Below are 281,429 nucleotides of genomic sequence, written 5' to 3'. Positions count from 1 at the left end.
GGAAGTGACTCTGGGAAAAGGGTGATAATGACGTGTGAGGACCCAGCTAGAAGGCTGTGTGGGGGAGGATTTTCACCCCTGGTCCACCTGCCTCTATGAATAAAAGAAGCGTGATGCATCTTTGATATTTAATTCTTAAAATTATCCCCAAACTGGAAGCAACCATACACAGAAGGGGGAAATTGATTAAACTAATGATGGTCCAGCCGTACGGTGGAAAGGTGCTTATGCTAATTTAATGAGCGAGGAAGAAAACAGGTTTCAGCATATTGCATGATTCCACTTCTATCCACAAAGCCCCAGGTCAGGCAAAAGTAATTCTATGGTGACAGAGATCAGCACACTGGTTCTTTGGGGGAGGGGTATATGTGCTGAGCAGAGGAAAGGGAACTTTGGGGACAGGAAATACTCTTTTATCTTGATTCACAGGGCTGTTAATTGAGTGTCTGCATGTGTGAAAACATCTAAAATTTGTGCTTTTCAGTACGTGTAAGCTATACCTCAATAAAAAAGAAAACATTGTGTGCATACCATGTGGTTTCATTTATAAAGTTCACGAGCAGGAAAGCTAGGCTATGTGTAGAAGTCAAGAGGGGATTGCCTTTGGGGAGCGGGTGACTGGGAACAGAATAAGGGGGCTTCCGGGGGGCAGTCGTGTTAGGGTTCTTGACTGGGGCTGTAGGCACACAGGTGTTTTCTCTTTGCGATCGTCCGGCCGTGTGCTGGGGATTTGCGATTCTCTGTTCCATTACTGTACTTCAATAAAAGATTATCTGAAACTATTATGTACAGTATTGTCCTACTTTGGGGGGTTCAAAATACACAGGCAAAGAAAAATACCTGGGAGGAGGGGCACTGTATTCATTTCCTGTAGCTGCTGTGACAGGTTACCACAAAGTCAGTGGCCTAAAGCAACACAAATGTATTGTCTTACAGTCCTGGAGGTCAGAAGCGTGACTGAGCTGAAATCAAACCGAAAGCAGGAACCTTGTGCTTACATTGGGCCACTTGGGTAACCCAAGCTAATCTCCCTTTTTACTCTGATTAGCATCCTTAATTCCATCTGCAACTTTCATTCTGCTTTGCCATGTGATCTAACATATTCACAGGTTCTGGTTTTAGATGTGGACATCTTTGGGGGCCATCCTGTTGCCAACCACAAGCGTACAATACAAAGTTAAGAATGCTAATTTCCTTATCTGTATCTTCAGAAGTTTTCCTGGGAATACACATATTGCTTCTGAGATGAGAAGAATTAAATCTCAGTTGTCTGTATGGATGGTGTCTTTCCAAGGTGTGGTCAGCCTCCTGGCCAGGACAGTCCTGGGCAGGTAATAGTGTACCCGAGACGTCAATGTTCTAAAGGATGAAACAAAAAGTACTATATATATATATATAAGTGTATATTTATATATATAAATATATATATATAATTATATACACATATAAATATATAAATATAAATATATATATACACATAACCTTGCTGTACACCTAAAACGTTGTAAATCAACTATACTTCCATTTAAAAAAAAGAAGAAATAATAAATAATAAGAAAAAAAAAACACCTAAGCCTTGAGCAGATCACTGCCCTTGGAGACTCTCTGTTCCTTCCAGGCATGCAGAGTAATCTTCTTATCCATAAAAACAGCTTTTCTGCTTAAAATTTTTTTTTCTTTTTTTTGCGGTACGTGGGCCTCTCACTGCTGTGGCCTCTCCTGTCGCGGAGCACAGGCTCCGGACACGCAGGCTCAGCGGCCATGGCTCACGGGCCCAGCCGCTCCACGGCATGTGGGATCTTCCCGGACCTGGGCACGAACCCGTGTCCCCTGCATCGGCAGGCGGACTCTCAACCACTGCGCCACCAGGGAAGCCCACTGCTTAAAATTTTGATTGCACTTTAAAGTTGAAAATTTGAAGTAAAAGGATGCTTTACTACGGAATTTTGAAAATATGTGAAACAAGCGAATTACATTTTGGGGTTGGAGTATTGGAAACTTGCCAGTGGTACCTTAACATTCCTTTCCGCAGGGGGTTGCCTGGGCACCTTCCCAGGGTCTGTGAGGGGTAGCACGTCCTCTGCCCACAGAACCGCTGAGAATGTGAAGTTGGCATGGGTTTCTTCCAAGTCACCCCTTTGCCTTCCTTGCCAGTCCTCCTCTCTTGGGTACTTTCTGGGTCACAAGCTGAGTGCACCCCAAAACATATCTGCAGCCACAGACTCGATAAAGAACAAGTTAAGAAATGCCAACCGAGATAAGTTTGTCTCTCTGATCACCTGCCCCTGAAATACTGCCAGTCTGAGGTTATCACTGCCTTTGGGACAAACAACAATTCACAAGTGAAGAAGACCCTTAAGGCTTCATGCTTCCCAAGGAGTTACACGTGAGACACGAGTTCTTACTGTGTCTTAATGTGTCTTCTGCCATAGTTGCTCCCAACTCTGATATAATAAACACAGCCTCTTACCCTACTCACAGGCCTAACATACTCCCAGGCACACGCCTTCTGGTCTCAGGAGAGAGATCCCGGCTGCTAAATGTGGGTGCAAATAAGGTCAGTAAAGGTCACCCTGGGTGGAAAAGAGATGCAAAAGCCCAGCCTGCCGCCTCTGCCTAAGTGACATCTTTTTCATGACTCTATTTGTGTGGCCACCTGGGTATCTGTGATAAAAGTCATTATCCTAGAGATCCTAGGAGCCACTCCCCCACCCCCATCCCTCATGATTCAAGAGTCAGGCACAAACTTCAAACAAAACACGGGGTCCCCGGAGCATCTTCTGGAGGCTCAAGGCCATCAACCGGAGCATCACAGGTCCTCTCAGTTCGCAGGCACAGAGCTGTACTCTTGTTTTATCTTTAGCTACTTATTTTATTTTATTGATTTATTTTTTAATTTTTATTTTATATTGGGGTATAGTTGATTAACAACGTTGTGTTACTTTCAGGTGTACAGCAAAGTGATTCAGTTATACACATACATGTATCTATTCTTTTTCAAAATCTTTTCTCATTTAGGTTATTACATAATATTGAGCAGAGTTTTAACCACTTATTTTAATCATTCACTCCAGAAGACTGCCCCCTGCCAGCTCCTTTCTGGGTCTGACCCTCCACCAGTTTCTAATGAACTGGTAAACTCAAATGTGGGGTCTTTACATTGGGAACAGTCAGGCTGAGAGCATCTGCAGATGCCGTTTGTTCTTTGCGTTTGCCGTTGGCAGCTAAGTTTGGGCTCAAGGTGTTTTCACCAACGACTCCACTTGTTTCAGGCCCTTTTGGGATCAGACAGACCCTTGCTCTTGGCTGGGGGTGTGCATGGGAGGGGAGAAGGGGGTCTTGGGGCCTTCACTCTGGGTGGCTAAAGCCCTTCTCTGATGCCGCCCACCTCCAAGTAAAGGGACATTTTTCTCTGACTACCCCGTGAGTTACTGCAACCAAAGCAGCGTGTTCTCTTGTTTTTACAACCCAGAAAACAAATCACTGTCTCCTAAATGAAAAGGAACAGAACCAGCAACGGGAGAGGTCGTGGGAGATGTTTTCCAAGGATCTAAGGGTACTTGTCAGAATCAAGCAACACTTACATTTAAAATTCTCTTTAACAAGGCCTGTTTTTTTTTTTTTTATCCTTTGATAAATGTCTTTTTTTTTTTTTAACATCTTTATTGGGGTATAATTGCTTTACAATGGTGTGTTAGTTTCTGCTTTATAACAAAGTGAATCAGTCATACATAAACATATGTTCCCATATGTCTTCCCTCTTGCGTCTCCCTCCCTCCCACCCTCCCTATCCCACCCCTCCAGGCTGTCACAAAGCACCGAGCCAATATCCCTGTGCCATGCGGCTGCTTCCCACTAGCTATCTACCTTACTACGTTTGTTAGTGTGTATATGCCCATGACTCTCTCTCGCCCTGTAACAAGGCCTGTTTTGAAGTCAGTTCATTGTGTGGTAAAGCAAATGAAAAGAAAGGAGTGGGGCTTTCCTGGTGGCGCAGTGGTTGAGAGTCCGCCTGCCGATGCAAGGGACACGGGTTCATGCCCTGGTCCGGGAGGATCCTGTGTGCCGCGGAGCGGCTGGGCCCGTGAGCCATGGCCACTGGGCCTGCGCGTCCGGAGCCTGTGCTCCGCAACGGGAGAGGCCACAGCAGTGAGAGGCCCGCGAAAGAAAAGAGTGAAAAGTTTTGAAACCCTACAAACATTCGCATGGCTGTTTCGGGCTCTGGGTGCTGGACGGGGAGTATGAGGGGCCTCTATCCAAGGCGTAGTCTTATGAGAGCTTTAATAATGGTGTGAGCAAAACCAGATCCAGAACCCAGAGGAATGAATTCTGACCTTTCCATCTGACGGATGGGATGGGATTTCAGAGGGCGAAGATGGGGAAAAGAGACGTTCCAGGTGGAAGAAGTTCAAAGTCCTAGAGAGGCATGTGCTCCTGGGACAGCCAGTCCTCAGAAGGCACCATGGACCAGGCTTTCAGCCCTTGGCTCCTGGGACGCAGCAAATCTAAAATCTCATATTTTTATCATTGTTTCCATATTGTGCTTTACGAGTCTGAAAACTAGCATAGGCATAAATTTGCTTAAAAGTCAGGAGTTTTGACTTGGGATTTGAAAGGACGTTTTTATCAGTAATGGCATGTTCGAACGATCTTAGAATTTCACAGACTTTTCCGCAACCTCCTCCCATTCCTCTGAGGAGGTGCCCGGCAGGATACTCAGTAGCCGACTGTAGAATTTCTCACCCCACCTCACCTCGAATGCTGTGGGTGTGATGGGAGCTGGTCTGCGGGTAGGAGGAATTTTTGGAACGTGATTCCCGGCCAACAACCCATCTTTACAAAATTAAATCTTGAGCATCCTTTTCTTTTGCCACAGTTGGTTATCTCTGGGTCTGTGGAATGTCATCTAGCCAAGAGTCTCCAGTCTTTATGTGCAGTAAATGCTTCTGAAATAATCTCTATGCAAAGGCACTTTTTGGGTGCATGCAGAAACTCAACCAACATCTTCGCAACAGACTGGTAATTTTAAAAGCCCTAAGTCTCATCAGCTGCATGAATGTTTTGACAGCCTAACGGTGGTCGATGTGCTCTATAGCTTTTACACAGAGCTGATGAATTAGAGAGTAACTTCATGATCAAGCCCTAGATGAGAATTTTCCCCATGGAGTTGGCCTGTCACCAAGAGATTGCCCCAGAAAACTCAGCCCCCTATTGGCACTGGCCACCTCTTGCGGGAAGACACATTTGGAAGAGCTGAGGGATTAGAAAGTCCTTCATCCCAGTGGATTGGAGGGAAAGGGTTTAGTTTGGGGGCATCAGATCTTTGAGACTCTCTTAAGGCTATCACCCAGTCCTTCCCCCTTCATTCTCATCACTCTAGGTGAGAATCTTTGTAGAGCGGGGAATGATTTGGCTTTTTACAATGGGCCCTGAAACAACGCAGCATGGGGAGAAGACCCCACAAACAAGACCAGCCCCACAGATGGCCAGCACCCCCTACACAAGCCAAGTTCTGACATTCTCTTGAACTATGACCTTAGGCTTGAAGGCCAGCAGCAAGGTGACCATTTCATCTTGGTCAGCTCCAGGGTCAACTGGATGGCAGGAACCATTTGATTTTTCCAGTCTGGCCATACTGCCTAGGCCAACAGGTCTCCCTGGCTTAGGTTGACCACCCCAATGCCCCAGAAGCTGGGGGTATATGGCCACTTAGAGCCATTGAGGATGAGTACAGCAGACAGCTCTTTAGAAGGGTTTGGAGAAGCTGCTTCTCCCTATTCTTTCTTCAACTTAAAGCCCTCTTACCCAGGCTGGCTCTCAGGGGGTCCACACCTACAAAGTGGTGTTGTCTCCCTCCTTCTCCTTAAGGATTACAAATCAGTGATCTTAAAATTTATCACCCACTTCCCTGGCAGTCCAGTAGTTAAGACTCCGAGCTTCCACTGCAGGGGGCAAGTGTTCGATCCCTGGTCGGGGAACTAAGATCCCACATGCTGTGTGGCATGGCCAAAAAAAAAAAAAAAAAAAATTTATCACCCATAGATCAAGAACAAGGACCTACTGTGTAGCACAGGGAACTATATTCACTATCTTGAAATAACCTATAATGGAAAATAATCTGAAAAAGAATATATATATATATATGTATAACTGAATCACTTTGCTGTACACTGAAACGAACACAACACGGTACATTAACTATACTTCAGTTAAAAAATTAAATTAAAATAAAAATTTATCACCCAACGAGGTCACTTCTGAGAGTGAAAGGGGACGTTATTGATAATTCCCTTGTGTCCGTAGGCATCAACTGAGACTGTCTCAGGCCAACAGGGATGCCTGACGCCCTAATTATAAAGGATGGAGAAGGGCAGGAATGTGACTAATTAATGACGCCTATTAATCTCCACCCGTGTAGGACTGTCCTTTGAGCCCCACACATTTCCGAGCGACAAAAGGACGCTTTTCTGTTACGTAATAACATCCCGGGCACCACCAAGTCCAAAGGGTAACAAAAGGACAGAGCATTTCCAGCTGCCCCTCCAGGAATGCCATTTAACAGAAGGAGAGCCCTGGGCCCAGCCAGAAAAGTTCATGCTTTCCTAAAGTCGAGGTTATAACCACGCAGCATGGGAGGCTTCTTCCCGTAATTGTTCTAGTGTTCGTGCAAGCACACATGCACCTAGAAGCTGCCATCTATATTTAGCTGCCATTAGCATCGTCTCTGCACAGCATTCCTATCTTATTATGCAGGGAGCACAAGCTTTGACTGGCAATGTAATACCAGGGGGTTTAGAACAAGAAAGAAATGACTAGTATCTTCCAGTAACCATCCCATCATCTTCAACAAGATGAAGGAAGCCCTGGCTTTGCTGCCTTTCTAAGCAGGGTCCCAAGAGCTACCTCTGCATGCAGCGATGGGGGAAGAAAAATAGTCTAGAAGATCACTAGGCCGCCTTTCCTTAGGGGTTATGAGTGAATTTTAGGCTTCTGTCGTACCCAGGAACAAATACCCGCTTCTTTCAGGAGTTGAAAGGATGACTCTCAAATCACTGCATCAGCTGGAGGAAAACCCATAAAGGAGCTTGTATCCCTGTGGGAGAGCAGTCTGCGTTGTTGTCGAGGATGCCAACTCTCTGGCAGGACAAGAGGCAGCATTTCCTTTTACCCACACGTCAGAAAAACGAGTCAATATTCGATGAAATCGTTTATGATAAGTGAATGCAAAATGTCATCTACAATCGCAGACAATGAATAGTGTCTTCATCTATAAGAAGAGAGCCATGGTCTGGCTTGTCTCAAAGGGCTGTTACACTCCAGCAGTTCATACTCCTATCATGTGTGTAATCCCAGGATTACATTAGCCAGCCTGCGCTCACACCTACCGGCTCTCATCTCTCTGGGAGCAAAGGCTGTAATTATTAGAAAAATCAGAGCCTGTACAAATACGTTCTGATCCAGTTTTCCAGAGAAAAGGCAGCAGCTTAAAAAAGCTGGAACAGGGCTTCCCTGGTGGCGCAGTGGTTGAGAGTCCGCCTGCTGATGCAGGGGACACGGATTCGTGCCCCGGTCCGGGAAGATCCCGCATGCCGCAGAGCGGCTGGGCCTGTGAGCCATGGTCGCTGAGCCTGCGCGGCTGGAGCCTGTGCTCCGCAACGGAAGAGGCCACAACAGTGAGAGGCCCGCGTACTGGAAAAAAAAAAAAAAAAAAAAAGCTGGAACAGGACTTCCCTGGCAGTCCAGTGGTTAAGACTCCACACTTCCAGAGCAGGGGCCATGGGTTTGATCCCTGGTCGGGGAACTAAGATCCCACATGCTGCGGGGCGTGGCCAAAACAAAAAAAAAAGCAGGAAAAATTTCAGGACTCTGATCATGAGGACTTCTACACGCTGCTCTGACCCTCAGGCTTCATTCGCCCTTACTCAAAATATTTTCCTTCACTGCACCGAAAACAACTTCAACTCACTTGTTATACTGCCCAAAATTTCATGAATCAGAGATTAGAGTTGACAGATGCAGGGAAGGAAAAAGTTGTCCTTGACTCTCTTAGGGTCTCTTAGGAAAATTAAACTGACAAAGACGGATGAACAGGAGAAAAGCATACAAATGTATGTAATGTCAACTTTCTGTGTCACGGGAGGCTTCCTACAGAAATGAAGACCCAAAGAAAGAGTTTAACCTGAGTATTTCTTGCTAGGTTTGATGGCGTGGATAGTCGTGGAGGAATATGATAGGTGAAAGAGTATGAAGTGAATGTAGCAAACTGGTGGAAACTTTGCATGGCCCATTTGGATTCTTCCCGGTGTCCCTTTGTCTTAGGAGATAAGGATACTCCTTTCCTCTGGCTATAGGGTGGGCACCTCTTCCATAAGGATTTTATGACCTGTTTCAGGGGAGAAGGAGGGGAAGAAGCAGGGGAAGCAGTGTGAACTGCCTGCTTCTGCCATTTTCTCAAACTCCTTCAGCTTAAAATATTTAATATATCAAGGGGCAGTATTGCAGGGGAGCATGTCCTGAACCCCACATCCCAAGCATCTTCTTAAAAGTGCAACGTGAAGGACCCATTAAACACTGTCCCTAGGGATGGCTCTTGACTCACCTGGCTTTGCCTCTCACATAGGAGCTCAGCCAAGAATGTAACTGGAGCATCCCACAATGCCATCTCCGATGGACAAGGACAGAGGTACAGCGCTTCTGAGCATGTGTCCTTGGCCTGCTCCCCACCCAGAATCTGAGGCTGCCCCCAAGGTTTTGAGCCTTCTCTTCACATACTGACGATAATCAGATTTCCAGACTGTAGGTATCCCCTTTCTAAGGCAGAAATATAAAACCTACTGGGGTTCAGATGTGTGATTTAGATTCAACTAATCACATGCTCCTGCAGGGGACTCTGACTCAGGACTGACACATGGAGACAGAGACAGGAAACAGGGCATCATTTTGTTGGCACGGATCGTGGCAGAGGGAGCCCGGTTCTGGAGACCAAGCAGACTCGGCAGCTTCCTGATCCTGGTGAGGTGGCAGCTCCCTTGGTGAGCCAGTGTGACTCGGGGAGTCAGTTGTTCCTGGAAGCCTGCCTAGTGCTTGCAACTCCCGTCCTCCCAGCAATTCCGTGAGCCCTCTGGCCTTTCAGAAACCCCCTCTGGCTTGAGCTAGCTAGAGTGGATCCTATTGTCTGCAACTAAGAACCCCCTGGCTAATACAGATGGAGCAAAGACAGCTGGGGGGTGGGGGGTGGGATGGGGGGAGGGGGAAGAGATGTTCAGGATGTAGTAAAAGAGTCCAGAAAGAGAAATGGGAAGTTGGCAAATATTTTGAATAATGGCTACCATTTATTGCGTCTGTACCACGTACATTATCTCCAACCCTTACAACTCTGTTAGGCATTACTATGCCCATTTTACAGCTGAGAAAATAGGCTCAGAATGGTGAAGGGACCTGCCTAAGGTCACAAAGCCTTTTACAGTGAAGTAGGAGTTTGAACCCAGATCCTCTGTGCTCAAGGCCCAGGATCTCTCCACTTTGTTCCTCTGCCCAGGCCAGCCCTGCTTGCAGAAAGGAGGGGAAACTCCTTCCCCCGTTCCTTTTACTCCTCCCGGCTTCCCGCTCTCACAGCCCAGACGTTCTGCTGGTCTGAGTCACACTACAGTTTACCTGTGTATGGGCTCAGGAAGTTAGGTGAGCAATTCATCCCTCAGGAACAGCAATTACATTAGAAAACGCTGACATTGTGGGGGAAATTCCCATAATAGATGACAAACTGCCAGGAGTCCGTCACTGAGGGGCTGGGGTTACAGCAGCTATTTCTGTATTCAACTGTTGTTCTATCTGAATTTTTTACAAAAAGCAAGTGTATGACTTCTGTAGTTATATATCACAATTAGCACCACCAACAGGTGATGGAAAAGCAACAAAACATAAATCATGGTTGTTACTGGATGGTGGGAGGATTGGTGATTTTTATTTTCCTCTTTATGCATTTCTGCATTTCAACACGTTTCTAAAACAAGTGTGAGCTCAGGTTGCTTTTAGCTACAAGGAACAGAAAACCCTTCCTCAAGCTGGACTGCACAATGAGGACATTGACAAGTGCAAATGACAGGAAGTCTAGCAGGAAGGGGAGCCCCAGGCAAGGCGGCGATGTGTCACCAAAGACCTGCTCTGCTCCCTCCACCTCTACTCTCTGTGGCCCCAGGACCCACCCATCCCCATCAAAGGCCACTTCCCCTCGTGGGCACAGCACAGCTGTCGCAGTCCCAGGAATCAGAGTGGACACAGCAGTGCCCAGACACAGAAATGGGCTGTCTTTTTCAGGGTCTCCTTTTTAGACGGCAGGAGCCCTTCCGGAACCCCTTAGCAGACTTCCCTGTGGGTCTCGTTGGTCAGAATCGGGTTACATGCCCACTCCTAAATCAGTCCCTGGGAGAAGGGATGCCTTAGATTTACCTGGTCTGCCTGCCAGAGCTGGAGCAGTCAGCTTCCCCTGGAGTTCCACTGCCCCCGCATGTGAAGGAGGGTGGGCGCCTGAACAGAGTCCGGCCTTGGGAAGGAAGACATGGGCAGTGGATGCTGTGTAGACAGTCTGCTGTAGCATATATTATTTTATAATTTAAAAAATTACATTGATGGGCTTCCCTGGTGGCGCAGTGGTTGAGAGTCCGCCTGCCGAGGCAGGGGACACGGGTTCGTGCCCCGGTCCGGGAAGATCCCACATGCCGCGGAGCAGCTAGGCCCGTGAGCCATGGCCGCTGAGCCTGTGCGTCCAGAGCCTGTGCTCCGCAGCGGGAGAGGCCACAACAGTGAGAGGCCCGCGTACCAAAAAAAAAAAAAAATTTACATTGATATTTAAAATTTTTAAATCACCCTTTTTGCGGTTGGAGCCACAGTTGAGAGCTTTGGCAGGAGCTGTGCCCGTGAGTCCCTCTGTTTAGGAAAACTTTCTGCTCCTTCTTGGAAAATAATCACCGTCTAAGCAGGAACAAAAGCCTTCTTTTTCTGCTTCAGGGTATTGTTTTATCTCTGGGAACATCAGGAACCGGACAAGTCCCAGCTGGCAGTCATGCGGCCTGAATTTCCTCAGGTATGTCTATCAGTTGGGTCACATGAGCCAGACCACTGACCAGGGCTCCCTGCCTTGGCTAATAAAATTCCTTTCTTAAGGTGTTATGGCTCAAAATTAAGTTTTAGCGTGTCCTTAACCACGAAGAGCGCTAAGTTTTTATCAGACATTATTTGATGCAGACTTCTCAAACACCTAAAAACTTTTTAAAATTTATTTTATTGAAGTCTGATTGATTTACAATGTTGTGTTAACTTCTGCTGTAAAGCAAAGTGATTCTGTGACACAGTATATACATTCTTCTTCATATTCTTTTCCATTATTGTTTAATCACAAGATATTGAATACAGTTCCCAGTGCTATACAGTAGGACCTTATTGTTTATCCGTTCTATATATAATAGTTTGCATCTGCTAACCCCAAACTTCCAGACTATCCCTCTCCCCCTTGGCAACCATAAGTCTGTTCTCTATGTCTGGGAGGCTGATTCTGTTTCATAGATAAGTTCATTTGTGTCATATTTTAGATTCCACATATAAGTGATATCATACGGTGTTTGTCTTTCTCTTTCTAACTTACTTCACTTAGTATGGTAATCTCTAGGTCTATGCATGTTGCTGCAAATGGCATTATCTCATTCTTTTTTATGGCTGAGTAATATTCTGTCATATATATGTATCGCATCTTCTTTATCCATTCATCTGAGACTTCTTAAACATTTAAGGGCTTGGCCAAGATGAATGAAATGGTTTTGAAGATGACTTGGATCCCAGCATTGCAAATCTGAGGGCGGGGCTAAGAGGAGCCACTCGGAGGGATGCCGGGTTTTCCTGCATCCGTAAATTTCCTCGGCATCACTTTCAGCAAGTTTGAACCAGCTGCAGAGAAATCATCAGTTTCTTTCAGCCTGTTGTGCAGTTGCTAAACTGTGTAATGCAAAAGATGCAGAAACTAAGACAGAGGGTTCAATGTCTTCCATCAGGGAGCAAGCTTTGCTTTGTATCGAGACCCCAGCTGGCCTCGTAGTCTGCTGCTAGGACATAAAAATAAGTGGATTTAAAGAAAAAGAAAGGGGAAAAAAACCTTTCTATTCTTTTCACCAAGTTAAGGGTACCTTTAATTTCATTCAGCATTCTCAAATTTGAACTTAATCAGGGTTTTCTGGCCTCCATTATGTCATGTGCCAGGCGCTTGGGAGCTCCATTATTATAAATCTCAGAACAATTAGCGGATGGAAGAATAAATGGAACATTAAAAAGTCACACAGTTTATTGCCATTTGCTATTTAAAGAATGTATGAGTCAAGTCTATTTGACTGCAACACAGAGGTCATATGGAAATATCTTAAGGCCAGATATGTTTGCGAGCTCAGCAGAATGTCCGGGGACTCACAGGTGTCTCTGTCCATCAGGTGCTCCCACACTGCCAGTCGGATGCCACCTGGGCATCCACATGCCTATGTGATTAGGGGTGATGGGCATTTCACCACGACACCTGGGCGTTCAGGTCTTGAACCTGGTGAGTTGGAAGAAAGAACAAAAAGGAGAAACAATGAGTTTAACCTCTGCAGAGAGAGGCTAATGCAACGGAAACACTCCCATGAGTGTTGGAGTCAAACAGTATTAGGGTCATATTCTCTGCCCTGGAAGTCACCGTGTGTGTGCCTTGGCGGCCCCACCTGTAAAATGGGCTCTTATGAGGATCCCTGCCTAGCGGCCGGCCAATACAGTCAGTGTGCAGCAGAGGGGGCCGTTATTAAACCATAACTAACTTAGCTAGGGTACCATATTCAGTTACCATATGGGGTGAGAGGCACCACCCACTGCCTCCAAAGATCCAAATTCTCTGTGGGGATTAAGCAGGCCTCCTTGTGCCTCAGTTTCCCTGGGTGTAGAAATGAGCCCAGGTTGCCAGCATCACAGAGGTTCCTGGAAGGCTCCCCGGAGCTGCCAAGAGGCTGGTCCTTAGAGAAGCCCTTTGTGTGCCTAAGCGGGTTCCGGGACGAGCTCCTCTGCAGATGCATGTGGTGAGCCACTGAGCACGGCCCACCCACCGCGGAGGCTGCCCCGGGAGCCAAGGACAGCAGGGTCTTTTTTGTTTGTTTGTTTTTAATTGTTATTTATTTATTTACTTATTTGGCTGCGTTGAGCCTTCGTTGCTGCGCATGGGCTTTTTCTAGTTGCCGCGAGAGGGGGCTGCTCTTCATTGCCGTGCACGGGCTTCTTATTGCCATGGCTTCTCTTGTTGCTGAGCACGGGCTCTAGAGCGCAGGCTCAGTAGTTGTGGCTTGTGGGCTTAGCTGCTCCGAGGCATGTGGGGTCTTCCCTGACCAGGGTTGGAACTCGTGTCCCCTGCACGGGCAGGCGGATTTTTAACCACTGCGCCACCAGGGAAGTCCTGAGAGCATGGTCTTTTTTCTCTGGCTCTTTCAAAGCCCGGGCCTTAAAGTGGACTGTAGGCCCACCTTAAACTTCTTTTGGCCTCACTTTCCTTAAAGCCACGCTTGTTGGGGGTTAGGCAAAAGCACGTGCCCTCGGAGTCCTGGAGGCCCCCTGATGGGTTGCAAGCACCTTCTTCTCAGCTTCAGGCTGAACCGGTGATGCAGTGAAAGGGGAGCGTGCAGGAAGTGCCCCCTTCTCTCCAACCGGACTTTGGTTCTAACCAACTGTAGAGGGTGGAATGGGGGTTCCCCCCAAAAGATGTGTCCAAGTCCTAACCCCAGGTAGCTGGGAACATGGCCTTATTTGGAAATAGGGTCTTTGCAGATACAGTTAAGTTGAGGATCTGGAAGGGAGAGGAGATCGTTGTGGATTTGGGGGGGGGCCCTAAATCCAAAGACTGGTGTCCTTATAGAGAAAGGACATTCAGAGACACACAGGGAAAAGGCAGATGCAGAGACTAGAGGACATGAATGCAGCCCTAAGACATGGGATGCCTGGGGCCCGAGAAGCTGGAAGAGGCAGGAAGTGACCTCCCCTAGAGCCTCAGGAGGGAGCACGGCTCTGCCAGCACCTTGACTTTCCCTCCAGAACTGTGAGAGAATCAATTTCTATTGTTTTAAGGCACCTGGTTTGTGGCAGTTTGTCGCTGCAGTCCCAGGAAACTAACACACCAGCCCCAGGTGCTTCCTGAGCCTAGGTGGTAAACCTGCTGAGTAAAGTTCAGAGGTGTAGCTTGTGTCCCTGGGGGTAAGGAGTGAGGGCGAGCAGGCTCCTGGTTTTGCATCAGAGTGTTGCACGTTTCTGGGGAGCAGCAGAAGGTTGGCTGGTGTCCCGGAGGCAGCCGAGGGTCACTCTCTGGCAGGAGCACAGTACTTGTCAGACGTCACGGCGGAGCAAGGCTGCCAGGAACGTCCCTGTTAGGATCAGTTATGCATTCACGCTTGGGCATGTGCTCCAGTGAGCTTTGTGAATTTGGAGGGTGGCAGGGACTGCTGTATCCAGCTAAGCAAGATGACCATCTCTGCATGCGTCCCCTGATCCCTTCAAGTCCTACGTAGCTTGTAATTACGGCAAGTGGTTTACCAAGAAAGACCCCATATTGTTTCAGCATGTCTGTGCTTACAGCCATTCAAGTGAGGACTGATCTTTTGAACAACACTCTTCATATTATTTTTCCGTTTGGGGGAAATTTAAGATGCGGGAAGGACTTATCTAAATAGTAGAGGTTGATGCTGGTAACCAAGCACAGGGGTAGGCAGGAGAATAATCTATGCTTAGAGAACATTCCGGAGGCAGAGCTGTGTAGGATGCCTGTCTGTGGGAAGCATTTACATACAGCCTAACCATTTCCAAAGTGTTTTCACAAATATTTTCTTATCTCAGCTAACAACCCTGTGAGATACATGTTTCTGACACCAAATCCCGTCAACTTCCGACTTTAAAAAACTTGTTTTGTTTTGTTTTCTTTCCCTTTAGAAAAGAAAAATCCTAAAAGCTGCTTTGGGCTACTAAGGTGGCCCAGTCAGGTACACAGGCCCTGCCATGGTGGGAAGGGAGGGGAGATGGAATTTTCAGCAGGTGTGAAATGAGCAGATGTGTGATTCTCAGCAGGGGGTCACAGAATATTCTGGAGGCAGAGCTGTAAGATGCCTGGCTGTGGGAGGCACCCCAAACAAACACTCCCCCCACAGACAAAAAGCGGTTGGGGGGATAGGCGATTTGGGGGTCTGCCGTGGCCCTGTCTTTCACCCACGTCAAGGAGGAAGGGGGGGAGCTCTGGGCTCGGATGGGCCCTGTCCGTCTCTTCCTTGTGCAGTCCAGTCTCTGCCCACAGAACTGAGGTTGAAGAGGTTCTCGTCCATATTTAGCCTTGGGAAAATTGTCTTACTAATCGAATTTGGGGCTCTCTGCTTCTTATCCTCACCCGGTCCCCCCTTGTTCTGTGGCCTTTGGTCTGTCCCTTCTTAGCGCTCCTTTCCTTGTGCGAGGCTACCCCCCCCCCCGCACCCACCCGGTATGACCCAAGGTGGAGTAGCTGGGGATGAGTTGCTGACTTGCTAATCTAAGCCTCCATCTGGCCGATGAAAGCGCCACACAGCTGCACCGGGCTAGGAGAAGCAAGGACAATATTTTGTGAGAGAAACAAAGCAAAAAAAGTCTGATTGCGTTGCCTATTTTTATTCCTCTGAGCCAGAAGCTAAAAGGGCTCAGGTCATCCTTTCTTGGCCTAAATCTCACTGGATGAGTGCTATGCTGTCCAGGGCACACGGCAGCAATTCTCTTAAGCTGGGCTGCTTCCCTAAGCTTGATGTCCTCTCTTGGTGACACAGGGGACAGCACAGGGGGGTGGGGTGAGGTGCTGAGAGCACGTCTCCCAAGGACGCATCAGCTCAGTGCAGGGGGTGGAGAGACGTGTTTAACGCACACAGAATCAAGGCCTCATTGAAGACTCGTCGCTTCAACCCCACCAGTATTTGATAGGGTTCTGGAAAATGCCAAGCGCATAGGCAGAAGAACGTGTGAGTGGATGTGATCCCAGGACCCAAGCAACTCACAACGGGAGGGGAGAGACAGACCCGATTCATTTACAGTCTCATTTCAGGCAGTGTGCCTTACAGTGGAAGGACACAGAGGAGAAGGAGAGGAAAAAGAACGGCTGTAGGGAGGGGTCACAGAGCTTAGGAGGCTGTGTGGTCGTCACTGTTTACATGTCTCTCCCATGCAGTAGGCTGAGCTCCTTGAAGGAAAATCTGGTTTTATATAGTGGATCTTCCCACACTCCTGTGCTAAATATGGTGTCTGAATAAATGACGGGGCTGAATACATGTTTGCTGAGTTAACGAAGGAATGAATAAATGAGCAGATAAAGTGGAGATGAAACTAAAATCATTCTGGACAGAGGAAAGATTTATAGAAGACCTCGGATGGCAGGCTTTGAAGCTTAAATTTATCTCTGTTGTCAGTGTTAGATTTTGAGCAAAGGAGTGAGTGAGTGTGTGTGTGTTTGAAAGAGAATTTTGCCAGCAGCATGGAGAGTGCCTTGGAAGAGGAAAGACTCTGAGGTGGGGAAATCAATTAAGATATGCGGAGCTTTGCCTCTCCAGGTTGAAATGAAATATTTTAGAAACATGTAAGGCTGGATGATAACTTTTGCAGATCTGGTTTCTGGGCCTGAAGTTTTCCCAGGTTGGGTATGATGCAATGGTGTTAGCTCAAGACCACTGGATGACTGCCAGAGCAGGATGAAGAAATTGTGCCTGTCGGGTAACCTATATTTTTCGTACTTTTCCAGGCTGGAAACTTTGCCAGCTGGTCCATGTCAGGATAATCTGTCATGCCTTGCAAGGCTGTCTTTTACCCTTTTACTACCAAATGAGAAAATGATCCCTTCCAGAAGTGGAAGAGACCTGACACGTCCCAGTAGCTGGCCAAAGTGCAAGGTGCAAATGCCAAGGTGGGTAGGGCTACCAGAGAATCAGGACGAGGTGTTCTCAGCACAGCCTAAATGTTTCATTGACCCTGCCTCTTAGTAATGTTCAAAGGGGTCATTCAGACTCACCTCCTACGTATCTCGCTGTTGTGGGGAAGAGGTTGGGTTCTGCAGGCTGAAATTTTAGCTAAGACCGTCACTTGTCTCCCAGTGTCTTTCCTGCAATGACCCAACCCTCTTGGTGTCAACAACTTCCCATGCTTTCCTTGGGATGACTCTTCATATTGTGCTAAGATCAATGGAGAAGATGTGGTCGGAGGGACCAGTAACAGTGACCCCAGCTCAGGTTAATCCTGCTGGGGAAGATGTAACAGGCCACAGGGTCTGTGTCCAGGCTGTAGATGCCGCATCCTGTCGTCAGCCAGAGTGCCACCAGGAAAGGCAGCGTCACGCTCAGGGTCCTAGTGGGGGCTCAGCTGAGCAACCCAAAGGAACCAGAGTGTCTTGCTGTGGAGGCCAGAGCTTGGGAATCCTCCGTTTCCATCACAAAGACACCGGATAAATGGCCTTTACACAGTACCCGGCAGGGCTTCCATCTACCAAGTAAGAGGGGACACACATGCTCCTCACGCTAGGGACTCACTCAAGGTGTTTCAGATACTCTCATAATATGACCTTACAGAGAGTCTGTCTGAGGAAGAGAGCAGGTGCGCAGCTGAACACAGGAGCAGTAGCGTGGTCTGTGCTGCTGCGCTGTCCTTTGCTCTGCTTGTCACACACCCACTACTGTACGCACACACACTGCTTCCAAGGAAGCATCGTTCGAGGAAGGACATTTGATCCTCTTCAGCCTTTCTTCCTACTTGCCGGAGGTACAGGATACATCATGATGATGGCAAAGCAGCAAGACAGAAGGAACCCATGTCCCTGATGATGAGACCTGAGGCCACCTGCATCCCCATTCTGGTGGTCTTTTGGGAGTTGGCCATTGACGGTGACGGTGGAGGTGTCATTCCCACCCTGGGCTCCATTCACATGCAAGGGACACAGACTTCTATCTTGTCAAGGCACTTTTACTTTGGGCTTTTGGTCACTGGCAGCCAGACCTGATCCCGATACACTTCTCCACTTCCCCCTCCATACGTGCTCATCTTTATGCCTCACACAGCGTCTGACACATAATAAGGACTCCATGCGCGTGTGTTAAAAGGACCGGATCTTTCTGCTTAACTCTGAAGCGCGGTGCTCAGTACTGTTTCTTATAGATTTTGGATACACACCCAATAGAACTGATTTTATTTTAAAATATTTATTTATTTATTTGGCTGTGCTGGGTCTTATTTGCGGCATGCGGGATCTTTCAGTCGCGGCATCCGGGATCTTAGCTGTGGCAGGAGGCATCTAGTTCCCTGACCGGGGATGGAACCCAGGCCTCCTGCATTGGGAGCGTGGAGTCTTAACCACTGGACCACCAGGGAAATCCCTAGAACTGATTGTAAAACAATCAAACATACCATAACTTATGCATCTAGATGAGTGTTGTTTCCTTCAAATTACTGACCTTGGGGATCTGTTCACGTATCTTAATTATACTACTTAAAGATACTATTCATGTGGGAATACAAATTGGTACAGCCACTATGGAGAACAGTGAGGAGTTTCCTTAAAAAACTAAAAATAGCGCTACCATATGATCCAGCAGTCCCACTCTTGGGCATATATCTGGAGAAAACTATAATTCCAAAAGATACATGCACCCCAACGTTCATTGCAGCTCTATTTACAATAGCCAGGACATGGAAGCAACCTAAATGTCCATCGACTGAGGAACGTATATAGAAGATGTGGTACATATATACACAATGGAATATCACTCAGCCATAAAAAAGAATGAAATAATGCCATTTGCAGCAACATGGATGGACCTAGAGATTGTCATACTGAGTGAAGTAAGTCAGACAGAGAAAGACAAATATCATGTGATATCACTTATATGTGGAGTCTAAAAAAAATGGTACAAATGGATTTATTTACAAAACAGGAATAGAGTTACAGATGTAGAAAACAAACTTATGGTTAACAAGGGGGAAAGGGGAGGGAGGGATAAATTAGGAGATTGGGATTGACATATATACGTTACTATATATAAAATAGATAACTAATAAGAGCCTACTGTATAGCACAGGGAACTCTACTCAATACTCTATAATGACCTATATGGGAAAAGGACTTTAAAAAGAGTGGATATATGTATATGTATAACCGATTCACTTTGCTGTACACCTGAAACTAACACAACATTGTAAATCGACTGTATTCCAATAAAAATTAATTAAAAAAACCCCAAAACCCCCAAATTATCAGACTTTTAAATTTTGCCATATATTAAAAAAAAAAGTTTGAATGTTCTAAAAAAAATAAAATAAAGATACAATTTGTAGTATGGAGGTTCCTTAAAAAACTAAAAATAGAACTACCATATGACCTAGCAACCCCAATACTGGGCATATACCCTGAGAAAACCATAATTCAAAAAGAGTCATGTACCACAATGTTCACTGCAGCACCATTTACAATAGCCAGAAAATGGGAGCAACCTAAGTGTCCATCGACAGATGAATGGATAAAGAAGATGTGGCACATATATACAATGGAATATTACTCAGCCATAAAAAGAAATGAAATTGAGTTTTTTGTAGTGAGGTGGATGGACTTAGAGTCTGTCATACAGAGTGAAGTAAGTCAGAAAGACAAAAACAAATACCATATGCTAACGCATATATATGGAATCTAAAAAAAAAAAAAGGTTCTCATGAACCTAGGGGCAGGACAGGAATAAAGACGCAGATGTAGAGAATGGACTTGAGGACACAGGGAGCGGGAAGGGTAAGCTGGGACGAAATGAGGAAGTAGCATGGACATATATACACTACCAAATGTCAAACAGATAGCTAGTGGGAAGTAGCTGCATAGCACAGGGAGATCAGCTCGGTGCTTTGCTAGGTGGGTGCTTTGCTCCCACCTAGAGGGGTGGGATACGGAGAGTGGGAGGGAGACGCAAGAGGGAGGGGACGTGGTGATATATGTATACATATAGCTGATTCACTTTGTTATACAGCAGAAACTAACACAACAATGTAAAGCAATTATACTCCAATAAAGATGTTAAGATCACATGACCCAGAACTGCAAAGTGAGACCTCTGGATTCCCCTGATCAAAAGATTGGTTCAGGGATGGGCATGTGATCCAGGTCAGGCCCTGGGATTACTGTTTGTGTATCTTATTTTCTTGAGACATTTTTCAGTACCTCATTTGTGATTATGCCATGATTTGGCATCCTCAGTGGTGACAAACCATCTTTTCTGTTAAAAATATTTTCCTGTAGGTAACTTCAAGCACATACAAAAGTGTACAGAGGAATATAATAAACAATGATCAATTTACAACCAACCTTATTTCAGGTAGGCCCTTCCTCCTTTCTTTCCCCATCTGGATTATTCCGACACTAATCCCAGAGATCACATCATTTCACCCCCAAATATTTCAGCGTGTATTCCTAAAAAGAGAAGGCTTCTTTAAGAGATATCAATATTAGCCATAATACCATTATCCCACCTAAACAATTAATAATAATGTTTTAGTTATTTTTTATTGACGTATAGTTGATTTACAATGTTGTGTTAATTACTGCCGTATAGCAAAGTGATTTAGTTATACATATATATACCTTTTCAAAAATATTCTTGTCCATTATGGTTTATTCCAAGATATTGCATAGTTCTCTGTGCTATAGTCGGACCTTTTTGTTTGCCAATAATAATTTCTTGTTAATAATGTTTAAGTTACCCTGTTTCATAAAAGTTTCTTTTACTATTTTATTAAAATCAAGATGGAAATAAAGTTCATATATTGCAATTGGTTGCTACCTCAAGTATCTGGGTTTTTTTTTTTTTTTAGAAATTTTAATTGAAGGGTGGGCACCACGGCGGAGGAGCTGCTTTCAGGGGTGTGGCAGGCAACCAACTTCAGGGAGCAATTCTCCCACTTAGAGAGCGAGAAGCAATGGAAGGTCCACATGGAATTCATCCTGTGTCACCTGTCCGACTACCGCGACCCACCCAGCATCTACCGCTGCCTGGCCAGCTGCTGTCCCTCTCCATTGTCTGGGCCAACCACTTCTTCCTGGGTTACAGTTACAACAGACCTTTTAGACAACGTGATGGAAATGGCTGATGACGTTGAAGTGGCAGACCAGTCACAGTTTACTACCAGAAGTGAATTAATGAAAAAGCATCAAAGCTAAGGCAGAAGATTCATCACATTTTCATCATCAGCTGCAGACTGGAACAGGAGGCTGGCATGAATGCCCACACTGACAACAATGGCTCTTTTAAGCTCTTGGTATCACCAACGTGTAGGAAAGAGGCATTGGAATGGAAGAAAATCTTGTCTAGATTGGCGTTTTAAAAAGTCTCATTCTGGGACATCCCTGGTGGTCCAGTGGGTAAGACTCCATGCTTCCAATGCAGGGGGCCTGGGTTTGATCTCTGGTGGGGGAACTAGATCCCACATGCATGCCACAACTAAAGATCCCGCATGCCGCAACGAAGATTCCATGCTGCAACTAAGACCCAGTGCAGCCTAGATAAAAAAAAAAAAAGTCTCATTCCTCCAGTAGCTATCATTCTAAAAGCATACGTGGGTATTTATGTGTTTATAAATCCTGCCTTATTTTTTTTCAGTTTTTGAGTGTCTAAATATTTGTTAAAAATGCCTATTTATTTAAATGTTAATGTAATAATGGCAGGTGATGATTCTTACAGTTTGGATTTTTCAACAATGTACTTTTAACTGTGAAAAAAATTTTAATTGAAGTATAATATATACATAAAAAAGCGAACAAATCATGAGTGTATGGCTCAATAAATTTCTCAATCTCTTTTGATCTGTAGTGTGGCGCTTTCCCTATTTTTTCCTTTGTACTTTGATAAGGAATGTGTTTGTCATGCAGTATTTCCCATGATTTATGCTTGGCTGATTATTTCCGCCTGGTATTATTTAACATGTTCCTCTGTTCCTATTTCTTGTACATTGGCCGTTGCCATCTAGAGGCTTATCAGATCAGGTCAATTTTGGGGCGAGACCATTTCATAAGTGCTGCTGTTTACTGGGTTGTCTCTTTCTCGGACCATCTTTTGAAGGTGGATGTGATTTTCACAAACAGGCAAAAGCCAGCCCTAGCTGAGTCTAGTAAGCAGGGTGGGTGATCAAGCTGGAAAAATGATGGTTTGAGGTGAAAAACAAGGTGTGATCAAGTAATGAATGATTTTCTTGTGTGGCTGGTAAACTGGCCCTGAAGGAAATTCCGAAACTGTTCCAAAAATGTGCTGTGCACTGGCAGCGTCAAAGGCACAGCCACCGAGGGTGACTAACGCAAACGGACAACAGTGACATTGATGGAGAAACTGTATGTTGGCTATAAAACCATCTTTGTTGTGTGGGTGGACATGCGTGCTGTCCTTCTCTAGTCATTAGCTCCTCTTAAGAACCCCTAAATGTCTCAGTGTGCATCACACTTGTGCTTCAAAGTTGGAGCTCTTGCCGAAACGCCAGATCCACTTGTCTTAGGTCCATCGAACAACTCGGACGTGTTGACAAGATGCTGCTGGGTCCCACCCAGCCCCTCCCCAGCCCTGGCGTTTGCCTCATCTGCATTACTCGGCGAGAATGTGGTCAGGGCACCGCAGAAGTCAACAAAAGATGAGGAAGTACGGGGAGCCTCCTGCGCCGATCAGACAGACCAGCTCGGCCCTGAGCACCCGCAAAGCCGGAAGGCCCGGGCTATTTTGATGCCTCGCAGACTTCCCAGTTCCAAGTCAGCGGAACGCCCCGGGGCCACTGCTGGACGCCCCTTTTTTGTCTCGGCAGCCTCCGCCCAGCTACTCGCGAGCCCCGCCCCCCACACTAGGCCCGCCCCGTGACGCAAATCTGGGTGCGGCCAAGCGCCTTTGGGTAGACCTGCCTTGCTTCTGGGCCGACGCCTACTCCGAGCTCCTCCCACGCCCTCCGGCCTGGAGTTGGCGCCTGCGCAGCTCGGCTCGGCCCAGGTTGTCACCCCTCCCCCCTTCCTAGCAACCGTCGTCGCTCCTGCCTCTGCCCCTCGGCCGCTTTCGCGCACGCGTACCCCTTCGCCCGGCCCCGCCCTCCCCGTCACCCGTAACAACCACAGGAGCCTCGCTGGGCCCCTCCGGCTCCCGCCCCACGGCCCACTCCCCGGAACCGGCTGCTGAGCTGCCGCCGCCTGCAGTGGAACGGCGACGGCGCCGCGGAGCCGCCGGCATGAGCTACCCCCGCCGCCCCGCATCCCCGGCCCGGCCCTTCTGACAAGAGGTAGGCGCGCGTCTCCGTGGCGGGCTCCGAGCGCGCCCCCGGCCCGGTCCCTCCGGGAGGCGCGAGGCTCTCGCCTCCGCCTCCCCGCCTTGCCTACCCTTCCCCGGCCCCTCGGCTCCCCTCGGCTCTCCCCGGCTCCCCCCGGCTCCCCGACTCGGGAGCGGACTGTCTTCCCGCCCGCCTCCGGCCCGCCGACCCCCGCGCCGCTCCTACTGTATTGGTCGCCCCCTCCCCGCCTCCACCCGTCGATATTCCCACCCGGGACCCCTCCTGGGGGAAGCGGAGTTTGGGGTCCCAGCCGGCCTCTGGCGCACCTCCCCGGGTCAGCCGGGGCTGGGGGCCCGAGGGGCCGCCGCGCCGGACCCCCGGATCGAACGGAGGGCCCGGCTGCCCCTTGAGCCTGCTCGGGGTGGACTCACTGGGTTTGGCCATTGGCTAATTTTTAAGCACCGATTGTCATGCAGTAGAGGTTGCCCTGGTCCACGGTGCCACTTGGCGGTTGTAACTCCGGATTCCCACGTAGGACGTTTTTTCGGACCAGAGCATCGGAAGCTGGGAACTGGCAGGAGTTCAGAAGCTCGTGAATTAGCAGGTTCTCGAGCGTAGTCGCTTTGGGTTCTGCCGGGCAGCGGAATCCCGAATGGGTGTTACCGAGTCTTAACCGAGCATTACTTTTTTTTTTTTTACATTCTCCCCCCACCCCCTTTGATACCCCGTAATCACCCTCTCCTTCTGTGGGAGACACCCTAAAATTAATTTTCCTAATTAAAAATTTAAAAGGTTGTTGAATTCCTGCCGTGCACCGGCATTATCAGGTTGGCAAAACTAAATAGAACGCGGTCCCAGCGCACCAGGACCTGCCAGTCCCAGAATCAAGATTAATGACAGCATTCCAGTTGATTGTGGTGGATTCAGGAGTTTGTCTCTGAGTCTCATGATTTTAGAGCTGGAAGTCTTTCAAGATTATCTCACCCCAAACCTCACTTTGCAGAGGTGGATCTGAGTCCGGGGGAAGTCAAATGACTTGCTTGAGGTCTCCCAGAGTTATTCTTTAGCAGTTTTCAGAGTGCCAGATATGGCTGTTTTCCGCCAGAACCTGTTCTCTCTGAGAGATATGCGAAACATACCAGAGGAGGTTCCAGACCTGTTTAAATGTAATAATATAGGTAGGAATCTTACGATATAAAACGTATCTTCGTAAAGTTTTCTTTTTTTACTGCTAGACTTTGGACTCCTTGAGGATATTACATTTTGTACTTCTGAATATCCTCTCACCATATTCAGCATAAAATAACATTCTTAATGATTATCCTCTGCAGGACAGGTAGGCTCTTTGGATTTATTTTTCTTCCTCCCTTTTAAATAGGGAAGTGAAGTCCCATAGAGGACTCCAAATAAAAGTGTGTTTTCAGAAAAATCCAGGTAGGCTGGGGCCAGTGTGTAAATGTGTCCCTGGCAGGAGGATTCCTGACTTTGAAGTAGGCTTCAGCACTTAGTTGATTGCTTCCTGATATTACAGCTATTTGAGGCTGGAGAAGTCAGTGGAGCCTCTAGCCAGAGTGCTTGGTGGTATCTCCGCCATTTGAAGATAGATCCCTGAAGTTGTCTTTTAAAAAAAAAATAATAATAATAATTAATTAATTTAATTCTTGGCCGCGTGGGGTCTTAGTTGCGGCGTGGGGTCTTAGTTGTGGCATGCGTGATCTTTGTTGCGGTGCACGGGCTTCTCTTTAGCTGCGGCGTGCGGGTTTTCTGTCTCTAGTTGTGGCATGCGGGCTCAGTAGTTGTGGTGCGTGGACTTAGTTGCCTCGCGGCCCATGGGATCCTAGTTCCCCGACCAGGGATGGAACGCACCTTCCGTGCATTGGAAGGCAGATTCTTTACCACCGGACCACCAGGGAAGTCTCTGAAGTTGTGGTCTTGCACTTAGAAAATGGGGATTGACAAGTTTCCTTTCAAAATAGCTTTTGAGGAATATCCCATAATTTGAGACACACTAGTGTTTTTTTCCACTTTTATTTTTGTGTGTCCTGGGCTTAATATCTTGAAGTGCCACCATTTTAATTTGGCAAGTTAATGGAAGTTGTTGAAGAGAAAATGATTCAAGAACTAATTGTATGGGTTATCAGAATAATGGAATCATGACATCTCACTGCTGGAAAGGACCCAGGGCAGCCCCTGGAGAGGCGGTGAGGCAGGTAGGGCAATGGAGTCCTCCAGCCCTCAGACCAGAGCTGCTTCCCTCACTCCACTTGGGCTTTTCTCACCTTTTCTTACTGTCTTTATCGCCTTTCCTTGTCCTTCTATAATTAAGCCTCGTCTTTTGACTTTTGCGTGCATAGAATTACGACCCGCTGAGATTCCTTAGACTGTAGTATGTTGTGTAAATGCAGATTTAATTTTTTCTACATCATGTTTATTTATCACAAATGTTTGTGTTTTGCAGGTGTGAGAGGATTGCTGTTTTATTGCAATCATGGTGCAAAAATACCAGTCACCAGTGAGGGTGTATAAACACCCCTTTGAATTAATTATGGCTGTAAGTACTTTTCAGTTTACTCTTCAGCTTCTTATTTTTTTAGGTATTCAAATTTGGGGACCTGTTGCTCCACTTTTATTTGTTCTGTTTTTATGCTTTTGAACTTTATCGAATTTGTGAAATGTTTTTAAACTACAAGTCTCTGAAAATCAAAATCTGCATGTTTATTTTTAAAATAATTCACCTTAGGGTAATGTATGAATTTCAGTTAATTCTCCTTTTGAAAACACAGAAGTGGGATTGTGACTAAATAATTCTTCCTCTGGATTTTGCTCTTTTTTTGTTTGTTAAAGTAGAAAAGGGATGTGGAGGGTGGGTTTTCCCCTCTGCTGCTCATTTAGATTATGGATGAGTTCACCATATGGAACTGACACTATAGGATGCAGTTTAATTTACCAGATTCTAAGGACTCTGATGAATGAATTTCCTCCGCTAATATCAAATTCATAAGTCATATTAGAATTCTACAAATGGGTAACTAAAGTCTTAATTTTCTTTGTTACTGCCTAAAGAGTTTGGTTCAAAATAAGCATTTCACTAGAGGCAAAAAAATCCCCCCAAAACCCAAAACAAACTTTTTGCCAATCCCTTTTAGATTAGTATAAGGTATTCTTTCCTTTCCCTTCTCTTTTGTGTTATTGTTAAGGTGTAATATAAGTGGATGTACAGGAAGATGCCTCTGTCGTGAAGTATGCCCTAATGAAAGTGTCAGTCTGAACCGCGATGAGAAACCAGAGCCTTCCAGCCCGACGAGAGCCCCTCTGGGCTCCTCCTGGTCTCGCGTAGTTAGCCCCTACTCTGACTGTGACACGGAGATGAATTTCTCTGTGTCTGTTCCGTGTATAAAAAGAAACTCAGGTGTTTTTGCATATGGCTTCTTCCTGCTCAGCATTGTTTGTGAGATTTATCCAGATCAATTTAGTTTTGGAAAACAAAACAAAACTCAAGTCTTCTCAAGGGAACAATTTAGACTTAGGGCGTCTGTTTTTGAAATTGATGTATAATTTATAGACAGTGAAATGGTCACAGGTTTATAGTTTGATCAGTTTTCACTGAAGAGTGACACGCACCTCTGTCAAGATGCAGAACCTTTCCATCTGTTACCTCAGAAAGTTTCCTTGTGCCCCTTCTCCATCAGGTGTGAGGTTTGGGTTTTTTGTTGTTGTTGCGGGGGTACTCTTTAGTTCTGTATGTTCCTTCAATACTAGGACTGTTCAGTATTTTATATCTAGGGCTTATCAGAAAGGCTTGCTTCCTGTTTGCATGTTCTGGGTGCTGGTTTGGCATTTGGTCACAAGGAGCAGAGGCCCACTCCGGCCTGAGAGTGGGTATTGTCGGTGGAACACATGCTGTGTGCGATGAGATCGTGCAGAAATCCAGGAATGCGAGCCGGCAAGGCTGAGTTCCAAGAGCCCCGCATGGGCGGGTGGTTCCTGGCAGCAGTTGTCCCCGGAACTCACCCCCCCTGCCCCCCCCCCCCCCCCCCGCCCCGGGCTCTGCCTCCTCCATCTGCCTCTCCCCCCCCCCACCACCAGGCTGCTTTGCTCTCTCCTGCCTTTCCCTCCCCTGCGCCTTCAGCTGGTCATAACCCCTCTGGCTCCAGTTTGCCTTTGTGGCATTTCTTGTTGCCTTCTTTCAGTTTCTAAGTGACCGGTTCTTGTCACATTTCCTAGTTCAGATTCTAGAGAGACTAGATCTGGTCCTTCCCCCTGGGCCCAGGAAGTCGGTTGCTGGCCGGCCTGTGGGTTCCTTGTGGGGCTTGGTCACCTATCCCTTTTCGGTTGGCAGGGGCTGGTGGCGCTGGGGGATTGGTGTGGGGCCGTGGAGGGCAGTGAGCCCGGGAGGTGCCCGGGAGTGGAGCGGGCAGGCATGAGACTGGTGTCTTATGTTTTCCAGAATGCTAAGGACGATTTTAAAATCTTGATGCAACCCTGATCATTTGAGGCAAAGACTAATCTCTTATGCAGACACTAGCTTTAATAAAGAGGTATTTTGATTGTCTAATGTTCAGCTTCCTTATTTTCCTTTCTTTACAGCTTTCAAAATGGTACAGTTTGCCTTGCCACTTTTATGCATGGATTTACAGAAGAAATTGAAATTGAAATTCTCAGCCACCCCTCAATCTTTTAAAATTAACTGATTTTTCACTTGCTTTTGTTTTAAGCAGTAGTAAATTTTTTTTGAGTTGTTAGAAATTATTTTTTAATCTGAAAATGAAATGTTACCTTTTTCCTTCCAGAATTAGAGACAGACGTGCATGTTCGTTAAGCCTGTAGTGGTTTTTGTGGTGCCACTTGCCGCTTTTCTGATTGTAATTGCACAGCATAAAATCCTCAGTATTTTCCTTGCTCTGTTTTTTCTCTTGTTGATGAAAAACAGTGGTATAAAAGAGTTACTCTAAAAACGTTCTTTTCATTTCATTCAGGATGAGCAAAGAGGTATATAGTTAATGCAAGAACGGAACTATAGCTTCAACAGAAATATTTTTGAGAACCTCAAAAAGTGATTGTGCTTCAGTAATCACAGCATGTGACAGTGACAAGTGTTCGTCAGGTGTTCAGCTTGTGGTATTGTCAGGTGGATCCAGGTCCTAATTTACAGGGTCCTGTGATGACCGCTGGCGGAGATGCTGTCGTTCACTTAAGGCCTTTGTTTTAACCAAGAGTTTTGTTGTAATTTAGGATTGCCAGGATATGCTGAGGTAGGAAGTGCCTATGTCAGTAGGTATACAGTGGGTATCAAGTATGTTAATTGATTTTGATTGATTTAATGACAACTGATGATTTGTTTTGGGGTCAATATACTGGTAGAATTAAGAAATCATGTAAATGTTAATGGTAAACAAAAAGAATTGAAGTGAAGGTGTTTCAGGAGGCATTTGTGGCATCTGAGGGACATTCTGTTGTTAGATGTGAGCCCAGAAACAATTGTTGGAGCTTCAGTGAGTTGAGAAGTCCCCCAGCTCAGCCCCCTTTGAGGGTGAGGCATCTGAGCCTCAGAGAAGTTAAAGCTTCCACAGTTAGCTGAGGTAGAGAGTTTGGTGTTCTTTTTATCATAATGTGTACCCTGGAATGTGTTATGAGGGTTCTTGTCCTTGAAGATGTCTGTGACCTTTCCAAGCTCAACCAGAAACATTTCCTGGGGCTGCTCTGCCAGACCTGTGGGAGGAGAACTTAATCAGTGAAGAACATTCCAATGGATTGTGCCTTCAAGGATCTGTGGTCTCACCCGGGCCTAGTGAGGTGCCCGCTGAGAAGGGGCTTAAGGTGGGAGGCGTGGTTCCGAGATGCTTGGGTTTGAGTGTTTCATTTTGAAATTTCTGAGGTAAAATACAAATTTTGAAACTTTCAGCTTTCTCCCTCCTGGTGTTCATGGCCCTTTCATAAAGGACACAGAGGGAGGACGAAGGAGAGAGAGTCCATGGAACAGAGTAAAGTGCAGAGGCAGGGGGTTAGGGCACGGGCCGAGGCCTCTGTGGTCACAGTGGCGGGGGAGGTGAGGACCTGTCTCTGATCCTTTTCTCGCCTGGGGACAGCTGCCGTTGGGACTAGTTGGAGCGCGTGACAGGAGAGGCCCCACTGCTCTCTGTGACGTGCCACGAGTCGCTGCCTTGTCCAGCCCCGTTTCTAGTGGGCTTCCTGTCATCCGATGGATTTGGTCACGTCGCTCTCTCCTCTCCGCACCCGCACAGTCTCCCTGTTCTCTCCATCCTGTCATCGTGCTCCCAGACCCCCTTGGCCATCTGTATCCCTAGCAGGTGCATCTTTTAGATTGTGCCCTCAAGTCACATCTCTGTCCCTTTCTCTCCTGAGCACCGCCTTCGGTCCAGCCTTTGGAGGGCATGACCAGAGCTGTTATTTTCTTACTTACACATGCCTCCCTTTGGTCCGTACTGTGTTCTCCTGCCAGACACTGTTTCCACTTGTCAGCCCTCTGTTGAAGTGATCTCTTATCAGTCATATCCGTTCTAAACTGCTTTGCTTTTTCCTCAGGGCCCTTATGTCCTACCCTCTCTGTTTAAGCTTATTTCATAATTATGCAAACTTCCCAGCATGAATGTTTACCTCTATTCTGTGCTGTCCCTGTTTGCCACTCGGTGTCTTTTCCTGCCCCCACCCTTTCTTTGGACACTTCCTTCCCCGCGTTAGATGCTCACCTTCCCCAGCTGTCTGATCCTACTCCTACTGGCCCACCCGCTTCCCTGATGCTGCTCTTCGCGTTTCTCTCCCTTTCCTCCGACTCCTCCTTAACGGTGTAGTCAGTGGCAGGTGATTAGTTTCTTTTATTCTCTATTTTGTATGTTCCTCGAGGGCAGAGGCTTTGTTTTTTCCCTTGTTCCCTCCAGCTTCGGTACCAAGCACATAGCGGGCACTCAGATATCTTTGATCAGCTGGTGTCTGTTCACTTGAGCTTTTCGTGTGAGGATATGGGAAGTGGGTTTGGTGGCTGAAGCTCAGATCTGCGGCCTGTCTTCAGACAAGGGATTTATGTTTTCTCCACGGAAAAGAGGTAACATGCTCTGACCCTTCAGTTAACCAATGCCTCCCTTAGGAGCAAAGCCCTTTTGTGATGAAGTTGGCTTTTTTTTTTTAACATCTTCATAAATTATGCAAAACCCATTTGATAAATTTCGTAGTAGTTTAAGTGATGTACTTTTACGAGTTGAGTAACCGAAAAGCCCTCTTTGCAAGCGTGTGGTTGCTGATTGAATGGCCCCCAGAACAACATTTGCTTCTGCTCTTTTCATTCTCTTGTTTGTTTCGTTCTCTGGTTTTTTCCGTTCATTTTCTCTTTCCTCAGATACCTCATGTCTTCCCACCAAGACTAGAGGATGAAGGGAGGAGAAAGAGATTTGATGTGATACTAGGTGCAGAGCTGGGCCCCGCCACAGACGTGCTCTGTAACCTAGTGTCTAGGCTGGTCACTAGTGGAGACTGTTGTGAGGACGTGATAGAACTAAGCAGACCACAGACGTGACGGTGGGTGAGGCAGGGCCTGGAAACATCCACAGCCTCCCCCATCCCTTTCTGACAGCCAGCCCCTGTCCCGCTCCCAAATACAAGGTGAAATGAATCAGCAGAGTCATATGCTGGCATATAAACTCTGAATGTGTGTCTCTTTTAGATGAAATAGACATTTGTATTTATATTTAAGCTTTATTTCATCCATTCACAGTTTATACATCAGGACAGCTGGGAAGATATGTGGGGGACCCCGGCGTAGGCTCGTGTATTGCAGCGCAGTCTGAGGGGAGCCTCACACCAAGGGCAATCAAGTTGGCTCTTTCTGGGGCGGGGGCGGGGGCGAGGTGCACAGAAATCCGAGCAGCAGAGCGCTTCCCAAGGAGGGCCCCCCATGCAGCCCTTTCCAGATTGTTCCTCTGTTGGTTGGGGTCCTGCTGGAGCCCGGCTTGCTCTGCCTTCTTGCTCCGAGGCGGCTGGCTGCCTCCTGAAGCCCCTGTGTGTTCACCCACCCCTTCCTCCGTGCCTGAAGATATTGGGAGCCCCAGTCTCCTTTCCTCTGATTTCGTTTTCTTCCTCTGACCTGAGTCCCATGCATATTGTGTTTTTACCTTTATTTCAGTTACGAAATATTTTCATTCCATCTTTTGCTTTTCTTTTCGAAGCACATCCTCTTCCTCTCATCCTAGATTTTATCCCTGGGCCTTTTTGTAGTTTCCAGGTTTCTGATGGTTAGGTGTGATGTTGAAATACATCTTTTTCATTAATTGAGGTATTGTTAGATCTTCAGTGAGCCTAATATGCAATAGAATTTGTTTTTACTCAAAGGAATAAGCAGTCTGCATTTTGGGGTCGCTAACTTTTAAAACCAGTTTTATTCAGTCTAGGAGTGAAGGGAAATGGTCCAGTTTCTCTAATGTTATATTAAGGATCCTGGGCAGTTTTTAGTGGGGGAGATTGTACTCTTTTCATTTATCAAGTTTTTGAATGCCATAGTGTAAATGCTATTGCATTTAATCAAAGCTGGGATTGTAGTCAGACGTGCTTAGCTTTGAAAATGAGCAATTATGGTGTACTTCCATTGTACACTATTTTGTACAGAACCAGGCATTTTCCATTCTCTTAAACCCACTCTCCCAATACATTATGCACTCTGAATTACTTTTAATGTGCTAGGGTGAAGGCAGTTATGGTTCAGTAGGAGATATTTCAAGAAGAAATAAAGCAGGATCTGATTCAGCTCCTTGCCTCTTTGATTTACCTGTTTTTGTCTAAAAAAACAAACAGGTAAACCCTGTATTATGGAAAATTTCAAGCATACAGAAGTAGAGAGAAAGGTACCCATGGCCCAGCTCCAAAAGCATCAACATTTTGCCAATTTGTTTCATCTGCTCTCCCCACTTTTTCCCCCGCTGGTGTATGTAAAGCCGATTTCAGGCATCTTGTCAATTCATCCCAAAACACTTCAGCATGCACCTCAAACTATAAGGACCTTTTTCTTTTTAAAAGGTAACCTCCGTGTCATTATCCACCCGGCAAGAGTACTGATAATTCCCTGATGTCATCCAATAGCAAGTCCATGTTCAGACTGTCTCAGCTGTCTAAAACAATGTCTTTTTCTTTTAAATTTAATTTATTTTTGGCTGCATTGGGCTTCGTTGTTGCGCATGGGCTTTCTCTAGCTGCGGCAAGCGGGGGCTACTCTTTGTTGCTTTGCGCAGGCTTCTCATCGTTGTGGCTTTTCTTGTTGCGGGGCACGGGCTGTAGGCGTGCGGGCTTCAGTAGTTGTGGCACGTGGGCTCAGTAATTGTGGCATGCCGGCTCTAGAGCGCAGGCTCAGTAGTGGTGGCACATGGGCTTAGTTGCTCTGTGGCATGTGGGATCTTCCCGGACCAGGGCTCGAACCCGTGTCCCCTGAATTGGCAGGCAGATTCTTAACCACTGTGCCACCAGGGAAGCCCCTTAAGCAATGTCTTTTTATAACTTGTTTGGATCGTGCTTCAAATAAACCTTTGTGTTTGGTTATTATGTTTCTTCAGCCTCCTGTGTTCCTTTACATCCTCCTTTTCCTTTGTTTCCTTCCCTGCCATGGCTTTGTTACAGAAACTGGGTCACTTGTCCTTTTCAATTACCTTAACCTTTTGCTGATTTAATTGTTCATGACGGCAAATAGGCACAGGGAGTACACACAGGCCTGAGATCAATCAGTTCATCTACTTTTTAGCAGCTCTGTTTAAACATTCCCTGATAGAGATTGAAGTGAGTGGTTAAAACCGGCTGCTCCTTTTTCGTCCTGGTGATTATCCTTTGTAATTTTGAGTTGCAAATAGGATGCAAAACATTTTTTTCCCAAATTAAACTGGGTTTTTCCATTTATAGTTACTTTGTAACCCACTTCATTGATCCTACTGTTTATAGTGAGCAGTTGAAAGGAGTTAATTTATTGGCAGGTCTGATTAAGAGGGTTTCTGTGTAGCGTCTGCTGTGAGCGCTTGGGGACCCCTGAGGTGGTGGGGGTGGCAGTGGTGCTGGCCAGTCCTTTGTGCTTCTTTCATTAGAGCCCCGGATAGGGATGTCGGTCTAGTTGGGGAAGTGCCCACAGAGAAATTCACTGAAGAGAGGATTTGCCTTGGCAGGTGTGATAATTGATCCTTCTATCTTGATTTTTAACCTGTGCGAGAGTGAAACTGACAATTTTATATACTTCTAGTGGAATAATTTTACATGTTGCAACAGAAAGCATGTATCGCATTACAGTTCTCTTGAAAGGTACAATTTGATGTTAGGAGTACTGGCCTTGGTTTTATTTTTCGTATGTAGGTTTATGTAATTATCACTCTGTAAGATAATTGCTATATATATCGTGATATGTACTGAATCCTTTTTCCATTCCGAAGTCCGCCACAAGTATTTCATAGATCTCTCCTACATGGTTTTGCACTAGAGTATCCCTAGTGCATTGTTCACATGCATAGTGCAGATCTGAGTGATTGACAAGTGTCCAGTTCTAAATGTCTCGCATGTTTGATTAGACGGCTGGTGGTAGCTCTCTTCCTCTCGGGTCTCTGGCCCTCCCTCTGGTTACCCTTGCTTTTGTTACTCCACCTACCTCCTTGCCTTCTTGGGTACAGATGGACTCTTCCTTTAATGATAACTTGTTTTGCTATTTTGAGACCCCCTAGTTGAATATTTTGTGTTTTCTGGACATCACAGGTGTTTTAATTGGTAATTAATGCTATTTTAGGAATATCCAGCTGTCTCTCACCCGACATCTCTTCCTGGGCAGCCTCGTTTAAACCCATGGCTTCAACCGTCACTTTATAAACCACAGCTCTGAAAGCTTATCTTAAGCCTACACGCAGGAGCTTCCAGATTTCCAGCCAGCTCCCTGCCAGGACATCTCCACCTGGCCATTTCAAGGCAGGTTTAGTACATCTGAAACAGAGTCCACACTTTCCTTCTGCCCCACAAAGACCACACCAACAGAAAACACACACACACACACACACACACACACACACACACACACACACACACACACACACACACACACACACACACACACACACACACACACACACACACACACACACACACACACTAAAATTCCTCTGAAAAGCTCTACTTTTCCTCCGAGCTGCTGCTTCTGATGAGTGCCACTGCCACGTGCCCAACCCTCAGACCCGGAACCCAGACATCCCTGACAGCCCCCCTCCCCCCTCAGCCCTGGTGATGGCTGGACCCTTGCCAGTTGAGGAGGTCTTCTGACCTGGGTCTGAATCTGCTCCTTTGACCCTGTTGGCTCAGCCTCAGATCACAGCTCGTCCCTTCACGTCCAGGTCCCTGCAGTGACCTACGGGCTCTGCATCTCAACCCTGTCTCTCCCACCCGCTCTTTCTGAGGGTTGCTGCCGCCCAGTCTTCCAGTTGTACATCTGACCATGTCACTTGCTAGTTTAAAATTCTCAAGTGGCTGCACCTCACCTCCGAGACAAATTTGGACCCTTTAGCTCCATCCCGGAGACCTTCTCCTTCTACCTCTTAAGGTCTTCTCGTAGCCTTGTCTCCGCAGGCGAGACCCTCACGTGCTCCCCGCTCGAGTTCTGTAGGGTCACTGGCTGCTTCCCAAGTGTGCCATTCTGCTTCCTGGCCTTCGTTCCTGGAGGGCCTTTCTCCATCCTTCTCACTGGTCAGATCCTGTTCTCAGAGGAGTTCCTGCTCTGGGCTCTGGTGTCCCACTGTCACCTCGCCGGTCCCTGCCTTCCTGGAGTCGCTAGGCTTGTCACCTTCCCTTACACTCGAGCATCTTGAGGGTGGGAGCCAAATGTTCTGCTTTTTACCCTGAGCATAGAGGAAGGCCCCAGAAATTGATGTGTCTAAAGAATAAGCAAGGGCTTCCCTGGTGGTGCAGTGGTTGAGAGTCCGCCTGCCCATGCAGGCGACACGGGTTCATGCCCCGGTCTGGGAAGATCCCACATGCCCCTGAGCGACTGGGCCCGTGAGCCATGGCCGCTGAGCCTGTGCGTCCGGAGCCTGTGCTCCGCAACAGGAGAGGCCACAACAGCGAGAGGCCCGCGTACCGCAAAAAAAAAAAAAAAAAAAAGAATAAGCGAGTCCTGGGATGCGTGCTCTCGCTTCCTGCATGACTCTGCTTCTGGCAGTGAAAATTTCAACAAAAGGTCACATTGGAACATACTCTTTTGGTTGGATTTACTGCTTATACTTATATCGTGTTTTGAAGGAATCTGATGCAAATTGGTTTTTGTAAGTAAAATAGGGTTTATGATCAGTGAACTGAAGCCTATAATTACTATAGTTGACTGACAAACGTGTCCTGGTTTATGTATCACTTGGTGTTTGAGTGGCTTTTTTCGCATAGCAATGAATGCCAAGTATATAAAAAATTTTGTTTCTGTGGTTCTACAGAACATAAAATTCATTTAAAAATTCTTGACTCTGATAGAATAGTACTCTGATTTTCTTTTTGAGATCTCTACAGGTTTAAACCTGAGAGGTTGGTGATGCATGACTCTTCTTTTCTTTTCTTTTTTTTTTTTTCCGGTATGCGAGCCTCTCACTGCTGTGGCCTCTCCCGTTGCGGAGCACAGGCTCAGATGCGCAGGCTCAGCGGCCATGGCCCACGGGCCCAACCGCTCCGCGGCATGCGGGATCCTCCCGGACCCGGGCACGAACCTGCGTCCCCTGCATTGGCAGGCAGACTCTCAACCACTGCGCCACCAGGGAAGCCCTGACTCTTTTTCTTAATGAATAAGTTACTCTGTAACATAAGGTGGTCCTAATCATAAAATGTGTGTTTTTCTTTTTGCTTGTTTAATGCCTATATATGTTTTAAAAACCAAGTCCAGAACTAAAAGCTACAGGTACATATTTTAAGAAGTAAATTGATTTAAGAGATGGTTGCATTGCAGGATATATGCTATTAATATTGAGAAAGCTCTTCCCCAGATGCATGTTATCTTCATTTTACTGAACACAGAGTTGGTTTAGAATGCAAATTCTAACAGTTCTAAATTCTGATTCTTTACTGAATCAGGATTTCTGGGGGCAGGCCCAGCAGTCTGGTTTCACAAGCCCTGGAGATGGTTCTGATGCCTGCTTGGGTTTGAGGACCACTGGTTTAGATGTCCTTAATTTGGTTTGTAGTAAATGGAATAGGAAGAAAGGAAGTTGGTTTCAGTTATAACTTTTTTTAATTTAAAGATTTTGAAAGGATAGATTATTTAACAGTTGTGTAACAGAGACTCTTGTTACATTTTGTTTTCTTTTGAAGGATTGAACGTACACTAAAAGGAGACTGTTTGCTTTGTGTGCTTCTCCAGACTGCTGTTCTTGAGTTTATTTAGTGATACCAAAATTATATTAACAAGCATGTGCTTCCTTGAACTGGTCTTAACTGAATTATCTGTATGGCTTTATTTGCTAATTTTCAGGTGGAGTAGATTTGCACTTTTTTTTATGTGGTAAAATATACATGACATAAAATTTACCATTTTAACCAGTTCCAAGTGTACAGTTCGGTGGTATTAAGTACATTCACATGTTGTACAGCCATTGACACCATCCATCTGCAGAACATTTGCATCTTCCCAAGCAGAAGTTCTGTCCCCATTGGACACTAACTCCCCTCCCCCTCCCCCAGCCCCAGCCCCTGGTACGCCCCACCCCTTTTCTACTTTCTGTTTCTATAGATTTGACTATTCTAGATACCTCACATAAGAGAAATTACACAACGTTTGTCCTTTTTTGACTTGCCTATTTCACTTAGCATAATGTCTTCACAGTTCGTTCATGTTGTAATGTGTCAAAAGCTTTTTTCTTTTTTAAAGTTGAATAATCTCACATATGCGTGTATATATAGATATACACACTACAATTTGTTTATCCATTCATTCATCAGTGGACAATTGGATTGCTTCCACCTTTTGGCTATTGTGTTTACTGTACATTTTTAAAGTCTAGTTTTTGACTATTATGTCAACCAAAAATAAGTGCATATCTCTCTAGGTTTATTTTTTGGTCTTTTATATTTGATCGATTCCAGATCCAAAAGACAAGTTCCTTGAGGAGTTCAACCACTGTATTTCATTCCACCTGTTCAAAATAGATCTTTAAAGTTACATCTCATGATTGCCACTGCTGTTAGTTTCTTAACAAAGAAAGAAGAGCATCTGAAAGTAGATGTAGAATGATGAGCTGGGGGGCATGCACTGAAACAGAATGGGGGCTCCTGCCATAAAGGAAGGGAAGTGGTAGAGAAAACAGAACCGAACACGTCAAGGTCTGTGAGGTACAACTTGTATCATAGGCGTTTAATAAGCAGCTCTTGATAGATATTTTCCTGATACAGTAACCCGACTCCTACTATCAGCCTACTGACGATAGATTTTTTATTCTGGTTCATGAGACCGGATAATATTTCCATGGCTCATTACATTCTTTTATGTGGGCAAACACATGGCATCTTTAAAAGCTGACAGCTGCAGGTCCCTGGAATATCAAATGCTCTTCTGAAGTCCACAAATTTATTTTTTACACTCTGGAAAGTAAAACAGTTCTCTGCCAAATACAGCTTAATTTGAAGAAGAATATGCAAAACTGCTATTTTTATTGTCACATATACTCAGTTTGCTCTCTATTAGACAAAAGATTTCATGGATTAGGAATATTTTTGGAAAATCATGGCATGTTTTGGATTCCGTTGGGTCACGGATCAGTCATGTGACTGTTTCAAAGACAAAAAACGAAGAGAAGAGAAACCCTTCATAGCACTCCAGACATTCTTGTTTGCCTAGGACTTAAGTAACTGTGGTCTGTGAAACATTTGACCTTCAAGATTTATTGACAGAGACAAGATATCTTAAGTATAAAAATGTACTTAAAGATGTGTATACCTCTATTTTTTCTGACTATTATCCTTTAATTCTCTAACATGATTGGTTAATGTTGTGCTTTTATTTATCTATCTATCTATCTGTCTATTTATTTATTTATTTATTTTGCGGTACGCGGGCCTCTCACTGTTGCGGCCTCTCCTGGACACGCAGGCTCAGTAGCCATGGCTCACGGGCCCAGCTGCTCCGCGGCATGTGGGATCTTCCTGGACCGGGGCACGAACCTGTGTCCCCTGCATCGGCAGGTGGACTCTCAACCACTGCACCACCAGGGAAGGCCTTGTGCTTTTATTTTGATAATTGAAAAAAATAAACACATTGAGATCATCTGGATACCTATCATATTCATAGCTAAGTGCTATTAGACAGTATATGTTTTCTTTTAAGTTTATTTTGGGGGCACCAAACAGTACTTTTTTCTTTTTATTGAGGTATAGTTGATTTACAATGTTGTGTTAGTTTCTGGTGTACAGCAAAGTGATTCAGTTATACGTATATATATTCTTTTTCATATTTTCCATTATGGTTTATTACAAGATATTAAATATAGTTTTCTGTGATATACAGTAGGACATTGTTGTTTATCTATTTTATATATAGTAGTTTGTATCTGCTAATCCTAAACTCCTAATTTATCCCTCCTCCACCCCCTTTCCCCTTGGGTAACCATAAGTTTGTTTTCTATGTCTGTGAGTCTGTTTCTGTTTCATAAATAAGTTCATTTGTGTCGTATTTTAGATTCCACATATAAGTGATGTCGTATGGTATTTGTCTTTCTGTTTCTGACTTACTTCACCTAGTATGATAATCTCTAGGTCCAAGCATGTTGCTGCAAATGGCATTATCTCATTCTTTTTTATGGCTGAGTAGTAGTCTATTCTGTGTGTGTGTGTGTGTGTGTGTGTGTGTGTGTGTGTGTGTGTGCGCGCGCGCGCGCATAAACACACACCACATCTTCTTTATCCATTCATCTGTTGATGGACATGTAGGTTGCTTCTATGTCTTGGCTATTGTAAATAGTGCTGTGGTGAACATTGGGGTGCATGTATCTTTTTTTTTTTTTGCAGTACGCGGGCCTCTCACTGTTGTGGCCTCTCCCGTTGCGGAGTAAAGGCTCCGGACGCGCAGGCTCAGCGGCCATGGCTCACGGGCCCAGCCGCTCCGCGGCATGTGGAATCTTCCCAGACCAGGGCACGAACCTGTGTCCCCTGCATCGGCAGGCGGACTCTCAACCACTGCGCCACCAGGGAAGCCCATCTTTTTTTAAAAATTTTATTTATTTATTTTATTTTTGGCTGCGTTGGGTCTTCGTTGCTGTTCACGGGCTTTCTCTAGTTGTGGTGAGCGGGGGCTACTCTTTGTTGTGGAGCGCAGGCTTCTCATTGCGGTGGCTTGTCTTGTTGTGGAGCACGGGCTCTAGGCGCGCGGGCTCAGTAGTTGTGGCTCGTGGGCTCTAGAGCGCAGGCTCAGTAGTTGTGGCACGGGCTTAGTTGCTCTGCGGCATGTGGGATCTTCCTGGACCAGGGCTCAAACCCGTGTCCCCTGCATTGGCAGGCGGATTCTTAATCACTGCAACGCCAGGGAAGTCCCTATATGGATAGTTTGAATTTTATAATTGTATGAGTTTTTGCCCAGTTTGTTTGTATGTATTTAAGTAACATTACAGTAAAAATAACTGGTTAACATTAAAGGTCCAAGGAAACTTTTATCTTTTAAAAGGGGTTTTTGTACGTTACTCAAACCATTTCTCTGAGGTAGATTTTGCTACACTTTCATGAATCCAAGTCAGTTAGGTCCTTAAATTGGGTTTTGTTTGACACTCAGCCAAGGTTGAAACCAACCTGAGGGTGGGGAGGGAGATAAACATTCACTTGAGGGAATTGTTGGCTCAACTGTTTTCAGTGATAGTGGGCAGCCCTTTTGCACGATGGATCAGGAGTGACAGTTCTTTGATTTAAAATTGAGTATTGACTGGCAAGGCTGAGAATGGAAAATAGGGATAGCACTGTCTTCAGCTTCCAGGTCTGACTTAAATCTGTGGAAATTAACACAGCATAAACATTTTGATTCTGCTGTGTCACCATACAGGGGAATGGTGGGGGAAAAAATATCTTTTTATGTTTTTGTGATTCTCATGGTCATGTTTGCTTTTCATGAAGGAAATTTTAGATTGTGAATGGCCCTCAAATGCAGCTGTATCATGTTTTTAACTTAAAGCTTTAAGCTTTTAAGGCAATTTCGTTGGAGAATGTTAGTCATGTAATGGGAAGGCAAAATAGGCCTGGATGCCACAGGGGGATGGGAGACAATTTCAAAACGAGTTCTGCCTTCAGAAGTCTTCTTATCTTATCTCCTGGAGGGGACTGGTAGGGCATTCCTCTGTGCTAGGCCTTGAGCACACAGTGGGCAACCGACAGCATACAGCCCCTTGAGGAGACCTGGTTGCCTGGGCCCCTGTGCGCAGACGGGGGTCTCACAGCTGAACCACCATTTAAGAAACACTTAAAGAACGTCTAAAAGACCTAAGAATAATGACGAGCATGTATTGGGTGCTGTATGCCAGTATCTCATTCATTGCTCACACTGGCTTTGTGGGGTAGGCTCTTCTCCCCTCTCCTCCCCCCCCCTGTTTTGAGATATAATTGATATATAACATTGTATTCACTTAACAATGTAATGATTTATGTACGTATTGTGAAATGATTACCCTAAGTTTAGTTGACATCCATCACCTCACAGTTACACATTTTTTTTTCTTGTGATGATAACTTTTAAGATCTCTTACCAACTTTCAAACGTCCAATACAGTATAGTTAACATCCCCAGGACTTACTTAGCTTATAACTGGAAGTTTGTACCTTTGGGATAGGCTCTTCTCTTAATCCACTTTACAAATGAGAAAACTGAGATTTAAATTGCTTGCCAAGTAACCATCCCTGCCCTGGCTGCCTCGCCCACTGACCGTGGTGCAGACGGCCCAGGTGGCATGGCTCTGATCCGGTTGCATGTAAGCCCAGACTGCCTGCAGCTGGCTCGCCTCCAGGCAAACCCGATCTCGCCCCTCCACAGGCAGCGCTCAGGCCCTTGGCTTTCCTGATTCTGGACAGGGCGAGTTTGCAGTCTTTGCTTTGCGGTTCCTCCCCAGTCCTCTTCCCCCAGCCTCATTCTCCCTATGATCTGTCTGTGTCTGACCTGGTTCCCAGCTGGGCAGTAAGCTTTCCCCCTACTGCTCCATCTTTGGTGGCTCGCAACCTTTCTTGCTCTTTTCTGTAACAGAAGGCTGGCGCTTGTAAGTGGTACCACTGAGATTCAAATCAAGGCCTGGTGATACTCCAGCCCAGGCTCTCTGTTGGCTCTGCCGTGTAGCTCCTTGGTTTGTGTCTGAGTCCCGAAGTGACAGTGCTGGAGGAGAGGAGGGAAAGGGCGCTGTCGTGTAGTTGAGGTGAATACCTGGTAATTGGGTGGTAGGGGTGGCAGGGAGGGAGTGGACGGCAAGTTGCTAGGAGCTCTGAGTTTAAAATAGTGTGAGGCCATGAGTGCTGGCGCCCTCGGGTAGTCAGTTGTGCAAGGTTACCCAGAGAAGGCTTTTGTCCTTGGAACAGTAGATGACGTTCCAGGATTGTGGGAACAGCAGTCTGATGTTTACGTTCATTCAGGCCATGATGGGAGCTGAGCAATTCGTTTCCTGACGCGAGTTCTTTCCCTTCCAAGTATACTGTGTTTCTTCATTCTGTGGAAAGCGTTAATACCATTAGCATTAAGCCTGATTCAGGGCTACCTGTAACCCTAACCTTTCAGAGAACATCTTGTTCCTCAGCAACTTCCCTTCCCCCCATTTATTTTATGAAAGTTCTCTTCCCAGCTTTGGTCATTTATCTTTGGGGCCATATTTTCTGCTTCTAGCAACTGAGTATAGTATATTTAGCTAATTAATGAGTTATATAACTAAATCCATGTGTTTCTTGTATTTCATATTACAGAGGGAATATTTTACTCAGTGCCTAAATTGAAATAGTATCATTTCTATCTTTATCCCCTCTTGGCTTTTTCTTTTCCTTAAAGAAGGAAGGAGACCTATATGATATTACTTACACCGAGTTCCTTTTTTTTTTTTTCAGTTGGCTAATTATAAACTTAAAATAATTAGTTTCCAACCAAGCCTCATGGATTTACATCCTGTGTTTTTAGGGCCATGGAGGATATAATTAATTTTAGCTTGGTGAACACATGGGTTTTGGGGGTGCATTTTCAAAGTATAGTAGAGAAGGTAAATGTCAAATGAAAATGTTTAGTTTTTAAAGCCATTCACATTAGAAATTTCTCTTCCTCTTTTTGTGCAGAGCCAAGTTAGTTCCTGGACTGTGGGTGGCAGTGTCTTTGCTTAGTGATCACTTTTGTCTTCTTTGAGAAGTTTGTGTGCAACCTGGAACGGTAGCTACATTTTTTGTACTTATTCTGTGTCAGGGCTGCTAAACACTCTACATTTTCTTTTTTTAATCTTCCACAATTCTGTACGTTAAAGCAGATGAAGAAACTAAGATGAATTGAAGATGAAGAAATTGAGGCTCATTGAAATTGAGTAGCCTTCCCAAGGCCCTCTTCTGATGGTAGGACTGGGCTTGAAGGCGGGTCTTCTCTCCCAGGGCCTGTGCTCTGAGACATGACGTTGCTCTGGGACACGCCTGGGTTCAGATCCCGGGATGTGACTTCTCTCCGCCTCTGTTTCCTCATTTTATTTTATTTTATTATTATATACTTTAAATAAATTTATTTATTTAATTTTGGCTGGGTTGGGTCTTCATTGCTGCGTGCGGTCTTTCTCTAGTTGCGGCGAGCGGGGGCTACTCTTCATTGCGGTACACGGGCTTCTCATTGTGGTGGCTTCTCTTATTGCAGAACACGGGCTCTAGGCGCGCGGGCTTCAGTAGTTGTGGTGCACGGGCTCAGTAGTTGTGGCACATGGGCTCTAGAGCACAGGCTCAGTAGTTGTGGCGCACGGGCTTAGGTTCTCCGCGGCATGTGGCATCTTCCCAGACCAGGGCTCAAACCCGTGCCCCCTGCCTTGGCAGGCGGATTCTTAACCACTGTGCCACCAGGGAAGCCCCTGTTTCCTCATTTTAATGTGGGGAGAAACTTGTTTCACAGGAAGAGTCTGCCCAGTACATGCGTTAATCTTCATGAACCTGCTTATGGTGCGGCTGTGGGGAGGCAGTGCTGGCTCCTTCCCCCTTGCCCACCTTAGTGAGAGCTCTTGGCAGGGTGGGCCCTGGCCTTCCATTCCTGCGTCCCTGGTGCCTGCTCTGCAGTGCCTGTCATGGGCACTGGAGGGAATGTTTGTTGAATAAATGATGTTACGAATTTCTCTAGGTTCTTCTTAGAAGAAGTTTTTTTCTTTTTGTTTTTTTTATACCACAGGTAGCTAATAGGCTTTTACCTTTGGCCAAGGTGTTACTTGATCCCTTTCTCTTTTCTTCATATTTAATAGATTTTAGAGCAGTTTTAGGTTTACAGAAAATTGAGCAGATAGTACAGAGTTGCTATATACCCCTCTACAGCTTCCCCTATTATTAACATCTTGCATAGTGTGTTTGTTTTAATTGGTGAGCCAGTGTTTATACGTTATTATTAACTAAAGTCCACTGTCTACATTAGGATTCACTCTCTGTTAGTACAGGCCTGTGGGTTTTGACAAATGTGTAATGTCACGTGTCCACAAGGACAGTGTCCTACAGAGTAGTTTCACTGCCCTATAACTCCTCTGTGCCCCACCCCTTCGTCCCTCCCTTCTCCCATCCAGCACTGGCAGCCCCTGGTCTTTTTATTCTCTCGGTAGTGTTGCCTTTTCCAGAGCGTCAGATAGGTGGGATCATACATTCTGCAGCCTTTTCACACAGGCTTCTTTCATTAAACAATAATCATTTAAGTTTCTAGCACATCTTTTTGTGTCTCGATAGCCCATTTCTCTTTATTGCTGAATAAGACTCCATTGTGTGGATGTACCACACACTGTCTGTTTATCCATTCACCTTTCGTAGGACATCTTGCTTGCTTCCAGTTTTGGGCAATTGTGAATAAAGCCTTTATGCTGCGTTCCTTTTCACTTAACCTTGAGTTTTCCAGCTGTGCTGATGATGGCGCATCAAGCTTCTTTATCAGGAAATACTGGTCACTACTAGAAATGCTTCCCTGAGTTGGCCTCCATTTAAAACTATATGTATTTGTGTTTTTATTGCTTTTTCAGCTTTATTGAAGTATAAATGACAAATAATAAACTATATGTTTTAAAAATACATAGTTGGATAAGTTTTGACATATGTATACCTGTGAAACCATCACCATAATTACGATAGTGAGCATATCCATCACCCCAAAAGTGCTTTATGTCCCATTGTAATTTCTCCCTCCTTCCCATACCAACACACCTCCACCTCCAGGCAACCACTGATTTGCCTTTTGTTACTATAAATTAGTTTGTATTTCCTAGAATTTTACGGAAATAGAATCATAACCTTTTTTTTTGTCTAGCCTCTTTGATTCAGCATAATTATTTTGGATTCATTCATTGTGGATGAAAGATAGTTCATTACATTGTATTGCTGAAGAGTGTTCCATTATTTGTATACATTGCAGTGGAAAACATAGGCATTAAAAAAAGATAATACTTTTTCATTCAGTAGTATCTTTCTAATATTTTAGATGTTAGAATCAAGAGTAAAACCTATCATTTATTTTCAAGTTAGGATTAATATTTGTAAACTAGAAAACAAAGGGTTACTTTTCAGTTGGTAAACCAAAAAAGAAAAAAAAGAAAGAAGGAAAAAACCAGTTACTGAGGTTATATTCTAGGCAGAAAACAAAACTAGATCTTTAACTCTTGGGGAGCTAGAGAGGGAGGGATACAGTGGGTAAAGTTGGGGGAAGAGTTGAACAGGAAGGGAGATTGCAGGGGTGGGAGGTGTGGCTTCCAGAGGCCACACCTGGGAGGGGCAGGGCCGGTGGCCTGACAGTGGTCCCTCTGCCCCCAGAATCTCTTCAGAAAAGGCCTTTGAGCCACCTCAGTCAGCTGTCCTTGAAAGAATTAGCTGATGTTTACCTGTAAGTTGGCTTTATGATTGGTGTGCGTTCAGAGGCTGCCTGTTCCCCCCCCCCCGCCCCGGTACGCAGGCCCCTCACTGTTGTGGCCTCTCCTGTTGCGGACGCAGGCTCCGGACGCGCAGGCCCAGCGGCCATGGCTCACGGGCCCAGCCGCTCCGCGGCATGTGGGATCGTCCCGGACTGGGGCACGAACCCGTGTCCCCTGCATTGGCAGGCGGACTCTCAACCACTGCGCCACCAGGGAAGCCCTGCTGCCTGTTTTTTGAAAAATTTCCCTCTGATGCCAGAAAATTTTAAATAGGTAGCGCAGCCTTCTATTCTACTTCTAGACCAAAGGCTTTAATTAAAAAAGCCTAGTTGATCAAACAGATTTGAAACTCATACTAGATTCATTTATCAACAAGTACGAATGACTCTTGGGTTTCATGGAGAGAAGAAATTTGTCATAAGACTTATTATTTTGGGCATGTGCCACCACAGCCTTACAGACATTCTAAGGACAGTAACGAGGACAGAGATATGTAGTTGTCAGGTCAGCATGTTTGCTGCAGATTTAAGTTATTCATGGTGAGTCAGTCAAGACGATCAGAGCAACTTCTTGAACTTGAAATGTGGCCAATGAGACTGAGGGACTGAATTTTAATGTTATTTGCTTTTAATTAAATTTAAATAGCCGCATGTGGTTGGTGGCTGCAGGTTATAGAAGAGATGGTTCTGGAGTGCATTCCATTGAGTGGAACGGTAGGAGTTACCTTCATTATTCACATTCATTCTTTCCTCTCCCCTCCTCCCCACTTTCTTTTCTGGGTTCAATGTACATAGTCCAGTTTGTGTATGTAAGTTAGATGTGCATTTGTTGGGACCCCTCTGTATAACGGAGAACAGTTAAGTACAAGTACAGTAAGTGACAGTCCATTGGTTTTATAGTCCTTTCTATTGTACTTCAAGTTTTTGTCCTTCACAATTTTGACTGGTTGGCATTTAAAATAACTCTTGAATTTTTGTGAGAAAATAATTAAATGGAACCTGTTACAGTTAATCTCTTAGATCAGGAGTGGGCACACGATGGCCTGCTGTCTGTTTTTGTACACAAGCTAAAAATCATTCTTACATTTTCTAGCGGTTGGGAAAAATTCAAAAGACTATTTTATGACATGTGAAAAGTATATGAAATTCAAATTTCAGTCTCTGTAAATACAGTTTCATTGGAACCCAACTGTACTCAATTTGTTCACATATTGTCTGTGGCAGTTTCTGTCCTCAAAAGGCAGAATTGAATATTTGCCACAGAGACTGGCCCAGAAAGCTGAAAATATTTACCATTTGGCCCTTCACTTATGGCAAAGGCTTGCCCACCCCTCTCTTAGATTTTTGAAGGCTTTTGTGCAGAAATTGGAAACTCAACTTGAACACCGGACCCTTTGAAAGTTTGATAGTAGAGGATAATCACTTGGATTGAAGCTCATTTGTTTGCATTTTGAATAATGTATTTATAGGCAAGGGATTTGTGAATGAATGAATAAAATTTAAAGCACTTGGAGCCACAGTTCCCAAACTGTGCTCTGAGACACCCCAGAGCACCCCAGTGCTATAGGATATTTTTAATTTTTGAGGAAGCATAGTGATACTCCACATTTCTTAAACACTGCAGGCTCCTAGTTCAGGTAGTGTACGGTTTCAGGATCGCACTGCATTTCTTTTGATGGTGTCGCATCTTGGTGAAGCTGGGGTTGCAGTGGTTGCTGTGCTAAAGGCAAGTGTCTCAGAGGAGTTGCTGTCCAACTCCGGGAGACGGGGGCAGCAGCGTGGCTCCAGCTTGATCCCTAAGAGGCGCCCGCGCGCCCGTAGTTCTGGTCGTTTAGGAATGAAACAGAAACATCTTTTCCTTCAACTTAAGTGCATTATTTCTTTCAAATGCTTACTAAGTTATTAAGACACAAGTGCTTTTTAAATTGTTTGGACCTACTAATCTAATAAATGGTATTTCTTTTGGCCTTGGGGCACTGTGAAAAAGTTGCTGAGATTCCAAGGGTGCTGTAAACCGAAATTTGGGAACCTCTGACACAGAGCACCAAGTGACAGTGCTTTAAAGGACAGATGACCCCAGATAAGCCAGTCAGAAACGTCATCAATGATTATCTTCAAGAAAATAAACCCGCTGGAAGTATGGAGCCCCCAGGCTATTGACTTAGATGTCAATCTTGAGATCTTTCAGAAAGTGACACAGTTGGACAAGTGTGGGTGGCTATCGTTTTCTAACCTAAATTAACATGCAGAAGATGCAGTTAATCAAGCATACTGATTATCCTTTGAGTTTATTTGAAAACCCAGTAACTTTGTCAGTCTATTAAATTGTGTTAACAAAAGTTTGCAGGTGGTCTTGCCTGGAAATTCTTGAAGAGGAACACATTACAAGAACTTTGAGGTACAGTCTTCTGGAAGGCCTCGCTAAGTCACGGCTTTCACGATACAGCACCCACATACGTGTTAGGTTTGGCAAGGAGAGACGGGGTAATGTCTGCTCCGTCTCCCACCAGGGCCCACCTGAGACTGGCTTCCTGTTGTGCATTGTATCTAAAGCAAGAGCCCTGTGCTAGTCTTGCTTTAGCCAATGTAAACAAGCCAGTTTGTAAGCAGGTTTAGATGATTCTTTTTCTTCTAAGCAGAATTCTTTGTTTTCCTACTTGTTTTGACCTCATAGCGATGACTCAGATACTTAGATGCCATGGTACTTCTTGCTGAACATTATAAAATATTAACATGTAGACATTTCCCATGAACCAGGAACAGTTTGTTAGCAGGACAGTGACTGTCGTATGTGCAGTGTAAAATCGCAACCACGATTCACTGTATGTTGCAGGGAGAGTTCGGGGGTGGCGGGCGCTGTCCGACTATACTCTATGGGTGGCGTCCCAGTTCTTTGCTGATATTTGCCTGCTCCTCTGTTGTACCCACTCCTTTGTTTCTTTGCTCGCTGATATTTTTTTTGCGGGGGGGCGGTCATGAACTAGTGCTTGTTTCTAGGACCCAAAGGATTAGGAAAATTTGTGGTAGAAAATCTTAAAATGGGGGCTTCCCTGGTGGCGCAGTGGTTGAGAGTCTGCCTGCTGATGCAGGGGACATGGGTTTGTGCCCTGGTCCGGGAAGATCCCACATGCCGCGGAGCGGCTGGGCCCGTGAGCCATGGCCGCTGAGCCTGCACGTCTGGAGCCTGTGCTCCGCAATGGGAGAGGCCACAACAGTGAGAGGCCTGCGTACCACTAAAAAAAAAAAAAAAAAAAATCTTAAAGTGGGTAGAACTCTCTAGGAACAACTTATGTGGCTGTTCGGGAAGAGACCATCGCCCTGAATTTGGGTTCAGAGCACTTCCATCCCACTCGTCATTCAGATCTGCAAGAATGCTGCCTTTCGGAGTAGAGTCAAGTACATGGGCATCACGAACCAGATATTTTAAGAGGTCAAAAACCCTAGTACTGGGACTTCCCTGGTGGCGCAGTGGTTAAGAATCCGCCTGCCAATGCAGAGGTCACGGGTTTGATTCCTGATCCGGGAAGATCCCACATGCTGTGGAGCAACTAAGCCTGTGAGCCACAACTACTGAGCCCACGTGCCACAACTACTGAAGCCCGTGTGCTGCAGCTACTGAAGACCATGAGCCTAGAGCCCGTGCTCCGCAACAAGAGAAGCCACTGCAATGAGAAGCCTGCACATCACCCCAAAGAGTAGCCCCTGCTCACCACAACTAGAGAAAGCCTGCGTGCAGCAATGAGGACCCAACGCAGCCAAAATAAAACAAAATACAAAAAAACCCTACTACTGTTTTTTTCTTTTTGGATACTATTTTAAAATATCATAGTATGGATAAATCAGATTATTGACCTCTCTGTGGAATTAAAACTTTTTACGTGTGAAGTCTTTTAATTTTGTGGGTAATTTTTACCAGGTCCTTTAGAATTGTCACTGTTGCCTGGTAATAGTCGTCTGAAGGTCCGTTAAGGGGCAGGTGGTAAAGGTGTGAGTGAAGTGCGGAGGACACAGACGGTCACTGGAAGTAGTGACTTTCCTTCATGCAGGCCTGACACGCCAATTGGCACAAAGGCCCTGAGTCTGTGTGCTGTTTCCCAAGAGAAGAGATGTGGATTTTAGAAGCAGTTCTGAAGTTTCTTATCCTTTAACAAAAATATTTCATGTTCAGGACCGTTGAAGCAAAGGAGTGGATTTATGAGTGAAAGAAACTGTGATGCGTTGGTGCAAAATTCCCCACGTTTCTTCTCAGTGTTTGCGCATTCCCCCTCTGTTGTGCAGAGTAATGTATGTTGAAATGGCTCATTTATCAAAAGTAAACAGAGCTGGTTTATATCATTGTGCACTGTGGGAGTGTGTGTTGGGAGAAAGGGATACGTTCCTGGTAAAACTGTCTACAATGTTTGGAGTTGCAAGAGTTTTGGTGCATGGTATGTGAGCAATGCATTCACCATCTGTTCTTTCAGCTCTAATTGTGCCCTCCACAATATTCATCAAAGTCACATTTCGACGAGAAGTTTCTAGAAAAGAAATCAACCTCTTATTGGGTTATGTGCCCTTTCCTTAGACATTATGGCACCATAGGTTGAACTCAAGTCTTTTCCAGACTAAGTATTGCCGCTGGAAAAAGTGTGTTATGTGTGGATACCAAGGGGGAAAGGGACGGGTGGGGTGGATTGGGAGGTTGGGACTGACACTTATACACGATTGATACTATGTATGAACTAGACGGCTAATGGGAACATAGTGTATAGCACAGGGAACTCTACTTAATGCTCTGCAGTGACCTAAATGGGAGGGAAATCCAAAAAGGAGGGGATGTATGCATGTGTGTGGCTGATTCATTTTGCTGTGCAGTAGAAACCAACAGAACATTGTAAAGCAACTATACTCCAATAAAAATTAATTAAAAAAAAAGTGTTATCAGGACCATGGAATTTGAGGTTGTCTAAGATGAAATTCATAATTTAAACTTCAGATATGTTTGATCTTAAAGGGAAATGGCTTGGAGTATATTAAATTTTTATATATATCTTTTTAGTTTTAGTATAATCATTTTATTTTCTTGTTTGATTTTACCGGTGGGTATCCAGCCTGTTGTTGTGACTTGATACACTGGTCTATCTGAAGACGGGTGATTGAGGGAAATGACTGGGTTAAATGCAGCACTTACTACTACAGCTGTGTGTGCCATGTTCCCGTTGCTCCGTTGTTGGTCTTGTACTGGTTTGAAAATAGCTAATCTGATAGGGTTGTCAATAAGTATTTGGATGAATGAAGTATATCATGACTAACTGGATTGTAACTTTTCTTTAAAAGGGCTCAGATTTCTACAGATTTTGGGTTTATCCATATCTTGTTAAGTATGAACACATTTATTCACAAATGGCCTGTGATTTGGAACCTCGGCTGAGGGGTGGAGTGCGAGGGCCCACCGAGGGCTGAACTGGGACAGGGTGCAGTGCCAGGCCCCGGGTTCCCTGGGCAGTTGTCACTTTCACGTCTGGAATTAGCTTGGACGTTTGTCTGCTCTTGAGTTTCAGCCACAGACGTGAGCTTGCCGCTGTCGGGGCAGCGACCCCCGCGCTCTAGCTGCTCCCCGGGGCTCGTCCAGCTTGGCTTCCTTTTGGTTCTGCTCCTGTCCCTGCCACCAGGGACGTTTCCTTCCCTTTGGGTTACTTCTGTAAAGCTGCCCACCCTTGAAGACCCCCGGCAGACGTACTTCCTCCGAGAAGCCTCTGGAACCACCCAGCCGGGGCGTTGTTGTCATACAGCCGCTTCGGTGGTGGCTCACCTCTCCCTGGGGCCTGTCTGCTGCCCTTGTGTACAGTCGTGTGTTTCTGTGTCTTCCACTCGAGTGTTTTCCAGAACCTTAGCCTAGGGCTGCGTTATGGTGGGCCCTCTTTACGTAGCTGTTGTTTTGAGACTCCGTGAATTGTAGAAATATAACTCTGAGGGACTTTGATCAACTTGCCATGTTTTCTTGGTATGTTGTGTATTTCTTTGAACACTGGCACCTTCTAAGAGAGACTTAAGCCATGGTTAGCCTCTTCACTTACTGATTCTTTCCGGGTGGAACCCTGCCTGTTCATGAGGGTCAAGCCTGGTGCCACAGGATAGCCAAGTTGAGGGAAGCAGCTGGCTTAGTTTGTTGGCTAAATTGGGTATGAACATAGTTCAATTTAAAGGTAGGTTCTTTAAATGGAATTTCTTTTAAATGGGTTTTCCTGGCACTATGCAGTGTTAAGCTCATTAATGCACAAGTTGAAATGTCTTCACTAAAATATGGTTTTCTTTGGCACAGTACCAGCTTTTAATATGTCACAATTGCATTCGGAGGTTGGTTAAAAACCGAAAGTACTGTTTCCAAGCTCCCAAATTGCAGGCTCAGAACCCTTTTGAAGGAGGAAGAGTGGGTGTAGGAAGGTGGGCGGGAGTTGCTACCCAGGAGCAGCTCTCCTCTCAGGGGCAAGTGGACAAGGCTTTAGTGCTGCGTCTACCATTGAAACGATCACTAAGTTAGACAAAAAGAGTGAGCAAATGACTACAATGGTTATTCCTCTTCCAAAAGTAATTTTTACTTTTAAGAGGAGACATCAAAGAACATTTCTCCCCCTCTGAAGAAACTACTTCTGGAAGAGTTACTTTTGTTTGGCCTTTCTTGATTTTTGTATTTGTTAAATATCGAGTGTGATTAGGAAATGACTTGATAATATTGCAGATAGTTGGCAAAAAAATAAGACATTTGAAAGTTACCTCTGCTCTTCTGACACAGTGGTTGGAACCTGGTGAGCGTTGAAATATGGGGTTCTTCCTCACTTCTCTCCTAGAGATTTCTTCCTGCGGAGATAAAATTGAAGGCCTGCTAGTGTGGGCTCTTTGGACCAAACAGGGTTTTATAAAAATAGGGAAGCTTCATAAAATCCGGATTGCTGGCTTCTCTTGAAAAACCATAAGCTGGAGCTCCCTGGGCCTGCGTCTCCTCTGAGCTGCAGTGGACGGCCGCGGGCAGGAGGCCCCACAAGGAGGAGCAGGTGCGCCTTGGGTTAGGGCTGTGGGCAAACCTAAAAGTTGTGTACATTTTCACGTATAAAATGGGACAATGTTGTATTTAATCAGTTACTTGGAAAAGCACTGTTGGTTTACGTGAGGACTTCCCCCCCAGGGTTACCTTTTCCTATTAATATTTTTCCCAGCTTTCTAATTTGAAAAATTTCTATTAAAAAACAGTTGAAAAAGGAACTTCCCTGGTGGTCCAGTGGCTAAGGCTCTGCGCTCCCATTGCAGGGGGCCTGGGTTCGATCCCTGGTCAGGGAACTAGATCCCACATGCAGCGACTAAAGATCCTGCATGCTGCAACAAAGATCCTGTGTGCCGCAACTAAGACCCAGCGCGGCCAAATAAATAAATATTTTAAAAAAGGCAACAACAAATGTCATTTAAAAAAAAAGTTGATAAAGTATAGTGAGCACCTGTATACATTTCACCCAGGTAAATTAACACATTTGCTTTATCTCGCTTTTTCACACACACACACCATATATTTTTTTTTTTGCAGAACCATTTGAAAGTAAGCTGCATATTAACACTTTTGCCCTAAATACTGAAGAATAGATGTTCTCCTTACATAACTGTCATCATTATCACACCTGAGAAATTTGACACTGATAGAATAATATTATTTAATAAGGAGTACATAGAGTTATTTTTATTCCAATCCAGGAACCAGGACAGCATTGCATTCCATAGTCCTGTCTCTTCAGTTGTCTTTATTCTAGACACGTCCCTGCTTTCTTTGTCCACCTTTCAAGACGTGGACAGTTTTTCTTTTCTAAGCGTCCGGGCTGGTTATTTTGTAGAATATTCCACAATTTGGATTCGTCTGATTGCTCCCCACGATTAGCTTTAGTTTGCCCTTTGCGTCGTGAGGACTTCGTGGGTTTGTGTGTGCTTCCATTGCAACCATTGGATTGTCAGATTGTCCCAAGTGCAATCGTTTGGTTAAGGTGATGTCTACTAGATCTTTCCATTATAAAGGTACCATTGTGCCTTTGTCACTAATGATCGGCAGGACGATAATTTGAGACTGTGGTATCTTCCAGCGACTACCTTTCTGTAGCAACCATTTATGGTCCTTGCCTGAATCAGTTATTATAAATTGACGGTTGCAGAATGATGATTTTTTCTAATTCTGTCATTCCTTCTATGATTATTAGGTGATCTTTTTCTGTAAAAGTTCCTCCCCCGCCCATATTTCTTGAGGATCACTCTATGATTTATAAAGCTTTACCACCTTTTTTCTTTATGTTGCTCAAATTATCCCGGGATTGGCAAGTGGAACCCCTTCAGGCTGGTTCCCCATCAGTCATTGAGCACTTCCTTGATTTCTGGTAAGAAATACTTCAGACTAACCTTGACCTTTCCTTGCTCCAGACTTGTGATCAGCCATTTCTCCAGGGAGCACAGCTTCCTTTCTAGTAGGGAATGGTATTTAGGAAACAAGATCTGGATGCCAAGTTTGCTCATGGCAGCTGAGGTGTCATCACTTGTAGGCCCTTCCTGTGGATGGAGCTAGAACATATATTAATTATATTAATAATATTATATATTTTATTTTGAATAAAATCAGAATGCTGCTCTTTTTCAGAGGCTCCAGAAACTTTACAGGTTGTAGTTCATGCTGGAAAACTAGGGTACTGGTATCCTAAGCAGTTTCAGAGACTAAAGTTTTGTCAACTTCTTGCAGTCTTCCTTTTCCTTAACCCTCTAGAAAGTTAGGGTTTTCTATGCTAACAGTACGCAGGACTCATTAACCTCACATATCTCTGAAAGGCCAGGGTAAGTGAGCACAGAAGCAAAAAGCTGGATTCATTGGTTTATTTAGGAAGCTTTTATTCCGTATTTCAAAAAATGTTTATTGAACAGTGACTCTCTTCTTACTAGGCATTGAGTAAGGTCCTTGTTCTCCTGGATAATCAAAGAGAAAAAGGACTTGGTCTCTGCCCTGTGGCTGAGTGTCACCCTGCATCTGGTGGCAGGGTGACGGATGTGGAGGGAGGAGGGTAGATGCTTACCAACCACTTTCCACCACGACAGAGCTTTGGAGAGGAGCATACCGATTCCTGTATTAGTGGCTCGTTAGCCTGGATACCTCAGATGCCATTTGGTTGGGGCATACCGAGGTAAAAATGGATGTCTCTGCAAATATGAATCTGCATGGAGGGATAATTTTACAGGGAATGGAAAGTTTTTACTATGTTTTAAATTCAGGGCTAGCTTGTGTGGGTAATGCCTTATGCTGACCACTCTATTTCAAGAATTTAAAGACGTGGGTATTTTGAAAATGATATATAACAAGTACTTAAATAGGAGAGATCCGAGCCTAGGTTGTTTCTTGCTAAGTGCTTACTCTACCTTTTATGTAACTTAAAAAGAATTGTTTTGTTTGAAGCCCTTGTATTCTCAGTTTCTTGATATGTCATAGTGCTGCAATGGACAAAGCCAGTTTTTTTTTTAATGTAGTAAAATTTAAAAGTCAGTTTAGACAGTGTCAGTGTGTAGAACAAATGATAGTCAGCAATTTTTTTTTCGAGAATTGTTTGTGTGTGCAGTACTTAATACTAACAAATTTTAGGGCCTCGTGGAGGCCTAAATTATCTATGTTACGATCTCAGCAGCTGAATAAACTTCTTAAACGTTGTTTATTATAATATGCATTAAGGGAATTATCGTGCGATTTATCATCCCATGGTAGCAGTCACAGAACTCAGAATGTATTTGAATGGCGGGGAGTACATAAGCATGAAGATTATATTTTCAACTCCCAAAGTAAAAACATTTAAAAAGTAAATGTAATTGGTCACCATGTGGGTTTTGCCTCCCTTCCTGACCATCTGGTCACATGGTAGCGTTCCCTCCTTCCCTGCAGAAGAGGGCGGGGCCTCCTGTTGGTCGTGCTCTCGGGGCCTGGCTACGCGGCTGGCGCTGAGCTGGGATGTTCCTTGTCACGGCGTCACTGCAGGCCCCCGTTTCCCTCCTCTGCCGGCTGTGGTTCTGTGCTCACGCCCCGAGGTATCCTCGAAGTCGCGCTCCTGGGGTCTCTTTCCTGGGAAGGTTCTCCCCTCATCGCTGACTATGAGCAGCCCTTTCCATGCTTTGAGGCCCGGTGTAAATGCCTCCTCTCGCTGGAAGCCTTCCGAAGCCTCCGTCCCTCTGTTCCTCTAAGCTGTGTGTTTTCTTCTTCTTAAGCCCTTACAGCACTTGCTATTCTTAGGACACTCCTGTGTATTTCCCTGACACTGTTTCCCGAACTGTCCGCTTCCTCTTCCCCTTCCTCCCATGTTGCCTAGCTTGGTACAGTATAAATATATAAAGAGCAGGAGGGCAGCATACATTTTTCAGATTGGGGTAACTTTATAATGTTATGGAGAGAAGATGAGATACCAGAAAACTGAGAATTACTTGGAATGAAATGGTCGTGAACATCCTGGGTGGAGGAATTGCTAGGTCACTCTGGTGTTTTACGGGGTCTTCTGTGACCGCTCGTGTGATGAGTGTACTTACGTTCAAGTGGTCGAGCCTGTTGAAGGGGAACTTCAGGGAACTTCTCCAAGAAGGCCAACTTTTTTAGTATGATGGTGCTCTGAAACCACGTGCACCTTGTTAGAAGTGCAGTCAGAGCAGTCTGTGCCATTTCCACACTTTCATTAATCTTTCAACACCGTAAATTTCTTCCTTAAATCTGTGCTTGCTTGTCATTAAAGATGGGGTGTCTCAATTCCCCTTGCCCCCGTTTCTACTCCCGCCTAAGAGGGGAGTGGCGTCCGTCAATCTAACAAGACAACATCTCACGGTACCGTCCTTTATTATAGGGGGAGCAGAACTGCGAGGCGAGCCCTGGGCCTTTTTTAGGTTTCTTCTTAGGGCCAGACACTTGTCATCCCATGCCCTGTGGTTTCCTGTGTTTGCACACCTGTGATCCTTTGGATGGCTTAGGTTTTAGTGTGAATTCAACAGTATCTTTAGTTCGGTAATCTTCACAGATTGCTACAGAGCAAACTAAATCTGGTGCCTAAGTACATTTTCTAAAAGTTTGGATGAATTATGTAGCAAGTCTTTTTCTTTCTTTTTTCTAAATTAAATTTTTTTCATTTTGAGATAATGGTAGACTCATAGTATATTAATAACATATTATTCCCAAGGAATATTATGGAGCAATTCCATGTGCTCTCTACCCGTCTTCCCCAAATGGTAACATCCAGGGAAATTTGTACATCATCACAACCAGGATATTGACATGATGCAGTCAAGACAGAACATCTCCCAAGTGCCCCCGTCTTGTTGCCCTATTGTAGTCACACCCACTGCCCTCCCACCCCCCGCCCTTCTTTAACCCCTGGCAACCACTCATCTGTTATCCATTTCTATAATTTTGTCATTTCAAGAATGTTACAGAAATGTTTAAGTTCATGATCCACTTTGATATAATTTTTATGTAAGGTGTGGAGTTAGGTCGAGGGGTCGAGGCCTTTTTTTTTTTTGCCCGTGGGTGTGTAATTTCTCCAGTAATATGTGTGAAAAGGCCATCCTTCTTCCATTGAATTGCTTTTGCAGCTTTGTTAAAAAAAAAAGTCAGTTGGCATGTTTGTGTGGGTCAGCTTGTGGCTCTCTGCTCTGTCCGTTGACCTGTGTGTCTTTCCCTCCACCCGTGCACGAAGCCTGGATTCCTGTAGCCGTGTAGTAAGCTTTAATCCCCAGGAGAGGGATGCCTCCCGATGTGGTCTTCTTTTTCAGAATTGTTTTGGCTATTTTCGTTCTTTCTCCTTTCCATATAAATTTTTAAATCTTGTCTATAAGCTACAGAAGAAAATCTTGCTGTGATTTTGATAGGAATTTGTTAAAACTCTATATCCACGTGGAGAAAATTGACGTCTTTACTATATTGAGTCTTCCAGTCCATTAACGTTGAATGTCTTTTTCTTTTTAAAATCATGAAAGCTTAAGGTGTAAAGATGAAGATGGCTGTGATGTAACGTGTTGCCATGTATTAAGAGGTGATTTTATTCCAGGGAGACTGTCAAAGACAGACTGTCAGGTTGCATCTTTGTTCAATTCCTTTTTTAAAAAATTTTATTCATAGGCCTATGAAAGGAGGTTCCCTACGTGTCCTTTGATTCCGATGTTTGTGGACAGTGACACTGTGAATGAATTCAAGAGTGAAGATGGGGCTATTCATGTTATAGAAAGGCGCTGCAAACTGGATATAGATGCCCCTAGACTGTTGAAAAAGGTAACTGAAAAGGACACCTTAAAAGGCAGTCCCCCCAAAACCAAAATGAACTTATGCTTATAGCTTCTGTTGCTCTTGTTATTAACCCGTTTTCTTTCTGTTTCTGTTTTGAAGATTGCAGGAGTCGATTATGTTTATTTTATCCAGAAAAACTCACTGAATTCTCGGGAACGTACTTTGCACATTGAGGCCCGTAATGAAACGTTTTCTAACCGCGTCATCATCAACGAGCACTGCTGCTACAGCGTGAGTAACCGGCGCTCAGGCCGAGGCGCAGTGTGCCGGCGCGGAGCTTCTGAGAGTTGTTTGGCCACTGCTTTAAGCAGTGCGTGAGGGCTGCCTCTGTCTGAGAGGGCAGTTCTTCATCACATAAAGTCACCGGTTTCTGACGAGCGGGAGCGGCAGGTGTGGTGTACTGCAGGGTGGATTACATTGTTGTCGCAGTTCAGGTGGCCAAGTGATGGCCTGACTTGTTCTTTAATATGCCACGTCTTTTCTGGCCACTCTGACACTTTAGAAATGTGTATTGAGGGACCCAGGCTACTGTGTCCCCCGAAGATTGGAGCCGAGTGTGTTTATCTGCCCCCCGTCTTCACTGCTCACCACCCTTTTTCAAGAACTTCTCTGACCAGATTATTGGAAAAACCTAATAGGTCTCTCTGCTTCCACCCTTACTTTCCTACAATATATCCTCGACACTGAATCCAAAGTGATCCATTTAAAGTATGTCAGATCGTGTCATGCTTTCTTTGGGCTCAAACACCTGCAGTGTCTCTGCATTTCACTCAGAGGAAAAGCCCAGAGGCCTTGCAGTGGCTCATGAAGCCCTGTTTTCTCCTCATCTCTCCTCTGCTGTCCTGCCTGCCTTGGGCACGGCCTGCCCGCTGTCTCGCTGGCTGTGGTCGTGTAGGCGAACTTCCCAGAGGACCTCTGCTCCTTCTGCCCCCAGACCTCCGCTTGACTCCCGTCCTTCCCTCCTTCCGGCTTCGCTCAGCTCTCCCCTTCTCGATGGAGCCAGCCCTGAGCACCCTGTTCGGCTCTGTAACCTGCCCTCCATCCCTCTAACCTGCACCAACTTGGCTTTTGTCCATAGTGCTTATCTTCAACAATGATATCATTTCTTACCTGTATGTTTGTGGCCAGTTGTCAGTCTCCTCCTGCTAGACTGGAAGCTTCACAAGGCAGGGATCTTGGTTTTGTTCATGGTGGAGAACATGGCTCGATGAATATGGTGAATGAATGACTGAACCAAGAACGAAAATGAAGCTCTCCTTCTAATAGTCACTTTTAGACTATTTTAGAAACATTATTTGAGCCTTTTCATGAATTTGAACCTCTCTGTGTAATTTTTCCATCTGCTGTTTTCATGATAATAACATCATTAGTAAAATAAGTGTTTCTCCTGGGTACCAGTTGACTGAGGAGCAAATGATATTCTCAGTTGTCAGTATAATTAGTGGGAATACTTTCTCTTTTACCTGCAGGTTCACCCTGAAAATGAAGATTGGACCTGTTTTGAACAGTCTGCAAGTTTAGATATTAAATCTTTCTTTGGTTTTGAAAGTACAGTGGAAAAAATTGCAATGAAACAGTATACCAGCAACATTAAAAAAGTGAGTCTGTCTTGGGATTTTAAGGAAGCGGGTGGGCGGGAGTCTCTTTGGGAGGCTGGGAACGGGTTAGTCAGGGCTCCCGGGGGTGGAAGGGGTGGGCGGGGCTGCAGGTGATGCTGGTCGCTGGGGGACTGAGGAGGAGGGGTCTGCGGGCGCTGGCCTGCCCCCCCCCTTCCGGGCTTTCTGGGAAAGGTGAGCGCTGCAGTCAGGCCGGGCAGCAGCCCCCAGCAGCCCCGGGGCCAGCAGGGCCCTGCTGGGTGAAGGCGCTGCTGTCCTGAAGAGGCATTTCAGGGGGTCTCTCGGGTCCCAGGCGCTGAGAGGTGAGGTTCGTCTTCCTTGGAGTCTTCCTTTCCTTCTGGTTTTCATGCTGCTGCTCATCATTGTGGCAGTTGGGTTGCGAAACGTATCAGTATGTATGGGATTAGGAGTGCTTTCTGAAGGCTTGTTTTAAGTGATACTGGAAAGCATTTGGATTGAGACACAAAGCACATGTTGAGTACCAGTGTGGTAAATCAGTGCTTTTAACTGGTTATATAAAAAATTCCATCTTAGATATGATTTCCTAGACCTTTAGAGAAGAGGAAGTAAGATTATGAAAAAAAAAAAACAAGCCACAAAGGCATTTGGCTTTTCTTTTTCCTATTTATGTAACTCAGTTTTTATCATGGTTTTAAAAACCCGTGAGGGATGAATAATTTGAAAACTCAGTATATACTAACTTTAAAACCGCTTTTGCTTCAAAGGGAAAAGAGATCATTGAGTACTACCTTCGTCAGCTAGAAGAAGAAGGCATCACGTTTGTGCCCCGCTGGACTCCACCTTCCCTTGCACCCTCTTCAGAGATGTCCTCATCCTGCAAGAAACCAGCAGCGCCGTTGGCTGTAGTGGTCCCAGACCCTGCGCTAAAGGAAGGGCTGAGCAGCGAGCCCCTCAGCACCCCGAGCGGGGTGCCTGAGCCCGCGGTGGGGACCCCTGACGGTGGGTCTGAGCGAGGCTTCGCTCTGAGAGCAAGACTCCAGGCTTACCTCGAGCCATTGCCTCTCGGGACGCTTAGAGGTTACACGAGCAGAAAATTGATCTCGTTACTGTCCCCTTTCCTCTGGCTTATATAACACATTGATTTTATTTTTCTCTTAGAATGAAGAAACTTCCTTCTAAAAAAAAAATAAGTTTTTCTTATTTTTATGAGTTTTTAAAAAATGGGCAGGAAGGGACGTATCAAGTTATTCTTTTACTGAGACCAGGAAACGTTTTTCATTTTAGTTGAAGGTATCTTCAGGGAATTGTAAGGTAGGAACTGATCTTTCTAACACAATTATATCATCACCAAACACATTTTAGGCTTACTAGATTCAAGGCACTGTTCTAAGCACTTTATGAATGTTCACTCATTTCATGATCGTTCCTTTTAGGTAGGAAATGCTTACTGTTCACATTTTATACATGAGTTAACTGAGGCTCAGTGCGGGCTCCACCATGCTGTGCCGCCTTTCTCGTGCGTTATGCCCGTGCGCGTGCACGCGCACACACGCACACACACGCGCACACACCTCTTTTTTATTTCTCAAACTTGTGCCCATTGTAAAATAAGAAAATACACGAAAATTCTGCCCTCATAAGTTTTGTTGAATTATTGGCATTTATCTGTCCATACCTTCTTTTCTGCGGCTCAGCTGTGCCCTTGGTTACTTTTCAACGGGTGGCAGGTATTTTAGTTGGTTTGGCAAAAATACGTTTTATTTTTCACTTTGGGAATTTTTCTTTGCTATGCTTAATTTGAAATCTCATTCTTCCAGTTTATGTTACCTTATGAGGAAGATTTCTTGTGTTCTTGAACATCCAAAATAGGTCTAGATCCACTTGTTTGTTTTATTTCGTAGTTTTATATGATGTGCGTCCTCCTTATGTAACTTTGAATTAAATATCATTAAATATCTGTAACAGCTGTCATTCTGTCATGAATAGAGTTGATATCTTGCAAGCAGAGTTGATCTGGTGGTAGTCGGGGCGTGTAAAGGAATCGGCACGTTTCTGTGTGGCTCTGGCAGTGATTGGGCTTAAAGACTGTCATTGGGGGTCTCTAGGGTAGCTGGTTAGAGTCCCCCGTCCCTGTGGTTCCGTCACCTCTCAGACTCCGGGACCACACAGGAACGTCACCAAGCAGGAGGACTTTGGAAGCCTTCGAGCTTCTGTGTTCTTTGTTGTAAATGATGTCCTGTAATTTATATTCCAGACAAACTAGACGCAGACTACATCAAGAGATACCTGGGTGACCTGACTCCACTGCAGGAGAGCTGCCTGATCCGACTTCGCCAGTGGCTCCAGGAGACCCACAAGGGCAAAGTGAGAATTCACACTCATGTGCAGGGGCGCTGTTGTGAAACCTCGGATCCCTGGTCCTGTTCATAGTGACTCAGAGTAAATGTGCCCGATTGCCATAGCTGGGAATGTCCCTTCCAGTCTAAAAGTCATTGAATCCGTATCCCCGTGTGTGGCATCCGAGTCTTTCGTGGCAAGTTATGGTCCCCTACTGTGTATAATTAGCTGTACTTTTGTAGATGTTACAGAGAATGGACTTGCTGAAAAACAATTATATGTCCAGTTGCAAAGCAATATTGTATTCCAAGTATTCATACATTTAATTTTCAGAAGGTTTGGAAGTGGTTCACAGATTATTCCGAGGTTCGAACTGTCTGGGCTTTGATTTTGAGGGTTTTGGTAAGCAGCCTCATCAGGAATTAGATTTTTGTAATCCTCCAGCTGACGGGGACTAGTAGGAGCAGAGGGATTTGTGTGTCGGGGTGGTTGCTCACTCGCTGGCCTGCCCTCTAAGTCTGTCAGTCCTGGTCACTAGTGCCCAACCTCTGAGGACCGTTTGTGTTAGTAATTGAGGACACAGCCCCTGTGGTAAGAGCTGCCATTTGTTGTGTGCGGACGGTGCACCAGCCTCTCTTTTAAGATCTTAATTAAATCCTCCCAGCAGCCCTGTGAGGTGGTGCTGTTTTTGTCAGCCCCGTGGTACACACAGAGGAGTTCAGTAACTTGCCCAGGGTCTGTCTTGTAGTGAGTGGTGGGCTGGGGTCGAAGCCAGGCCTTCAGGTTCTGGAACCGCCATTCCTCGCCACTTCCTTGTAACGGTGCTCCTTTCTGAGAGAAGGTGATGCCATCTCAGTGCTTTATTTTCCCAGGAGTGGGGTAGTTAGGGGGTGCCAACCGCACGTCCCCCATCTGTGCACCAGCAGCATGCGGCAGTGAGTGCGTGGCCGGGGTCAAGGGCAGCCAGTCCACGGGAGACCCAGACGCAGCCTTGGCCTGTGGTTTACTTAGGGAAGCTGACCTGTCGAACTTGTTGATTGCCAGGAGCGGAACCTGGAGAAGGTTCCTGTGTGTCAGGACACCAGCACCACTACCAAAACCAACAACACTGTTTTGTGTTCTGGGTTTTTATTTACGTGTAATATATACACAGAAAAATGCACAGATCATAATAACTCGTAGGTTAGCTCAGGGAACTGAAGCATCTGGTGTTTAAGAAATTCCTTATGCCTTCACTCTACTTTGCTGAAACTAAAATGGGAATAGCATGAAGATTATTCAGACTAATCATGCTGATTTTCTAAAGCATTAAGGAATTTCTGGTAATGGCTAATTTTACATAGTGCGATAGTGCAGCTCGCTGTTGATAAGAAGTGAGACTTTCAGAGCCTTATTCCGTTGGTAACTTGGTTTTTCCCCTTAGCAGCTTTTAACATTGCTTAGAAACATCTCTAACTCTCAACAGATCCCGAAAGATGAGCATATTCTCCGGTTCTTGCGCGCCCGGGACTTCAACATAGACAAAGCCAGAGAGACCCTGTGTCAGTCTCTGACCTGGCGAAAGCAGCACCAGGTGGACTACATCCTCGACACCTGGCAACCTCCCCAGGTCCTTCAGGACTACTACGCGGGAGGCTGGCACCATCACGACAAAGGTAGCTGGGAGCTTGGCATCGAGACAGGCGGGCCCGTGGGCACGCTGCCCCTCCCTCCCCCGGCTTGAGCAAGTGGATGCCTGTTTCGCCACCGCCACCCTGGGGATGCCCTGCAGAGCGGAAGGAAGGGCCTGAGGCTGCTGCTGCCTCCCTGCTCTCGCTGCCCTCGGGCAGCCTGCTCCACTGCAGTCCTTAGTTGCGTGGAGTTTGACTTTATTTAAAAAACTTCGAAGGCAGAGGTTTTTCAGGAGCACAGTGCTAGGAAAGGTACTTTCCAGTGACTTAACCCCTGCAATATCTGTAAAAACGTGTAGCCAGGTTTTGTACATCAGAATTTCAGCTCTACCTGGAGAGTGAACAAAACTTAAACCAAGAACAGTGATCCCGAACATGAATGATTAGGTGTGCGTGGGTTGGTTGGATTACCCTGCACACGGCGCCCTGCAGGACAGCCTGCGCCGTCGAAAGGCGTGCCCGGTGCTTCCTGACTCGACTTGGTGGCGGGTGGAGTGGGGTCACGGCTGAGCCCGGCAATGGCCGCGGTGTGGGTGGTAGAGCCGGACGGAGGACAGAGCTCCGCTGGGCCCCCTCTCTCCGTGCAGAGCGTCTCCGGGGCCCTGCTAATAAGCTGCTCCGTCGGCTGGCTTTGGTGGGGCAGGGTTGCAGGGGCCCTGTGGGCAACACAGAAGGCAGCTGCTGCTCCTCAGCGGGAGAGCGCTGGAAGCTCCTTTGGAACTTGGGTGAGCCCGTCTCCCTGTCAGGGCCTCAGAGCTGTGTCCCCAGCCTCATGTCTGGAATGGCGCTCACAACGCCTGTCCTTCCCCCTGCAGACGGGCGGCCCCTCTACGTGCTCAGGCTGGGGCAGATGGACACCAAAGGCTTGGTGAGAGCCCTCGGCGAGGAGGCCCTGCTGAGATACGTGAGTGCCCCCTGCAGAGGACACCGGGCTCCGCTGTGGCTTCACTTTCTTTCTCTGCCCGCAGGGGTGGGATAGGACAGCTGTCCTGTTGCACCAGCATGTTTTACTTTCATAATTAGAAAGGAAGATCCATTAATATATTTCAAAAACTTCAAAAGAGGGCACAAAATTATAGAAGTGTTTTTCACGGTGGGGCAGCGTGAACAGAAGAATCAGTACAGCCCCTTGAGAGGGTACGGGGAGCTGGTCGCCTTTTCCCTTCTCTCCCGCTGGCTCGGGCCGTCCCCTCCCACCCTCACTCTCTTTTTAAGATGCCCCTCAGATCGGACCTCTTAATAGCACTCTCTCCACTGGCACGTCCATGATCCTGGCTCTTAGCATCTTTCATCAGGGCTACTTCCCTGTCTCCCTGACCCCTTCCAGGGCAGCTTCCACCGCGTGGGCAACTATGAAGAGAAGAATATTGTCCTTAAATTAGAAACAAACAAGCAAAAACTTTAAAAGGCATATCTATAATCCATTATCCCAAAATATCCACTGTTGGCATTTTGTTGCTATTCTGTTAGCGCCCGCCACTGTGCGTGTGCTGACATGGGCGTACGTATGCATCCACACGTACACACGTGTGCGCACAAAGATACGGGTGGACTACGTCTGTTGGGGAAGGGCTTGTTACTCCAGATTGAAGGGTTCCCTTCAGCTGGACTTCAAGTCAGTTCTCAGACTGCCTTTTCTCTTGGCTGGTACGTGTGGCATCACAGTGTCCCCACTTGACAGACACTGACGTCCGACACTTCCGGACGTGTCTGCTCTGGAGATAGGTCAGCAGTTCGTGCCCTCCCCGCCCATCTGGAGACTCCTGTCATCTCACTGGGGAGCTGTCCCCTTTGCCACACAGGACAGCGCTCGTTCTCTTTGAAAGAGATGTTCTTCATCCGTGCTGTGTTTTGTGTGTATGAATGTGTTAAGATTTAAATACATGACTGGGTTTACACACCTACCTAAAACACGCCGTGTTATTGTCAGTCGCATAGCTTTGATACAGTCGTGGTAGCTTCTTAGACTGATAATGGAATCTTTATGGCCCTTGTGTACGTAGGTCCTCTCCATAAATGAAGAAGGGCTGAGACGGTGTGAAGAAAATACAAAAGTCTTCGGCCGGCCTATCAGGTATCTGTGTGGTGCTGTTTGTCCTGCTAGCTTATTGAGAATATGAGTTAAGTATTTCTAGTTGATTTTTAGAACCAAAATCTGGTTTGATTTTATAGGACCAAGTGGAAATAGTTTACTGTTTACCATAATGCTCTAGGAGGCAGGTAAGAGGGAAACATGTAGAGCATGTAATATAGTCAGTTGTGAGGGACCGTTGCTAGAGTTTGGTGTTTCTGCCCCCAGGCATTGCCATCCCCTCAGTCTGAGTGGATTGGCGTGTCCGAGGTCTGCATGGTCCTTGGGAGCCCAGAGTCACAGGTGGTTGGTTTTTGCTCCTTTATTTTTTGGTGGTGGGGAGGTGGGACAGAAAAAAATTAGTCTGTGCTATTAAACCAAACTTCTAGTTATGGTAAACCCTTTTGAAAACGTGCAGTGGTTCAGAGGTTGGCATAGAGCAGGGTATAGATGGTTAACTAGCACGTAAGTTCCAGGAGGGCAGGGACTTTGAGGGCCTTTGCTCACTGCTGTATTCGCAGCTCCTGCCACAGTGCTTGACTCGATAACGTTTGTCAAAGACTAGGTTATCGCCGTTCAGTCACACCACGTATTTAAATGCCACACACACACCCCACTGGGTCAGTAGAGGGGGCTCAGCAGGTCAAGGGCAGCACGTGGCCTCCTTTGCTGGATTGCTGAGTGCGCCAGACTGAAGCTTTGAGTCACGGTCCCTTAGCTCTTGGTGGCTTTGAAGTTTCAGGGATTAGTCCTACCACACCCATCCCATATCTTGATACAAGCAGATATAAATAGAGTTCATTACACTGTGATTTTTAAAACCTGGTGTATCTTTGGAAATGGAATCAAATGACCGTATATAACATCGAAAAGAAAAGCAAGTCGCTCTGGGCCGCAGTTTGCCGAGTGTGCCGTGTACTGAACGGAGCTCATCTCACCTGCAGTTCGTGGACCTGCCTGGTGGACCTGGAAGGGCTGAACATGCGCCACCTGTGGAGGCCGGGCGTGAAGGCCCTGCTGCGCATCATCGAGGTGGTGGAGGCCAACTACCCCGAGACGCTGGGCCGCCTTCTGATCCTGCGTGCCCCCAGGGTGTTTCCTGTCCTCTGGACTCTGGTGGGTTTCCGTGTCGTTCTGCATAACTGGTAGCCGCTTGGAAGGCGCACACACGTGCGTTCATGTCTGTGTATGTGTCTATGACTCGAAGTCATAAAGCAAAATAAGCACGGAGACATCAAAATTTCTCAGATTATTTAAGGAAAGAAAGAATTCCCGAGGGTCCTAATGTCGTGCACTCGGGCTTTATAGAAAAAGCGTGTCAAACTTGAATCCGCCCCGTAATACCACTGTGTAATTTTAATCTTTGAAATACAGACAGCAAACCAAATATGACTACGTGGTTTTTTCTGATTATTTATAGGTTAGTCCATTCATTGATGACAACACCAGAAGGAAATTCCTTATTTATGCAGGAAATGACTACCAGGGTCCTGGAGGCCTGCTGGATTACATCGATAAAGAGATTATCCCAGACTTCCTGAGTGGAGAGTGCATGGTACGTATCTGGGAGAGCACCTGCATGTTCCGCTGCTCACGAGGGTAGCAGAGGTGGATGCTGTTTGCACAAAGGAATTTCAGAGCTTTTAGTTTGGATTATTTGATTGTCTTTCCGTTTTTGTTTTGGCTGACATCTCTCTGATACTGGGTTAAACTAAACAGAACCATGTCGGTAATTTTTGATAACACATATTCTCCATTGTTAAATACTAATGAGAATTTGTTTTACAGTCAGTGTAATCGCAGCTCGCTTTATTCACTCAGCTTTGTGTGAATCAGATTCTTTAATCGTTTTAGAGGAGCTGTGCATTTTTTTAAAACATTAAAAAATCAAACTGATTCTCAAAAAGATTTCCCCCTTGACAATAAATCAGGATAACGTTTTAAAAGGGACAGTTAAGGGAACTAGTTCTCTTGTATGTGATGTGGGGTTTTAAATACATTGAGTTGCTAGGTTATCAGGCAGGTGGTTCCACTTCTTTACCCTGTACTGTGGCGATGGAGTCAGAGAAGTTTAGTTCCTTGAGGACCGTACAGCCTCGGGGGCACAACGGCCTGACGGGGCGGAGGGTGGGTGTGTGAAGGAAACAGAAGCGTGGTCCATGCATCTAGCTGACGTGACAGGTGATGGGCGCCAGCAGGGAGTAGTGGTTCTTCTCAGAGAAGGGACTTCCATCATCCTTCATAGTAAATAAGGTTAGCCGTTGAGATGTTGAGATGTGGCCCCCCGGCTGACTCACATATTTAGCTGATGATTGGGCGCTCTGGGGAATCCCTCTGGACTGTTCGAGGAATTTAACCGGCACTGAAATCAGCTCTGAGGCCTTCAGTCCTGCTCCAGGGAATCGCAGTGCAGCACAAAGGAGCAAGTGAGGTAGAGGACCTTCACTCACCCAGTGCCCGTGAGATTAAAGCGCGAGGTCAGATCTGTAGAAACCCACAGACTTCGATTATATCAGAGCAGGACCCGGCGAGGTTGCTTCTTCCAGTTACGACGAAAGCAACTGGGCTGCAGCAGAAGCAGACCTGACTCCCCCGTGAGGTGTTCAGGATGCTAAGAGTCCCGCAGTTAGCAGAGATCTCCCCACGCTGGCCGTTAAGGCTCCTTCTCTGCTCTTCCGTGCCGCTGTCGGGCTGGCGTTGAAGAGACAGTGCTCGCTTCTGCCCGCTGCCGTCTAACGTGGCCTCGGCGCTGTGGTGTGTTTGCGTCCCGCTGCACTGCCCGCTGTAGACGGCCGTGTTTCTTTCCTGTGTGGTCGCCTCCCAGGGCTGATAATGTAAGCAGTGCTTGGACTTTATGAGCTTGAGCGTTAAGTCATTATATCCGGGTCAGTTAGGAAATTTATGAAATGTGCAAATTCTCATTGAGCCTGTTTCTAGCAGATTCAGAAGTTGCTGCTCTTTACTATTTTTTGGCTGGTGTCACGGACCGATCACTTGATCTGGCTTAGACACAAAACTTTCTTTATAGATTATATATCTCGACTGTAATTGTATGTAATAAGAATAGTGCCTGTAGCTGCGGAGAATAAAACTCTTTTCTTAACATAATGTTTTCTTCTGCAGCGCAATATACGTACTTAACTATTCTTACATAAACCAGCTTCAGTAGTTGGATGCAGTCCCTCATACGCACTAGTGTGACTTCTGTGGCAAATCAGCTTCAACTTGTTCTCATTTATTTAAAGCGAGACACATGTATTTAAGTGGTTCTTCACAATTATTTTGCTAAGTAGTGTAGAGTGTTCTGCGACATGGCAGGTGGTGTCCATTTCCTAAGCGGCTCCGAGGAGTCGCGTGTGTCAGGACGTGGCGCTGCCGGCGTTTGGTTCTCAGAGGAGTGGCCTGCGTTGGCTCAGCTCGCACGACTGCGTTTACATTTCCAGTGTGAAGTGCCAGAGGGGGGCCTGGTGCCCAAGTCCCTGTACAGGACCGCAGAGGAGCTGGAGAACGAAGACCTCAAGCTCTGGACCGAAACCATCTACCAGTCCGCGAGCGTCTTCAAAGGGGCCCCGCACGAGGTAGGTGCCGGGACGAAGCCACAGGGGCCGGGCCCCCGCTTCCCACCGAGGTTCTTCTGTGGGTCTCCCCAGTGGGGTGTAGTTTAGGAGAATCAGATGCTTTTCTCTGGTCTTGGTCTTTAGGTTTGTGTTGACACTGATCTGCAGTTTAGGTAGATGTCGACACAGGAGAGCAGGGCTCTCTCAGAGGGAAAGGTGGCTGCCCTTGGTCAGGGCGCCTGGAAGGAGGGTAGGCAGCTCGCGGTCCAGTTCACCCGAGAGCCTGGACACACAGGGGCGCGCAGCAGGTCTCCCCGTGGGAAGGTTTGTAGCTCTTCAGTTTAATGTACTCAGTGATCGGGACCAGTCGCATCTTCTGTTTTGTCTTGACTGGATTTGGGTATTTATTACCTTTAAGGAATTTGCCCGTTTTTATAAATCTGATGGAGTGAGGAGAAACTAGCACATGTGTTTTCTCTCCTTGCTGTCACGTGGTGGTGCAGAAGCAAGAGGGTGCCTGTGTTTTGACACGCGTGTGTGCTGTGGCGTCATGAGGGACTCAGCACAGACTGGCCCTTCCTGGACTTCGGGCTGAGGTTTGTGGCTCAGGATCGTGGGAGGGGTGGCACCTGGCGTGGAGAGGCCGCTCAGCGTGCTGGGCTGCTGGCCGGGTGGACAGTGGTGGCCGGGAGCTGACGCCGTACTGCCTCCTCCATCCTCCTGTCCAGAGTGTGTCCCGCACGGCCCACCTGTGCCTCGTGGGGCAAGTGGACATGGGGCTGTGGTTTGAGCGAGTAAAAAAGACAGGTTCGATGTACCTTATTCACAGCCTCTGTAGGGGGAAGTCGACTGTGTCTTGAGGATTATTTGTATTAGTTTTTTATTTGGAGGCCGGCAGGCGCGAGGAGGCCAAGTTCTTTCCTTAGGTTGTGGTTGCTCTCATCCAGGGTAGAGAACTCAGTGGTGTGATGTGTTCTTGTGAGTCACGTATCTGTGCAAGTGTTTCTACATCAAAACTGAACACTTCAGTTCTGCTTTGGGGGTTCAGTAAAGCACAAATCGAGAACGGTGGTCTCATGAAATGAGCACTGAATTCCTCGTCCCCGCTGTGAATGCAGGAGCGAGAGTGCTGGTCCGCAGAGGGGCTGACGTCCAAGGGAGCTCTGCCCTCAGAGCCACTTTGGTGTCGTTGGTGCCACCGCTGTGCTTAGATGCAGCTCTTGTGCTTACGGAATCCGCTCTTTAGGGAGATTCTGTGTGGCTCTGTCAGCGGTGAGAAGTGGCCGTGGTGGGACCAAAAGGGCTGCTTGACAAGAAGCAAAGCGCTAACACGCCTCCCGGAAGGCTCAGCGGGCAGGCTTCCAGGGCAGGGTGGGGTGCGGGGCCTGGCTTCTGCTGGAATTTTTTAGTGAATACATAACTTTTTACAGCTGGTTTTAATTCTCACATCCCTCCCACAGTAATCTTTTGAAACTGTAACTTTGATCATTCCCTGTGGGGAAGCTGTGTGGGCGCCGCATGAAATTCAGCTTTTAGGTTGGCACTCGACACCCGGGGCCCTTCCCCACCCCAGGGCCACGTGGCGCCCTTTTCCCACCTAGCGCAGCGGCCACGGGCAGAGGCCACTCAGCCTGCGCTCGCGTCCACCCCGCTCCCCGCTTGGATGCTTCCTTCCTGTCCCTCCTGGGCTCTTCTGCGACCTTCCCTGTGCCCTTCAGCCCAGAGCAACCCACGGAACCACTTCTGTGGTGTCTAGCGTTATTTCTGTTTTGTATTAAGACACTTTTTACAGCCAGCACTGGGTGTTTTAAAGCACTCAGGGAATTGAGGGGAAGCTTGGACCATAGGTGTGGCTGACAGAGCACAGAGCTTGGCGCTGACGCGTAGCAGGAGCAGCTGGGTGAAAGAAAGAAAAGAGCGAGCAGAGCCCTGGAAGGTGGGGTGAGGAGGGTCGGCTGTGCGCGCCCCCCTAGCCGGGGGAAAGCTGCCGGGGGGCCTGCTGCCGCGGCGTCACCTCAGAGGCCCGTGCTTATTTTGATGCGACCTCTTTTTCCAGATTCTCGTTCAGATTGTGGATGCCTCTTCGGTGATCACCTGGGATTTTGATGTGTGCAAAGGGGACATCGTCTTTAACATCTATCACTCCAAGAGGTCGCCGCAGCCACCCAAAAAGGACTCCCTGGGGGCGCACAGCATCACTTCCCCGGGAGGGAACAACGCGCAGCTGATAGACAGAATCTGGCAGCTGGGCCGTGACTACAGCATGGTGGAGTCACCTCTGATCTGCAAAGAAGGGGAAAGTGTGCAGGTAAGGTCTCCTGGGAGTCCCCGCGGCGTGGCTCTTCCGTCTGGAGAAGGAAGTCTTGCTTCGGCCCCGTGCTGCGTCTGTAGACAGGCAGTTCAGTGTGTCCTCTTAGTTACGGTTAGAGTCGCTCAAGAAGCCGAGCGGATCCCAGAAGAACCTAGAGCTCAGCAGAATCCATTACTTGTATCTAAAGTCATGAATTATTTCTGGAAGTATTTTCACAAAAGCGACATGGAAGAAAGGGAAAGGCATTCGGCGCACGTACAAAGCTGGGATTGAGAAGGCTTCTGTAAGACGGCCTTTGACCTGGCGGCATTCTTCTCTTCAAGGAAAATCACCCCGAATAGAAGGGAGAGAAACAAGTAATTAGGGAACTATTAAGTGTCATTACTAAGCATCCTAATTTATCTTAAATGCTCTGTCAGCTCATTTAAAATTTTGGCTGGTTATTCCGAGTGCCTGAGCTCAGAGTGGTAGCTCTCGGGTGCCTCTGGCCTTCATAATAGATGCATAATTTTGCTGTCTTTACGGTTTTCAGGGATAAGCCTGTCAGTGTTTTGGTGGTCTTAGAAGCAGGGTAAAAGAGAGTATTTTATTCCATTTTTAAAATAATGAACATTTTAATCTGTATCACAGTCTTTAGTTCCAGAATTAAGGGAGAAAGTAGTTTTCACAGATTGGCATTCTACTGTAGATTGCCGTCCTTTTAACCCAGAATACACCGGTAAGGTCGTTGGAAGCACATCAGAGAGAGCATTGCCTGGTCCAAGTGGCCTTTTTTGACCCCAGGCCCTCAAGGGTGAGCAGAGGACCCCCGGGCGCTCCCACCCTGTGGGCGCCTGCATCCTCCTCCCAAGGCGGAGTCCTGGGGGCGGACAGCCTCTGAGGGTCCCTCCCGTGGCCTCCCCTGCGCCTGGCAGAGGTCTGGCTGCAGTGCCGACACCCGGGAGGCAGCGTGGGATGGACCCCGATCATGAATCAGGGCAGCCGGTCCTTCCCCCGTCGAGATGGTCAGTAATCGGAGTTGGATCCGAGTGGACCCGGTCTCCTGGCGTTTGTCAGACCCGTTGTGGGAGGGCACGCGAAGCAGGTCCTCAGCTGGTGCCGCCTGACTCGTTCCAGGGCTCCCACGTGACACGGTGGCCGGGCTTCTACATCCTGCAGTGGAAGTTCCACAGCATGCCGGCCTGTGCCGCCACCAGCCTGCCCCGCATGGACGACGTGCTGGCCTCCCTGCAGGTCTCTTCCCACAAGTGCAAAGTGATGTACTACACCGAAGTGATCGGGTCCGAGGACTTCCGGTGCGTGAGGCCGGGGTCCAGGCCGGGGCGGCCTCCGGGCCCCCTGTCGCTGGCAGTTCACGGCGTCATCAGTGTGGGAGGGCGGTGGGGGGCTGTGTCCCCCTGGGCCCTGCACGGCCGGCCGGCTCTGGGGGGCGCTGCGGGGAGCGGGCTGGGATTGGCCAGGAGGGCGGTGGGCGGCCGCGGTGGGGTCCTCACACACCCCCCTCCCGTGCTTCTTACAGAGGCTCCATGACCAGCCTGGAGTCCAGCCACAGCGGGTTCTCCCAGCTCAGCGCTGCCACCACCTCGTCCAGCCAGTCCCACTCCAGCTCCATGGTCTCCAGGTAGCGCCCAGTGCGCAGAGGGGACGCCCACCGCCTCGGGCCGCCGCCCACCCTCCCACCCCGCAGCCGCGTTGCGCAGACTCCTCTGGCCCTCTAGGTAGCACGTAGCTCTCCAGGTGGCAAACGTAGTCACTGACCCCGAAACAGTCTCCACAGGTAGTTTTGACTCCAGCTCAGTAGCCATAGGTTTTGTATACAGTGTGCACAAAATCCAACCAGAGCACAAGGGCTCTCTCTTCAGAGAAAAGTAGTTTATATGCCAATTAAGAGGTTGACTTTGTCTCAAATGTTGATGCAAAAAATGTTTCCAAGCACCTGCACACCATCCCTTAGTGGATGAACTCCCCACCACCCGTCAGAGGTGACCCACCTTCCTCCGCGGAGCAGAAGCTGCCAACCTGTCCCTGCCCTGCATCTGGCCCTCACCTCCTCCCTGCTGGTGGTCGACACGGTCCGAGGATTCAGTGACTGCCCGCTAGGCTCCTTTTCCTCTGAGCAGACAGCGCTTAATCAGAAGGACTCAGAGGGAGCCTGGGGGCACCCCGGCCCGGCTCCGGGGCCAGACGGACCCACTGTTGTAAAGTGGGTCTGGGGGGTCAGGGGCTCTCGTGGACTCCCCACAATGCCAGGAAGAACACCGCCATCATTAAACATTATTTTCTCTTTCCTCCTTTCAAACCTTTTGGTACTTTGAGAGCAGGCTTCCTCTGTCCATGAACTTGGGCCGAGGGCGTCCGCTCCCTTTTCCTCCCGGTGTGTTGCTCTTCCTACCTGCACGTGTTAGTTCTGAACTCATTCTAGATTGGCCTCCCCTAGGCCCCTCACAGCTTGGTAGCATCAGAGCCCAAATGGTTCTTCTAGTCACTAGAAGGGTACTTAAGAGACAGTGAGTCCCATCTGCCGTTTTGAAACTGTCCTGTGTTCATTGTGTGGCCATGTCGGGGCAGCCTGTGGCCTGGGGGAGCCCTGCTTCTTTGTGACAGGAAATTGTGGGCGTGTGTGTGTGCCTGCAGGCATGTGTGTCTCGGGGTGGGTGTGTGTCAGCGGGGGACAGGGCGCGTAGAAACTTAGTTCAAGTAATGAAGGGTTCGATTGCATAGAAGCAGGTCAGATTGTGAGGTCGGTCTGCTTTTTACTTTTTCTTTTTGATTCCAGTTACCAAGCCTGGTCTACCTTTTATTGGCCCTCGTTTTCTCGGCTTGTTATGGGAAAAGCAGGTTCTTTGCGAACCTGTCCAGGTGTTGCCTTGGGTCAGTCTCCGTGGTGAATGAAGACGTGTGTCGTGGTGGGTGCGTGGCGGAGGCTGTGCTTTTAAGGATCTGGGCCAAAAGCCAGGCGGCCATCGTCAGTGTGTGACGGGCACGGAAACCCTGAGTTGCGTTGTTGTAAACCTGCCCTGGAGGTGTTAGGTGGGTGCCGCGTGGCAGGAGAGCTGTGTGGACGAGCGTGTGCCCGCGGGGAGGTGTCTGCAGGGCTCCGGAGGGGCGGAGCAACCCTCCCAGGCAGCGATACTCGGTGGCTGCCTGCACGCTGAGGACGTTCCTGGGCGTCTCCCAGGGCTGCTGGCCCGTCCGGAGCACAGCTGTGTGCTTCCTGCACAAGAGAAGCTCACCATTGGCACCTAAAGGCTTGTTTCCAGAAAGCACAGTAGGGTTAGTTAGTGCATCCGTTTCCAAATTCTCAGGACCTGAAGACGGTCCCGTCTCCCTCCTTCTCTCTCTTTCTCTGTCTCAGCTGCCAAGAAAACACTGCACTCACAGCCCCCATCGGCCCAGGGGCGCTTGCAGAACGGTCTGAATCGCAGCCGCCCCTCCCCCAGTCTGAAGAGCGGCTCCTTTTGAGCTGACTCAGAAGTGGCACTGTCCTATCCCCAAAGAGTTGAATGCATCCTTAAGCGTTCACAGCACATCACTGCACAAATCCTTACAGGGTTCCTCCTGAGTACCCATCGCCCTGTCCTCCTTGGAAGGGGGCTGTGAGGCAGGTGGACTTCGAGCACGCAGTTTATCGTGACTCTCCTTCAGTGCCCTGCACTCTTTTTAAAATGCTGCTGTCGTTTCACCTGTTCTCAGCACTAACGGTCCTTTCGGTTTCCCCTCTGTTACTAGTGTCTTAATTCACTTTCTTTCCTAATTTCATTATTTACGTATCAAATTCTGTAAATGTTTTGTAAACATATTACCTCACTCTTGGTAATACAATACTGATAGTCTTTAAAAGATTTTTTTATTGTTATCAATAATAAATGTGAACTGTTTAAAAAAACGAATGTCTTTTTCTTACTGGGAATCGGCAGTCTCCCTTGAAGGGTGTGACGTCCTTGGGAGACTTTAGAGACTGAAGGAAGGGGGGATTCTGGAGCCAGAGGACGGGTGTTCGAGAAGCTCGGGAACAGTGGCTAGCTTGTGAGGGGCCATCGTACACTGCCCTGCACACACGCTGCAGCTGTGGGCTGCCGATTCCTCAGGAGCGTGGAGCCCGGTACTTACAGCTCCCTTGCTCCCGGAAGAGAACAGGCTGTAGTTTTCCTTAAACTCTGTGAGGTCGAACAGGACTCAGCCACGATGCAATGTTTCTTTAGTAACAAAATGGGTCCTTCTGTCAGGTGGCCAGCGTGGACCCTCAGAAACCTGGGCCGCCTTGTCCCCGGCTCCTGCAGCTGGGCCTGCCGGGGTGGGATGCTGCAGATGCAGGAGCAGTGCCTACCCCGTCAGGAGCCTCGAGGGCCCGTCCTTGGTGGCAGCGGCCGTGGGACCGGCCCGGCCGCGGGGCGGGAGCGGGTGACGCCTGCATGAGCCCCCATGCCCACGGCCCAGCCTGGGTTGTGAGCCCGCCCCCCGGCAGTCGACACAGGAGACGGGCTTCAGTCCTCCCTCAGCAGCACCTGCAGGACGTGCAACTGATGACTCAGCCAGCCTGTCCCCAAGGGAAGGGAAAGGCTTTTCCCATGAATTCCTTCGAGCTCTGTCATCTCCTGGGCCCACTTTACCAAGCCTTTGGTTTAGCGTCAGGTTCTCGCAGTGGTGGCCAGAGCAACGTGAAAAGCAGATGAGGCTGTGGGCACCTGTCGCCCGCTGCCCGTCTCTGACTATCTCAGGGCCACAGTGAAACGGGGCGTCCTGACAGTGGGCGTCAGGTTTTTGTACCGGGCCACCAGGCCATAACATGTATTGATCTGTAAGTGTGTCGTTCCCTTTAACACCAGGTCTCATCAGACGTCGACAGAGCCTAACCACAGGCTGCATTGCAGTCCTGAGTCGTGGCAGGGGTGTTCTCGGTAAAGTGTTGGTGTGAAGCAAACCAATGAATCAGTTTTGTTTGAAAAGTTAGGGCTTTGGAAAGCAGGGGATTCTGGGAGGATTGTAGTGTCGTCCCCACACGAAAACAGAAAGACCGATGTGGAACCTGAAACCTACGTACAACTGACTTGTACCCTAGAAAATGGTTAAATGGCAAAGCTTATGATATATATTCTCCACAGTTAAAAAGAAAAGAAAGAAAAAGCTATGGACATAATTTACAACAAAGCTAGGGAATAAGGCCCAAAAGAGGCACAAACCAGCTATAGTCACAAGACTCATGTTAAACAATGGAGTGTCTGGGAATTCCCTGGCGGTCCAGTGGTTAGGACTCTGTGCTTCCACTGCAGGGGGCACGAGTTCTATCCCTGGTTGGGGAACTAAGATCCCACATGCCGTGGGGCACAGCCAAAAAGAATGAGGGGAGAGTGGGGACGGCATATGCAAGAAATTAACATGGTTATTCTGAGCGTCTTGGTATGTAATATATGTGTGTGTGTGTGTACCCACACACACACATATACACATACATAGACACACATAGGTCACATACTAAGAATAACCATGTTGATGTATATATGTGTGGATACATATATAACATGTTTGTGTGTGTGTACGTGTATATGTGTGTGTATACAGGTATAGCCTGCTTTTCCAGAGTTCGTCTTACACCATTTTGCTTTTATGAAAGACCTACATTAATACCCACTTTCGGTAACAACTCCGAAGAGGATTTTTGCGTTCATGAAGAAAGGCAGAGAGTGAAAACAGCATTCAGTGTTGGTTTTGCATGGGATGGAATGGGAGGCGTGGGGCAGTTCTTATTCACTGAGTCGCAGATTCAACATGTGTGCTCTTCCATGTCTGTGTTTTATCTTACAATAGAAAGGTTTTTTGTTTTAGTTAGGGCTTTAGGTGGGTTAGTTTGCCTTCAAGGAAAGTAACGCAGGTTCTTGAATTGGGAGTTTCCTTCTTTTACCCAAATCGCCATGTGGGGACTGCTGGTACCTATGGCCCAGGCACTGTGGCCTGGGACGTACCCTGCAGTAGCTAGTGTTCGATCCTGCGTTTGTTGTGTCTGTGCCCAGGGCAGCAAAGCAGAGTCACCCAGCTGGTGACAAGTGACAGCAAGGCTCCTGCAGTTCTCCAGGAGAAAATCTGAGGCCAGTCCCTTTAAAGCTCTGCCCCTTGCCATGTGCTGCCCATGACCCGTCCTTTCTCTTTCTTCAAATAGAAGCAACTAGACTGTTTCCCACTCTGACCTTGCCTTTGGGTTTAAGAGCTCGGTCAGTCACCAGGACCCAGTTTGACAGCGACAGAGAGCCAGCTACGAGCCCTGGGAGATTCAAATTACTGAGCCTCTGTGCACCAGTCCCAAACCACTCTGTGTCAAAGTGAGACACACGCACAGAGGGTTTCTGGGCTATTTTTCTGGGAACCAAAGAGGGGCAAGTGCCTGGCTGCAGAAAGGAGGACTCTCTCAGCTCCACCTGTAGAGCCTTCCAGATTTCCATGGAATTGTCTGGCTGCCAAGTCCTTCTTCCCTTTTGCAAGGCTGGTCTACACTCTAGATCTGAGTCCCTGGGGCTACAGCCAGAGAGTGAAACCCAACCTCAGCCCCCAGGTGGAGCCCCTTTCCAGCCGGCTGCAGGTGGTCACGGCTCCATCCAGGGACTTACCTCCGCGGGCGCCACCTTGTGGCCACATGGGAGATGCGCATCCCGGTCACCGAGCTGGGGCGATGAGCGTGTCTTTGCTCCTTTCAGCTCTGCCCCTGGAGTCCGAGCCATGGGAGCAAAGTCTCCAGCCCACATGTCTACCGAAATCTTACCTTGGGAGGGGTGTGATGGTTAATTTTGTGTGGCAATTTGGTTGGGCCGTGGGCCAGATATTTGGTCAAACTAAGGTTCTGAGTGTGTCTGTGAGGGTGTTTTGTTTTTTGTGTGTTTTTAAAAATAAATTTATTTTTGGCTGCATTGGGTCTTCGTTGCTGCACGTGGGCTTTCTCTAGTTGCGGCGAGCAGGAGCTACTCTTTGTTGCAGCGCGCAGGCTTCTCATTGTGGTGGCTTCTCTTGTTGCGGAGCACAGGCTCTAGGTGTGCAGGCTTCAGTGGTTGTGGCCCGTGGGCTCAGTAGTTGTGGCTCGCTGGCTCTAGAGCACAGGCTCAGTAGTGGTGGCACACGGGCTTAGTTGCTCCGCGACATGTGGGATCTTCCCGGACCAGGGCTTGAACCCGTGTCCCCTGCATTGGCGGGCGGATTCTCAACCACTGCGCCACCAGGGAAGTCCCTGTGTGGGTGTTTTTCGATGAGAGTAACATTTACTCAGTACACTGAGTAAAGCAGATTGCCTTCCCTAATGTGGGTGGGCCTCATGCAGTCAGTTGAAGGCCTGAATAGAACAAAAAGGATGACCCTCCCCCAAGTAAGAGAGGCTTCCTCCTGCCCAATGGCCATGATATGGGATACTGGCTTTTCTCTCCTTTGGACTGGAGCACTGGCTCTTCCTGGGTCTCAGGCCTGCTGGCCTCCAGATGGGAGTTATGCCATCAGCTCTCCTGGGTCTCCAGCTTGCCCACTGCAGGTCTTGGGACTTGTCATCCTCCATCGTCACGTGAGCCAATTCCTTATAATAAGCCTCTTTCTGTATATATGCATCCTATTGGGTCTGTTTCTCTGTGGAACCTTGACCGATTACAGGAAGTTTGCTCCAAAGCCCTGGCATTGCAAAGCCTTTGACATTTACCAAAAACTGGTTAATCTGGAATCATCTCTCGTTGGGGTGTGTGTGTGTTTTGGTTTGGGTTTTTTCCATCAATAGGCTTATCCTTCTTTATGTAGAATAAAATTCCAGGCTGGGGACTTCCTTAGTGGTCCAGTGGTTAATAATACCCCTTCCAATGCAGGGGATGTGGGTTTGATCACTGGTTGGGGAGCTAAGATCCCACATGCTGCAGGGCAGCTAAGCTGGTGCGCCACAACTAGAGAGAAGCCTGCGCGCCACAACTAGAGAGAAGCCCGTGCACCACAACGAAGAGCCCGCACGCCGCCGTGAAGATTCCGCATGCTGCAACTAAGACCCGATGTAGCCAAAATAAATTTTTTAAAAAAGGAAGCAGCCATTAAATTTTCTAAAAAAAGAAAAAAAATTCCAGTCTGTCAGAGCTGGGCAAAGAGCTTAGCCTGATCTGGTTCCAGCTCTTGCAGCTTGAGAAGGTGCCGCCCAGAGGGGTGGGGGGGGTGTTCCCTGAGCAGGTGGCCGTGAGTCCACCTCCTCAGCCCCGATTTCATCCGCCCACAGTGAAGGCTGAGCCGGGAGAGCTCCCGCGTCCCTTCCATCTCGCTGTCGTTGCCGCTGATCATAAAGTGGGAAGAAGCAGGTTATCTCCTCGGGTCGTTGTCAAGACACAACAAGCAAGCGATACTAGCGCATGTCACACGCACTTGGAAGCGCTCTGCGAACGCGGGGAGTGCGGTACAGCCAGGGCGCACCAAGGACTTGGGAGCACAGCCAGGCCCAGGTCCGAGGAGACACCAGGGCCTGCCCGTCCCCGCTGTGCCTGCGCGGGAGGGTCCTTTGGGAGAAGAACGAGCTCGGCATCAACGGAAGGCAAGCCACCACAGGGGAGATCAGAAAGGGCAAACAGTAAGAAAGCATTGTGGCGCCCTTTCTTCCCTCTTCTGGGGAGGAAATGAGACAACCACAGGGGATGATTAAATGTCCCTCTGCCCAGGCGTCCGTGAGAACCGGAGGACAGACGGCTTGCTGCTGGAGCCAGGGGCTGGGTGGTGGTTGGGGGGGGGGGTAAGTGGCTGCCCAGGAGAGCTGCTCCCAGGCCTTCCGGCACCTTCTCTCTGCCCTCACGCTGGCCTCCGGCTGGCCTCACTCATCGCGCTCCGTGTGGGGCGCTCAGCACAAGACGTCGGGGCGGGGTGGGCGGAGACGAGGCGCCCGCGTTCAAGGGGCGAGGGTTCGCCCGGCCCGTGGCTCTGGCCCTGCCGGGGCTTAGGACAGTGCCTGCCACAGGGCACACATCCCGAAATCTCTGTGCAGTGAGCGTGGAGTTCTCATCATTCCGGCCTCGCAGTCAGGGCGTTATTCTGACCCCACGGGCCGGGCACGTTGGCCTTCCTCTATTCGACAAGGCGGCTGAGGACGTTTCTGTCTGGAGGCATAAAGATGCACGTAATCCGCTCTGGACTCATTGTACACTCAGCCCTGGGACACAGTCGGCGCTCCGTGGCCGCGGGTTTCGCATCCTCAGATTCAACTGACCGTGGCTGCTTGGAGCGAATCTGCGGATGCGAAATCCGCAGCTGCGGGAGGAATTCTGGGTGAGGGACTCACGCAACGCGGGGTCTGGGCGCTACGGGGGCGCCTGGAGCCACTCCCCCAGAAACCAAGGGACGGCTGTGGTCATGTTTCCTTCTGATTTTAAGAGAAGTTAAGACACGTTCGGGGGCCCCCGGAAGAATCCTGGGCCCTAGGTGCCGGCCTCCCGGGCCTGGTGAGGAAGACGGCGCTGGCCCAGTGGCAGGGCAGCCCAGAGGGCGAGGGGAGGCACCTGCCAGGTTTCCAGAAGTCCTGTCCGGAGCCACCCGCTGACAGGTAAACCCTGAGCCCTGCCGGGCGGCCCTGTCCCTACAGCGCTTCCCAGAGGGCATGTTGCCCCCTCACGGCCCCAGGCATTGGCATGTGCGTGCATGCGTGTGCATGCATGTGTGTGCGTGTGTGTATGTGCGCACGCTGGGTCTGTGTTGACCCTGCAGAGGTCTCTGAAGGACCCGTGCCCCATAGACCATGTAGGAGAAGCCTGGAGGAGGGGAAGGGTCCCTGGTGGTCGGTGGGTGGGTGTATGTGGAGGGTGGCGCTCAGCTTCCTGGGACCTGATTACCTATTTCAGAACCGCTCTCTGCCGACCCACAGACAAGCAAGTAGGAGACCCTTTGTGTTTGGAAGCGAAATAGGGCAAGTCGGAGTTCTGCACGGGAAAGAGAGCGAGGACAGGTGTGAGTCTGGGGACAAGCACCTGCTGCTATTTTCTCCCTCACCTGCACTTCGATTTTGGCACCACAGGACTTGGCTGTTAGGGATGGGGACCTGGTATCGAGGAGATGAGCTGCCTCTGGACAAGCTCAAACAGTGATGGCCCCGTGCCCAGGATGGACTGGATCCCTGAGTCACCGCGTGGAGTGGCTGCTGCCTGTCTCTCACTGGACTTGGCGTGAGTGGGGGTAAATTCATACTGCATTACGCCTCTGTGACGTCAGGGTTTATCTGTCACCACTGCAGAAAGGAGCTTGTCCTGACAAATACAGGATGAGGTCAGAGTCGGGGGGGGGAGGGGAGGCTAGGTCCCCAAAGGCTATATGGGTCCTGTGAGGCCACCAGCTTTTTGGCTCCAGCTCTGAATGAGTTGGGAGCAGTTGTCTTTTCTGTCCTTTGGCCTTGACTTTTTTCTTTTGTTTATTTTTGAACAGAAAATTTTAATCTTTATGAGATCAACTCTATTATCTCTTCCTTAGTAGCTTCTGGGTTTTACATCTTGCTTAGAAAGGAGTTCCCCGTGCTAAATTCTCCTACATTCTTGGGGAGTTCCCTGGTGGCCTAGTGATTAGGATTCCGGGCTTTCACTGCAGTGGCCCGGGTTCAATCCCTGGTCGAGTAACTGAGATCCCACAAGCTGTGTGGCACAGCAAAAAAAAAAAAAAAAATCTCCTACATTCTTAAGGTGCTTTCCTGGTTTTATTTTTCCACATTTAAATCTCTGATGCATCAGATGTTGGTTTCTATGTAGTGACTTTTGATTCATCTTCAGTGACTCTGTAGATTCAGCCGCTGCAGGGCCAAACTCATTTCCAGCTCCTTGAGACACTCGTGAGAAATCCTTTAGGGACTGGTGCCGAGTGGCGGGTAGGAAGGGCGGGGAGAAAGAGGCGGACGGTAGCAGGTCCCCAGGGAGGGCCAGGGCTAGCTGGGCAGCCGCTTGTGGACAGACAGTTTGAAGGGTTGAAAAATCGCAGTGGTAATGCCAGTCGGCTCAGGTGTTGACCGTGGACACTTTCCATACCCAGCGGCCACAGTCGTGATCACCCTCACGTGGACACAAAGCTGACAGCATCCCTGCGTCAGCGCTGAGTCCCAGAAACAGGCGGCCAAATAACGAACCAGCTGTTGTCTGAGGACAAGTGATTTCCTTTACCGCCTCATTTTATTTATTTATTTATTTAAATCAAGTGGTCTTTTTAAAAAAATATTTATTTATTTATTTGGGCTGCGCCGGGTCTTAGTTGTGGCATGTGGGATCTAGGTCCCCAACCAGGGATCGAACCCCAGGCCCCCTGCATTGGGAGCACGGAGTCTTACCCACTGGACCACCGGGGAGGTCCCTTGCCTCATTTTAAAACATTTCAGTATGCTTCCCAGGACGCTGTTTGGTTTGGAAAAATTACAAGAGAAAGCTGAAGAGTAAATGCAAACTAGAGACAAGTGGGGAAGGCTTTGCCCCCAAAACCTTGGCTCTGCTCGGCTGTGGGTCACCTGTTAGGGGTCAGTTTTGCGCTTATGGAGCAGGTGGCTGTTTCCTGGGCAGGGTCTGATTCCCAATACAGATCTGAAAGAGGCACGTGGGCTTTTATTAACCAACATAAAGAATATTGCTTCCACTGCCTCTGGAAATAGGCAGGGAACATCTGTCAGGTTAAAGGGGTGCCTACCTGTCTCTGAAGCTATTAGGAAATGAACAAACGAAGGCAGGATGGAGGAGAGAGGGCAGGCCCAGGCCTCGGTCACCTTGTACTCTGAGCCCCGAATGTGACATTTTGAACCCGAGTTCCCAGGGTTCACTGTCACGAGCTCCAGGCTCGGCTGCCAGCTCCTCACATCTTCTCTGCTGCTCCCAGAGCTGGAGGGAATCCCATAGAAATGTCACCAGATTCCCTGGAAACCCTCAAGGACGGGGGGAGAACTGGGCAGTGAGCCTTCTCCGCCTCCCCGGTCGAGTCCTGCCCGGCCAGGGCTGGCTACGACCTGGGTCCTGCCCCGTCATCCTGACAAATGGCGTCAACTTCGGTCCCACTGACATTCTGGGCGGGGTCATTCTTTGCAGTGGGGGCTGTCTGTGCACTGTAGGGTGTTTGGCAGCATCCCTGGCCTCTACCCTCCAGGTGCCGGTAGCATCCCCCAGTTGTGACAGCCAGTGATGTCTCCATACATTGTGCACTGTCCCCCTGTGGGGGTGAAACCATCCCCAGTTGCTGTTCTAATCCAACACTCTCATGAGTGGGAGGAAGAAACTGAGGTCCAGAGAGGTTAAGACATTTGCCCAAAGTAACACAGCGAGTCCATGGAGGTGGAGCTGGAGCTTGGCTTCTGGTCCTGGGCCCCCAGATTGGTGCTCTGCCCATTGCAAGTGCAGCAGCCGGTGCGAGGAGTGTGGTTTTTTTTTTGTGCGGTACGCGGGCCTTTCACTGTTGTGGCCTCTCCCGTTGCAGAGCACAGGCTCCGAGCGCGCAGGCTCAGCGGCCATGGCTCACGGGCCCAGCCGCTCCGCGGCATGTGGGATCTTCCCGGACCGGGGCACGAACCCGCATCCCCTGCATCGGCAGGCGGACTCTCAACCACTGCGCCACCAGGGAAGCCCAGGAGTGTGGTTTTAATGAAGGGTGCAACTCGGACTCCTCCAAGGTCCAGTTCTCCCACGGCAGTCACTGAGATTGCAGATGCTTGGGACGGGCAGAAATTAGTCTCCTTGGCTGGACCAAGAGCCAAGGGAGTTTGAATTCCAGGCCCCAGCATGGGCCCTTCCCGGCCTGATCCTGCACGGAGAACACAGCCTTGCGGATCCAGGCCGGGACATCTGGACCGGACAGTAACGCGCTCACCTCCGGACAATGCCCGGGCTGTTCCAGCTGTTGTGCTCAGCCTCACGGACCGTCTTCATCCTCCTAATCATCAGTAACTACTCACTGCGGACTCCAAGGTCCAGACGTGACTGCAGGCTCCTCAGTAAACACCTTCCCAGTCGATCAGATCAGGTTTGAAGATGTGCTCTGGGAAAAGGGTGTAGAAAGGAGCCCCCAGCAAGAATCCTTTAGGGGCTTCCCTGGTGGCGCAGTGGTTGAGAGTCTGCCTGCCAATGCAGGGGACACGGGTTCGAGCCCCAGTCCGGGAAGATCCCAGATGCCGCGGAGCGGCTGGGCCCGTGAGCCATGGCCGCTGAGCCTGCGTGTCCGGAGCCTGTGCTCCGCAACGGGAGAGGCCACAACAGTGAGAGGCCCGCGTACCGCAAAAAAAAAAAAAAAAAAAAAAGAATCCTTTAGTAATGCCAGAATCCCCTTGTGGTTACTTCCTGATTTTCTGTTTAATAAATGAAACTAGACACGGTGGGGAATTTCCTTAAATCACGAATACAGTTATTTGGGGGCAGCGATAGAAGTGTGTGCGTGTGCTGTGGGGGTCAGACATACCCTAAGGCCTGAGTCTGTCTGTCCTAGAACAGGGTGCGTGAATCCAGGCACGCATTTGACGTTGTCATCCAGACAGGGTCAGAGGCTCCCGCACACGACGCGCACATCAGAGGGAAGTCGCCCCAGATGAGCAGAGCCTCGCTCCTGTTTTCAGCCTGTTCTCCCGACGCCCTTGGGACGGCCTCGGTCAGAGCCAGGTGGGGGGTTCTAATCTTCATCCAGGCACGTCCCACAGCCCTGGGGTCTGCGTGTGTCCCGTCTCACGCCTGCAGGCTGGACGTCTGCAGACCGAGACACGGGATCCCAGGTGTCAGGGAGCCGGCGAGGGCTCGGGGACTGCAGGCCTCAGCTCTGCCACGGGCTACCTGTTCGGCATTGGGGAAGCTATGGGAGGGTTATTCTCCGGGTGGAATGAGCTCACGTGCACGGTGTGCTTAGCCTCGAGCCTGGCACATACACAGCAAGTCTTTGATAAATATTCAGCACTGGAGGAGGCCCGTGATGACGCTGACTCAAGGTGACCTGAGGGCCTTGCAGTCACACTCAGGGTTCGGTTCCTTCCTCAGATGTGATCAGAGCTAGTCCGAAACTTGCAGGGTCTCGGCTGCCGCAAGGCCCCCAGAGCCGTTCCGGGCTCCAGCTCAGCCCAGCCGGGTGTTGTCACACACGGCCAGAGGAGGCCTGCTTGGTCTCAGAGGGAAGACAGAAGTAGGGGAGCAGAACACGGGGTGAGGCCCTCCACCAGGCTGTGCACGCCAGCCAGGGCCGCCAGCTGCTTCTGCGCCTGTGGTCCTGGGAACGGCCATACAGCCCCTCGGGGTCCAGCAGCCGAGGCTCCTCCAGGCAAAGGACTCAGACCCACCTGAGGGTCCCCTGAAACTTGAGAGACAAGCTGATGAACATAATAACATGGTAGAAGTCTGCATTCTCCAATACCTATAGCTGGACTGCGTTAGTTCTTAGATGTCAGCAAACCTGACTCCATACAGCAGCGCTCCTTCCTGGAGACCTTCCCCTTGATTTGGGGCGTCACGTTATGCCTTGGGCCTTTCCAAAGGGCCAACTGCAGACTCGCCCACTCCCCAGACGGCTGAGCCTTCGGGAGAATCCCGGGTAGAGGCATGGCCCCCGAGCTGAGCCAGGGCTGCTAGCGCGTGTGCCCACGACACTCCCGTCCTCAGGTCTGGCTCCCGGGATGGCTGCCCTGGCGACAGCTCGCTGTGCCTCCACCTGTGGCCGAGGACGGCTGTGCACACTCCAGGGCAGTGACCTGGGGGCACCCACGGACCAGCCGGGCCGCTGCATTTGCCGCAGGGACCGGTGACCTTTCTCAGAGACCGCAGTTTCTCAATACTTTTCCTGGCGAGACTCCTACACCCCCAGCCCCCTGGAAACGAATTGAGAGGGTAAATAGCACCTCTTCCATGAAAGTGGCTCAGGGAGAGCCTGCAGCGCACGTCACCAGACAATCCTGCCAGCCTCACACAGGCAGCCCCCGTCCAGAAACAAAGCAAATCCTCCCAATGGGACGATGAAACTGGAGGTGAGTCAGGGGTGACCAGAATCCCCCAGGCAGGGCGCAGACTGGCCTGCGGGGGCCTGTGGCTCAAGGAACACTTTGAACTGGCCAGAAGCCTCAGCAGGTGCTGTGACTGGTCGGAAGCGGAGGTCTCAGGTGGAGGCTGTAGTCTGAGCACCGGGGCTTCCCCACTCCCATGCCCCTATGTTGCTCCTTCACTAAGTGTCCCCAGGCTGCCATGCTCTCCAGTTCCTAAAATTGTTGTTCAACACTCAGCTCCCTCCCCTACTAACGATGTGGTTTGTGACAAGTCATACAAGTCCTCCGTCTCCACTCTGGCCGTGGGATGTGTGAGCCATGGACTGGGCGCTGAGCCCCAGAGAAGGTGCCCCCGGGGCCCCCAGGGCTTTCGTCCTCTGGCTCCCGTCCCCACCTCCCAAGCACCCACGTGGAATTGCCAACACGGCCACTCCCTGTACGTCAGGGCCATCGACGGCACTTTATTGTTGCCACTATAATTGTGTGCTATACAACGCCCACGTCCCCCATGTGATCTGTACTTGATCTTTATTGAAAGTTTAAAAAAAAGACTATTATGAGAAATTTCAAACGTATGGAAAAGTACAGAGAGTAGAATTACAAATGCCTATGCATCCATCCTCTAGATTTAGCAGTTGCTAACATTTTGCCATATTTGCTTCATCTGGTTTTTCCAAAATTATTTTAAAGTAAGTTGCCATCTTTGTGACATTTCCGCCCTTAGTATTTGAGTACACGTATCTTCAAAAAAGGACATTTTCGGGCTTCCCTGGTGGTGCAGTGGTTGGGAGTCCGCCTGCCGATGCAGGGGACACGGGTTCGTGCCCCGGTCCGGGAAGATCCCACATGCCGCGGAGCGGCTGGACCCGTGAGCCATGGCCGCTGGGCCTGTGCGTCCAGAGCCTGTGCTCCGCAACAGGAGAGGCCACAACAGTGAGAGGCTCGCGTACCGCAAAAAAAAAAAAAAAAAAAAAAAAAAAGGACATTTTCGGGAATTCCCTGGCGATCCAGTGGTTAGGACTTGGTGCTTTCACTGCTGGGGCCTGGGTTCAGTCCCTGGTTGGGCAACTAAGATCCCACAAGTCGTGCAACATGGCCAAAAAAAAAAAAGGACATTTCCTACTTCAACAATGCCATTATTGGACTTCCCTGGCGGTCCAGTGGTTAAGACTCCACGCTTGCACTGCAAGCGTTGCGGGTTCGATCCCTGGTCGGGGAACTAAGATCCCGCATGCCACCTGGCACAGCCAGAAAACAAAACCAAGCAAAACAAGAATGCCATTATCACAGCTAACGAAATTAACAATAATTCCTTAATGTCACTGAGCGCCTGGTCCATGTTCAGATCTGTCCAGTTATCTCCCAGATGTCTCTCAGAGCTGACTTGTACAATCAAGATGTGATCAAGGATGGTGCCTTGCACTGGGTTGTTAAGTCTCTTATGTCACTTGTAACCTAGAACCAGATCCGCCTCCCCTTTTGTTTTTATGACACTGACTGTGGAAGAGACTGGGCCGGGTGATTTGCAGAGTGTCTGACCTTCAGGATTTGTCTGTTTCCTCTTGCTGTTACTCGCTTTGTCGCCCCACATTGGCTATGACATGGGTGTCAGATCTGAACGAGGTGTGAGCAGGTTAGACGTTTGGCGGGAATGTCTTGTAGGTGATGGGTCACATCAGGACGCACGTAGTGGCCAGTGGTGACACCCCTCTCGGGGATTCTGAGGTTGGTCCCTGGGCTCGGGGGTGAGAGCTGGCCCTCTCCGTTCTTAAAACCACGGCTCCCCTCTTGGGGGCCATCGGGTAACCCATGGGGGACACTGTGGCACAGGGAGAACATGTAGTTCCCTGCCAGTCTGTCACCAGCACCTGCTGATGACCCTGCTTGAATCAGTCGTTTCACTCAGAGTTACAAAATGGGAATTTTCTAGTTGATCCCTCCTTCTACGTTTATTGCGTGACGTTCTTCTGAAAGAAGAATTCGCCTCATCACCTGGACCATTCTGTTGTCCTTAAATACAGTTCCTACTTGAGTGGCAGTGTTGACACTTGATTTTTTCTCTTTATATCCTGTTTTCAAATTAAGGAGTAAGTGTAATAATTTCCAAGAAAGGCAAGGAAGGTTTTATTTATTTGTTTTGTCTTTGCTTTTTCTTTGTTGATTATAATGGACTCATGGATTTTTATATATCCAGTGTGTTTCAATCATTATTCTTCCTGATGCTCAGATGGTCACCGCTTTGGCCGGGGGTACCCTCTTGGAGCTGGTTCCTGTGTCCTTCTGACATGACCCTATTAGTCTTGGAAAGCTTCCTTGCTTTCTGGCACAAGATGTCCCATGATCACTTTGTACGTTCTCTGCCCCTAGACCTGGAATCAGCCATTTCTCCAAGGAGCCCTGGTTCCTTTGAGTAGAGACCAAAATCTGATCACGGGGGTGCTCGTGGCCTGCAAAGCGTGGACACTCCCATCTCTCGTCGATTCCTGGTAATTGCACGTCCTTCTTGAGCCTGGGGTCAGGCTGCATCACACATAATGTCACTTTTCCAGGCCCGAGACATTGGGCCTGGGGAGCTGGCTGAACTCCAAGCCTCTTGGCCCACGCCTGGAGGTAGAATGCTGGCCCAGAGCAGGTGCACTGCCCTAGGCAAGGAGACCCAGTCATAGGAAGAGTAGCAGCGGCGTGGTTAAAATGGCAGTGCTGGTCACCGTGTGGCTAAGTGACACAGGACGGGTTTTGTCTGGCTCTGCGATCTTTCCTTCCCACCTGTAACCTGAGCTTCCCAAGGCCTCACTAGGCCAGAGTATCAGCAAAACCCCCCAAACGTCAGAACCTCTGCCTCTGCCATAAGCCCGTGTCTCCCAGGTGATTCATTCACACCTGTTTACGGCAGGTGTGCAGGTGCGTTCTGTCCAGCTCCACTTCTTAACGTCTGCAGGTGAAGGAAGGGGGCGCACACCTTCATGGCTGTGACTCACCAGACCAGAGTGCACTGCCCCGCTTGCCCCTAGCTGCGTCAGGGCCGCTCTGTGTGCCGTATGGAAATGGGAGACCTTCTACCCCCCGACACCAGGGGACACTTCTCACCTGTGGCGGGAGCAGAACCATTTGTGCCCAAGTCTCACTGATTCCTGATGAAATCAGCTCATTCACCTTTGCCTCCAGCGCCAGGCTCTGTGGCCGTCAGACCCGGAGCCTAAAGTGTCCTCTCTGCGTCCTCACCCTGTCTCCTTGATTGTTTGTCCCTCCTGAGAGATACTGTCTCTGACCCCAAATCTATCCGAGGTAACACGGCTTCAACAGCCCCTCCCCTACACTCATCAAGCTGGGGTCTGAACCTGCAGACCCCCCACTGCATGGTGACTGTTCCCCCTGAGTTTTCTCAGCGGAAGGATCTCCCCCAGGGTATTTGCAGCCTTGGTTCCAAACCTCAGGCTAACCTGGTCATGATCTCCTGTAAGCTTGGTTCCTAAGAATCCACTTCAAACTTTTGTGACCCACTTTGGGTGTGAACACTGGGGAATCTGAGCCGATCAGAACAGTGAGAGTGGATGGTGGGCTGGGCAGGGAACTCAGCCAGGAGGGGGCAACGACAGGACCCAGGGCAGGTGCTGAGCACCAGCTGTTGATTACAGGGCATCAATCAACCTGTTGATTACAGGGCAGCTGTAATCAACACTGTGCGTGTGTCGGGGGTGGGAGGTGGGGGGAGTGGGGGGGTGGGGGTGGGGGGAGTGGGGGGGTGGGGGTGGGGGGTGGGGGGAGGAGTCTGAGGAGAAGGAGAGCGGAAAGTCCAGAGCTTTAGGAAGGAGCTGTGGTGGGGGGACTCGAGGCCTGAGGGGAGTCTGTGCAAGGGATGGGCAGTTAAACTCTGCAAAGTTCAGGGGAACGAGGGGAGCAGAGACTCTGAGATAGCGCATCACAGGGAGAGAAAGGCCGCCCATCCCAGGCCATGGTTTTCTAGCTGCGAGGCCTTGGGAGAATGAATTTCTCAGAAGCTCATGCCTCTTTTTTGATTTATGTTAAAAGTTTTTAAATATTTATTTATTTCGGCTGTGCCGGGTCTTAGTTGCGGTGTGCGTGGTCTTCGTTGCGGCATGCATGCGGGATCTAGTTCCCCAACCAGGGATCGAACCCAGGCCCCCTGCATTGGGAGCATGGAGTCTTACCCACCGGACCACCAGGGAAGTCCCAGAAGCTCACGCCTCTTATCTACAAAAATGAAGAGAACAGTGTCCACTGGCCAGCACTGAGGTAGAAGATTACACTTGCCGATGCCTGGTCTCTTGTACGAACTTGGTTTGTGTGCAGCTCACCACACCAGCCCTGCTCATCAGCTCAGCCTCTTTGCAGACCCTCTCCCCTGCCTCCCTTCCCTCAAGTCAGGCTGGTCTCTGCCCCAGGGCCTTTGCACCTGCCACCTCTCCCCCAGGTCTTGGTCTGATGGCCCCATCTCTGACCACCTGATTTAAATGGCACTGCCTGCTCAGGTACTCCTGCAGTCTCCTCTGAAGTGACCCGCAGACTCGGGCCCCATGAGAGCAGGGGCCCCGTGTGCCGTGTTCAGTGCTGTAGCCCCGGAGTCTCACGGGTGGGGATGGTTGAATGGAGGATGAAGATGGATCATCAAGGTCCTTACTACAGGAGAGGGCTGCAGGGCAGGGAGCTGGGGTCTCCAGGCCCTCCCAGGGTCTCGGGGCTGCAGACTGCGTGGTCGAGAGCATCGGGCTTGGGCTGGTGGGGTCAGACTTCCAGCCCTGCCTCCTAGTCACTGGCTGTGGGCCCTGGTGTGAGTTTCTCAGCCTCTCTGAGACCCGACCTTCTCACCTGCCTGACGAAGGCCTAAGAGTAGAGGGAGGATCCCTCTGAAGGTGAAACCAAAGCCAGCTGAAGGCACCTCAGCCCCGGATGGAGGGCACGTGCAAAGGTCAAGGAATGCCAGACCGTTTGTTCCATCTGTGAGACCTCGAAGGCTCTTCTCAACTCCAAATTCCATGGTCCCAGGATAATTAGAAACGAAGCACTTGAAAATGGGCTTGAATTTTCAGCTCCCTCTTATCTGTAGGGAGGGACGACAAAGAATGCTCTCCCCACTTTGCAGATGAAGACAGGCCCGACCCCGCCTCTGTTCGGCTCTCGGTCTGGTCCGCGAAGAGGGAGCCCCGGGCCTCGGTCCGACGGGCAACAGCGCCACCTGCTGGAGTGAGGCCGGCGGGCACTGGGCCATCTCCCAGCCTCTGGCGAGGGTGCCAGGGGCTCACCTAGCCCTTCCCACCCGCAAACGCTCCCGGAAAGACCAAGGCCAGGAGACTGCGCGACACGGGGAAGCGTCTGACACCCAGAACTGGGCCTTGGGACCTTCAGTGGACATTCCAAAGGTCAGCGGGGACTGGGCCTCCCTCCTCCCTCGCAGGGCTGGTCCTCACTGAGCCTCATTGCACCAGGCGGATGACACTGCACTCCTCCCCCCTAACCCCCCCTCCCCCGTTGCTTCTCCATCTTAAAGACAGGGAAACTGAGGCCCAAAGAAGTCACAGCCTGTGGGTGGGCAGAGGGCCTGGGATTCCGACCCAGGCTGGTTGGCTCCACAGTCACCTGTGGCTCTCTGCCGGGAATGTTCTCTCCCTCAGCCTAACCTAAGGAACTTTACCTCCAGGAGGCCACCTCCTCCAGGAAGTCTTCCCTGATCGTTCCACGTTAGGGTGGGTACTCCTGCTCTGTGCTCGCCTAGCAGCCTGTTTCCCATCCTAGCTTTCGCCAGGTTGGACCATCATTGTTCATCTGTCCCATGTTCACCTTATCCCAGTCTGTGAGCTCCTGAAGGTGTCGCCACGTCTGTTTTGTTTACCTGCCCACTGTAATGAACCAAACCTTTAATTGCATAATTTTAACTTAATTACAAGAGGGTGGAGAACAGTGAAGGAGGAGCAAGGTCAGAGGACGCACCAGAAGCCCATCTCCTGCTGGGTTTGGCTGGGGGTACCTCGGGGTTTGCCTCCAAGGAAGATGCTGAGCTGGGCTCTGAGCAGTGCAGAGGCAGGACCTGTGTCTGCCGAGCTCACAGATGGGCACCAGGACCCTTATCCCCCAGTGAGGTCCAGGGGCAGCCCTGTAGCTGCTCATATCTCAGATTCGGCAGGAGCATCTTATGGGCGCTCCTTGCAGGGTGCTGACTTGCCACCCCAATTCCCATCCTCCTCTGCCCTCCCCACCCCCTTCTTTTTTTTTTTAAATAAACTTATTTATTTTTGGCCGCGTTGGGTCCTTGTTACTGCGCGCAGGCTTTCTCTAGTTGCGGCGAGCGGGGGCTACTCTTTATTGGGGTGCGCGGGCTTCTCATTGCAGTGGCTTCTCTTGTCGCGGAGCACAGGCTCTAGGCGCGCGGGCTTCAGTAGTTGTGGCACGTGGGCTCAGTAGTTGTGGCGCACGGGCTTAGTTGCTCTGCGGCATGTGGGATCTTCCCGGACCAGGGCTCAAACCTGTGTCCCCTGCATTGGCAGGCGGATCCTTAGCCACTGCGCCACCAGGGAAGCCCCCCACCCCCTTTCTAACAGGCAGCACCTCTGGCTCCCACACTGCTTCCAGGCCTGGTCTTCCCCCTCCCCCTGCCCCACTGAGGCCAGGGCTCCCACCTGACTCAGCCCCCACTGCCACACCCTAGGGCTTCGGGCCCTGGTTCACTGTGTTCCTTTCACCCAGATCCTGCCATCTTGATAAACAGCTTCAGTATCTGTGACATCTTAGCCGACACCCTCGGCTGAGTGACAACAGCCTCCTCTACTCAGTGACAGCTGAGGGCAGACTTCCAAGATGCCCCAGGATTCCCAGCCCCCCATGTGCTCACACCTTCTCCCGGTGATTCGCTCAAATGCCAGTCTAGACGCTGCAGTGAGGGGATTTTGCAGGTGTCATTAAGGTCCCAAGACAGTTCACCTTAAGGTAGGGAGATTATCAGGTTGGGCTAATCCCATGCATCCTTTAAATCCGGGTCTCCACAGCAAAGGAAATAACCAACAGTGCGACAGAGCAACCTGTGGAAGGGGAGAAAATATCTGCAAACCACAGTTGCCTTAGGGTCAAGCCCAAACTCCTCACCGGTCTTGGAAGGCCCTTGTGCTCTGGGCCTGGCCCTGCCTACCACTGTCTGCCTGACCTGGCCAAGCTGACTGGGCCTCAGTGGGCCGTGTTCGCCTTTGCCGGGCACTCCTGAGTGTCCAGCTCCCTGATCCCAGAGCTCCCCCTCCCCATTTTAGGGGCCTACCTCATCTACCAGACTCAGCTCAGGATCACCTCCTCTGAGAAGCCTTCCTTGGTTCCCCCAGCCTGGATTTGGCACTGTGTTTGCTCTCTTGGACCTCTGCGCCACCCTCGATGGAAGCCCCTGACCACACTGCATATGAAATCTTCATTTCCTTTCCTCGCTTTCTTTTGAGTTGTAAGCCCCTTGGGTATTTTTTCTTTCTTTTTTTTTTTGGCCGCGCTGCATGGCTTGTGGGATCTTAGTTCCCTGACCAGGGATTGAACCCATGCCCTGGGCAGTGAAAGTGTGGAGTCCTAACCACTGGGCCGCCAGGGAATTGCCCCTTGGGTACTGGTAAGCCCCACTGTCACCCCAGCACCAAGCACAGGACTCATCTCCACAAACACTTGATTTGAGACTTCCTTCTTTTTCATGTAAGCATCCAGGGTGATACATTTCCCATTCGGCACTGCTGTAGGTACATCCCACATGTTTTAGTATGTGGCATCTTTATTTTTGCTCAGTTTTATGTATTTTAAATTTCCTTCTAGATTTCCTTTTTGACCCATAGATTATGTAGAAGTGTGTTGTTTAATTTCCAAGTGTTTAGAGTTTTTCCCATTGTCTTTCTGTTATTGATTTCTAGTTTGATACTATTAGGGTCAGAGAACATACTGATTTTAATTTTTAAAAATTTGTTGAGGTTTATTTTATGGTCCAGGATACGGTCTATCTTGATGAGTGTTTTCTGGGCACGTGGGAAAAAAAATGCCGGCATAGGGAGAGAGGGAGACACTGATGAGGGAAACCCCACCACGAGAAGCACCGGCCCGGGATCTTTCCACCTGAGCAGAACCAGCAGAAACCAGCGGGAGCACCAGAAGCACCGGATAAACCGGCCCAACCCAAACAGCACTGCCAAAGCTCTGAAAGTGAGACTGTCATTGGAATCATGGCCACAAAAGTACTGAAATAAAAGAACTGTCAACTGTGAATTTTAAATCCAGTGAAACTGTCCTTCAGGAATGAATGGCCTCCTCTGATAAAGGAAAATGAAAAGAATTTTTGCTAGCTGACAGATCTAAAGAATGGCTAAAGGAATTTCTTAAAACAAAGGAAATAATAAAAGAAGGAATCTTTTTTTAAAATAAATTTATTTATTTATTTTTGGCTGCGATGGGATGGGTCTTCGTTTCTGCATGCGGGCTCTCTCTAGTTGTGGCGAGCGGGGGCTACTCTTTGTCGCGGTGCGCGGGCTTCTCATTGCGGTGGCTGCTCTCGTTGCGGAGCACGGGCTCTAGGCGCGCGGGCTTCAGAAGTTGTGGCACGCGGGCTCCAGTAGTTGTGGCACACGGGCTCAGTAGTTGTGCCTCACAGACTCTAGAGCGCAGGCTCAGTAGTTGCAGCGCACGGGCTTAGTTGCTCTGCGGCATGTGGGATCTTCCCGGACCAGGGCTTGAACCCGTGTCCCCTGCACTGGCAGGCGGATTCTTCACCACTGTGTCACCAGGGAAGCCCCAAGAAGGAATCTTAAAGCATCAGGAAGGTATAAAGAACAATGGAAAGAGCAGAAATGTGGGTACATACAATAGACTCTCCTCCCCACCAGGGTTCTAAATCAAATGTGATGATTGAAACAAAAACTATAGCACCGTCTGACACCTGGCCACTTAACGTCAGGGACTCCCAGTCGGTCCTCTTGCTGGTTCTGCCTGGGGGAGCTTGTGTTTTCTGGGACTCTGGGTCAATCCAGGAGAGCAGTGAGCCTGCTGGGACTGCCTCCTGTTTCGCGGTCAGAGCTTGGGAAATGCACACCTGGGTCACCTGCTTCCATTGGGTTGCCGAGGGGGAGGATCGTAGGCCCTGCTGTTCACTGTCCTGACCCAGCCTTGGGGTCCCTGACCAGCTCGCCTTCTCCTTCCACTCGTCAGAACCCCCTCTAGTTGCCTCCTGCATCATCCCAGGGTTTATAGCCGTGCTTAGCAGAGAGGTGCAGGAAGAGACTAGTCTGCACCGTCCTATCCAGGCTGGACGTCCCTAATTATTTGTCCGAGTGACGGAGCATCTGTTTGAAGGACAGTGATGTGTACAGGACCTTGTCCCAGGCAAGACCTTCCTCTGTGAAAGGTGGACGAACTGCCTCCTGCGGGACCCATGAGACACAGGCTGGACTCGCAGGCTAGCCAGCTTCTCCCACCGTCCCACCCCCGGAGGGGCACCACTCTGGAGCGATGGGCGACGATCCCAGGCTACGGGATGTGTCCTGAAGGACCCGCTGCTCATCTGCCCTCCACTGAAAGGCACTGGCCGGGGGGAAGCAGCCAACTGCTCCCCAGCTGAGGGATGGAGAGAAGCAGGGAGAGGTACACCTGCAAAACCACCTCTGCCCCAGATGAGGGTCACCCTTTCGAGTGGAGGGTCTGTGAGGATGGGTGTGCAGCCTTTTGGAGTGAGAAAGAGAAAAGCTGGGCAGCAAGCCCCACGAGTCCCTCTGAGCCCAGGGACCTCTTGAGACCAAATCTCCTTTCTCTGCTCCTTTCCTACTGCCCCAGTGCCTGAGCCTGGGCTCAGGTGGGAGCCGCACAAACCTCTAGAAAGTTCTGTGGGCCTGACGAAACTCAGAGCTCCGTCACGGGCCTTTGTTCCAGAGGGAATGGCTGCTGCCTTTCAGAGCCCGCCAGCTTCCCAGCTCCTTATCGCCTGGAATCTTGGCCACTGAGTCAGTGTGTAAACAGCCCCGCCGGGGTGGGGGCCGGCGGGGAGGCCGTGGAGGCAGGTGACTTCGGGGGGATTAGGACAGGAGGAAAGGGAGACCCCAGAGGCCAATCCTTTTTCATTCTTTTCCATTTCCTTCCAGAAACATAGACAGTCCCTTTCTGTGCGCAACTCCGTGCTGGGAGGGAGGCAGCTGTGGGGAGGGGGTGCACAGATGAATCAGACCCAGCCCCGCTCTCCATGCCAGTTCCCAAGCCCTTAGTCCCCAGCCTAGCCCTGGAGGGGCGAGCAGGCCAGGAATGCAGCGAAGTGGGAACGCCTCCCAGTCCTGCCCTAGGTGGTCGCAGTTCAGAGCGCTGGAAGGTTCCAGATGCCAGCGTTCGGACAGAGCCAATCTCTCTCTCGGTTGCCACCTGGCCGGGCGAGGGGTCCCCTCCATCACTGAGGGGGAGCTGAGGCCCAGCCCAGCCCCCAGTCACTGCCCCCAGGCCTGTCCTGTGCTCCCTCCCCTTCTCCTGCTGGGGCCTGTCTTGCGGGGAGGGGGGGGGCTTACTGTGTTCCCCTCACCTCCCTTTGCTGGGGCCCGTCTGTGGCTCCCAGAAGGTGTGACCCGGGTCGCCCTCAGCAGAGGCCCTGCCCCACCCCGGCTCTGCCCCGCTCTCCTTCCCCCAGCCTGTATTTAGGCCCCTCTTGGGCCACCTCCTCCGACAGACGCCCACTGATCCTTGGAAGCCTGTAATTTCTGAGGGCTGAGTCACCGCCGCCTGCCCAGAGCCGGGTAAGCGTGCCGCCTAGCATGGGCGGGCGCTGCAGTGAGCCGCTGGGTCCTGGGCCTGCGGTGGGGAGCCCAGAGGCCTGTTCCCAGGAGACCTTGCCTGTGAATAAGCCTTTAAACGCTATGAGTCCAGGCTGAGAATAGCCACTCCTTTATTCCCTCACCCCGCCCGCTCAGGCAGCGCTGGGCCCCCCGTATCCACTGGGCTTTCCCCGATGCCCCCTGGGTCTGGATGAAGCCCAGAAGCAGAGAAGAATGGACAAAGCCTGCACATTTCAGATGGGGTGCTGGCCACGCCGTGCAGGACTCGCCAAGAGATGGCAGAGCGGTCAGCAGAGGGCCAGACAGGACAGCATAGTGGTTACGAGCACAGTGCCAGGAGGTGTGCTGCCTGGGATCGCGTTAAGGCTGCGCTGCTGAGCAAATGTGTGACCTTCAGTGGGTGACTTAACCTTTCTGTGCTTCTGTTTCCTCATCTGAAGTGGGACTGTGATGAGGCTTCAATGAATTAGTAAAGCACAGACAGGGCGTGCCCGAGCCAGGGCTGTAAGAGCACAGAGGATGCTAGAGTCTGACAGTGGGCTTAGCTGGAGGCCAGGTTTTAGGAACAGAGGTGGGGAGTGGGGAGGGGGAGGCGTGCTCCCCCCACCCAAGCCGAGAGAGGGAGTGCTGAGGGAACCACGCGCAGAGGTCAGATCCTCAGCGGGGCGTTTGCTGAGCTTCAGAATTGGGCCCCGGGACGTGAGAAGTGGGGCGTTCCTGGGAGGCTTGGCCGGTGCGAGTGGGGCTCCTGTGTGCAGACAGGCAGAGCTGGCTCTTCGTGCGTCTGGAGCGATCTGAAGGCTGCCTGGGTGGCCACGCTCTACATTTCCACGATTCTCCTCGTGGCACCGCGGGGTGGACCAGGTGGGGAGTCTTTGGAGGGCTGGCTGCCTGAGTGCGTTGAGCCCCCAGCCAGGGGCTGCGGTGGGGCCTGGAGTGGTCCCTGCAGGCATCTGCATGTCAGAGGCTCTGCTGGGACACCCCCCGACCCAGGACTTGACGGGCAAGAGAACTGCGCCGGCACCAGCTGAGTGAGCCTCGGCTTCGCCCCCCTTTCCTTCTCCCTCCTGCCCCACCAGAGTGAGGGGAGAGGAGGTGTGGGGGGGGTGGAGGGGAGCCCGTAGGTGAAGGGCAGTCAGCCTCGGGCCCTGCGGCTTTGCATGGAGTGTGATGTTGACATTATGGGTTGGATCAGTCTGGTTATTTGAATATGCGACAGCGAGTCTAGATTAGCAAAGATGAGATGGTTCTTGGTGCTGAAGATGAAGGAAAAGCTTCTCAAACTGCCTAGTGAACAATAGTGATGGAGGAAAAAATAAAGCGCTTTGCTTTATTTTCAGTAAGCTGGTCACCGTTCAGTAAGCTGGTCACCCTTCCCATGACGTGGACTCCAGCCTACAGCTGTGGCCTCCTTCAGCTGCCTTCCCTCCATCCCCACCTCCTTCATCCTGTCCCTCGTGCATCCCATCACCTCCACCACCCCATCTCCTCCATCCCTTCACCTCCTCCATCATCTCCATCCTCATCACCTCCACCATTCTCATCACCTCCTCAACCTCCCCCATCTCTATGACCTTCTCCATCCATATCACCTCCTCCATTTCCACCTCCACTTCCACCTTCGCATCTTATTTCTGGCCTGTTTCATCATTTCCTGAAACCATTCCCAGCTCTGTTTCCTGACCTTGCCATGCTCCTCTCTGGAAGGTACCAACCCAAACCATCTCCTAATTGGAAAAGTCAGATCAGCCCCAGTGCCTGTCCCTGCCACGCCTGACATCCTGGGAAAGGATCAATGCTCTTGGCCTAGGCGTGGGCTCCTGCCCCATAGGTGAGGGATGTGCAGTGGAGGGGCAAGCAGCAGTGTTGCCAGGCAGGAAGGCGCCCCCAGGTCCCGAGTCTCGCACCATCACTGAGCACCTCTTACTCGGAGCCAGGCTCAGCGCCAGACCCTTTCTTGGTCCTTGAAGCCACGTTGCAAGGCAGGAATTGTCTTCTCAGTTGACAGCCGAGGCTCTGAGAGGTCCAGCAGGTCCTCTGAGCTTATTGGTCAGTGAGGAGCTGCCTTCCCAGGAGCCCCCCGGCAGCCTGGAGACCCAGGCAGGGGCCTAAATACGGGCTTTCTCCTTTGCCCACCACACTCAGCCTTTGCCCCCGGCAACAACCACAGCTGCTGAGTGGAGAACCATGTAACAAACATGTGTGTCCACTGCCTGGAGCTAACAAAGGTGAACATCTTGCCATGTTTGATTCAGACCGCCCCTCTCTCCCCCCTTCCCCTCCAGTAAATGTTAACAATAAGATGTTACACATAAAATTGAAGGCCACTCTGTACCATGTCTGGGACCCCATTTTTCCTGCTTTTGCAAGGCTAACTACTTTCCTAATGTCTTTACATTTATAATTTTATATATTTTTTAACATGTATAAATATCCGTAAGGAATACCTAGAATTGTGTGTCAGTCTTGCTGTTTGTATCATTCTGCATTATTGATATATTTGGACTTTGTTGTTTAATTTTGTTTCCTATTTACCGTGACACTTTGTCTCCCCTTCCTATCTTCTGTTGGATTGATAAGGGTTTCAGCATTCTCTTTTTATTTTCTGTTTGGAAGCTGCAGGAAGCACCCTTTTGGTAGGAATTAATTAATTATTTAATTGATTACTTTTGCCCATGCTGCACAGCTTGTGAGATCTTAGTTCCCCGACCAGGGACTGAACCCACACCCTTGGCAGTAAGAGCGTGGAGTCCTAACCACTGCACTGCCAGGGAATTCCTGCTAGGTATTTAAATATAGATATTTAACTGTAAATTTTTATAACAAAGTGGAAGGTTATTCAGTATGTCTATCCTTCTTTGCAAGCTTGAACTTGCCATTGAACATAATCCTTCATAGTCTTTCTTACTGTTTTTAGAATTTCAGTCCCACTGTTTATAACACGTGAAATTAGTTATTATTTTCACAATCAACATGTACTAAATCAACCAGTATGTTTCTGTGTTCACCCTTGTTTCTTGCAGTCTTTCCTCCTGGGTTGACTTTTCTTCTTGCTAAAGTTCACCCGTTGGTAAATCTTTCAGGGGTGGTTTGCGGTAGGGGAACTCTTTCTTAGACTTTGCATGTCTGTTCTCTACTCTCACTCTTGAATGATAGTTTAGCTGGCTATAGAATTCTAGGATGACGATTGTGTTCCTTTAGCCCTTGGAAATATTTCTCCAGACTACAAGAAATCTGCTGAATTCTATTCATTCCTTTGTGGATAATCTGTCTTTTTGTCTCTGATACCTTTTTGGATTTTCTCTTTATCCTTGGATGTGGTACAGTTTCACTGTTCAGTATCTGAGTGTGAATTGATGTTTATTTATCATGTGCTGCATTTTGTGTTCAAAAGATTTTGGCTGTTATCTTTTAGAATATTATTTTTGCATCATTCCTTCTATTCTCATCTTCTGAAGTCCCTGTTAAATATGTTCGGAAGCTTCTTGATCCACCCTTGTGTTTCTTACCTGTAACTTCTTATTTTGTCTGTTTCATTTATTTATTTCTGGGCCACATTCTCAGTAATGTCTGCCAACTAATTCTTTCTTCAGTGTGTCCAACCAAGTGTATTCCGTTGAGTTTTTAATTTCAATAATCACACCTTTTACCTCTGGGATTTCTAGTTGATTCTTTTTCAAGACCACCTATTTTTGTTTCATTTAAGCCAGTTTGGGTTTCATAATTAAACATTTTATTTGATAATCCTACATATTTTTATTTGAAAATCATTTTCAGGTTCCTCTGTTATTTCCATTTCTCATGGAATGATTTCATGTCTCCATGGTTGATTTTTCTTGATTATCTTTATTACTATTAACTGTGCCCAAGTTTGGGGGGGTCAGGTTTGTAGGCTCATCTTGAGCAGATGTTTCTTTCTCTTCAATCCTCCCCATTCCACCACCTTCCCCCATTTTCCAGTGGCCTCCACTTGGCCTCCTGGTGGTCACAGTCCAGAACAGTGAAGTCGTTTCCTGTCGGCTCAGAGAACCCATCTCCTGGGGGGATGTTGGGCATATTGGAGACCCAGTCGCTAAGTCCCTGGGTGTCATGGCTTGGAAGCTAGGGTTGTTCCTCCTACTTCTCCAGGTACACAGCTGAGAGCCCTGCTCCAGCCCCTGTGCCGAGCATGGCTCCAGTCCCTGCTTCCTTTAGTGTCTGTTACGTGGAGATGGATGTCTTATTTTTGATTATGGTTATGTCTTTTAAGTTTCTCTTTTTATAGTTTATGTGTCTGTCTCTTATGTCTATATGGGATGACTTTAAAAATGAACTTAATGTGCCATCTGGGTTTTTTTGAGCTTTAAATGTTTCCTTTTATTGTAAGGCCATTAAAAATGGAAAACCAGTGTAAATTTTTAGTGTCCTGGAATGTAATAGGTTTGAAGGTTAATTTAAAAAAATAAAACCTCATTAAACTGACCCAAATGTGAGCTCAGCTGAACATTTCCATAGTGGTGGCCTCTGCCAGCTACATGCAGGCAACAAATAATAAATTCCTATTCCCACTTAAAAGTTGGAGGTAAGAACATTTCCTAGCAAGATGAATCATGTCAGTTTCTCTCTGTTCGAAGCCTCTTTGCTAATTGAACTTAGTTGTTAATTTTTAATACGCGATTTTATTGAATTATAGCATCGACACTAGAAAAGTGCACAGATTATAAGTGTACAACATGAAGAACGCAGCACGTGGATACACCTGTGCAGCCTCTACCCGATCCTGAGCAACCCTGTGGCCTGGGTCATGGTCTCCATCCCAAGTGCAAGAGAGCAAAACGTCAGAGGGGTCAAGGGCTTTTTCCAAGGTTCCCAGCTAGGAGGGCACAGCCAGGCCTCATGGCTGGGGGGTGGGGGGGAGGGGGGAGCGGGGGGAAGGGATGGAAAGGTGGGAAGTGGCGGCTGCGAGCAGAGAAATGTAACTTCTGACAGGACCTGGGGAGGGGCGAACCCACCGGACTCTGGTGTGGAGACCATCATTTTACTGCCCCTGGCTTTGGGATTTCACAGTCCAGTTTTGTTTGTTTTTTTAATTGAAGATTTTAAGGTGGAGTGGCTATGTCTTCATTTTGCCAAAAAGATAAATTTTATTTTGTTTTATTTATTTATTTATTTATTTATTTTGCGGTATACGGGCCTCTCACTGTTGTGGCCTCTCCCGCGGCGGAGCACAGGCTCCGGACGCGCAGGCTCAGCGGCCATGGCTCACGGGCCCAGCCGCTCCGCGGCATGTGGGGTCTTCCTGGACCAGGGCACGAACCCGTGTCCCCTGCATCGGCAGGCGGACTCTCAACCACTGCGCCACCAGGGAAGCCCCAAAAGATAAATTTTAAAAGACACACACTACTTCCTATTACCATTATTTTATTTTTTTAAATTTATTTATTTATTGGCCACACCATGCGGGCATGTGGGATGTTAGGTCCTGGACCAGGGATCGAACCTGGGCCCCCTGCAATGTAAGCAGAGTCTTAACCACTGGACCACCAGGGAAGTCCCACCATTGTTTTATTTTTTTAAGGACTTTTTCTCATGTAGGACATTTATACACGTAGGAAGGGAAAATTTCAGAATAAAGACCAGTCCTTTGAACATCTGCAGCTTTACTTGAAAAAAAAAAAGGCAAAAACCAAAAAAGCCAAAAACAAAGCCCAGAGCCTCACCTCTTTGCATTGTGCTCGTTTGTCTCATTTTGCCTCTGACAGGTGAGGACTTGTCACAGGCTGGCTCCAGTCCCCAGCCTGGTGTTTGGGAACCCTGACTGTGGGGATGGTCAAAGCTCCCTCGCAAAGCTACTCGTCTAGGTCTGGGAGCTGAGGCCACAGGGTTTCCAGCTTCAGCAAGGAAAATTACAGGATGACTGCTTAAATTCTAATCTCAGATAAACAATCATTTTTTAGCATCAGTATATCCGAAATACTACATGGGACATACTTACACTACAAAAATTATTTGTTGCTTATCTGAAGCTCAGAGCTAACTGGACATCCTGTATTTTATCTGGCAACTCCATGAGGGACACTTAGAGCACAAGAGGACTGTGGGTTTGCCAAGGAGAGCCAGAAGGCACTGTGGGGATGGTCATGTCCCCTCCCCCGCCGACTCCCCTCCATGACCCTTGGCCATGCTCAGCTGCAGCCCCTGAGGGCTACCAGCTCTTTCCCAACACTCCCACTGGCCCTGTTTGGCAGGCCCTGTATTTATTTATGTTTTTAATGAAAGTAAATGAAGATTCACTTACTGTGGGGAACTGTACCGCGATTGCCCTCATGATAAGTGGAGACACCTGGCCTTCCTCTCGGGTCCTGCGTGGGGTCCATTCCCACCGGCTGCCCTTCACCCCACCATCAAATGTGTACCAAGCGCCTCTGCACACCTGGCTCACCGTCCACTTGGGGACTCAGGGGCATCACCCAACCCCAGGACGGTCCAGGACAGGCATCTTTATCCCCACGGAGCAGACGAGGAAACTGAGGTACAGAGGTTTGGGGTTGTGCAGGAAGGCATAGTGCTGAGAGCCAGCGGTGCTGGGATCTCAGCCCAGACCTCTGGCTTCCTGCCACCAGGCCCGTGGGCTCAGCCCGGGGAGCGTTGTGAAAGCTCCGTCCCAGAGATTCCGATCCAGAGATTCCGATCGAATGGGCCTGGGGCAGGGCCTGAGTGGGTGGCTGTCACAGCTCCCTGGGAGATTCCAATGGAAGGAGATAACTCTAGCTTCTCCCTGCGACAGAGATAAGCCCAGAGGGAGGGGAAGCCCTACAGAGGAGGCGGACAAGGAAGAGGAGGAACTCCATCCCGTTCCAAAGACCAGATTCGAGTCCCTGGAAAGGGTGTTGCCGGGGGAAGGGACAGCAGGAGCAAAGGCACGGGGGTCGGGGGGTGGTGGTGGGAATGTGCTTGCCGTTGAGTGAACAGGATGGGCCGTGAGGAAAACGAGACCCAAGATGGGGGGTTGCCTGCGCTGTCCTCTAGATGCTTCTTGGGGATTCCCAGCTTCCCCTTGAGCCAAAGGCGCTGGTGAAATGTCAGTCCCTCCCCTTCCTCATTCGTGGGATGCAGTTTTCCCATCAGAAAGGTCATCCTGACTCCTTCTCCTGTGGGATAGTAGAGGGATAGAGGAGGAGTAGGCAAGGCCAGCAAGAGGGGACAAGGGCCAAGGTTCAGAAGAGTCTTCTAAGGTGTGTGTCCAGCCCTGGCTGAGATATGCCCTCCCTGCCCCCATCTGACCGAGTGTGGTGTACAAGCATCCTTTCCCAAAGGACATCCCATAGAACGGTAAGGGGCCCCGTGATGAGAGCCCTGGAGTCCAATGAGCTTGGGAAATGCTGCATGCTGCAGCCCTGAGATGGAGACTTGCAGCATCTATGAGCATATTAAAGGCTCTGAGAAGTCCTGCAATGAAGAGCAGCCCAGCAAGATTGTTCAATGTTAAGTGTTGCCACTTTGTAACCTCAGAGCTCTCTTTTCTGTGAACATCATGGATTATGCCCCCCTGCACCACTGCCCCTGACACCCCCTCCCCGCCCCTGGAGGCAGGCAGTAGCTACATGAGGCTAGTTAGTGGTTGTTCCCGGGAGTGCCACTGAAGGCTTCCCTGAAGAAATGTGGGCAACGGGGGCGTCATCAGGGTCTGCGCTGCCCAGGCTGATCTTCCCGCAGAGCCGCCCCTTCCTCAGGCTGCTGGTGAGGGGGGGCAGCATCTCCTCTGAGGAAGCGCTTTGTGTGAATCCAGGATGGAGCTCTCCCTGGAAGAGGCTCAGTCACTGTTTGGGGCCTGATCTGGGAGGCCAAGGGGGTCTGAGTCCCAGGATTTGGGGGTCAGCCCTGGCTTTCATGGTCTGTGGGACTCAGCGAATGACAGGCCCAGACCCCTGCTTCACGGGGACGGAAACTTACTGTGTGTGCACTGGGTAACCTCAGACTCCATGTCACAGATTCTCTATAATGAGGACTTACATGGGAACTGCCCATCTGAAATGAGTGGTTAAAGGTGCGTTGAAAACTGGCAGGCCAAATGGCCCAAATCTAGAAAAAAGAAGAACTTGCTTTAGGTCCTAATAACAATATGTTTAGTTGTAAAGGATTTCAAGATAAAACAGAGGCTTTTACAATATACCAACATTGACCTCAAGAAAAGGTGTCCATGGATAAAAATAATATTATCCATTGATATGTTCCCGTCCATATATGTATACATAGCATGTATATCTATTTTTTTTTAGATTATGAAAGTAATATATGTTCATTATGGAAAACACAGAAAAACGCAATAAAGGGAACAAGTCACCCACAATCCCACGACTGACGGGCAGTGCTGTTGGCGCTCAATGTATTGCTTTCCTTGATTTTTATGTTTTTCTTTTATTATTATAAAATTATATGTTTTATGTTTCTGTTTTCTACACAAGTATAATCTTTATGTGCCTATAGCCCTTGTAGCCTTCATTTAAAAAAATAATTTCTTGGACTTCCCTGGTGGTCGGGGAAGCCTGGGTTCGATCCCTGGTCGGGGAACTAGATCCCGCATGCCGCAACTAAGATCCTGAGTGCCACAGCTAAGACCCAGCGCAGCCTAAATAAATATTTTTTAAAAATTTCTTGAGGTGAAATTCACATAACACAAAATAACCATTTTAAAGTGAGCAATTCAGTGGCACCTAGAGCATTTACAGTGATGTGCGACCACCATCCCCCCCGAGTTCCAAAACATTTCCTGAAGTCCTCGTTTTGCACCCTTCAGAGTTGTGTCTGTTCTTCTACCAACTAAGAGGACTGTTATTATTTAAATCTCAACCTGTTCTTGAGCACTAGCTTGTTTTAAACTTCCCGGTATTGTCAGTAAGACCGCTGCCAGCACCTTTGGGTCTGCCTTTTGTTGGCGAGTCTGTTTCCATTAGGCAGGGCCTGGGCATTCGTGTCCCCTCCCGCACTTCAGTTCCCAGTTCTCCCCAGCTGAGACCCCACCTCTGACGCCAAACCACACACCCAGAAGCCTTGGGTGCTTTGGTGTCTCCTCAGCACCACATACCCAGAACCCAGCCAGTCTTCTCTCATTCTTTCCTCTCTCTGCCGAGGACACCACCTGCCAGCCTGCTGTTCCCGTCAGAATCCTGAGCCACCCTGTCACCTCCCTCCCTCTTGGCCTCCCACGCAGCCCGTCCCCAGGTCCCGGTGATTTTCTCTTCAGAATTCCTCTTGGATACTCTGGGATTTCTCTCTTCACATCTGTCCATCTCCCTATCACAGTCCAAGCCACCATCTCTTCGTGCTGGGAACACTGCTTTCAGGCACCCAGCTGGACTCTCATCCCCTCCTGTCGCTCCCCCGTTCGTCTATTTTTATTTTTTTATTTGTTTGTTTACTTATTTATTTTTTTAATTTTTTGGCCACACCGCGCGGCACGTGGGATTCTTAGTTCCTCGACCAGGGATTGAACTCCCGTCGCTTGCAGTGGAAGCGCGGAGTCGTAACCACTGGACGGCCAGGGAAGTCCTCCCCACTGTTCATCTAGAGCCGCATTTTCAAAATGCCAATCTGGTCATGTCAGCCCCACTGTTCCCCTCTCAGAACCTTTCCATGATTTCCCTTTTCTTTTAGGATCTTTATCCTAAAGATAAACCCAAGACCTTGACGTGCCTACCGGGCCTGGTTCCTCCACCATCTCTCCAGCCTCGCTGGGCCCCAGCCTCCTGGGTCCTCTTCCGGTTCCTTGTATGGACTATATTTCCTCCCACCACATGGCCTTTGCTGTTCTCTGCCTGCAATCTCTTTCCCCTTGTTTTTCCTGGTTAATCCCTGTCTGTTCATCTTCCTGGCCTCAGCCCAATCTACTCTTCTCCAGGGAAGCCCTCCCTGACCCCAGACCAGCTGCGAACCTTTTAGTGTATACCCTCATTGTACCTTCTTATGTGGTTATTTGGTTCATGTTTGTTTCCCCTACTAAAGTATAAGCTGTAGAGGGCAGAAGCCATAATGAGTAATCAAGAAATATATGTTGCATCAACCAACGAGAAAACGGTGTAATTACTGGAACAAAGCACGTGGGCACTTTTTAAAAGCCATTTAAATTTTATTGCCGAGTGCTTTCTGGAAAGGTGGGAGCAGCGTACATTCCCACGTTACATAGGAGAACGTCAGTGCGGCCACACCTTTACCGTAAATTGTACACATGCAGCAAGGCCTCAGTCATCTGACAAGTTCAAGCTTGGGGACTACCGCAAGTCAGAGAACAGTCAGCAGAGATGCCCAGTCAGGCAGGGGAGAGAGCGGCTGAGCTGAGCTTAAGGAGCAAAGGTGGCCACACCCCCGGCATGAGCCGGCCCCTCTTGGGTCAGGAGACAAAAGCAATGCCCGCAGTTGGCCCACGAAAGCCAAATCTGACCATTCAGGTCTGGAAACCTGAGGGATCAGCTGGGGAAAGGACTAGAAAGAAGTGGACAGACGAGAAAGAAGAAAAAGTGAGCCGAAGCAGCAGAGCTCAGAAACGGAGGCAGATGGCAGAGGCCGTGGCTGGGGCAGGAAGCCTCAGACCCGCTGACCATGGGAGAAGGTGCAGTAAGGGCACCCGGGAAGGCCCTCTGCTCTCATTTCTGGCGTCTGGGCCGGGACGACTCAAAGTCCAGGACTGCCCACCAGGGCGGCCACTGTGGCATCCCCGTGGCAGGTTGCTTCTGAGGTGGTCCCAGTGAACTCTGCCTCCTGGTACTCTGGGCTGCCACTTCCACGGTCAGGTCATGAGACTGTAATGTCCATTTTGCCAGCAGACCATCTTTCTTACTGGCTTTGATGTTGCTACGCTGGGAGTCCCGCCTGGCAAGGAACGGAGTTCTAGTCGGCTAAAAAGTGAGGCTTTCCAACTAAGAGCGTTTGGGGAGCTGAGTCTGCCAACAGCCATGTGAGCTTGGACGTGGCTCCTTCCCCAGCTGAGCCCTCAGATGAGACCCAGCCTCCGCCAATACCTCGGCTGTAGCCTGTGAGCTACTCTGAAGCTGATAACCCAGCTAAGTTGTCCCCGGATTCCTGACCACAGAAACTGTGCGACGATAAGTGTATGTCGTTTTAAGCCACTAGGTTTGTGCTGACTTGTCATGTGGCAATAGATAACTAATACACCGCAGTGCCCTGGCTTCCTTGCAATACGGAGGTCTCTGGGTGATCAGACCCTTACGGAGTGGCTCAGGGCTCCAAGTTCAAGGGTTACGATCAAACAAAAAGCCCTCCCGGATTCAAAGGGAGGGAACACAGAGAAGCATGCCAAGCTCACGTGTGGGGGAGGAGGACGGGTGGGAGATATTGTTGGGACTGTTTAGGGAAAGCAGTCTGACACAGCCCGCCCTCGGCCACAACAGCTCACATCTCTCCCACGTGCAGAATACGCTCACTGGACTCCAAGACCCTGAAAGTCTCACCCACCGTCGTGTGCGTGCTCAGACCCGAGATGCAGGGTCTAGTCCTGTAAATCAGTGCAGATGGGTGCTGGGTGAGGGGCGCGTCCTTCAAGGCCTTCACCCCAGGGGTTGTTCCCCCTGCCTCGGCTCTGCCTCTGAGTCATACTTCCTTTTTCATAAGAAAACGGAGTTTGCAACCAAACGGCTTTCCCAGCCTGCTTCCTTCCTCGAATAGTTCGAGTCCAAAAGCCTCTTTTTCATTTTGTCCTGTCCTGAGTCCAAGAACCTAATTAATTCCTCTCAAAACCTGGGGGGTGCCTATGCGTTCATTTAAAATCCATTCTATGAGACAAAAACCTTACCCACAAACCTTTTTCTTTTTTTTAAATAGACTTTTTTAAGAGCAGTTTTAGGACTTGCCTGGCGGTCCAGTGTTTAGGACTTGGTGCCTTCACCGTGGGGCCCCAGGTTCGATCCCTGGTTGGGGAACTAAAATCCCACATGCCTCGCGGTACAGCCAAAAAAAAAAAAAAAAGCTGTTTTAGGTTTATGGAGAGTCAGAGAGTTCCCATATGCACCGGCCCCTTGTCATTTCCCCTCTTATGAACATGTTGCATTAGTGTGTCGTATTTGTTACAACTGATGAGCCAATATTGATACTTGATTACTAACTAAAGTCCGTAGTTTACATCAGGGTTCACTCTTGGTGTTGTACATCCTGTGGGTTTGGGCAAATGTTTCATGTCATGTATCCACCATTACAGTGTCATACAGAGTAGTTTCACTGCCCTAAATATCCCTGCTCTCCACCTCTTCATTCCCCCACCTCCCCCCACCCCTTGGCAACCACTGATAACTGTCTATAGTTTTGCCTCTTCCAGAATGTCATATAGCTGGAATCATACAGTCTATAGCCTTTTCAGATTGGCTTCTTCCGCTCAGCACCACAAAACTTTTTGCATTAAGCCCTCTCTACCCTCACATGAGGATGCAGCAGGTGGGTCCCCTTGAGAGTTTAGAATCTACCGCAAGGTGTGCTCTGAAGATCCTCAGAGAGCCTTTGTGAAAGCATTTATGAGGCATCTCGACATTTTTCTCTGAAGTCTCAACAAAGGATCTTCTAGTCCCATTTGGACTTCTTTGTTCTGAAGCCCTTGACTTTGAGACTCCTTTGCTGGCTGAAAAGACTGTCCTGGTCCTTTGCATTCCCTCCTAATTCCACTTGGAATTTTGCTTTTAGCTCATCCCCCTCATTTTAAATTTTATTACGGTGCCTTCAACATTCTGCCTGGAAACCCTCTTAGCTAGATCATCAGGTTTGCTGCATACACTTGGTGTCTATTTTCTGTGCTACTGCAGGCAACAGTTGTGCTAAACTTTCTGCCAGCAAATTATGAAGGTCTCCTTTCTTCCCACGTCCAATAGCTTTCTCTTTGCTTCTCTTCAAGCTCTCGCCATCTTCCTCCAAGACAATCAGGCTTCTGCCCACCTCGCACTCTCACAGCCGATGCCACACGGTCTGAGCGACAGCAGCACAGCAAGGCACTTAATATACATCACTTTCCTAATCATTACATCCACCTTGCAAACTGTGTAAGGGATTGTAATCCCCGTTTATAGGAGTGGAAATGGAGACGGAGAAACTATATGACTTGTCACAAATCACACAGTAGGTGAGGGAGCTGAATGTTGAAAAACAATTTTAAAAATTGGATAGCATGGTAGCCTCGGGACACTTAGTGAAGGAGCAACATAGTAGTATGTGAGTCTGTAATGGTTAAACATGTCATTTAAGATGATATTGGGACTTCCCTGGTGGTCCAGTGGCTAAGACACCGCACTCCCAATGCCAGGGGCCCACGTTCGATCCCTGGTTGGGGAATTAGATCCTACATACATGCCACAACTAAAGATCCCATATGCCGCAACTAAGACCCAGTGCAGCCTAAATAAATAAATAAAATAAAATTTTTAAAAAATTTTATTTATTTTTGGCTGCATTGGGTCTTCGTTGCTGCGCACAGGCTTTCTCTAGTTGTGGTGAGCCGGGGCTACTCTTTGTTGCTGTGCGCGGGCTTCTCATTGCGGTGGCTTGTCTTTGTTGCAGAGCATGGGCTCTAGGCGCATGGGCTTCAGTAGTTGTAGCACGCGGGCTCAGTAGTTGTGGCACATGGGCTTAGTTGCTCCGTAGCACGTGGGATCTTCCCGTACCAGGGCTCGAACCCGTGTCCCCTGCATTGGCAGGTGGATTCTTAACCACTGCACCACTAGGGAAGTCCAGTAAAATAAATACATTTTTTTAAATGTGTAAAAAATAAAAATGATCTTGAGCCACGAGAAGAAGGGTCACTAACATTTGGTATACTCTACTCATTGAGGCAGGTGATTACATCATACAGTTTACAGAGTTGTCCATAAAATTAAAATTTCGTGCTTAAACAATTTACCTTCATGCATCCTGAAAAAGCATTCATTCCCCCTCCTTCCCTCCCTCTCTCTCGTCTTTCCTTCAGATTTTTGGCAGTTTTTTACGTGCAATATTACTACAACACAGGTGTCTTGATTCCTGGGTGCCCAGGTACTTGTGAATTACGACTCACAGGCAGAAATGCTAGCATTGAAAGGCCAGCCAAACACAGAGGACACCCAAGGGTCCTCCATGACTCCAGGATCCATCTACTCAGAGGATGGAAGTGTACCAGAGCACCTTTGACTTGAGCTAAGTGAAACAACCAACCCCTAACGTGCCCATTAGACAGATTCCTTTTTTAAAATTAATTAGTTTTTTAGGGCTTCCCTGGTGGCGCAGTGGTTGGGAGTCCGCCTGCCGGTGCAGGGGACACGGGTTTGTGCCCTGGTCCAGAGGATCTCATGTGCCGCGGAGTGGCTGGGCCCGTGAGCCATGGCCGCTGGGCCTGCGCGTCCGGAGCCTGTGCTCTGCAGCGGGAGAGGCCACAACAATGAGAGGCCCGCGTACCGCAAAAAAAAAAAAAAAAAATTAGTTTTTTGAATTTTATTTTATTTATTTTTTTATACAGCAAGTTCTTATTAGTTATCTATTTCATACATATTAGTGTATATATGTCAATCCCAATCTCCCAATTCATCCTCCCACCCCCCCATCCCCCCACCACCCCCACTGACCACTTTCCCCCCTTGGTGTCCATGCGTTTGTTCCCTACATCTGAGTCTCTAATTCTGCCCTGCAAACCGGTTCATCCCGTTAGACAGATTCTTGAGAGGTAGTTGGGCCTTGGGAAGCTCAGGCATCAGTATGGGGCTGCTATCACCATGCCTACTGGCCAGAATGAGGACAGAGCTCAGCCTTCTGGCTTGGCCAGAGCGAAATTTGCGGGAGCTGGTACGAGCAGCGCTTGGGGGTGTGTGTGTGAGTGTGGATATCCCAGAATCCAAGGACAGCTGTTCACAGTTCATCTCCGCTCCGCAGGCCTGTGGCTGCTCTCCTCCCTTCACCTCCTCCCCAGGTCCCCAGATAAGGAGTTGGAGGTTGGCCCAGGTGGAGTCCAGTGTCCACTCTGGTCCAATCAGCTCTAGCCAGGGGTTAGAGGAGGTCACGTGGCTGGGCTGCTCCCTCTGCAGGTCTGTGGCTGGACAGATTTCTTTTTTTTAAAGGAGATCATTTTATTTATTTATTTATTTATATTTATTTTCGCTATGCCGGGTCAGTTGCCGCTCGTGGGATCTTTGCTGCAGCACGCGGGCTCTTAGTTGCGTCATTCGGACCCTTAGTTGAGGCATGCGGACCTCTTAGTTGTGGCATGCATGTGGGATCTAGTTCCCCGACCAGGGATCCAACCTGGGCCCCCTGCATTGGGAGTGCGGAGTCTTACCCATTGGACCACTAGGGAAGTCCTGGACAGATTTCTTAGGAAGGGTAATAGGAGAGACAGACAATCTGACGGAACCACATGTGCCTCGGTTCTTATTTATACAGGTTTTCTACTCTCTGGCAGGAAAGGAAAATGCTGCTTAGACCCCCAAGGAAAGTAAAGGAGAAAGAAAAGGGAAGAGGGTGCTTTGGTGACGTTAAGTCTACTTTCGGTCTCCTGTACACTCTTTGGATTGTCGGGCAGAAGGCAGCGTTGCGCCCTTGCTGACAGTTTGCGGCGCTCCCCGACCCCTTTGTTCATCTAGGGGCCTCGCTGCCCCTGAGTATCTCTCTCCGCAGGTTCTGGGATACTACGCGCCTCTGGCTCGGCCACACCCTTCCCTCTGCCAGGAACGGCCCGCCTCCCCATCACCTTGGCTTCCTGGCAAATTCCTGCTCATTCTTTATGGCGGTATGTGGGCCTCTCACTGTTGTGGCCTCTCCCGTTCCGGAGCACAGGCTCCAGACGTGCAGGCTCAGCAGCCATGGCTCACGGGCCCAGCCGCTCCGCGGCACGTGGGATCTTCCCGGACCGGGGCACGAACCCGTGTCCCCTGCATCGGCAGGCGGACTCTCAACCACTGCGCCCCCAGGGAAGCCCCCTGCTCATTCTTTAAAACCTTGTTTTGAATCACCTCAGTAAGACTCTGACAACACCCTCTAGACAAAATTCATCACTTTTTCCTCTGTACATTAAAAAAAGTCGTTTTATTATGGAAAATTTATTTAGGGTACAAAGGCAGACAGAATTCTTCTGTACAATTTTTGCTCAGGAACGCACACTCTCCTCACTGCTTATATTACCCGGGCTGTAAAGACGCGTGTCCTTGTATCTGCTCTCCTAGGTCGAGGCCCTGAGCGCGCACAGTACCCTGTGCAGGGGAGGTGCTCAATATTTCTCAGATGCAACAGAAATTATCATCTGGTCCAACGCACCCATTTTACAGATGAGTTACCCGAGGCCCCAGTTCAAGGAGTCAGTGCAGTCGGCCCTCTTGATTACCAGAAAAGTAGTGGGACAGATATGGTACCTCGCCTGCCCTGCTCTGCCCTTCCCTGGTCCACTAAGCCGGAGTCCGGGCTCCGACCCCCGGGCGTGTGCCGGCGCGCTACCGCCCGGCCCGGCGGCCGCTCCCTCCGCCCTCCTCCCGCTGCCACCTGGCGCGGCCCCGCCCAGCCCGGACTCCGGACCAGAAAGTGGCGGCGACGCCCCGGAAGGAACCATTCGCGCCAGGGGGGTGTGGCGGCTGAGGACGGCTGTCGCCTTGGCGACCCCCACCCTCGGACCGCTTGCGTCGCGGCTGCAGTGAAGGGGCCGCGGGGACTGGCCCGGGCCGAACGGGGTCGAGCGCAGGGCCGGGCTCAGGGCTGCTGCCTCTCCAGGCCGGGCGTCGGGAGGCGCGGCCCGCGGGGCTCCGCCAGGTATGGGGCTGCGCGGGGCGGGGCTCAGCGCTCACCTCCGCGCGGCGGGGCGGGGCCGGGGCCGGGCAGGGCCGCCCGTCCTCCCCGCCCCCATCCCTCCCTCTCCCGGCCCGGGATTTGCGACCTGGGAGCCCGCGCCCCGCGGCCTCGCCGCCTCACTTTCCTGGGAGCGGCAGCCACGGCGGCACCATGAGGAAGTCGTACTCAGGTGGGCGCCGCGCCCGGATTGGGGAGGGGTGTGTCCCGGGGCGAGCCCCTCTCACCCGAGCGGAGGCGGTCGCGGGTGGCCGAGTGGGTCCTCGAGGCGGGGCACCGCGGGGCTCCGGGCTCCCGGGGCAGATTTTGATGTGTGGGGCGTTCGCGCCGGCCAGTTGACGCAGCTCCACCCCGCATCGGGATCGCGGGGTCCTGGAGGCATTGAACCCCTCGACGGACTTGGCTTTCTCCTTTGCTCCAAGCCGCCGCTGCAAGGCAGCGGGGCCCGCGCGCTGGTCCGAGACCACAGGTGCCTGGGGGAGACCGGGTGCTCGAGACCTCCGACCCCTGCACGGTTGGGCCCCGATTCTGACCTTGGCCGAGGGTCTCCTGCCCCTGTATGTCGGCCACTACTCGCTCAGGTGTCTGGAGGGGCCACTGTGGGAGCCGCTACCCTGGGCCGGCCGGCCTTCCTGTTCACCCTCCTCCCCCCTTGCACCTTCTCTGGAATTGCTGACTTTACAGGCGCCGAGGGTGCAGGCGTTTTGTGGTCCACCCCCGCCCCCCCCCCGCAACCTCTGCGGGGCGTAAGTGTGCGTGGGTGGGGGCTGGGTGGAGGATTTCCTTGGGGTCAGCCTCCAGGACTGGTGGTCCAGGTCACAGCATCCTTTCTTCCCGTGAACTCCTGTTATTCCTCTTCCCAGTGGAGAACGGGAACTTCACCAAATGGGACCATCCAGCTGCACCCCAGCTTGGCAACTCGGATTCACCTTTTAGGTATCAAGATGCCGTCAGGTGTGCTGGCATCCTAGGTCCACTAGCAGGCCTGACCTCACATAGGTGGAGGGGGCCTGACTAGTTCTTATCATGTGCACAGGATCCTTTGTAACCATTTTCCCCTTGGGTACTCTGAAGTTCCATTCTATGGATGGGTAAACTGAGGCCACGAGCCTTGAAGGGCAGGTTAAGGGTAATCCAGATCTCTGTTCTTTTATTTTATTTTATTTTATTTATTTATTTTTGGCTGCCTTGGGTCTTCGTTGCTGTGCTGGGGCTTTCTCTAGTTGTGGCCAGCGGGGGCTACTCTTTGCTGCACTGTGCAGGCTTCTCACTGCCATGGCCTCTCCCATTGCGGAGCACGGGCTCTAGGCGTGTGAGCCTCAGGAGTTGTGGCTCGCGGGCTCCAAAGCGGAGGTTCAGTAGTTGTGGCGCACGGGCTTAGCTGCTCCGCGGCATGTGGGATCTTCCCGGACCAGGGCTTGAACCCGTGTCCCCTGCACTGGCAGGCAGATTCTTAACCACTGTGCCACCAGGGAAGCCCTCTGTTCTTTTTTATTTCCCTTTTTTTCTTTGTGATTTTTTTCCCCAAAGGATCCAGGCAGGATCTTTTGTCTTCCTCAGTTGTCGAATTATAAACAGCATCTCTTCTTCTGCTAACCCTGCAAAATTTCTCCTCATGTTCCTCCCCTTAATCTATTTGGACATGAAGTTTTCTGCCAAGGACTCATGAATTAATTTTTCTTCATAAGAGGACAGAGTCATGGTACTTAGTTGGAGCTGAAGAGGTCATTTGGGCCATTTTGGGGGTCATTTTTTGACCCTTCCTTTGGGTCATTTTTTTCCAGTCTCCTCCTGCTTTCCACATTCAGAAAGGAAAACAAGTAAAGAATAACTCGTCTCAAAGAGGGTTACTCAGAACTTCCCCTAAAATGGCCTTCCGGGCCAGTGGCATAGAATTTCAACTTTCACCCCCTGTTGCAAACAGCATGGCCCTCAGACACCCTGCTCACAGCTCTGTCTCAGGAGCGTGGGAGCGTTGATGTAATGGTGGGGGAGGAGGGGGCTTCCAGGTGGCATACGCTGGGGTTTGGTGCTCAGCCTCCCTCCCCAACATGCTCCAAATACTTGAGATGGTTGTGGGCATCACTGCCCCACGCGACCCTTTCCCTGGGTTCTGCAGCCCAGTGTGGCCCAGGGACCCCAGCTGGCTCTTGCCTTTGGGTCTCAAACTTTGCCTCCTGCTGGTCAATCTGGACAGTGGGGGCCACCAGGGGCCCCCCTCCTGCTCATTTGGCCTTTTCCTGGGGGGACTTTGAGACCCTCCTACACAGATGCCAGAGGGCCCCTGGGGCAGGCTCAATGTCTGTTCTTCTCCACGCCTGCCCCCTCCTGCCCTGGCAAATTAAAAAAAAAAAAAAAAAAAGAAGAGGAAGGTTTTTGCAGTAGTTAGAAGTAGAGTTCATGGGTGGGTAGGAATCAGCTCTTGTAAAGGCAGCCGTCGCGGCTCCAGTGTTTACCTGAAGGGGCAGGGCCCTGGAGGACGGGCCTGGAAAGGCTTGGACCTCTTCCAGCTTGTTCTCCTCCTGGCGATGGTCCAAGGCGAGCTGGGTCACTCTGTTGCAGTTGTATGGGGTCGGGCTGGAGGGGGCCGGCCCAGGGGCGGGGTGGCCACTTGGCCCCATTCTGAGGGGCTCCGGTTCTCTTAGTGCACCCCCCCCGCACCGCCCGGTTCCGAGGAGAGGCATTTTGCAGAAGTCAGACTGACCCCTGTGTAGCATCGATGCCATGAAATTAAGGAAAGCAGCAAACTGTGAAAAATTCCCAGTGTCAAAAATTCAAGGCCAGCCAACCAGGACGGCTTTTACTTTTCACCTGGGTTGAGTGGGATGATTGCTTCTGGACCTATATATGGGCTCCAAAATAAATCAGATATGTTCTCGGTAGAGCTGGCTTGAACACTCATGAGTCTCTGAAAAGCGGGGAATTTTCAAAATGTTTGAGGGGATCCCTGGTGCCTTAGGTCTACATTCACTGGACACACATTATGTGTCAGGCCTGTGCGGCCAGGGCCTCGACGGTACAAAGATGATGGAGAGACGTGGTCCTCGCTTGCAGGGACGCTGCATTCTCATTGGGGAGGCAGGATGCAGGGGGGGGCCCGGCCGGTTCACACCCCCCAACCCCCTCCCGAGCAGTACAGGTTCCAAATGCCCAGGTGGGAGGTTTCAGGGGGAGGCAAGATTGAACTGGGCCTTGAGGAGTGAGCAGCTCTGAGAAGGTGGAGAATAAAAAGGGCCCTTCTAGGTGGGGAACAGAGCGAGTGCCCAGTGGGGCTGCGGGATGCCAGGTGGGTGTGCGGGAGCTCTGTCTGGTAGCTCCAGTTCTGCTCCGCGCTCCTCCTGGATCTGCCTCACCTGATGCTCCAGCGGGGCAGAGCTGCAAGCGGCGTGGCCCAGTGGTTCATAGCACGGGCTCCTGAATTCAACCGTAGGCTGGTACCTCCTCGATGTGGGGCAAGGTGGTTGATCTCGGGTGTCTCCTTTGCCTCATTCGTTAAACAGGGACGGATGCCAACTGGTTGTAAAGATGAAATGAATTGCTGGGTAAAAGGCTTGAAAATGCCTCTCCATCCGTAACTTCCTGCTGTTGTCTTCACTGTCCTTATCAACAGCTGGAAGGACGTGTTACCGCCTTTGCCAGGATGCCTGGGGGCTGCCGGCACCCTCCCTGGGCCTTTGCTGGTTTGGAGGCCAGGAGGGTGGCCTCTCCCCCAGCCCCTTGGTGTCAGAGCGGGCTGCTCTCTGCACCCCTCCGGTGTCCTGAGCTTGGGGCTTCTGGTTGCATCCCAGCTCACGTGGAGCCTGCCTTTCAGTGGCCCTGGCTCTCCTGGGAATTCTCAGTGGCGCAGACGCTTATAGCCGAGGCCCCCGAGCCACAGAAATGGGGAGTAGAATCAGACCAGTGTGCACCTGGGAGATGCTTGGTGGCTTTCGGGAGATCCCCGAAGAGGTACCTGGCCCACCAAAGGTTAAAAAGCTCTTGCACTAGCGACTCAGAGGCCTGGGCAAGGCGGGAGGCTGCACCCAGAGGAGGCGGATTAGGCAGATTAGCCAGCGAGAGGCCTTCCCCGCCCGGCGCTCCGGGAGCTGAGTTCTGGGAAGGAGAGGAGAGCACGTCCCCAGAGCGCTAGCCCCAGGTGAGGGCGAGGAGGGGAGTGTGCGAAGGCCGGTTCCTTCCCCTTCTCGCCCTGCGCCCCCTCCCGCTGGCCCGCCTCCCTCTCCTCATGCCCCAGCCTGCTTGCTCCGGTTCCTGCAGGGACCTGGGCGGAGACGAAGAGCCACCTGTGGCAGGCAGTCCATGGCCCCCTTGGACTCGTGCCCAGGATCGTGGACCTCGAGATCCCCCAGTTCTGGGGGAGCTGGCAGAGCCTGAATCCTTCCCGGCCTGTTGCAGAGGAGGGAGGCCAGCTCCTGTCTGCCCGGCGCTCCGGCTCACCCCAGACCACAGTCGCCTGCCCGTCAGCCTATCCCCAGCCTGCCCAGAGGGGTTCCGAGAACTGAGTGCTACGCACCTGGCAACGTGCCTGAGTTTGAGACAGCCCACCTTCCTCCTGGAACCCCCCCGGGTGACCAGTTCAAGCCAGGACAGGTGCAGAAGGGACACCGGCTCGCTGCTCAGGAGCAGCGGTCTGGAGTTTACGTCCAGGTGGAAGGGCGGGCTGGCCACGTGCCTGGAGCTCCCGTGTGGGTGTCAGCAGCAGAGGACATCTCCCCAGGGACCCCAACAGCAGGAAAAAGGCACTTCCTATCCTCCACCCAGCTTTTGGGGCTGCCCTCCTCTGAGACTCATCCCACATGGATGGGGCCTGGGAGTGGGACCTCGTTTCCGCACGCCCTGCTGTTTGTCCATGAGCCGCGTTGCATGGGCTCTGAAGTTTGCTTAAGATGTACTTGATAAGAAGCGTTCAGCAAACAGCAGTGCAGGGCCCGGCCCTGGGACGACAAGTGAGTGCCAGTTCCTGGGCGGATCCAGCTGGTGGCCTTGGGGGGAGGGGGGCTGGAGAGAGAGACCCCAGGCCTGGGGGGTGCGAGCGGTTGGGTGGGGAGGGAGGTGACATGCTGAGCTCCTACACCCTTGTTGAAACTATTACTTTGGGACACCCCGGCCCTAGGCATTGCTGGGGCATTTATGGGGGACCGGTGGGTGCTAGTGGCCGGGTGAAGCCCCCTGCGGACCTGTGTGGGCGTGCAGCGCACAAGATCACAGCCCCCACTGTGCTCCAGGAGAGACCTCGGCCAGAGAGTCTCAGTGGCAGCTGCCAGAGGTTGCCTGGTCCAGAAGCACTATCCAAAGGAAGCCTGTCCTGGTGGGCACAGGGCCCTGGGGTCGGGGGTACTGCGGTCAGGCCTGGGACCATGGCGCACTGAGCTTCGATGGGAGAACTGAAGTGTCCCCGAGGCCGCTGGGCTGGTTGTCCCTGCCCCTTCCCTGTTGGGCAGCTGTAACTGGGCCCAGAAGCTGCAGCAGCCAGGTTGAGCTGGGGGGCGCCCATCTCCCCAAGGTCCCTGGCCTGTTTTGAGTCTCCCTGTAGGTTCAGTCATTCATTCCAGAAGTGTCTGCCGGGTGCCCCTGAGTCCTTCCTGCATGCTGGTGGCTCTCAGCACTGCTCTGGAAGGGTGGCCTGGCCTCGGGTCTCCTGGGCAGAGTGTGGCACTCTGCTCCCAGCCCAGTTTCTCTCTGTCTTATCTCCCTGTGCCCGCCCTGGGCCTGGGTCCCTTTGCAGCCCACGTGAAGGGGGGCATTGAGCCGCTGCCCACAGCGGGCAAAGCGGCTCCAGGCGTCCTGCTGTCAGCGGCCTCTTGGAAGCCTTGCAACAACTGAGCTTTGTTCCAGGCCTAATCTGACCTGGTTCTGCGAAGCGTGACTGCTGGCATCCTGCAGGCCTCCGGGACGGGAAAAGGGGCATCGGCGGGGAGAGTAAGATGATCCCGGGTCGCAGGGCGGCCTTTGGCCCAGGCTGCCTCTGGCAGGAATGAGAGTCACGGTCATCCACTGAGCGATGCTGGCTTTGTGATGGGAAGAGGAACCCTGAATGGCCGCTCCGGCCTGCATGTGTGGACCCCAGCTTCCCAGGGGCCCCTCGAAGTGCTGGGTGGGGCGAGAAGGGCCAGATCACTCTCCCTGGGGAGTAGCGCCCTCCCTGGCCCAGGGTTTCAGAGGCAGGGCTGAGGGAGGAGTCGTCCTTACCCTCTTTCTGGCTCCTGGGGAGCTTCTCCCCGGACTCTTAAAGGGCATGCAGTGAAGCCTTGGCTGTGACTGGGCCCCCCCGGGCGCCCCAAGGCTGTACCTGGGAACTGGGGGCTGGCCACATCCACCCTAGACCTCCCTGAGAGCCGTGCCTGGGCCCCTTGTCCCAGCCGGGCCAGGCGTGTCGGGGCAGCAGTGGAGACTGTCTGCCCGGGCTGGGGATCACTCCCAGCGAGCGTGGTTACCAGGAAGACCTGGGAAGGGGCAGCTGGCAGGCCGCCTCGGGCTTGTCCTGCAGATCAATCTGATCTGATCTGCATCCTGGGGCTTTCACAGCCCTCCCCGGACTGTGCCTTCTGTTTCCACCAGGATCAGGGCCCAGCGGGAGAATAATGCTTCTGTAACCCAAGCCACTTGGAAGTGGGTTAAATCCAGCCCCTGTCATCTTCCAGCCTGAGGACTAGGCTAATCCACCTGGAGGGCTGTGGAGGGTGGTTTGCAAAACTCACTAATGAGCACGTGACTTTGACTCTAGCTACGGGGTCCAACGTGTGTGTTGAAGGACAGGTGGTGGGTTTTTGTGCAGAGGTGACCCGGTATAGACACCGTGGGGACACCAGGCGGTGGAATAACAGCCGAGTACACGCAGTGGCGGCGGCATGGGACTGGAGGGGAGGAGGTGGTGGATCTCTCGTCAATGTTAGGCGCCTGAGGCGTGGTCACCCCTCAGCAACGGGGAGTGGGTCGTCCTGGTGGCAGCGCCTTCCTGGTAGCTGGGGATTGACACTCTAGCCGCCAAGCCCGTGCTTTAGTTTTTAAAGGAAGTCTTTCTCAAATAGACCATGTATCTCTTCTTTCTCTTTTGCCTTTATTTATTTGGTTGTTCACTTTGTTCATTACTCGTTACCAAACAGTGTGAACAGGTAATTAAAAGGACAAATTCTCCAATCGCATCGGTTACAACATTGCTTTTTCTGTTCCCTTTAGTACTTGTTTCCACATGCACAGGATGCATCGTTTGATTTAACTATCAAAGGCGTGTAAGTTTTTTTTTTCACAGAGTTGCGTATTCTCTGTACACATCGTTTTTTTTTTTTTTTCTTTTTTTTTGTGGTACGCGGGCCTCTCACTGTTGTGGCCTCTCCCGTTGCGGAGCACAGGCTCTGGACCGGGGCACGAACCCGCGTCCCCTGCATCGGCAGGCGGACTCTCAACCACTGCGCCACCAGGGAAGCCCTGCACAAATCGTTTTTAACTCTGCTGTTTTCACTTGAAATCAGATCTCACACGTGGATTCCCTGATCACAGTTTGAACGGCTCTTCAGAGAGGATGTTCCCGAATTCACTTAGCCATCCTCTCACCAGAGCTCTTAACGTTCTGCTGACGTTGGCGCTCTTCCTTGGTGATGTGCACCCGTGACCCTGACGGAGGGCGCCTGCCGTGCTGAGCCGCAGGTGTTGCAGTGGCCGTGCTTATAGCTGTGAGACATGAGCTGGCTGGATACGTGTTCTTTTTTTTTCCAACCAATGTTGTTTATTTATTTTTTTAGATGTTGGGGGTAGGAGTTAATTAATTAATTTATTTATTTTTGCTGTGTTGCGTCTTCGTTTCTGTGTGAGGGCTTTCTCTAGTTGCGGCGAGCGGGGGCCACTCTTCATCGCGGTGCGCGGGCCTCTCACTATCGCGGCCTCTCTTGTTGCGGAGCACAGGCTCCAGACGCGCAGGCTCAGTAGTTGTGGCTCACGGGCCTAGTTGCTCCGCAGCATGTGGGATCCTCCCAGACCAGGGCTCGAACCCGTGTCCCCTGCATTAGCAGGCAGATTCTCAACCACTGCGCCACCAGGGAAGCCTCCCAAATAAGTGTTCTTAACACAGCATTTTATTAAGAGGTTTAAGGAACAGAAAACGCCATTTGCCCTGATTATCAGCCTGCTTAGAGCCACTGAGAAGTCCCAGGGTTTACTTGTCCTTTAAAAGATCTGCCCGTTGCCCACGGTCTGTGATTTCTCTCTCTGACTGGTGTGTAAGGCCAGGGGCTCCCCCGACCCCGCCCTGCCTCTCCTTCTCTCCCTCTCTTCTTTGGCCCCTACTGGATGCTCATGTACCCTAGGAGGTGTCTCTTTGCTTCCTTGGGCCAGCCTGAATGTTCTAGTCTTGGCGATGGGCCACCTGCCCCCAGGTGACCAGCCACCTCTCCTGGAGATCATTCGTTCTGCTGCCGGGTTACCTGGGCAGTGGTTTCTTCTGGAATCTCCAGGCTCCCCAGGCCAGTCAACAGTGCTGCCTGTCGGGCCGACCCTCCAAGGCCGCTATTTTGTTTCTCTCCCCTCCCCTCCCATCTTCCCTCCCAGGGCCTCTGCCCCTCAGTCCCTAATTGCACCTCTCTCTATGTATTAATATATCCTTGCATTATAATCTCACGACCGTCGACAGGTTGAGTGAAACACGTGTACCTCTTTGGCGACTTGGTGCCCATTAAACAGAAGGGCTTGAAGACTGATGCAGCCTTTCCCGTATTCTGGGGCGTCCCCTTGCGGCTCCCTTTGCTGTTGTCAGCTGTTTCTGATCGCTAACCTTCCTGCACCTTATCCACGATTTCCCCCTTGGTCCATTGGCCTTACTTTGTTAGTCTGCTCGTCTTCCTCACCTGTGCAGTCTGTTCATGGCGTGTGAACCGGGGTCTAACCAGGAAACAGAAACCACTCCAGGATTTAGAACAGAAGGACTCAAATGTACAGATGATAGAAAAGCCAAACCAAGCATAAGGAGGCAGCCAGGGTTGGGTGGGGTTTATACAGCTCTTTGAAGGTACGAATGGGATTATTTGTTACGAGTGAGAAAAGAAGTAACAGCAAATTATAAGTTTTAAACAGCGGGCAAATTTCATAAGCGTCCCCAAATCCAGAAAAATAACAGTGTTTTTTATCAATCAACTACTTGTCCGATCTCCAAAGTAATTTTTTTTCCCTACATGTTTTTGGCTGCATGCTCTTTGATCACTTCTTTATATGATGACTATGTAATATCATTTTCTGTTGAATGAATAGAAAGTAAATTCATCTTCCTAGTTACTCAGAAGTTAATTTTTACTTTTGGTAGTTGGGCTGCATGAAAAAGCGTGGCTTAACTCACGAGTTTGTGGTACTGCTGCTGGTTTTCACCCTACAAACACAAGAATTCTGGTAAATTCCATTTTATGTGATTCCCATCCAGAAAGAAATAGACAAGTATGGGCCATATGGGCCATGCACGTGATGCATTATTGCATTTCTTTCTGACCAGAGATACTTTCTGTTTTGAGTCGACATTGAAGAGGATTGAATTCTCTGCTTACAACTTTATATCTGGTGATTGGAATCATTTCCCATAGCCTAGCTTCTGGCTCCATGCGTTTCAAATCTTGCTGTCCCCCACTGCCCACGTCTTTCCGGCACCAGGTACTGCAGGACACGTTCCTATCTTATCCCTTCAGATTCTGCACAGTAGACAGATTTGGGAAAGTCCATGGAAGGAGTACTCCTGGCCTTGCACATTGGGGCGACGAGCCGTCACTTAACTCTGCATGGAAATAACTGTGAACTATGTAAATAAAACCCAACTACATTCAAGCTAAATATCTTTCCAATTCAACTTTTCCTTAGCAGGAGCCCCCACATGCCAACAACCCCTCCACTGGTACCTTACACAGGAGAAAGGGTGATGGCCAGGAACTCAGGGAAGAAAGAGACAGCAATCTTAACTGATGGGGGTTAAAATATCTTCTGTGTTGCCAGTTTTACAAAAACGCTGTGGCCCTTCTCAGTGCCTTGAAACGGATGCACACGTGCCAAGGGCTCTGGTGCTTGAGGTTCCGTAGCTTCCCGGGGACAACCAGAGATGAGCCTGGGGGAGCCACTACCGCACCCCACCACCTGCAATCAGAGGATCAGAGAGAGGAAGGCGTGTTATCAGAATCCGGGGACCAGGGTCACCTGACGGGAGGCTGGACAAAGGTGGGCCTGCCTGGCGGCTGCTGGAGAAACCTTCCAAGGCAGAAAGCGGGGGAGAGATCTACCCTGGTTCTCCCTGGCTCCCACCTTCCAGTCTCGTCCTATAGGTTGAATCCAGCCGAAAGGCTACAGACCTGGGGACCTGGAGACCTCAGCCTGCAGAGGTCCGCTCTTCTGCCACTAAAGAGAGCCTGGGAAGGGCGAGGAATGCGGAGTACACTTGCGCTTAAAATTATTCATTGTTTATCTGAAATTCAGATTTACCTGAGTGTTGTGTATTTTAGATGGCAATGTCTTTTATGGGAGTGGGACCCAGAGTCCAGACGCCCAACTGGTGAACCTTCACGGGAAGGGCTCTGTGGGTCCTTGGTCAGCATTGATGTCATGTGATGGACTTGGCCGTCTGGTGATGCCGCTGCCTGCTGGGCAGAGCCCTCCACATGCAGGAGCTGCTGGTGCTTCCCCGGCCTGAGAGTGGGATACCAGTGCTGGCTCCCCACTGGCCTCAGGAGAAAGGGGAAGACTGTGTTCCTGGGGGCAGCCAGAGAGGCAGGAGGCTCCTGGCCGAGGTCCTGGTGACCCTATCCTTTCTGGAGGGACTCTCATGATTTTTAAGAAAAAATTGAGAATTGATTCCTTTCTGTAGATAAGCTCCTGTCATTACTGAAAATGGGTATTTGTGCACGAGTTTGCATAGCACCCCTTCCTGCAAAACTCCCTTTTGAGAAAATGGTGACTTTCTGGCTGGGAAGGGCTGTCCAGCACCACTCATGGCCGGCACAAGAGCAGAAGGGGGTGTGTGTGTGTGTGTGTGTGTGCGTGTGTGCGTGTGTGTGTGCGTGCACGTGTGCGCGCATGGGGCCGAGTCACCCTCCCCTGGAGACCACCTGCTTCCTGTTCTGCCCCTGTCCTTGGGTTAAGATGTCTGGGCTGTGTGAGGCCCCAGGAGGGTTGGGGACGGCCACCCTGATTATGGGTGGGGACAGTGCCTGCGACTCCAGTAGGAGAGGATGATGGTGCGTGGGTTCCCCATCATTAACGTAATAATAATAATCCCCTAACTCCGGAGTCTAGTTAGAGTCTCAGTGCCCGTTTAACCTTGTATTTTACAATACCAGGATCTATCATAAAAATTTGGCTGAAAGGAAAAGACAAAAGGTCTTCTCAGTAACTGTATCCTTCTCTCTCTTATCCAGGCTCCCCAAATTATATGCTCAGGGGAACACCCATAAGCTGGGCATCCAGGCTCCTAGACGCGGGGCCAGCACAGGTCTGCCAGGCTCCTGTGCCTGGTGGGGCCCCTCTGTGGCGAAGGGGCAGGGAGGGCATGGGACTGTTTACCTGGAGGTGGGCCCTGCCGTCAAGCTGCAGTGGTGGTTCCCCACCCCGAATGCTGGTTCTACCAGGAAATGCTCCCCAGGGCGTCCTAGGTCTCCTCCCCCTGCCCAGCATCATCCCCTTTCTCTCCAGGACCAAGGAGCCCCATCTCTTTGTCTGGCCATCTTCTTTCCTATTTGAAATGCTGCCTTTTCATTCTCAGTGGGACACCAGCCAGCAGGGACTCCCCACTCGCTTCTCCTGTCTTCTTTGCTTCATCTCATCTGAAGTGTGTTTTAATCTCGTGGCCTCCACGTGGGAAACCTGACTGGTGTTTGTCACTGGCCTGTAGTTCATGAATATCTGTGAAATGGCCTTTGCCCTGGCCTAAGTGAGCCCAGACACCAGTTGGGGAGTTTCTGGTGTGGCCAGGTGTGGGAGGGCACCGGGATTCTGAGTCCCCCCAAATCCTGACTGTTTTCTCTGGATCGCAGAAACTGCCCCCCACCACCCCCCATCTTCCTGTAATGTGCAGTCCATCCTGGAGGCTGGGAGGGTTTTCAGCTTCCCGTAGTTGGGAGGGAGTCCAATAGGACTCCTGGTAGCCTTTCTTGGGGTAGCAGTATCCTGGCTATAACATGCAAGGTGCCTTGGTTATAACTTACATTTTGTCTAATGTGTTAGCACAGGGCAGCCAAGCTTTGTTAATTTCCGATTGTAGATCCCTGGGTCCAGGCTGGTGTATGTGGCTGGCGTATAATAATAATTTATATTAGTATGTAATATATAATATGCCAATAGTGATAATATCTACTGAGCGTTCATTTTGTGCCAGGCACTGTGCTACGTGCCTACCATGTGTGACCTCGTTTAGTCTTAGTCGCCTGTGAGTAATCCCCATCTCTGTCCCCATTCTGCAGATGGGGAAGCTGAGGCTTGGAAAGGGGAGGTTGTTTCCTGGGGCCTGCAGGGAGCGCCTGGCAAGGTCTGGATTCGAACCCTGTTCATCTGACTGCAGGCTCTCCTGCCTCCTTGGCCTCTGAGAACTCAAATAATTTGGTCTGGGATGTCGCCAGAGAGCTGAACTTCAAATCATCTCCTCTCTTTCCGAGTATGTTTTATTTAAAAATCACATAAAAATAACTCAGTTCTCCACTGGAAGGACTGAGCCTTTAGATGTCTTGGAGGCTTTTCTGGCTACCTCTTCGCTGGTCTCCGACACAGACCTCAGTAGTTAGGTCCAAGGAACTGAATTGCAGCTGCTCTCGTTCTGGGGTTTGTCCCAGGGCTGCGGTGGAGGCGGCCCCGGGCGGGACGCTGGTTGGAGCGCGGGAACCCCGGGCGGCTGCTTCCCATTCTTTATTAAGGGAGCAGGCTTGGCGTCTTCTCTGTGCCAGGGGCTGCCTGGCACCAGCTGCACGTTTTGGGAAATCTGAAAAATAAACAGTGTAAATAAAACTTAACTCGACCGGAGAAATCTGAGACACATGCTGTTTTCCTCATCACCGTGTCTCCACCCCGACCGTGGCTTTGGTTCTTAGGGATCAGATGCCTGGGGTTGGGGTTTAACCTGAACAGACCCTCTTCATTTTTATCTTTGTCCAGAAGCCAGAGGCGGGGGCGAGGGTGGGCGCCCAGCTGGCCTTGGGGGGATGCGCGGCCGGAAGTGACTGGATCCCCAGGAATGTGTGGCCGATCCTTCTCCATTCCTTTGCCAGGCTGTTTCCATACTGGGGACTCACTGGCTTTATGGGCTCAGCTGTCGCTCACTGGTGCCACTTTCAGCCCAGACAGCTGACCCCTAAGTAGCTCATGGTGCGCATGTGTGGCGTCGGGGGACAGATGTTGAGGGTTCTCATGTATCATTGTATGCAGTGCAGATCCCAGTTAGGCGTGTGGAGGGAGGTCACAGCCATGGTGGAAGTGAGGCTGGAGCTGGGGCCGGGGATACCCACACTCACTCCTCTACCCTCTCAACAGCCCTGGGACCTGTGCCTGTCCCCACCTCCCTCTCCTCCCCAGCCCTGGGCAGCCCCACCAGAGCCACTCTGGACCTGCCCTCTCCTGGTCTTAAGGGGCGGTCAGTTCTGGGAGCTGGACGCTGGGCCCTCCTGCCCCCCGCAGGTCTGAGGCTGTGGTCCATCCAGCCTGTCTCTGGCAGGACCAGCCTGGAGTCACCATCCTGGTATTAAGGGGCGGTCAGGTCTGGGAGCCGGACGCTGGGCCCTCCTGCCCCCCGCAGGTCTGAGGCTTTGGTCCATCCAGCCTGTCTCTCTGGCAGGACCAGCCTGGAGTCACCATTCTGGTTGGACTTTTGAGGAAGGATGGAGCGTTCATCGCTCAGCAGGGGGCGGACTTCGCATCAGTGTCAAGTGGGCACTGGGGAAGGATGCTCCCATCTCTGTCGTGTGAGGCCGCTGATAGTCAGGGTTCGTCAGAGCAACAGAGCCAATAGGGGAGAGAGAGGGAGAGACTTATCATGAGGAATTGGCTCATGAAATTCTGGAGGCCGAGGAATCCACCATCTACCGTCTGCAAGCTGAACACCCAGGGAAGCCGCTGGTGGATTCAGTCCAAGTCTGAGGACTGAGAACCAGGGGAGCTGGTGTTCAGTCCTGGGGCAGAAGACGGGCGCCCCAGCTCACGTGGTCAGGCAGAGAACTCTCCCTTCCTCTGCCTTTTGTACTGTTCAGGCCCTCCAGGGACTAGAAGATGCCCACCCTCACTGGGGAGGTGACCTGCTTTACCCCGCCCACCAATCGAACGTTCATCTGATCCAGAAACACCCTCACAGACAGGGCCAGATGTAGTGTTTAGCCAAACATCTGGGCACCCCAAGATCCAGTTAAACTGATACGTGCAGTCCACCATCATGGTCCCCGTCGTGGCTGGGGTGGGGCTGGGGGCTTTGTAGGAGGCTCGACGGCTTCAGGGCTTCTGAACCTCTCTTCCCTCATGTGTGAAATGGGGGTGGTAGCCCCTGCCTCATGGGATGGTCATGTTGAGTGAGTGGGAGAATGGATGTAAAGCCCGTGGTTGTCATGGAGCCTTGGCATTGGAAGTGGCTGTGAGAGCCCCGTGTCCACCTGGCCCTCCTTCAAGGGTCAGCTTGCTACCCCCCTTCCTGGCCCCCCGTCTCCTCGAAGCCTCGCCAGTCACCCCGGGCCCCGGTGTTCACACCCCCATCAGAACCGCATGTCACATGCATCTCTTGCAGTGTCGTTTACGTGGTGGGTGAGTTCAGCTAAAACTGGGGCTGTCTTGGCGTCCTCCCCAGCCTGGAAAGAGGCCAGGGCTTAGTGGCAGGTATCTGTCAATACCAGGCCCTGAAGGATAGACCTCTCCCGTCTTGTCAGCTGTTGAGTCATCTTGCAGATGTGGAGAGCGCGTGTGTCCCGGGGGAGCTGGACGGGGAGACCGGGTCTGCAGGCTGCCCTGCTCAGGGCTCTGGAACCTTTTGAAACATAGCTGACTGCATTCACTCCTGGTTGGTCATAGTTTAAGAGTGGGTTTGTGGAATGAATGAATGAATGAATAATCTGTCTGGAGGACTGCAGGGGAGGAGCTAGCACAACTGACCCCAGCGTTCTGGGTGCATGTTGGATGACGGAGGCTGCAGGCGGGTCCAACCTGGGCCCCTCTGGCTCTGCAGGCTCTTCTCCACTGCGTCTTGCTGTCCATGGGGAAGGCCTCCGCTGGGCCAACGTGGGTGTCCCTGCCGTCCTCTGTAGGACGGCCTGGTCATCCAGGCAGCAGACCCTAGAGCACCGTGACCTGGCAATGATAGGACGGCCGCCTGCCACTCCCTCTTAGAAACCTCCTGAGTCTGGCCGGCTTAGCACCTCAGCAAATCTGCTCGAGTTGGGACTTGCCTGCCCTGAGCCTCCCCAAGCATTGCATGCTGGGCCGAGTGGTGTGTGTGGAGGGGCACGAGGCCGCGTTAATCTGGGGCTCCCTCCTGGTGGGCGGGGGAGAGAACGGCTCGTCCTCCATGTTCCCCAGTCCAGCCCGGCTTCCTCCATGTTACAGACCCCGGGACAGGGAAACCCCAATTCCCAACAAGGTGGGTGCAGGTTATACGGGGGCTGGCCCGTGCCTGACCCATGCCAGCGCCTCTCCATCCCGCAGACAGTCCCGGCAGCCCCGCACGCAGGAGCCGAGCCCAGGTTTTGGAGTTTGAGGGACTTGTCTTTATCCTGGGCTCAGCTCCTCATAGCTGTGTGGCTTCCGACAAGTGACTCAACCCCGCTGAGACTTGGCCGTCTTATGTGCAAAGTGGAGTACTGAGGGTTATGTTAGGTGGGGGAACGTGTGTCAAGGCTTTGACCCAGTACCTGGCGCGCATCCGGACGGCGGTGGCTGCCGCGGCCAGGTGTTACCTGGGAGGACTGGGGCCTCTGGCCCCACAGGGGACGGATTTCTGGTTCTGGAGCCCCTGGCAGGAGCAGAGGTGAGAATACGCCCAGTGGCCTCAGGTGACCTTTGCCCTCTGCCCTGTCTTTAGGAGTCACGCGGACCTCCGGCGGCCGTCTCCGGAAGCTTGGCGACCCGACTGGCCCGGGTAAGTGGCTAGGTCAGCCTTGGCCCCGTTGGTTTGTCTGGGGCAGGAGTTACTGCTCACGTGCTCCAAAGAGACTCTCCCAACCACTGCCTGGCCTGGGTGGGCAGAGTGGGGAGGGGGTGTGGAGCTCCGCCTCTCGACCTCGGAGCCTCGGGGGCGGGGCCTGTGCAGCTCCTCCCCACCGGGCGGGCGGCTCTGGCCTCCCAGACCCCGGCGTGGCCAGCACGGGAGCCTGCTTTGTGTCTTTCTTGTCAGGTCCAGCGGCCAGGCCCGGGGGCTGTGCCTGGTCCGTGGTCTCTTGTCAGAGGACATTGGGGCCCAGAGGTGAAGGGACTCGCCTCCCCTAGGAGGTGGGAGAAGTGTGTTGAGGACCTGCTGGGTGTCAGACCCCGGGCTGGACGGGCAGAGGGGCATAATGGCGACGTAGCAGCTGTTCTGCAGGAGGGGATGTGCCCACCCGGAGCCCACGCCCCACCTTCTAGACCAACCCTGTCCAGTAGAACTTTCTGTGTCAGTGAAGTGTTCCCTGTCTGCATCGTCCAGTACGTTAGCCACTGTCCACACGTGACCATTGAGCACCTGAGGTATACATTGTCTATGTTATTTATTCATTCATTTGCATAGAATTAACTGACTTATGATTCCCACTTAATATCTACTTGTGGCTAGTGGTTATGAAATTAGACAATCCGAGCCCATGCTGGCTCTCTGGGACCCCAGAGTTCTGAACCCAAATGCCCCTGGGGCAGCCCGGCCTCTCTCCCAAGTGTGTCCTCCAGAGGCAGCCCCCGCCAGTGGGCTGGGCACCCTCGGGCCCGTGTGGTGGCCGATGGTGGCTCTTTGCTGGGAGTGGTGAGGTGCGGGGCACGTGATGTGCAGGCTGGACGTCCACATGAGTGTGTAGGAGGCCCTTGCGGTACAGGACGGGCCGGGTGTGGGAAGGGAAGGGTGACGCCGGCTGGAGGCCTTGGGGTGGTGAGTGATTCACGTCCGTGGTTAAGCGGGAGCCCCGCCCCCTGCAGACACGTTGGGCTGCTAACCACTGTGCTGCCCGGCTGCTGCTCTGTTCCTGGAAGCCTTTCTCGGAGCCCCTGGCCTCTGCCGCTGTCTGCCTCTCCATGTCCCTCCCTTTCAGCTGCTGGGCTGCGTCTCCGGGCCCCTCGGCGTGATGGGCTGGGGGAGACGCCTGCGTTCCAGGAATGAGGTCTCAGGAGGCCGGCGCCTGGGGCTGCAAGAACACAGCTTCCCTCTGGGCATTACTTCCCTGTGCTCAGAGAGGCCAGTTCTGTGCCATCAGCACTTGGCAGCCATGACCACGGCTCTGCTTGGAAGCCTAAGGCATAATTTGCCCAAGCTCAAAGCTGTGATCTGGGTTTCGCATGGGACCGCCTGCTGACACACGAAACCCACTCTCTGGGGGCCTCTGTGGGCTCCGGCCCAGACACCCCTCCTCCTCTTCCTGCCTCCCTTTTCCAACCCCTGCTTCCCTGCGGCCAAGACCTTGGTCCAGGCAGCCTTCTTTCCTGGACCCCCAGTCCCTCTGACCTCACAGAATGCCCCCATTCGGAGCTGCCGTCCCCTCCCCTCCTCCCAGACACCTCTGTCCCGTGTCTGGACCCTGCACCCCGTCTCCTCCCCAGAAGGCCAAGGGCCCTCGTCGTGGTGTTTCCTCCTTTATTTCAGATTTTCACGAGGCTGGGTTTGGGACTGGGCCAGAGATGGCCGTTTCCGCCGTGAGCCACAGTCCGTCAGCCCAGACTACACCCACGGTCACCCTTTGACCAGCTCACTCTGGCCTTTTTTTTTCCCCCCCAGAAATAGAATTGTTAGACATATAAAAATATGTGAAGAATATAGTAAGATACCTGTACACCCACCATCCCGCTTAAGAAATAAGGTGTTACAGGTGCAGCCCAAGAGCTTGGGTGACCCTGTTCCGGCCGAGGTGAGCCGCCGTCTGAATTTAGAACTGCTCGCTGCCGGGTGTGTCTGTACCGTGTGCTGTGTGTCTGCAGACGACTCGCCGTCTGCTCCTGACCCCGGCAGCGTCGCATCATGTGTCTGAGGGGAGTCAGCTGCTGCCCTTTGCTTTTTCCCGAGATGGGACGACTGAGATGTATCCACGCAGCTCCGTGTATCTTAGTTCATTTGCTCTGACCTCGGGCAGGCAGGGATTCCTCTGTGCAGGGGGGCAGAGTTTTTGCCCCCTCGGCCTGTTGCTGGAGGCCCATGGAAGCTTTCCTCTCTTACAGACACTGCTGGACCCACTGTCATGGGTCCGGGGCCTGTGTGTGTTCCCCTGGGCAGACTGCCTGGGCTCTGGGACGCTTGCCCCGGGCCCTCCCAAGTGACCTTCCTCTTTGCTCACCCACCCTCACCCCCTTTCCGTGCTATGAGCAGCCACCCCGGGCGCTGCTGGCCGACCTTTGCCCTGGTTCCCACGGCACCCATGGCATTTCCCCTGCATCTGCTTCCTCACCTCCTTGCTGCCCTGTCCAGCCCATCCCGTCTGTCCCCTGGCTGGGATCCCTGGGGCCTTCTCCTTCTGCCCTGACATCTGGTGTGTGGCCGGGTCCTGCTTTACATCCTTCAAGTACCTCTGGGGGGTGGTGGCCAGAGCCCCAGTCCCACCCTCATCCCTTGAGTGGTGGGTTCAGCAGTGCCGAACCACACCCCCGCCACCAATTCATATTTGCTCAGAACCTCAGAAGGTGACTTTAGCTGGACATAGGGCTTTTACAGGTTAGTTAAAGGCCTGGAGATGAGGTCATGCTGGGTTAGGGTGGCCCTAAATTCGGTGGCTGGGGTCCTTATAGGAAGAGAGACACAGAGGAGGCCGCGTGGGGACAGAGGCAGAGATTGGAGTTTTGTAGCCACATGCCACAGGATGCCTGGGGCCACCAGAAGCCAGAGAGGCAAGGAGGGATTTTCCCCGGAGCCGCTGGAGGGACCGCGGCCCTGTTGACACCTTGATTTTGGACTTCGGCCTCTGAACTGTGGGAAAATCGATTTCTTGTTATTTTAAGCCCGTTTGTGGTGATTAGTTACAGAAGCCGCAGGAAGCTAGGGCCCCTTCCCTCTGTGATCGACACCCCACCCACACAAGGAGCTCCCTAGTACGCTGTCTGCGCTGTGTCCCTGCCCTTACGGGGGGTGCCCCCGTGTCCCCCTTCCCCACCCCCGCCTTGGGTCCCGGCTCACACACCCCTTCCTTAGGGAGGGGCCCTGCTCCAGGCCCGGCTAGGGCCCCACCCCAGTGTCCTGTCACTCAGCTGTACTCATTGTCGTCCCCCGTGGACAGTAGGCGCCAGAGGAGGGGTAGGGCCCCTCCAGCTCGTTGCCCACCCTTTCTCCAGGGCAGCACAGAAGAGCCGCTCGCTCTGTCACTGAGGGAGGGAAGGGAGTGTCCTTTGTGGAGGAGCTGGTCCAGGAAGAGGCCGCCAGAGTCTGGGCCGCTGTGCACCTGACACCCGGGCCCCCGCAGGCATCCCCAGCTGTTACTCCCCCTTCCCACTGGCACCCCCCCTCCTCCACTTCTCTCACGTTTCAGCCTCGCCATCCACCCAGGCACTCAAGTGACAAGTCTCGGTGTCGTCCTTGACCTCTGCCCCACCCCAGCCCCCCCAGGTCAACAGGTGGCCAAGGTCTTGTCGACTCACCATCCCCCCAGGTGGCCCTTGGACGGGCCACCCGTGATCTTGGCCGTGTCTCAGTCAGGCCTCTGTGTCTCCCCTCACCCCCCACCCCCTTTCTCCCCACCAGAGGTTCCTCCTCCCTGTCCAGTTGGTGTCTGGGGGGCTTTACTCAGTCCCGCCTGTGTGCCTGGGCCTGGGTGATAGCCTCCACCCACGGGATTCTTTAAAACAGACCTGGTTGTCCTCTGACCAAAAGACCCCTTGCTTCCCTTCTCCTCATAGGATAAACGGTAAAGCCAGCGTGAGGCTCCCCTCCCCTGTCTAGCCTCTCACCCCTGCTCTCCCCTCCCTGCTCGGAGGGGTCACAGCTCTGGACGCCGTTCTCTTTCCAGGGTGATTTGACCCAGCCTGTCAGTCCCGTTAGCAGGTGGGTGGCGGGGATTCCTCTATCCTCCCCACCCCGTGCTCTATGGCACAGGGCAGGCAGCCAGTAAACATCGTTGAATTGAACTTGATAGGAGAAGCTGGGGGGGATTGGCCAAAAAAACAAGTTTAAAATAAAAATCCCAGCCTTCTTTTGCCTTGGTTGACAAGGAGACTTTCTCTTTGCCTTCTGGGGCAGAAATGTATGGAGAACTCCGCGTCTCCGGGGAGGACGAGGAGAAGAGGCAGCCAGTAGGCACGGTGGTCTTTACATTGAAATTATTTATTTAATACAAATGAAAAACGCAGTTCCTCCGTAGCAGTGGCCCCACGGTAGGCTCTCAGCGGCCACACGTGGCTGCCGTATAGAACGCGGCAGGTCCACGGCATTTACGTCAACGCAGAAAGTTCTGCTGGGCAGGACTGGTCTGGATTGGCCCACACACTGGATCTTCAGATTCATCGTTCATCCGGAGAGACTTTACTGGGTGCCGCCGAGCAGACAGAATGTTGGGATCCCAGGAGGAAGTGAAAGACACCAGCTCTTCGGGGAGTTTTCGTGTATTCCGGAGAGTTTAAACCCAGGGGCCTTGGGGCAGACTCTATCGAGGACGCTGCTCTCCACGGCCCCGGACCCTCCTTGCTCTGTACGGGCAGCTGGGGGCCTTTAGGAATAAAGCGGCAGCCCCCAGCTCCGGCAGGGCCGCAGCCAGGGATTGATGGCTGAGCACGAGGGCCGTTAGCGGTGGAATTTGGCCCTGTCTGGGCCGCCTCTCTCCATTGTCTAGATTTCCTTCCACACTGACCTGGAAGAACTCCCAGAGCAACAGGCCGGCCCAGGCTGTTTGCACCAGTAAACCCTGCAGCAGTCCCCGGGGCAGAGAGTAGCTGGATCGTATTTATTTAGGAACAGCCGAAACTTGAGGCGCAATAAAAAGTGGAGAGAAGATTCCAGAGAGGAATGCAGCAGGCCCCGGGCCCGGAATTCGTCTTGCTCTGGAAGGCTGCTGGCGGCCAGACTGGGGCCGGCCCTGGAGGGTCTCGGCCGGCTGCCCGCCTTGCTGGCAGGTACAGTAGCAGTGACTGCAGGAGGGTCAGCGGGAGGGGTCTGGGGGATGCAGCTTCTTTATTTTTAACTCAGGGAAGCAAACTGTGTGATGGAGTCTGGGGATGAGCAGGAAATGAACGGAAAAGTCTTTTTTTTTAGGTGAGAGGTGGGCATCCCCTGTAGCTTGGAGCTAATTACGGAGGATTCGCAAGTACCTGAACGAGGGGAGGGGGAGGGGAGAGGTGGCAGAGATTCTGAGCTCAGAGCCTCAGAAAGTGTCCTTTCAGCCGAATGCCTCTTCCCCCGCCTCCTCACAGGCCCCTCCCCAGAATGTACCCCAGGAACAAGGCTGTGCCCCTCTTGTCAACCCCTTCCTGAGGCCCCTGCTGCCTGTGTCAGATTCACCTGGAGTGCTTGCCCCCTTTCCGCATGGCTGGGCCAGCCCAGGCCTCCTGGCTTGTGATGGGAGTTCAGGGGTCACTGGGATTGCCTCTTCTGTGTCCCGTCCCAGCCAGGCGCTGGGGCGCGCACACGCACTTCGTGGGAAGGGGCATAGCAGTGTCTTTAAAGATAAAACAGGCCTCACTCTTCCTCCTTACCCCGCACTGGGTTCCTCGCTGGTGATGGTGACATCAAAAAGAAGGTGGCTGGGAGTATGCAGATCACGGGTACAGGTCTGTGGGGCTCAAGGGTAGAGATACTGCCTTTAGAACTGTCTGGAAGGGACTGCTGGGCAACAGTACCCATCCCAGGACGTGGGCAGGCTCCGGTGGCTGGGAGCTGGGGCTTGCTGTCTGGCACGAGCAGAGTTCCCAGAACTGTGGCCCGGGGGGCGGGTCCTGCCTCCCCAGGGCATAAGGCGTTGGTCAATGTGGGGATGTGCTGAGTTCAGAAGCCAGCCCCCTCACTGGGGCTGCTCACGGGTTTACTATGCTAATATGCTTGTTGAAATCAAAGACCAGGACAAAGTTTTTCGTAACCACAGAGCCCTGTCTTGTTCTGCTAGAAGGAGAGGCCACGTGGGGAGCCCTGACCTGCTGACCTGTTGCCCCCTGAGTGGTCGGTGCCGAAGCCAGGACTCAGTGAGCAGCGGGGGTCGGCCGCCCCCTTCTCCCACTGCCTGGCCTCACCCCACCTCTGTGCCTGGCCTCTTCGCGGCTCATGACTAACACGGCCCCGTCGGAGCCAATCGGTGCTGCCAGGTTTTCGGTTTCAAATTATCCCCCGCTTGGGCCAGAATGTTTGGAGTTTTAGGCATGGTTGGGGAAAGGACGCTGAGCCAGACTATGCCGGAGAAAAACCGAGGTCAAGCTGTGCTCAGCAGCTGCGCCAGCCGCAGCAACAAAACGCACAGCGTGTGCAGTCGGCACCTGAAGCAGGTGGTCAGGGTGGCTGAGAACACGGCTGGGCTCCTCGTCCTGGTCCAGCCGCCCCCCAGCTGGCCCGGTCTGCCGCTCCGTGGGGCCTTCCTGGGCCTGCTCACCGCAGCGGGAATTGGTGTCGAAGAGTGCCCTGTGGCATTAAAGGGGTTTCTTTTTTCATACGTTTTCTGTAGTTGCTAAATCTAATACAATGAACATATAGTACGTTTATAATCAGAGAAAAACAATAAGGAATATTTTTTTCAAAATCAGAAAGGAGATTAAACAAACAAATCAAAAAACCTCCAAGATTCCCATTGTTTCCCACTGTTCTAACTTAATTGTTGGTGGTTGGCTTAATGTAATGTGTTAGAATGAAATATAATCACCAGAAAACATCGTTCAGGGAGCCCTGGCTCTTAAGTCTGTCTGTGGTATCTATTTGAGTGTCCTGTGGCTGATGTAACAAATTACCACAAACTTGGGGGCTTAAGTCAACAGAAGTTTATTCTCTCACAGTTCTGGAGGCCGGAAGTCTGAAATCCAAGTCTTGGCAGGGCCGGGCTCCTGGGGAGCTCTAGGGGAGAAGCTGTTCCCTGCCTGCTCCAGCTTCTGCGGGCTGCCAGGCTTCCTGGGCTTGTGGCCGCACCACTCCACTCTTCAAGGCCAGCCTCTTCACATCTCTCTCTGATCCGTCTGCACATCCCCTTCTCTCTCTCTGTGTCAGATCTCCCTCTGCCCCCCTCTATGTGAATACACGTGATGGCATTTAGGACCCTCCCAACCCCCTGATTCAGGATAATCTCCCATCTCAAGATCCTTCACTTAATCCCACCTGCAATGACTTTTTCTTCAAATAAGGTCCCATTTACAGGATCCAGGGATTAGGGTGTGAGATCTTTGGGGCCACTGTTCAGCCTACCACAGTGCCCACCTTCCGTCACTGTGCAGGCGGCCACCTTTGGAGCTGTCCTGCAGACTCTGCTGGGGGTGGGGTGTTGCTATTTGGTGTCTCCCAGAAGGTGTCACCCCCCCAACCCCCAAGAAGATGCCCTTGCTACCTAGGAGACTGCATTTGGGGTCCTGCCCTGGGCAGGAGGGGACGGGGACTTTGTGACATCCAGCAGAGAAGTGTGCATGGCCCTCTTGTGTTGACATGTGGCTCATGTGGCCCTGTAGGGCAGGATTGTAAACTCAGAGGTCACCTGGAGGAGGGGCTGGCAGATAACGAAAATGAGTGACGGGGCCGTGGGGACCACAGCAATCCAGAAAACGCGGTTTCATCTAAAGAGGGTAGTAGTCTTCAAGGCGGCCCCTTGGGCCAGGCAGGAAGGCTCATTCCGTGTGGCTATATGCCCTCCCTTTTCCGAGAGATGAGGAAAATCTGGAGTTCTCGGTGAAATTGCCCGTTTGCAACATTGGCACGAATACACATTTTCTTTAGACAGGGTCAGTTAGGCATACAAAACCTGCTTCTGTGTCTTGGGTAGAGGGCTGCCAGTCTGAACCCTTGCGGTGAATGAAGCTCAAAGGGCAGAGGGGGTGCCCCCCAGCCCTCGCTCTGGCCACGTGCTGTCCCCCTCCACCCCCGAGTTGCCAGCTGAGCAGTCCCGGGACCCCAGGTGAATAGCAGGGAGCAGTGCTGAGCCCCCAGCCCGGCCGGGCCCCATGTCCTCTCCCAGAGAGGCGCTGAGTCTGGGGAAATCAGTGGCGAGGAGCTGCGCTCCCTCCCAGGGGACAGCTGGAGACTCACTGACTCATGAGTAAGTGGTAGGACTCTTCCAGGAAGTCTCCATCCCGCGCTCCCCTCTCGGCTGGGGTGGGACGGCCAGCTGCCTCTGTCTCCGCAGGCGGACGGCACACCCGGGCGTCTGCAGGGGTGACTTCTCCGGGCTCAACCCCGCAGGTGTTCCTGAACCTTCCCTCGGCCCCTGCCTGGGGCGCCACTGCCCCTCCTTCCGGCCGGGTCAGGGTGGGAGTGAAGGGCCGGCAGAGGTGGAGGGAAGGGAAGGCGGGCAGGCAGGAACCAGGATTTTCAAACGCTCCAACCAAAGGAAATCGCAGCATCGCGGGCCGGGGGAAATGAAAGACTCTGGAAGTCTCCAGGAATTTGATTCTGTGAGCTGGTTTCCAAGAGGCTAAGTTAAGCTTCTCCAAGTGGATATTAAAAAGGAGCAGCGAGCCGCCCGGGCGGAGGGGCGGAGGGGCGGAGGGGGTGGAGGGAAGGCACCGGAAGCCGCCGCACGCTGCACCTCTGGAGCCACCGCACAAAGCCCCGCCGGCCGGTCCTCGGCCCGGAGGACCCTGGGGACCGCAGGAGCCTTTCAAGGCCCACGTCCGGCCCTTGCTCCCGCCTCTTCTTTTATTTCTCTCCTTCGCTGCCTTTCCCCTCCCGATTCCAAGAGACAATGCTACTTCAGTTTGGAGCACAAACATATGATCAGCACATGGAAATGTGGTAATTTGGTTGCATTCGTGATTGCAACAGATTGAAGAAATTAGACCAGACAAAGAGTGTTTTTGGAGGAGGAGGAGAGGAGGCAGAAAGAGGGAGGGCGACGGGGTGAGAAAGGGGAGGACGCCTCTGGAAAGGGGGACGCCGGGACTCCCGCCTGCTGCTAAATATATCCGTAGTGATGGAGAGAGACCGGATCACAGGTAGGCAAGCGGCCCTCCTCCCCCGGCTGCCCCTTCCCCTTAACTCACAACTTTCTTTATGCTTCGGGAAATAAGCACCCAAGGGTCACTTTGACTCATTTTTGTGGACATATTTCTTTTCCTCTTGACTGTTCTGAGGTCCTGGGACGTAATGCTCCAAAAGTGAAGCTTCGCTAAGTCGGGCTTTTATTTAAACTCGGCTCTCCGTCCCCTCACAATTTCTCTTTCATTTCCCAATGTGCCACTTTTGCATCTTAAGACGGCCGTGAATGCTGAGACTGTGGGCGCCGAAGTCTGGGAAAGGGTGGGGGGACCTGCTTCTGGCGCTGGGGTCCGGGGTGGCGGCACCGGGATGCCGACTGTGGTTTGTCCGCTGTGTGGTTTGTTTGTTCGCTGCCAGCCAAAGTCCGTCTTCAAGGCCGCCTTGGTCTCCTCCCTGAAATAGCATTTCGGTGCCTTCCCGGGAGTTGATTACAGGGCCGGGAGCTCCCGGTGCCCAAACAAGATGTGCAAATGCCTGTGTGTGTGTGTGCGCGTGCGCGTGCGCGTATGCACACGTACAGCGGAGAGAGCTTATTCTATTCTGCCGGAAGCTTGGGGGAGTTGACCAAGGTGACTCCCACTTGGAGGTGCTGGTGTCATTGGGGTCCTGTACTCACCTGGGCACCGTGGACAGAGAGGGGGTAGCAATGATCGTCCACGTGGTTGGATGGGATTGATTTAGGAAGGGAAGAGCGGAGCTGTGGGCTCTGCTCAGATTCTGGGGCAGAATCACTGATCAGAACATCAGAATGTCACGTTGGGGCAAGGAGTGAGGGCAGATGGCTGGTCCTCGGGCTGGAGGGACCTTGCAGGTCCCTGGATCGGTCCCCGCACCCTGTGTGGGATCGAGGCCAAGTGGGTCACTTTGGAGCAGGCTCAGACCCATCGGGGCAAGAACCAAGCAGTGGAGAGAAAAGAGGCCGCCCCTCCTAAGTCACCCCGGTTAGAAGCCCCTCTTTCTCGGGCTTGGTGTCCCGTGTCAGCCTCTGATATCATTACGAATAATTCTCATTCATTATGGGGCCTGCTGCTACGGCACACCCCTCAAGCCAGGTGCTGGCCTGAGACGTCCTGGGGCATCAGCCTCTGGGCTTCAGGTGCTCCAAGATGACCCCTGGGTCAAAGTGAGGATAAGAATGTTGCTCCCCAAGTGCCACTGGCTTGGTCTGTTGTTTGCCACTGTGTGTGTTGCAGGGGGGGCTCCCCAAGAGGCCAGAGGGAAGGAAGGCGCATGTCAGTGTCTCCTCTGAAGATAGCCCCTTGCCTGCTGCTCCAGGGGCTGATCAGATCCCAGTGTGACGTCAGGGCTGACGGGGCAGCCACAGGCAGGGGAGCTGCCGGCGGGGTACGTGTGTGCGCGCGCACGTCTGTGCTGCAGGGCACACAAACGGGCACTGCGACTGACCACAGGAGGTGGGGCAGCCATGGAGACTGGCGGAAGGCACGGCTGGTGGGACCGCATCTCATGTGTGTTTGAGCTCAGTGACGCGGGCCAGCTGGGGCGGACGGGGCGCTAGCCAGGGTGCCTTGCTCTCCGGCTGGCAAGGGCTGCAGGCTGTGGGACCAGGGAGGATGGTTACTCCATTGGCCTGGCTGCCAGGGGCCTCCGGCCCAGCCTTCATTTAACAGATGACCAAGCCGAGGCCCAGCTGCGTGACCACCAGGGGACCAGAGAGCCAGGGCACGGAGGCTGGAAGGGGGTCCTTGGGGGAATCAGAAGCGGTGGCAACGTCTTGCAACCTCCCGGGCTAAGTGAACTTGAGGAGCTTTTCATGAACTGAACAAACAGTCCGCTCTGTGCCTTTATAAGTGTTGAGCACCACGCCCTCGGCCGAGGACAGCACGACGACGGGTGAAGTAGGGACCTTCTCCCAGGATGTGCCTGAGGAGAAATGGGTACTTTCTATGAAATCCTCATTTGGATGCATTTTCATTAAAAAATACTTCTTTCAAAGCTCGGTTAGAAACTGGTTCCAGAAGAGAGAAGTCCCCAGGCTGTCTCCCCATGTTTCTCAGACCTGGTTAGACCTTGACCTTGGTCTTACTTGTAACTCAGAGCTTAAGCAGTCCCTGGGCAAGTCTCGCTCTGCAGCCCTGGGCTCAGTTTCCCAACCTGTAAAGGGAGGGAGTTGGATCAGCACGGCCTTGAGGCCGCATCCCCACAGCCAGCGGCGGGCTTCTGAGCCTGTTCTGGGGACCCCGCCGGCTGCGGGCCTGCTTCTCAAGGGCACTGCCCCTCTGTGACAACGTAAGACAGTTGTGGCTGCCTCAGTCCGCACCGGGCGGCTGTGGGGCTGGGGGCCACGATGCCGAGCGTGTGTGTGGACGGGGGCCTGTCTGGCCAGACGCCCCACCCGCCAGTTTCCAGAAGTAGCTGTCACTGCTCGTGGCCCACTGGGCTGGCATTTAAGGCGTGTCTGGCTGACTCTGGGCCGCTGCCCAGCAGCTGTCCAGGAGGGGCTGGTGAGGAGGGGGCTTGGGGCAGGTGCGGGCGGCCTCAGGAGACCTCAGCTCTCCCTCCTCCGTCTCTCGCGAGCACCTAGCTCCCACTTGGTTTGGGACGTGGGCCCTGGGTCCTCTTCTGCAGTCAGGCAGCCTCCAGCCCTCTCGAGGCAGCGGCCTTGCCCTGGGAAGATGCCGGAGGGGCGGGGATGAGTCACGGAGCAGTGACTGGCCGCTGAGACACAGGCCGCTTCTTCCAGCCAAGGGTCGGCCTTTTTTCCTTGTTCTGGACTGGCTTTGTGGCTTTTACAAATCAAGCAGTTTTATCTTGTTCCAAGTGCTTGTGTTTCAGCAGGGAGACTCTCCAGGAAGGGAACTTTCCACTGAGGGGCTGTGACTTAGCTCAGCTAGGCCTCGGGGAGGGTGGGAAGGGCCACGCGGTGAGCTGTCTGCAGAGAATGTGGACGTTTCTCTGCTCGGTCAGGAAGGTTGGCGCGGGGGCCTGGCAGGGCCGGGCTGCCCTGCACCCGGGAGGAGAGAGCTGGCACTCTGCTCTGCTCGGGGGCGGGGGGGGGTCCTGTGTCACGGTCATGGGGAGGGCAGGGAGCTGGACAGCCCCCACCGTGGGAGGCGTGCCTCAGTCCTCACTCTGCTGCACCCTCTTGCCTCTGGGTCCCGGGCATTTCATACTCTTGGCCTGGACAGCTGCTGCGGTCATCAGCTTCCTGGACCCTCTCTGCCAGGGCTTCACTCTCCTCGTCTCCAAGATGAGAAGCTTGGCCCGAGGCCCTCCTGGCCCTCTGCCTCTTCCACCTCTGACTGACGAGGGCCTTGGTTTCCTGGGGCTGCTGTAACCAAGTACCACCGCTTGGGGAGCTTACAACGACAGCAGTTGATCCTCTCCCAGCTCTGGAGGCCAGAAGTCCAGATTCAAGGTGTCCGAGGCTTGGTTCCTTCGGGAGGCCCCGAGGGAGCATCCCTTCCAGGCCTCTCTCCTGGCTTCTGGCGGCAGCTGGCGCCCCTTGGCTGGTGGATGCCTCTCTCCAGTCTCTGCCTCTGTTGTCACACAGCCTTCTTCTGTGTCTCAAATCTCCCTGTGCTTCTCTCTTCTAAGGACACTTGTTCCTGGATTTAGGGCCCACTCGGATAATCCAGGATGACCAAAATTCTAGAACCTTATCCTAATGACATCTGCAAGACCCTTCTTCCAAATAGGTCCACATGCACAGATTCCAGGTGAACTTGAATTTGGGGGGCGGGGCACCATTCAACCCACTCCAGTCCCCATGCATCCTGGATGCACAGGGTGATTCCATGTCCCAAGATCACTTGCCATCCCCCACTCTGGCCACTGGGTCCCCTACCCCTGGTGAGGTGTGGGAAGCTCAGCCCCATGAGAACTGCAGAAGCCTGCCCACCCCCTTTCCAGGCACCGTCCTGCTGGAGTTGCCTTGCGTTCCCTGCTGGTGGGGGTGAGGCCTGGGGCAGGCCCTGGGGACAGAGTGGGCCTAGGATGGAGGGCTTTGGTACCTGGGTCTGCCTGCCCAATAAGGGCACCTTCGCCTGGTGCCTTGTAATTTTTTTTTCTTTGAGCTCCAAATCGGTCTGTGCAAAACTTTTCCTGATTAGAGGATTTATTTCTATGTAAAGTCCTACTAAGGAATGGCATGACAATCACACTGTTACGCATTGAAGAACCTTCAATAACATCATAGCGTGAGATTGGGGCTGTCCTGAGCCACCTGTGAGTGGTCACCGCGGCCATTCTGTACTATAAGGACTTGGGGTGCCCGCGGCTCTGGACTCTTTTTTAAAAAATCGTGGTAAAATGTACACAACATAAAATGTACCTCTTTTAAAAAAAATTTTATTGGCGTATAGTTGATTTACAAGGTTGTATTAGTTTCAGGTGAACAGCAAAGTGAATCAGTTATACATATCCACATATCCACTCTTTTTTAGATTCTTTTCCCGTATAGGCCATTATAGAGTACTGAGTAGAGTCCCCTGTGCTCTACAGTAGGTCCTTATTAGTTATCTATTTTATGTATAGTAGTGTGTACATGTCAATCCCAACCTCCTAATTATCCTTTTCCCCATTTCCCCCCAGTAACCATAAGTTTGTTTTCTACATCTGTGACTCTATTTCTGTTTTGTAAATAAGTTCATTTGTCCTATTTTTTTAGATTCCACATATAAGCGATATCATATGATATAAAATGTATAAAATGTATCTTTTCTATAATTTTTAAGTGTACAGTTCAGTGGCATGAAGTGCGTTCACATAGTTGTGCAACCATCCATCCATCTCCAGAACTTTTTCATCTTCCCAAAGTGAAACTCCATTAAACACTACCTCCTCTTTGCCCCCTCTGACCTGACCCTGGCAAACACCCTTCTGCTTTCTGTCTCTATGAATTTGACTATTCCAGTTTCCTCATATACGTGGAATCATGCAAATTTGTCTTTTTTGTGACTGACTTATTTCACTTAATGACTTAATGGTTCCTCCATGCTGTAGCAGGTGTCAGAGTCTCCTCCTGTTTAAGGCAGAATAATATTCCATTATACGATAGACCACATTTTGTTTCTCTATTGATCTATGGGTAGACATTTGGGTTGTTTCCACCTTTTGGCTATTATGAAAATTGCTGCCATAAACATGTATGTATAGGTATTTGCCTGAGTCCTTGCTTTCAAATATTTTGGGTATATACCCAGAAGCAGAATTGCTGGACCATATGGTACTTCTATGTTTAATTTTGGGGGGAACCACCGTACTGCTTGTCACTGCAACTATACCATTTTACGTTCCCACCAGCAGTGCCCATGGGTTCTAATTTCTCCACATCCTCCTGAACACATGTTATTTTTTTAAATATATATGTAACAGCCATTCTAATAAGTGTGAGGTGGATACCATTTTACATTCCCACCAGCAGTGCCCATGGGTTCTAATTTCTCCACATCCTCCTGTACACGTTATTTTTTTAAATGTATATGTAACAGCCATTCTAATAAGTGTGAGGTGGTACCTCATTGCAGTTCCGATTTGCATTTCTCTAATGATTAGTGAGGCTGAGCATCTTCCCATGTGCCTTTCTTCTTTGGAGAAATGTCTATTCAAGTCCTTTGTCAGATTTTAAATTGGCTTTTTGTGTGTGTGTGAGATTGAGTTGTAGAAGTTTTTAAAAACATGTTCTGGATATTAATTCCTCATCAGACATACGATTTGTAAATATTTTCTCCCATTCCGTGTGTTTCCTTTTCCTTCTGCTGAGAGTCTCCTTTGATGCACAAAAGTTTTGCACTTTGATGAAGCTCAATTTATCTACTTTTTCTTTTAGTGCCTGTGCTTTTAGCGTCGCACCCAACGTCACAAGCCTTGCCCCCTGTGTTTCTTTCTAAGAGTTTTACAGTTTTAGCTCTTGCATTTAGGCCTTTGATCCATTTTGAGTTAACTTTGTACATGGTGTGAGATTAGGCTCCAAGGCTCTTGATTTTTTTTTTTTTTTTCACACCCAGGCTGGCTTCACTGGGTGAGGTGGCAGGAAGTGGGGAAATCCTGGGTTGGGCTGGCCTTGACCATCCCCTCAGGCTGGCCAGGGAGCCTCAGCTCCGGCCCTGGGCATGGCTGGACATGTGCTCTGCCCCGGGCAGCCCAGGCCTGTGTCCTTCTGGACTGACGAGGAGGCCAGCCTGGGGTCTCCTGGGGTCCACTCTCAGGTGGGCCTCCTATTCTCAGTGGTTTCAGTGCCCAGCCTGTGTGTGAGACTGACTGTCTGTGTGTCAGTGTCTGTTGGTCTGTCCCCATGCTGCATCTCAGGAAGCCTCCTCCAGCCCCATTCTCCCTCTTTGCTTCTGCGATCCTAGACTCCGTCTGCCTCCTGCTCGGAGCTGGTCATCCCCATTGTCTCCCTTCCCATCCGGGCACAAACCTCTGTCCGGAAGCTACCACCTAAACCGCCTTGCCCGAAGTCCCCTGGACCACCGTCCCGCCTTCACCGCCCTCATGTCAGTTCTGCTCCCATTGGGCTGGGTGCGGGGTGGGGGTGGGACCCAACGGAGAAACTGGAGAGATTTCCTCTTAACCAGAGGCTCATGTTTGGAGACTGTTTGGGGCCCCAGGCCTCGTATGAACTCAGGACAGATAGCAAGGCAGATTTCAGCTCCTGGAGACCCCTCTCTGCCTGCGGGCTTGGGACCTGCCTTAGATCTTCTGATCTTCCCTCCCTCTTCTTTCTTTTCTTTTAAAGCTATGTACGTATGTATGTATTTATTTATTTTTGGCTGCGTTGGGTCTTTGTTGCTGCATGCGGCTTTCTCTAGTTGTGGCCAGCGGGAGCTACTCTTCGTTGTGGTGCATGGGCTTCTCATTGCGGCGGCTTCTCTTGTTGCGGAGCACGGGCTCTAGGCGCACGAGCTTCAGTAGTTGCTGCGCGTGGGCTCAGTAGTTGTGGCGCGCAGGCTTAGTTGCTCCGTGGCACGTGGGATCTTCCCGGACCAGGGATCGAACCCGTGTGCCCTGCACTGGCAGGCGGATTCTTAACTACTGCGCCACCAGGGAAGTGGTGCAGTAGTTAAGTTTTTTTTGTTTTTTTTTTTTTTAGCAAATGAGGAAACTGACTTGAGCAAAGCTGAATAAACAAAGCAACACACCCCTTGGAAATTAGCAAAGAGGCACCAGCTCTGAAACTTTTCTATGAAAAGTTGAAAATGCTTTGGGGCTGGGCCTGTCTGCCGGAGCAGGTAGGTGGGTGTGAAGAGCCGCCCAGCTCTACGTGGCAGGAGCCCACACGCCCGGAGCCCACACGCCCAGAGCCCGTTCCTCTGCGTGGTCCCGATTCTCCCTCCCGCCAGCGAGTGTGAACAATCAGTGACCTCTGTCTCTGTCCTCCGCTTTACGTTCACCTCAGGTCCTGATGTCTCCGGGTGGCTGTTCACAGGACCACCAGACACCTGTTGTCCCAATTATCTGGCAAATATTTATTGAGGTCATACTACGTGCAGCCGAGACGTCTCCTGGGTTCTTGACCTACAGTGAGGAGCCAGTACCCTGCTCCTTTGGGGCTGGCAGTCTGAGCTAGATGTCAGACAGCTAACCAATAAACACATCAATTGATGACTTTAGATGAAGAAGCAAAGAACAGGTGATGTGATGTGATTGTTGGTAGGGGTGTGTGTGTGTGTGTGTGTGTGTGTGTGTGGATGTATGTGGGTGTGTATTAATGGACACCTTCCTTGAGGGGGTGACATTGAGCTGAAACTTACGTGTCCAGAAGGACCTGACAGGTCAAGATCCAGAGGAAGGACATTCAGGCAAAGGGAACAGCAAGTGCAAAGGCCCTGAGGTTAGAACATCACGGAGGTGCGAGTGGCTGGACTGCATTGTTGGAGGAGAGGGGCAAGTCTGAGACCAGCAAGGTAGGTGGGGCCGGGTCCTGCCAGGCCTCGGAGGCCCTGGCGAGAGTTCGTTTCTCTCCTCAGTGTTCTGGGTGGAGAAAGTGGCAGGACCTGAGTGCCCCGTGGCCGCTGAGACTCGCCTCTGGCAGGCAGGGAGGAGAAGCACGGGGACCTGGAGGGGTGGCCATCACCGTCACTCTATGCAGCTGGAGAGGGAGGACCTCTGATTGCTGGGTGGACCCTGGTGGTTGAAGAGGCCCAGCCCTGCCCAGTCCTGCCCCGTGGGCTGCTATCTTTAGGAGGGAGTGCTTGCGGCCTCTGAGCGCAGAGGCTGTGGTTTGGTGCATGCTTGGCCGAGGGTGGGGTGGCCTGAGTCCTGGGAAGGTGACCCGAGGAGCGGACAGCCTCAGGGGAAGCATGACTCCGGGCCTCCTCGCTTTGTATCTCCTGGGTCCTGACTCGCTGGCAGGGATATCACACATGCCTGCTCATGCCCCCAGGTGGGGTAGCGGCCAGTGTGTCTGAGGACACCGTCCCATCCCACTGGGCCCTCTGAGCCTCAGGTTTCTCCCCGGCTCTGGGCCCCTGACTCTGGGGGAGGCCTGGAAGTACAGAATGTTTTCCAGGGCATCCCACTGGCCCTCAGAGCTGGGGTGAGTCAGAGCCTCTTCCCATAATGGAGCAGTAGCCGAGGCCCAGGGATTCTGGCCTGGTGCCCGGTTCCTGGGGCAGGAGAAGCGAGGTGGCCAGGCAGGCAGGGCTGGGGGCTGAGCCTGTTGTGACCTTGGGCTGCGGCTCCTCCCCTCCCGCTCTGTCCCAGCCCCGGGTCCCACTGGGGCTCCCTTTGTGCCTCCTCCACTCGCTGGCCTCTGCATCCCTTCTCTCCCCTCTGGGGCCAACCCTCTCCTCTGGCCCAGACTGGCCCTCCCAGCTGCTCTCCCTACCTCCTGCCTCTTCTCCTTCAGACCCTCCGCTGCTCCCCCGGGGCCCACCGTGTCCCCTCCGTGTCCCTTGCCACCCAGGGAGGCAGGTGCAGGGAAGTTCAGGACGCGCGCACCGTTAGAGTGCCCGTGTGTGCCTCTCTGCTCTGGCGCTCCCTCGAGCCTGCAGCCCCTCCGCACAGAGCCTGGCCCTGTCCTGCATCCAGAGCTGGTGCAGCAGGAAGGAGCTGCCCAGGGAGCCTGGCCTGCTCTGCTGGCTGCAGCCCCCAGGGCTCGGGTGTCAGAGAAGAGGTGCTTCTGGGGACGTGTGACCATGATGTGGCTCATGCGTCAGGGCGCCGACCCTCCCCTCCTGCCGGAGTGGCCTGAGATGCTGCTTCTCCGCTCCCGTTTCCGGGGCATCTTGAAGTTGGCCCTTGGGCAGCCTGTCCTGGATTCTCCCTCTGGCCTTTCCTGGCACTGTTTCTGCTCACCTGGAGAAGGCTGGGGGGGGGCTTGGGGACAAAGGAGATTCAAGGGCTTCCCTGACAGGACACCCCAGCCCACAGAGGGGACGTTTTGGTCAAAGCCCCAAGAGCCCTGCTTGCTACTCAGAGAGCAAGACCTCAACCACCTGCGGGGCATCTGGTGGGGGCAGTACAGGTGTGACTGTCAGCACAGGGGCTCAGTGCACGGCCCGAGGCCTCCCTTTCCATGGCTCTGCTCAGGCCCGCGTCCTTCTCTGGCCCTGTTTTCCCTGACGTCCACAATGGGCAGCCCTCAGTCTGGACTTTGCCCCCCACCATCTGCCCAGCTCAGCTCTGGCCGGCTTGTCCCTCCCCCGGGGCCCAGGTTCCTTCTCCAGGTGGCGTATTCCATCCAAGGATGCAGGGCCCTCAGCCATGCCCGCCCTGGGACATGTCGGTATATTGTTATCTGATAATAACTAAAGAACTATAGCTTTAGAATGACTGTTTTCAATGTTTTTCCAAGTTCAAGGTCTTTAGAGTGTCCTAATCCTGATGTCGCCGTGTCCGAGAGAGAGGGAAGGGGCTGGGGGTGATTGCGGGCTGGGGGCTTGTTCCCCACCTGGAGAGGGTGGTCTTGGGCTGTGCCTCTGTGACGTGTGTTGGGGGGGGTGCGTACCTCCAGGAATGCCCCGTAGCCCTCGCCACCCTCCAGCTTGTAGAGAGCAGCTGGGAGCGGAAGGGGAGCCTGCATCCGTCTGAGGAGGTGTGGACAGAGGGGCCCGGGTTCTGGAGACGTGCATCCTCCAGGCATCTCACCCGCGGATGTACTGCAGTTGGGGCCTGGCTGAGCCTTGGAAGGGAGCGAGGGGACCGCAGTGAAGCCGAACCCCAAAAAGGGGCAGGAATTCAGGTGCAGGAAGCCTTTCTTCCAGGAGGTGGCGGTGCAGGCCCTCAAGAGCCCAGCGCCTGCTGGGTTTTCATTTTCGCTGAATTTGTGAGAAGAGGCTGCCCAGGTGTTATTTCCACTCACTGCGTCTGCTGCAGCGACGGAAGTGACAGGTGGGGAGCACGGGAAATAGGTGAGGACAGCACCTCCCCTGGCACCGGGGCTGGAGCTCTGCAGACCTCGCCCGGGGTGGTCCTAAACCGGGCCAAGAAAGCGAGGTTTGAGAGCTCTGGGCTTCGGCGAGGGGTCTCCTGCCACCTCTTCTTTCTTCCCTATTTCTGGTTGATATATCTCAGTCTCTTAAAATTTCCCAAATTTTTACTATGAAAACTTTCAAACACGCAGGAAAGATCATGGTGTGAACACTCCCACAGCCACCACCTTGATTCTGCAGGGCACATTCTGCTCTCTGCGTCCTCACACTCCCCTCCCTCTAGCCACCAGCACTCCGTGTGGTATTTTTGCATGAGTTTCAAAATCAGTTGCTGGCGTCAGTCCACGTTACCCTGTAAACACTTCAGCTTGCTTCTCACTAACCAGAGGCCAGTGTTTGTTTATGGTTCTTTTTCTTTCTTTGAGGTAAGATGTATGTACCCTGAAACGCACAGATCTTAAGGGTACCGCTCTCTGTATCCCGGCTCCTATCAGAGTGTAGAACATCACGATCACCCCTGCATGCCCTTTCCCGATCGGCGTCTGCCTCTGCTGCCCTGGGAGCAACCAAATTTCTGATTTTTTTCTACTATAAATGCATTTTGCCAGTTTGACCACGTATATATTTTTCAGATGTACCCATGTTGCCCCAGGTAACAGTAGTTGTTCCGTGATTGCTGTATAGTGTTCACTGCATGAACTTTCTCTGGATTTTTTTGTTTTAGCTCTTCTGTTCATGGGCCCCTGGCTGTTTCCATTTTGGGGGTCTCCTGAATAAAGATTCTTATACAAGGTTTTGTGGACATATGCTTCCATTTCTCTTGTGTAGATACCAAGGAGTAGAATTGTCGAGCCAGAGGATAGGTATCTGTTTAGATTTGTAGGAAAACGCTAGCTCTTTTCTCCAAGCAACTGTATCAGATACTCCCACCAGCAGCGTCTGAGCGTTCTGGGTGCCCCGCGTCCCCACCAGCGTTCGGTGCTGTCTCTTTCATAACGTCGTCACTCTGGTGGGTGTGTGGCGATCTCATTCTGGCTTCGATTTGCATTTGTCCGATGACCCATGCTGTTGAGCACATTTTCATGTTCTTATTGGCTTTCCGTATGTTTTCCTTTGTGAAATGTCTTTTCAAATCTGTTGCCCATTTTATTTTATTTTATTTTTTTAAAAATCCCTTGCAGCTCTGACAATCTTATTCCTTTAAAAAAATTAATTAATTAATTAGTTTATGGCTGCGTGGGGTCTTCGTCGCTGCGCGTGGGCTTTCTCTAGTTGCGGTGAGCGGGGGCTACTCTTCGTTGCCGTGCACGGGCTTCTCACTGCGGTGGCTTCTCTTGTTGCGGAGCACGGGCTCTAGGCGTACGGGCTTCAGTAGTTGTGGCTCGTGGGCTCTAAAGCGCAGGCTCAGTAGTTGTGGCGCACGGTCTTAGCTGCTCTGCGGCATGTGGGATCCTCCCAGACCAGGGCTTGAACCTGTGTCCCCTGCACTAGCAGGTGGATTCTTAACCACTGCACCACCGGGGAAGCCCCCTGTTGCCCATTTTAAAATTGGGTTGTTTGACTTATTCTTTCTGGATACTGGTCTTTTGTTAGATACATGAATTGCAAATATTTTTTCCCAGTCTGTGGCTTGCCTACTCTTTTCTTAATGATATAGCTTTTGGTGAGCCAAAGTTTGTAATTTAATTTTGACTAAGTTTAATTTAACAAAGTTCTTTCTTTGTGGTTACCAGTTTTTGTGTTCTTTGTAAGAAAGCTTCGCCTACCTCCAAGTGGCAGAGATATTTTCAATGATTTCTTCTAGAAGTTTTACAGTTAGAGCTTTTATGTTGGGTTTAGAAACCACCTTGAATTAATTTTTCTGTATGGTATGATGTAGGGGGTAAGGTCTATTTTGTTGTTGTTTTATCTGTATGGACATTCAGTTGTTCTAGAACCATTTATTGAAAAGACATTCTTACCCCATTAAATTGCCTTGGCACCGTTGTTGAAAATCAGTTAATTTTGTATATGTGCTTCTATTTCAGGACTCTTGTGTTTTATTAGTATTTTGTCTGTTCTTTTGCCAGTACCACACTAACTTGATTAATGTGGCTTTATAATACGCTTTGAAATAAGATCTCCTAATGTATCCAAAACATCGCTTTGGGTATTCTTGGTTCTTTGAATTTTCTTATAAATTTTAGAAGTAGAGTATCACCTTCTACAAAAATGCTATGTGAATTTTGATTGAGACTGCATTGAATCTATAGGTCAATTTAGGGATAATTGGCATTTTAATAACATTGAGTCTTCTAGTCTTATAAACATGGTATGTCTCCATTTTTTAAGTTTTTTTTTTTTTGTATTTCTCTAATCTCTACAGAATTATGTTGTTCTGTAGTTTTCAATGAAAAGATCTTCATGTCAATAGTTAAATTTATTTCTAACTGTTTTTGGTGCTATTGTAAATTGAATATATATTTTAAATTTCATTTTCAGTTGTTTGCTGCTAGTATATAAAAATTATATAAAAATACAGTGGGTTTTTGTGTATAAATCTTATATCCCGTGACCTTGTCAAGTTCATTTATTAGTCTAGCACTTGTTTTGTAGATGTTTAATGATTTACTAAGTAAACAACCACGTTGTCTGAAAATAGGCACTTTGACTTCTTTCTTTCTGATCTTGATGCCTTTATTTTTCATGCCTTATTTCACAAGCTAGAACTGCCAGTACAATGTTGAATAGAAGTGGTACATGGACATCCTTGCCTTGTGCCAGAAAGTATCATGTTAAATATAGGTTTTCCATATATGCCTTTTGTCAAACTGAGGAGATTCCCTTCTATCCCTAATTTTCCAGTTTTTCATAAGAATGGGTGTTGACTTTTGTAAATACTTTTTCTGTATCTATTGAAATGGTCACTTTTCTTCTTTATTCTATTAATAAGGTGAATTACAATGATTGACTTTTTTTTTTTTTTGGCCGCGCCGCACAGCATGAGGGATCCTAGTTCCCCAACCAGTGATCGAACCTGCGCCCCCTGCAGTGGAAGCACAGGGTCTGAACCCCTGGACCGCCAGGGAAGTCACACAATGATTGACTTTTGAATATTACACCAAGAAATAAGTCCAGGAAACTCAATTTATCTATTGAGCTTCCTTTTTATATATTGCTGGATGTGATTTGCCTAGTTTTTTTGTTAAGGATTTTGTGTGTGTGTGTAGATTCATGAGGGATATTGTGTGGTATTTTCTGTTAGTTTGTTTTGCTATTGTCTTGGTCAGGGTTCTTTTGACCTCAAGGTGATCAAAGTGTTGCTTCCTCTCTATTTTCTGTAAAAGTTCGCATAAGATTGGTGTTATTTCCTTCCTTAAATGTTTGATAGAAGTCACCGAGGAAGCCATGTTTCCCTAGAGTTTTCTTCTTGGAAAGTGTTTTTTTAAGTTACAAAATTAATTAAAAAACATGTGTTAAGGAATTCCCTGGCGGTCCAGTGTTGAGGACTCAGTGTTTTCACTGCTGAGGGCCCAGGTTCGATCCCTGGTAGGTGAGCTAAGATCCCTCAAGCTGCACAGCGCAGACAAAATAAAAAATGTATTAAATAAATATTTAATTAAATATATTAAATATAATTTAAATATATATTTATTTAATAGAGAGAGAGAGCCATTCAAGTTTTTTACTTCCTCTTGTATCAATTTTGGTAAGTTGTACTTTGAAGGAATTTGTCTGTTTCTTGTAAGTTGTTGAACTTATTCATATAAAGTTCATAATATTTAGTATCATTTTAATATCCATGGGATCTTAGGGAGAACCCTTCATTCCTAAGATTGGTAATTTATAGTCTTCATTTCTTTTCCTCTCTCTCTTATCAGTCTTGCTATGAGTTTGTTGATCTGTAGATCTTTTTAAAGGACCAACTTTGGGCTTTATTTTGCTTCTATTTTCCATTTCCTTGATTTCTGCTCTTATCTTCATTACTTCCTTCCTTCTACTTACTTGGTGTATCAGTCGGGGCCCAGGCAGGAAACAGAAACCACACCAGTAATTTGAACAGCAAAGTGAAGTATAACGAATTATTAACTGGTAAAAAGTGTTTACTGCAAGGGTGAAAGAGGACTCTGAGGAACATAGAAACAGCAAAGACGAGAAATAACTACTTTAGAAGAAACCGTAGGGGAAAGCTTTGGAACGTTGCATTTGGCAGTGACTTCTTTTTTTCTTTTCTCTTTTTCTTTCTTTCTTTATTATTTATTTTTGGCTGCGTTGAGTCTTTGTTGCTACGCACGGGCTTTCTCTAGTTGCGGTGAGCGGGGGCTATTCTTCGTTGCGGTGCAGGGGCTTCCCATTGCGGTGGCTTCTCTTGTTGTGGAGCGCGGGCTCTAGGCACGTGGGCTTCAGTAGTTGTGGCACGCAGGCTCAGTAGTTGTGGCTCGTGGGCTCAGTAGTTGTGGCTTGCAGGCTCTAGAGCGCAGGGTCCGTAGTTGTGGTGCACGGGCTTAGCTGCTCCGCGGCATGTGGGATCTTCCCAGACCAGGGCTCGAACCCGTGTCCCCTGCATTGGCAGGTGGATTCTTCACCACTGCGCCACGAGGGAAGTCCCTGGCAGTGATTTCTTGTATAAGACACTGAAAAGCACAGGTAACAAAATAAAAAATAGGTAAATTGAGCTTCATCAAAATTAAAAACTTCTGTGACTCAAGGATGGCTATCAACAGAATGCAAAGGCAACCCACAGAATGGGAGAAAATATTTGCAAATCATATATCTGATAAGAAATTCATATCCAGAATATATTAAAAACTTCTACAACTCAATTACAAAAAACCAAACAACCCAATTCAAAAAGTGACAAAGAGCCTCAACAGACATTTCTCCAAAGAAGACATACAGATGCAACAGGCACATGGGAAGATGCTCGACATCACTAATCATTAGGGAAACGCAAATCAAAACTGCAATGAGATAGCGCCTCACACTCATTAGAATGGCTGTTATATAAAAACAAAAACAAACCCAGAAAGTAACCCGTGCTGGGGAGAATGTGGCAAAATTGGAAACCTTGGGTGCTGCTGGTGGGAATGTCGAATGTTGCAGCCTCTATGGAAAACAGTTTGGTGGTTCCTCAGAAAATTAAACGTAGAATTACCACATGATCCAGCGATTCCCCTTCTAGTTATATACCCAAAAGAACGGAGAGCAGGATCCAGAGCAGATGCACGTGACAGTGGTCACCGGGGCTGGGGGAACGGGAAGGCGGGGGGTTCGTGTTTAATGGGGACAGAGCTTCAGCTGGTAAGATGACAAAGTTCTGGAGACGGATGGCGGTGATGGTTGCACAACAATGTGAATGTATTAATGCCACTGGAATGTACAGCTGACAATTGTTTAAATGGTACCTTTTATGTTATGGGTATTTTACTGCACACACAAAAGAAGCAGCTACTCCCTCCGGGGCTGAGGGAAGGTACATGAGGAGAAATGAGGAGCTCGGGGTGTCATCCCCGCCTTGCTTCACCTTGGGCTCAGGCCTTGTTGGAGGGTCTGTGGCTGCCACAGACACCTGCGGCCTGCTGGTGGCAAAAAAGCTCTTGCGGGAGGGTGTGGATGGAGTTGGTCTCTAGCAACAGTTTACTGGGTGGCTGAGAAACTTCCGGAGGTGATGTGCAGGTTGGAGCTGGCGTACAGGAAGTGCGCTTGGACCAGATGTCCCAGTGTTGGCTAGGTGCGGGGGCACTGGGAGCGGGGGATAGAGCTGGTCCACGGGAAGGGGCCTGCTGGCTGCTAACTCCGTGGCAGTTGTGCCAGAGGCCGAACAAGGCCCGGGACCAGGAAGAGAAGCCCCTTCCTCCGCTCGGCAGAGAAAGCCTCCCTCTCTGCTCCCCCCAGCGCTGTGCGCATGCGCGTGGTGCAGAGGAAATGGTTCACAGCCAAGTGCAAGGGTGACGGTCAGAGCAGGCGGCCCAGGGATGGAAGGAACCCGGAGGAGGAAACAGGGTGGGGTGGGAACAGGAGACGCAGCAGAAACTGGAGAAACGCCTTCCACCCCTAGAAGGACCGATGGAGGTTGCCGGGATGCTCAAGACAGATCTTCAAATTCCTGACGTCCGGTCCTGTTTCCCAAGCCCAGAGATCCTTCGAGGCGAAAGGAAAGGAAGGCCTTCCCTCTGGGGGTGTGTGTGTGTGTGTGCGTGTGCGTGTGCGCACACGTATGTGCCCATTTTCCGTTTTTCCATCTTCCTGACACCAGAAAGAATTTCCGTGAGCTTCTCCACCCTTCCCCAGGCTGCATGGGGAGGGGGACACACACATACACACACACACACGTGCACTCACACAGACTCACACACACACACACACACACACACACACACACACACACACACACACGGAGCGCTCCTGCGGGTTGTACCTAGGCCTGACAGGAAACTGGACTCTGGGAAACTTCAGCCCCACCTTTGGCACAAAATCATGTTTTTTTGTTGCTATTCATTCAAAGGAACAGAAAGTGGGGTGGGTGGGGACAGTTTATGTTCAGAAGAGGAGATTTTGCCAGAAGTGTCCGGTGCAGTTGAGAGCTTGTCCTGGCGTTGCGTGCCCCAGCTCTGGGGGGTTCAGGAGACCCACCTGTGCCCCAGGGAGTCTCTCAAGGTCGGGAGGGTCCACACTCCAGGTCGGCCCTTGTCCTGGGGTCCTGGGCCAAGATCACCTGGTCCAGAGCCCCCCAAGCTGGCTGATGAAGTCACCCGGGAAACCTGCTAAAATGCAGGTTCCGGGCCTACCCCGGGGCCCCAGGATGAGATGGGGTGCAGGAAGGGCACTGGGCTGCCCAGAGTGAGCCGGATGAGGGGCACCAGGATGGCGGGAGACCCCTGACAGCTGGTGCTCGGTGAGCGGCTGGGCTGCCTTTACTGGGGGTGTGGGAAAATCCACGGATACTTGCTGACCGGAACTCGGGGTGAATGGCCGCTTGATCTTGCCAGTGAGACAAGATGACGGATGAAGACTTTGGCTGCAGGGGTTGAGGGGCGCGGGACACGGTGCCAACTGGGCCACCCTTGCTCAGGCCCTGGATCGGTACTGTGGCTGCCGTAACAAATGACCACAATCCAGGGACTCAAAAAGCCGAAATCAGGGCTTCCCTGGTGGCGCAGTGGTTGAGAGTCCGCCTGCCGATGCAGGGGACGCAGGTCCGTGCCCCGGTCCGGGAGGATCCCACATGCCGTGGAGCGGCTGGGCCCGTGAGCCATGGCCGCTGAGCCTGCGCGTCCAGAGCCTGTGCTCCGCAGCGGGAGAGGCCACAACAGTGAGAAGCGTGCGTACCGCAAAAAAAACCAAAAAAAAAACAAAAAAACCAAAATCAGGGTTGATTCCTTCTGGAGGCTCAGAGGGAGGATCCTTCCCATGCCTCTTCCTGGCTCCTGGGGGCTGCTGGTGCTCCGTGACCCGGGGCCACATCACTATAGTCTCTGCCTCTGCCACCACATGGCCTTCTCCCCTATGTGTCTCTGGGTCCAAATCACCCGCTCCTTTCTCTTATAAAGAGACCAGGTACTGGATTTAGGGCCCCACCCTAACTCGGGGTGCCCTTATCTTGATTACATCTGCAAAGACCTGATTTCCAAATACGGTCATGTTCACAGGTTCCAGGCAGTAGGGTTCCAACATATCTTCGGGGGAGCACAGTTCATCCTGCAGCAGGGCCTGCCTACAGAGGGGCGTCTCCAGGGCTCAGTCCTGAAGGAGGATGTGGATGGACAAGTGAGGGCCCCAGGAGAGGGGCCTGCATGGCGAGAGGGCTTGAGACGGGTCAGAGAAGGGGACTGGAAGGGGACTGGTGGTTGCCTGCACAGGAGACGCAGAAAAGAGGAGAGCTACAGTCACTGTCTCCAAATAGTTGGAGAGTTGTCACGTAGAAGAAAGAGAGGGCTTATTTTGAGTTCCTCCAAAATACAAAACCATAACCAGATACTTGGAAGGTAACAGAAAGTGGAGTTTGACTCATTACCTAAAGAGGAGTTTTTCTTGCAAGTTTCACTTTCTGACAGACGAGCGAGCTCTTCTGCAAAGTAGTGAGTTCCCCATGCCTCGAAGTATTCAAACAGGGACTGTATGGAGATTGTTCAGGATTGCAGTACAAGGGACCTCAGGTTCTTGCCAATGCCAGGCGTCTGTTATTTTATGAGAACTTGAGTTGCAAAGTGTAATATTACTGAGACTATGTCTGTGACAAGGGCCCTCCACCATCAGGCTCCACGCACTCTGCTTTGTCTTTAGGGCAGGGGACCAGGCTGGGCTCGAGCCTACCACCCTTTCTCCCCTGCTCTTTCTCTTTGGCTTCCTGTGCCGACCAAAAGCTCGCTTCACCTGGTTCCTATGGAAATGGAGCCTCAGCCCTGTGGCCCACTCGCCTGGCCCCGACATCATGATTCAGAGCCATGTCGGACGGGTTCTGGGTAAGCACGTGAAGAGAGTCATGCGTATGTATGAACAGACACGCACCCCTGCGCTTGGAGGCTTGAGGCAACTCTAATCATAGAGGCAAATCCCTCTAGGTAGAGACCCTCGTGTTCAAGGGTCCCTAGAACAGAGCTCAGCATGGCTTCTGGTTCAAGTGGGAGAATTCAAGAACGCCAGCTCTGCATGTGTAGGATATGCCAAGCTCTGTTCTAAGCACATAATAACACGTGTCTTTTGTTATTTTCTTTTCGCCGCGCCTCGCAGCATGCGGGATCTTAGTTCCCCGACCAGGGATCGAACCCGCGGCCCCTACGGTGGAAGCGTGAGTCCTAACCACTGGACTGCCAGGGAAATCCCACATGTGTCTTATTTTTACTTATTCAGCAAAGCTAGAGCAGTGGTTTTGTGCCAGGCCCTGTTCTAAGCATATTATAAATACGAATACGTTTTCATTTCATGACAGCTCTTGGAAGTAGGTAGTGTTAGCCCCATCTTACAGATGAGGAAACAGAGGCATAGAGGGGTACAGGGCCTTACCCAGATTCTGTAGCTCCCTTACCCACACCCACTCCCCATTCATAGACACTCATACACACTCACACGCTCACTCAGTGGTTGCGGTTTCTCCTCTGATGTGAAGCAGGGCTCCTGCCAGCCAGGGCCCTGGTCAGTGTGTGGGTCTCTCTTTGGCCCTGTCGTGCTTTGAGCACTGAGGGATATTCCGGCAGCCTGGTCCCTCTGGTCTGGCCCAGCTCCCGGGAACTGGATTTCTCCAAATGCCTCTGCCCAGCCCGGAGCCTCCCTTCCAGCTGGAGGAAGGGCTGAACGACCCCCTCCTCCCTGGAGGTCACTGGTCAGGTTCAAACCCACTCCCGCAGGCCCCTTCTGCCCCATGGAGCCGGCTGCCCGGCCAGTGGGCTTTGCTTGTGGATCCAGGCAGCTGTCAGGGAAGGAAATGGCACTTGAGGCGATAATTTCTCCTCTGGGGGAGGCTTTGGGAGAAGCAGCTGAGGGGCCTGGCCTGCCTCCTGTTGCGATTTCCCTGTGCCTTAGGACGGCCATGGGTAGGTCACCCCTGGAGTATCTCCCACGGGGAGCAGAGCACAGCACAAGTCTTGTCCACAAGGAATGGATCTAGTCCTGTGACCCAGGCCAGTGCTGGGTGTCTGCAGACATCCCATTTCTGACACCAGCTGCGGCAGGCACGGGGACTGTTTTACGAGGAAACAGAGGCTCAGAGACGTTGAGTAACTTGCCCGGACTCCACCAGCTAACAGTTTAGCCAGGAGTCCTCTTTAGGTCTGTGTGACACCAAAAGCCCAGTTCTTCCTGTTACAATTAGGCCCAGGAAAGGATCGAGATGTTTCTCATGAGCTGGGTTCCCCGGATGCTCTGGGCTGCTGGGCTCTTCGTAGTTGCTCAATAAAAGTGCTAAATGAATGGGTTTGTGCTCCCCCGTTGACCTGCGTGACTGACAGCTGATGGCTTTGGCCCAGGTGCCTGTCTCCATCCTCCGATTCGGCATTTCCCTTTGGGGTGTGTGACCTTGAAAACAGTGACCCTCTCCTTTCCACCTTGGACAGCGTCTCCGAGTGGCGTCAGGAGAGCAGCTGGGGATTACCAGCGCCCTGATTTTGGTGGGCTCTGGGCCAGACTCCGCGCCACGGACGAGGAGGTGATTGTCAGCCGCATGTGTACGAAGAGCTTGTGCAAAGGCTCCTCATCCCCCGACCTCCCCCAGCCCCGTCGGCGGCGGGGGGGGGGCGGGTTGGCTGCCAGGATTCTGTTCTGGAACACTAGCCAGTGGGGGGTCTTGCCTTGTGTCCTGGCTGCTGTGCCTGTTCATTTGTGTCACACAGTGTGTGCAAAGAGCCTGAAGGTGGCTCGTGGGTCACGTGCCCACCCCATGTTCCTTCTACCTGGTAGGTGGAGACCTGCATCCCACGCACAATGGTTGCTGCGTCTGAAAGGGCTTCACAATGAGGGATGTGATGGGATCCGTGCAAAATCCCTGGAGCCTTTAGAAGCACTCCAGGCTGCCTCCTCCCATGTCGAGGTGCTGAGTTTTCATCCTCAGAAGAAAACCAGCATCTGAATCTTCCAACGATGCAGGGTGGGGTCCTCGCTGCAGGGTGGAGGTCATTCCCAGACCTAGAGGTACTGCCGTGAACAAGGACCCCCATCCTGGGGGACTGGAGTGCCGGCTGCCCGCCGTGGATCGTTTGGGGGAAGCCGTGCTGCCTCTCGGCCCGGTTATCCCTCTGCTGCACAGACACTCTGAGCACCCACCACACCCCCTCACCCCTCCAGCTTCTCCGGAGCATTGCGGGGACCTTGCACCTGGCCTGGCCTCCAGTCTGCTCTCCCTGGCCTTTAGGACCTCCTGCAGGGGCTCAAAGCCATGGCCCCTGCTGCCCTGGAGCCTTTTTAGGTCCACACGGATGGATGTGGGAGTCGGACAGGTGGAGCCCATGTCCCAGAGGCTCTACTGGTACCTGGCAGCCTCAGCAGGCCCCCATCCTCCCCACACCTCCGCTCCTGTGCAGAAACGGGGTACTGGGGAGCCTACCTCCTGGGGGTTCGTGAGGATTCAAGGAGATAATGAATGTAGGAGAGGGCCGGCTTTCAGAAAAGGTCCTCCTCCTGTTTTTCCTCTTGTTCTTATTCCCCCTCCATCTTTTTCTCCCCCTCCAGTCTCACTTTCAGAATTTCTCACCGATTACCTAGTCTTTATACTCATCCAGGACAACTTCTTACACAGCAAGGGCACTGCAGGAGTAGGGACTCTGGGTTCTAATCCTGCCTCTGTCAGTAACAGCTGTGTGACCCTCAGCAAACCACTCTGCCTCTCTAGGTCCAGTTTTCACACCCATAAAAAAGAAAGGGGGTTAAACCGTATGTTATAGATAATAAGAGCTACACTGACCAAGCTCTTGTTTTATGTCAGACACTTTCCACTTATGATCACTAATCCTTTCAATCTAGGTATTGTTCTTAACATAGTCACTGGGAGCTCGGAGAGGTGAAGTAACTTGCCCTCTATCTCATGGCCTGGGGAATGGCCGCCCCGAGTCTGCACCCACCGTTTGGCCGGAGCCCAGGCTCAGCACCTCCTGATGGTCTGGGCACGTGCTTTGTTCCTGACGTGGCTGGTTCCTTTCTTCCTTTGCCGCTGTGTTCTGTCCAGCACACGTCTGACTGTGTAGGTGGCTTTCAAGATCTGTCCCAACATCTAACTCCCTGGAGCAGTCCCAGCCTACTCTGGGCACATGTTTATTGGGTGTCCTCTCTGCTTTATGTTAGCTAGTGTACGTCCTCAGATCTTTATGTTCCAGTTTCAAGTACCAAAACAAGCCAACAAAACAAACCTTGGGTGAACTAGACTGTTCATCTTGCTTTAACTACGCTTATCGTATCAGACTCTGCTAGGGCCTCAGTGCATAATGCTAAGAGCCTTGCCCTGCCCTCTCCTGCCCAGATTGTTGGGATGATGGGCGCATACCTTTTCAGTCAGGGTGCCGTCTGGCTGCATAACAAAGACTGACACAACAGAGGCTTAAGCAGGAGAGAAGTTCATTTCTCTTCCACTTCCTAATCCAACTGTAAGCAGTCATGGTGGCCCAGAGCAGCAGGGACACAGTTTGTTCCTCCTTTGCTGCTCTGCCATCCCCAACAAACAGCCTGAACCTCATGAAATAATATGGTTGCTTCAGCTCCTGCAATCACATCTGCACTCCAGCCAGGGGGAGAGGAAGGGGCAGGAGTACCTTAAAAGTTAAACATTTCAGCTCCCCTCCCAATGGCCAGAACCTCGTTACATGACCACTCCTAGCAGCAGGGGTGGCTGGGAAATGTATTCTTTATCTGGGAAGCCATGTGCCAACTGAAACTTTTGTTACAGTAGAAGAAAGGGAGGTCAGATGCTGGGGGAGCAATTAGGGTCTGTGCCACACACACCAGTAACTCCCTTTGTATGTACAGAGTGGTAGTAAATTCTGCAGTAGGGATTACTCAGGAAAAAGGTGAGACTGGGAAAGAGTTCGCCAAGGAGGTGACCTTTGCACTGAACTTTAGAGGCAAGAGAAATGTCTTAGGAATGGCAAGTGGCAAATACATGCATCAATCTCCCATGCTGAGGCTGGGGCAGACATCATCAGTCAATTATCATCGCATTCTTTCTCCCCGAGCACTGAGGCAGCCTCAGAAACCTCCCTCACATCATGATGGTGGGCCATTGATTGGGTTGGCCTGCTGGTTGAACCCTATTTGCTGTTGCTGTTCTGCCTAGCAAAGGGCTTCCTAGACTTCTCACCCTCCCAAGAAGAGAGAATAAGCTGTAGTGATCTGAGAGTTTCAGCTAGTGGTGTGCACATCTCTTGCCAACTCTGTGCTCAGGGAGGTCATGTTGGTAGCCTGAACTCAGCCATGGTGGGAGTATTGACATCACGGCAATTGGCAAATGTTATAAATCACTCTTTCCCTCATCCACCAGAGCAGGTTGTTAAACATTTATGAGCACGCCACTGTTTCAGACTGGTCTTTCAACCTTTCTTAACAAAAATCTTGCTGAAAGTTGAGTACTGATTTCTGTTTTTATGAGGGTTCCTACTGAAACCTCCTTGGAAGATCTTGCTTTGTCTTGGGGTCACCATTCTGAACGTCAGTTCCTGCTGAGAACTAAAGGTGTAGCGACAAACGGGGGAGATCTGGGAGACCTGTAGGATTAACAACGGTTGTTGCTGTGTTGTGTTCTGGACGACTGACGCTTCGGTGGCAGATGGGATGAGAGGGCGGCGCTAGGAAAGTGACATGGTTCTGCAGAAAGGGGACATATGTTCTGAGATTTTAGGTCACCAATTGGACAATGCTGGACTTTTTCCTGGATAAATGTTCTAGATTATTCACAATCAAGTGGTCAAACCTCTCAGCTGCTGGGTTGCACACCCTGCTGACCCAGAAGACTACATGCACCATATGTAAGCTGCGTCAGTTTCCTTTTCTCCAGTGATGGGGGATGGGCCCACGGCCTGCCCAGATGTGCAGACATTTGGTGATTCACTGGCCTAGAATGTCTTCGTTCACCTCCTTGGAAGTGATGCCCGGGTACCAGAGTCTCCACTTGGACCTGTGAGCAGGTCTATTCTCCATTTGTGTGGCGGCTTCAGCTAACCAGGCAGATTCCCTGCCCTGCCCTTTGGGCCGTGCAGCTCCAGATGTGTGCTCACTTGGGCAGAGCCAGGTCCGTGGCCATGTGGATGGAAGGAGCCACGGAGACCCAGACTCCATGGTCCCTGTTGACCAGACGAGGCCCCATCTGGAATGTCCCCACCCTGTTCCCGAAGGGGAGAAGTTTCTCTCTGCTGAAGAACAGCTGTGCTGAGAAGGTGGCCCATCTGGCTGGCAGGACCGCTGGGGCGTGGGAGGGGCGATGCTCGTGGCTTCCTTCCTCCTTGGGCTGGGGGCTCCCCGTCTCGCTTCCTGCCCTGCAGTGTCACTCCCTGGTGCTGATTCTCTGCTCCGGGAAGCCCACCTCCTGATCCCCGCTGCCTGGCTTCCCCCTCCAGCGAATGGTCTGGGTCAGAGGCTGACCTGGCCACTGGGAAAACCCACGGTAGGGCCTAGAAGGGAGTCCCCCCCACCCAGGGGTTCCAGGGAAGCTCCCTAGAAATGCCAGGGAGGCACCTGCAGAAGGACTGAGAATAAGCCAGGTCGAGGAGGGCGGGAGGGGCCTGCCAGGCTGAGGGAACAGAGTCGGACAGTCGCAGAGCTATGACGCCCGGTGTGTCCAGGAACCGGGAGCAACTGGGCATGAGCAGAGGCAGGGGTGGCCGCCAGAGGTGGTGGCCTGGTTGTCAGCCCTGCCGGGCTCCCACTGTATCTGGAGGGTCGCCGGTCACATTTGCATTTTAGAAAGGCTTCAGCTTGGGGGGAACCAAGACCCCGGGCAGGGAGGCCAGCTTGGAGTCTCCCTCCCCAGAGCCTAGGGCTGAGTGGGTGAGAGAACCTGTGTGTTTAGGTTAAGAAAAGCCAGGACACAAACCCCCAGACCTGCTTCTCAGAGGTGGGAAGGGTGGTAACTGGCGCTCAGCAGCCTCGGCATTCTTGCTCCTGATCACTGTGGCCGGTTCCCACGTGAGTTAACCTCTCAGCTCCCTGCCTGCAGCAGTCTGCCGGAAGACGGTCTGTCCGCAGATGGGAAGGGGCATGGCTGCCAGGGTCCCCAGGCACCAGGGAGGCACAGAGGGACCTACCCCTGGCTTCGGGGGCCCGGGGTATAGACAGTCCCCGGGAAGCTGTGTGAACCCCGGGCCACTGGCCTCCGGCTGGACAGCCTTTGTCCTCTGTGTCTCCCCTCACACGGCCCGGCCAGAACTGACAAACCCCTGGCAAGGGCCCTGCCGGGCCGAGTCATCTAGGCGAGTGACTCATGCTGGAGGGGGAGAGGGGAAGAGCAGAGGTGGGTGAGTTAATAGGAAACCCATTACGTCCCGGAGGTCACTTCACATGAGGGACAAACGGTCCATTGAGGTTGGTTGGCTGCTGGCTGGCTCTAGCAGCACTTGGGGTAGGAGAGTTCATTATCCAGAAAAGCAATACCAGATTGTCGGGAGGGGCCCCGCCAGCACGCCCCGCTCTTCCTCCCTCCCTCCCACGCGGAGCTGTCTGTTCCCAAGGCTGCCGGCCAGGACCCGGAGCCTGCATCTCAGGTACCCTCTCCCGTGGGGGTCACGGCGGGCCAACAGGCATGTCCAGGGGCACAAAACATCCTCTCGAATTCACGGTGGACTGGGAACGGGCTGGAAAAAAATCCGGCCCCCAGGGAAACTGCACACACATTTTGGCCATGAAGAGGGCGGACACCCCTAATTCCAGGCCCCCAGAAAGATCTCGCAGTAAAACTATAGTCCATGCCCCTACATCTCCTTTTCACTTCTGTATTCTGGAGAAAAGTAAAGTAGATATCTCTTCCATGGGCAAAAGCTGTGGTCAGGCAGACTTTAATTCATTCCTTCCCTCCCCCAACCCCATCTCTTTTAAATACCCCAAACTGGCTAAAGATAGAGTGAGCAGCATTGATAGGTACTGAGCTCCCCGTCACTGGAGGTTTGCAAGGGTAGGTCGATGAGCATTTAGGGGGCAGGCATTGGAGGGGATTCCAGCAGGGTCTGTGGTTGCAAGATAAGCCTTGAAGACACTTCTGAAGTGTGCAGAAGAGGCGGGGAGGGAACCTGTTTCCCTGCCCTTTCCATGCTGACCGGCCACCGCTCCTGGCAACGGGCTGGGGCATTGTCAGAGCATGTGGCCGCAGTCCAAGGGGCCAGGCCGGCTGGCAGCTCCCTGGGGACAACATCGCCTTGGTCACTGCGGTGCTTTAAGCATGGCCACAGAGGCACTGTTGTCCCCTCTTCTCTGCTTAGATCCCGCTCAGATCCCGTTGTTCCCGCTGATGTGGAACTAGGGCAGGCTGGTGACTCAGCCTCGTCCCCACACTGCAGCAGTGGCAAGCGGCCTTCAGCTTTCGAGCCCTCGGAGCAGGGTGCCAGCTTGAGAAAAGTGGCGAAGAGACCAGGACAGTGATGGCCCCTGGGGACCTGGGAATGTCCTGTCCCCCGGGAAGGTGGCCTGGCCAAGTCTCCTGGCAGCCTTGGGGGTGACGAGTCCACAGCCTGGCACAGTCACTCGCTGCTTTGAGGCTGGGTCGGTACCAGGCCGGCCATTCCCCTGGGGCCCCTTGTGTGACTTTGCAGAGCCATCGGGAGGGCCCGAGGGAATTTCCCATCAGCTGCGGGGTGTGGGAGGCTGAGCGTCCGCCACCCCATCTCTGTACCTCCAGCCTCTACTGGTTGCTAGGAAGTTGGGGACTTCAATCCATTCCAAAGCCCTGTCTAGGGGGCTTGGAGTGGGAACCGAGGGTTGTGGGACTGTGTAAAGAGGGAATAATCAGGAATAAAACATGAGTCATCAAAAGAAGAGACTTCCTCCTCCCCCATCGTATCTGGGTGATCACTCACCAAACCAGAGTCCCAGACAAACGAATTTGCCAATCAAAAGCCCATGGGCCGCACGAATAAACAACTGAGTCTCCAAAGCCACAGCCGGAGTTCAGCTGCTGAGTGGTCATCTTGCAGGGTCCTAATTTCCGCCCTGTCCTTCTGCCTTCCGTGTTAGGGGCCGCTTCCCCCTGCCCTGGCTCCCAGGGTCCCGTGGGGTTTAATATCATCGCAGTAAAGTTTGCAGCGAATCTGAAAGATGGGAGGGGTGGGCAGTGCTGCCCCCCTGGTCATGCTGTCCTAGGACGCAGGGAAACTGCAGCTGATTCAGGCCTGAGCGTCTGTCAACTGGAGTCGAGGGCTCCGGCTCGCTGGGGGTGGGGAAGCCTGTTGGCTTGGGGCCCGAAGGCCAGGAGCTTCCTTTGGTGGCTCAGAAGCATGATTTAGAAGAGAAAGATTTTGTTTAAAAAGTCCCCTGCCTCCGAGATAAGGGCCAGGCCGCTGTGGTCAGAGTTTGCTGTAAATGTTCCGAGCAGAGCAGGCTGGAGCGAGAACTGGGAAGTTTGGGGAACAGATTGATCACGTGCTAAGAGCACGGCATTCCCCTTTGAAGTGAAACCTTCTGGCTGCATTTAAGCAGCCAGGCAGATGGCGTAAGGGTGTTTTGTAGCCTACACACCGGTTAAATGTCAGCCGTACCCAGACGGGCTTCAAGGGAAGATTCAAAATCAGGCTGCCTGAGAGACTCAGTGGTGTGAAGCATGGTCGCTGCTGATTTCACAGGGTGATAAAGGGACACGGGTCCTGGAGGCCTGGTCCAGTACAGGCAACGCCCCTGCCTGTCACCCTGAATGCTGGGGCTGGGGCTGGGCTGGTCTGTGTGAGGCTGGCAGGAGTGCAGGGAGTCCCAAAGGGCCCTCTGCCCCTTTGGGCCGGTTCCCTGTCAGGAGCCCCCGTGACCCTGCCATCCCGCAAAGGGAACTGAATGAACTCTGTCATTCCACAGGCTCTAACAGGGCCTCAGGGGAGTCTCAGGGAGTCTCCACTGCAGGCCTGGAGGCAAGGAAGCAACTGGCTCAAGGGGTCTCCTGGGGGGCCCTGGGGTGGGCGCTCTGATATTTAAACGGAAAAGACAGGCAGGGAGCCATCAAGGGCAAGACCTGGGGGAGGCCTTCCAGGCAGAGAGGACAGCTATGCAGGAGGAGGCCGGGGGCGCCGAATGAATAGGTGAGGCTGCAGCGGCGGGTAGAGGCCAGGCACCTGGGACCTCGGCGACCTCGGTAAGGAATCCGCACTCGACCCTTAAGCTGTGGGAGGTGACGTAGTCTGATCCCACTTTTAAAGCCTCGCCGTGATTTCTAGGGCGAAGGGAAGTGAGAGCAGAACAAGCAGGTCAGTTGGGAGGATTTGCAGGAATGCAGGGGAGAGGGGGCCACGGCAGGGCATGAGCCAGTTGTTAAGCACAGTCATTATTAAAATTTTAATTATATATTAAGTGTATACAATATAAAAGACGTGATTTCCATTTCATACAATGTATGTTTTATGAAAAACATACACTCGAAAATAAATTATTTAAAATTAAATTCTGTGGAATTATCGTACAATCCAGCAATTCCATCTCTGAGTATACCCCCAAAAGAATTAAGTGCAGAGACTCAGAGACATGTTTGTACGCCCATGCTCGTAGCAGCATTATCCGCAATAGCCAGAAGGTGGAAGCATCCCAAGTGTCCATCGATGGATGAATGGATAAACAAAATATGGTATATGCGTACCATGGACTACTATTCAGCCTATAAAAAGAAGGAGTTTCTGACACACGCCAAAACATGTGTACCTAGGATAACAAAAGTTGAAGACATTACACTAAATGGAATACGCCAGACACAAGGACAAATATTACGATTCCACCTTACATGAGGTACCTTGTGTAGTCAAATTTGTAGAGACAGCAAGTAGCATGGTGGTTGCCAGGGCCTGGGGTGAGGAGGGGGAAATGGGGAGTTACTGTTTAATGAGAGTAGAGTTTCAGTTTGGGATGATGAAGACAGTTTTGGAAATGGACGGGGGTGATGGTTGCACAACAGCGTGAATGCACTTAGTGCCACTGAACTGTACGCTTAAAGGTGTTTGAAATGGTAGATTTTTTTTTTTTTTTTTTTTTTTTTTTTTTTTTTTGTGGTACGCGGGCCTCTCACTGTTGTGGCCTCTCCCGTTGCGGAGCACAGGCTCCGGATGCGCAGGCCCAGCAGCCATGGCTCACGGGCCCAGCCGCTCCGCGGCATGTGGGATCCTCCCAGACCGGGGCACGAACCCGCGTCCCCTGCATCGGCAGGCGGCCTCTCAACCACTGCGCCACCAGGGAAGCCCCACATTTTATATTATATATATTTTACCACAATAAAAATGCATCGCTCTATTAGAAAAAATTATAAAATTAAATCGTAGATGTATATGGTATGAATTAAATTACTTACAAGTAATTATATTAAGAACAAAGATAATACACAGAGCTCACCCCTTCCGAAGTATCTTCCTACATTTAACCAACATCTTTGTTCTTTTTTTCTTTTTGAGTTAATTTATTATTTATTTATTTATTGGAGTAAAATTGCTTTACAATGTTCTGTTAGGTTCTGCTGTACAATGAAGTGAATCAGCTATGTGTATACCTATATCCCCTCCCTCTTGGACCTCCTTCCCCCCACACACACATCCCACCCATCTAGGTCGTCACAGAGCACCGAGCTGAGCTCCCAGTGCTGTATAGCAGGTTCCCACTAGCTATCTGTTTTATACATGGTAGTGTATTTATGTCAAACCTAATCTCCCAATTCGTCCCACCCTCCCCTTCCCCCTCTGTGTCCACATGTCTGTTCTCTACATCTGTGTCTCTATTTCCGCCCTACAAAGAGGTTCATCTGTACCATTTTTCTAGATTCCACATATATGCATTAATATGTGATATTTATTTTTCTCTTGCTGGCTTACTTCACTCTGTATGACAGACTCTAGGTCCATCCACAACTCTACAAATGACCCAATTTTGTTCCTTTTTATGGCTGAGTAATATTCCATTGTATATACGTATCACATCTTAACTCCAGATGGATTAAAGACCTAAATTTAAGACCGGACACTATAAAACCCTTACAGGAAAACATAGGAAAAACACTCTTTGTCATAAACCACAGCAAGGTCTTTTTTCACCCACCTCCTAGAGTAATGAAAATAAAACCAAAAATAAACAAATGGGATCTAATGAAACTTAAACGCTTTTGCACAGCAAAGGAAACCATAAACAAGACGAAAAGACAACCCTCATAATAGGAGAAAATATTTGCAAATGAAGCAACGGACAAAGGATTAATTTCCAAAACACAAACAGCTCACGGAGCTCAATATCAAAAAAAACAAACAACCCAATTAAAAAATGGGCAGAAGACCTAAATAGACATTTCACCAAAGAAGACATACAGAGGGCCCAGAGGCACTTGAAAAGATGTTCAACATTACTATTAGAGAAATGCAAATCAAAACTACAATGAGGTATCGCCTCACACTGGTCAGAATGGCCATCATCAAAAAATCTACAAACAATAAATGCTGGAGAGGGTGTGAAGACAAGGGAACCCTTTTGCACCATCGGTGGGAATGCTGATACAGCCACCATGGAGAACAGTATGGAGGTTCCTTAAAAAACTAGAAATAGAACTACCATATAACCCAGCAATCCCACCACTGGGCATATACCCTGAGAAAACCATAATTCAAAAGGACACATGTACCCCAGTGTTCACTGCAGCACTATTTACAACAGCCAGGACAGGGAAACAACCTAAATGTCCAACGATAGATGAACGGGTCATCTTTGTTCTCGAGTTCTTCACCTCTGCTGTATCTCTATGGTAGAAACACTGTATAACGGCAGCTACTGCAATCTCTTCCCAGCCCCAGTTTCTTTTTTGTTTTTTAATTAATTTTTATTGGAGTATAGTTGATTTACATTGTGTTCGTCTCAGGTGTACAGCAAAGTGGTTTGGTTATACATATACACATATCTGCTCTTTTTTAGATTCTTTTCCCGTACAGGTCATTACAGAGTATTGAGTTGAGTTCGCTGTGCTCTACAGTGAGTCCTTAATAGTTATCTATTTTATATATAGTAGTATGTATATGTCAATCCCAATCTCCCAATTTATCCCTCCCCACCCTTCCCCTCAGTAACCATAAGTTTGTTTTCTACATCTGTAATTCTATTTCTGTTTTGTAAATAAGTTCATTTGTACCATTTTTTAGATTCCACATATAAGCGATATCCAGCCCCAGTTTCAACGGTGTCTCATTGGTAGCCCCAAATTGGCCAAGATGGGAATACTTACACCACAGAAATAGGCCAATGCTACACATGAGGTAGAGTTGTTTCGCCGGTTGTTAAACCTTAGGCAGCATACCTCTGGCAGAGGGGGTGGGCTGGAGGGGGGAACTTGAGGAGGGACGTAGACTGATCCACGGATATTTGAGGCAGACACTTCCTGATGGCTTGGACGTGGTGGGGAGGGAAAGGGAGAACTCGAGGATGACGCCTTGATATTTGGCTTGAGCGGCTGGGTAGATGCTGGTGCCGTTTACCGAGATGGTGGGCTGAAGGGGCTTGGGGGCTGTGGAAGGCTCAGCAGCTGATGGACCCGAGGCTCTGGGGCTCAGGGAGGCCCTGAGGGGCGCTAGGTGCACGTAGAGCTGAGACCATATGGCCCCTGCCCCAGAGGAGCCAGATGGTCCACTGCATGGGGTGTCCAGTCCAAAGGCCTGGTTTTGCTGGGCAAAGAGCCACCATCCTCCCTCTGCTCCCCATGCCACCCCCCTGGAGCGTGGGGTCAGGGGTACTGATGGGTGAGCCAAATGGCTGTTTCCGCCCATCTACTTCCTCCTCCCGTTCTCCCCATGCTTTGCAAGGGTCACTCCACCTGGGCTGGACCTGTGGGGTTTCCCTTCAGGCCTGCTCCTTCCATCTCCAGAAAGGCTTCATATTTATACCTTTCTCACCCAGCCCTGGCCTCCAGCTTTTCTGATGAAAACTTGCTGAGTGCCCCCGAGCCCCCTCGGGACTGCCACCTGCTGGCCAGCGTTCACTGCCGACTGCAGGATTTGGGGCTTTTATGAGACATCTTTGGGAGAGGCAGCTTTGGCCTAAAGGGATGATTCAGATGTGAGTTTAAGGTCTGTAGGAGGGTCCTGGGGCTGCTGTAACAAAGAACCACAAACTGGGAGGGGCTTAACAGGACAAAAAATTATTCTCCCTCAGTTGGAGACCAGGAGCCTGAACTCAAGGTGTCAGCAGGGCAAGCTGTCTCCGAAGGCTCTGGGGAAGCGTCCTGCTGCTTCCAGCTTCTGGGGTCCCAAGTGTTACTTGATTTGTGGCTGCGTCACTCCCATCCCTGCCTCTGATTTCACGAGGCCCTTTTCTCTGCGCCTCTGTGTCTTCTCCTTTTTGGTCTCTATAAGGACACTGGTCATTGGATTCAGGGCTCACTCTAATCCAGGGTGATCTTGTCTCAAGACCCTTAGCTTCATTCGTCTGCAAAGATCCTTACACCAAGTCAGGTCTCATTCTGAGGTTCGGAATGGACATATCTTTTGGGGGGCCCACCATGCACCCCACTACATGTCTCACGGTGGACCTGTGAGGTAGGTGGCCCCTCTGATGTCCCCCTGATCACACCTTCCCCTTGGGCCAGGCCTACAAACGGTCTTGCCTTCCCCCGTGGCCTTGGGAGAGCGCACCATCACAGAATTTGGACGCATGGCAGTTCTTTTGCTCTCGCCAAATTTAAGCTCATTTTCTTCCCTCTTCTGCTGCTGCTGCTGCTTTTATCTGCCCAGTGCCCCTCCCAGGATTGTCTGTCCAGACCCGGGCGCTGACTGCTCATGCCCTGGGACAGGGGGTCAGGGCACCCTCCCCATCCTACAGGGATCAGGCCTTATTAAAGTCCTGGAGCCCCACTTTGGACACAGTCATCAGAAGTGATCAAAGGATGGGGGATGATTAAAGGGCCGGGGACAGATGATTTAAGCTGAGGAAGAGAAGGCCAAGGAGCAACTGGATTGTCTTCAAGTTTGGAGGAGGTAATTATTACTCGAAGGGTGGTGCCCAGCTGTTTCCCATCTCCTCTGAGGACAGAAAAAAAGAAGAAATAAATGATGTACAATTAGAGCGGTTGGTTAGATACAAGGGTGAACTTCCTGGCTGGGAGTGTGGCCAAGTGCCGGGGTCGGTTTCCTCAGGGAACAGGGGGGAATCTCCTTACCTGGAGGTGTCTAGGCCTGGCAACGGCAGCCTCAGTGGTTAAGTGAAGGGGGGCCAGAGGCAGGCAGGGGGATGGACTGGACGGGGTCTGGAGCACAGTCCGGCCAACGTTCTGGCCTCGGAGGTCCGCTCCCTCCTGCCATTGTCCTTTGGGTTCCCACAGGGGAGCATTTTGGTGAGGCATGCACCCTGGCTGGGCTCCCTGAGGAGATAAGCTTCAGTATGTTTAGCTCCACTGTGAATGGAAGTGAATAATGCACAATAAGCCAACCTATTCGAATCTGGTAGAACTCCAGGCCAGCGCCCTGGAAGAACAATCGCATGGGTGTGTCTACGCGCACCAGGTGCTTTTTATAAAAACACTGGAGAGAAATGCTGTGGCCCAGGCTGGATGCTGTCCTGTCTCTGAGACCCAGCATCTTCCCAGGGGGTTATGGCATTAGGCTGTTTCTTAGAGGCAGTGGACCACCAAACCCCCAAATACTGGGTGGGCAGGTGGCCAGAAGATTGGACTATCGGGTGGGCCCAGGTGCTGGTTTTCAGACAAGAAATGCCCCGGGCTGGTGTGGAAGCCACCAGAGGTGCTATTAATGACAGTGGCGACTCCATTTCTGAAACCCCAGCTCCCAGGCAGAGGGTGTGTGCACATCTGAAATGTCTGTGGTTTTGCAGTTCCTTGTCCACAAACTCACTTGGTTGAAAATAGTTCAAAATATCCAAAGCATGGGGGAGGGAGAGACTGCTTTTCTTAAAAAGGAAGGACTCGATTTCATCAACTTAAGAAATCTCCTCATGCCCAGCGCATTGCACTCTCCGCAAGAGGCCCTGATTAACCGGGATGGCGGTCAGGCCTCAGCATCCCCTGCGCATTTGGGATCTTTCAGAACTGGGGGCGTGGGGGCTGGGAGGGGAGTGGCAGTGACCAGTCTGAGACCCAGGACGAGCTCTCGGGCACTCGCATGCCACCCGGAGGGCACCGTATTGCCGAATTGCCCACCAGCTCAGAGAGCGTCTTTCCCTGCCGTTCTCACACAGGCCCCCGACTTGGGGCAGAGGCCCTGGGTCTAAGAAAATGGGAGGATAGGCAGGAGTGCCTAACTGGCTGGGGGGATTGGAAGAGACCCCCTCCCCCCATTGTTGGTGCCAGACCTGGAGGGCCCTTCCTGGCTGCTCTTCAAGTTCCAGCCCATCCTTTTGTCCCCAGCCCTTGGGACCTGACTGCCTTGTAGGTAATAGGGCTTAATCAATGTTTGTCGAATGTACGGAGAAGGGTAGAAATTAACTGGCCGGGAGGGCAAGGCCAGGCCTGAGGTGTGGGCCAGATGGGGCCGAGCCTCACCGGCAGGCCCCTTCCTCCCCGTCCCCTCCCCCAACGCCTCCCTTCAGATACTTTGAAATATCTGCGCCTTACCAGGGAGAAGACGGGGTCTACGCTCTGCCTTCAGGAAGCCCCTTGTTGTGCAGCGTTGGAGTGGCACGTGTCCCTGGCGGTTCTGACAAGGGTGTTCCGTCCCTGCCCCGCGTCCCCGGTGGGCCAGCGCCTTTTCTGACACCGCCCCCGAGGGTGCAGCAGCGACCTCGGGGGCGGTGGGCTGGGGGTAGGGAGCAGCTGGAGAGGTGCCCCAAGAGAGTAGGATTTGGCGCCCCCCTCCCCGCCCCGGGTCACGTGACTGGCGCTCGCCCCTCGGCTCTTGGCCAACAGGCTGGGCTCCTGCCGGCCGCCAGTCCGAGCGCTTAACCCTTGGAGGCGCTGCGCGCGGGAAGGCGGCGGCGAACTTTGTTTGGCTGCGTAAATAAAACCTCCCGCAGAAGGAACCCTGCGCCCCAGGGAAGGGGAGGAATCTCTTCCCCCCTCGGCGCCGCCCCCGCGCCGCCGCCCGACCTCCACATCCGCCCACATCTGGCCTCAGCGGGGCGTCGGGGGGGGAGGGCGCCGGGGCCGCGTCCGTCGCCGTCCCCTGGGCGCGGGCCAGGCGGGTAGAAGGGGGGCTCTCGGGTCGGGCGCCCGGGACTCGGCCTGTCCCCGCGGCGGCCGCTCGGGTCCCAGCCCCCCAGGCCCAACCTTGACAGGCGGGCGGAGCAGCCAGTGCGAGAAGTGGAGGCCGGGCCGCGGGTGCGGGAACCTGATCCGCCCGGGAGGCGGGGGCGGGGCGGGGCGGCGGCGCGGGGAGCAGGGAGCGCCGGCGCCCGCCCGCCTCCCCCATTCATTCAGCCGAGCCCGGGGGCCGAGGGGCTCCGGCGGCCAGCTCTACACGGCGGGAGCGCGGGCGCGGCCCCCCAGCCAGCGCGCAGGGCCCGTGCCGGCCGGGGCGCTTCATTGCCGCCGCCCTCCGCGCGTCGCGCCGCCCGCGAGCCACCATGTCCGACCCCGCGGTCAACGCGCAGCTGGACGGGATCATTTCGGACTTCGAAGGTGGGTGCCGGCCGGCCACCGCGCCGCGGGCGTGCTCGGGGGCCCCTCGGGGCGGACCTCAGGCGAGACGGGGGCGCGGACGGGGAGGGAGGACCCCGATGGGGTGCCCTCCCGCCGCGCCCCCCACCCCGCGCCCGCGTCGCTTCCGTGGAGCACCCCGTTAGGGGGACACGGGGACCGCGCGCCCTCGCTGGCCCTTGCGCTCGCCCTGCGCGCTGCCGCTGGGTTTCCTTCCTTTTATTGTTGTTTGTGTTTGCCGAGCGACGACAGTCTCCTCGAAGGTTCGCGGGGCTTCCTCAAACGGCCCTGGCGCGCGGTTTCCCTCTCAGCTGTCGCTCAGTCCTATCCCTCCCGCGCTCCCCGTCGGCCTCGGGGCCCTGGCCCTGCGGCGGGTTGGGGGAGTTCGCTACCCGCCCCCGCGTCCCGCCCGCAGGACAGCCCCCTCCCCCACACCAGTTTCGGAGCCGGGGCTGAGCCGAATCCGGGCTGGGCAGGGACCCGAGTGGACACGGCCCAGGCCGCGGCGAGTGTAGAGGAGGGCGTCCCATCGGCCCCCATCCGGGCCTGGGGACATCCTCCTCGTCCTCCCGGAGTCCGGCTGTGGGGGGAGGAGGGGCCTGCTTGCTGGTTGGGAGCGCGTTTTGGTCCCCTCCCCCCTCCTGGGTTTACAAAGTGTTGAGAGACTTGGGGGGCTTCTCCCGCCGGGTGCGGGAGGGCATCCCGGTCCTGGGCTCGTGTGTGTGGCTTTCGTGCGTCCTCGTGACTGCCTGTGGCCCTGCGTCCTGCGTCTTGGGGAGTAAATAAAGCGGTCGGAAGGGAAGCGCACACAATAGTCTCCAGCACTTAGGGGCCGGATTTCTGAGGGGCGGGTCTGCCTCTGCTGGGATCTGGAGCCCCCGCCCCTCGGAGGGGCTCCCAGGCAGCCTTGGGCAGAGCCCTCTGGTGGACCTGGCCTTGGGAAGGCTGGGTCGAAAGGAGTTAACAGACGTCCAGGTGCCAGGCCTTGCGGGGAGGTGCCCCTCCCCCAAGGGCAGAATCAAGACTGGGATCTTCTGGGGGTCCAGAGCCCAGCCATGCACGTGGCCCACCGGAGGTCAGCCCCATCTGCGCGGGGCACTTCTCCGGGACCAGAGCTTGGCTGCGCCCCCAGCAGAGCCCCAGAGGCGGTGATTCTGGGCTGGGCCTGGAGTGGCTTAGCAGGGGGTGGAGAGACAGGAGGGGGTGGGGTCAGGTGGCCGGCTTGCCCTGTGCGAGGGATGGGTCTGCTGGGGGCTGGCTCTGTGGTTGGAGCACTTTTCCGATTCTGACACTGGGCACTGAACAAGGGGAGTGTGGGTCTGCAGAGCTGTGATGGCTTGTACCCGAACATCGGGACCTCTTGGGGCGCATGCTCATACCCAGCATGTTCCCCGAGTCTCCTTCCTTCTGTTTCGCCTTCTGCTTGCCCCCAGCAGCCCTCCCGCAGCTCCTCAGGGGCCTTTCATCTCCTGAGTGTCCGAGCGGGAGAACTGGCCCATCTGGAGACTGCTGCCGCCTTCAGGTTCCGCGCTGTGTGTGCTTTTCTCCTGTGGCCTGTGGGAGTTAGGCTGGCCTGCGGTCCCTGACCTGGAAGCGGAGCTTTCTGGGGATGAGATGGGAGCCCTGCAGCAGGATCGGCAGGAGGAGGTTTGGGGGTTGTGTGGTCTGTCACAGTTCGTGCCACGTAGGTAGTTAGTGCCCCTCCCTCCCGGCCCCGCGTGCGACTCCATCCTCACCCCGAAGTGCCCCATCTGGAGCCGCTGGTGGCCTCTGCGGCTGCTTCCCAGGCGGCTTCTCCAGGCTGTCATTTAGTTGGAGACAATGGCCTCATTGAGACTGTCCTGGTGCAGCAGTTGGCAGCCCTGTGCCTTCAGGGGGAGGTTTCTCACTCTTAGGGAGCGCGGCCTCGGACCCCCCCGGTTCCCTGTGTGTCAGCCTCTCCGTTGTGTGCCCTGGAGAGCCGTTGTGCTCTGAAGACAGGAGAGTTAGAGCCCCCCAGTGTACCTGGGCATGCGCGCGCGCGTGTGTGTGTGTGTGTGTGTGTGTGCGCGCGCGCGCGGGCTCCGCACGGCCAGCTTAGGGACCAGAAAGGCGGCCTCCCTAAGAGCCCCAGGAACTTGGAGTGGAGTTGGGTTTTGGGGCTGATAGCCTAAAACAGAGAGACGTGGGAAGGAGCGATCAGGAAAGGAGGAGAGTGTCTGACCCAGAGCAGCAGTGGGTGATACAGGCTGGCAGAGCCAGGGCAGAGGAAGGTCGTGTGGAGGAGACACAGTCTGACTGCAGCAGAAGGAGGAGCGCGTTCAGGCAGCGACAGAAGCGGGGGAGGCCGGAATGAGCTGGTCCGTTAGGACTGGGACATAAAGAGGGGCCAGCTTGCCACAGTCGGACGGTGAGGCCACGGAGGCCCAGGTGTGCCCATCCCCTGGGAGCCCGGACCGTCCTGGGGAGGCAGCCGGAGTGGTTGAGTTCGGAGCCGAAGTGCTGGTCTGTTTCTCTGGGGCCAGTGGGGGGCCTCGGCCCGGGCTGCCCACTCCGCGTCTCAGTTTCCGCGAGGTAGGGTCAAAGTCCCGATAGTTCCTGAGGCTGGCGGACTTGGCCCCGTCTCGAAGCACGTGTCGATGGCCGAAGGATGGAGGCCCCAGGGGCCACCACCAAAGCCGGGCGAGTTCTGAGCCACGGCGTTGCTGGGGATGACAGTACGTCTGAGCAGACTGGAATCCTGCAGCGGGGGTCGACGGGCTCTGATGGGGTGTTTCCTGGAGGTTTGGGGCGACGGCAGTATCCAGGCTGGAGCAGCGTGCCCTGCAGGGCAGACAGATAGCTGCCCCGGGTGGATATGCATGTGGGGGGGATGGAGCGGGCGCCCACCGTTAAATTCTGCTGATGCCCCACATCCCGGGCACATCCACCCCCTTCCCTGAGGAACGCTCTTCTCTTTTCGTCCCATTATTCCTGCCCATCCCCTTCCCCCCCCTGGAGAATTGAGGGCGAAATCTTTAAGCTTCATCCCATCGCCGAGGTGGCGCGGGGATTCAGCCTGTCTTCTATTTTGGACACGTCTGTGGATTCAGGTCTCCCGGGGGACTGAGAGGGTGGCAGTGTCCTCCATGGATACAAACCTCCCACACTGGTCTTTGCTCTCGCCCTAAGGAGGATCTCAGGGCTCCGTGGAGACCCTCATATTAGGGGCAAGAAAAGTATTTTGTGTTTTGCTGATGTGATTTTTTTTTAGAGAGTCTCCTTTTCCGCTTCCCCGTTTGAAGATGGGCCTCAGGTGGCTTCCGCGCCCGTCACTCCCTGGGTGATGGGGTGGCCCGAGCGGTGACGTAGTCCCCTATCTGGCTGCCAGGCACAGAGCAGTGGAACGGCGTGTTCTCTAGTGAACTCAGGCCAACTCTGCTATCGCAAACGCTATTACAACCCTGGTCTTTGTGTAACAAAAGCCCTTCCAAGTGCTAGCTGTTGGCCTACTTTCCCTAGCAGTGTTTGCTGTAACCAGATTTGCACACGGAGAAAGAATCCTAAAAGTCCTTGATGTTGGTTGAAACACAGTCTGGCCCAGGACCCAGGATCTCCGGACCCAGAGCCTTGTTCTCCCGCCTAGAGGACATGTCTGCCCTTCTGAACCCTCTAATGTCTTCTCGAGGATCCTGCCAGCCAGGTCCTGGAGCCCAAGCAGGCCCTAGGCCCCAGAGCGTGAGAATGGGCAGAGAGCAGGGAGAGGGTCTCCTCGGGAGACGAGACGATGCAGATGCACCTGCTTGTCTGGGAGCCCAGACACCTCCTGGACAAGGGCTCCCTCGATGGCTGGATTCGGGGGCCCGTTTCCTCCCAGGAGGACAAGGCCTAGCTTTGTGACAGGTGCAGATCTGCCCCTAATTAATGCCAGTTGGCCTCTTGAGGGATGAGTCCTGCTTTTCAGCAAGACTCAAGACCTCTTGTGAATTCAGCCTCCCGCAGTTCTCATCTGGTGGCAGGAGACAGGATCTATGGCGGCGTGAGATTCCTTGGTGGACCAGAGGAGCCGGCCTTGCCGGCATTCTGCTGGACTCTTGGGGGACGAGTCCTGCTTTTCAGCTACGGGGGGACGGCTCTCTGACGGCTCTGACCACCACCGGCTTCGTTGGCCTGCTGCTCTCGTGTCCCGGGCCCGGGACTAGGCTCACCCACCGTCCTGATTGTGAGGCAGAGGGCGGACACACACGTGCCAGGTGGCAGAAGCATCCCCGTCATCGGCTGGGCTGAGGGTCAGACGTGGGCCAGGGAGGTGGGTCCAGCAGGGAGGACACCCCGTGCTGTGGGGCGTCAGTCTGGGAAGGCTTCCTGGAGGACATGGATCTCTAGGAAGGTACTTTGTTGTTTTGGTTTTTTTGGTTGTGCCGCGTGGCTTGTGGAATCTTAGTTCCCAACCAGGGTTCGAACCTGGGCCCTCGGCAGTGGAAGCGCGGAGTCTCAACTGCTGGACCGCCAGGGAAGTCCACGTAGGACGGTTTGAAAGAGACAAGTGGGCAGAGTTTGCCTCCAAAGGGAGAGGGCCTTTGGGGAAGTGATGGGTAGGGCAGCTGGGAGCCCCGCGCAGTGTAATGCTTAGGAGGGAAGGCTCGCTCTGCCATTGGACAGCTGGGTGGGGGAGGGTGTCTTGGCCCCTGAGCCTCAATTTCCCCTTCTGTTGAATGGGGTCATAAACACCGCTGCCCGCGGGTCGTCTTGGGGAGACAGCCGACAGCCTGAGCCTGGTGCCTGCTCGCGGGAGCAGAGCTTGAGGTGGGGGGTCAGGTATTTGCAAGAAACGGGTGGGCGTGGACGCCTAAATGCAGGAATCTGGGTGACGGAAGGGAGGGGTTCAGAGGCCACCGGCAAGGGTCTCCCTGAGTGGTGACGGGGCGGTGAGTGAGACCGTGTAGCATGGTCAGCACAGCAGATTCGGAGCCTGCCGGGGGGTCCCCCTGAGTCCAGCAGATACTTGGGCTGCCGGCCAGCGTGGGAGCCCTGGCCCCGGCCCAGTGGACATCCCATCACGCTCTTTCACTGTCAGAGCTTGGAGGCTTGGGTCAGGTGGGCTGCAGGGTTCCTTCACTGGGGAGGTCATTCCAGTCTCCTCTGCATCCCCCCACCCCAGAGCGTCCCAGATGGGTGGACCAATGGCCCGTCCTACAGACAGCGACACAGGCGTACGCTGGACGATCTGACTTTGAAGACAGTGGGGTGTGGCTGCCTGCCCATGGCTCTGCTGGCTGCCAGCCTTCCTGAAAGGGAGTTGTAACTGGGAGCTGGTTGTGTTGCAGACCAGGAGCTAGGAGGATGATCCCATCTGGGGCCGGTGGGGAGAGCCAGCGCTCAGAGGCCAGAGCTTTGTGACTCGAGCTCGCCCCGGGGGCTGGTTAGGTCTGCACCCCTGCGCCCGCTGAGGCTGAGGGCTGGGGGCAGGGTGCCTGGGCACGGGCTGGGGCCTCTGTGCCTGGAGGAACGAGCCCACCAGAGTGTGAGCCCCCAGGCTCAGTGGCAGCCACGGCCAGCACTGTGCCCAGCACATGGTGGGTACTTGCTCAGGCCACGTGTCTGGGCGAGGCTGTCCTGCTGGTGGAAGCAGTGGCCTGGCAGCTCATTCGTGCTGGGACGTTGCCAAGGAAGTACTAACGTGCAGGTGGCATGCTTGCCCTGCAGGGGCCGGGGACTTCGCAGCTCGGTGACTGTGGCCTTGGCATGCCCCTCAGGGGTGCTGCGGCCCTCATCCTGGCACTGGCTGAGCAGAATGGGGCCTCCCCTTCTCTTTTTCCTTGAACGTTCACAGTTCAGGGGTGTTGTCACATTCCGAGATCAAGCCCCCTACCACGGTTCAGCTCAGCCATCACTATTATTGCACACCCCCCGCCCCCCCATTTCCCAGCTGAATGTCCCTCACTCGTTGTGCTGGGGGTGGGCTGGCTGCTATCAGAAGAGTCTCCTTGGGGTACAGACAGGACCACGGGACCAGCAGCAAGGATCCGGGGGCCAGGCTCAGGGACCCATGGTGGCCCCCAAACCCAGGAGTCCCACCTTCCTGCCAGGCCAGGCGCTCCCGATGGGCAGGAACAGGGGGTGCATGGTGCTGTAGACCTGGTGGTGTGTGTAAGAAGCGTGGGCTGGGGTAGGGGGTAAGGGGTGCCGGGCTACAGGTTTATCAGAGATGAAGGCCTCCGGGGATGTCAGTTTTTTGGTTCATCCCAGAAACCCAGCCAGGAGACCAGTTCCTTTGCTTTTTCTTGACAAAGCCACTGAGGAAAAACGGTCAAACAGTGGCTATCTTTCCAAAGTTCTCTCGGTTTTTCCCAAATTTGGAGGCTGAGTTGTTATGAGACCAAACAGGCTGGAACTCTCTGGCACATGGTTCCAGAGGACTGAGGACTTGTCATCTCTCTGGCCAAACAGACCCAGCGCTTGGCCCCTAGACACCCCCGGCGCCTGGGGCATTTCTGGGCTCCGGCTGTTTAATTTGGTCTGGACAGAGCCCGGAGGGCTCCGTTCAGCCTGGACCAGGAGACGGTCTAGAAGCTTCAAGTTTGTTGTCATTTTTTAAAGTGCTGCCAATGCCCAGAAATTTAGGCGAAGGGTCAAGAGGATGGTGGCCTTGGAATATACACAGCGAGCCCTCCCCATAGGACAGAGCAGGGGCTGCAGGGGAGGCGGGGCAGCCCCTGGGAATAAGGCTCCAACCTGCCTCTGTCATCTTTGTGTTTGGTGTTCTTCTCTGTTGACGCTCTGTCTCACGTTCCTGAGTCTCTGACGGCCCCTCCCGGGATGCTGAGCCCCCGTAGTCTCCAGCCTTCTCTGCCCGCCAGGGTCTCTGGGCCAGCTGGGGAAGCCCATGTCTGCCCCAAGTTGCAAAATCCAGAGATTTTGCAAGGGGCCTGGCCTTGAACACATTAGTGTGCCCTCCCCACACACGGCTTAGAGCTTCCTGTGTCCCTGTCCCCAAGAGCGGGAGCCTCTGCCTTCAAACCCTGGGAGGGCCAGGTGGCATGGGGGAGGGGAGGCAGGAGAGGTAACCCCCGCCCCCACCTCCTGGCCATTCCACTTGTCCTCTGGCTACAGCCTCCAAGGGACCATCTGGTTGGGGGTTCGATGGGTGTTCCCTGGGTACAGATGGGGGGCAAGGGTACCTCCAGGGCCTCAGGAGGGTCTTGCGGGGCATGGGCCGGGGTAGGGAGTCGGGTTTGCCTTGCCTCCTGAGCCTTTATAAGACTGAGCTGGGAGTTCCTGGGTCTGGTTTTTCCCTCTCAAACAAGGAGAGATTGGAACTCTGAGCTTTTTGCAGCCAGTGACCGGTCATTTTTGATAGTTCTGTCTGGCTTTCTACCCTCCAACCCGCAGCCTTCCCCTGCCTTACGAGGAGCGCCGGCTTATGGCTCTGCTGGCTGCTGGGGCGGCTTGGGGATCCCGGGCACCTCCTTGTGGGAAGTGCTGTGGCTGAGGGTCCCCCTGGGAGTGGGGAAGGAAGCCACTGGAACACAGACGGCCCCCTCTCTGCGGGACGTTAACTGATGGAACTTTTGGGCAGGAAGGGGGCATGGTGTCCTAGGCAGAGTGGGGCAGAGTGGGCCTAGATTCGGGCTGCCTCACCGTGCCCCCTCCCCCGTCTCCTGTGAGATGGAGATGTTTCTGGTTCTGCCCATCAGTGGCCAGCAGTCTCTGGCTCTGCAGACTCTCCTAGGCAGGATCTCAGCCTGGACCCTGCTGACCCCTCCCTGGGTGCAGAAAGCCGACCTTGGGCAGGGCTGTCTCTCTGGCCCTCCTTTCCACGTGGGTGGGCAGTTTCCCTGTGAGGGGTAGGCCAGGCCTCTGCCCTGAGCCCCTGGAGACTGATATTATCTACAGTGAAAGCATACCAGTTTTCCTGGCTCCATCCCAGGCCCGGAGGGGTGGCCTTCTCCGCTGTCCCCTGCCTCCTGTCCCGCATCACAGATCAGGGGAGGAGTGCTCTGTGGAGTAGCTGGGTTTGGGTTTTTCCTTTCAGTTCAAAATGAAGTAAGTGCTGGAATCCCTCTGTCTCTGGTGGGCCAGGAGGAGGATGGCCAGGGTGGGAGAGACAGCTCATTCGTTTGTTTATTTAACAGCTATTTGTGGGCGCCAGCTCAGTGCTAGCTCTGTTCTACGTTCTGGGGGTCCAGGCATGAGCCCAGGAGAGGGGTAGGTTCCGGAAGGCTTCCTGGAGGAAGGGACACCCAAGCAGAGTGCTGGGTAGGAGTTTACTAGGTAAGGTCTCCAGGCAGATGGTGCTGGCTGGCTCCCGTTGCAATTTCTGTCAACTCGTAGTTTGTTTGGAAGACACTGTTATGCCCACACCTGGCACAGGTGCCCTTGGCACCGAGGTGGAAGGTGGTGAGAGGGGCCTGTGCTTTCAAGCATAGGTTGGGGGCATGAAGAGGCTCCAGACTCCATCTTTCCTCCTGGTCAGAGAGCTGGGAGGGACTTGGGTGGTGCATATCCGGGTGGGAGAGGGGCCCGTGATGTATTCCTGTAGTGAGGGTGGAGTGGGTCTGGAGTGGCGAACTTTACTCCCCAGGCCTCCATCAGAAGACCTCAAAAAGGGCTGCTTTGCTTTTCTGCTCAACTACAAAAGAAACCCTGGGGCCCCTTGGGGGTGAGAATGGGAAGGCCCCATTCATACCTTTGCAGGTGCAGTGCAGAGGAGAGGGGAGAGGTGGGTTGTGTCCCCTCCCTCCCTGGTGGCTGTCCCCACCCCGGCTCCTGGCCCTGGAGGAGGAGTTTGAGGGCAGCTGGGGGAGGGGTGGGGACACTGGTGAGCGCAGAAATCTTGCCCCTGCCCTGGCTGCAGCTCCAGTGATGCTGGGCTTGGCGGGGTGGGGGGCAGCGGAGGAGAGTGGCACTCAAATATTTACATCTCTCCTAATATTTAGGAGATGGAGCCAGGCTCCTGCGAACAGCTGCCCTGGAGCCAGCTGGTGGGCTCTGGCCTCCCTCCTGAATTTTTTGTCTCTGACCCAAGTCCCAGCCCTTCCAGCTGTTCCCCCTTCTCTCACAGGTACTTCCTTTGACTGTGCTGGTTCTTGCTCTTCGTAACCATCTCCTTATTGAGCACCTACTACATGCCAGGCCCCGGGCTGGGCACTTTGTATCAAGGGTTCTTGGTCCTCCTGGAGCTCAGCAAGGTGGACAGGTCATGCAGGTCATGGCTGGCCCGAGGCCACGCTGGAAGGCAGACCCCAGTGCACCTGCCCCCCGGCCCTTGCCTCTGCCACCTCACAGGGCTGACCTTGCCTGGCCAGGATGGAAATCTCAGTCTACCTGGCAGTGGTGGGTGGCGACAGCTGTTTGTCCAGAGCCTGGGGTCTGGCAGGGGTTCCCTCTGCTCCCATCCCTGCCTCGTTGCTTTCCAGCTCCATGACCACGTTTGTGACGTGGGAATCCCAGGGCCCATCTTGCAGGTGTGTGTCTGGGGCTCAGCACGGTACAGGTGCAGTGCTGGTGTGTAGCAGGCGCTGTACGATTTTAGAGTCTGGCTTTTAGGGGGCGGGGTGGGGTTTGGAGGCAGTGCGGTGGGATGGTTCAGCATGCTGGCTCAGTTCGGCTTCACCCTTGCCCACGCTGTGATGTTGAGCTGGTCGTTAGGCTCTCTGTGCCTCGGTTTCCCATCTCTAAAATGGGGATGAGAGTGAAATCTCTCCGTCTCCTGGAGATGATGGGAAGTGAATGAGCTAATGTAACAAAAGCCCTTAGGGTGGTGTCGGGTATGTGGTGAGCACGCAGTAAACATTGACTATTAAAGATTCAAGGCAACAAACACTTTTTAGAGACTCATAGGACATTCCAGGCAGGGCCCAAGGCCCTAGTGGAAAGTGGAACTGTCTTCGTCTGTAGCAAAAAGACCACAGACTGGGCGGCTGACACAGCACACGTGTACTTCTCTCAGTTCTGGAGGCTGGACATCCGAGATCAAGACTCCGGCAGATTCATTTCATAGATGGCATCTTCTCACCGTGTCTGCACAGGTCGGAAGGGGAGAGAGAACTCTCAGGGGTCTCTTTTATAAGAGTGCTAATCCCATGACGAGGGCTCCACCCTCGTGACCTAATCACCCCCAAGGCCCCCACCTCCTAATATCATCACCTTGAGGGGTAGCATTCAACTTGTGAATCAGCGGAGAGCACATTCAGTGTGTAGCAGGGGCCGACATGGAAGAGCCTGGCTCCTGCCCTCAGGCGGGTGAGAGCCTATTGGGAGGAATGTGATGGCCATTCTAGGGAGGAGGGGGAGGCTGGCTGGAGGCTGGCTGGGGCACTGGACGCGCTGGGCCTCTCTCCTGCCTGTTTCCTGGGGCAGGTGAGTTAGCCTGGAGGCCCTGGGTGGCTTTGACCTTCTCTAAGGTGCACGTACTGCGGGCCTTGGGCAGGTTTGGGGGCCTTGTGACTGACATGCCCCCTTGTCACACGGGCCTTTGCCCCAGCAGAGCCCAGTATACATCCTTTGGTCTCTGACCGACCCAGGGGCTGAATGTGACTGCTGAGGCTGGACCTTGGGTGCCTTAGGGGAAGGTGGGGCGGGCAGAGCTACTGGCCTGGGATGCTTACGGTTTCCTTCTTGTAGGATTCTCAGGAGGGGGATGGAGAGAAGGCTTGTGAGCCCACGGGAGGGCAGAGGTCCTCACCCACCTGCCCCCCAGACATACCCTGGGGTGCCAGGCCCACCCATCCTTCCTGACAGAACCTCCAGGAGGCGGGGACAGTCTATTTTTTATTTTTTATTATTATTTTTTTTTTGTGGTACACAGGCTTCTCACTGTTGTGGCCTCTCCCGTTGCGGAGCACAGGCTCCGGACGCGCAGGCTCAGCGGCCATGGCTCCCGGGCCCAGCCGCTCCGCGGCACGTGGGATCTTCCCGGACCGGGGCACGAACCTGCGTCCCCTGCATCGGCAGGCGGACTCTCAACCACTGCGCCACCAGGGAAGCCCCGGTCTATTTTTTAACAAGCTCCAGGAATGATTCTCATCATCAGTTGGAGCTGAGAATGATCTGGAACCAGAACTTTAGAACCACAAAGGAATTTGGATAACGAGTGCAAGAATGTATAGAGATGTGGGCTGCGGGATGCTGCAGGAGAAAAGCCTGGAGCCGTGTCTCCACGAGCCTGCTTTCAAAATATTTATATATACCCTCAGTGAAAAGATTGGAAGGACGTTTGCCAAACTATTGATGGTGGTTATCTGGGTCATGGGTTTATATACGTTTTTCCCTTCGTTTCTCCGTGTTTTGCAGATTTCCTGCATTGCACATACATTTTCTGTATTGCTTTTAGAGTCAGGAAAAGAGCAATAGATATTAGTTTTTAAAGTTCATTGTCAAAAAGAAAAACAACTCACCCAACCCGATCTCCCAGCCCAGTTTGAGAGACTCAAAGTGACTAGTCCCCTGGCCGATGGTGGCCGAGCCAGGACCCCTGGGTCCCACTGCCTCTTTCCGGCTCTGGGTTGGGTGCTGGGTGGAGTGAAGCTTTTGCCCAAGCGTGCAGGCTGTGGGACCACCTCTGCAGGCACCGCCGGCAGCTGCATGTTCGGCTGCAGAGGAATGTGGCCAGAGCCTTGGTCCTCGACCTCGGCCCAGATGGGAGGTGGGCTGGCCGGGCCCCTCCAGCTCTGCTGAGTGTTTGGAATTGCTGGGCCTGTGTCGCAGGAGCGATGAGAGAAACTTGGAGCTGGTGGCAGACCCCAAAATGGCCCTCATGGGGTCATTCGGTGTCCCAGCTGGAAGAGACCAGGATGCTGAGGCCGGAGGGGTCAGCTGCCTGGCTCGGGTGGGGCGTAGACGGTACTTGTGACAACTCTGCATCGCCTGGCAGCCCCCAGCTCTGGGCTGTCTGCAGAGCCCCCCGCGCACCGCCCCCCCCCCAGACCCTCCTACACCTAGCAGTTCTGCTGAGGACAACTTGGCTGAAATTCTCCATTTTTTGTTAAGAAAAGAATTACTCCCACCTGCAGCCCTGTTTCCTGAAGGCGCTTTCTCTCTGCTGCTCCGGACCTCCCCCACCCAGGAGCTTTCAGGCTGGGGGCTTGGTTGTGTCCCTGGTGATGTAGGGGACCCGGGCAGTTTCCTGGTGTGTGTATGAGGGGCGGCTTAGCCCTCTCTGCCCCATGGCCCCTGCAGCTGGTGGCCGGAAGGGCCTGGCTGTCCGGGGGCTTTGCAGGGTGGGAATTGGGGAGGTGGTGATTGGCAGCTTGGGCCCCGCGTGGCTGGCAGCCAGGTCAGAGGTTATGGGGCTGAGTTGGTGGTACTGGGTGGTAGGGGCGGGGGTGGGCCTCTCGGAGCACTCTGTGGCACAGCGGGTTTGGAGTTTACTGTATACAGCTCTCATCTTTGCCCTCTCCCTCAGGCCAGAAGCAGAACTGAGAGGTTGTGTTTTGGGGCTGTGGCTCTGCGGGGTGTGGGTAGTTCACCTGTCCACCCGCAGCTGCGCAGGCCGGTGGCGGAAGGCTCCCACACTGCCTGCCCCAGAGGCCCTTCCTCTCTTGGGAAGAAAGTGTGGGTGGACCAGAGGCCGCCTTACAGGGTCATATTTAAGGCTGGTCACCCTCCGAGAATGGTCGGGGCACAGTGCCCACCCTGCCCAGAAGACAGGTCTGTTCTGACTTTCGGGAGGTTTTTGCCTAAACCTGTGGGGGGCAGGTGGACACTCAGAGGCTCAAAGAACAAACGTAAAGAGAAAAGAATAAGTGGGTCGCTGCCTGGAAGCCGCGGCTGGGTGGCCCCTGGAAGGTGCAACAGAAAAACAGAACAGCTGTGTGGCCAGTTCAGAGGCGGGGGGCAGAGATGGGTGAGGGGCTGGGAGTCCGAAGGAGCATGTGAGTGTCCTGTGGCCGCAGCAAAGACCACAGGCTGGGGGCTTAAAGAACAGTTCTGAGTCCAGAAAGTCCAAATTCAAGGTGTGAGTGGGGCTGGTTCCTCCTGCCCAGCCTCTCCCCCCAGCTCCTGGAGGGGCTGGCGAACCGTGGTGCCCTTGACTAGTAGACACATCCCCCCAGTCTCTGCTCCCTGTGCCTCCGTGTCTCTCTCTCTGCCTTTTTTAAAAAAATAAATTTATTTATTGACTTATTTTTGGCTGCGTTGGGTCTTCATTGCTGCGCGTGGGCTTTCTCTAGTTGTGGCGAGCGCGGGCTACTCTTGTGTGCGGGCTTCCCATTGCGGTGGCTTCTCTTGTTGCGGAGCACGGGCTCTAGGCATGCAGGCTTCAGTAGTTGTGGTGTGTGGGCTCAGTAGTTGTGGCGCACGGGCTTAGTTGCTCCGCGTCATGTGAGATCTTCCCGGACCAGGGCTCAAACCCGTGTCCCTTGCATTGGCAGGCGGATTCTTAACCACTGCGCCACCAGGGAAGCCCTGTCTCTGCTCTTATGAGGACACGCACTCTCAGATTTTGGATCCATCCTAAATTCAGGGTAATCTAATCTCAAGGCTCTTAATTATATCTTTAAAGACCCTATTTCCAAATAAGGTCACGTGCACGGCTTCTGGGGGTTAGGACACGGAACAGTCTTGGGGGGCCCCATTTGCCCTCTGCATCAGCCCTCCTTGGGGGCAGCAGAGTGTCTGGGTGTGAGTCGGGAGACCAGGCTTGGACGGGCTTAACGGCGTGACTTTGACCGATGGTCTCCGCGGGCCTCGGCCTCCCCGTCTGTATCCCCCGAGCGTGAGGGTGCCCCGTCTCCGATCCTCTGCCTGGTGGTGCAGCCGGGCCTAGAGGCCTTGCCTGGCTTGCTTTCGGTTTCCAGGGTTCTCCCCGAGTTCCAGGTGGCTGTGTGGAGTCGGCCAGGATCTGGCCGTTCCTGGTGAGAGCCCGGTAAGGCCTCGAGAGGAGCCCTGGAAGTGGCCTCCCTCAGGCCCCACCAGGGCTCTTTGGAACAGCTGGGCAGCCCCTGGGAGCCCCTTCCAGAATGTCCTCAAGGTCCGGCCGTGGCCTGTGTCACACAACAAGCCCTCTTCCTCCTGTCAGGTTTCTGGACTCTTCCTTCTCTGCAAGCCCCTCTACCCCTGTGTCCTGAGGGTAGAGACCAAGCCCTCCTGGACCCCCGAGTCGGCCTTCGTGCCTGCAGGGCTTTGCGGTCACGGAGGCTCCGTCCTCTCGCCCAGCGGAGCTTGGCTACTTTGGGGTCATGCGCTGTGACCCGCTCCATTCCTCGGGAGGCCTGGGGAGCAGCTGGACTCCTGGCTGCTGCTCTGACCGGGGCCTGAACTCTGCTCTCTAGGGTCACCGTCCCCTGTAATTAGGCCAGAGCTCATATGGGCCTGGGCAGCACCCGCCTGCGCCCGCCCTCAGGCCACAGCGCAGAGAGCTGCAACTGTCCCTCTGGCGTGATGAATGGAGGGCTCCAGCTGGGCCCAGCAGCCCCTGGTATTAGGGTTTTGTTTTGGGTTTTTTTTTTGCATTTTTAAGTGTTTCTACCATTTCCTGCATCAGTCAGCAGGATGGTTCCTCTTCCTGGTGGATAGGGAACAGCCGCCACCCGCTACGCTGAGAACAGAGGAGGGAACAGCAGCTCCACCAGGATGGACCGTCATGCTGACCAGCAGCCTGGCAGCCCAGCCCGGTGCCGTGGAGCTGAGACCACCGGGTGCACCCGGGGGCTCTGGGCCCTGCTCTGCGCCCTGCTCTGCGCCCAGAGCCAGCAGGGGCGCGGGCGGCTGAGAGCAGGCCAGCTTGTTCGCAGAGTCTTTTCGTGGATGGGATGATCCTTGCTCTGTGGTCGGGGGTGGGGGTGGGGGCTGGGGAGCGGAACCCTCCTGTTGGGGGAGGGGCTGTGCTCCAACCTGGAGCCAGGGCTTCCGGGGCAGCCCAGAGGCGCGTTGCGGATTAAAGGGCCCTGTAACCTTTGAGCCCTCGGAGCTGCAGCCTGTGGCTTTGGTTTCGAAGACAGTCCCCTCCCAGGGGCTCCCTCCTGCCCTCCTTCGCTGCCATTTATCAGGGGACCTTTGACCCTCGGAGGCCAGAAAGGTCCTCTGTCCCCTCCTCTCCCCGCAGACTGGGCTGCACCTAGGCCCTCCTCCTCGGCCTTTCAGGAAGCCTGGTCACCACCACCCCCAGCGTCCCCACCCTGGGTCAGGAAATTCTTCCCCTATCTGGCCCGCATCTCCTCACACGCGCGGCTTCAGCCCCGTTCCGAAGCCCCGTTCCGTCTGTCCTTTTAGTGGAGAGAGCCCACAGCTGGCCTGAGAGGGGGAGGACAGATGGGTCTAAATGTGCTCGTGTTCCCATAACTTTAACTTCATCGAGGAAAGAAGGAAGTCCAGTGTCTTAGGGTGACTGTTAAAGTCTCCCCGGAATGACCCCGGTGTCGCCAGAACCAGGGGGACCGGTGGATGGCCGGAGCGAGAAGCGGCCCCAGGCTGAGAAGTGGCTTCCTCGGAGCGTTTGCTGTGGTTTTTCTCTGTGTTGAGAGATTTCCTGAAGCAGAAGTTGCTATGTGGCTGTCCCATGGTGCCTGCCAGGGTCTCCAGTGTCAGGTTGCTCCCCGACCCTGAGAGCCGTCACCCCAAGACCCTTCTCTGACGGCAGGGAGGGGAACACGGGTAATGAACCCGCCTTAGGTAGGCCGACCAGATAATTCATTGCCCCAATGGGGACCCTGTTGGGAATGAACAGGGCGCCCTGATGGATGACAGTGGAACAACGGGTGTGAGCTGGGACGTCCCAGGTGGGCTGGACACAAGGGCCCTGCCCCAGGAAGACGGGGGCGAGGCTCCGAGGCCAGCGGGCAGCCAGCGGCAGGAAGGGGCTGCTGGCCCAGGCGTTGGCAGCTGTGAAGGTTTGGGGTGACCTGACGGCTGACGCAGGCTGAGCGGGGAGAGGTCCTTCCTGCCAGCCAGCCCGATTCCAGGGCACCCATGTGCCCCTCCCCGAGCTGGTGAGTCACTGCGGAAAGTAGCTTTGGCATCAACAGAGGCTGAGGAGGCTGAAGAGAAAGGCCACGGCAGCCGAAAAATTTGTTCTCTTGATGCGTGAATTTCCTGCGGCTGCAAAGTGCCACAGACTGGGGAGCTTCAAACATAGCAGTGTGGTTGGTCGCTCCCAGGTCTAGAGGCCAGAAGTCGGATGTTGGGTGTGGGCAGCGTTGGTTCCTTCTGGGGACTCCGAGTGAGAGCCTCTTCCAGGCCCCTCTCCCAGTTTCCAGTGACCCGAGAATCCTCGGCGTCCCTTGGCTTGTGTACGCGTCCCTGCATCTTCACACGGCCTTCTCCTCTGTGTGTCTTCCTTTCTGTCTCTTACGAGGACACCTGTCTTGGAGTTAGGGCCCACCCTAATGGAGGATGATCTCACTTCGAGATCCTTGCCTTAATTATATCTGCAAAGACCCTTTTCCCACATCACGTTCACAGGTTCCGGGAGTTAGGACTCAGACCATTTTGGGGGCCACTGTTGGACCGGTGTCCTCTGCAGACGGCATGAGGTTTGGAAGCCCTGGGAAGGAATCGGACAGGACCCATTCTGGGTGGATTACACTGTGTAGCTGGGCTGGGGAGGGCTGGTTCTGCCTGTATCCTTGCTAGCCAGGGCGCTAGGGAGCTTTTTCCAGGGAGAAGTTAACGTAATGAATTTGGGGATTAAGAGGAGGTCTGGAATCCGAGGGCTGGCTGTTGACCACAGCTGCCGCCGGACTCCCTGCTCGTTGTGAGGGGTCTTGTTCGTGTCCAGAGTTGAGGGGGCCAGGGATCACCTTTGCGCTCTTTTTGTGCCTGGAAATGTCATGGGCGGGAAGGGCTGCGCGGAGGGTCCCCCTGCGGTGAGTGGCAGCCTGGGAAGGGAGGAGGGGGGCCTGTTGCTTTCTCTTGGCCCAACTTGGGAACCCAACTGGCAGGCACGGCAGACCTCCTTCCCACGTCGCTGTTCCAGGGTGGGCCGTGGGCCAGGGCTCCTGAGGGGGGGGCTGTGAGAAGCAGGAAGGCCCCCTGGGGTGCCCGTGTCCTAACAGCCGAAGTAAAAGACAATCCTCAAAATAGATTGCAGGGTGGAGGGGTGACCTCCCATCTTTCACCTGGGCACTAAGACCCCCCAGGGAACCTCCAGTTCTCAGGGACACTGGGCTCGCCCCGCGGCCCCTCAGGGCGGAGTGAAAGTGGCTCATCTTGGTGCTGTCGTCCAGAGCGCGCCGGCCATCCCTGCGGGACTGTGCAGGGTGCTGAGATGCAGGCCTGCATCTGGTCAGGGCCCGGAGCAGGGGCTGTGTGCCGCCTGCAGCCACGTGTGCAGCTGAGCCCAGGGCGGCCGGTGCCCTCGGCCAGCACGCCGGGACCCGGAGCCGGAGCAGGAAGCAGGACGGGGCTGGCACTGGACAGGGTTCGCAGCCCAGCCAGGCCTGCCCAGGGAGGGCAGGGGAGAGGCCCGAGGGGAGGATTCTGAGCTGTGAGTGCCAGGCTGGGCCTTGTCTCTTCCTTTGTTTGGGCTTTGGCTGGTTTCTTGTGTTTCTCAGTGGGAAACCCAGGGCCACCCGCTGACAGCGCTGTTTACTGGTGTCCCTGTCCAGGCTCTGCTTAGCCACTGTGTCTATTTTAAGCCCTTCCTTTTGGACTATTTTTCTTCCTGAGGACACCCCCTCCTACTTTCCCCATCTGCATCCTCTTCCCTGCCCTGAGCCTGCCGCCCCCCACCTGCTCTCACCTGCCCTCTCAGCCCTGCCCCTCCTCCACTGCCCGCCCCCAGGCAGTTCCTGAGACAAGGATTCAGGTGGGAGGTGATCCCAGGTGGTCCCCAGGCATGGGAGTGCTGGGGGACCCTGCACCAAGCCCCCCAGAGTGTTTAACCTCCAGTTACTGCCTAAAGGCTGTGTGCCAGGGAAGCACTGTTAACCCCTTCCTGCCTTCCGGGCCTGGGCACCAGGGGGGGCGCCGGGGGAGGCCCTCGAGCACAGGGGAAGATACTGGCCGTGGGTGTGATGGACACGGGTAAGGCACGTGCAGCCTCGGCCGCCAGTGGGGTGACCACACATGCACGTGTGCACACCCACCCCCCGGGGTGCACACACAGAGGGCAGTTATACCAGCAGCAGTCGTGATCGCTGCCCAGGCACCACTGTGTCAGTGCCTCAGCACATGGGGAAGCAGATGCCCGGAGGTGACTGTGGTTGTGCCGCCCCCTGTTTGAGCCCCTGCATTAGGCCCTGAAAGTAAGAGTCCGACGTGCATCCAGGCTGCAAGGCCCCCACGTCCGGCCAGCTCTCGGCTCATCCGAGGCCCGCAGGGCCTTTGTCCTGCCCTGCCCTCTGCCTGGGATCGTCCCCCTTGCCCTGCCCTGCCCGGTTTTCCCCAGTGAATTTGTTCTTTCGCCTGGACCAGATCTTGCTTTTGTGGCCTTGGGTTCCTTTCCTCCGGAGGATTGTTATTTCACGGACCGGCCCGTTGGCCCACTGATTCCTGTTCCATCTTCCCTGCTGCCCTGGAGGGAGCTTGTCCGCCCAGCTGCAGCCCCAGCTCCCTGTCCTCGTGGGAGAGCAGGAACTGGGGGGTTGCCTCCAGCCCGCCCCAGGGGTCGCACACGCTCCGGACTCACTCTGTGAGTCTGATGGCCCATGCACTTAGCTTCGGGGTTGACTTTTCCTGTGACCTTTCCCTGCAGCCTCAGGCCAGGGAGCAAGGAGGTGTCCTTCGCCTGGCATCCTGTGTTTCCTGGGTGTCTCACCCTGGCTCCCGGGTCGCCATTGTTTCTCAGGACAGAACCTGCTTTGCTGCCGCCTGGAAGAGACTCACTTTCACCAGGGCCATGCTCCTGGAGCCCGAGCCCAGAATCAGACCCCTGAGCTGGGCAGTGGCCACGTTGCTCCTCCCACTGGAGCTGACCCTGGCTTTGTTTTGACCTTGTTCTCTAACATTTCTTTGCGTGACATTTGTCCCAGGCTGGAGCAGGGCTTTGTGGCTCAGCCCGTGTCCCCTCCCCAGACTGAGGCCCGCGGTGTGATCCAGGAAGTGTTCCTGGAGCGGGGAGAGGTTTGCGGGCAGGCAGCGTGCCTGTGGTCAGAGCGGGGGCCCTCACAATGGCCTCTTGTGTGCGGCACATTCCTCCTTAAACAGGCCCAGATCCAGGCTGCTCCTGCCTCGACCCCCATGCGCACGACGACGGGAGGTTTGCATCTGGCCAGGCGCCCTGGCCTCTGCAGCGGCCGAGACCGTAGGTGTTTGATGGACCGGGAGAGGCTGGGCCGGAGGTGCAGTTATATCCACACCCTCCCCCTCTTCGTAGCAAGACTTGTTTTTTAAGAGCAGCGCTGATGGTTTTATCCCCTGAAAATATGAAGTGACCCACATTAGCATAGGCACCTTGGGAAAAGGCAGGAAAGTGTAATGAATTAAACGGCCACCTTAATTCCATCCAGAGGCGGCTGTTTTCCTCGACTGTGCGTGCACCCTGCACATGTGTGTGTGCCATGAATCCAGGCCCGTGCATGCAGCTTGGATCCTGCTATTTTTACTTAGTATTCTCAGCATTTCTCAGCTTCAGAACCGTGATTTTGATGACTTTGCAGGACTCTGGCATATGGGTTCAGAAAACTCTACGTAAACTCGAATTGTTTCCAGCATTTGCTGTTTTAATGCTGATGCAAACATCCCGTACATAAATCTTTCTGTGCGTCTGATGATTTCCTGGGGGTAAATTCCCAGCAGTGGGCCAAAGGGCACGGCAGTCTTCAGTCTCGTGTGCTCGCGGGGAAGGGCTGACTGGGGCCGAGGAGGGCTTTGGGGAGCAAGCAGTGTTCAAGCCCGGCTTTGGGGGTTCTTGACTTCACGAGAGGGAGAATGGGGGCGTGCTTATTTGGGAAATGGTGTGAGGATGGGTGGGCCCCCCGTGCCCTGTGGGAGATGTCAGTCCTTTTCCCTCCCAGTGGCAGTTCGGGGACCCTCCCAGTACAGCCTGGTCCCATGTTTGTTTGGTGCCCTGCAGCCATGCCGTTCGTCCTGTCCAGCTTCGGGGCGGGGGTGTGGGGGTCTCTTGCCTGCCCTCTGAGGGCATTTAGCATCCTGCAGACAAAAGAGGAAGCAGCACAGCGCCACTCCCCGCTGCCCTGGTCCAGTGGAAGGCCACGTTTCTGCCCGTCGGTCCCCCATCAGATGCGGTTACGTGGGGGCCTCCAGTCTGCACTCTTGCCGGCTTCCTCGGCCGCACTTGGACCCCCTGGGCTGCCTCTCCGCAGGGAGAGGGGAGAAGAGTAAAGTGGAAAAAAGCACCCACTGCCGTGGTGGATTATAGCCATTCTCCACGGAGGAAGTGGAAGGAGTTTCCAGGGTGAGTCTGACCCTGGAAAGGGAGGGGTGGCTGTGTGTGTTGGGGCAGGACCTGGAGCGTGTGTTTAGGACTTCCGTTGGGGGACGGGATGCTGGAGGACCCTGTCCTGCCAGCTTCGTGACAAGCTGGCTCCTAACTCTTCCCAGCTGGGTGCTAATTGTGTCATGACATCCTCTGTATAGAGGCGGCTGCTCCTAGGGCATCCCTCGCACAGCCTACCTTAAAAAATGATCTTTGGTTTCATCACCAAATATTCCGGTGTAAATCGAGAGCAATGTTATTCTCGTGACGACTTCTCCCACCGTCTGGGGTTTTGTGTGATTCCTGAAAATGGAGTCAGCTTTTCCTCCTCTGGGTGCCTGATACAGCAGTTCTGGAGCTCGGCCACGCTTCCATTGGTCCATCCGTTGGACGTTTCTACTTCTTCTTTTTTTTTACGTTTTGGCCACACCTCGCGGCTTGCGGAATCTTAGTTCCCTGACCAGGGATTGAACCCGGGCCCACGGCAGTGAAATCGCTGAGTCCTAACCACTGGGCCGCCATGGGAAGTCCTTGGACATTTCTTGAGTGGGGCTGGGTGCAGAGTGCGCGTGACAGCACCAGCGGGAAGGGCCCCAGACAATCTCGTAGCCCAGAGGTTTCATCCCTCCAACGGTCCCTGTGTTAACTCCCTGTGGCTGATGTAACAAATGACCACAAACAATGTGGCTTAGACAACAGAGATTTACTCCCATGGTTCTGGAGGCCAGATGTCCAAAAGCAAGGTGTTGGCAGCACCACCTTTCTCCAAAGCTTCTAGGAAAGAATCCTTCCTGGCCTCTTCCAGCTTCTGACAGCTCCAGGCATCTTTGGCTTGCGGCTGCATCACTCCAGTCTCTGCCTCTGTTGTCACATGACCTTCTTCTCCGTGTCTCTCAGATCTCCCTCTTCTTTCTCTTATAAGGACACTTACCGGACTTAGAGCCCACCCTAAATCCAGGCTAATCTCATCTTGAATCCTTACCTTGATTACATCTGCAAAGAGTTTTTCTAAGTAAGGTCACATTCACAGGTTCTGGGGCTTAGGACTTGGACGTAGCTTTTAGGTTGGCGGGGGGACACTGTTCAACTCCCTACAGAACCTTAGAGGAAAGTGAAACTTCTCAGGCTGAAATGGGGTTGAGGGCCTGGTACCTCCCTGCTCTGGGCCCACAGTGACAAACCTGTGATCCTGTCTGGCCTTTACGTTGTGTAGAAGAAGCGCCCGAGGCCCAGGAAGGGCTGGAGGGCTGGCTCGTGGTGTAACCGAGGAGAGGACTCCGGCTCTCTCCCCAGGGAGCCCCCCTCCCCCGAAGTCAGTCCCGGCAGCCTGGGACGATCGGGATGACACGGGAGGGAGTGGCGTGAACTGCACGGGGCCGCCACGGCAGGCTTTGGGAGGAGGCAAGAGTGAGCCTGGCTTTGGGGGGGGACTTGAAATCCTTGGGTGGGGGCAGTGCTTGTTTTGGGGGATGGCGTAAGCCATCAGGAACCCCCAACAGCCCTGGATGTTTGCTGAGCAGTGACCGTCCTGATGGTGGGAACAGCCCTTGTCCTCTCAGAGAACTAGACGAATGGAGATGTTGGTGCTGGCCGGTGAGTGCCTGGATAGACGATACAGCCGAGGGCTAAGCATGCGGACAGTGTGGGCCCAGGGGGTGGCATGTGCCAGGAAGAAGCCCAGAGCAGCCCAGGAGAGGAGAGGGTGGCGGATGGGGCCGGGCTTGTGCGTTCTGTGTAGACTTTGTGTTCCGGGGAGCAGTGATCTGTGTGCCGGCCAGTCTGGTTCCGAGTCATCGCCGAATCGGGCCTCCCGACTCAGGGAGGCCTTTGCTCTGGTGCAGGGTCTTAATTCATGAGTTGCAGTTGGAGGTTCATTCAAATGGGCTCCCCAAGAAGGGGGCTCTCCAAACAGGGGCACAGACCTTGTCGGGACTCCCAGGAAAAGGTCGTCTTATTCCCGTGGGGCAAACCTGGGGAAGAGCCCTTACCCACCTAGTTCCTGTTCTCCCAGCTTGGCCCCAAGGAGCTAACACCAAGTACTCTTGGACATGCACATGCCTAGGCGTGTGGGGTGTGGACCCCTCCTCGAGGGAGCTCACAGACAGACAGGAGCCACTATCGGGGACAGTTTGGACAGTGCTCTCGGGGCGGGGGTAGACCAGATGTCTCGGAGGCCCTGGGAACCATGAGAGGACAGAGTTCCGGGCACTCAGCCCTGGACTTTCTGGCCAGTTTAGCAGGCACTTGACCTCTCCCTGGGCACTTGAGGCTTCTTTGGACGGGCAGTTTGTACCCTGCGTATCTTGCTGGACAGCCCCCGGTGAGAGGCAGAGCTGCGCCGGCTGGGGTCCTTGCACAGGTACACCCCTGCCGCGCTTGGCCGTCTGCCTTACCAACCCGAGGTCACGGCGGGGCCCACTGGCCGAGTGCAGCCCTTGGATGTGATTTCCTTTGACCGCACAGTGTTTTTAAAGGGGTTGTTCTGCTTTGTTTGTGCCAGCATTTAAAAATCAGGAGATAACATTTTTAAAAAACACAGCTTTTCAGATTCTCTTGAATCCGGAGCTCTGGCCACATTGCACACACATGCCTGCTTGGCCGCAGTGAAGCTGGACAGCAGGTGTGTCCCTGAGTCAGTGCGTGGTGAGGCGCCCGCTCCCGAAATCTGCACAGCTCCCTCCCTCGGAGGACATTTCCCATCCCTGCAGGGCCTCTGGGACGGTCGAGCTTTGTGACCCGGGATTTTGTGAAGGAGGTGTGCCCAGGGCTTAGACAGGGTCCCCCAGGGGTATCACGTTTGGGAAACTGGTAGTTCCGGCAGCCAGGTATCAGGTTCTGGGGTCTCCTTTGCTTCCCTACATCCAGTGCTTCAGAGCACACATGCCCCTGGCCACCCACCCACTCAGCCACCCACTCCACCCTGGTCTTCTGAAGGAGGTAATGTCCACGGGGAAGAGACGAGGGCTGTGTTGGAATTTGGAGGAAGGAAGACTGGAGGGAGGGGCTGCTCAGAATGGCCCTGAGAGCTGGTGTGGGGGGCTGGGGACCAGCTGCGGGCTAAGGGAGGAAATTGTGGGGGGGATCCCTGTAATCCTGGGCTCCTGGGGCTGTGAGGTGAGGTGGGGAGGGGGGTGGGAGAGACACTGTGGGTCGCTGAGGGCGCGCTGTGGGCCCGGCTGGGAAGGAGCGGTGCACGTTCCTGCCCCGCGGGCCCCTTCCCACTCTGGTCCTTATAACCGGGAGCAGCTGGTTCTCGTTTGCAGCACGGCTGCAGGAACTGTGGGGATAGTGGCTTCTCAGGCAGTGTCCCCACCGCCTTGGAGGGAGCAGATCCTGGCGGAGATGGTGGGTGGACGGGTGGAAATGCTGGGCTGTGGGGTGGGAGTTGGGTGGTCAGTGTGCTGCGTGGGCCCAGGTCCGGCTGGGGCACGTGGTATAGGATGGAGGCAGAAGCAGCCGGTGTGAGGACTAAGAAAGGCAGCGGTGTGAACTTCGCCCAGGATCTCCATTATTCCACCAGAAAGGAGTAAGAACCCTGGGCCTTGGAGTTAGACGCATCTTCCGGCTCTGCTACTCACCCCACGCCACTGGGCACTTGGCTTAAGCACCTGGGCCTCAGTTTTCCCATCTGTATCAGGGGATTATAGCATCCTTTACACCATGGGGTTAGGGTGGGGGGGGGTAAATGTGGTTATGCACAGTAAGCCCAATGCCTTGCCTGTGTTAAAAGTTCCAGCGTTGGCTGTCCTTGCTGTTACTGATATGGTGGTGACATTCCCATTGAGATTCTTTTCTTTTTCTCTAGTGAATTTTTGTATTTATTTATTTATATTTATTTGGCTGCGCCGGTCTCAGTTGCGGCACGCGGGATCTTTTTAGTTGCGGCATGCATGCGAAATCTGGTTCCCTGACCAGGGATCGAACCCGGGCCCCCTGCATGGGGAGCGCAGAGTCTTAACCACTGGACCACCAGGGAAGTCCCCCCATCGAGATTCTGATTGGTTATGGTTGTGGCTGTTATTACTGGGGACATCTCTCCACTGCTGCTGCTGGTGGTGGTGTTTGCTGCTGGTGTCTGTGTTGGGCGGAGGTGAGGAGGGAAAGAAATCAAAGGCCCCTCCCTTGAGCCAGAACATCCTTATAGAAAATGTAGCTGGCGGGACCATGGCCACGGCAGGACAGAGAGGACAGAGGGCGTCCTCCAAGCTTCGGCCTTTTCTCTCTCTCCCAGAACACGTGGCTGCTGGTGCCTCAGTCCCTTAGGAGAGTGGGGCTGTCCTCTCTTCTTCCTGAGAGGTGAAGGGCGCAAGAGTCTTCCCGGGGGCCCCTTGCTGTAGCATCCCCGCCAGCTGCCCTCTGGTGTTCCCCGTTAGCGGGATGTTCCCCGTTAGCGGGATGTTCCCAGGGGCTCCCGAGCCATCTACTTACCACATTCTCCTCGCTTTCTCTTCCAGCCTTGAAAAGATCTTTTGAGGTCGAGGAGGTCGAGACGCCCAACTCCACCCCAACCCGGAGGGTCCAGACTCCCCTGCTCCGGGCCTCTGTGGCCAGCTCCACGCAGAAGTTCCAGGACCTGGGTGTGAAGAACTCAGAGCCCGCGGCCCGCCATGTAGACTCCCTCAGCCAGCGATCCCCCAAGGCTGCCCTGCGGAGGGTCGAGCTCTCGGGCCCCAAGGCCGAGCCTGTGTCTCGGCGCACCGAGATCTCCATCGACATCTCGTCCAAGCAGGTAGAGAACACCGGCACCGCCGGGCCGTCCCGGTTCGGGCTCAAGCGGGCCGAGGCACTGGGCCACAAGACGCCAGAGCCCACCCCTCGGAGGACGGAGATCACCATAGTCAAGCCCCAGGAGTCAGCCCACCGGAGGATGGAGACCCCCACCTCCAAGATCCCTGAGGTGCCCGCCATCCCCACCGCCGACGCAGCCCCCAAGAGGGTCGAGATCCAGGTGCCCAAGCCAGCCGAGGGGCCCGCCTCCCCCATCCCACCCCAGACCCTGGAGAATTCGGAACCCGCCCCGATGTCTCAGCTGCAGAGCAGGCTGGAGCCCAAGCCCCAGCCGCCCGTGGCTGAGGCCCCACCCAAGAGCCAGGAGGGTGAGTAGCAGGTGCCGGTCATCCGTGCTGCAGTGATTTGGGGGGTGGGGAGCTGGCTTTGCCCTGGAGTCTTGGAGGAAGAAGCTGAATATTGAGGAGGGGGGCGCGTATACTTCCGAAGGCTCAGGGGAGGGGACTGGCAGCTCTTTCTGTCCACGGGGGATGGACCGAGATGCAGCAAGTTGGATTTGAGTGAGACTTGGCAAAGAATCTCTGGGTTGTGGAGGGCCCCTGTTAATTGGTCCACAGGGCCGTGGTGTAACCTCTGCCGTGAGCCCAGGACTTGGGGGCAGGACCCGGGGCAGGCTCGTGTCGGGGCTGAATGGGTTTGAGACCCTAGGACAGGCTGTCACATTCTTGGTGGCTGGCGGTCACTGGGCCGTGCGGAGGCAGGCTTCTGCTCAGGAGGGGATTGTGACTGCCCTGCTGGTACCCCCGGGGCAGGGGGTGAGGAGGGGTTTTCTGCACAGGAGGGTCTTCCTCTTCTTCCTTCCCAGGTAGGGAGGGTTGTGGCCAGATGCAAAGGGAGCATGAGAACGCCTCATCTCTGCATGCTAATATTTTCAGGACTGCCTGGAGGGGGTCCCAGGCCAGGGAGCCCCGTGATTCCTATTCACAGCTCCGTTCGGGGGTGTTCTGCTTGGCTACCATCCTCGGAGGGTCCAGACCCGGACTTGTGCTCACGGGGAGCTCACAGGGGAGGCGGTGCCAGTCCCGTGGGATGCTGTTACTGCCCCCGCAGGGAGGGTCTTGGCCCCGTGGGCTGTGTTAAGGTGCCGGCTGGCTTGTAAGCCCAGTGGAAGCTGGGTCCAGTTCTGATCCCGGGACTCGGAGCTCAGTAAATGTTCAGTAAGTGTCCTTTGGGTTGAACAGGCAGAACATTCTGGGATTTTGATATACCTTTTAAAAATTATTTTTAATGGTGGTAAAGTACACATAACAACACTGACTGGTGTAGCCATTTTCAAGTGCACAAGGCATGGGCGTTAAAAACATGATGTTGCCGTGAAGCTGTCACCGTGATCCATCTCCACGACTTTTTCATCTTCACCACCTGGAACTCTGTCCCCATAACGTACTAACTCCCCCTCCTCCCCATCCCCTGGCACCCACCATCCTGCTTTTTGTCTCTACACATTTAACTACTCTGGGTACCTCATGTAGGTGGAATCCTAAATATTTGTCCTTGTGTGTCTGGTTTGTTTCTCTTTGCACATCTTCAGGGTTCATCCATGTTGTGGCAGGTGTCAGAATTTCCTTCCTTTTTAAGGCTCAGTAATATTCCATTATGTGTAGAGCTCACTTTGCTTATCCATCCATTGTTGATGGGTACCTGGGGTCCTCCTGCTGCTTGGCTCTTGTCAGTGAAGCTGCTGTGAACGTGGGTGTGCGAGTATCTCGACTCCTTGCTTTGAATTCTTTCAGGTTTTCCTTTTTGAATGAGAGTTTTCCTGTGGTCCGTGGACTTGGGGGCTTGGGATGGGGTGGGGTAGGGGTGGTGGTGGAGCAGCTGCGTTCTGCCCAAGTGCACATCTGACCGAGCAGGTCTGGTGGGCCGAGGGGCTGACTGAATTTCCTGTGACGCTGGGCCACGCTGTGGGCAGCAGGGCCAAGAGGTCCCTTCCAGCCCTGGTGTGTGAATCTGCATCTCCCCAGACGTGACCCTGCAGAGCCACGCCACCCCCCAGGTGCGCTGGTGCCAATGTCAGGACGCATGGCTGGTGTTTGGGGAGCGGCCAGGAGGCTGTTTCCTCACGATCTTCTGCTGGTCCAGGGCCTTTGCTGCCGGATACGGCCCCGTCACAGGGGTGAGGTGTTCGCGCTCAGCTGAGTCAGACAGCATGTGGCTGGGGAGACGGTCGTCACCGTCCAGACCTTGATGACAGTTGGCAGTGCATGCCCGAGGAGGTGGTCCTGCTCTGGGGGACAGGCAGGGGTTGTCTGCTCAGGGTGGCACCGCCCTGGGTTGTCAGGGCGGGCGGGGCGGGGCGCAGCCTCGGGCACGTCTAAGAACATCTTCCTCCAGCGGCAGCCGCTGGTCAGGTCGGACCGTGGGGACTGGTCAGGTCAGCTCTGCCTCGGGAGCGGGATGTGAACAGCGGCCGTGGAACCAAGTGGGTGGGGCTGTGGGAGAGCCCCCGGGAGCCCGGGCCTCAGCAGCTGAGTTTTGGAGAGGGTGGGATTTAACCAGGGAAAGACAGGGGAGGGAAGAGCATTGCCAGCTGAGGCCGCAGTCCAGAGGTGTTGGGGAGCCTGGTTTTGGGCCTGTGCGGTTTTTCCAGGGAAAAGCATTTCAGTGTCTGAGCTGGGCGCCAGCACCGTGGACCCGCAGCCCCTCTGTGCAGATGGAAGTCCAGCTCTTCGTGGAGAGGTCCACGGGCCGGCGGGGGAGGGGTGTGCTGCCTTCCCACCCCTGGAGCACGAACTGGGGGTCGGCGTATGTGGCAGTCATGGGTGTGCACATGTGTGAACTCACAAGTGTGCTGAGCCCGCCTCCTGTATGTCCTATTGGCTGGATGGGGAGGGGGCTCTCTGAGACCAGGGCTCACAGGTTGAGAACCTTTGGGTGCATTTGAACCAGGCGGGGGCGTTGGACAGACACTGCAAAGAGGAAGGATGCTCGGGTTTGGAGGAGGTGGGGGCTTGGATGACTCTGGGAGGATTCTCTTCATTTAAAACAGAAGTCACTGTGGGCTGAGCCTGGAAGTAATGCGGGGTGAGAAGGAGGCTGGGCGGGGAGTAAGGCCCTCTGTGGGCTGGGAAATTCGGCCTTCACCTGCTCGCTTCCACGTCCAGTCCTGAGGTCCTGGGCAAGTCCAGGGTCTTCCCGATGGAGGGGTGTTCCCTGCATCTATTGCAGTGGCTTCTGCAGAGCCCCGGGTCTTAGCTCCCGCCCATCAGCCCCTTTTCTGAGGCTCCATCCGCTTCTCCCTCCCTCCCCCTCCTCTGGTCTCGGCCTATCCAGCCCCTCCAGGCACAGATCCGGTTGTCCCTCGGCCTCATTTCCTGTCCATCTTTCCTGCAGACCTGGCACTCCCATCCCCTTCCGCCCTTCCATGGCGGGGCTGGGTTGGGAGCTCCCAGGAGCACCCCCAGCCTACAGGGCCTGCTCTGACTGCCCTCCATGGGCTCACTATCCCTTACCCCTGAGGGCCAGCTGGCGCTGCGGGGTCAAAGGATCAGGGAGGTAGGGAGCTCTGTGCCCTCTGCTCAGACTCAGCCCTTTGCCTCTACCTCCAGGAAGCCCTCCAGACTGTGACCGTGGGCACAGGACAGGGTGTCCTGGGACCTCAGCTAAGTTGTTCCTAGATTGACCTCCCTAAAGCACAGCACTGATGAAATCCATGCTCACTATGAGCTTTCACTGCTCACCCGCCCGGGCCCCCGCCCTCCACAGTAGATTCACCCTCTTGTCCAGCTCATACCTCCCTGCTCCCCAGCCCCTCCTGCTCTGGTCCTTTCGTGGTCTCCCACTGGCCACCTTTCCTCACAGCGGTTCTGCACTGATCTCCTGATCCCCAGCCCCGCTCCTCTTCACATCACTGCTTTTCAAACTCCTATGCATCCTTCAAAGTCCTGCTCAAATGGCACCTCTCCCACTAACTGGAAGTAGCCTCACTTCCTCTGATTCCCGTGCCTTTTTGCGTCTTTCTCATGTATAATATCGTGTGTTTGTCTTGGAATGTAAATTGTTTGTGTATGAACCTTCTTTCCTCTGCTAGATGTTTTTTTTTTTTAATGCAAAAACAGTTTTTCACAGTACTGTTTCTTTAAAATTTGGAAAATATAGACATTAGAAAGAAACTATAATTCACCTGTAAGCCAGCAATACCCACTCTTAACGTTTGCTATGTCTTCTTCAGAATTCCTTCCATGCCCTGAACTGGATTCTAGGTTACTTGAGGCTGGGGCTGTTGTCTTTTTTTTTCTTTTTGAAAGACTCTCATGAGATACCGAGTGACTTGGACATAACAGGTGCTCAATAAAACAATGTTGGAGGAGTGACATGGGGATGGCTTTGTGGTGGCTCTCGTAGGCAGATGCAGGGGCTGCAGGGACCCCATGGGACTCTGCAAGGATCAAGCAGATACTTTTCTGGTCAACCAAGACCCCACAGGTCTGATCCGCTCACTCTGGCGTTCTGGGATCTTGGTTTCCGAGGCCCCTGGACCTGGCAGCCTCCAGCCCTGCTCCTCTCTCAGGCTCTTGCCTCCCCTCCCAGGCCCCCCTGCCCCCACCTGGGTGGCTCTGGGTGGGGCTGGGCTGCAGGACCCAGAACCACGTCTGTGTGTCAGGCTCGTCGCTCTCCCTCCCCCCGGGAGCCACCCCGCCTGGTTCCACCGGCCAAGTTTCCCCGAGGCTGCCTTATAAGGCGGGCGCTGGCCGCTCACTCGTGGGTCTGGTTCTTTGCCGTCTCTGAATGCTCACTGGAGGCCGTGGGGGAGGCTGGGGTGACCGGGCCATGTGGCGAGTGGGGTGTCCCCGGACTGGCGCCCAGCTGAGTTCTTGGGTGTGTCCTGGCTCCACCCCACTGGCCGACTGGTTCTGAGCCATCGCTTCGCGGCCCCCCCAACCTGCCCCCCACTCCCCAGCCTCAGTTTCTTGATCTGTCAAACGAGGGAGGCGTTGGGCTTGCTGGCCCGAGGCAACAATGGTGGTAGGGGGTCTGAGCTGTCCAGGTACAGCTGCACCTACCCAGCCCCCAATAACCAAGACAGGTATCCAGTCCACGGTGGTGCCTGGAGTCCCTGGTGATGTGGGCGTGACATTGGGGTGGGGCAGACGCAGCGAATGTCTTCCTCCGGTTTCCCTACGGCTAAAAACATCTAGAAATATCTTTGGTCGTGGGTAGAGCCTTGAGGAAGGTGGACGTCAGGCCCCCTACGCCTCTGGTGGTGAGCGTGGCTGTTTGGCAGACGAGGTGAGCCTGCCGTCTTCCGGGTGTACCTGGGTACCGGCTGCACAAGGCCTGTGTTAGGGGCTGGGGCAGAACAGGGAAGATGTCACTTCCACGGGGAATCATGGGACGCTCCAAGCACAGGGACATGGGGACAGAGGAGGCTGGGCAGAGAAGGCTTTGGGGAACGTGAGATCTGAGCTGAGTCTCAAGGGTGGGAAGGGGTCAGCCAGTGAAGTGGGGGGACCGTGACGTGCCCCAGAAGTGTGTGTGGGGATCAGAGAGCGTGAAGAGGGGGGAGAAGGGGACCGCCATCTGCTTAGGGAGGAAGGGCCAGCTCTGCAAAGGCTCCCTAGACACCCCCCGTGTTCGCAGGACGACTCACTAACCAGGGTCCGCGCTGGGCCTGTCCCTGGCCTGTGAACTCCCCGGTGCCGGGCTCTGCACCTTGTCCACCCTTTCATCCCAGCACCTGGCCTATGGCAGGAGATTCATACACGTTGAGGGTCTCGTTTGTGTCTGGCAAAGCAGAGCCGTGAACTTGATCTCTCTGTGCCTTTGGGCCCTTAGCCCGGAGAGTTTTCTTCTGTGTGGGGCTGCGTGTTTCTATGCTGGTGGGAAAAGGCTGTACCTCCTGCAGGGATGCTCCCACCTGGCTGCCTTGCCCGACAGACCCCTCTGCTCTGGGCTCCTCCCCGTTCCGTCGTGACCCCAGAGGGCATCCAGGCACCCTTTCACCTTTGGGGATTGGGTCCCTTTCTCCTTCCGCCTTTTAAGAACAGACGCTCTCCTCTGAGTTGACCCTGAGGCCCGTGCACACCTCGGTCTGAAGCAGGAAGTCCCCATGCATGGGGGGACAGGAGGATGTGGTGGAGGGGTGGCCAGGCCCAGGTGTGTCTCCTTCAAGGTGGGGCAGGGTAGGGGGCAGGGAGGACAGAGCGTGGCCCCAGGGCCTGGGAGAAGGCACTCACCGCCCCCGCTGGCCCTCCAGCTGTCTGCCAAGCCCAGCCCAGTGGTGAGGAGGGAGGAATGCGGGCCCATCCAGGGAATGCAGCCGAGCAGCTGCGGAATGCCTTACATAGAGCTGGGCACAGCTGCGGGAGCGGGCCGGGCCGGGCAGGGAGGCCGACGCTGCAGGCGGGTCCCCGCGCTGCCTCCCTGCAGCTTGGGGGCTGCAGCCCTGACCAGGGACGGAGCCCGGGCCCCAGACACGTGGTGCTGGGTGAGGCCTCCTGGGTGCCTGACCTGGGAAGCCGAGCAGCTGCCTGGAGAGGGGCTGTGTCTGCAGCCGCAGCCTCTCCGCCCGGGACAGCTGCTGGCAGCCAGGGTCGGCACAATGGGGCTGCTGTCCGGGGGACACGCCTGCGCGGACAGCCACGCTCTGTGGACAGAGGGCACATTCAGCACCGGAGGAGCGGCTCGGACCCCCGCCTGGCGCCCCGAAGTGTGGGCGGCCCTGCCCAGACCCTGGGTTCCAGCAGGCAGCCTGAAGGATGATGCCACGTGGTTTCCACTGGCCTGATGTGGCTAAATGTGGACCTGGGGCCGCATGTCTGAGAGCTGTGGGTGGCGAGGAGGGGACCCTTCTCGGGTCCAGGCATGACTTCCTTTCCACGTTTTATCCACTTTGGCTTTCCCTGGCCTGGGCCTTTCTGTGGGTGTCACAGACGCCCCCCTGGAATCCCAGGGGCTCCCAGAGTTACCAGTTGTAGCGAATGAGCAAAGGCAGCTCGTGGCCAGGACTGAGCGTCCAGTTCTCTGAGCAGTGAAGCCTCCTGTCCCCTTTCCCATGCTGTCACCGGGCACACCGCTGTGGAACCCCAGGGCTCTAGGGAACCTGGTTTGGAAATCCCTGGTCTGTCCAATGCAGTTCAGAGACCCCAGCGCTGGTCCCAGCAAGGAATTGGGAAGTGGAAGTGGCCTTGGAGGTCACCTCTTCCATCTCCCTCCTTCTAAAATATAACACACAGAGGGTACAGCTTAGAAGCGCAGAATGTTCCAGCAGGAAGCCACTCGGGAGGCCTTGCCCACTTGTTCGTGGGGGAAATGGCCCTCAGACTGCCCTGGCCTGATGACCTATGCTCTCTGAGTCCTTCTTCTCATCATCGCAATGGACCTCATTCCTCCTGTACAGCGTTGTTAGAACGAAAGTGCTAACGTGTGAGGACCGCCAGTGCAGGCCCAGCGCCCGGGAGGTTTTGTTAAACAGGCTCATAAATGAAAACCAAATGCAGCCTTATTTAACGAACGGGCTCAGCTTGGCCATTGCACGGTGCCTCTCCCTCCCCGAGCTTGTAGTCCATGCTCTGGTCTATATCCCTGACTCCCTCGGCCCCGTCTGCCCCATTGCCTTTTTCTCTTCTAATTCTCAAAAGCAGTGCGTGACCATTGGTAGAAGAGAAAAAATCCAGGTCACATGAAATGTGAAAAGGAAATCTGTCTCTCCTGATCTCCCAGCCTTTCCCCAGGATAGCCCATGCGGGTGGTAGGGCGCGCTGTGTGTCCTTCTGGAGTCTGCGTGTGTGTCTTTTCCCCATTTAATGACACTGTGGATGTAGATGGGGCACATTCCTCGTAACAGCTGCGTCCTCGGCCCTGACATGGTCCTGCCATTCTTGTCCGGCTTCCTCTGTGATAAACGAGGCTTCCATGAACATCCTCTGGCTTATATATGTGCACACGTTGGATAAACCTTTAGGAGTGGAATTTCTGCACCAGAGGATGTGTGCGTTTAAGATTTTGACCCGTGTTGCTAAGTTGGCTTCTAAAACAGCTGCATCAGTTTCTGGTCGTGACAGAGAGAGGTACTGTGTCCCTTGCCCTGGGCGGAGAGGTAGAAAGCTATCTGATGGGTGTTTTAGTTTGTGCATCTCTTATTAAGGTGCGGGGATGGGGGTGGGGGGGTGGGTATCTTTTCCTCTGTGTACAGGCCAAGAGCCCTAGGTTCCCTGGGAACTTCTCATTCCTGTCCTAGGTTCCTTTTTTCCCCAGTTGGGTCGTTAAATCATTTTCTTGATTTTGTTTGTTTGTTTGTTTAAGAGTTCTTGGTACACCTTTGTCGTAGCCGTTACAAGTGCTTTTTCCCAGTTGTTAACTTTTCATTTTGTGTCTAGTGTGTTCTTTTTTTTTTTTTTTTTAGTGTGTTCTTTTAAACAGAGATTTTTAACCCTTAGGGTGTCACGTGTATTCTTTTTCTTTTCTCTTGTGGAGGTTTATGTCCTGCTTAGAGGCCGCCTGCATTCCAAAATCATAGCAAAAGAATTCACTCAGGTTTTCTTCTGGTACTTTTATGGTTTCATTTTTATGTACTGAAATCATTAATCCATTGGAATTTACTTGGGTTTAAACAGCGAGGTAGAGACGCACAGCTCCTGCATGGCTACGCACGCGTGAGCCTGGTCTACAGCGTGTTGGGCATGTGTGCGTTGCTATTTTTATCAATTTTGGTGTCAGTGTCGTGCTGGCTTAGCGAAAATAATTTGGATGCGTTTCTTTACCCCCCTCTGTGTTCTGGAACATTTTTAAGCGGCTACACGATCATCTCTGTGTTAAAACGTTTGAAGAATTCACTAGTGAAACCATCTGAGCTGGATATTTTTGTGGGAGACTCATCCTTTAAAAAGTTTTTTCCATAGGTTTGTTTGAGTTTAGCGTTTGTTTCTTCCTATTTTATACCTTTTTTTCCTAGAAGATCATCCTGTAAGCTATTTAAAATCCCTCAGATCATTCAGAGGTAGTGGTGTGTAGAGGGGGTGGTGAGGGGCCAGCCCCCCATGATTGCCACCATCAATCTGTGCACCTGAGTTCCTGCCCTGGGCCTGGCACTGTTCTCAGAGGAGAATATGCGTCGGTGGCCGGGACACAGCCCATGTCCTGGGGACGCTCCCTCCGAAACATGTGTGCAGTGCAGTGTGACAAGTGTTCTGAGAGGGACGAGTCCAGAAGGCCTTGGCACCCCGAGGAGGGAGCCCCCCAACCCTGCCAGCAGAGACCTCTTGGAGGTGGGGGGTGGGGGGTAGGGCCCTTGGTCTTGAAGGGGGCAGAGTGGTCCAGGCAGGTGAAGGGCCGTTGGCTTTCTGGAATCCTGAGTTTGATGTTGCCCAGAGAGTGGCTTTCAAACTTATTTTGGACTGCAGCCCCCAGTAAGGAGTACGTTTTGCACCACAAACCAGGACACACGTATGTGTAGATGTGTGTGTGTGTGGTGTGTATACAAATGAAACAGTATTTCCACGGAGTACTTCTTGCCTTTATCGCGTGCCTGCTACACCTTCATACTCGCTGTATGTGCTGCTTCGGATGGGGGAGCTTTTCTTATTTTCTAAAAACAGCTCTATCGAGATACAGTTCACATAATACCATTTAGTTCTTCCATTTAAAGTGTACAATCCAATGGTTTTTAGTTATTTACAGGGTTGTGAAACCGTCGCCACATCCAACTTTAGAGCGTTTTCATCACCTCAGAAAGAATCTCTGTCCCCATTAACTGTCACCTCCTGTCCCCCACCCCCGTTTCTCCCAGCCCTGAACAATGACCGTAGATTTGCCTGTTGTGAACCTTCCTTAGAGATGGGATCGTACAGTGTGTGGTCTTTTGTGACTGGCTTCCTTCCCTTTGCACCGTGTTGCAAGGTTCCTGCGTGTTGTAGCCGGGATCAGGGCTGCATCCCTTTTCCTAGCTGAGTAATATTCCATTTGTGGACTGAGCACATGTTTATCCATTCATCAGCTGAGGGACATTTGGGTTGCTTCTACCTTCTTCTTCTAGTTCTTCTAGTATGAATGTATTCTTTTTAAATGTGAAAAAATAATGCTGGTTATGACCTGCTAACTAGTCTTCAGGACCCATTAAAGCGTCAGGACCCACAGTTTGGGACACACTGGCCTAGGCGGTGGGCTGAAGGCGGGCCGGGCCAGAGGTGGGCTGGATGCTGTGTTACGGCCCGATCCACCAGAGGTGTTTCACCAGGGCCTGATCAGATTTCCTAGAGATGATCATGCCTGGAGCGTTTGTTTATTCAGGAAGGGTTGAGCGTTGACATGTACCAGGCACTGTTCGCGGCGCTGAGGAGTTCATCCGTGCTGAACATACAGAGAAAAATCCTGTCCTCCTGGGGCTTATGTGCTGATGGGCAGAGGCAGAGGGTGAACCAAGCAAACAGTAAAACGTAAAGCCCGTTAGCCGTGGTGAGGGCCGAAGAGGAACGTGAAGCAGGTGAGGCAGCTTGGGAGGTTGTGACCCTAACCAGGGTGGTCCTGGGTTCAAGGTTGAGCTTGGGTGTGGACCCCTGGAGGTGGGTGGGTGAAAGCAAGAACACGCCCGAGATTAGGGCAAGTGAGGCACTCCTCGGGGGCACAAAACTTAGCGGAGGGGTGGGGGAGCGCCAGAATACTCAGGAGTCAAGAGAAGTAGTGTTTTTATGCAATGCTTTCAAAAATCAGAATTGCGCCCCCCAAATCCTTGATGAACAAATAATGCACATTTTCAAGAAAGATGGGCCAGGCACGTGCACAGCCCTGCTGCACTCTCCTCGCCCGAATCCCGCCCTGTTGGATTGGAAAAAATCATTACGGATTTTCTGCAAAAGTTTGATTTTCAAAACATATTGCATTGACATGTTATGTATCTTGATTCCCGAGGTATTTGGCGGTCCCTTTGAAATTTGCACTCCCTGGTCTCTGCCCCAAGAGCGCTGAGGTTTGAGGGGCTGAGGACTTCGAACTTGCAGAGTGCAGCACCTGCCAGGGATGGCAGTGGGGAGGGTGGGGCAGGGTGGGAGGTGCCTGGGGGCAGGAAGGCGCTGCAGCGTCCTCCTCTAGAAAGCTCGGTGGGGTGGGGATGGGGGGAGCTGTACAACCACCCTTCCGGCCTGTCATTTTGCTGTTGGACGTCTGTGCCGAGGCACTGTCCCCCTAAATGGAGTGTGACGGGGAGAGGAGGGTCCCTCGCACACCCAGAGATCCAGTGGGAGGAAGAGGCGTAATAAAGGGGGTCCAGAACTCGGGCCTGGGCTGGGCCTTCTGCTGACGGTGGGGAGGCAGCCCTGCCCACTCGGACCTGCTGCCCGGCTGGCCTCCAAGGCCCCGAGGATGCAGCAGGGCCTCCTTTCCTGTCTATCCCAGTGAGGTCTCCAGGTACTCCACCCAAAGCGCTCTCCTTCTGGGGGCTCCCTGAGCTGGCCAAACAGCATATTCGGTTCCAGGCAGCCTCAGCTCGGCCAGGCCCTGGCGGGAGCACAGCCCTGACCATCATCTGAGACCTGTACGTCCTGTTTCCTGTGCAGGGCCGTGGGACCGGCTGCGGGGGGCGTGTCTGGTCTGAGATGAGGCCCTTGTGGCCCGGGAGGAGCTGGAACTTTATAACCGTGGCGGCCGCAGCTTGGAGGTGGGGAGGGCTGGCTGTCAATTCCCAGGGAGCGGCCCGCCCCTCCCTTCCTCTGAGCCCCCCAGTCGCCTGGTCCCTGGAACGAGAAGGCTGGCCTGACAGCCCGTTCTCCTAAGTCACTGTCTCCAGGCCCACTTCCTCTCATCTGTAGTCACCCAGACTTCACGCCTTGCCTTACCTCTGACAGGGCAGAAACGGGAGATCTTGGGGGACCCCCGAAGGGTGTGAGGAGACTGCTGTGTGAACAGAGGGGCTCTGTCCCTCCGCGGGGCGGGTCGCCCTTGCAGACGCAGCCTCCTGCCCTGGCAGAACTTGCTGTGTCCACTCCCTCCTCTGCACGGGGATAGGGAGCCCAGCTGGGGGGTGGGTAACACCCACGGTCACCGTTGTCACTGGTGACCCCAGGGCATGCCTGAGTCATGATGTGACCCCTGCCCGTTCCCCTGGCAGTCGGGTCCACTTCTTTGCACAGTGCAGTAGCCCAGCCCAGGAGGGGGGGCTCTATTTTCACCCCTGGGATCATGCCCCCTCTCCTTAGGGCTGGTCTAAGGCAGGCCTTCCTGAGGTCTGTGGCTCCCTGCCTGTTTACCTGCTGACTAATGCCTGTCTGGTGCCTGATGGGAAGAGCTGGCTTGGTGAGGCGTCCAGGGCTCAGGTTACAGAGGGTTGGGGCACCTCCTGAAACAAGGCCCTGCAGTGTGGCCTCCACCGCCCGCCTGGGTTTCAGGCACCTCTGTCCCCAGCCCCCACCAGGTGAGTTCGTCCTGGGGCTCCCAGGCCGTGGCGGGGGGCTGTGGTTTTCCAGTGGGGGTCAGGGCTGGGGAGGCTGCGATGGAAGAGGCCGAGCGGGGAGGCGCAGCCCCACTTCTTCCTGTGGCAGCGGGGGGCCTGGCCACTCCTGTGTCTCTCAGGAGGGTGACAGGCGGCTGGGCAGAGGCTGTGGGGCAGCTGTAGGGACCAGCTGGTGCAGGAACGGTGGGCGGGCCTTGAATCCCAATCCCAGCTTTTCGGGAGTGGGGTGGTTTAGTCAGTGGCTCTGTCAGTGGACTTTCTGTTCAGGCGAGAGAGCCTAGGTCAGTGAGTCGGAGCTGAATTTCTTGATATTTAATTTAGTAGCAAGTTTGCCTCCCCGCCCCACCAAGCCCTTGCTTATTACACCGTGCTCGTTCGGGGCAGGTACTTGCGCTCTGCTCTCCGTGGGTGGCGTGGGCCTCCCGGCCTTGGCGCCTGCCCCCGTGATGCCTGGGCAGCCCCACCTGGGCCTTCAAGCCAGTGAGACTTCTGGCTCCGGTGGTGGGTGGCTCTGTTTGGACCGAGAAGGTCCGGGACCGTTCAGCCTCGTATCCAGATGAGGCTTGCGGGGGAGGGGAGCGTTCTGAGCCGCCTTCCCGCTGCGTGGTTGGGGCGGCCTTGGTGGGGGCCTCCCTGTTGGCCGTTCCCTTCTCCTGCGCGCGTCACTCCTCCCTTGGAGTTCCCCTTCCCTGGCCCCTGCGCGGGCCAGCTAGCACGAGCACTTTGCGGATGGAACTTTGAAACTGGAAGACTTTCCAGGTCCATCCAGGTCCAGATCCCTGTGGCAACAATGAGGGAAATCCTTATCTCAGCCGGAGAAGGAGGCCGAGGGGTTGATAATAACCACCAGCAGGATAAGGTTAGCTTCCAGGCGCCCTCATTACCCCATTTTCCAGATTAGGAAATCAAGGCACAGGGAGCTCCAGCCACTTGCCTAAGGCCCCCCAGTGGTTAATAGTCTGAATTTGAACCCTGGGGGATGGAGCTGTCTGCCGGCGCTGGGGACCAGGGCTGAGGCATGAAGCTGGGTCCCTGCCCCGAAGCTTGGGCTGGGGTGCGGAGCCGCCTGGGCTGGCTCCCTCCTCTGGCCTCTTTCTTTCAGAAAGTACCATGAGATGATGAAATGAAAGAAAAGAAAACTCCAGTTAGAAAGGAGGGACTCTGGTACCCCCCCCCTCCTCCAGCCCCTCAGCTGCCCTGGACTTTGGAGCAAGGTGCTGTTTGTCCGGGGTGAGTGGGAACAGATTGGAAGTCCTGTTTCTCCGCCGATCACAGCTGCAGGGAGCCTGCAGCGGCTGCTGCCACCAGCCCAGCCCAGCCCAGCCCAGCCCGTCTCATCCTCTCTCCTCTTTTTCCTCCCCACCCCATTCCTCCTCACAAGACCAGCGTGAGTGTCGCTGAAGAACCAGCCAGAGATGTGCTGGCTGGGCTGGGGGCGGAGCAGAGGGGCGGTGTGCCTTCTTGGCTGGGAGGGGCTGAATTAAGACCCCTGGTTGTAGTCTCCTGGTCGGCACTGGAAGAGGGGGAGACCGTGGTCCCTACCTGCCAGGTTTGCTCCCTCGCCCTGGAGCAGGTCCCTGCGGGTCCCAGAGAGGCTGTCCTTACGTACAGCACGGCTTCTGTAGGCTCGCCTGGGCTATTGATCCCTCTGGGGCTTGGAGCGGTTCCCCTGATTGGGCTGAGCAAAGCGCTGAGATGGGCGGAGGAGGGGTCCCGTGAGTGCGGGCGTCTCTGCCTGGGGGCTTCCTCTAACTAACCTCACTAGGGCACAGGTCTTACTCCCAGGGATTGGCTCAGCTCTTGATTGCCATGGCTTTGGACAGCCCAGGCCCCGTCCATGCTTGCTGGACACCGTGGCGGGGGGCGGGGGTGTGCCCTCAGGGCATCAGAGAGACGGAGAGGCAGGTGGAGAAGCAGCTGGAAACACAGCATCTTCACTCTTGTCAACGCTGTGTCGGGGCCCGGCAGGGCGGCCAGGACAGTAGCGGCCACCGCCCGGCTTTCTGGGAGGTCAGCCCATCAGCCCTGCCCAGGGGATATGAGGAGGGGAGCTTCTGTCTCCAGTTCCCCTCATTTCTGGCCTGGGCTTCGGGAGCAGGCCCCCGGAGTTCTGCCTGGGGGCCTGAGGTAGGAGCAGCTGAGTGAGAGTAAGGGCCTGGAGGAGCCAGGGCACCCTGGCAAACTCTCTCCCCCCACCCTCGCCTACCCCTGCAGCCCTTCCTTCCCCAGGATTCCTTGGGGTTGGTCCCAGGGAGCGAGGCTGCTGGCCACGTGGACGTGGGGAAGCTGATACCCATGGGGTGAGACCCCACAGCAGAGGGCACTCTTATTACTACCTGTTGGGTCCGAGCTCTACCCTCCAGGCCTGCATTTCCAAAGCACGGTGGGCACCTCTGAATCTGAAGGCAGCTTCCTGGGCCCAAAGCCAGCCTTTTGGGGACCAGGGTCTGTGGGGGAGGCGTGGGGACAGCTCTGCAGAGAAAGTTACTAACGTGGCTCTAACCCCTCCCCCGCGCCTTCTAAGGCTTTTCCGTCCTCCCTCTGGGACCCTGGTCAGGGCTGGGCTCCAGGGTGGGCACCAGGAAGACCTGTGGGCTCCTGGCTACGCCGTGGGTAGAAGATGAGAAGCTTCAGTCGCCCTGAAAGTTCTGTTTAGGAACCTAACCCTAACCCTGACCCTAAGCGCTACCCCACCCCCGAAAATGGCCGACTTGATGTAGCGTTTGTGACCAAGTGTGTGCAGTCTGCCCAGGAGGCTTTAGAGATGTGGCCCCAGGCCAGGTCCTAATGCGGGGGGGGGGGGGCTGGGGCCTCGTAACCCCCCACTGTTCCGCACCCCACCCCCCCCGCCGGCCCCCCGTCCTTGGCTCTGCAGTGAGGAGGGAGCCCTCCCAGCACCACACCCCCTGCAGTGTAACTGCCACCCGGTCACGCTGCAGAGAAACTTTTCCAGGGAGCCAGCTGTCACATTTGGCCTCGATTCTTTGTTTTTGAACAGGAATGAAAGGAGAGAGTGAGTAAGAAAGTGTGTTGGGGGTAAGTGAGTAGGGGAAGGTCAGAGAGAGGGGAGGAAAGATCTGGAAAGTCCAACCATGTGCTTGCGAAGCCGGTGCCAGCTCTGAGATGATCTGAAGGTGGCGTCCTGCCCTGGGCCCTGCCTGCAACCAGGAGGGAATGTTCTGCAGGGGAATTGCCTGACGAGCTGGAAGCGAGACCTGGGAGCCTGCCCTTGGCTTGAGTTCTGCTGCTTTGAGAGCGGCACAGATTTGTTTCCATTTGAGGGACACCGCGGGGAGGCTGTCATTCCCTTCCTAGCCTGTATTAATTTTTCATTAATCACAGTGACCGCCTCCTGCGCACTTACACGCTCCAGTGCTGGGCTGGAAGCTGCTATATGTGCTTCCTGGGATGTTTCTGCACAACGACCTTAGAAACAGTTACCGTTACGGTTTGTAAAGAAGGTACCAAGGCACAGAGAGGCTGAGTAACTTGCTCTTGGCCACACAGCTGGAAGTGGCTGATCCAGCTTTGAATCTGAACACAGGGCCGTTTGACTCCAGAGCCGCGGCTGGTTTGTAACTAGGTGCGTGGTTTCCGTGCCCCTGGGGCAGCCAGCTCGGCCGAGGCTCCTTCTGTGTACAGGCAGCCACCGGGGCAGACCCCCCCATGGCTAAAATGGGGCCAGGAGAGGCGGGGGCTGCAGCCAGAGTCGCACCCCGGGTGGGCAGCCACCCTGGGGACACAGCCCCATCCCCCCTCCTGGCTCTCCGGAGCCTGCAGGTGTGGGTCAAGGGCTGCCGGCTGCAGGCAGAAGAGGGCCCCACAGCAGCAGACCCTGGGAGTCCAGCCTGCGAAACCCTGAGGCTTCTGGAGGCCTCTGGCCCGGCTTCCTGTGCAGCTGGGTCTTCCTGTACGCTCATTCCCCAGGCAACACGACCTCCCACAGCCGGGTCCATCTTCCCAGGCCCGGGTCACGTGGTGCAGGTCAGCCTGCTCTGGGGGAGGGCAGGGCGCCAGGAACAGCTGGGGGCAGGATTGGGGGGTGGCGGGGTCACACTTCCCGGGAATGGAGGGAGAGCTCACTCGGGGCAGAACGTCCACTTTGCACACTGCACTTCCACATGCGGTCAAGCAACCCCCCCAGCCCTGCGCATCCTCCAGTTACGCACAGGTCCACCCCCACCCCGTCCTTTCCCCCCCCCGCCCTTCCCCCCGCCAACCCATCCAGCAGACATTTGCACCATGCTCAGGGTGTATGCATGGAGCACAGCCCTCTGTGTAGCTCTGCTGGCCCCCGGTCCTGTGATCTGGACAGACCCAGGTCTCCTGCCTGTGTGTCCTAATCTAGGGGGAGGTGTGACGTGAGGGGAGGTGTTCCCTCTGAGAAGTTACGGTCTGTGTTCGCCCAGGTGGGCGCGGCACAGAACAGTGAATGGGGCTGAGCAAGGGTTCTGGGGATGGGGGGCTCCAGAGTCGCCTCCTCAGGCCCACCCCTCCCTGAGCTGCACTGGGCGCCTCCCAGCCTTCTCGGCCCAGCACAGCCCAGCTCAGCCATTTCCTCCTGAGTCCACACCCCAGGCCGCCTGCTTCGGAAACAGCACCCTCTCCACCCACCAAGTTGCCTGGGCCTCAGAAATTTGGGAAGCATCCACCAGCCACAGCCATCTCCAAAACAGACCCAAATCTGCGTGCGCCTCGTCCGCCTGCTCCAGCCCCGGGCCTTGCCTTGGCGGACGGTCCGCCCCGACCTGCCCCCTGCGGTCTGCTCCCCGCAGTGGCCTACAGGCCCCTACACCTTCCCCAGGAGCATCCACACCTGTAATGTGTGTGAAGGACGCCCCCTGGAGGTGTGCGTTGGCTGGACATGGTGAGCCTGACAGTCGCAGTGATTTCCTGGATGGAGGATCGGTTCACATCACTCCCTAGCTTAAAGCTCCCCGTGGGTGCCTCCTGTGCTTGGGACACCTACTCCCTGCTCATGGGTTTGCAGCCCCCTGGCCTGGCTGCTCCTGGGGACACAGACGTTTGTCCCCAGCAAGCCTGTTCCTTCCTGGGATATCATTCCCCACATCTTTTCCTGACTGCCTCATTTGGGTCCCTGCTTATACACTTGTCTGCCTACTTATATGGGATCCCAAACTCTTACCACTGATTTGTTCACACGGAGTGTGAGCTCCAGGAAGTCGGGGGAAGCTGGCTGTGTCCCCAGGGCCTGGCATGTCGGCGGTGCCCAGTTCATGCCTGTTGGGCACCTACTGAGTGCTAGAGGAGCACCGAAGGGCAGGCTCTGTCCAGCTGGAACAATCAGGGAAGACTTCCTGGAAGAAGTGGTGTCTGGGGGGCCTTGGAAAGTGGGAGGTTTGGTGCCAAATTAGGACAGAGGGCAAAGGGGCATTGTCATAACTCAGCAGACAGCCTTGAGCAGCGACGACTGGCACAAGTAAGAGGCAGAGAGAGAAGTATCTGTGAATCGGAGTCCCCAGAGAGGCTGAGCTCCCGGCTGAGCAAAGGCTGGAGGTGGGAACGACACCTGTGCATGCAGCTCAGTGTGGAGTGGGCCTGTCTGCTCAGGCCACTGGAGCCCTGTCAGATGAGGGGTGGCCCTAAAACCACCAACCAACTAAGGTGCCTCAGGAAGGATGAGGGGGGTGTTTCTGAGGGACTAATCTAGCGCAGGTGGACAGTGGGACAGAAGGGAAGGGACGGGAGCGGGCCCTGAAGCCTGCCCAGCCTGAGGCTCTGGGAGGCTGAGTGAGGGTAGAGCCATGGGAACTGAGAGGGCAGGCTGAGTTCTGGAAGCCCCCAGAGGAAGAAATGGCTGGGGCGGGCGTCTGCTCCTTACGGGGGATATACCGCCTCACCTCCCCCGGCCAGCCCAGCTCTAGCTCTTGGTGAAGCTGGGTGAATGCGTTTGAAGTGCAGGGCTGGCTGCAGTCCCTGGGTCGTGGCTGCCTGAAGCACTGTGTTGAGAAGGATTCTGAGGCCAGGAGGAAAACCTTCTCTCTGGTTTGGCAACGTCTGCCTTGGGTGAGGGAGAGACCACGGGCGGCCCTGAGTGATCCCATTTGCAGAATTTGAGGAGACCAGGCGGGTGAGGGGTGGGGAGAGGGGGACCTGGACAGCACCCAGGGCCTTGTTCTCCCAGGCCCTACCTCGGTTACCGTTTGGAGCTCTGCTTGACATTTCAGAGTCCCGATCAGCTCGGCTTGGTTTAATCAGTGTCCCACCCCAGGCTCGTCTGCCTTTTTGGTTTGATCCATTTATCCTAGTCGCTGTCATCCCTACACCACACCTGCCATGTGTCCAGCCTTTCCAGGGTGCCAGCCACTGGGCTCATTGCTCTCCATGCATCTTCTGTAGCCCTCATAGCATCTCAGGAGGCACAGAGAGGCTGAGTTGCTGGCCCATAGTTGCACAGGAGGCACCAGGATTCAAGTGGGACCTCTGACCTCAGGGCCTTTGCAGGGCCCCGGGGGGATATTGGTGAGGAAGTGTGACATATGAGAACTGGCCCCACCTCTGAGCACCAGCAGGCCCAGCTGATGCAGTGACCGCAGTGGGCTGGTCCACTGACAAACAGGAGTGTGGGCTCTGAGCTCCGTGCACCCACTTGCAGCCCGAGTGACCTTGGGTGCCTTCCAGAACCTTTTAGCTTCCTTATCTAGGAAAAGGGGAACGAACCGTCTCTACCCCACAAGGTGGGTAGGGGCAGCATACGTGGGGTTCAGGAAAGCTGTGTGCCCTCAATGACCTTTTGAAGCAGTCTGGTGTTGCTGTGTCCTCATTTTCAAGATGCAGCCCGGAGAGGTTAGTGCACTGACCCCGGTCACACAGCAAGAGCCTGGGCTGCAGACAGCAGTGCTGGAAGGGAGAGTGCTGGAAGCATGGGGGCGGGGGTGGGATGTCAGTGGAGGGAGGGAGTGCTTCCCAGCAGTTCACGAATATTTAATAAGCGCCTACTTTGGCCGGCGCGCCTGGTGGGCTCAGACGGAGGGAGGCTGGAGCCGGGCCTGAGTTCAGATTCTGGTTCTCCTGACTCTTCCAGGCTGGTTGTTTACTCCGAGTTCATCTCATCGTTTGCAGGTGGGGGGGGACACATGTGGGGATTTAATGGGATAATGTAAGAGGTGGCCGTGGCGCAGCCCTGGGCATACAGTCAGCGTATGATAAATGCTGAGTGTTGCCACCATGGACATAATCGGCCACGTTTCACGGGCGCGTCCTGGCAAGGCCTCCCGCTCCGTGAGCCTGCTTCCCAGGGCGGAGCGCTGGGCTGGCACCGGCATGGGCTGTGTGTGGAAGTTGCCGGACGCCTGGGCGGCCGTGGCTCCGTTGGTGGAGGAGCTGCGCGATGATTGCATCGTTGGGGTAGTGGCAGAGAATCCGAGGGGACCTCAGAAAAGGCCGTGGCACCTTGATGTGGATGGGCTGCTCCGGGCTTTGGGCACCCAGGTGATGTCTGTCCTCTTGGAGGGGCCAGGAAGGCTGGAAGCTGCCTTTCAGTTTTCTGTGATCAGAAAAGGGTGGCTTCTTAAGGGAAATGTCTGGGGACAGTCTCTTTCCTGGAGGAGGAACGGTTTGGGGAATAAAAGGCTGGAGACGGGCTGGTGAGGGAGGGAGCTGGCGAGGGAGGCTCGGCAGGGTTTGGTTGGCATTCTAAGCAGGGAGGGCGGAAGCCATGCAGAGAGCCTGAGAGCTGATGGGAACGCAGGTCCAGAGGGGGAGGGGCGGGCGGGGGCAGATTGGGGGCAGGCTTCTGGGACCCGCTCTGTGCTGCCGTTTTGGGGTTCGCCTCCAGAGTCGTGTGCCGTCTTGGTGTGCCGGCTGCTCGTGGGGCCAGGACCACTCACCTGTGAGCTGGGCTTCGTCCCGTGACATGAGCACCGTTCGTTCCCCCGTTGTTCAGGAGGAGTGAGGCTGCGACATCACGGGGCCCACCCAGGGCTGTCGCTGTGCCTGACTGTCCCCGCGCAGGGCGAATGGAGCGTCTGAATGTGCTGGCTGCGGCCTGCCTTCCCACTGAGGCTCGTAGCTTGTACGTGCCTTGCCGGAGCCTGGCCCATCAGGGTGGTCCGGGCCAGCCTGGAGCCGTGAGGGTCTCTAGGACAGTGGACGAGAGCTCTCCTTGCCTGCTTTCTCGCCTGCTGCAGAACTGTGACCACCCCTGTCCCATCCCCCCACCACTCACCACTGTCAAATCCTTTCCCGGCACAGCCCGGGGACCGGCTTGAGCGTGGGCGCTTCTGGGCTCTGTCGATGCCCCACATCCTCTTCCGCGGCAACAGCAGACCCTGGGAGCCTGCTCTGGAGGGCTTGGCCGTGGGGTGCACTGCCCAGGCAGAGCCGGGCTTTCTCACCCGGGAAGTCGGTGTACCATCCCAGGCAGCCTCATTTCGTGGCAAGAGAGAGAGGGACAGTGACTTTTTTGGAGACAGGAGCTGGTCCAGGTAAGAAGCTGCCCTCCCAGTGCCCCCAGCACCACTCCCTCCCCCGGTGGTACCACCGTCCCCCCAGCTGTGGTCTCACAGGGCACTCCACCTCCAGCTTCCTCTCTGAGCCTCGGCTGGTCAGTAGGGGGCAGTGGAGGCCTCAAGTCCTCCTAGAGGACTGGGCATAGTGGAGTTTTTACAGATCTGTCCCTGCAAAGTCTCTCGCATCACACCCACAGTGTCTTCCCTCCCTGCTTAACATTTCTCCCGGGGTTGTCATGCCGGGTGGAGTCGGGGGGGGGCGCCCACCAGGCTGTGGGCAAAGCAGAGCTGTGTTGACACAAACTCCGGTTGAACCCATATCCTCCCTGCAACCCAGCGGAAGTAACCTCATGGCAGGGCCGGCAGAGCCAGGACCCAGCTCTGCACATGGAGGAGGGTCCAGGCCCCTCGGAGCCCCCCGGGGAAGACCCAGCCCAGTGCCTGACTGACAGATCCGTAGAATGTTCCATCCACTTGTCTAGGTGATACAGTGGGCAGGTGTTAGCACTTCTGAGAAGCTAAGAAGCATCTGTCTTCCTGGTTGAAAAACAATTTTGTTGCGATTTTAAAAACTATGCCTCCTTACGACAAAAATAATTTACTTAGAAAGCCATAAATAAGACAGTTATAACTGCATTCTACAGAAATAAGCACTGTTCACGTTTTGGGGTTTTCTTCCAGTCTTTTCCCTACACATATACTTAATACAAATGATTTTTTTTTTTTTTTAAAGAACAAAAGTGGGATCTGACACTTCTCCCTGCCACTGACAAGACTGCCCCTCACTGGGAGATTTTCCTCACTCTTGGCCCAAGCCTTGCCTCATAAAGGGATGGGGATAAATTGCCCTAGGAGGGTATGTTGAAGAACCATCTCGTGGCTGGTGGGACTTGGAAACAGGCTGAGGAGTTTTGGCAGAGGGTGGACCCCAGCCCAGGGTGGTGGGCAGGGAGGGGATGCTTAGATGCTTTCACTTTTTATTCCAGGGGGTTATCTGGAATAAAATAAGGGTGTGAGTGAGAGTGTGGCCAGTGTCTGGGCCATGACCTTTCCTGGCAGCATGATCTTGGCCAACGTACTTTGTTTCCCTCTGTAAAATGGGAAAGGTGGGCTCAAGAGACGGTGTGAGAAACAGGCTTGCTCATACACGCAAAGGACTTAGGGCGGGCCTGGCATCACCGCCGCCATTGTGGTAAATGGTACTTTCACTGTGTTCTGTCTGTATCCCTGTTTCTCTCCTCCGTGGTCAGGCTCTCATTCGTTGGTTCATTCATTCATTCACCTGCTGAGCCCTCCTCTGCGTCAGGCCTGGAGCTGAGGATGACGCCCTACTCCCTGACCCCAGGGTTGCTGAATGGGAATGTGATGATCTTGGAGACTGGCCCAACAGGCTGCCCACTGCCCCCTCCTCAAGGGGGACACTGGAAAGCTAGCAGGCAAGGGGGCCAGCTCTGGAGGGAGCCAGCTCTATCCCTTCTTGCTGTGTGACCTGGGGCAAGTTGCTTAGCTCCTCTGTGCCCATTTCGAAATCTGTTAAAGGAGGAGAGCCATAGGAAGGCTCGAATGGGGCTGCCCTGAGGACCTAAGGGGGCTGCGTGTGTGGCTCTGGGAACAGGGCCTGCACTTAGCGAGCACTCACTCCGTGTTAGCTTTGGTCGTAGTTGCTGTTCTGAGAATGTTCTTGGATCTCCGGACACTGACAGCTGTGGATGGAATGCTGTTTCTGGAAGCCATCATGGGGGGCACTCAGCGGCTGCAGGAACAGTTACTGACTTGGGAGCCGCGGCCCAGAGCACAGTCACTGTTCTCGAGAGGGAGGCTGGCTCCCCTGGAGTCCCTCCTCCCAGAAACTTCTGTCCTCCTCCGCTTGAGCAGGGGGCAGTGGGGGCTGGTGGCGGTGTGCCTGGACGGCCCTTTGCAGGAGCCTGGTCATCTCCTGCTCTGATGGCCAGGGCCTTTCCTCCCTCGCTGCTCTGGCCTGCTGTGCGCTCAGCTGCTATGACAGGAGGCTTTCGAGTAATAGAAACCCCAACTCAGAATGGCCCGAGCTCCAAGGAGAATTTGCTGCTGCACAAAGTGAGAAGTCCGGAGCCTGGGCAGCCCGAGAATGCTATGGAGGACCCTGCGTTCGGCCATCCTTGGCGGTGGCTTTGTTCCCGGCTGGTCCCCACGGTCACAGACGCTGCATCATTTGCCAACACGGCCGCATTCAGAGGAACTCGAGCCCCCTTCCTGTGGGCCTCGTCCGCAAGCCGGGAAACCTTGCCCCCAAGCCCCCGGGTGCCCTCCCTTAGCCCCCGGTCACAGGCTGAGCCCCAACCTGATGGCTCCTGCCCCGGAGCACGCAGTGTTTCCGGGCAGCTCAAGGAGGAGAGTGAACCCCTGAACCAAATTAGGGTCGGCCGGGCAGAGCGGGGCCGGAGGAGGGAGGGACCGCGTGTCCTCTGTGGCCACTGTCCCTCGGCAGAGGGAGCAAGGAGGGACAAGGCCCTTTGACTAGCTGGGGTCCGAGTAGAGACAGTGCCATCACGACCGGTCCTTCCTGGCCAGGCGTGCACAGCCACCACAAGCGGATGAGCCAGGCCCCATCTGCCACCCCAGGCTGAAACGGGGGCCGGCCGGCCACGCCGGAAGCAGCAGCTGCGGCTCACGGCACCGACCGGCTGGCGTTCTGGGGCGAGAGGGGGTTGGCTCGGGCTGGAGCCTGACCTCTGAGCGGAATCCAGCTGTCCCAGCGACAGGCAGTCGCTAATGAAACGCTGGGACAGATCGGCAGACGAAGGGGGCGGGCTGCCCCTCTGCACCCCCTTCCCTGCAGGGTGGGCACCCCGCTCTTTCCGGCCCCCCGCCTGCCCTCCCTGGGCCCTCGGTGTGCCTGTCGGCTTCCTTCCCTGCCCCCCTCCTGCTCCCTGCACAAGCGTATGGTACCGATTAGGGCCTTCCGCCCCCCTGCTCCGTGGACGGCCAGAGCGGAGCTCGTGTGGTACCTCCCCGACCAGCGGGGCGGGGCTTCCCCAGCGCACAGCCCTCATCTTCTGGGCTTAAAAACCAGACTGTGCGTGTGTGCCCACGTGCGCGCGTGTGTGTGTGCGTGTGGGGCGGGAGAAATACTAAGCTGCAGCCCATCTGCGTGTGTTTCTCGCTTTTCCCGCTTGTTTAAGGGCCTTTGGCTTGGTGTCTGCAGGCCGCGCCGCCCGTGCTCGCTGGGAGAGGCGGGCCCCTTCCCCCTTGATCCGGGCTGTTCCTCTTTGGCCTGCTTCCTATAGGAGCTTCCCTAGAACAGGGCCACGCAGCGTGGTGGCAGGGCCAGCCCGGGCTCTGGGCTCCAGCCCGTTAGCCGTGTGCCCGGGGCTCCCCCGCACTTCCCCTGCCTGGGCCATATTCACTGTGTCCTCCCGGCAGGGCTGCCGGGAGCATCGCTGGAGGGAGGGGCAGAGGGGACAGGGAACATGCAGCATAGAGGGAGCGGTGTGGCGGGCAGGGGTGGCAGGGCCCCATCGGCCCGCGGGGAGACCCTCCACGGCCGCGGGCATCTCCGTGCCGCCCTGGCTTACTGTGGCAGCCTCAAGCCCGAGGCATCCCTGTGTCTCCCGCGCCAACCTCCCATCACACACACACAGGAAGTAAAGACTCGTTGGGAGGAGGGAGTGTAAGGCGTGGGTTTGATGAGGGCAAGGAGGGATGGTTTGATCTAGACCTGGCGGGCTTGGGGCCTCTGTGACGGCTAATGCAGGAGGGTGGCGGGTCACTGGGAACCACGGCTGGGCTCCAGCTGTGGCCGCCGTCAGCAGAGGGCCTAGAGGACAGGAGGGCAGCAGAGGAACCAGGGATGCTCCGCCTCCATTCTCCAGGCTTCAGGTTGCCAAGGCCGGACAGGATCCCTGATGGCCGGGACAGCCGTGGTCAGTAACCAGGGCTGCCTGTGGAACCTGCACGGTCGCAGGGCTCTTTACCTGGAGTAAGTACAGTACCTCATTTAATCCTCTTATCGGCCCTGTGAAGTCCATTCTGTCATTATTCCCATTTCACAGATGAGGAACCCAGGGCACAGACAGGTTAAACAACATGCCCAAGGCCACACAGCTGGTGGGTGTGACAGAGGAGGGTTGGAATTCAGCAAGCCTGACTCCAGAGGCCCTAAACCTCCTCAGACCTCTGGTTTCACTCCCTCTTGTCTCTGAGGCTCAGAGAGGGGGCTGGTGACGTGGCCAGGGTCACACAGCGGGTTAGTGGCAGAGGTGGAGTCACGTCTCCCAGGCCCTGATGCTGCAGCCTTTCTTGAGCCGGTGCCTCTTTGGATGGCCCACCCATCCTTGGGGTGGGGCCAGAGGTGACAGCAGTGGCTGGTCTGCACAGCCCAGTCTCCCACACGTCGTTCCGGAAGGACATTAATACCGGATCGATGGGGCAGCTGGGGGGAGACGGACGCCTTCGCGCTAATGAACTGTTACAGTTCTGCGGGTGCCTTTGCGTCTCACGGCTCTTCACCTCTTGCATTTGCTGTGTGTGTGCCTGAGAGCAGCACACGTTTGCAGGCAGCTCCGTGGGTGTCTGAGCCCTGCCTTTGTGTAATCGGTGAGGCGCCGACCTCTTGGCGCTTCCTTTCTTCCACCTGCAGAATCCGCGCCCTGCCTACCTTGCGCAGGGCAAGAGCAGAAAAGCCCTTTCCCGACAGAGCGTGTATCCTCTTAGCCCTGACCGCGTGCGCTTTCGTGCCTGGGGTGTCGGGGAAGGGTGGCGGCCTCTGCAGTCCACGCTCCCACCGGCCCTGGCTGCCTTCCTGCCCCGCTGGCCTCTATGGGGAGGATGCCCGCGGGAAGTGAAAGAGTTAACAATGGATCCCTCTCCAGCTTTCCCAGGAAAAGGGCAGGAACCGCGAGGCCTCCTCTTCAGAGGAAGGGGTGGGCGGGGGATGCGAGGAGAGCTAGCTCCTCTGCTCAGGCACCTCCAGCCACCCTGCATATTCAGTTCCACCGACTTCTGCAGACCAGCTGTTCAGAGCGAACCCAGAAGGCGGAGGGAGGGTTTCCAATAAGCAAAGAGGAACGAATGTGGGATTCATTACTGGAATTTGGCAACGCAGAGAGCCTCACTTTCTCCCCTGAGATAGGATGGGGGCAGGGTCCTGCGGGAGTCGGAGGCCCTGGGTGGGAGCCAGGGGGTGGGGGTGGGGGGTGAGGCCAGAGTCCCTTCCCTTCCCCCACAACTGAGCTCCGGGGCCCCTGCTTCCCTTTGCTGCGGCTCGCCCTTCCCCTGAGAACCGCAGGCTGGAATCACGTGCCTGCTTTCCTCCACTTCCCTCCTGCCCCTGCGGAAGAGAATGGCTTGGCCCCTTTGGCCCCTGCCACCTACCGCCTCCTGTTTGGCAGAACTGGCCTTTCTCCATGGAGGCTGGGGCGGGCGTGGGCAAAAGCCACTTCCCGGCAGCCAGGCCAGGTCCTGGGAGGAACTGCAGGCAGCCGATGCCCCTGCAGGGAGGGCTGGCTGTCCTGGTGTTGGGAGGACACCAGGGGAAAGGCCAGGGGGCCACTACGTGGGGGGGGGGGGGGTGCCACTGGGCTCTGGAAGCTTTGTCTTCCAGACCAAAGCTGAAGGGACTGGTGAGCTGTTCTCTGTCCTCTGGATGCAGGAGGCAATTCATGGGATTCCCCTGGCCCCGATCCCGCAGTTTATGGAGGAGGAAATGAGAGGCCCAGAGAGGCAGAGTGACTTCCCCAAGGCCACACAGCCCAGCACCCCTCTCTCTCTCTCTCTCTCTCTCTCTCTCTCTCTCTCTCTATGCCTCCCCGTGTGGCAGCTACTGTGATGCTGTGGTTTGGGGCCCCTCGGCCTGTCCAGCGTGGACGCCTGATGCAGCAGTGGTTGGAAAGTAAGACCCCTGGGAGAGAAGTGAGGCCTGTGGTTCGGGCTGTCAGGAACCAGTGGCCTGGTTCCCGGGAGCAGAGCACTGACGCCTCGCCCACATCCCGCACCCCACACCCCCGGGACCTCTCTGCCACAAAGCCGGAGTGACCTGGGCTCGGGGATTCCAAATTCATCTCGCTGGACATGAGGCTGTCTTGCTGTGACCAGTTATCTCCGGTGGTGGAAGGGGGCTCTCTGTGCTCGAGAGGGTGCCACAGTGAGGTGGGAGGAGCTTGGCGTCCAGGGAGCCAGCGAGGGAGGCGGACTGCACTAGCTTCCAGTGGTTCTGGTGAGGGAGGAGACCGCGGACAAGCCGGCTGCCACCATCGCTGTGGCCGTGGCCTGTCACCCTTCTGGGGCGGCCACGCACCACGCTGGGAGAGCCCAGGTGAACCCCAACATTGTCCTGGAAGAATCACTGGTCACGAGCTGAGGATGGAATTTCTGGGCAGGACCTTCTGCAGCCCCCGGCCCATCTTAGGTACATTATCCCATTTTACAGATGTGCATAACTGGGTCCCTCAGCTACTAAGTGGTGGGGCCGGGATTTGAACAGAAGCAGGCAGCCTGCTGGGCATCCTCCCCTTCATCTCCTTTCAGGACCTGGGTTAGTGGGGTCGGCAGAATGATGATTCCTAAAGATGCCCGTGTCCTAATCCCCAGAACGTGTGACAATGTCTGGTCACAAGGCAAAGGGGAATCAAGGCTGCTGCTCAGCTGGCCTTAAAAATAGGGAGATTATCCAGGCTAATCTAGAAAGATTATCCTAGCTAATCCACACAGACCCAGTGTAATCCCAAGGGTCCTTAGAAGTGGAGGGAGGAGGGAAGCGAGTCCGCATCAGTGATGGGGTGTGGGAGAGATTCCACTGGCCACGCCGGCTCTGAAGATGCTGGGAGGACCAGGAGCTAAGGAATGCAGCGGCCTCTAGGAGCTGGAACAGGCAGGGAGACAGATTCTTCCCTGGAGCCTCCAGAGGGAACCAGCGTTTGGTTTCAACTCGGTGAACCTGTGTTGGACTTCCGACGCCCAGATCTGTAAGATGAGGAACTGTGTTGTTCTGAGTTACCACGCTGTGGTGATGTGTTATAGCAGCAGCGTGAAGCAGATACAGTTAGGAAGCGGTGATCCTCTTCTGGAAGGATTCAGGAGGAATTCCCTCTGTATCCTGAGCCCTGGGAGATTCTGGGTTCCCCTAGACGCTCCCAGCCCTGGAGTGCACAGGATGCTCCCCCAGGCAGGGCAGGAAAGAAACCAGTTGTGAAACTGTTTCCCTTTTATACAGATGAAGGGCAAGGGTGTGGGCTTGTGCACCTGCCTCCTTTTTGTGGCTTTTTCCCGCCCCCCAGACTTAGAATTCTTTAGCTGCAGGAGACCCCAGGGTTCATCTGCTTGATTTGCAAGTGAGGAAACTGAGGCCCAGAGAAGTGAGGCTGCGTGGCCAGGGCGTGCCTGGTGGTGGTGGAAGGTTGGCGGGTGTGGACTGCCAGGGAGAAAAGCAGATTGGCCTTGGGGGGGCGGTGCGGGCAGCTGGAGGAGCAGCTGCTGCAGCATCTTCCAGGTGCCCCTGCCTTGACAGCCTGGGAGCCCCGGGGACCAGAGGATGCCCAGGCTTGGAGGCTGTGGCCTGAGATAACACGTGGGAAAGTGCCAGGTGTCCTGCCTGGGGTGGAGGCTTCCTCTGCAGGCGCCGCCCGATTGCAAGCCCCGCCTTTCCTCGTCAGCACCCGTGGCCAGCAGCTTACAAGAGTTAGGCTCCTGTCTCTGGCCATGAAATAGTCATTTTCTGAGCTGCTTAGGGCCCAGGTGAGCAAATCTCTTCCCCCTGACCGCTGTGATCATCCTATCCCGGGGTCTGGACAAACAGCCCAGATGACACTTAGTGATAGTTTTACAGCCCCATCACTTGCCCCTCTGCAGCTCACACCTCCCCTGGCTTCCTGAACGGCTTCCCTGAGGTTCCCCCGAGGCTTTGCTGCCAGGCCTTCGCCTGCAGGTCCCTCAGCCTGGAAGGTCTGCTTTCCCACAGCGGTGGGGCCTCTTTTCGGATTCTCTAAGAACAGCCTTAGCGCAGTGTTCTCAGGCACCGCTGGCCCTTGGTAATTGTTGCCAGATTCCTTGCTCTGTGTCTTCTCCCTGAGGCCAGGATCTGAGAGGGCAGGGCCTCTGTCTGTGAGGCTCAGCCCCATCCCCATACCTGACGAGATGCCTGCACGCACTCCACGTGTGCATGGGATGAAGGAATGAACAGTTAGGTTGTGAAATCATCCAATACCCATTTCTAACTGGTACATCATGATAAAATATGTGTGGCATTTCACATTTTGAATATGCTTTTGTGGGTGTGAAAGATCGAAGTGGTTTTATTGTGTGATTCATGAATCAGGCAGCAGCCCCTTGAGCAACGAGTCGGGAGCTCCCTTGAGTGTACTTAAAAACATATTTTTTTATTTTGAAATAATCTTAGACTCACCAAAAACTGCAAAAGTCATAGGAGAGGGTTCCTGTGTACCCTTTTCAGCTTCTCCCCTAATGACATAGCACAGTACATGTCAAAACCAGGAAGCTGACGGTGGTACAAGAATGTTAACTCAGCTACACAGTGTACTCAGTTTCCACCGGTTTTACAGGCGCCCCCCCCCCACCTTTTGGGGTGTATGGTTCTTTGAAATTCTATCACATACGTAGGTTCATGCAATCACCGCCACAATCGGGAGACAGAAATGTTCCATCACCAGTGAAAGTTTTGCCTGGTTCTGAACTTTATCTAAATGTTACCATACAGTATATACTTTTTTTTTTTTTTTTTTTTGTGGTACGCGGGCCTCTCACTGCTGTGGCCTCTCCCGTTGCGGAGCACAGGCTCCGGACGCGCAGGCTCAGCGGCCATGGCTCACGGGCCCAGCCGCTCCGCGGCATGCGGGATCTTCCCGGACCGGGGCACGAACCCGCGTCCCCTGCATCGGCGGACTCTCAACCATTGCGCCACCAGGGAAGCCCCAGTATACTTTTATTTTTGGCTTCTTTCACTGAATCTTATGTTTGCAGGATTTGTTCCTTTTTTTTTTTTTTTTTAATGTACTTTTAAAAGAGAAATTTCCCAGAAGATCTTTTGGATCCACCGTTAAGGTTTTGAAAGCACAGTTACATGAAACTCATCGGTAATCCAAACTCTTCATGTCCATCAGTAGTCTCTGCTGATTCTTCTCTGTGCTTCCGCCGGGGAGCTGGCAGACACTGCGTTCCTGCAGGCTGTCTTCCCTGCTCCCACGCCTGTGGAGGTACCAAGAAGAGGCAGGGAGGCATCTCTGTGGAGATGTCTGCTTAGGTGCCAGGCTCAGCGGCAGTCTGTACCATCTGTACTGGGCTTAGATGGCTCAGTGCTGTCTCTTTCCTTTTCATCTTCCTTGAATTCTGGTGAGGGAAGAACCCCTTCCCCCCTTCGACAGATGTGAAAAATCACTCGCAAGAGATAAAGAAATTTACCTAAAGTCACTCAGCTGATAGGTGGTGGAGTCAGATTTGAACACCATCCTTCTGACCTCTAAGCCTGGGTTTCCTGGATAAAATGGGAACTTGGGTGGCTTGGACTGCAGGCCCTGGAGTGCTCGTAAATGGGACTGCTGGCCCCTGGGCAGGGAGGGTCTGGCACAAGGAGATGCCCAGGTTTGTGGAGCCAGCTGGGAAGGGTCAGTGTCCCCTGTCTGAGTAAACAGCCGGAGGTCATGTGCCCGCTGTTTCACAGCCTTGAATTTCCTGAGCTGCCAGTTCTGGGAGGAGAGAAAGGAGAGGAAAGAGCTGGGCTGGGCTGGTTTGGGCCCAATTCCCAATTAAACAAGCTGCTTAGTTTCCCATGAGGGGCGGTTGTACCTGCCCCAGGGTCTTTGCCGAAGGGAAGAGGGGTTTCAGGCACCCCAGTTAAAAGTGGGTCTGGGGCTCACAAAACCTCATATCATACGCCCTAAGCAGCCGCAAAAGCCCTCAGCCCTCACGTCTGACACCCAGGCCTCCGCCCCGAGGGAAAAACAAGGCTTCTTCGGCTGGGGCATTTTCTGCCAGGTCATGAAGACGGGCCTGGAGTCGCCCGCTCCCCTTGGTTAGAAGCTTCGTGTGGTTTTCAAAGCACTTTGACATGGTTAGTTCCAACCACCCTCCCCAAAACCCCACAAGGGAGGGCAGGAAGTTGGAGCCACCCTCCTCGCGAGCAGCCAAGTAGCAGGTGGGTTCATCGCCCTCGGTCTCAGTTGGGTAAATGGAGGCTCAGGGAGGTGGCGCCTCGTCTCCAGGGCCACCTGGCCAGTTAGTCATGGGTAAGCTCAGGGCTTTGATTCCCCAGTGCCTGCGAAGATCGCTCGCATTTAAAAAACACAGGCACTGTCTCAGTGACCGCCTGGGTGCCTCTGTCTAGCCTGAGAAGCAAACATTTGACAGTCCTGTTTCCTTCCTCTCACCAAACGCGACCTGCGTCCGTATTTATCTATTTATCGTTCCCATGTTGACTTTAGAACTTTTACTTCGCGCCTCTGTTTCTCTCAGTAACGTATGCCATTGTTTTACACGTTGCAAAACGACGTAACCAGGAGCATGTTCTGTGAGTAGCCTTCTGAAGCTTACTCTATTTGTGAGTTGAGGTCATCTGCACCAGTGCCTGCATCTGGCCTGTGCCTTTTCTCTGCCAAATGGTAGTCAGCGGGCAGATACACTATAGCTTTCTGTGCTTCCCTTGATGGACATCTGGGTTGTTTTCATATTTTTTTGCCTTTATAAACCATGCTGCTCCGACCATTCTTGTGTCCCCTGGTAATTTAGGAATTTGGACTTAAAAATCTTATTCCAAGACCTGTGGCTGCCCCAGGTAAGCTACCACCCTCCCCCTCTTTGGGACTCATGTTCTCCACTCCCACCCCTCCCTAACCTGTGTCCAGAGAGGCTGGATTGGTCCGATGTCTGGCCTAGAGCAAGAGCAGAGAGCTGATGGGCTTTTAAGTCTAAACCAGGGTTTCCCAAACTGTGTTCTCTTCGGGCTCATTAATACGCATTAGAGAGGCAAAGGGGGTTCCACAGTCCAATGAGTTTGGGCAATAGTTAAAGACTTTGAACTTTTAAAAAACTCACATTGTAGAATTTAGTTCAAAAATACATTGAAACGTATTTGTAAATATCCAAAAGAATGACTGTAGAGGGTAGCAATTGCCAAGTCTGTTTGACTGCGGAAACCTTTTGGGATGGGAGCATTCTGCAGAGCAGGCTGTCCTGCTTTAACAGACTTTGAGAAACGGGTCTAAAGTGCTGGCTGGGGGTGGGGAAGGTGCCGGTCTGCAGTGAAGAGGGTTTTTTTGGGTAAATGTTGGGGAAGGAAAACTTTTCCTCTACCCTCTTAGATTCAGTCTTTGGGGGTCTGCAGATTAAACTGACAAGAGCCACGTTAGCAAGAGGAACGACAGACTAGACTTAAGCACGTACGTAAGGGAGTTCACAGAAAACTGTGACTCAAAGGGGCGTTAGAATTTGGGGCTTATATACATACCTTCTTAGTAGGGGAAGGGGAGGGGGAGAAGAGCACTTACTGGAAAACAAAGGACTCTGGAAAGATAAATGGGCCCTTAGGAGGAGAGATGGATATAGGGTAGTATTGTGAGAGTATCTGGTAGGCGTGGTATGCAGACTTCTCTGCTGTGATAGAGGAGGGGAGGGAATTGATGACAATTGCATTCTTCTGGAAGGCTCTGCGTTTAGGCAGATAAGATTTAAGGAACTCACATGCCTTCTCTCCCACATCGTATGCCGCAGTAGTGTATCCCGGACCCCTTTCTGGGTGTCCTTCTCTTGTTCTCTTCCAGGTGCCAGCCAGGCAGTGGGCAGTGTGCAGACCCTTAGTAAAAAGGCCAAGTCTTACGCACTGAATTGGCCGGGGCGCCTCTGGCCCGGCCCCCGCCCCCGCCCCTGCGGGAACTGTTGACCCTCCCGCTCCCATCCCACTCACCCCCCCTCCCCCGCCCGTGTGTCTCTTGGGCACACCCAGCTCTAAAATGTTGTCAAGATCTCACCAAATCTCAGGGCTGTGTATGTGTCTTTCAGTCCTAACGGTAGTTCTCAACCTAGGCTACCCATTGGAGTCCCCTGAGAAATCTTTTTAAAATTACCAACCCCTAGATGAGTTAAATCAGAATCACTGGGGTGGGGTCCGGGCATCTGTATTTCCTAAAAGCTCCCCTTGGAATGGTGGTGTGCCACCAGGCTTGAGAACCTCTTTTCAGAGGCCAAGCAAATACCCTGCCCTTTCTGCTTGCTTATCCCCTACCCCCCGGTAGAACCTCAGTCCCCCCCTTCTAAATACTAAACCATGTATTGTTTGACTCAAAAATTTACCAACTTAGCTGCTAAAGCTTTTGTTTCGGTCCTCATTTCTGTGAAGGGTAAGGAGGTCCAGAGTGTCACACGTAATGGCAGCCTGGAGCGCCCCCGCCTGGCGGTCCTCCCTCCTGACACCCTGGAGAAAGCCTTCAGGGTCAGACACCCCTGACGCGATAGACGTCCTTGGTTTCTGTTTGAAATCAGTGCAGGATCTGATTGTTTTGTTGCTGGGTGTTCAGAATTCTGGAAGGAGGATGGGGTGGTGGGGTTGGAAATGTGCCGGGGGCTACTGCTCAGCTACAAAGTATCCTTCACGCCAGAGTAACAGAGTTGGCTGCCAAGGCGAGTTAAGATATCATCAAATAATTTCTGACACATTGTTGATTTAATGATAGCTTTTCAAGAGGAAAAAGAAATGTGTATTAAAGGTGCCTGCGAGGGGAAGGTGCAGCCTGACAGTGGGGGTGGGAGAAGCACTTCTTACAAAGGAGGAAATGGGGCCTTCCTGCTGCTGAGTTCCACAAACATTTATGGGGCCACTACCTAGGAACCCAGGAGGAGGTAAGTCAGCCAGGCAAGTGCTCCGGGTCAAGATGTGAGGTGGGAAACACGAAAGGGGGCGGGGGTGGTCACATCTGATGGAGAAACATCCGGAGGGCTTCCTGGAAGTGGTGACTTCTAACAGGGGATTTTAGATGGGGTTTGGGAGACTACAGGGCCTGGATGAAGGGCAGAGGGTCCTTAGAACACAGTATGTTTGGAGATGTGGCTGGCGGGAAGGTGGTCAGGGCCAGAGGCGGCGGCAGTCTGGGTGTCGTGGCTGAAGCTGGTGATGGAAGTAAGGCCGGCCTCTCCTCCCCTCGCATCTCAGAGGAGACCCCCGTGTGCTGTCTAAACCCCTGCCTTGGGAGATGAGAGAGGAAGGTCGCCCGGAGAAGTGCCCTTCTAGGAGGGGTGCTTAATGCATGCCACGTGCTGCCTCTGAGGTCAGATGGGACGGAGGAACTGGAGGCTGCCCATGAGGATTGTTTCAAGAGGTCGGTTTTAATGGTGAAATGGGCAGAAGCCAGATAGCAAAGGTTAAGAAGTGAGTGGGTGGTGGGAGGGTGGAAGCCGCAGTGTAGACCAACTGTGAAGAGGCTGGATTGTTCAGGGAGGAGGAAAGCAAGCCTACAGCGGAGGAGGGAGCTGGGCCAAGGGAAGGGGGCTGGCCTTATTTTTGAGATGAGGGGCAGCCTGAACGTTCTCCTAGGTCAAGTTGAGAAGGAACTGGAAAAAAAGAAAGATGTCAACCCAGTGTGGCAGCTAGCCCCTGCGGGCGTTGCTCTGCTGCAGAGAGCAGCTGTGCGGTGGGGCCCCTCTCTCCCCCATGCACGCCGGGGCCTTCGCTCTGGGGCCTGGGGGTTACCCCCAGGGACGGTCGGGGCGTGTGTGTGCCAGCACCTCTCGAGGCCCGCCTGCCTCTAGGCAGGGGGCTCCCCACCCCCCGCCCCTGGGGGCATGTGGCTGAGATGCTCCCTGCCCATTGCAGCCCCCAGGCCCACACTTCCAACCCGCCCAGCCCTTCCCCTGTCCCCCTGTTCGGGGGGAGCCCAGCGAGCTGCCCACAGAGGAGAGGGAGGGATCTTTTTCTTGGCAGTTGACAGGAAGCATCTGCTGCCTCCCTTGGGGTCTGCCCGGGGTGGGTGGGAAGAGAGCTGGCAGGTGGGCTGAGCTGCTCGGGCTTTGGGCTTGGCAGGAGGAACGTTCGGGACCTGGGAACTGGGGTGGGGGGGCGGTATGTGTGTGCATGTGTGTGTGCGTGAGTGTGAGTGTGCATGAGACAGGGAGGGAGGGAGGGAGGGAGGATGCTGTGTAACCACTTCCTCCCCTTCCGCCGCTGCTGCACGCTAGAGCAACGTCTCGGGCGTCACATGAGTGCCCCTGTCCTGCAGGGCGGGCGACTCCCGCAGAGGCTGCTGTGCTCTTCACCCAGTTGGCCCAGCTGCAGGTGGGAGCCCCGACTACCCCTCTGTGGCTTCCAGAGTAGGATCCTGCTGCAGGACATCTGATCAGTGCTGCCGCCCCTGGCGACCTTTCTGTTGGGGGTTCCCCAGGGGGGGATGGTGGGCTCTGCTCATGGGCAGATGGAAACGGCCCACAGCATCCTTGTCCAGGACACCATGGGACCCCCCTCTCCACTGCACGTCAGCTGGTGCCCAGCGAGGGGAGCTTCCTTAGTTTTGTGGGGGTGAGTCCAACTCCCTCCCCCAAAACCTGACTTACACCCCATCGGGTCTGGGAAGGGTCCCGCTCATGGATGCATGGCCTGGAGCAAGTTCCCTCCAGCTCTGAGTGTTTGTTTCTTCATCCTAACATATACGGGTCGAGTTCCAGACTGCAGGGCTGTATGAGTTTCCTGTGGCTGCTATAACAAATTACCACACGCTCAGTGGTTTAAAACAAAAGGATTTATTCTCTGGCAGTCCTGGAGGTCAGAAGTCTGAAATCAGGGTCACTGGGCTAAGTCAAGGTGTCAGCAGGGCTGGTCCCATCTGGAGACTCCAGGGGAGAGTCTGTCCTCACTTCCTCCAGCTGCTGGTGGCTGCCGGCACTGCTTGGCTTGTGGCCACATCACTACACTCTGCCTCCAGCATCACCCGGTTATCTTCTCTATATTCTTCTGTTTTCCCTCTGCGTCCCTTTCATAAGGACCCTTGTGATTATGTTTGGGGCCCACCCAGGTAATCGGGGTAATCTCTGCATCTCACAATCCTTCGTCACCTCTGCAGCGTCCATCCTGCCATGTAAGGTAACATTCACAGGTTCCAGGAAGAGGGGGCGTGATTCATCATCCCCCAGGGCTCCTGAATTGTCTCAGGGCCCTTCTGGTTTTAAGGTCTAAGATGGGAGAAGAAACTGGCTCAAGTGAAAAAAGGACACGTTAAATTCTTTTCTCTTTAATCTACCGTGAACATATTCACATTGTTGTGCAACCATCACCACTACCGAGTTCCAGAACATTTTCATCACCTCAAAAGGAAACTCCATATCCATGAAGCAGTCACTCCCCGGCCAACGCCTGCCCCCACCTTGGCAACCACCGCTTTCTGTCTCTATAGATTGTTTTTTTGTTTTTGCGGTACGCGGGCCTCTCACTGTTGTGGCCTCTCCCACTGCGGAGCACAGGCTCCGGACGCGCAGGCTCAGCGGCCATGGCTCACGGGCCCAGCCGCTCCGCGGCATGTGGGATCTTCCCGTACCGGGGCATGAACCCGCGTCCCCTAGCATCGGCAGGCAGACTCCCAACCACTGCGCCACCAGGGAAGCCCTACAGATTGTTTTTTAATCACTGTAATTCTGTGTGACTTTGAAGTCAATAAAAAGAAGCCTGTTGAGGTACTTCGGGGAGGCCGGTGCCTAGATGCCTGTGCACGGAGGAGCACGAGTTGCAGTAGCTCGGGTGTCTGGAAGGGTTCCTGGCTCCACGCTCCCGGGGAAGCTCCAACAGCCCAGCTCACTCGTGAGCCGCTGCTTTTGAGTCAGGGGTGCATCCTGGCCTGAGCACCTGTGAGCCAGGTAAGTGAGGGAACCCTGGAAGGGGGGGGGGTTGGCAGTCTCAGGAACCGACATCTTTGGAATCGTCTGACGGATGCTTAGCGCTCATCTGGCAAAGTGACTCTTAGGAGAAACTCTGTTCTTTCTGACGGTCGAATCTGAGAGTAATGTCCCCATACGTTCCCAGAAAGGGGACACTGTGATGTAGGGATCAGTGGCCTCAACAGTATCTCACAGTAGATGCTTCTCTGTGTCCTGTACCACCCCCCGCGTGGCTGCATACACGGTGCTAAAAACGATCCAGATAAACGGCTCTCCAAGGATCTGGTGTCATCTCAGGATGAAATTGAGGCTGTCGAGAGCTGTACTGTCCAGGACATGTGGCTACTGACCACTTGAAATGTGACCAGTCCAAATCGAGAGGTGCTGTAAGTAGAAAATGCACGCTAGACTTTGGTACGGAAAGAAAAAAGAATGTAAATATCTCAAAAGCTTTTATGTTGATTACATGTTGGGTTGATAATATTTTAGCTCTTTAGGTTAAGTAAAATGCTTTAAAATTAACGTCACCTGTTTCTTCTTACTTTTTTACCGTGGCTCCTAGAAACTTTAAAATTATGTGTGTGGCTGGCCCGTCTGTGGACGGCCTTCCATTTCCGCCAGAGGACTGGATGGACAGCTGCACAGGCGTCGGGTCGCTCTCTCTAGATGCCGAGTGTGTGCTGAGCAGCAGTGGGCTCTGAGCGGTTCCGGGGGGCAGATGTGCTGTGTTGGAAAAGCCCCTGGACTGGGGGGCTCGTCAGGCGCAGGGATTCCTTCTCCTGTCCTCTGGGGGCCGCCGTCAGTGACAAGTGAGGGGAAGGTACGAGAGGAGCTTGTCACGTATACAGAGCACCCAGGCCGCCTCCTGGGCCAGAGATCTGGGGGTTGGGGGAGACGGCGGGCAGGGCGAGGGCTGGGCTTGGAGAGCAGCTGGTTGGCGCCCAGGAAGGGGTGGTGGGCCCTGGGAGTGGATTCTGGGGCCAGAAAGCTGGGGGACAGAGTGAGGCCAGAGATGAGAAGGAGGCTCCAAGGGGAGCGCTGGGGGTCAAGGCGTCTGCCGGGCAGGCGTGGATTAACCCTGACACCTGGCCTGGCCTCCTTTGTGCTGGTTCCTGGAGCTGCTTTTTAGGGCCCAGCCCAGTGGGCAGGGGTGTCAGGGCCTTCCCCACTCTCTGCCTAGGAAATCACCTCCTTGGAGGAAAGGGAATTGTATTTTTTGAGTGGCTGCCCTTCCTGTTTCTGGACACACGTCTCACTTTAATTCTTGCAGCTGGAGTTGATTACACCCATTTTACAGATGGGGAAGGTCCAGGCCAGCAGATGTTGAGTAGTGGGCCAAAACTAGTTCGAGTGAAGGGGCCTCCATCTCGTTTTGACTCTGAGGCCCATGTCTCGGATCCACCACGGCCTCCCGCCCACTGAGGTGCCCACTGAGATGCGAAAGAGGGCTCCGGACATGCAGTCCCTCCCGCGGACACTCCCCCGGCTCTGGCCAAGTGCCTGGAGACCCATGGCAGCAGCTCTCCATGGCCACTCCACATGGGGGTGTGGAAGGGTGTGGGACACAGCCCCCTGAAGCCTTTGTGACAAACCCCAAGACCTCAGAGGCCATTGGGGAGCAAGTTGGCTGTCAGGGGTGGGAGTGGCCGCTGCTGGGGAGAGCTGGCTGCTGAGGGACATGGTGGTGGACGTGGTCAGCCTGCCCATGTGACTGGTGGGGCGGGTGCCCTGGGGCCTTACCCACCCACCACGCGGGGGCATCTGGGAAGGGAAACCCTGGGTGTGGCCTGGCCCACGACGGCCAGGCTGGAGGTCTTTATCCCGGAGGCAGGAGGATGGACTGGCTGGTGTCACTGGCCCTAAGACAGACCTCCCAGGTTTCACTCAGGCTCTTGTGCACTTGAAATAACCACTCCCTGCCCCAGGAAGACCCCCACACCGGCCCCCCGCAGCTCTCTCCTCCTGTGGGAGTCGGCAGCCTGAGCGCAAGTCAGCCCCGCCTGTGCCTGGGAGTGACTCACTCCCTCGGGGTCAGAGGTCGTGACACAGGCTGGATTTGGCAGATCCCAGCGTCCAGGCCCAGGCCCAGGCCCAACAGGGTCGATCCCAAGCTCCCTCCTCTGGGGACCACCCAGCCCATCCCCTGAGGGGGTCTCGGCACTTCCCAGGGGCTTGCAGGGAGGGGAGAGAGGAGGAGACTCCGTCACTCATTCCCAGGCCCTGAGGGGCTGGAGAGGCAGGAGTTCCGAGGCTCCAGGAAGAAGAAAGAGCTCTGGGTGAGCTGGCCACCACCTCTGCCTCCCCAGCCCCTGCCCGCTCCTCTCTTCTCCCTCCCGGGGTCATTGCCACCTCCGCACGCACAGCAGAGCTGGCTGTGCTCCCACCCGCAGCTGCCAGGAAGCCTGGACCTCCTGGGGAGGGCGGCCTGTCATCCGAGCTGCTCGGGGTCAGGACCAGGTGGGGGGGTGCACCTGGCAAAGAGGGAGCGAGGGCGGGGCGGCGGGGAGAGAGGGTGCCCGTGGGCAGCGTCAGATTCTTGGCATCGCCCTGAACGCACGGGCTGGGAAAGCAGGGCAGCCTGGCTGGCTGGCCAGGTGAGCCTCTTTCCTTTTCTCTCTTTCCCGAACTCCTTCCCCGGGGACCGTGTCACTCCCTTTGGGGGTGACTCAGGCAGGCTTGGGAACTGGGCTCCTTGGCATTTCCTAGGCACCCGGGGCGGGGGTGATTGCCGGGGGCGCCCCTTCTCTCCGCCTGCCCCCCCTCCCTCGGCAGCCCCTCGCCCTGCCCCCTCCGCAGGGAGGCCGTCGCGGTCCCTCCCTACCTCGGGCCCGCGCTCTGGGAGGCTCCTTGTTCCTCGGCCACAAAGCCTCTTTGATCCTCTGCTCGGCTCCGAGCCATGTGACCCGGTGGGCGGGCCGCGCTCTCAGGCGGCCAGCGCAGCCCGACTCAGCTGCTGGGTGAGTCCTCGCTCCCTTTGTTCCCTCCAGCCTCGCACCGCTTGCAGGGGCCCCTCAGGTGGTCCGGCTGCCCGGCAGCCCCCTCGAGGGCCGGGCGGGAGCGGCGCCTCCCCGGGGGCCCCCGGGTCCAGTCCCCCGGCCGGGCCGGCGGGACAGCCCCCGGGCCCCAGGAGCGGGACGGTGGGATCTCGGTCTTCACTCGGGGCCCAGATTTTCGGGCGCGGAGCAGAAGAGAAGGGCTTTGTGTGCCACAGCCGTGTCTCTGTAAATATTTGGCCAGCTACCCGAGTGGTTAAGTCCTTCTCGGCCAGGAGTTTCTTGGAGCCCATTTCCCTTTCGCAAGGGGCTTCCCTGACTTCCAGGAGGGCTGGGAAGATCTGCGGATTGGCCACCGCTGCCTCTTAAAATCGTCCCGTCCAGATGGTCAGCCGTTAGGGGTAGGCGGCTCCGAGGACCTGCTGGAGATTAGTTTCAACAGATGCTAGAAATGCCGGAATCAGAGATCTTGCGGCCGGCATTGCGATCTGGGGAGTTTCTGCTGCAGCGTGTCTGGATTCCTGGGAGGTGTTCGGGATGTGGGCGATGTTCCTGGGAGCGGGCCGGGGGGCGGTGGAGGGGTGGCGGTGCGGGGGGCTGGAATGCGAGTGCTTTGCTGGAGGATGGAGCAAGGGCGTCCACCACGTCGTCACGCCGTGCTGAGGAGCAGGGGTGAGGAAGCGGCTTCTCGGGGACGTGCCTTCCGAGGGGCTTTCCGGCCCGGCCAAGAAGTTGGGAGAACCCCCAGACTCAAATCCCACAGCCAGCCCGGCACGTCACCCTAGGCACCAAAGCTGGAGGGCCGAGGTGCTTCACCGGCAGTGCCATCTGCTCTGAAACTTCATCCCAAATGTGCCCTGGGTGTTGATTCAGCCTCCAGGCTGCTGCCCTGCGTCCTGGTCTCCCTCCTTTCCTTCTGCTGTGAAATCTGCTGGCATTTTTGTCCGAGGTTTGGGGAAGCATCTCTGCTCACCAAAGAAAGAGACGTTTGAAATTCCTTTCCTGGAGGAAAGTGTGCTGCCCGGCAGAGGTGCATACAGCGGGTTTCTGGTCTGTGGGGACAGCACCCTCGTTGGGATTCAGTTTGGATCCCGCATGGAGAAACCTGTTGGGAAGGAGGGAGAGAAAGGCCCTGTGTCCTCATAATTGTGTGTGCTTTCCCCGCCCTTCATTCATTGTTGTTTTGCCTTGAAACTAGGGCCTCCATGGGTGTTTACACAAATGTCATTTCTCTTTGGCAACCTGGGGGCTCCTTTTCAGGAAAGAGAAAGAAGAACAAGTTTGTTTAACCCTCTGGGGGTGGGGAGCCAGCATCCGCATGACGCCTCTTTGGAAAGGGGGGATTCCCACCTCTCTCCCCTTGGGTCCCTTCTGGGTGAAGACATGGCTGGGGAAGGGGGCCACTTCTGTGGCTGACCTCTCCTTACGCCCGTCTCGGGGGACCTGCGTTGGTCGCTGACCCTCGCCCACCCCTCCTGGGCGTCCCTGCTGCCCCCATCATTTCCGGGTTGTGGCACCTGTGGTACTGTTGGGTCTGCTGGTTTGTGTCTGCATTTCCGCCAGACTCCGCACCTCGTGGCCGGCACTGTGATCGGGGTTCCGTCCGGTTCAGCTGGCGCGTGGGGAGGATCAGGGCCCCGGGCATCTGAGATGGAGGAGACAGAGCCCTGTTCTGATGGGAAGGGGGAAGCCAAAAGGCAGAACACCGACAGTGCTGTCATTGGGTCCCACCAACCCCAAGCCTTGTGGGGCCCGTGGGGTTACCCCCTGAGTGCCAGGCCCACTGCCCCAGGCCTCCAGGATGGGGTTCACAAGGGCTTTCACCCCAGAAGCCCTGAACCCCTTAGGGTAACCAGGGTCCCTAGGGCGCCTTGCCTCCCCACCCCCTCCCTGATCCCCCGGGCCACCGTGCCCGCCCCACTTCCTGTTGTGTCACCACCAGCCTGAGCTGCTCTGGTCAGATAGGGCAGCTTTGCAGGAAAGAGGTTTCCTAGGGGCTGAGATGCGTTCGGCAGAAGGAGAGACCCCACCAGCCTGGAGCAGTGCCAGCTTCCTAGGGTGTCAAAGGTCTCTAGGCTGTTTTAGGAAGCCTGTCACCCCCTGCACGGTTCACTCTTGGGCCGGCTTTCCCATACCGCCAGCGGCTCTGGGCTCCCTCACTTTCCCGTTGGCCAGGTGTGTAGGAAGGCGGACTTTATTTTAGCGTGTGAGGGTGAGGACAGACGCGTGCTGGCCACCCCAAGTCCCTGGCCAGGGTCCTCTGCGGTGGCCTTCTACACCTGCTGTTCCCGCCCATCCCTCTCTTCAGCCCTCCTCTCCCCAGCCCCGGTTTAGACCACTGATACCCCCGGGCTTCAGAAAGCTGCGGGGTTGGATGTGGCCTGGTGCGGAGATCCCGGTGGCCCAGCTCCCCACAGGAGGGGAGTCTCGGGGAAGGTGACTCCAGTAGAACTCAGCCCTTGGCCGGGACTCTCTTCCCAGACTTCTGCCTCCCAGCGCCGGGCTTTGATTTGCTCACTGCGTGCCAGCCTGGCTCCTGGGACAGGTAGGGACGTGTTCTCAGAAGCTCAGTGGAGCCTTCTGACGCCTTCCCAGGAGCACTCCTGCGGTGGCAGCCGGGCACAGCCAGCTCCGAGGGCGAGCTTGCTGGGTGAGCAGACTGGGGGCCCGGCGACGGTGCAGGTCTAATCACAGCCGGGAGGGCACCTGGCCCCACCTGGCGAGCCCTCCAGCTGCCCACCTCCCAGCGGGCTCACCAGGAGCCCTGTTGGGGGCTGGCAGAGGTGGCGGGTGGAACATCTCGCCCTGGGCGTGGGTGGATGGGTGGGGTTCAAGCCTGCCACTCTCTTCTCTTTTTATCTGTGTCCTGTGGAGAAGGGCTGAATCCCGAGAGGCCCACGGAGCTTTGATTTCAGCTCTGCAGGGGCCTGTGTGGCCACTTGTCCTCATCTGGACTCACTGGTCCACCTTCAGAGCAGAGTTAATGATCAGCTCGTGGGGGCAGCTTCACCCCACCGCCCTTCTGGGGTGCGGGGCTGGGCCGTGGTTTGGAGGGAGGCCATTCCAGCTTAAATGCGATTTTTAAACCCTTTAATCTGGGTTTGGTAGCCGGATCATAGCAGAAACACCAAGTTTCTTGTCGCTCTCCTGAAGCTGGGAGTGGAGTGAAAGGTCAGCTCCCGAGCACCCAGGCCGCCCTCGGAAGCTCCGGGTTGGGGTTCAGTCACCAACGCTGACCCCCACAGGGAAGGAGGTCCACCAGCCGCTGGGGTGCCCCGCCCTCTGTTCCTTTGCGCCTGGTGTGCAGCAGGCCCCCTTCTGGGGCCATGTCCCCCAGAGGGGATGCCAGCCCCTGTCCTGCTCTGTGAGTGCCAGGCACTGAGTGCCCAGTGAGGCAGTCACTCCCATGGCATTGGAAGAGCGCCCTTGCTGGTGTCCCTGGTGGAATGTGCCCAGTACCTCCTCCAGCCTCCCAGGTCTTTATCGCTTATCTTATCTCCCAGGCCTGTCACCAGGCCTTTCACCGGGCTCTGACAGCAGATAAGGTTTTCCTTTCCTGGGAGCAGGAGAGTGAGTTTCCCTCCTGCGGGGAGGACATCCCACACCAGGTGGGGACGTCCGCGTCCTGTCCGTGAGTCTTTCCCTGGACTGTGCACTTGGGTTGTGTTTCCTTGGTCTTTGTGGCGGCCTGGACGCCCCAGGTGCCTGCTCGGTTGCTGTCGGAATAGAGGCGCGCACCACGTGGTTGCAGCATTTTATCTTTTGTCCAAATACTCTTGTGGTTTCTGTGAGACAAGCTCGAGAGGGCCTTATAAGAACAGACATTTGTTTTGCTCTCTTCATACAAGCTCTCCTTGGAGCCTTTTTTTTTTTTTTTTTTAAAGATAAAGGACCAAAGAGCAGCATTTCTTCCATGATTTGAATACATTCTCCTGGGGCAGGGGACTGGACCAGATGACCCCAGGCTTGCCCCCATGCTCTGGTGCTGGGGGAGCCGTAGGGGAGTGAGGACAGGATCCCAGTCTTTTGTTCCTTGTCTGCCAGGGACAGAGGAAGAGCTGCCCGTTGCTGGGGGTCAGCTGTGGGCCCCGGAGACAAACGGCCGCTGGATAGCGGCCCCGTTGAGTCAGAGGGAGAATCGCTGTTGACTGTAGCTTGGGGGTCGGTGGGGGCCAAGGGTGGCAGGGGGTGCAGAGGGCGGAGGGGGTGTCACAGACCCCATGGGGGAGCAGGTGGGCAATGCACCACCTATTGGCCTCACTCATCTGCCCCCGGCCCTGCGGTGACGGAGGGCACGGAGCAGAGGCACTGCGGCCACTTTGCAAACCGCATGCTCTGCTGATGTCACTCTGGTCACCCCGGTGGCTTTGCAGTCAGCCTGCCAGGCCCCAAACCCCACAACCAGCGCTGTCTGGCCAGGTTTACTCTGGCCAGGTGCCCGGGGCCCCCAGTCTTAATGTCGAGGAGTTGCATTGAAGCGACCTTTGTCACCAACTGCTGGAGCTGCCTCTCTCCCTCCCTCCCCACGTGACGGAGGTGGGGACCAAGGCCGAGGCGAACGGTAGGTCGGGACGTGTCCACGACAAAATGTCATCCTCCCAGACTTTTCCTCGTGGGAAAAAGAACACGTTTTACGAGGCTTTTGTTTGCCCTTGGTTTAAGTGTAGCTGTTTAAGAAAGTGGGAAAACAGAAGGATCTCCACTGTGTCACCTGCTGCCTGGGAGGTGCAGAGGGCAGGTGGGAGGCGGCCTTTCCGTCGTCTCTGGCCGCTTGCCGTCCACCCCGCCTCCACGGCCACCCTCTGGGGCCGGAGCGCTAGTGAGGAGCGCGGTCGGGGCAGAGGAGGGGACCCGGGGGGTGTGGGGCTGCGTGTCCAGGTGGCAGGGGGGGGAGGGCCGATGTGGCGGCTTCTGCTCAAATCGCTCACCTCCGGCAGGGCCACCCCGGCACGGCACCCGCTCAGCGGATGCCCACCTCCTGCTTGCCTGACACAAAGTTCCTCAGCTGTCCTTTTCCATCTTTCCAAAGTCTTGCCTGTCTCCGCAGCCTCCTCCAGGGCTCGCTGTGAAACTGGATGGCCTGGTCCCGTCTCCCCGAGGCTCCTGGGACCCCCCTCCACCATGCGCCAGCAGCCACCTCTGTCCCCACTCACTCCTTCACTCCCTCGTGCGTTCATCCACCAGTGCTTTTCGGGGCACCTGCTCAACAGTCCTGAGCGGAAGGGGTGCCACTGTGCTTGGGCGCCAGGTCCCCCGTGGGCCACGGAGGGAAGGACGGGAGACCTCTGTGTGCACCTCAGTTTCTGCATTCAGCCTGCTGCCAGTTCGTCGGGTTGTGGGGAGGCATGTGAGCTGGGGATGGGGGGGTTGGTCCTCCGGTTTTGTGGGGTGGGTGGAGGGGAGGTAAACCCCCCTCCGTGGGTGCCCCCTGAGCTGGCTCCTCGTGGGGCTCTCCGACGACGGCTGGGGAGTAAAGAGCTGATTCACACCACGGGGCACCCGGAGACCCGAGTGCAAAAGTTATAATTAAAGTTGCTCTTGAGCAACGCAGAGGCCCGTCTCCCTCTGCGGCCTGTGCTAACAACCCTGTAAAAGTGGGACTGAACTGAATTCTCTCTAGTTGTGGCTTGTTTGGTATCCTTAGGGTTTGGGAAGGGGAGGGAGAGGACTTGGGCTTCTAGCAGATTTGGGGTGGCTCCTACCAAGAGGGCCCAGGAAATCCGGCAGCGGCCCCCCCAGCAGCTCCGGCTCCCCCCAGTCATTTCCTCCGGGCCTGCGCTGAAGATGCTGCCCAGACTCAGCCCCTGACCGGTCGGGCAGGGCCGCAGGTGGGTGCCGGGCCTGAGTCCTGCTGCCGGGGGGCCGCTGCACCCCACTGGTTCAGGTATGTGGAAGGGGTCTGAGTGGGTGTCTTGGGAAGCAGAGGTTTTCCCCTCTTGTCCCTCCTGCCCAGGGATTCAGGATGAGCCAAGTTCAACCTTTCTGATTGCTTATGGGCTGTGTTTTTATCTCCACTTCCCCCTCCTTTCAGGGTGAGGTTTACGGCTTCCGTCTGTAAAAGGGGCCTGCTCCCGGGTCATTCTGTGACTTGACAGGTTCCAGCCCATGACACCGAGGGCCCTTTTTAAAAATTCACGTCCTTATGAGCACTGGTGGTTTGAGGAGCAGGCTGGGCAGGTATAGAAGTCACCAAAGTCACCTGGGCTGCGGAATTGTAAGGGGCCGGGGCGCCTCGCAGGCCAGATGCTGCGTCAGTGCTGGGGGCTGGCCGTGGACCAGAGGACACAGTCCCTGCTCTGATTCCCTGGGGAGCTCAGCCATCAGCCTTCTTGTTGTTGATAATAGCTTTATTGAGAAATAATTCACTTTCCAGAAAATTCACTCTTTTAAAGTGTACAATTCAGTGGTTTTTGTATATTCACAAAGTTAGGCAACCATCACCACTAATTCCAGAGTATTTTTATCACCCCTCGAAGAGATCCATTAGCAGTAGCTTTCCATTCCCAGCTCCCTGCTCCCAGCCCCTGGCAACCACGAATGTGCTTTCTGTCTCCATGAATTTGCCTATTCTAGGTATTTTGTATAAGCGGAATCCTATAGGAGGTGGCCTTTTCTGTCTGGCTTCTTTCACTTAGCGTAATGTTTTCAGGGTTCATCCATATGTAAACACGTCCATATTCCATTTCTATTTATGACTGAATAGTATTCCATTTGATGGCTGCATCCCATCCTGTTTATCCATTCATCAACTGATGGGCATTTGGGCTGTGTCCACTTTGTAGCTCTTTAGAATCACGCTGCAGTGAGCATTGGTGTCCAGGTTTGGGTGCGGACGTGTGTTTTCATTTCTCTTGGGGTCACTTGGGAAAGCTTGGCTCACCAGCACTGAGTCGGGGGTGCCCTGTTGGTCCCTCGGGCCCCACCCCCAGTGGCTGTGAGCATCTCGCATATCATGTCTCGAATCTGTGTGTCTGTGCAATTTGCTGGGGGTTCTTTTGTTTTCACTGTTGAGTCCAGAGCCAAGATCCGTGGAACAGGATGAATCGACGTGGAATCAATGCATGGATGAGTTGGGGGGCGGGGCGGGGGCAGAGAAGCCCGTTGGGTCCGCAGCTGGGGCCTGTCGCTCGCTGACTTCCAGTTTCCTTTGCCTGCATGGGGCCCAGAACAAGGCAGAAAGGGGAAATGGAAGGCTTGTGTGTCCTCTTCCAGGGAGACAGGGAAGCATGCAGCCGTGAGCTAGTCGCAGTGTGAGAGGAAGTGGGTCGATGGAAGGAGTGGGTGGGTTTGGCGTACCCTCCCCCAGGGGGACCTGCCCCTCTCTCCACCAGCCTTGGCCCCGAGGGGGCGTGGGGGGGGGTAGGAGGCGTTTCCTTCCTGGGAGAGTGGAAATGTAGGGTGGGGGGCTGCCTCTGGGATCCAAGGAGGGGGTGAGGGTGGCCGCAGTTCTCCCAGATCTGCGGGAGCTACATGCTACAGCGTTTCTGATGTTCTGTGCATCACACGCAGAAAAGGTAAGCTGTAGAGAGAATGCATGTCGGTTGTTCTTTAAACCACCGCACAAAAGCAGCCGGGAAAGGCCCACCCCTGCCCACGTCTGGGCGCCCGCTGTGTCCACTCTCAGCTTCGCAGCCCGGGAGCGCGCTGGGGAGGGCCCACTGGCGCGGTCTCGGGTCTCGGGAAGGCGGCGGAGCGGCCGGGCTCCCTCCCTCCTCCTCTGGGCCCTCCCCGCCCGGCAGCTGGAGGGACCTCTGCTTCTCACCAGTTCTCAGGCAGAAATTACCATATGAATGTGGCTCCTTCCCGGAGCCGCCGGCTGGGGAGACCTGGGAGGGGACAGGCTCCCACCCTCGGGGCCCTCCCGGTTCTGTGCTGACCGTGGCACAGATCGATCTGGTGGAAGACGCCGGGCGTTTTCGATCCACAGTAGGTCCCCTCTGGATGCGGAGGGTGCGGGGGGGTGGGTTGGGGTCTGCCTGCGGGCAGGGCAGAGCCTGCTGGGTCCCAGCAAGTGTGGGAGGCCCTGGAGACAGGCGTGCTCCCTCCTTCAGCTTTCGTCTCAACTTGTAGGAGAACGTGTTGTTACTGTAGCCCTTGTTATTTTGGTCTGATGTCAAAAGTCTCAGCTAATTACAGCAGGAAATGTAGACTCTAAGGAAGGATGTGAGGACGAGGATAGGGAAGGACAGATCTGAGCGCTCTGTAAACTGTAAAGTGCTGTGCGCAGGCCAGCCCAAGGGTCAGCCCTCCTCTGATGGCCCAGCCCGGCCCCTACTTGTGTCTCGATGTAATACCCTTTGGCAGTTGGCCAAATCACTCTTAAGTTTGGGCTGGTGATACGTCACATTGAACTGCTGGACAGCAAATTAACGGATACCTAGTGACTGGTAGCCTGTCCACTTCACGTAGGGGACCCACTGCTCGCCAAAGCCCCGGCCAGGCAGGCCAGGCCAGCTGCAGCATGGGTGCAGCGTGGCTGAGGTTTCAGGGTCAGCACAGAGCCCAGGGCGGGTCCAGGTGTTCGGGCCTGAGCCCCCTGCACACCAGCCCTGCCTGCCTCAAGCTTCTGGGAGAGACCCCACGTGCCTTGAAGCCCTAGTTAGGGGTGGGTGAGGAAGGTGGTAGGGATTAGGGACCACCCAGTCTCCCCGCCCCAGTGGGCGCCCCCATCCCCCCACTGACTGTTTCCTGAGCAAAATGTCCTGAATGGGCAGGAGCTGTCCCAGGATGTCCATCCATCCTTCCGCTGAGGTGCTTTGGGGCTGCAGAAGGAGGACGGAAACCGGAAATTGTTCACATCTCCTTCACACGCTGCTACACACTGAAAGCCGAATGAGGGGGAAGCCCATGCGAAAGGATGCAGGCCAGCACTGCGGGAACCTCGCGGAGGGGCCAGGGCTGGAGAGGCGCCACCTGGATTGACCCGGGAGCGGTGGCCGGCCCCGCGATGCTCTGGGAAGAGAGGAGGGCAGGAGGAAAGGGCAGTGAGCTCACCTTTCATTCATTCATTCATTCATTCCTTCATTCAACATCTTACTGGGCGCTCGAATGTGTAAGGTTTTGTGAGCAGCAAAGGAGACAGACCCAGGCGTTCAGCAGAGGAGGATAAAATCTGCAATTTCAAGTTGTGCGCAGGGCCACTCCGGAAGAGAACCACGGGACCCAGCGGGAGTCCCCCTGAGCAGTGCTGGGGGAGAACCTCTCTGAGGAAGCTTGTTTGAGCCGCAGAAAGGAGCCAGGGAGACGGTGCACATATCAAAACTGGAGAGGTGGGCATGCGCTTGTATTTTATTAGCAAATTAGAGCATTTACAGTGCCAGGCACCATTCTCTGTTCTTTGTAAGTATCTCGTTTGGTCCTCATAGTACTCTTACGAGGCAAGTATTGTTATCCCATCTCACACATAAGAAAATTGAGGCACAGAGAGGTTAAGTTGCTTGCTCAGGGTCACACAGGGAGTCTGGGATGGAACAGAATCCCAGCCCCAGGATTCTGGGGCCTCGGGATCTTGTGTTTTCCCAGGTGCAGGGAGAACTAGTTAGGATTTCAAGCCAGGGGAATGATGCAATTAATTTCTTTTAAACAGGCCTTCCTGGTGCTTTGAGAGGTTGGACTGCGGGGGAGGGTAGTTGATGGCGATGGTTTGGATGGTGGGAGCCATGGAGGGAGGGAGGCAGGGCGACTGCCTGCAAGATGTGTGTTGGATTCGGATTGATAGGACTTCGGGGTGGATGATTGGATCTGGGGAGATGGAAGCGGCGGGGGGACCAAGGCTGGCCCCTGGATTTCTAGCTGTCATAAATGGATGCATGGAGATGCCATTACTCACAGGGGAGGGGGTGGGGTGGGGAGGTTAGGCTCGAGGTCCAGAGTCCAGTCTGGGGCATGTTCGGTGGGAGACATCTAGACTTCCCTAGGGCAGGGGCCACAGGTACCCAGTTCTGGTCAGGGGGCCTGCCGTAGCGGGACATCTCTGCTGAGTCATGATGGACTCAGGGGACCGGTCAGGTTGGCACTGGTGTATGAATCTGGACAGAGTTTGGCATTCGATGCCCAGAGGATGGGCGATAGGTAGAGGAGGAGCCAGCGAGGCGGCCTGGGAACCGATAACCAGAGACAGAGGAGAATCAGCAGAGGAAAAGCTGGGCCGTCAGGGCCGCATCCCTGCGAGTTGGGGTGAGGGGTGACCCCTGTGCGTTTGCTCTTCAGAGCGTGGGCGGCTCCATCTGGCCAGAGCCCCAAGCCCAGAGATGCACCCAAGCTTCACGCACAGCGGGGGCCGCAGGGGCCGCAGGCAGCTGGGCCCTTCCTGCTTCGCTCTGGTGTCCGACCCGCAGGGGGCTCAGGGGTGTCTGTGCACCCTGCCCGCAGCCAGCTTCTCCCCCGGGCAGTGGTTCAGGGGTGATGAGCGTGTCTCCCAAGGGGTGTCCAGGCAGCTGTCCACACACACTGCTTTCTTCTGGAGTGAGCCTGGGGTAGGCGGAGGTGTGTGTCTCTGAGGCTGTTTGGATAGGCGGGCCATCCATCCTCACCCTCACCTCAGAGCGCGTTTGAAGTCGTGCCTTAGGGTCTGTCCTCAGATTTCACAGGCCTGCTCTGGCGCATCCGCTCCCCTGAGTGGCTTCCTTGGGAGAACAGGGGCTCGAGGTTGTGCGGGGCGGGGAGCAGTGGGGTCTTCCCGCTAGGCAGGGCTCTGAGCAGCCCTGCAGGCAGGTGGGCACAGTCCAGGTGGGCTGTCTGCAGAGCGCACGCGGAGGGAGCCATGTCAGGGGCCTTGCAGGTTCCCAGGCCATGAGCACACTTCCTGACCTGCTGCCCGGAGTTGGCTGGGGTGGTGGTGGGGTGGGGGGGACATGACTCCAGCTCCCCCCAGGTCACATCAGCCCGGAGCTGGGGCTGCCATTGGATGGCTGACATCGTTCTAAATGGCCCAGAGCTGCTGACCCTTCGTTTCTCCCCCCCCCCCCCCGCCCACAACCTTCCCAGACCCTCCAGCCAGTGGTACGAAGTGTCCTGCCTCCTTAAAGGGTCATGGGTCAGGCTTCCACTCCTGTCCCAGGAATTCCCCCCTCCCCGCTTGTCCCCCTCCCTGGCCCTGCCTTTAGCCCCTGCCTCTCTGAAGGGACCAGGGCCCGGGGAGACCTTAGGCAGCATCCCGGAGCCTGAGTGGACGGATCTGCACAGGAGAAGGGCATTGCTTGATACCTTTGAGGGGAAAAGCTCTTTTCCGACTTAGCCCTTGGCAGCGGGACGCCCTGTTGCACCCCAGAGACCCCTGTCTAGTTCGTGTTATTTTAAATGATCTCATCAGTTGCGGGAGGGGGAGCCCCCAGCGCCCCCAGCCTCCGCAGCCATGGAGCTCTGGTGTGCATCTGCTGACAGTCCTGCTGATAGCAGAGGGGGCTGGGGGAGGGATGCTCTGCCCCTCCCCCCCCAGGGGGACATCCCTGATAAGAGGAAATTCCACCCTGTGACAAATGGCTACTTTCCACCCATCAGAGGGGGCAGATCTTTTCTTTCTCTCTTTAACTTGGCAAGCATTTGCCAAGAATCAACGGAGGAATCTCTGTGGCCGGCCGCTTTGGACGCGGTGGGCGGGCTGGCCAGGGCCAGATTCTGGGTTTGCCTTGGGGCAGGGGCCCATCACGCTGGAAGGTTCCCTGGGGTGGGAGGCGGCTCAGGGGCACATTCCCTGATCCTGCGAGGTGAGTGGGCGGTGGAACAGGAAACGAAAGATAAATCCCTTGACACAGGAAGTCGGAGGCCTCTTCCCTGGCCTTCACTGCAGGCCGCTTTTTAGGAAGTGAATGGGATGGAGTGCAGGTTGGAGCCTGCTCTGACCAAAGATTGATGTCTCAATAGGCCGCTGAGCCCGGGTGAGGAGCTCTGCTGGAAGAGGAGGCGGGAGGCGGGCTGGAAATGAGAGAACAGAAGGGGCCTCTTCCAGAAGGGGGGCGGGCTCGGAGTTGGACGCTGTCCAAATCTGGCTCTAAAGACCGACGCCAATTGAAACCGTGTTGGCAGAAACGAAGAGCTGCTTGAGATTCTTTCCTGGACAAAAGAGAAGAAGTTTGCTTCAAAGGGTTTGGCGAGAGAAAGGGGCAGGCACTAAGAGTGGAGAACGCCCCCCTCCAGGACTTTGGGGCGCCCTGGGCCCCTGAATGAATAGAATCGGGTGAGGACGGCGCTGTTCCTGCCGTGACCTCTCCCAGGTCCTGCAAAGGGCGCAGGGTCGTGGGAACTCTTTCCACCCAATCTCTCCTCACACAGAAACCGTAAAACTGCAGTTTCATGTTGGGTCTCCTCTTGGGAAAGAGCTGGGGCTCCGGCGGGGAGAGATGCAGCCCTTGCGTTTGCAGAACCCTGGCTTTCTCTGCAGAGGCCTTCACCTTTGTGCTGGATTTCTAAGCTGGGTTTCAGGCCAGAGGGCAAAGTCTCAGATTTCTGGCCTCACGCTTACCCATCAGACTTCGGGGAGACGCTTCCTGCCCTGTACAAAGTGTGAAGTGTAATTCGATTTGGAATTAGTTACCAAATTAGATGAGCCATGTGCACTTTAAAAATTCACGCCTTGATCCCTGACTGCACAAATTTGCAAAATTCGGTCGTTTATAGTCAGTGTTTCCATCTTTAGAAGGGAACAGGAAGTTCCCCTGTGACATTTATGGGGAGTTTGTAGTGGCTTGGCTGGCTTAACGGGGACACAAGGAAAAGCGGAATCCGGTAAATGGGAAAGGATTCTGTTTCAAAGCCCTGCAGAGAATGGCGCCCCTTACATCCCTGACCCACCCCCCCTCCCCCCCCCACCCCCGGCTCGCAGCTTTCTCCTCCGGCTCAGGGATGGAGACCAGCTGTTCATAGCCTCTTTTCCCGCCTTTGATCGTTTTTTAAATTTTTTATTATTTAAAAATATTTTTTTTTGGCTGTGGCACGTGGCTTGTGGGATCTTAGTTCCTTGACCAGGGATCAAACTCATGCCCCCTGCAGTGGAAGCTCAGAGTCCTAACCACTGGACCGCCACGGGATTCCCTGATTTTTTTTTTAATAAATTTATTTATTTATTTACTGATTTATTTTTGACTGCATTGGTCTTCATTGCTGCGTGCAGGCTTTCTCTAGTTGCGGCGAGCGGGGGCTACTTTTCGTTGCGGTGTGCGGGCTTCTCATTGTGGTGGCTTCTCTTGTCGCCGAGCCGGGGCTCTAGGCACGTGGGCTTCAGTGATTGTGGCTCGCAGGCTCTGGAGCACGGGCTCAGTAGTTGTGGCGCACGGGCTTAGTTGCACCGTGGCATGTGGGATCTTCCCGGACCAGGGCTCGAACCTGTGTCTCCTGCATTGGCAGGTGGGTTCTTAACCACTGCGCCACCAAGGAAGTCCCCCCCTGATCATTTTTTTAAACTCTTTCTCACCCTTCTCTCACCATGGAACCCAGAACATCTTTGTATGTTGAGAAGTTCAATTCAGAGATAATGTGATTAAATTCTAAGTTCTCATTAGACCAAATTAATTTCATCAAGAAAGCTAGGGTGGGCTTCCCTGGTGGCGCAGCGGTTAAGAATCCATCTGCCAGTGCAGGGGACACAGGTTCGTGCCTTGGTCAGGGAAGGTCCCACACGCCACGGAGCAACTAAGCTCGTGTGCCACAACTACTGAGCCTGTGCTCCACAACAAGAGAAGCCACCGCAATGAAGAGTAGCCCCCGCTCGCCGTAACTAGAGAAAGCCCGCCTGCAGCAACAAAGACCCAACGCAGCCAAAAACAAATAAAAATAAAATAGAAAAATAATAAAATAAAAGAAAGCTAGGGGTTCTTTGATGAATCCCCCCAGATTGTCGAAATTTATTTGCATGTGTCTGTCTTCATGTGTATTTTTTTTTTAGGGAGAGTGTCCTTACCTTTCAACAGCTTCTAAAACAGGTTTGTGATACACACACAAAAGTCCTGAATTGCTGTGCCAGACTGGGTTCCTTGCATGTAAGGGACTACTGTGAATCTGCCTGGAAGTTTTAGGCTGATAAACATTTGAATAAATGAAGTTCATGTTCCTATGTGCCACCACTGTTTTCATTCAGACTGATTTTAAGCCTATAGTGTTTTCTTTTTGTTTGTTACTAAGTAATAGGTACTCAATAAATATTTGTTGAATGAATCATTGTTGTGGTCCTGGTCCACCAGGACCCCAGGATCTTTTTCAACCATTATCGTTTATAGCCATTTTTTAAAATTGAAGTCTTGTTGATGTACAATATTATATAAATTACAGGTGTACAATATAGTGATTCAGTTTTTAAAGGTTATACTCCATTTATAGTTATAAAATATTGGCTATATTCCCTGTGTTGTACAATATATCCTTGTAGCTTATTTTATATGTAAGAGTTTGTACCTCTTAATCCCCTACCCCTATCTTGTCCCTACCCCTTCCTTCTCCCCACTGGTAACCACTGGTTTCTTCTCTATATCTGTTTCTGCTTCTTTTTTGTTATATTCACTAGTTTGTTATATATTTAGATTCCACGTTTAAGTGATATCATACATTATTTGTCTTTCTCTGTCTGACTTATTTCACTTAACATAATACCCTCCAAGTCCATCCATGTTGTTGCAAATGGCAAAATTTCGTTCTTTTTTGTGACTGAGTAGTATTCCATTGTGTGTGTGTGTGTGTGTGTGTGTGTGTGTGTGTGTGTACACACACATACATATGCACCACATCTTCTTTATCCATTCATTTGTTAATGGACACTTAGGTTGCTTCCATATCTTGGCAGTTGTAAATAATGCTGCTATGAACACTGGGGTGCATGTATCTTTTTGAATTAGTGTTTTTGATTTTTTCAGATATATACCCAGGAGTGGAACTGCTGGGTCATATGATAGTTCTAGTTTTAGTTTTTCAAGAAACCTCCACACTGTTTTCCACAGTGGCTGCACCAGTTTACATTCCCATGAACAGTGTTTAAGCGTTCCTTTTTGTCCACATCCTCGCCAACATTCGTTATTTGTGTTCCTCTTGATGATAGCCATTCTGACAGGTGTGAGGTGGTATCTCACTGTGGTTTTGGTTTGCATTTCCCTGATGATTAGTGATGTTGAGCATCTTTTCCTCTGCCTGTTGGCCATCTGCATTTCCTCTTTGGAAAAATGTCTATTCAGTTCTTCTGCCCATTTTTTAATCAGGTTTTTTTTTAAATGTTGAATTATATGAGCTGTTTGTATATGTTGGATATTAATCCCTTATATGTCATTATCATTTGCAAATATTTTCTCCCATTCAGTAGATTATCTTTTCATTTTTTTTTTTTTTTGATGGTTTCCTTTGCTGTGCAAAAGCTTTTAAGTTTAATTAGGTCTCATTTGTTTACTTTTGCTTTATTTCCTTTACTTTAGGAGATGAATCCAGAAAAACATTGCTACCATTTATGTCAAAGAATGTTTGGCCTATGTTTTCCTCTAGGACTTTTATGGTTTCCGGTCTTTTAGGCCCTTAATCCATTTTGAGTCATTTTTGTATATGGTGTGAGAGAATATTCTAATTTCATTCTTTTACATGTAGCTGTCCAGTTTTCCCAGCACCACTTATTGAAGAGACTCTATACCCCATTGTATATTCTTGCCTCCTTTGTTGTAGATTAATTGACCATAAGTGTGTGGGTTTATTTCTGGGCTCTCTATTCTGTTCCATTGATCTATGTGTCTGTTTTTATGCCAGTATGGTACTGCTTTGATGACTGTAACTTTGTAGTATACTCTGAAGTCAGGGAGTGTGATTCCTCCAGCTCTGTTCTTCTTTCTCAAGATTGTTATTATAGCCATATCTTTGACATCTTCTCCAGGGCAGTTTCTTCTCCAAGGTCTACCCGCCTCTGTACATGTGTCTGGTTTCCAGACCCATCGCTGTCCTGTTCTCTTTCGTTCACCCACATTTCCTGAGCTGGTTAATAACAGTGTCTCCGTCAACTTAGTCACTTGTACGAGAAGTGGGGAGTCATCTTTGAGGCCCCTGGGGGTTTTGTCAGTTCTAGCTGGGGCCTCGTGGAGGTGGAGGTTTAGGATGAGGATGGACATTTTGATATGTGCTTGGCATCAGTCCACCTGGAACCTCTGGCTGGGGCACCAGGTGTGTGGGCCTCTGATGTGCCAGGGTTTGCCTTCATCAGCACCGGTGTCTTGAGGGAGCTGTAGGTAATCCTGAGAGGGCCCTGGGATCCTGGACCCCATGCTGAGCCTGGCGGCTGGAGTTGAAGAGCCTGGCCTGCCAGCCTTGGCCTGCAGGCTCCTTTTCTCAGGAGTTTATGGAGACTAAGATGCTAATGCACTCAACAGGCCTTTCCAGATGGCTGGGTGGGATCCCCTCCCAGCAGCTCCTGGGGAGAGCACCCAAAGGAAGGAAATGCTGGAGCCCTGAGGCCTCAGAGCGCTACCCCAGCACCTGGCACTTTCTGGGTCTTTGCTCTAGGAAACCTATACTTCTTTTAGCCTTTTCTTGGCCTGTGGAGTCACCCTGCCTGCCATTCACTAGCTCTGTGACCATAATAAGTGACAAAAGCACTGTAGGCCTCAGTTTCCTCATCTGTGAAATGGGGAAACTAACAATACCTGACGTATAGGGTTGTCGTGATGTTCCCTAAGTTGTTGCGCGGAAGGCATTTAGAATAGCGCCTGGTGCAGAGCAAGCCCAGCAAACGCTGGCTGTTGTGATTTGCGTCATTCCTTTGTTTGTTCGTTCGTTCGCTCAGCAAACATTTAGTCTTGGACTTGCCACGTGCCAGGCCCTGCTCCGAATGTGGCAGCACAGGAGTGAGCATAACGGCTGAGGTTTGTGGCTTCGTGAATCTTACGTGGGGGGGACACGTGGTTAAAGTAAACCACACACATCACTGTTCGGTTATCTTTTTTTTTTTAATTTTTATTTTTGGCTGCGTTAGGTCTTTGTTGCTGCATGTGGGCTTTCTCTAGTTGCGGTGAGCGGGGGCTACTCTTCGTTGTGGTGCATGGGCTTCTCATTGCAGTGGCTTCTCTTGTTGCGGAGCACAGCCTCTAGGCGCACAGGCTTCAGTAGTTGTGGCACGCAGGCTCAGTAGTTGTGGCTCGCGGGCTCTAGAGCGCAGGCTCGGTAGTTGTGGCGCATGGGCTTAGTTGCTCTGTGGCATGTGGGATCTTCTTAGACCAGGGCTTGTACCCGTGTCCCCTGCATTGGCAGGCGGATTCTTAACCACTGTGCCACCAGGGAAGCCCTGTTCAGTTATCATTGTTGAGACTATAAAGTGGAGCGCAGGCCCAGCAAGAGAGCAGTGAGGCCGGCTAATCTGGGCGCCAGGCCGGGCCCTGCAGGCCTGTGCAGCACCCAGGGAGGTGGGAGGGAAGGAAGGGGCAGCTCTGGTCACTCTGTCCCCCTGGCACTTCCTCCATCAGGGACACGCCCATCTTTAAGAAGCCTCTGTGCAGGGGGCAAGGAGCATCTGCTGTCTGGTCCTGGCCATGGGCTCAGGTGCTCTGGTGGGGACTGTGGCTGTCCCCTCAGCCTGCAGTGCTGCCTTCCCCGTGGTCCCAGAGGGTGGACTCCAGGGCCGCTGGGGATGGGGGCCCCTCTGCTGTGTGCATAGCTGCCAGATGAAGCCCTGGGCGAGGGTGGGACGGGGAAGGAAGGCTTCACTGAGGGCGGGGTACTGGCTGGAGACACAGTTTCCTGCAGGAAGAGTACGTGGTGGTCGGCTCCCTAGGACCCCCAACATCAGACCTCTGAGTGGGTCCACCTGGATCTGCCTGGTGACACTGGCTTCAGTTGGGTGGCCTCGTGGGTGTCTGTAGACAGGTTGGCTCGGCCACTGTGGGCGGTGATTGAGCAAGGCCTGTGCGGGTGTTGGCGCCGGTGTGCCTGGGGAGGGGCGGGGTGAGATCAGGAGCCCTGAGCTGGCTTTACCCTGAGAGCTTTGTCCTGGGCTGTGTCCCTGCCTGTGACACGGGTACCACGTGGCTGCCCCCTCTGGCTGGGCGGCCCAGGGGCCCTTTTGCTCCCATAGAGCCACCTCTGCACTGGGCAGATGGGGCCGATGCTCGGGGAGGATGGAACCTGTGGGGACGTTTCTGGGCCGCAGGACAAGCAGCAGGACGAACGGGGAGGGGGCGGGTGAAGGGTGACCCCTGGGCGTTGCAAGCCTGCCATGCCGAGCCCCCTCCCACGGCCGCCTTGGGGCTGCGATGAAGTGTGAACCCCCCTGTGAGGCGTCGCACCTGGGAGCAGGCTCCTCTCTGGGCGGTACCTCCCAGCCAGACGTGTGTCCCACCGCCCCGGTCCCGGCGAGCCGCAGACAGCGATCCCCGCCCTGGGGGCAGGGGGAGAATTTCTCCCTTGGAGCAGAAGTCCGAAGCTGGCGCTGGTGACTTACAGCCCCCCACCGTCAACTCCTAGAACAGGCGGCCCAGCAGGCCCCTGTGGGGAAGGAGAGGGCGAGGGGAGGGCAGCCCCATCAGCGGCGGGACCAGCTGCCACCAGCCTGTGGGGACAAGGGCTCCCCACCAGGGACGCGGGCCTGGGCTCCAAATGGCGGCCTGCGGAGAGAAAGCGCCAGGGTTTCCTCTGGCTGGTCTGGACGTCCTTGCTGGGAGATGACGGGCTGCTTCCACGGCCGGACAGCACGGGGGGTGCGCAACGACCTCAGGCCTGAGTGGGGGCGTCTGGGCCTCAGCTGTCCTCCAGTCGTACCACTGGCTGGTGGGCACTCATGGGCACAGTGGGTTCTTTTCAATCCATCTCTACCAGCAGCGTCTTCGGTTTTGTCGTAACGTAACAGCTCACTGAGATATAATCCCCACCCCATACAATTCACCCATTGAGCGTGTGCGTCCGTGGCGCTTCTTCCCAATGTTGAAAAGCCGTCATCGTTACCTAGTTCCAGAGCGTGTTCACCACCCAAAAGGAAATCCCACAGGCATCATGGCGCAGCCCCTGGCAGCCGCGCATCCGCTCTCTGTCTCTTCTGGACATTTCATTTAAATGGACTCATACCGTATGTGGCCTCTCACGTCTGGCTTCTTTCATTGTGCGTAACGTTTTCAAGGTTCATCTGCTGTAGCCTGTCAGGACATCGGTGCTTTTTGTTTTAATTTTTTTTTTTTGGAGTATGTTTAGTTTACAATGTTGTGTTCGTTTCTGGTGTACAGTAGAGGGATTCAGTTTTTACATAAATATATTCTTTAGCATATATATATGTTCTTTTTCGGATTCTTTTCCATTTTACTTTATTACAGGGTATCAAATATAGTTCCCTGTGCTCTAAGGTACGACCTTGTTGTTTATCTATTTTATTTATTAGCAGTTTGTATCTGCTAATCCCAAACTCCTAATTTATCCCTGCTTCCCTCCCCCACCCTTTCCCCTGTGGTAACCATAAATTTGTTTTCTATGTCTATGAGTCTGTTTCTTTTTTGTAAGTAAGTTAGTTCATTGTATCATTTTTTTAGATTCCACATAAAAGTGATATCATGATATTTGTCTTAGTCTGACTTACTTCACTTAGTGTGATAATCTCTAGGTCCATCCACGTTCCTGCAGATGGCATTATTTCATTCTTTTCTTATGGCTGAGTGGTATTCCATTGTATACATATGCCACGTATCCTTTATTCATTCATCTAAGACATCAGTGCTTTTTTTTTTAAACATCTTTATTGGAGTATAATTGCTTTACAATGGTGTGTTAGTTTCTGCTGTATAACAAAGTGAATCAGCTATACATATACATATATCCCCATATCTCCTCCCTCTTGCGTCTCCCTCCCACCCTCCTTATCCCACCCCTCTAGGTGGTCACAAAGCACCGAGCTGATCTCCCTGTGCTATGCGGCTGCTTCCCACTAGCCATCTGTTTTACATTTGGTAGTGTATATATGTCAATGCCACTCTCTCACTTCGTCACAGTTTACCCTTCCCCCTCCCCGTGTCCTTAAGTCCATTTGCGTCTTTATTCCCGTCCTGACCCTGGGTTCTTCAGAACCTTTTTTTTTTTTTTTTTTTAGATTCCATATATATGTGTTAGCATACAGTATTTGTTTTTCTCTTTCTGACTTACTTCACTCTGTATGACAGATTCTAGGTCCATCCACCTCACTACAAATAACTCAATTTCATTTCTTTTTATGGCTGAGTAATATTCCATTGTATATATGTGCCACATCTTCTTTATCCATTCATCTGTCGATGGACACTTAGGTTGCTTCCATGTCCTGGCTATTGTAAATAGTGCCGCAGTGAACATTGTGGTACATGACTCTTTCTGAGTTATGGTTTTCTCAGGGTATATGCCCAGTAGTGGGATTGCTGGGTCATATGGTAGTTCTGTTTTTAGTTTTTTAAGGAACCTCCATACTGTTCTCCATAGTGGCTCTATCAATTTACATTGATAAACCCTCCAACAGTGTAGGAGGGTTCCCTTTTCTCCACACCCTCTCCAGCATTTATTTGTAGATTTTTTGGTGACGGCCATTCTGACCGGTGTAAGGTGATACCTCATTGCAGTTTGGGTTTGCATTTCTCCAATTACGTCAGTGCTTTTTATGACTCATATTCCATTGTGTGGGTTTACCACACTGTGTTTACCCTTTCATCTGTGGGTGGACCTTTTAGATATTTCTCGAAAAGCTACTTTTTGCCACTCCCTGGGCTAGGATTGGGGGTACCGCTGAGCGAGCCATGGCCTCGGGTTTGAGGAGATTGTGGGGTAGGAGCTGGGGGGGAGTGCAGGGCAGGCTGGAGGGACCTGCAAAGGACCACGTGGGGCCAGGACGAGAACCTGAGGCCCCTGGTTCCTGGCCTCGAAGCCTTCGGGGGGCGCTGCACCTCACTTTGACTGCGGGATGACCGTGTCGCCTATTGTCCAAACTGCAACCTTTCTGAGCACCACCTGGGTTCTGTTAATAATTAAGCTGGATACCAGAAAAATTGAAAGCAGGGACTCAGACACATGTCCACCCATGTTCATAGCAGTATCATGCATCATAGTCAAAAGGTGAAAACCACTTAAGCGTCCATGGACAGATGAATGGATAAACAATGAAGTACTATTCCGACGTAAAAAGGAACGAAATTGTGACACAGGCTGCAACAGGGAGGAACCTCGAGGACATTATGCTCAGTGAAAGAAGCCCGACACGAAAGGACAAATACAGCATGACTCCACTTTTCTGAGGTTCCTAGTGGAGCCTGATTCACAGAGACAGAACGTAGAACAGAGGCTATAGGGGGAGGGGGAGTTAGTGTTTGATGGGCTCAGAGCTTCTGTCCAGGATGATGAAGGCGTTTGGAGGTGGGTAGTGGTGGTGGTTACGTGCCATCCTGAATGTATTTAATGACGCAGACTCGAATACTTAACATGGTCAGAATGGTCAAGGTTGTACGTTGTGTCTGTTACTGCAGTAAAGAAAGTGATTAGGAAGTGGAGGGAAGGCGTAAACTGGCGTGTTAAGGTCACCACACACACCCCAACCCCAGGTGGTCACTTGGGCTTTTCTTCCCCAGAGGAGGGTGGTGCTGTGGTGGGCCGGGATGTTGCCCTGGGCCTGGGAGCCTGGGGAGAGAGCGACTGACCCAGAGTGGCCGACCCGGTGGAGCAGGGGTGAGGCTGCCCCAGGGGTCACCACCCCCACCACAAACCTACATTTCCTCCTCAGAGTGTGGCTCTGGGAAGGAGGGGATATGGTGGTCCACACACCGCCCCCCCACCCCACCATCCCCTTTCCCAAGGGGTTCCCAAGTAGGAGCAGTGAAAAGTAGCAGCAGCTCGTACTGTGTGACCTTGGATAAGTTACTTAACTTCTCTGAGCGTGAGTTTTCCACATTTAAAGACCAGGGCTCCCTCTTGCTCTACTTGCCTGAAGTGAGAGTCACCTTGGACATAAATGTGAAACCTCTTATTTTTCTAGTAAGAACTTCCCTTTCCTATTAATAGCATTTGATGAAGTTTGGGTGTGAAACAAAAACAGATAACAGGGCCATGGGGAAGAGGGTGAGGCCTCAGCTGCAGGCAGCTCACTGGAGGAGGTGGATTGGACACAGGTCTGGGGGGCGGGTCAGGAGGTGGCGTCTGGCCTTCGTGGAGGGTCTGCAGGCAGCCTGGGGCAGCACAGCCCTCCTCCCTGTGCTCCCCACCCCACGCTGAGGGGAGACTCCTAAGACCCCATTCATTCAGGAGTATTGGTTGAGTGTCCCCTCCTTGTAGGTCTCTGGAGGCTCAGTGGGAATCCATACATATCACTGCCATAGTCACTGGAGCTCACGGTCTGTGGGGGGACATGGATGTTAATCAAATATCGCAGGAGTGAATGTGAAGTTACAGGGCTGATTAAATTCAGTGAAGGTCTCAGGTTGGCCAGACCGCTTCCAATGCATTTCAGAAAAACATCACTCTGGGGACCTCAGTTTCCTCATTTGTAAAATGAGTAGGTTGGACAAGAATTCTGTGCTGTCCAGTATAGTTGCCATATGCCCTGTGTCATTCTTTATTTGAAATTAATTAAAATTAAATAAAAAATTGTGATCCTCCGTTGGACCAGGTGCATTTCAAGCATGCCAGTCACATGTGAAAACAGTTGGTGATTCTCCAAAAAATTAAACATACGATTACCATTTGACCCAGCAATCCCACTTCTGGGTTTACACCCGAAAGGTTTGAAAGCAGGGTCTCGAGGAGATATTTGGACACCCATGTTCCCAGCAGCACTATTCACAGGAGCTGAAACATAGAAGCAACCCGAGTTATCCATCAAGGAACGAATGGGGAAGCAAACTGTGGTCCAGCCATACCGTGGAATATTACGCAGCCTTCAAAAGGAAGGAAATCCTGACACGCGCCACAACATGGATGAACCTTGAGGGCATTAAGCTCAGTGAAACAAGCCAGCCACAGAAAGACAGATACTGCATGACTCCACTTAACATGGGCTACCCAGAGTAGTTAAATTCATAGAGACAGAAAGTAGAAAGGGGACTGGGGGGTTCGTGCTTAATGAGGACAGGTTCAGTTTTGCAACACTCCTGATCTGCACACTTAAAATTGGTTCAGATGGTACATTTTGTGTTACGTACATTTTATCACAATTTTTGAAAAGTCACACGTGGCTGCCACACTGGATGGTACTGGAGTCGCCGGTCTCCGCCGTCCCATCCAGCCGGCTGGAGCCCCCGGGGCCTGCAAGGGGTCGCACGCAGACAGCGTCTCTGGGCGAGCTGGCCTGCCAGGGCCTCTACACTCGCCCGCACGGTTCTGAAGGCAGACCCCAAAGCCTCCTGGCTGGGTGGGCATAGAGGGAGGGTCCCGTGTCTGTGGGCCATCTGGGTGGGCACAATTGGGGTTGCCCACCAGGGGGCCTCCCAGAGGAGGAGGGACCTTGCAGGAATGTACCCTCACCTGTGCAAAAGGCCAGGCCTTTCCCTCAGCGGGAGGGACGGTGCTTGTCATGTTTTTATGATTATTTCTCAAGCAGGGCCCTGGTGGGCAGGATGTTTGCTTTGGTTTGAGTTTCTGCAGTGGTTGTTGGTGCCTGTGGAGGGGCCGGCTGGAGTCTCTCTCGCTCTGCTGCTCCCAGGGCCCGTGGAGGGAAGTGAGGGGGTTCAGGGGACGCCCCCCACCCCACCCCCTGTGCTGCTCGGGAGGGGGGGTGAGGGATGGAGGGAGATGTAGGGGTGGGGTGGGGGGCTGGCCCAGTCCCGGGCAGAATGGCTCCCAGACCCGCAGACAGATGGAAGCAATTTTCGGTCACGTGGGGCAGGGCTGAACTGCCGTCCTGAAAGACAAGGCCCCACGTCTGTCTCCAGGAAACAGCCCCAAAGCCACACGTTCAGGCCAGATGCAGCTCTGGTCTTTGTTTATTTAAAGATGCCGGAGCCTGGGGCAGAGTGTTTCTGAAGAGGGAACAGAGGCACAGGCCTTCCAGGCCATGCAGGGAGGAGGCCCGCGAATGGCGGTGGAACCCCCCCTGGGCCCTTCGCCTTTCCCTGGCCTAGGGCGGTGGTGGGGGTGGACCTGGAACCGAAGCCTCAAGCATCAGCCTGTTGTTAGGAGAGATGCTTGCGCCCCTGGCAACCCCTGGCGCTTTTATCTGCGTTATGTTCCTTGCTCAGCACCCCCATTGTGGGAAGCAGGAATGGCTGTGCTTGGTCAAGGGCAGAGGAGATGGGGAAGTTACTGGCTGACTTGAGGATGAACCAGCAACACCCCAATTTCTCGGATTTGTAAGCAAACGGTGCCCATCATCCTTCCTGTCTTACTGGCCTGGGCCTGGGCGTGGGAGGAGAGGGTGCTGGCCCCCATCTCGGCTCCTGAAGACAGATGTGGCTGCAGAGGTGCGAGCCTGGGGACGGGGTAGAGTCCATTTTTTCCCCGGGAAGCGGAAAGGCAGTTTATCTGAAAGCCCAGCAGTGACCTTCCTGACCTGGCGACCTGGGTCCTGCTGCTTCCTGGGGCAGGGTCGGAGGGGGTGGGCAGGAGGGCACGTTTGGGAAGGCTGCTTGCCCACCCTGGCGGTGGGGCACGCCCCCTGGAGCATGGGGCACCGGGAGCCGATGCGCAGGGAACCGACAGCCTCTCCCCAAGGGCTGGCGGGAGGGGCTTGCGGGGCCGGGGGAGGCATCTGGACTCGCTGTGTGGTCGCTTCCCATGAGCTCAGGGTGCCCCAGGAGGAGAGACGGTGATCCTTCCTGGGAGGTAGGATGAAGCCGAAAATGCTTCTTAGTGGGAAGAGCTTGGACCCAAGGGGGCAGGGAAGGGGAGCTGGGGGGCCAGCCGGGGAGGGTGTGGCCTGGGCATGTGCCACGTCGGGGGCTCAGTGGGACGCGGCCAAAGTGCTCCACCCGGACCCTGGTGGGGACCCTGCACCGTCCTGAACGCCCTGACCAGCCCTGCTGGCCGGGTGCACCTCAGGTCCCCACTGGGGGGCTTCTGGGGGGCATCCCCCCAGCCCCAGACCTCCAACCTGGGCATGTGGATTCTTGAGGGCAGCACGGGAGGAAAGGAGGAAGGCTCTAACCTATAGACCGCAGAAGCTTGAGGTATTTCGAGCAGCTCAGCCCGTCCGCAGACATGAAAGCAAAACCTCCTCCTGGCCTGTGGGTGTGAGGCCCACAGGTGCTGGGCGGCCAGAGAGAAGACGGCCACCTGGATCTAGTCCAAGGAGGGGGGAGGCGGGGGGAAGTGCCCCCAGGTGCTGCCCGGGGCCCTCTCCTTCCTGCCGTCTCCCAGGAACGCTGGGCCTGGAGGAGCTAGCACTGCATCCAGGCCCTCCTGCCTCGAAAGAACGCCCCTCGTCCCAGCACTCCTGCCGCTCCAGGGCTATTGGCTGGTACCTGGGACTGAGCCAGTGCCGGCCCCCTCCATCCTTCCTTCAGAGGGCTGTCCTCTCCTTTGTCCTGGCTCATGGGTTCACCCAAACACTGGCTGTTTGACCCCCAGGGCCCCTTCGGCCGTCAGGCTGCAGCAGGTGTTGGGGCCAAAGGTGAAGGAGATGGGGGGGGCCCACCTGGGTGCCCCGGGCAGGGCAGGAGGGTGGGGGGCAAAGAGCGCTCCCCGCCGTGCGCAGGCTAGTTCTCCTGGGTGCAGCTCAGGTGAGATAGAGGAGGGTTCAGGGGTCAGCCCTGCCCTGGAGGGGAGGGCCCCAGCCTAGGCAGGGCTGGCGGCTTCAGATCTGGAGTGAGGCTCTGTGGGCCAAGCTGAGTGGCTGCAGGACAACCTGGGCCTCCGGCTCCAGCTCCGGGGCATTTTTCAGGGGGCTCCCGGGCAGCTGAGCCTCAGTTTCCCCGCCTGAGGATGTGGGGGCTTGGAAGACACCTGCACGTGCCCCCCGTGACCCCCTAACGCGCCCGCTCGTCGTCCCGCAGCCACCGAGGCAGCTCCCGGCAGCGTTGGCGACATGGCCGACACCCCCAGAGACGCCGGGCACAAGCAGCCGCCCGCGCAGAGGAACGAGAAGGCCCCCGTGGACTTCGGCTACGTGGGGATCGACTCCATCCTGGAGCAGATGCGCAGGAAGGCCATGAAGCAGGGCTTCGAGTTCAACATCATGGTGGTCGGTGAGTCCCCGGTCCCCACCACTGCTCAGCCTGCCCCCAGGCCAGCCACACAGGCTCCGGGGCATCTTCTCTTGTAAAACGGGGGCGACAGACCTGGCCTGCAGGACAGATTGCGAGTGGCGTTGTGTGTGTGTACGCGTGCCCGCCAGGAGGGTCCCAGCCTCCATCAGCTCCTCAGCAGGGCCTCTGCCCATTACGTGAAGAACCCCGGAGACAGCTCGGCCCCGGGCCGGGCAGGGGCTCAGGAGACGACAGCTCTCTGACCAGTGGCCTCCACCTTCTGCTTTTACCTTCTGCTGAGGCATCCCCATCGCTGTGGCTCAAGCCCTGGGTGGGCTGTGACCCCCGCACCCAGCAGGCCTGGCTGGAGGCTCCCCTGCGGCCTCTGCAGCGCTGGATGGATGGTCACGGGGAGGGGGTGGTCATTGATCAGCCCGGCCCAGACAGGGTTAGGGGGCTAGGCTGGGGGAACAGTGGGCAGCCCTTGTTCCCGAAGACTCTCAGGTCCTGTTCAGTCCTCACAGTAACCCTGTGAAGGGAGCGCCCATTTTACAGGCGGGCATGATGAGGTCATTCAGCTCACAATCCAGGCTCCACGTCTCCGCCCTCCTTCCCACAGCAGTGCCCCCGCAGAAGATGCAGCCAGGGTGGAAGGGCGCCTGTGGGGGGGTCTGCAGACAGGGGGAGAATCCCAGCCTTGCCCCTGCTGAGCTGCCTGATGCTTGCCCAGACTTCCCTGGGGTTTGTCTCAGCCTCAGTTTCCTCATCCATAAAATGGGATAGTCCTGGCCCCCAAGGGCCAGGAGGGGCACATGGGAGAACGTGTTCGGTCCCTGGCATGGTCATGGGCACTCAGGAAGATTTCAGAAGCAATTATGAGGATGGTGGTAATAAAAATAATAATAATTACAGGATAAACTTTATAATATCCTGGTTGGCATCTCCCAGGTGTCAGGGGCCATGGCTGGAATATTGGATGTAGCCCCTGGCCTGAGCTTGGTGGGGACACAAAACCATCGGGCAGAAGGGGAGATGGTGGAGGAGGAGGGCCAGTCCTCGGGCTGGTAAACAGCTCAGGCCAGGGATTCCCGACGCCACCCTCTGGGGGATTCACACTTTTCCTTGAAAGGTTATCAAAGTTGGAAAATCAGTGTGATTTAATTTTTAAAAATAACTTTGGTTACCATGGCCTAAGGCCAGCTCAGCGCAGAGGCAAAGTGATGGGGCTGCCAGTCTGGAGTGTGTGAGCCTGTGCGCATGCGGGTGCGTGCATGTGTGTGCATGCGGGTGCGTGCATGTGTGTGCACGTGTGCATGGTGCTGGGGTGTGCCCGGTGCGTAGTAGGCATCTTATAGGCGTCAGTGGCCATTGCCGCTATTAACCCCCGATGTGGAAGGTCCTGGCCGGGGCCGTGGAGCTGGACTGCTGCTTCTAATCCTCCGTCTGGACTTGGCCTCAGTTTTCCTCATCTGTCTGATGGGCTAGTGACAGCACCTGCTTGTGAGGGTTAAACTGCCGCTCTTAGGACAGTGCCTGGCGCACAGCGAGGGCTGCGTGGGCGAGACGTGGGGCAGCAGCAGCGAGGCGGACCCTAGGTTCAGGGTGATTTAGAGCAGGAGGGGGGGCCTTCCAGTCACGACTGAGTCCAGGTCCCCTCCCTGTTGTGCCCTCAGCCCTCGTTCTTCTTGCTGTAGGAGGGGACTGGGGGTGACGTGAGGTTTGGGCTCACAGCCAGGCCAGAATCGCTGCTGGGACCACACCGGGGGGCGGCTGATGCCCCCGGGGCTCACTGGCCCCTCGGCCCCTCAGCTGCCAGGTGTGTTGATGTGGGCACTGGTCAGCGCTGTCCCTGCCCTTGGCAGTGAGGCAGAGCTGCCCAGCGTCCAGGGGCCCGGTCAGGCCTCCTGTGCCAGGAAGAACTGCAGCAGTGGCCTTTTACGGAGCCTGGCGGTCACGTGGCTGCAGGCTGTGTGTGCTGAGTGTGCCAACTCTTCAACCGAGATGATCCTGGGAGGCGGGGAGCCCGGCCCCCAGGGCTTTGGACTGGAGCCCCACAGTGTGGGCAGCCCGGCCCTGGGGGATGCAGACCCTCCATCCTGAGGTCCCAGGGTGGGGGGCTCTGTAGGGCTTTTCCTTCAAACCCCATGTCGATCCCAGTATGCCCAACAGCTAAGAGTGGATCTGCACTGGAGGGGCCAGCCCCGCACTTTGCCTCCCCAACACCGTTCTGCATCTCAGCTCCTCCCGGGCACCCCAGGACCTCGCATGGGGCAGTTTGTGGTCAGAAGGCGAGGGGTCCGTGTCCTGCTCTGCCACAACGCACTGTGAGAGCTCGGCCACCACCCAGGCACCCTCCTGCCTCCTGACCTCCCCCTGACCCACCCCCAACCAAGGTGTGCTGGGGGGCGACGCCCAGGCATCACTGCATCGCAGGCCCGTGGCCTGCCCTCTCTGGAGCGCCACGCCAAACAGCCCCGTTCTGTCCCCAGGGCAGAGTGGCTTGGGAAAGTCCACCTTGATCAACACCCTCTTCAAATCCAAAATCAGCCGGAAGTCAGTGCAGCCCACCTCGGAGGAACGCATCCCTAAGACCATTGAGATCAAGTCCATCACACACGGTTAGTGCTGGGCGGGGGCTGGGCGGAGGGATGCCAAGTTGGGTACCTCAGGTCCCCTGAGCTGGTGACTCTCGGCAACACCTCTGGGCACGTTGACGAAGGGTGAAGGGTGAGGGGTCGGGGCTGCTCTCCGGGACCCCTGCAGGCCCTGGTCAGAGCCCCCTGGAGATAGCTGAGTTTTCCACCAAAAATCATGGGCAGGGGGTGCCCAGGGTAAGTGTCATCAGCTCTGCTGGACTTTACTGCTGCAGGCTGTCATCTCCCTGGCATCACCCTGCGGGCGCCCCAAGTGGGCTTTTTTGGGGCAGGGTGGTCAGGGAGCCTGGCTGGGGTGTCTGTACGGGTCCTGGGTCTCCCCCTGAGCTCGGTGGGGCTGGGATTCTGTGCAGATATCGAGGAGAAGGGCGTCCGCATGAAGCTGACGGTCATCGACACACCGGGGTTCGGGGACCACATCAACAATGAGAACTGGTGAGGGGCTCCGGGGGCCGCTTCCCCGGGTGGAAGAGCCCTAACGGGGCTGCTGGGAATCTTGCCCCTCCCCCCGACCCATGAGGTCAAAGGTCAGCATGGGAGGCTCGTGCGGGTCTCTGCTCGGAATGTCAGACACCTCCACACGTGTACGGGCGTTGGGCTGGGACTTGGGGAATTACGGACCTGCGGGTGGGGACGGGGGCCTGCCCCCCAGCTTGGGTGGTGGGGGTCCCGCGTGCAGGCTGACTGGGGCCTCTCCATGCAGCTGGCAGCCCATCATGAAGTTCATCAATGACCAGTACGAGAAGTACCTGCAGGAGGAGGTCAACATTAACCGGAAGAAGCGCATCCCAGACACGCGCGTCCACTGCTGCCTGTACTTCATCCCCGCCACCGGCCACTCGTAGGTGCACACAGCCGAGGCCCGGGGCTGGGCTGCCCTGCGTGCAGAAGGGCTGGGTGGGCCGTGGTCAGCAGCCTGTGTGCCCCAGTCTCCCTCTGCCCCCGTACCACATCCCACCCACTTGTCCACCATCCAGCTTGCCTGGGAGGGTGGAGGACCAGGCGGGCCCAGGATGGTTCGGGGCCTGGGACCTGCCTTCTCAGGCCGGCCATTCGGGTAGGCCTGGCAGGCGGGTTGAGACTCTGGCTGTGTGTCCTTAGCACTTACCCGCTCTTCCAGGGTGGCTGCCGGTCCCTAAGGGGGGTGATGATGGTGTGATAACAGTCCCCGGCGGGGACCACCAGGAGGGTTTAAAGCACAGAGAATGGGCTTGGCCCCCGGCAGGGCTGGACGAGGGCTGTCGGTCGAGGCCACCTTGGTGAGAGCTGTTTTCTCCTGCGGATTCTGTCTGCAGCTAGAGGTGCACGCACGGGTCAGCGAGGCTGGCCTGCGCTGGGTGCCCCGGAGCCGGGGTGGGGGGGTCTCCTTGCCTCCTGTGAGCAGGGTGGTCTCCCCTGTAGGGCAGCTGGGCTCCTGATGGCCTCATAGACCCTTCGTCCTTGGCTCCCTGCGGCTCTGTCTGCACCGGATACCTTGGTGCCTCTCTGCCCGCTGGTGGACACCCTCGGGCTTGTCCTGAGTCAGGACGTGGGGAGGAGGTGGACCCAGCGCCCAGCGGGCAGCAGGTGCAGTGGGGTGGGGAGGCAGCGTGGGTGGACGGAGAGGGAGAGCTGGGGCCCGGCGTCCTGCTGGTCGCCACGGCCTGAGGCTCTGGCTCTTTCTGGCTGTTCTACTCTCGGTTCTGCTCGGAGCAGGGAGCCCAGGGGTTGGGGGCCTGAGCCCCGCAGGCATGTCCAGGAAGGAGCCCGGCAGGAGGCGGCCGGCCTCGGCCGGGGCCTTTGTGGGAAGGCAGGCCGAGTCCCCGAGCTGCCCGCAGTGAGGGTCAGCTCAGGGGTGAGCAGGCCCGGCACCAGAGCAGGGACCGTGGCCGAGCCTCTCCCTCTGGGGGACAGCGGGCTCAGCCGCGAGCCCCACGGCAGCTGGTCCAGCTGGTCCAGGCTTTGCTCCACTTAGGCCGACGCTGGGAAGCAGAGCCGGCCGGCGAGCTGAGGGTGGGCACTGCTGCTTCCGCAGGGACCCAGCTGGGCACTGCGCCGTCCCCTCCCTCGGGTCCCGGGTCCGTGGGGCTGGGGTGGCCCCTCGCCCTCCTCGTTCGGACCTCCTCCCAGAACCCGCCTCAGCCCCACCCCATGTCTGCGACTGACTGACCCTTGACGAGGGGAGGAGAGCAGACGCAGCTCTGCTCATGGTGGGGACGTGCTGCCCGCCATTCGGGGGTCCTGTGGCCCTGCCCACACACCTGCTGAGAAGAGGTTTCGCGTCGGTGGGGGGCAGGGAGGGGCTGGAGGGTAAGCCTCTCTCCACGTCAGATCTCAGGCGCACTGGAGCCTGTGGGCAGGGGGCTGGGACCGCCCCAGAGAGCAGACTCCCAGCCCGTCCCGGGAGTTGGGGCCGAGTGAGCTCCCATCCCTCCTACCTCTCCCCCGTATCGAGGATCCACGGCACGATGGCCACCTGAGCCGGTGGCAGGGGCAGCACTTCTCCGAGTGGACACACTGGTGGCTTTGGGAGCTCGTGCACGAGGGTGCTCGGAGCAGGCCTGCCCCTCCGCCCCCTGCTGCCCGGACTCAGTGTGTCCCAGGAGCCCTTTTCCTTTTTCTGTCCCTCGTTCCTGCCCCCCACTTCCCACGTCCTTCCAGCCACACCCTCAGCCGTGTCTCTCTGCTCCAGCCTCAGGCCCCTGGATATCGAGTTCATGAAGCGCCTGAGCAAAGTGGTCAACATCGTCCCCGTCATCGCCAAGGCCGACACGCTGACCCTGGAGGAGAGGGTCTACTTCAAACAGCGGGTAGGGCTCCGTCTCTGCCCAGCTCCCTGGCCCCCTGCCCCTCTGTGGGAGCGAGGCGGGTGAGGGCCAGGTTTTTATTAGATGGAAGAGATGGTCCGGAAGGGACGGGCTCCGCCAGAGGACAGCTGGCCGCTTTCTTCTCTGCCACTGTCCCGCTCTGGGCTGCTGTCCGAGCAGGAGGGTGAGCCCTGAGCCGCTTCTTCCTAACAGGGCCGCACGTCAGAACCACCTGGGGAACTTGAAAAACCCAGGTGCCTGGGCCCCCGCAGAGCCTCTGCCTCAGTGGGCGTGAGCAAGGAGGCCCCTCAGTCTAATCCCCAAAGCTCCGCCCTCCTCACCCGCCCCCGCCCCCCCCCCCACCAAACCGCCCCGCGGGCCTCCGCTCACAGCCCAGGTGCCAGGGATTTTCCCAGCATGCTCAGGGGAGGACGGTGTCCTGGTAATGGGTGTGTCTGGAGGAAAAAGGAACGAGAGAGCTCCCAAGGCTGCACACAGGCATTTGCGCTCAGGGCAGAAGTGACAGTTGTTCACCGGGATGTTATCACTGAACGTCATCCATGTGGGTAGCTGTCGCTGCAAAGGGTGGTGACGGTTTAACACAAGCAGGTGCACCTGTGCAGGCTGGTGAGCTGCAGTGGGAGGCTTTCCAGGTAGAGCTCAGGGAGGGGAGGATTCGGCAAGCCTGAGTGATTTTCTTTGGGGTGTGATGAGCTGGGGGACAAGGACAGGGAGATACCCGGGACAGAGACCCGGGTCCCTTGGGCGGCTGCATTCCCTCCTGGCAGGCAGGTCTGCAGCTGCCCTTCCTCCACTCGGGAGGCACAAGAACTGGAGAGCAGCAGTGTCACCAGCCCCCCAGAGCCCACCCCTGATCCCGAGCCTGGGGCCACTCACTTCGTGGAGGTTGTGGCATGAGCAGATCCCCCAAAGCTGGGTTTGTCCAGCTTGCTGCGTGGACGGTGCCCGCATCTCTCCCCTCTGGACCCCCAGATCACCGCAGACCTGCTGTCCAACGGCATCGACGTGTACCCCCAGAAGGAGTTTGACGAGGACTCAGAGGACCGGCTGGTGAACGAGAAATTCCGAGTGAGTGGACCGACCAGGATGCTGTTCCCAGAGGCCTCTCACTTCCTGCTAGAGGACATGGGTGGGGGTCTTCCCACCCCATCCAGGGTGTGCTGGGAAACGGGTGGTAAGGCCTTGAGCCATGAGAACGTTATTTCTGGGCTAGGAGGAGTCAGTGCCAGTGTTCACATGCAACCTTCTCAGGCCAAGGGTCTTAGTGCTGGGGGCCTGGACTCCAGGCAGCTCCACCCAGGGGCCCAGGGAGTGGACTGGCCTTTGCACGCTCGCGTGACCAATGCTGCCTGCCCTTCCCCCAGGAAATGATCCCATTTGCCGTGGTGGGCAGTGACCATGAGTACCAAGTGAACGGGAAGAGGATCCTTGGAAGGAAAACCAAATGGGGCACCATTGAAGGTAATCGCTGAGCTGATGTCTGGGGCCTCCAGACAGGTCAGAATAAAAGCTGCTTCTGCTGACTGGGAGCTGCGTTCATCTATTGCATTGCCCACCTAGCCATGGCGACGGGTCCCATGGTTACCGCTCGGCTGGGGGGAAATGAGGGGGCAAGTGGCTCGTCTGGGGCCCACAGCCGTTAGCTGACGGAGCTGCACCTCCACTCCCATCTCCCATGGGCGGGGAAATATCCAGGGAGGAAGGAGGTATGACGGGCACTGTCAAGTTCTAGGTCCTGGTGCTGGGGTTTCACAGGCGTGCTGTGTGACCCTGGACAAATCACCCCGCCTCTCTGGGCTTAGGAAAGGGCTGGGCTATAGCTCTGTCCAGCTGAGAGCCAGATGCCCTCCCCACTTCCCACCCCCAGAAGTTCCTGGGACCCCCGTCTTAGTGTTCTGGGGCTGCTCTGACGAACCAGCACAGTCTGGGTGGCTTAAAACGGAAGTTTATCCTCCGAGTTTTGGAGGCCCTGAGGGAGAATCTGTTCCTTGCCGCCCTCCTGGTGGCTGCCCGCTGTCCTTGGCATCCCTTGGCTTGTAGACACATCACTGCTGTGTCTTCACACAGCCTTCCTCTGTGTGCCTGTGTCTTTCTTTCCCTCTTCTTATAAGAACACTTGTCACTGGCCTTAGGGCCCACCCTAAATCCAGGATGACCCCCTCTTGAGACCCTTACTTTAATTATACCTTCAAAGACTTTTTCAAAATAGGGTCCCATTCACAAGTGCCCAGGGTTGGGAGTTGGACGTTGTTTGGGGGACACAATCCAACCCACTACGGTGGCCATGACCCTGGGTGGGGTGGACCTGGGCATTTCTTTACCCCCCCCCCCCGCCCCGTTCCGTTCTCCCTCTAGAACAGAGTAAAATAGGCCACTTTGCTCCTTGTTCACTTGGCTGAAAGGCCCAGCGTAGAGAAGGAAGCAGAAAACCCAGCAGTTGCTTTCAGCTCCAGCTGCTGCCACCCCAACCCATGCCCAGCTCACGACCTTGGGCATGTCCCTTCATCCCCCAGGGCCCCTGTTTTCACCCTCCGTAAAGTGGGTACCATGTGCCAAGAGTTTAATAAAATGAGAGAATGTCGCAGGGACCATTGGAGCTTTGGGGCAGCAGATACTTTTAAGTAACTGATATAAGGAAAATGATACAATGGAGCGCTCCCAGCCTGGCTCATTTTACCTGGGTTAATTGTTAAGTTCCTTTACCTCCCTGACCCACCTGGGCCGTCTCGATGAGGCTTCACCCTGGGCTCATCCCGCCTTGGCCCCACCTCTTCCGTTTCCTGTCTTCCTGAAATCTTGCTGTTTAGGAACCTTTTTGTGAAGGTATGTTTTGGAGGGTGGAGAAGTTCGGGATAAGAAAGGGCCAATGGGGGCGGGGGGGACTTCCCTGGTGGCCCAGTAGTTCTCTGCGCTTCCACTGCAGAGTGCTCGGGTTCGATCCCTGGTCGGGGAACCAAGATCCGGCAGGCAGCCCCCAAAAAAATAAAAAAAAAGAAAGGGCCAATGGGGACCTGGGAGGGGCAGGGAAGGGCAGCCCGGCAGCTGACAGGCCTCTGCTGCCCCCTGGCGGCCAGCTAGGGCCCTGCAGACAGGCGGTAAAGGAAATTGTCAGGAAATGAGCGAGGCTGGTTATCTGTGTCCCCCTCTCCTGCTCTGGCCGGGATACCACGCATTGAATGACCTGTGCGTTGTCGTGGTGCCACCAGCTCACGTTGAGGGTGGTGATGAGAAACAGCCCCGTGGAACCTGTAAAGACAGTGGTGGGGTGGTGGTTCTCACATCCCAGCAGCTTTCATGAGGCCCTGGAGGGAATTTCTGCCCTATCTTAGAATAGTTGAACTTCCCCAGGGCCTGGTGGACTTTTTTTTTTTTTTTTTTTTTTTTGATCTCTGGGACCTTGTGAATTGGGAGCTGGCCAGAGAGCTGGCCACTCTGTGCTGGCCCTCAGCCAGAGTTCTTAAGTGCTTCTCCTCATCCCCACCCCCACCAGTCCTAGTTCTTTGTTCTTCCTCTGACTTGGTGTACAGCAGCGTCCTGAGGTACTTTGCTCATCCTTGGAAGCCTCCTGAAATGTTTTAAGAGGTAGGCGGGTGTCATAAAGCACACAGTTAACTCATTTAATCCTCTCGTGTCCCTGAGAGGTGGGTGGCATTATTATCCCCATTTTACAGATGAGGAAACTGAGGGTCAGAGAAGCCAGAATAACTTACCTAAGCCAGGAAGCGGCAGAAACACACTCACGCCAGGTTCAGAGCTCTGTTCTTCCCACCAGCTCTCACTGCTTCTCCAAGTTAGATTAAAAGGCTGCGTCAGGGCCTTCCTTGGTGGCCCAGTGGTTGAGAGTCCGCCTGCCGATACAGGGGACACGGGTTCGTGCCCCGGTCCGGGAAGATCCCACATGCCGTGGAGCGGCTGGGCCCGTGAGCCATGGCCGCTGAGCCTGCGCATCTGGAGCCTGTGCTCCGCAACGGGAGAGGCCACAACAGCGAGAGGCCCGCGTACCGCAAAAAAAAAAAAAAAAAAAAAAAAAATGAGAGTCAGCTGGCAGAAGATTCTAGTGTGGGCACAGCCCTGCAGGGGCGGGGGGTGGGGGAGAAAGGAGGGTAGGGGTGTGGAGGGCAGAGCCCAGGCAAGAGGCAAGTGAAATCCAATAGGAGCAGTGGAGGCCCTGCCTGCCGCCTCATCAGCCCTTTAAGCTTCAGAAAGGCCCTGCTGCTCTGGGATGGGGAAGCCTGGACCAGGGAGCCAGGCCTCACGGGCTGTGGAACCCGGGCAGATCTCTTTTGCTCTCTGAGCCCCATCTCCCTACAAGCACAGAAGAGGAACCTTAGTCGCTATCCCGTAGGGCGTGTGAAGGTCGGATTAAGTCCCCCGGGCTGGACGCCTCCACAGAATAGCAGAGAATAGCCTCTCCTTCTGCCTTCTCTGCCCACCTCCCTCAGTCCAAGTGATGCCACTCACCACCCTTTAAAAGGTGTGCTAGCACCTGTTGACCACACAGCAGGCGGAGTGTTCCCACGTAGTTCTGGACTGTGGCAGTGACTGCCGCAAGCTTCAGCCCCAAGGCACTACCTGCACGCTCCAGGGTACCCGTGGGGGCCTGGGGACCCCTCCCTGCCCTCTTCCCGCGTCCCCAGAGCTATCCGCTGCTCTGCAGCTTGTCGGTCTGGGAGGCTCTCGTGTGTCCTCGTGCGCACCTTCCCCAGGCAGTGTACGGCTCAGTTCTGCTGGTTCTTGAGCTCAGTGTAAACAGTCACCCCCGGTGCCTGGTCTGTACACGGGTGTCCTTGTGTGCGTCCTGAGCACGTGGGGGAGAAGTCCCAGCCCTGATTCCTGCCTCATTCCGTTCCCAGCCCCCCTCTCGTCTTCAGGTCTCCCCTGGGACATCCCCCCCCCCCCGTCCCCCCGGCATAGCAGCCGCCCCACCGCCACCGCCTGCTTAGCCTAGCGCTCCCCCCCGCGGCCGTCTTGGCCGGGTTACTGTGCCATCTCCCTGCTAGAGCAGAACCCTCCGGAGGGCAGAAGCCAAGATGCCCACGGCTCCCCTGTGCGCGGTGGACCCCTCCTCCGCTTGCCTGCCCAGCACTGGGGGAACGGGGCTTTGCCTGACGTTAAAGCCCCTTCTGTCTCTCCGCAGTCGAGAACACCACGCACTGTGAGTTTGCTTACCTGCGGGACCTCCTCATCAGGTGAGCGCCGGAGGGGCCTCCATCGGGGCCGAGGGAGGGGCGGGACCGGGCGGAGGTCTTGAGCAGCAGCCGGCATGGCCGCCCGCGTCTGCCTGCCTTCCCGGGAGGAACCTCGGAGGCCCATTTCCTAAAACACCTTCTTGGAAATGAAGCAAGAAGTGAAATTCTTTTCTACTTCTACTCGGAAAGGGTCGAGTCTGCATCGCCGCAGCCTGAGCCCATTAGATTCAGGGCCCCCAGAGGTCTCGTACGCCGGGCGTGTGTTGGGGGGTTCCCAGCTCCCATCCCCGCGTCCTCTGACCTGGTGGAGGCCCCTGTTCAGTTTCCTTGAGCCCAGGCAAGGAGTAGCCCGTCCTCCGCTCATTCGCGAGGGTGCCAGGTGGGTGGGTCTGGGCCTGGGCAGGTGAACAGAGAAGGTAGGGGCTCCCACCAGGGTACCAGGGGCTCCCAGCTTCTCAGCCAGCAGGATGGATGCTAGGGACAATGTCAATAGGAGGGATGGGACCGTCTCGCGGCCTCCAGGTTGGGGGGCCCTGGCTTCCAGGAGCAGCCCTGCCATGCTGGAAAGCCTGGCTGAGGAAGGACGCCCACCTTGGGCCCCTTTGACGCGCCCTTTCCAAATCTCTCCTGCTGAGCTGCAGAGAAGGGAAGGTTGAACACAGGACTAGCGGGGTGCCAGTGTCCCCAACCCCGGCCGCCTGCTGCAAGCCGCTGCCCCTTACCTGCCAGCACACCTGGCTGCCGGCCTGGCTCTTCTAAACGGGAGCAAGGACGCTCCAGCCCTGCGCACTGCCCCGGGGCCTCTGCACTCGGCCCCTGTCCCTGGACTGGCCACTGGGTTGACACAGAGAAAGGGAGACATGTTAGAACACATGGTCCCGAGAGCAGCTGGGGTTGCCCTGGAGACCCCCCCGCCCCGCCACACATCCCTGCCCAGGCTTGGTCTGTCTTGGTCTATCACTGGGGGACCCCCGGGGAGCCAAGCAGTGGGGATTGGGGGTGGGGAGGGCAGGCCGAGTGAGCAGGGCCAGCCTCCTGCCCTCGCCCGTGGCCCTCCTTGAGACCCACGCCCCCGGCCCCTCCCAGGACACACATGCAGAACATCAAGGACATCACCAGCACCATCCACTTCGAAGCCTATCGCGTGAAGCGTCTGCACGAGGGCAGCAGCGCTGTGGCCAATGGTGTCGAGGAGAAGGCTCCAGAAGCCCAGGGGATGTAGACACCGCCTGTCCCGGGACCCCGCCCCGAGTCTTTTCCGTCTCCCCCCACCCTCCCCCCACCCACCTGCCCCGTTTTATTTTATATAATTTTCTCCATGTGTCCTCCATCTCCGCCCCTTTACACCTGCCAAGTAACAAGATGACGAGTGCCCTCTGAGTATGTTTGTCATTAGCCCGCTGACTATGGGGACCCGGGCTGGGGGGGGGGTCCTCGGAGTGGAGGCCGGCTCTCTGGCCGTCCCTGAGGTCCAGGAGGGGCGGGAGGACCACTGACTCAGTCCTGACCCTGCCCCGGGGCCGGAGGAGTGGCCTCCAGCTCTTGGTGCCCCTCGGACACAGCCTCTGCGGCGTGGCAGGGTGGTGCCCGTGGGAGGATGGAGCCATTCTCGTGGACCTGGAGCCCCTGCCTGCCCCTGCCTCCCCACATGGCCCTGGCCGCAACTCAGAGCACCCCACCCCGCCCCACATGGCCCTGGCCGCAACTCAGAGCACCCCACCCCGCCCCCAGGGGAGAGCAGTTCATTCCACGAGACCCAAGTTGCCAATTGCTTTAGATGCAGCGGGGCCATTGGCTGCTGCCCGCCCACCTGCCTGCGCCCCTGTCCTGGAGCAGGAAGTGCCTTTATCTCAGCCGTCCTCGCGAGCCAGCAGCTGTCCCCCGCTGTCCCCTTGGACGAGAAATTGGGACAAGTTGGAGAGAGGGAGGTGTGTCTTCATCTCCCCTCATGTCCCACCCACCCCCCCACTGGGATTTGATTGAGGATTCAAAGGAAGAGGAAAGGTGCACCCCACCCGCCTGAGTTTTGGGGAAGGTCCGAGTGAGAGAATCTGGAGCAGAAGCTAAGGGAGGAGGTACTGGCAGGTGCCCAAAGGAAGTGGGCCACGGGGACCATGGCTGGGGACGCTCAGAGTGGCCCTTGTGGCCTTGGTGGCTGCCCTGCCCCACCCCGTGTGACTGGGGAAGCCTGTGTCTGTCTGTCTGTTTAGACATCCATTGGGCCCAAGATGCTCTGGTTAAGTGAATGCCCAGTTGAGCACCCCAGATGCACACTCAGCCCTCCCGCCCAGGCTGTGCTGATGCCGCCTCCAGGGAGGTGGGAGGCCAGGGAAGCCTGACTTTGTGTTGCCCTAAGTTTGCCTGGGCCTCTGTTCACCTCCCCCCCGCACCCCGGAGCCCATCGTAATGACCCCAAGGGGGGATTGGCCAGGGGTCAGGTGTGCATGGCCCACTGCTGGGCTGCAGAGCGGGCGTCACGTCTGCACGGCTCAGGCCTGTGAGCTTAGACACGGGGAGATGCACGGCCATCTGCAGACCCCTGGCTTGGTGAGAAATGTGGTGGGAGGGGTGGGTGCAGACTGACCTGGCATGTGCGCGCGTGCGTGTGTGTGCACACGTCCGCGTGCGTGCGAGTGTCATCGCTTTGCGTGTTTGCTCCCTCCCCACCCAAGAGAGGAAGGACCCCTTAGCGAAACAGTTTACTTGCCGACTTGCCATTTTTGCCAAAACCAAGATGTTGAAGGACGTGTCTTGTCTCCAGCGTCGGGGTCACAGCCTCTGTCCCGGGATGCCTTCGCTTTCCTTGTCTGTAGCCAGATTTTGAAACATTGTTAGTTTCCCTGGGATCTGTTCCACAGTGGCCTTTCGCTATGTGCCTCTTGAGAAATTCGTCTCTTTTTGTATAAATAACAAAGTGTTGAAAATGTATTTCCTGAAATAAATGTTCCAAATGCAAACCCAGGAGGCTCTGGAGTGGGGATTTTTTTTCTCTTTTCTGACCCCGGAAGTGCAGATGAGCTTGAACGTAGCGTGAAAGTGATCGCTGGGGAACTGTTTCATCTCCTTTCCCGGGGCGGGGGGGAAGAAAGGTTTCAGGGACTCAGAAGCACTGATTTAAGGGGATGATTGAAAAGAGAACAGAGAATCTTAATTTATTCATTACGAGGAGGCTTTGCAGGCTTTCCACAGGGCAGTGCTGTGAGCTGTTTCTATCACTGTATCCCTGGAAATGTTTTTCTTGTTAAAATTGAAATCTATTGCAGTGAGCTCTATGAGCGGGTCGATATTTGACAATCATTTCATACCAATTTATTCCAAGAGAACTTGGCCCCCAAAAGACTAGACTGTAAGAGGCTACCACGCGAGGTTTTCTCTGCATCCCGAGAGCCGGGGAGCGAGGCTGGGGGTCCGGGTCTGGATTCTTAGCTGTGCGCAGGCCTCACCAGCCCCTTTGTCCCTCGTGGCAGGGTGGCCTGGGGCTGCTGTCACAGATCACCACAACCTGGGGGGCTTAAAGCAACAGAAATGGATTCTCTCATAGTCCGGAGGCCAGACGTCCAAGGTCATGGTGTGGGCAGAGCCGGGCTCCCTCTGAAGGTCCAGGGAGGAGCCTTCCTGCCTCTTCTTCCAGCTTCAGTGGCTGCGTCACTCCAATCTCTGCCTCCTTCACGGGACCTCTGTGTCTCTCTGTCTCTCATTGGATCTCGGGCCCACCCTAATCCGGGGTGACCTCATCTCCGTCCTTATCTTAACATCTGCAAAGACCCTGTCTCCAAATAAGGCCTCATTCTGAGGTTCCAAGTGGACATGAATTGGGGGAGTCAGGGGTCACTGTTCAACCCACAATACCCGCCATGCCTGCCCCTGCCCCGTCTCAGGCTTCAGGACAAGGCAGGCAGCCGAGGTGGGGAGCAGGAAAGCCCTGAGTTGGGACTCTGGTGATGGGCTCGAGGCTCTGCCACCAGCGAGTCAGGTGGCCTCAGGATCGTCTCAGCCCCTCGGGGCCCCCCGGGCCCTTTTGTCAGGCAGGTTGGCTCATTCTGGAGAAGACGAGTGGATTTCATCTCCAAATGAGCCGATGGGCAGTGGCCACACGGAGCCTCTCCTTCCAGGATCCGAGGCATGTCATCGACACCCACATCTGCTGTGGGCTCAGGAGGGGAGGGGAGGGGAGGGTTGGCCCCCGCGCGGGGCTGCGACCCTGCTGGCCAGCATCTGAAGGCGCTCCTGGCTCTGCCGGCTTTGCCCCATCCCTGGATTCCTCGGCTGTAGCTCTTGGCAGTTCCTACACTTGAAGCCCCCATTCCTCCTCCGGACTAAAACCCTCCCCGTTGCCGCCCCTGCCGGCCATGCCTGTCCAGCAGCTTCTCTCTCTGTGGCCCTGACCCTCCGGGGCTGACACCGGCTCCAAGCCGTGCGCCTCCTCCGAGGGGCCTGCTTACCACGTCCAGCCGGCTCCCTGCCCCTTACACTGCTGTCACCTCAATAGCCCACCTGACTCCTGGACCAAGAAGGGCCCGGGCCGTCATCTCCGCCAGCTCATCTGCACCTCCCATCCCAGGGCAGCCCAGGAAGGCCCAGTGATGAGTCCTCCCGCCTTCTACCCAACCAATCAAATCCCCTGCTGTAGATCCAGGTGACTGAATGTCCCAGTTTGCCTGGGAATGAGGGGTTTCCAAAGACACAGTACTTCCCGTGCTAAAACCAGGGAGATCCTGGGAAGACTAAGCGAGTTTGTCCCTGCGTAGACCCCGCACCACCTTCTCCTGACCCTTGGAGCCCCGGCCTCAGGCTCTCTGGCCCAAGGGGCTCCTAGAGGACCTCAAGATCCAGGCTGGGCTGTCACCAGTAAGTCCCAGGGGGGTGAGCCACAGCCTCCTGCTGGCCTGAACACCTGCTTGGCGGGGGGGCGGTTGGGTTGAGATGTCCCAATGGGGCTGCAAGTCCCAGGTGTCCTGTGTCACCTCCTCCCCTGCTCTGGGCTGCAGTGTTTGGACAAGTCAGAAAATCAACAGGTAGCCTTTGGGTTTGCCCAGACCTACTTTGCCTCGTATGCCTCCGGCGCGGACCTGAGGCAGGTAGGCTCCACCTGGGGAGGAAGCCAGATAGAAATCAGCCGACTCGGGGCTCTCCCTTCGGATCTGTATTTATGGGTGCGGCCCCCCCATTTGTAAACACTACTTTCTGACTACAGAGTTAGCACGTACAACATAGGCCATCCGGAAAATGCCAGACACGGAGGCCCCAAGGGCCCGATGGTTATGTATTGTCCGTGGTGCTAAGTGCTGGATGGAGAACTTCGGGGTTGCAGGGTCATATAATGGGGGGACCCAACCCATTCCCGGCATCAGGAAGGTCCTCCTTTGTGCAAAGGTCTGAGACACGAGGGAGCTCAGAGTTGGAGGAACCAGGAGGCCAGAGAGGCTGGAAGGTGGGGAGAGGTCGGGGGCCAGGCCACGATGGGGGCTGATTCTCTCCCAGGCCAAGCACTGCAGGGTGAGCACCCGCCCGCACCAGGCTCTCCTCCCCGCACCCCTGGAGGTGGGACTCATCCTCTCACAGGTCCGGCCAG

General features: G+C 53.7%; 2 protein-coding genes and 2 long non-coding RNA genes across 15 annotated transcripts; 2 read left to right on the top strand and 2 right to left on the bottom strand.

The window, feature by feature from the left end:
- Window positions 1–18,258: 18,258 nt before the first annotated feature.
- LOC132510701 (uncharacterized) lies at window positions 18,259–23,919 on the bottom strand. Its single transcript, XR_009537398.1, has 3 exons — window positions 23,742–23,919; window positions 20,384–20,488; window positions 18,259–18,419 (listed from the first exon to the last, which is right to left on the bottom strand). It is a non-coding gene; the product is annotated as an uncharacterized LOC132510701 (long non-coding RNA).
- SEC14L1 (SEC14 like lipid binding 1) lies at window positions 23,144–74,974 on the top strand. 2 transcript variants are annotated; one of them, XM_060132912.1, is made up of 16 exons: window positions 23,144–23,322; window positions 25,769–25,861; window positions 57,492–57,641; window positions 57,756–57,887; window positions 59,126–59,254; window positions 59,998–60,232; window positions 61,488–61,597; window positions 63,036–63,225; window positions 64,056–64,144; window positions 65,244–65,314; window positions 66,256–66,427; window positions 66,732–66,866; window positions 68,755–68,889; window positions 70,925–71,176; window positions 72,296–72,474; window positions 72,699–74,974. In XM_060132912.1, exons 2-16 carry the CDS (start codon window positions 25,799–25,801, stop codon window positions 72,802–72,804), a joined length of 2,148 nt encoding a protein of 715 aa, XP_059988895.1. In that variant the 5' UTR covers window positions 23,144–23,322; window positions 25,769–25,798; the 3' UTR covers window positions 72,805–74,974. The 2 variants fall into 2 exon arrangements, with proteins under 2 accessions (XP_059988895.1, XP_059988896.1); XM_060132913.1 differs by lacking the exons at window positions 23,144–23,322; window positions 25,769–25,861 and adding an exon at window positions 42,647–42,664.
- Window positions 74,975–113,753: 38,779 nt separating this feature from the next.
- Window positions 113,754–278,818, top strand: SEPTIN9 (septin 9). Of its 11 annotated transcripts, none has more exons than XM_060135049.1 (13): window positions 113,754–113,840; window positions 145,942–146,080; window positions 146,248–146,481; window positions 199,131–199,772; window positions 265,016–265,207; window positions 267,697–267,825; window positions 268,215–268,296; window positions 268,565–268,702; window positions 270,533–270,650; window positions 271,641–271,736; window positions 272,033–272,129; window positions 275,806–275,857; window positions 276,944–278,818. In XM_060135049.1, the coding sequence occupies exons 3-13, from the start codon at window positions 146,463–146,465 to the stop codon at window positions 277,077–277,079; spliced, it is 1,701 nt and encodes a 566-aa protein (XP_059991032.1). In that variant the 5' UTR covers window positions 113,754–113,840; window positions 145,942–146,080; window positions 146,248–146,462; the 3' UTR covers window positions 277,080–278,818. The 11 variants fall into 11 exon arrangements, with proteins under 11 accessions (XP_059991032.1, XP_059991035.1, XP_059991029.1 ...); XM_060135048.1 differs by lacking the exon at window positions 113,754–113,840 and adding an exon at window positions 129,680–129,722; XM_060135046.1 differs by lacking the exons at window positions 145,942–146,080; window positions 146,248–146,481 and adding an exon at window positions 129,666–129,722 and having other exon boundaries at window positions 113,759–113,840.
- On the bottom strand, window positions 169,423–173,782 carry LOC132511661 (uncharacterized). Its single transcript, XR_009537679.1, has 3 exons — window positions 173,382–173,782; window positions 171,972–172,172; window positions 169,423–171,834 (listed from the first exon to the last, which is right to left on the bottom strand). It is a non-coding gene; the product is annotated as an uncharacterized LOC132511661 (long non-coding RNA).
- Window positions 278,819–281,429: the final 2,611 nt, after the last annotated feature.

Source organism: Lagenorhynchus albirostris, chromosome 20 (genome assembly GCF_949774975.1).
Source record: "Lagenorhynchus albirostris chromosome 20, mLagAlb1.1, whole genome shotgun sequence".
Lineage (NCBI taxonomy): Eukaryota > Metazoa > Chordata > Mammalia > Artiodactyla > Delphinidae > Lagenorhynchus > Lagenorhynchus albirostris.
This window is presented reverse-complemented; position numbering and strand designations above follow the sequence as displayed.

What these genes read in the sequence shown, in the direction of transcription:
- SEC14L1 (XM_060132912.1), top strand. Translation starts at nt 25,799, where the DNA reads ATGGTGCAAAAATACCAGTCACCAGTGAGGGTGTATAAACACCCCTTT. An exon ending in ATACCAGCAACATTAAAAAA is followed by an intron (nt 59,255 to 59,997) that starts GTGAGTCTGTCT and finishes TTTGCTTCAAAG; the next exon opens with GGAAAAGAGATCATTGAGTA. An exon ending in TCAAAGGGGCCCCGCACGAG is followed by an intron (nt 68,890 to 70,924) that starts GTAGGTGCCGGG and finishes CTCTTTTTCCAG; the next exon opens with ATTCTCGTTCAGATTGTGGA.
- SEPTIN9 (XM_060135046.1), top strand. An exon ending in TGGCGACCCGACTGGCCCGG is followed by an intron (nt 129,723 to 199,130) that starts GTAAGTGGCTAG and finishes TTTCTCTTCCAG; the next exon opens with CCTTGAAAAGATCTTTTGAG. An exon ending in ATCCCCGCCACCGGCCACTC is followed by an intron (nt 268,703 to 270,532) that starts GTAGGTGCACAC and finishes TCTCTGCTCCAG; the next exon opens with CCTCAGGCCCCTGGATATCG.